The 288,358-nt window shown below is 45.7% G+C and overlaps 1 protein-coding gene across 11 annotated transcripts; it reads right to left on the bottom strand.

Annotated features, from left to right (window-relative positions):
• Nucleotides 1-71,887: 71,887 nt before the first annotated feature.
• Nucleotides 71,888-226,870, bottom strand: LOC138301106 (TAR DNA-binding protein 43-like). Of its 11 annotated transcripts, XM_069241222.1 has the most exons (9): nt 226,569-226,870; nt 210,623-210,725; nt 166,439-166,660; nt 151,282-151,493; nt 145,745-145,991; nt 145,451-145,611; nt 144,263-144,403; nt 73,752-73,919; nt 71,888-73,641 (listed from the first exon to the last, which is right to left on the bottom strand). In XM_069241222.1, exons 4-9 carry the CDS (start codon nt 151,441-151,443, stop codon nt 73,087-73,089), a joined length of 1,434 nt encoding a protein of 477 aa, XP_069097323.1. In that variant the 5' UTR covers nt 151,444-151,493; nt 166,439-166,660; nt 210,623-210,725; nt 226,569-226,870; the 3' UTR covers nt 71,888-73,086. The 11 variants fall into 11 exon arrangements, with proteins under 11 accessions (XP_069097323.1, XP_069097321.1, XP_069097320.1 ...); XM_069241220.1 differs by lacking the exon at nt 210,623-210,725; XM_069241219.1 differs by lacking the exon at nt 210,623-210,725 and having other exon boundaries at nt 166,439-166,589.
• Nucleotides 226,871-288,358: the final 61,488 nt, after the last annotated feature.

The raw sequence follows: 288,358 nt of genomic DNA, 5'->3' as shown, positions 1-288,358 counted from the left end.
TAATTCTCCTAAGGCCCTCCATGAATGCTTTAATGACTGGTATTTTATATAGGGAAGTTGAATAGGTAGTCTGCAGGTATGCAGATATTGCTGCAAGGTGTATTTTAATGGAAGAGAAAGCCAGGTTAGATTTTTGTAAGTGAAGCAAGTAACCCACTACATGTTCTGGAGTTGTGTGTAATGGTTGTATTTGATTAATATGGCAGTAGCAAACAAACCTCTTCCATTTACTTGCATAGCAGTGCCTGGTGGATGGCCTTCTGGCTTGTTTTATGACTTCCATACATTCTTGGGTAAGTTGTAAGTGCCCGAATTCTAGGATTTCAGGAGCCAGATTGCTAGATTCAGCGATGCTGGATCTGGGTGTCTGATCTTTTGGTTGTGCTGTGTCAACAGATCTGGCCTGTTGGGCAATTTGATGCAGGGTACTAATGATAGGTCTAGCAGCGTTGTGTACCAGGGTTGCCTTGCCCAAGTTGGTGCTATTAATATGAGTTTGAGTTTGTTTTGACTGAGTTTGTTTACCAGGTAAGGAAGGAGAGGGAGAGGAGGAAAAGCATAAGCAAATATCCCTGACCAGTTCATCCATAGGGCATTGCCTTGGGACTGTTTGTGTGGGTATCTGGATGCAAAGTTTTGGCATTTTGCGTTCTCCTTTGTCGCAAACAAGTCTATCTGAGGTGTTCCCCAGAGTTTGAAATAAGTGTTCAGAATTTTGGGGTGAATTTCCCATTCGTGGACCTGTTGGTGATCTCGAGAGAGATTGTCTGCGAGTTGATTTTGGATCCCTGGTATAAACTGTGCTATTAGGCGAATTTGGTTGTGAATTGCCCAATGCCAAATCTTTTGTGCTAGCAGGCTTAACTGCGTGGAGTGTGTCCCCCCTTGCTTGTTTAGATAATACATTGTTGTCATGTTGTCTGTTTTGACGAGAATGTATTTGTGAACTATTATTGGTTGGAAAGCTTTTAGTGCTTGAAAAACTGCTAGAAGTTCTAGGTGATTTATATGCAGTTTTGTTTGATGTACGTTCCATTGTCCTTGTATGCTGTGTTGATCGAGGTGTGCTCCCCACCCCGTCATGGAAGCATCTGTTGTTATTACGTATTGTGGCACTGGGTCTTGGAAAGGCCGCCCTTTGTTTAAATTTATGTTGTTCCACCACAGAAGCGAGAGGTAAGTTTGGCGGTCTATTAACACCAGATCTAGAAGGTGACCCTGTGCTTGTGACCATTGTGATGCTAGGAACTGTTGTAAGGGCCTCATGTGCAGTCTTGCGTTTGGGACAATGGCTATGCATGAAGACATCATGCCTAGGAGTTGTAGTACCATCTTTGCTTGTATCCTTTGTGTTGGATACATGCGTTGTATGATGGTGTTGAAATTTTGAATTCTTTGGGGACTTGGAGTGGCTACTCCTTTTGATGTGTTTATTATGGCTCCCAGGTATTGTTGTACCTTGCGCGGCAGAATTTTGGATTTTGTGAAATTGACGGTGAACCCTAGTTTGAAGAGGGTTTGTATGATATGATTTGTGTGATTTGAGCACTCTATTAACGAATGGGCCTTGATTAGCCAGTCGTCTAGATATGGGAACACATGTATTTGCTGCCTTCTTATGTGTGCAGCGACTACCGCTAGACATTTGGTAAAGACTCTTGGTGCGGTTGTTAATCCGAAAGGCAGTACCTTGAATTGGTAATGTATTCCTTTGAATACAAACCTTAGGTATTTCCTGTGCGATGGGTGTATTGGTATATGGAAATAAGCATCCTTGAGGTCTAAAGTTGCCATGTAGTCGTGTAGTTTTAGCAATGGCAATACTTCTTGTAGTGTGACCATGTGAAAGTGGTCTGATTTGATGAAAGTGTTCACTACTCTGAGGTCTAGGATTGGTCTGAGCGTTTTGTCCTTCTTTGGTATCAGAAAGTACAGTGAGTAAACTCCTGTGTTTATTTGTGTGTTTGGCACTAATTCGATTGCATTCTTTTGCAATAGTGCCTGCACTTCTATCTCCAGGAGATTGGAATGGTGTGTTGTCAAATTTTGTGCTTTTGGTGGTATGTTTGGAGGGAATTGTAGAAATTCTATGCAATAACCATGTTGGATAATTGCTAGAACCCAAGTGTCTGTAGTGATTTCCTCCCATGCTTTGTAATAATGACTTATTCTTCCCCCCACTGGTGTTGTGTGGAGGGGGTGAGTGACATGTGAGTCACTGTTTAGTAGTAGGGGTTTTGGGGCTCTGAAATCTTCCTCTATTCCTAGGGAATTGCCCTCCTCTATATTGTCCCCGAAAACCTCCTCTATACTGTCCCTGGTAACTGGACGGTGTTGCTTGTGAGGTGCTGGCTTGTGTGCTCTGACCCCGAAACCCCCCTCGAAAGGGTGTTTTACGGAATGTGCTGTAATTGCCTCTGCTATGCGGGGAGTAGAGTGCGCCCATGGCTTTGGCAGTGTCCGTATCTTTCTTGAGTTTCTCAATCGCTGTGTCCACTTCTGGACCGAACAGTTCTTTTTCGTTAAAAGGCATATTGAGAACTGCTTGTTGAATCTCTGGTTTAAATCCAGACGTTCTGAGCCATGCATGCCTTCTGATTGTCCGTGCAGCTGTATCTGCAGCGTCCATGGAGGAGCGGATCTGGTTGTTGGAAATGGTCTGTCCCTCCTCAACCACTTGTTTTGCCCTATTTTGTAAGTCCTTGGGCAGATGTTCAATGAGATGTTGCATCTCGTCCCAGTGGGCTCTGTCATAGCGCGCAAGTAGTGCCTGGGAGTTCGCGATGCGCCACTGGTTTGCAGCTTGTGCTGCGACTCTCTTACCAGCTGCATCGAACTTGCGGCTTTCTTTATCTGGGGGTGGTGCATCTCCAGATGTGTGGGAGTTGGCCCTTTTCCTAGCTGCTCCTACAACGACGGAGTCTGGTGGCAGCTGTGTAGTGATGAAAACCGGGTCTGTAGGAGGCGCCTTATACTTTTTTTCCACCCTTGGTGTGATAGCCCTACTTTTGACCGGCTCCTTAAAGATTTCTTTTGCGTGCCGGAGCATACCAGGGAGCATAGGCAGGCTTTGGTATGAACTGTGGGTGGAGGAGAGTGTGTTGAATAAAAAATCATCCTCGACCTGTTCTGAGTGGAGGCTTACGTTGTGAAATTGTGCTGCTCTAGCCACCACTTGAGAATACGCGGTGCTGTCCTCTGGTGGAGATGGCTTCGTAGGGTATGCCTCCGGACTGTTATCTGACACTGGGGCGTCGTATAGGTCCCATGCGTCTTGATCTTGATCACCCTGGCTTATGGTGGTGTGAGCTGGGGAGTGTGATGGAGTCTGTGCTGGTGAGACGTTAATCACGGGCGGAGGAGAGGGTGGTGGGGTAACTCTTTTCACCACTTTTGGTTGTGGTGTCTGTTCAGTTTGGAACTCCAACCTTCTCTTTCTTCTAATGGGGGGAAGGGTGCTTATTTTTCCTGTCCCCTGCTGTATGAAAATACGCTTTTGCGTATGGTCCACATCAGTTGATTGTAGCTCTTCCTCAAACCTATGCTTTTGCATTTGGGAGGTTAGCGAGTGCTCTTCTGTATAAGAGCCTGAAGCTGGGTCGCTTGCAGTTTGTTTCGGCATCGAAACCCTGTCTGCGTGTTTTTTCGGCTCCGAGGTGACTTTTTTCTTTTTCGGGGCCGAAACCTCTCGGCGTCGATCTTCTTCGGTGCCGCTGTCTCGGCGTCGAGCCGTGTCCACACCGGCATCTCGGTGTCGAGGCTTGTCTCCAGCACTTTCTCGGTCCCGAGAAGGCTGCGTGCCGGTGTCTCGACCGGAGTCGGACGATCTCGGCACTGTTTGGGCCTTTTTCGGTGCCGACGGTCGGTCACCGAATTTATGGGTGGAGCCATGGCCTGATGGCAGTGGCGTCCCCTGGGCCTTGTAAATCTTCCTCTGTGTGGTTTTCGACGTCTTACTCACGGTTTGTGTATCGTCGAATCCTTCGGAGTCCGATTCTTGGATCGAAAAGGATCCCTCCTCTTCTTGTTCCTCGAACTCCCGGTGGGCTGTCGGCGCGGACGCCATCTGAAGTCTTCTGGCTCGACGGTCTCGGAGTGTTTTTCGGGACCGGAACGCACGACAGGCCTCGCAGGTGTCTTCACTGTGCTCAGGTGACAGGCACAGGTTACAGACCAAGTGTTGGTCTGTATAGGGGTATTTATTGTGGCATTTGGGGCAGAAACGGAACAGGGTCCGTTCCATCAGCGTTTTTCAGCACGCGGTCGGGCCGACCAGGCCCCGACGGGGGATCGAAAAACTACCCCGAAGGGCACCGGAGCTCTTCGATCTTTGATGCGGTGTTGAATCTAACTACGCCGATCCCGAACGCAACAATACCGACGAAAATCTTCCGAAATTAGCTATCTTTCCGTTCCGAAACTCGGAGCGACAGGAACACGTCCGAACCCGATGGCGGAAAAAAAACAATCGAAGATGGAGTCGACGCCCATGCGCAATAGAGACAAAAGGAGGAGTCACTCTGTCCCGTGACTCGAAAGACTTCTTCGAAGAAAAACAACTTGTAACACTCCGGCCCAACACCAGATGGCGAGCTATTGCAAAACATGCGTATCTACAGCAACAGATGCCATCGAACACCTAGTTTGTGGAGGATTTCTATGACATATTTTGTGTGTTGTGAACACCGTCTTAGCGTGTTGGTTTTGATTAACCAATCGTCTAGGTACGGGAACACATGTATTTGCTGCCTTCTGATATGTGCAGCTACTACTGCTAGGCATTTTGTAAAAACTCTTGGTTTAGTTGTTATTCCGAATGGCAACACTGAATTGGTAATGTATCCCTTGGAATACAAACCTTAGGTACTTTCTGTGTGAAGGATGTATTGATATATGGAAATATGCATCCTTTAGGTCTAGTGTTGTCATGTAGTCTTGTTGTTTGAGCAGTGGGATTACGTCTTGTAATGTAACCATGTGAAAGTGATCTGATTTGATGTAGGTATTTAATGTTCTGAGATCTAGTATAGGTCTCAGACTCTTGTCTTTTTTGGGTATCAGAAAGTACAGGGAGTAAACTCCTGTGTTTATTTGTTGTTTTGGTACTAACTCTATTGCTTCTTTTTGTAGCAATGCCTGAACTTCTAGTCCTAGAAGATCTATATGTTGTTTTGACATATTGTGTGTTTTCGGTGGGATGTTTGGAGGGAACTTGAGAAATTCTATGCAATAACCATGCTGGATAATAGCTAAGACCCAAGTGTCTGTTGTTATTTCCTCCCAATGTTTGTAAAACTTGGTTAGTCTCCCCCCACAGGTGTTATGTGTTGGGGATTTGTGACCTTGAAGTCACTGCTTGTTTGGAGGAGTTTTGGGACTTTGGAACTTTCCTCTATTCCTTTGAAATTGTCCCACTCTATATTGTCCCCGAAAACCTCCCCGCTGATACTGGCTCTGGTAAGTGGGCTTTGTTTGTGAGGTTGTGGCTTCTGTGGTTTGCCCTCGAAACCCCCCTCGAAATTGGGTCTTTCGAAATGTGCCTCTGCTCTGTGGGGAGTAGAGTGCGCCCATGGCTTTGGCCGTGTCAGTGTCTTTAAGTTTTTCGATCGCAGTGTCCACCTCCGGCCCAAACAACTGCTGTCCGTTGAATGGCATATTCAGCACAGCTTGCTGTATCTCTGGTTTAAATCCTGATGTACGCAGCCATGCATGTCTCCTTATTGTTACAGCTGTGTTGACAGTTCTAGCAGCTGTGTCTGCAGCATCCATTGCTGACCGTATCTGATTATTGGAGATACCCTGTCCTTCTTCTACTACTTGCTGCGCTCTTTTTTGGAACTCCTTGGGTAAATGTTCAATAAGGTGTTGCATCTCATCCCAATGGGCCCTATCATATCTGGCTAGCAAAGCTTGCGAATTTGCAACACGCCACTGGTTTGCTGCCTGTGCCGCCACCCTTTTGCCTGCAGCATCGAATTTCCGACTTTCTTTATCTGGAGGTGGTGCATCTCCTGAAGTATGAGAGTTGGCTCTTATGCGCGCTGCTCCCACTACAACAGAGTCTGGTGTTAGCTGTTGTGTAATGTACACTGGGTCTGTTGGTGGCGGTTTATATTTTTTATCTACTCTTCGAGTAATGGCTCTCCCTTTAACAGGCTCCTCAAACACTTGTTTGGAGTGTTTTAGCATTCCGGGTAGCATAGGAAGACTCTGATATTGGCTGTGTGTGGACGACAGTGTATTAAAAAGAAAGTCGTCTTCAATGGGCTCTGAATGAAGGCTGACATTATGAAATGCAGCTGCTCTTGACACCACCTGTGCGTAGCCTGTACTATCCTCTGGTGGCAATGGTTTAGCTGGATAGCATTCTGGACTATTATCTGACACTGGTGCGTCATAAAGGTCCCATGCGTCAGGGTCATCTTGACTCATTCCTGTATGAGTTGTGGATTGCATCATTGGTGGAGTGGCTGCCGGTGATGGTTGCGGAGAGTGATGTGGGGATGGTGGCGGTGTTACTTGTTTAGCCACCTTTGCGTGTGGCTGTTTGTCTTTGTCTTGGAAGGCAAGCTTGCGTTTCATTTTGACTGGAGGAAGAGTGCTGATCTTCCCTGTATCTTTTTGAATAAAGAGCCGTCTTTGTGTGTGATCTGGCTCTATTGCCTGTAATTCCTGTCCAAATCTATGGGGGTGATTCTAAGTCTGGCGGGCGGCAGAGGCCGAGGCCGCCCGCCAGACTTCCCCCTCCAAAATACCGCTCCGCGGTCGAAAGACCGCTGAGGGTATTTTGGGTTTTGCACTGGACTGGCAGGCGACCGCCAAAAGGCCGCCCGCCAGCCCAGTGCAAAACACCCTTCCCACGAGGACGCCGGCTCAGAATTGAGCCGGCGGAGTGGGAAGGTGCGACGGGTGCAGTTGCACCCGTCGCGAATTTCAGTGTCTGCAAAGCAGACACTGAAATTCTTTTTGGGGCCCTCTTACGGGGGCCCCGCGACACCCCATACCGCCATCCTGTTCCTGGCGGGAGAACCGCCAGGAACAGGATGGCGGTATGGGGTGTCAGAATCAAGCTGCGCCGCCATGGAGGATTCATTTGGGCAGCGGAAAACCGGCGGGAGACCGCCGGTTTTCCACTTCTGACCGCGGCTGAACCGCTGCGGTCAGAATGCCCAGCGGGGCACCGCCAGCCTGTTGGCGGTGCCCCCGTCATTTTAGAATGACCCCCTATGTGTCTTCATTTGTGTGGACAGTCCTTGTTCCTCAGTGTAGGAACTTGTTTTCGGTTCCGAGGCCGGATATTTCGGGACCGAAACCTTTTCGGCTGCTTTTTTCGGCTCCGACGAAACCTTTTTTACTTTCGGCGTCGTGCTCTCTCGGTGCCGACCCGTTTCGGTGCCGCTGTCTCGGTGCCGAATCTTCTCTGAGCCACTATCTCGGGCCCGAGATTGCTGTGTGCCGGTATCTCGACCGGAGTCGGATGACTTCGACACCAGCTCGCCCTTTTTCGGTGCCGATGAACGGTCACCTACTTTTCGGGTAAAGCCATGGCCTGTTGGCGGTGGCGTCCCCTGGGCTTTAGCGCTTTTCTCGTGAGTTCTTGGTTTCGACGTCTTACTCACGGTTTTCGGCGTTTCCTCGGGATCGATCTCCTCAGAGTCCGACTCCTGGGTGGAGAAAGTTTCTTCCTCCTCCTCGAAACGCTCTTGTCCTGTCGGCGCCGACGCCATTTGCAGTCTTCTTGCTCTTCGGTCCGTGAGTGTCTTCCTGGACCGAAACGCTCGACAGGCCTCACAAGTATCCTCCTTGTGTTCTGGTGACAAACACAAGTTACAGACCAGATGTTGATCTGTATATGGATAGTTGTTATGGCATTTTGGACAGAAGCGGAATGGGGTCCGTTCCATCAGCCTTGAAGAGACACGTGGCCGGGCCGACCAGGCCCCGACGGGGATGGAAGAAAACCCCGAAGGGCCACCGGAGCTCTTCTTAATTCGGTGTTGATCTGTTGTAACTAACCCAATACCGAACGCAAACAATACCGACGATTTTTCCGAGATTCAAATTAACTTTCCGACCCGAAACACGGAGCGAAAAGGAACACGTCCGAACCCGATGGCGGAAAAAAAACAATCTAAGATGGAGTCGACGCCCATGCGCAATGGAGTCGAAATGGGAGGAGTCCCTCGGTCTCGTGACTCGAAAAAAGACTTCTTCGAAGAAAAACAACTTGTAACACTCCGAGCCCAACACCAGATGGCGGGATGTGCACAGCATGTGTATCTGCAGCTACACATGCCATCGAACATACATATTTACATAATAGAGAACTACAACGGCTACAGGTTTCTGGGGAGGGCGAAGGGTGGAGGTGAATCGGCAGCACTACATGCCACGAACAGATGTACACTGGGTAAGTGACATTTTCCGTTCAATGGCATGTGTAGCTGCAGATACACATGCTTTGCATAGACTGACAAGCAGTCCCTCTCCCAAGTAAGCGGTGGTTAGCCTGTAGGAGTTAAGGTAGTTTGAAATAGTGTTTTAAGTACTGCTTGACCAACATTTGCTTGTTGTTAAGATAACACATTAGCACAGTAGTGTTTAGTAAATGTGTGTGGTGTTGACCATGTGGCTGCTTTGCATATGTCTGCCATTGGTATATTTCCCAAGAACGCCATTGAAGCTGCTTTCTTTCTAGTTGAATGTACTTTCGGAGTTACAAATAGGTGCTTTTTAGCTTTCATAAAGCAAGTTTGAATACACTTTACTATCCATCTAGCCAATTCTTGTTTGGAAATGGGATTACCATTATGAGGTTGCTGGAAAGCCACAAAAAGTTGTTGAGATTCTCTAAAGTCTTTTGTTTTGTCTATATAATATGTGAGGGCTCTTTTAAGATCAAGAGTGTGGAGAGCTCTTTCAGCAACTGAATCTGGTTGTGGAAAGAAGACTGGCAACTCCACTGACTGATTAATGTGAAACAGTGAAACCACTTCCGGTAAAAAATTTGGATTTGTCTTAAGTACTATTTTGTGTTTGTGTACTTGGAAGAAGGGTTCTTCTAAAGTGAATGCTTGAATTTCATTTACTCTTCTTAAGGAAGTAATTGCTACTAGGAAAGCAACCTTCCATGAGAGAAACTAAAGAGCGCAAGAATGCATGGGTTCAAAACCATGTCTTGTGAGGACAATGTTAAGATTCCATGCAGGAGCTGGTGGAGCTGTAGTTGGAATAACTCTTTTAAGACCTTCCATAAAAGCTTTTATGACAGGAATTCTAAACAGAGAGGTATGTTGTCCGTTGTGGAGGTAGGCTGATATTGCTGTTAAATGATTTTTAATAGATGAATATGCAAGATTTGCTTTCTGTAAATAAAGCAAATAACATACAATACCCTGTACTGATGCTTTAAGTGAATCAATGTTTTTAGGTTGGCAGTAATATACAAAACGTTTCCATTTATTAGTGTAGCGCTGCCTGTTTGTAGGTTTGCGTGCTTGTTTTAGAATGTCCATATATTCTGGTGGAAGCTGTAGATATTCAAATTCTATGACCTCATGAGCCAAATCGCCAGGTTGAGCATACTGGGATTGGGATGCCTGATCTGATCCTTGTTTTGAGTCAATGGGCCTGATCTGTTTGGGAGCTTGTGATGTGGTACTACCGACAGTTCCAATAGAGTTGTGTACCAATGTCGACGTGCCCACATGGGAGCTATGAGTATCATAGTGAGGGAAGTGTGACGGAGCTTGTTGACCAGAAATGGAATTAATGGGGGGAAAAGTGTAAGCAAATATCCTGGACCAATTGATTCACACAGCATTGCCCTCGGATTGGGGATGTGGTTATCTGGACACGCAGTTTGGGCATTTTGCTTTTTCTCTTGTTGCGAACAGGTCTATGTTTGGTGTTCCCCCATGTGTGAAAGTAATATTGAATTACTTGTGGGTGAATCTCCCACTCATGTATTTGTTGCTGCATCCTGGTTAAGAGGTCTGCTAGCTGGTTGTGTGTCCCTGGGATGTATTCCGCTAGCAGATGAAGGTGATTGTGAATAGCCCCATTCCAAATTGTTTGTGCTACAAGTGACTATTGGGATGAGTGTATCCCCCCCACCCGTTTTTCGCAGTTAAAAGATGGTTGTCATGTTGTCTGTCATTATTAAGACTGTTTTGTGTATAATCTGTGGTTGGAATGCTTTAACCCCTTCGCTGCAAGGCCTGTTTCCCGTCAGGTGCCAGCCTTTATTTGGCTATTTGGGGCAGTTCTCACTTAGACCCTCATAACTTTTTGCCCACATTAGCTACACACACCAAATTTGCATCCTTTTTTTCCAACATCCTAGGGATTCTAGGGGTACCCAGAGTTTGTGGGTTCCCCTGAAGGAGACCAAGAAATTAGCCAAAATACAGTAAAAATTCTGTTTTTTAAAAAAAAAAGGGGTGAAAAAGGGCTTCAGTAGAAGGCTTGTGTTTTTTCCCTGAAAATGGCATCAACAAAGGGTTTGCGGTGCTAAAATCACCAGCTTCCCAGCTTTCAGGAACAGACAGACTTGAATCAAAAAACCCAATTTTTCAACACAATTTTGGCATTTTGCTGGGACATACCCCATTTTTATGATTTTCTGTGCTTTCAGCCTCCTTCCAGTTAGTGACAGAAATGGGTGTGAAATCAATGCTGGATCCCACAAAGCTAAACATTTCTGAACAGTAGACATAATTGAATTCAGCAATGGGTAATTTGTGTAGATCCTACAAGGGTTTTCTACAGAAAATAACAGCTGAAATAAAAAAATATTGAAATTGAGGTGAAAAAAACAGCAATTTTTCTCCACGTTTTACTCTGTAACTTTTTCCTGCGATGTCAGATTTTTTAAAGCAATATACCATTATGTCTGCTGACTCTTCTGGTTGCTGGGATATATAGGGCTTGTAAGTTCATCAAGAACCCTAGGTACCTCAGAGTCAATAAATGAGCTGCACCTTGCAGTGGGTTTTCATTCTATACCGGGTATACCGCAATTCATTTGCTGAAATATAAAGAGTGAAGAATAGGTATCAAGAAAACCTTTGTATTTCCAAAATGGGCACAAGATAAGGTGTTGAGAAGCAGTGGTTATTTGCCCATCTCTGAATTCCGGGGTGCACATACTAGCATGTGAATTACAGGGCATTTCTCAAATAGACGTCTTTTTTACACACTGTCTTACATTTGGAAGGAAAAATGTAGCTAAAGACAAGGGGCAATGACACTTGTTTTGCTATTCTATGTTCCCCCAAGTCTCCCAATAAAAATGGTACCTCACTTGTGCTTGTAGGCCTAGGGCCCGCAACAGGAAATGCCCCAAAACACAACGTGAACACATCACATTTTCCTAAAGAAAACAGCTGTTTTTTGCAAAGTGCCTAGCTGTGGATTTTGGCCTCTAGCTTAGCCAGCACCTAGGGAAACCTACCAGACCTGCGCATTTTTGAAAACTAGACACCTAGTTTAATCCAAGATGGGTGACTTGTGGGGCTCCCACCAGGTTCTGTTACCCAGAATCCTTTGCAAACCTCAAAATTTGGCTAAAAACACTTTTTCCTCAAATTTTGGTGACAGAACGTTCTGGAATCTGAGAGGAGCCACAAATTTCCACCCAGCATTCCCCCAAGTCTCCAAATAAAAATGATACCTCACTTGTTTGGGTAGGCCTAGTTCCCACAACAGGAAATTCCCCAAAACACAACAACGTGGACACATCAAAATTATCAACAAAAAAACCGAACTTTTTTGGGGGGGGGGGGGGGGTGGGCACCTGCGTTTTTTGGTCCTGGGCTCAGTAGCCATATAGTGAAACCTACCAAAGCCAAACATTTCTGAAAACTAGACACCCAAGGCGTCCAGGGAGGTGTGACTTGTGTTGATCCCCCAGTGTTTTCCTACCCAGAATCCATTGCAAATGTCAACGTTTGTCTGAAAAAACACTTTTTCTTCACATTTCAGTGACAAAGTTCTGGAACCTGAGAGGAGCCACAAATTTCCTTCCATCCAGCGTTCCCCCAAGTCTCCCGATAAAAATGATACCTCACTTGTGTGGGTGAGCCAGGTGCTGCAACAGAAAAAGGCCAAAAACCTGTAGAGATTGAGGGGATAGCACAGCGAGTTGATAAGCACATATTTTTCTTTTATACATCTTTAGGCTGACTCTGCTTTGGGGACCCACACAAGTGAGGTGTCATTTTACTTGGGAGACTGAGGGGAACGCTGGTGAGTAGGAATTGTGTGCCGGAGCGGTGATCCTACAAGCAAAAGTCAGGAAAATATGCTTTTTGAAGCAAATTTTGAGGTTTGCAGAGGAGTCAGGGTAAGAAAATGTTGAGGGATCCAGGCAAGCCACACCTCCCCTCCCTGGACTCATTGGGGTGTCTAGTTTTAAAAAATGTCTGTGTTTGGTAAATTTCCCTAGATGAAGGCCGCACCCGGGACCGAAAACATAGGTGCCCTCTTCCCCCCAAAAAACTGGTAGTTTCATTTTGATGTGTCCAGGTATGTCTGTGATGTGCCAAACACTAAAATTGTGAAAAGAAACGCACTTAGGTTATGTTAAAAAGACCCCTCACCCACCAACCAAGTTAGCACCATGCTTCATCATCGGGGTCCCACCTGAGACACCTAGCGTGTCACAAGTGTGCTGTGACGCCTGTTTACAGCGGAGCAGGTTTTGTCATTTTTACCACATATACTGGTTGGATTTGGCACGAGGGTGATTGATGGTTCAGTAGATCAAATTTTATTAACAAGAGATTTCACAAAAGTGAAATGCACTGTTAATATCTGAAAGGCCAAAAAACTGAACCAATGACTCACAGCTTGTGAGCTGTAAAGCAGAGTCAAGGCACCAACCGTTTTACAGTTCATTCACACTCCTTTCATACATGACATGCACAAGACCATTCACGCAGCCAGCCACGGCCCGAGCACATTACAACACTCGCATCGACAGACAGCGCCACTCAAGGGCCCATCACTTACATACGCCCACCTGCCTGATACAGCAATCACACTAGCTGATGGGAGTCAGCCACTCCACACACACCACCAGCCAAGCACCACTCCGCGCGCCAAGCGCCACCCCACGCACAGCACCAGCCAAGCGCCACCCCACGCACAGCACCAGCCAAGCGCCACTCCCCACACACAGTCAGCCAAGCGCCATCCCACACACACCGCCAGCCAAGCTCCACTCCACGCACACCGCCAGCTAAGCACCACCCCACACACACTGCCAGCCAAGCGCCACCTCAAGCACACCGCCAGACAAGCGCCATCCCACACACCCCGCCAGGCAAGTGCCGCTCCACACACACCGCCAGCCAAGCGCCACCCAACGCACACCACCAGCCAAGCGCCACTCCACACACACCGCCAGCCAAGCGCCACTCCACACACACCGCCAGCCAAATGCCAACCCATGCACGCCACCAGCCAAGCACCAGCCCAGTGCCACCCAACGCACACTGCCAGCCAAGCGCCACACCACGCACACTGCCATCACCTTCTTTTGTTTATAAACAACAAAGAAACCACTAACTAATTATAAAATAAGTACAAAACTACAAATACAAAACCTTTAACTGAAAACTTGACAGAAATGTGAAACTGAAAATATAGAACAGGCAGTTTATGCTCACTGTATTTTCCCAAATTTATTTTGGGTGTGGTAAGTCTTGAAACAGCCGGCCACACACCCCAGGCTTTGAAGGGCAATCGGAGCAGTACGTCCGGCTCTCCCTCCGGATACCTCTTCGGGCACATCCTCTACATTTCTTAGTGGGCAAGTCTTTTTTGGGAGTGGGGGAAATGTGATCTGGAAAGTGTCGATCTTTCAATCTAGCTACATCCTCCACCACTGCTACTCTAGGAACTCTTGCCTGTTCCACCACAATAAGGCTCTCTATCACTGACTCCTGAAATTTAACAAATTTCATCCTTGACTCAGGTGAAGAATCCTTGAACACAATAAAAGCATTAAAAGTTGCCAAATGAAATAAATGTAGGGCCAACTTTTTATACCACACGTAAGACTTACGAAGAGCAGTGTAAGGTTCCAACCTCTGATCTACTCTATCAACACCACCCATGTGTCTATTGTAGTCCAAAATGCACACAGGTTTGCGCACTTCGGCAACCTGACCCCAAACAGTCACAGGGGAAGTACTCTCATCATGGATGGTAGATAGAATGTACACATCCCTCCTGTAAGAAAATTTCAGAACCAGCAGCTCATTTTTCCGCAAGGCACTGCACTGTCCACTCAAGTTTTTTTTACAGACAAGCTCCCTTGGATAGCCTTTCCGGTTAGAACAGATTGTGCCACAAGCAACAGTGTCCACTCTAAACAACTCCTTGAACAACTGCACTCCAGTGTAGAAATTATCTACGCACAAATGGTGACCTTTGTTAAACAGTCGTCTACCAAGCTCCCACACGGGGGGCAATACTGGAATCCCTACCAGTGTAGACCCGGAAATTATACACGTATCCTGTACTACTTTCCGACAGCATATACCATTTAATTCCATACCGTGCCCTCTTACTAGGAATGTACTGCTTAAAAACTAAACGCCCCTTGAACAGGACCAAAGACTCGTCCACACTTATCTCTTTGCCTGGAATATAGACCTCTGAAAACCGATCTACAAAATGATCAAGGACAGGCCTAATCTTAAAAAGACGGTCACAATCAGAGTGACCTTGTTGCAAGGCTAAAGCATTGTCTACAAAATGCAGCATACAAAGAAGAAGCAAATGGCGATTATGAGTCATAGTTGCAGGAAATACAGCTGTTGCCATCAAGGGACTAGTATACCAATAAGAAGTCACTTCCTTATCAACCCCATCAAAAAAGTCAAACCTAAAAACTTTTTTATCTGTTCCAGATATGTGGGAACCCACTGAGTAGCTCTAGAATGAGGCTTAAGTCTGGCAGCGTTGTCCCTTAAATATTGCTCCGCATACAAATTAGTCTGCTCAACAATCTCTTCCAAAAATACATCGTCCATAAACAAGTGAAAGAAATTGACAGGCAAAAAGTTTTACATATTGATTCTACACCCTGTGAGACCAGTAAATGCAGGTAACTGTGGCTGCTCCATGTTTGGGGCAATCCAGGTGTCAGGTCTTTTAATGAGAAACCCTTCAGCCCCAGGTTGCTGCACTCTTGGCACATCACTGTTCTCCTCTAAAATAGGCCCTTCAGCGGCTTCCTCATCAGAATAATCCACTTAGACAGAAAACTCACTGCCAGAATCTCTCACTTCCTCCTCTGCCTCAGATGCAGAGTCAGTCTCATAATCATGGTCAGAAGACGACTCAAAAAGCATGCCAACAACCTGCTGAGCAGTCACTCTGTGGCTAGCCATGATCCTTTCTAACAACAAATGAATTGCCAACAACAACCAGCACTAAAATAAGTAATAAACAAAGTGTAGCTTTATCACAAAGAGCTATGCACTAAAATACTACACCACTCACTTGCCTGAAAAAGCTACTCACCAGCAACTACTCTGCACAGACACAGCAATCACCAATGATATCCCACTAAAAAGAAAAAAGAAAAAAGAAAATTAGACATATGGCAACACAAAATCATTGTGCTCAAAGCTAAAGACAATTTCACACACAATCCTGCATTTAGTACACCGCCTACAAACATGTCATTCATGCATATCAAAAATACTCCTTTGGAGTAAATTAATTTTACTTACCTAAGACATGCAACTATGCAAACCGCAGGACAACTACTGCCAAAACCGCAAGGATCCACAGCAAAGGAAGCAAAAGCTTTGAACTAGAACAAAAAGAAGAAATAAACTGTTATAATCACAAATACAAATACTTCGCCAGTTGACAAACACCCTGCCACCAAGAACTTAGAAATTGTCTCTGGTGCCTAAGTGGCGTCTGCCCCCATTGGGGGCAGATGGGCGTAAATAAAATAGGCCGAAGTGGGCAACAGCTCTGAACCCCCTTTAGGGGGCGACCCTTGCCAAAGGGGGCAAAAGGGGCTGCCCCCAGCACACAAAAAAGGGGAACAAAAATAAATCCCTGGCATATTGGTGGTTTCTGCCCTCCTTGGGGGCAGATGGGCCTAAAAGAAATAGGCCCATCTGCCCCAAGGTGGGCAGAAATGGCCATCACTAATTTCCCCCCTTTGGGGGGGCGACCCTTGCCCAAGGGGTGCCCCCAAGACCCAAAACAAACACACAACACATAATCCCCGGGGCCTATCGGGTTTCGACCCCCCCGGGGGCTAGATCGGCCAAAAACATGGCCGATCTAGCCTCAGGGGGAGCCAAAACATATTAAAAAAAATATTGCCTCCAGGGCAGTGACTCTTGCCTAAGGGGTTGCTGCCCGAAATCATCAAAAACAATATAATACCTGGTTTCTAGTGGGTTTCGACCCCCCCCCCCCCAGAGGGAGGGGGGGGGGGGGGGGCGAAACACGGATTGTATATTGCCCCTATGGGAGCGACCCTTGCCCAAGGAGTCGCTCCTCCAAAAAACAAAACTAAGATCCCTGGTGCTTAGTGGAGGATTCCTGCTCCACGTTCGCGGGCCCCACCCACAATCGCGGTGCAGGAATCCATTGAAAACAGGCACAGGGGGGAAGGAAAAACTCTTTTCTTTACCCCTGTGTCTGTTTTCCCCCCAAAACGAGAAGGACTCACCTGAAACGGGTCCTTTCTCTAGAAGCACTGGAAGCAAATGGCTAACAGCATGTCCTCAGCAGCTTCTGATGACGTCAGCGCGCTGTGAGCGTGCTGCTGTCATCAGATTGCCGAGAGGGGGTCGGGGTGGAAGGGGAAGTGATCCCCTTCCATCCCCGACTTGAGGGTGTGGGCCGGGGGCAGGACGAGCTGGTCTCATCCCAGGCACAAGGGAACCGTGTACCTGGACGAGACCAGCTCGTCCCAGGCACCCTTGGGGTTAATGGTTAAGAACACTGCCAGAAATTCCAAGTGGTTTATGTGCTAAGTTTGCTGGATTGAGTCCCATTCTCCCTGTATTGTAAGATTGTTGAGATGGGCTCCCCACCCTGTCACTGATGCATCTGTGGTGATTATGGCCTATGGAACAGGGTCCTGAAATAGCCGCCCTTTTGATAAGTTGGTGTGATTCAATCATTGCAGATATTTGTACGTTTGGTGGTTCAACACTAGATCCTGTAATTGGCCATGTGCCTGAGACCATTGTTGCAAGAGACACTGTTGCAGTGGTCTCATATTTAGATGTGCATTGGGCAATATTGATATGAATGACGCCATCATTCCCAAAAGCTTCATGGCAAACCTTACTGTGTAAGTTCGACTGACCTGCAATTGGGATAGGAGTGTGATAAACGCTTAGATTTGCTGTGGATTAGGGTAGGCCAATGCTGGGTGACTGTTCAGAATTGCTCCTAGATAAGGTTGAATTTGTGCTGGCTGAAGGTGAGATTTCTGGTAATTGATTGTGAACCCTAATTTGTGTAGTGCATCTATTGTGTAATGTGTGTGCTGTTTACAGTTTCAAATGGTGATGGCTTTTATTAACCAGCCGCACAGATAAGGGAAGACATGTATGTACTGTCTTCTGATGTATGCCGCAACTACTGCTAGACATTTTGTGAATACCCTTGGCACTGTTGTTACTCCAAACAGTAGTACTTTGAATTGATAGTGCTTGCCTGCTATCACAAATCTTAAATACTTGCGCTGTGATGGATGGATAGGAATGTGGAAGTAAGCATCTTTTAGGTCTTATGCTGCCATGTAATCTTGTTTTTGTAACAAGGGAATGACATCCTGTAGTGACACCATGTGGAAATGTTCTGACAGGATATATTGATTTAGAGGTCTGAGATCAAGAATTGGTCTGAGTGCATCCTTTTTTACTACGAGGAAGTACAGAGAATATACTCCTGTCCCTTTCTGACTGATGGGAACCATTTCTATTGCACCGTTAAGTAGAAGAGATTATACCGCTTGTTTTAACAGAGCAATGCGTTCGAGAGAAAGCCTGTGTGAACGGGGTGGAATGTTTTGTGGAGTGGAGATAAGTTCTAAGCAATAACCATTGCGGATAATTGACAGTACCCATTGATCTGTTTTAATTTGTTGCCAGTGAAGATGGAAATATTGCAATCTTCCTCCCACAGGAGATGAATGCTGTTTGGGGTGCAGAGAAAGTCACTGCTGAGGTGGAGGCCCCTCTTGTGGCAGGGGATTTACCTCTGGATCTGAAATTGTGTCCTCTATAAGAGCCCCTGAAAGATCCCCTTGCATAACATTGTTGTCCCTGTTCTTATTGGGACCTAGAGGCCTCTGAAGTTTGGGGCTTAAAGCCTCCTCTAAATTGAGGTTTGCAAAATGAGCCCCAAAAAGATGATTTATAAAGGGCTCCCATGGCTTTTGCTGCCTCAGTCTTTTTTTTACTTTATCAATGGTTGAGTCCACCTCTGGTCCAAAGTGTTGCTGCTTATTAAAAGGCATGCTAAGGACCGCTTGTTGTATTTCAGGCTTAAAGCCTGAGGACCTCAACCAAGCATGTCTCCTAATTATGACGGTAGTGTTTATTCTCCCTATCTGCGTCTAGTGCTGATCGGATCTGATGATTACTAATGGCATGTCCCTCTTCCACTACCTGTTTTGCTCTTTTCTGATGTTCCTTTGGGAGGTATTGCAGGAACTCCTGCATCTTGTCCCAATGTGCCCTGTCATACCTGGCTAAAAGAGCTTGGGGGTTAGCAATTTGCTACCAATTTGCAGCCTGTGTTGCTACCCTTTTGCCTGCTGCACCGAATTTGCGGCTTTCTTTGTCAGGGGAGGAGCATCCCCAGTTGACTGGCTATTTGCCTGTTTTCTGGCTGCACGGACTATGATGGAATCTGGCAGTAAATGCAGTGAAATAAAAATTGGATCAGTTGGTGCTGCTTTATTTTATTTTTTATCTATTCTAGGTGTTAACACCCAGGCCTTCACCGGTTCTTTAAAAATATCATCGGCATGTTTTAGCATACCAGGTAACATTGGCAAACATTGATTTGTTTGTGAGCTGATGAAAGTGTGTTAAATAGAAAATCCTCTTCTAATGGCTCAGAGTGCATCTGTACACTGTGATAGGCGGCTGCTCTGGAAATGGCCTGATTATTGGCTGTGGTATCCTCAGGTGGAGATGGTCTTGTGGGATACAATCAGGATCACTGGGTAGGATTGGGTCAGAATCATACATGTCCCATGGATCCATGCTATAAATACTATCACCCATATTGTCCCGATGTGAAGAAGCAGGAGATTGTGTGGGTGAAGTTGGTAGTGGTGGAGTACGAGTTGGGGACGAGGAAAGATAAGGCGAATGTAGTGTAGAAAGCTAAACAGTCTTTGGCTTTTCCTTATGTTTAAATATTTTTGCCACCATCTAAAAACTCTCCTGGAATGCTAATTTCCTCTTTGCAATTGGAGTAGAGGCAATAATCCTTCCAGTCTCTTTCTTGATTTGAATCCTCCTTTGTTTTAGGTCCATGACCTCAAGAATGGGCCTAATGTCTGTTTCATCTCCCTCCTGTTCTGAAGATGAAACCTGTTTTCTGCCTCCTAATGAATGCTCTGAAAGCTTGAGCTTGGTGGTAGCATGGTTCATACGGGCCAAAAATATGGTCTGATCAGTAGGGGAAAGTGTTTTTGTCTCCAAAGACGGACTTCGATGTTTCGACTACGAAGAGGAGCACAGATGTTTCGGCTCCAATGTGGTATGAATCCGACTCGGTTCCGAAGTGCAAGCCTCCATCTTTTGAACTCAATACCTAAACAGGCGTGACAGTCTGTTGTTGGGAGTGAGTCTTGGCCTTTTTCGGCACCAAACCAGAGGGTCAGTCAACAATTTGTTGTTTTCAGGTCGAACCATGATTAGCAAGCAGTGCTCCTAGATCTCGTAATGTCTTCTTCGATAGAAAGGACCAACACGCCTTGCAGGCCTGGCGATCTATGCACAGCATGTATCTGCAGCTATACATGCCATCGAACATATATACATATTTGACACCAGTTGCCTCGCAGCTCGCGTCTTCAAAACAATACAAATACTCCAACCAATACGTTTCAACTGCAGCTTTTAGGCAGCAATAAAAAAAAAGTTGAGCTAACTCTTGTGATTATGTTTCTGCTAGAGAAGGATCTGACTTTTGTCTAGTGGCAGTTTTGATGCCATAAAGTAGCACAGAAGGCTTATATGCCTAATGAAAAGATCTTATCTATATTTTATGTGAATAGCTGAGAGGATTAGTAAAGCCAGCCATTACCTGTGCTGTAATACAAATGAAATATATTACGAGGGGGACTAGGGAGAGATAAAGGGCACTTTTGCTGGGAAGTAGTGAGGGAATCCGAGGAGGAGGTCATGGGAGTGGGAGCACCAGTAATGATTGTCAGACTGAGCGCCAGAGGTGCTAAAGACTGATGATTGGTATGTGATAAGGTGAAGTAATAGTGTTTTTTTTTGGTGTCTTGAGAGAATGTTGTGATCGTTTCTTCCCTCAAAGGTAAGGTGGCCTTTACTGTTGCACCCATCACACACTCACACACCAGCAATTTTGTGACTGTCTACGTAGGCCAGTGTTTAGAGCAAGTTTAGCCAGTAGCAGAGATGGCATCTCGGATGACTGCTGCTCAAGCCCTCACTCGGATTATAGAGGACAGCTTTGACAAAGGATCAGATACTGAGACACCATCTGAGGGATAGGACAATGGCGCAGACTCTGGGAATGATTTTTCAGTCAGAAGAGTCCCATCCGTCAACTACTCTTCCAGTGATGAGGACAGACCTGTTGTCCCTTCGCAACCACAGTCTGTGCAGCGGGACAACAGCAGCTTAGCCCAACCCAGAGTTCAGGTGCATGCGGTGGCAAACACAGAGAAAGTGCTCTCTTGGGAGCTCCACAATTTAGTTCAGCCCCAAATTCCACTGCCCAAATCGTATTGTGGAGACATCAAAATTATCTATCACATAACAACCTGGTTTTGTAAGCCAGGCAGGCACCTGCGTTTTTGGTCCTGGGCTCAACGGCCATAGAGGGAAACCTACCAAACCCAGACATTTCTGGAAACTAGACACCCATCCACAGAGGTGTGGCTTGTGTGGCTGCCCCAAAGTTTTCTAACCCTGAATACCCTGCAAAGGTGAAATGCTGAATAAAAACTCTATTTTTTCTTGCCACCCATGCGGCCCCCTCCCCCCCACCTCCCTCTTATGGCAGCCTCTGCGCGGCAGAGACAGCGATCCTTGACCCTAGGGTAGGTCGCTTCCCCCGCCGCTGCAGCTCCACCTGCCCAGGCCCCTGCCACCTCCAGCAGACCGTAAGTGCTCCTTTGCACTCTCCCCTGTCCAGCTCCTCGTTTTTCTTCTGTCTTCTTTGTCCAGCTCCTCGTTTTTCTTCTGTCTTCTGTGCTCTCTCTCCTTGTCCAGCTCCTCGTTTTTCTTCTGTCTTCTTTGTCCAGCTCCTCGTTTTTCTTCTGTCTTCTTTGTCCAGCTCCTCGTTTTTCTTCTGTCTTCTTTGTCCAGCTCCTCGTTTTTCTTCTGTCTTCTGTGATTTTCCCCTTTTCTTCCCACTTTCTCTCCTTTTTTTTTCCGGCCTCCCGCCCCCCCCGCTCTCTGCTTTCCCGCCGCTGCCACCCGTGCGGCCCCGCCCCCCCCCCCTGCTCCAATTCGTCACCTCCCTCTTATGGCGGCTGCTATGCGGCCGCGCGCAGCGGGCGTGCCAAAGGCGCGCCAAAGGCAAGCCCGTCTGCGCCCGTCCGCGCTTGGACCGCTCCCAGCGCCAGAACCCCTGGCCTCCAGCGCTCCCAAAACCCCCAGCACTGCTACGACGCCGCCTCCCTCCACGCACTCAACCCGGGACGTACCACAACCTGCTATCAAGCCAGCCCGAAACGCACTCATGGACCCTTTGCCTGTCAAACCTGCAAGCATACCTTCCACTGCGACTGCACCCCGTCCACCAGCCCACGCGCCAACAACCACCTCAAGTGCATCCTCATCAACACACGCTCCGTCCACAAGCACGCCATTGAACTATGGGACCTCCTGGATTCTACCGCACCGAACGTCGCCTTCATCACTGAGACCTGGATGAACGCTTCATTGGCCCCCTACATCGCCATAGCCATCCCCGACGGCTACAAGATCGCCAGGAAAGACCGCACCAAACAAGTCGGAGGAGGACTCGCCATCATATACAAGAGCTCCATCAACGTCACTACCTCCACCAAAGACACCCCCCTCGCCGCCGAACACATGCACTTCCAGATCCACACCGACCCCAGGACCACCCTCAGAGGAACTCTCGTCTACAGGCCCCCTGGACCACGCGCCCTATTCAGCGAATCCATCACAGACTTCATCTGCCCGCACGCCCTAGCCTCGCCAGACTACATCCTCCTCTGAGACATGAACTTCCACCTGGAGAAGAACAACGACACCAACACCACCACCCTGCTCAACAACCTCACCAACCTCGGCCTCAAGCAATTGGTGAACACCCCCACCCACATCGCTGGACACACGCTCGACCCCATCTTCTCCGCTAGCAACCACGTATCCTTCAGCCACTCCTCCGAAATACACTGGACCGACCACAGATGTGTCCACTTCACCTTCAGACGCAAGACTCTCCACCTCCGCACACAACCGATCTCACGCAGACCTTGGAACAAAATCTCCACAGAACAGCTACTCTCCACTCTCAACCACAACCAACCTACCATCACCTCCGACACCAACAACGCAGCCCTCAGCCTCACACAGTGGATCACCAACTGCGCTGACAACCTCGCCCCCCTCAGACGCTTCCCAAGACAGACCAACACCAGGAAACCTCAATGGTTCACAGACGCCCTCAAAGAATCCAAGAAAACCTGCCGTACCCTCGAGAAAACCTGGCGCAAAGATCACACCGCAGAAAACATGCCAGCCCTCAAACTCGCCACCCGCGAACACCACTAGCTGATCCGCGCCACCAAAAGAGCATCCTTCAAAGAGAGACTGGACAAGAACACCCACAACAGCAAAGAACTCTTCAACATCATCAAAGAGTCCTCCAATCCCAACGCCAGCTCCAACTCCATCACGCCCTCACAAGAACTCTGCAACTCCCTCGCTACCTTCTTCCATCGAAAGATCGCCGACCTACACGATAGCTTCGGTCCACAGATCCCACCGACCACCACGGAACCCACAGCCCCAGCCGTCACCCTCAACGCCTGGACATCCATCAGCGCCGAAGAGACCACAACTACCATGAACACCATCCACTCCGGTGCCCCCTCGGACCCTTGCCCACATTACATCTTCAACAAAGCCGACACCAGCATCGCCCCCTAACTCCAGACCATCATCAACAGCTCGTTTTCATCTGCCACCTTCCCCGAGAGCTGGAAACACGCGGAAGTCAATGCTCTCCTGAAGAAACCCACGGCGGACCCCAGCGACCTGAAGAACTTCCGCCCCATCATGCTCCTCCCCTTCCCGGCCAAAGTCATTGAGAAGGCCGTCAACAAACAACTGACCAACTTCCTTGAAGACAACAACCTGCTCGACCCCTCCCAATCCGGTTTTCGGGCCAACCACAGCACGGAAACCGCCCTCATCGCAGTCACCGACGACATCCGAACCCTGCTGGACAACGGAGAAACAGCCGCCCTCATCCTCCTCGACCTCTCAGCTGCCTTCGACACCATCTGCCACCGCACCCTAATAACCCGCCTCCGCTCCACCGGTATCCAAGGACAGGCCCTGGACTGGATCGCCTCTTTTCTCTCTGACCGCTCCCAAAGAGTCTACCTCCCGCCTTTCCGCTCGGATCCCACCGAGATCATCTGCGGCGTCCCACAGGGCTCCTCGCTCAGCCCCACTCTCTTCAATGTCTACATGAGCCCCCTCGCCCACATCGCATGCAAACACAACATCAACATCATCTCCTACGCCGACGACACCCAGCTGATACGCTCCCTCACCAAAGACCCAGCCACCGCCAAAACCAACCTGCAGGATGGAATGAAAGACGTCGCAGAATGGATGAAACTCAGCCACCTGAAGCTGAACTCAGACAAGACGGAAGTCCTCATCCTCGGAAACTCCCCGTCCGCCTGGGACGATTCCTGGTGGCCCACGGCCCTGGGCACCGCACCGACCCCCTCAGACCACGCACGCAACCTCGGATTCATCCTGGACCCCCTTCTCACCATGACCAAGCAAGTCAACGCCGTCTCGTCTTCTTGCTTCCACACACTCCGCATGCTCCGAAAGATCTTCCGCCGGATCCCCGCCGACACCAGAAAAACTGTGACCCACCCCCTCGTCACAAGCCGCCTGGACTACGGAAACACCCTATACGCAGGAATCACCGCAAAACTTCAGAAACGTCTTCAGCGAATACAAAACGCCTCTGCACGCCTCATCCTCGACGTACCCGGCCACAGCCACATCTCTGCCCTCCTGAGACACCTGCACTGGCTACCCGTCAACAAAAGGATCACCTTCAGGCTCCTCACCCACGCACACAAAGCCCTCCACAACAAGGGCCCGAATACCTCAACCGTCGCCTCACCTTCTACACGTCCACCCGTCAACTTCGATCCACCAGCCTCGCTCTCGCCGCCGTCCCTCGCATCCGCCGAACCACTGCAGGTGGGAAATCCTTCTCCTACCTGGCAGCCAAGACGTGGAATTCCCTCCCCGCCCACCTCAGGACCACCCCCACCCAGGACCACCTCGCCTAACGGAGGCGGCTCAAGACCTGGCTCTTCGAGCAGCAGTGACCCACCCCCAGCTCCTTGAGACCCTCACGGGTGAGTAGCACGCTGTATAAATATGATTGATTGCATTTCTGTCCCAAACTACAGGAATATGCTGGGATCCACAAAATTCCTACCACCCAGTGTTTCCCCACCTGTCCTGATAAAAAGAAAACACTACCCCACTTGAGTGCCTGTACCTAATGCTTGCGACAGGAATGAATCACCGCAGGGTCAACAGTTGCCCTCATGTAATGACTAACATTGACTGTTGTGTGATCCATTCCTGACACAGGCACTAGGCCGACCCACACAAGTGAGGTAACATTTTTATTGGGAGACTTGGGGGAATGCTGGGTGGAAACATTCTGGGGCTCCCTTCAGATTCCAGAACTTTCCATCGCCAAAATGTGCAGCAGATGTGTTTTTTAGCCAAATCTTGTATTTTGTAAAGGATTCTGAGTGACAGAACCTGGCGAGAGCCCCATAAGTCAACCCATTCTTGATTCCCCTAGGTATCTACTATCCATAAATGTATAAGATTGGTAGGTTTCCTGTTGGAAATGGCCCTTTTTGCAGGGTTATCCCTAAACCTTTTGCCTTCTTCCTCCTATTTTTTTAGGTCTGTTTATGCTGGTTTATTGTCTCTGTGCACTTTACCACTGCTAATCAGTGCTAAAGTGTAAGTGCTCCCTATAGAAATTGTACTGTGGATTGGTTTATCCATGATTGGCATATTTGATTTACTAGTAAAGTGTACTAGAGGTCCCAGGGCCTGTAAATCAAATGCTACTAGTGGGCCTGCAGCACTGGTTATGCCACCCACATTAATAGCCCTGTAAACATGGCTCAGACCTGCCACTGCAGTGTCTGTGTGTACAGTTTTAAACTGCCAATTCGACTTGGCAAGTGTACCCACTTGCCAGGCCTCAACCTTCCCTTTTACTACATGTAAGGCACCCCTAGGTTAGGCCCTAGGTAGCCCCATGGGCAGGGTGCAGTGTATGTTTAAGGTAGGACATATACTAGTGTGTTTTATATGTCCTAACAGTGAAATACTGCCAAATTCGGTTTTCACTGTGCAAGGCCTATCTCTCTCATAGGTTAACATGGGGACTGCCTTTAAATATCCTTAAAGGGCAGATTCCCTTTGAGAGCAGATAAAAAGGTGGAGTTTATGGTCACTGAACTCACAATTTAAAAATACATCATTTGGTAAAGTCGGTTTTTAAATTGTCTGTTTGAAAATGCCACTTTTAGAAAGTAGGCATTTTCTTGCTTATACCATTCTGTGACACTGTGCCTGTTTGTGGACTGTCTGTCTGGGTCAGTTTGACAGTTGGGCTGTTCACCCCTCTCCTCTAGACAGTGACACAAAGGGGGCTGGGGTGTAGCCTGCATATCTTGATTAGCCATCTGTGCTGGACCGGAGGAGGGGTCACTCACACCTGAAAGGACTGTGCCTGCCCTCACGCAATGCAGTCTCCGACCTACTGGTGAGTGTCTGGGGCCTGTCCTGGACAAGAAAGGATCTTGCAAACACTTGAGACTTTGCTTTGAAGTCTGCCAACTTCAAGGGCAGAACTGGGTATAAGAAGACCCAAAACCCCAGACTTTTAGAATCTTTGTGGAATCAAGAGGAACCTCTGCCCAGGAGAAGAGCTGAAGGAGGAGTACTGTCCCTTTGCTGTGTTGCTTTGCTGGACCGGCCTGCAGTTGCTGCTTCTGCCTGGAAAGAGTGCAAAGTGGGAATTTTGCTGTGAGTCCTGCTTGAGAAAATTCTCCAAGGGCTTGGAGTAGAGCTTGCCTCCTGTTGGAAGTCTCAGGGACACCAAAGACTTCAGTTTCCTCGACCTGCAGCACTGGGAACTGTGTGTTTTGTGCTGTTCAAGAGGAGAACACACCACGCCACCGCCAACAGCGCCACTGGCCTGCACCGTGACCTGTCGACGCCACACGGAGTCGCATTGCCCTCTTCGCACCGCAACCCTGGTCTCATCGACACCATCATCGGACGTCTTCACCGAGCCGCAGCTCGCACCGCGACCTGTGGGCCCTGCACTCCGGCTTCCCTGCTCACACCGCAGCCTGGGCATCCCCAAAGACGCCACTCCTGCTGACACCGGCGCTGCTGCCTGCACCATGGCCTGTGGGCACCGCTCAGGAGGTACACGAAGCACCGTCCCATCCCGCACCGCAGCCCCGGTCCACCGACGCCAGCACCATTGACTCCTGTGTCGCCACCAGGCACCCTGCCTGCACCGTGGCCTATGGACACCGCTCGTGAGGGTCACGAAGCACCGTCCCATCCCGCATCGCTGGCTTGGGCCTACCGACAGCACCTCAGCAACAACGACGCTGCCTGCATCGTGACCTGTGGACACCTCAGCCCTGGTCTCACCGACGCCGCTGGACGCCGTCACCGAGCCGGTGCCTGCACTGTGACCTGTGGGCACCTCACATCACATCGTACCGCTTCACACCGCAGCCCGACGCCATCCACGCCGGCACACCTGACTTCATCAGCCTGGAGTTCGATCTGCAGTGCATGTGACCTCAAGGGCCCGACAACTCCTGCACCAACCATGGAACCGACACCATGACGTCAGTGACGCTGCTCTCCGGAGCTCACCGCAAGGATCAACGCCCTGCAAATCTAATGTACTGTTTGCAGGTCTTTCCGACACCGTAGCTGGCCTGCAACGCCGCGGCCGGCCTGAACTGTTGGTTTTGTTGATCACGACGCCGTGATAGCCCCCGGTGGCACTAATGACTTCAAGGAACTGTAGTTTTGAGTAAATCTTGCAGAATTCATATTTTTCTTACTGTATGTTGGATTTTTATCGTATATGGTCTTGTTTTATATAGATAAATATAGGCTATTTTTCGAAAATTGGTGCTGTGTCCTTTTGTAGCGTTTTCACTTATCACTGTGTTTTATGTGCAATTACTTTACACATCGCTTCTAAGATAAGCCTCACTGCTCATGCCAAGCTACCAAGGGGGTGAGCAGGGGTTATCTGAGCGGGTATCTCCCTTATCCTGACGAGAGTGAGGGTCCCTACTTGGACAGGGTGAAAACCGACTGCCAACTAGAGATCCCATTTCTAACATTTCCCTGGATGCTAGCTGAGCTAGAGACCAAAATCCACAGTTAGGTACTTTGCAAAAAAAACAGGTCAGTTTTGTTTGAGAAAATGTGATGTGGCCATGTTGTATTTTGGGGGCATTTCCTACTGCTGGCACTAGGCCTACCCACACAAGTGAGGTACCATTTTCACAAGAGACTTAAGGGAATGCAGGGTGGAAGGAAGTTTGTGGCTCCTTTCAGATTCCCGAACTTTGTAGCAGCGAAAAGTAAAGAAAGTGTGTTTTGTTAGCCCAATTTTAAGTTTCGCAAAGGATTCTGGGTGACAGAACCTGTTGAGAGCCCCACAAGTCACCCCATACTGGATTCCCCTCAGTGTCTACTTTCCATAAATGTATAGGTTTGGTAGGTCTCCCTAGGTGTCCATGTTGCGTTTTGGGGTGTTTACCGTCACGGTCACTAGGCCTATCCACACAAGTGAGGTACTTTTTCTTTTTTTTTTTCTTTTTTTCTTTTTAAAGCCAGGAGCGTCGGTTGAGGGTGGGTCACAATAGAAAAACAAGTGTTATTACTAATTGTTAATCTCTCCATTTTTGCCTTCCAAATGTAAGGTAATCGATAAGAAGTCATTTTGAGAAATGCCCTGTAATTCACATGCTAGTATGGGGACCACCAAATTCAGAGATGTGCAAATAACCGCTGTTTCTAAACTCCTTAGCTTGTGTCCATTTTGGAAATACAAAGGAGGTTTCCTTGATACCTTTTTTTCACTCTTTATACTTTACCAAATGAATTGCTGTATACCCAGTATACATTGAAAACACATTGCAAGTTGCAGAAAATTATTGGCTCTGGGTACCTAGAGTTCTTGATGTACCTACAAGACCTATATATACCTGCAAGCATAAGAGTCAATCTGAAGAAACTGTATATCGCTTTCAAAAATCTGCCATAGCCGGAAAAAGTTACAGAAGAAAACGTGGACAGAAATTGCCATTTTTTTCAACTCAATTGCAATATTTTATTTCAGCTGTTATTTTCTGTAGGAAAATCTTTAAGAATCTAAACAATTCACCCCTTGCTGAATTCCGAATTTTGCCTACTTTTCAGAAATGTTGAGCTGTATTGGATCCAGCAATGGTTTCACATCAATTTCTGTCACTAACTGTAAGGGTGAAAGCACCCAAAAAAAAAAAAAGTAAAAATGGGATACGCCCAAGTAAAAATGCCTAAACTGTTGAAAAATTTGGTTTTCTGATTCAAGCCTAGATGTGCCTGAAAGCTGGGAACCCCTTAGAAAATAAGATGCACGCATAAGCCACTTAGCACTTTTAATGTGATTGGCTGCCAGCCATTGGTAAACAAGTTTTGTTCGCTGTGATTGATATTGTAAATGACAATACTAGATTTATTTGTATGAAGACTGACAGTGCTGCAATGATGTGTTAATGTTTTTTTTTTGGGGGGGTGGAGGAGGATTGGTGTTTGCGATCACAACGCGCTTCTAAACCACTTGGCTTTTTAAGGAGATTGGTTAGCAGCCACAGGTGAATAGTTTTTGCATGCTGATATTCTATGACTGGTATAAATGGCAATTTGGTATTTATTTGAAATATTTACAGTGTTAAAGCCATTGCGTGATAACGTACATGTGGTAAAGGCAGGTATTGTAGTTGCACACGTGGTTCCATCATACAATCATTGTGATTAGGGGGATGGTGGGAGTGTGTGTGTATATATATATATATATATATATATATATATATATATATATATATATATATATATATAAAAATAAATACGGAGCGAAGAGGAATACGTCCGAACCCGATGGCGGAAAGAAAACAATCTAAGATGGAGTCGACGCCCATGCGCAATTGAGCCGAAAGGGAGGAGTCACTCGGTCTCGTGACTCGAAAAGAAAAACGACTTGTAACACTCCGAGCCCAACACTAGATGGCAGGATAATGCACAGAATGTGTATCTGCAGCTACACATGCCACCGAACATATATATATATATGGAAAATGTCACTTACCCAGTGTACATCTGTTCGTGGCATTAGTCGCTGCAGATTCACATGCTGTCCACATCCCGCCATCTGGTGTTGGGCTCGGAGTGTTACAAGTTGTTTTTCTTCGAAGAAGTCTTTTTTTCGAGTCACGAGACCGAGGGACTCCTCCCATTTCGACTCCATTGCGCATGGGCGTCGACTCCATCTTAGATTGTTTTCCCCGCAGAGGGTGAGGTAGGAGTTGTGTATGCTAGTAATAGTGCCCATGCAATGGAGTGAATATGTATGTACATAATGAAGTTTAAAGTAATATATTTACAAATTTACAAATGTTCAAGATCAACTTCTAAACGGCTACAGGCTCCCGGGGAGGCGGGTGGGCGCATGTGAATCTGCAGCGACTAATGCCACGAACAGATGTACACTGGGTAAGTGACATTTTCCGTTCAATGGCATGTGTAGCTGCAGATACACATGCTGTGCATAGACTAGTAAGCAGTTATCTCCCCAAAAGCGGTGGTTCAGCCTGTAGGAGTTGAAGTTGTTTGAAATAATGTTCGTAGTCCAGCTTGACCTACTGTGGCTTGTTGTGCCGTTAACACATCTACACAGTAGTGTTTGGTAAATGTATGAGGCGTAGACCATGTTGCTGCCTTACATATTTCGTTCATTGGAATATTTCCTAGAAAGGCCATGGTAGCACCTTTTTTTCTGGTTGAGTGTGCCTTTGGTGTAATAGGCAGCTCTCTCTTTGCTTAACTATCCATCTAGCAATGCCTTGTTTAGAAATTGGATTCCCTGTATGAGGTTTTTGGAAAGCAATAGTTGTTTTGTTTTTCGAATTAGTTTTGTTCTGTCAATGTAGTACATTAGTGCTCTTTTGATGTCTAATGTATGCAGTGCTCTTTCAGCTACAGAATCTGGCTGTGGGAAGAACACTGGTAATTCTACTGTTTGATTCAAGTGGAACGGTGAGATCACTTTTGGTAAAAATTTTGGATTTGTCCGTAGAACTACTTTATGCTTGTGTATTTGAATAAATGGTTCTTGTATGGTAAATGCTTGAATTTCACTCACTCTTCTTAGAGATGTGATGGCAATCAAAAATGCAACTTTCCATGTTAAGTATTGCATTTCACAAGAGTGCATGGGCTCAAAAGGTGGACCCATGAGTCGTGTTAAGACAATGTTGAGGTTCCATGAAGGAACTGGTGGTGTTCGTGGTGGTATAATTCTTTTTAGGCCTTCCATAAATGCTTTTATGACTGGTATCCTAAATAATGAAGTTGAGTGCGTAATTTGCAGGTAGGCTGAAATTGCGGTCAGATGTATCTTTATTAAAGAGAAAGCTAGCTTTGACTTTTGCAATTGTAGTAAGTATCCTACTATATCTTTGGCAGATGTGTGTAAGGGTTGAATTTGATTATTATGGCAGTAATAAACAAATCTTTTCCACTTATTTGCATAGCAGTGTCTAGTGGTAGGTTTCCTAGCTTGTCTTATGACCTCCATACATTCTTGTGTGAGGTCTAAGTGTCCGAATTCTAGGATTTCAGGAGCCAAATTGCTAGATTCAGCGATGCTGGATTTGAGTGTCTGATCTGTTGTTTGTGTTGTGTTAACAGATCTGGTCTGTTTGGTAGTTTGACATGAGGTACTACTGAGAGGTCTAGTAGTGTTGTGTACCAAGGTTGTCTTGCCCATGTCGGTGCTATTAGTATGAGTTTGAGTTTTTTTTGACTCAATTTGTTTACTAGATATGGAAGGAGTGGGAGAGGGGGAAAAGCGTAAGCAAATATCCCTGACCAGCTCATCCATAACGCATTGCCCTGAGACTGATCTTGTGGGTATCTGGATGCGAAGTTTTGGCATTTTGAGTTTTCCTTTGTTGCAAATAGATCTATTTGTGGTGTTCCCCACATTTGAAAGTAAGTGTTTAGTATTTGGGGGTGAATCTCCCATTCGTGGATCTGTTGGTGATCCCGAGAGAGATTGTTTGCTAACTGGTTCTGAATTCCTGGAATAAATTGTGCTATTAGGCGAATGTGGTTGTGAATCGCCCAATGCCATATTTTCTGTGTTAGGAGACACAACTGTGTCGAGTGTGTGCCTCCCTGTTTGTTTAGGTAATACATTGTTGTCATGTTGTCTGTTTTGACAAGAATGTGTTTGTGGCTTATTATGGGTTGAAATGCTTTGAGCGCTAGAAATACCGCTAACAGTTCTAAGTGATTTATGTGAAACTGTTTTTGCTGTATGTCCCATTGTCCTTGGATGCTGTGTTGATTGAGGTGTGCTCCCCACCCTATCATGGAAGCATCTGTTGTTATTACGTACTGTGGCACTGGGTCTTGGAAAGGCCGCCCTTGGTTTAAATTTATACTGTTCCACCATTGAAGCGAGATGTATGTTTGGCGGTCTATCAACACCAGATCTAGAAGCTGAGCCTGTGCTTGTGACCATTGTGATGCTAGGCACTGTTGTAAGGGCCGCATGTGCAACCTTGCGTTTGGGACAATGGCTATGCATGAAGACATCATGCCTAGTAGTTTCATCACCAGTTTGACTTGTATCTTTTGATTTGGATACATGGTCTGTATCACATTGTGAAATGTGTGAACCCTTTGTGGACTTGGAGTGGCAATCCCTTTTGCTGTGTTGATTGTTGCTCCTAAGTATTGCTGTGTTTGACACGGCAGAAGGTGTGACTTTGTGTAGTTGATTGAGAAACCTAGTTTGTGCAGGATTTCTATGACATATTTTGTGTGTTGTGAACACTGTCTTAGCGTGTTGGTTTTGATTAACCAATCGTCTAGGTACGGGAACACATGTATTTGCTGCCTTCTGATATGTGCAGCTACTACTGCTAAGCATTTTGTAAAAACTCTTGGTGCAGTTGTTATTCCGAATGGCAACACTTTGAATTGGTAATGTCACCCTTGGAATACAAACCTTAGGTACTTTCTGTGTGAAGGATGTATTGGTATATGGAAATATGCATCCTTTAGGTCTAGTGTTGTCATGTAGTCTTGTTGTTTGAGCAGTGGGATTACGTCTTGTAATGTAACCATGTGAAAGTGATCTGATTTGATGTAGGTATTTAATGTTCTGAGATCTAGTATAGGTCTCAGACTCTTGTCTTTTTTGGGTATCAGAAAGTACAGGGAGTAAACTCCTGTGTTTATTTGTTGTTTTGGTACTAACTCTATTGCTTCTTTTTGTAGCAATGCCTGAACTTCTAGTCCTAGAAGATCTATATGTTGTTTTGACATATTGTGTGTTTTCGGTGGGATGTTTGGAGGGAATTTGAGAAATTCTATGCAATAACCATGCTGGATAATTGCTAAGACCCAAGTGTCTGTTGTTATTTCCTCCCAATGTTTGTAAAACTTGGTTAGTCTCCCCCCACAGGTGTTATGTGTTGGGGATTTGTGACCTTGAAGTCACTGCTTGTTTGGAGTAGTTTTGGGACTTTGGAACGTTCCTCTATTCCTTTGAAATTGTCCCACTCTATATTGTCCCTGAAAACTTCCCCTCTGATACTGGCTCTGGTAAGTGGGCTTTGTTTGTGAGGTTGTGGCTTCTGTGGTTTGCCCTCGAAACCCCCCTCGAAATTGTGTCTTTCGAAATGTGCCTCTGCTCTGTGGGGAGTAGAGTGCGCCCATGGCTTTGGCCGTGTCAGTGTCTTTCTTAAGTTTTTCGATCGCAGTGTCCACCTCCGGCCCAAACAAATGGCATATTCAGCACAGCTTGCTGTATCTCTGGTTTAAATCCTGATGTACGCAGCCATGCATGTCTCCTTATTGTTACTGCTGTGTTGACAGTTCTAGCAGCTGTGTCTGCAGCATCCATTGCTAACCGTATCTGATTATTGAGATACCCTGTCCTTCTTCTACTACTTGCTGCGCTCTTTTTTGGAACTCCTTGGGTAAATGTTCAATAAGGTGTTGCATCTCATCCCAATTGGCCCTATCATATCTGGCTAGCAAAGCTTGCGAATTTGCAATACGCCACTGGTTTGCTGCCTGTGCCGCCGCCCTTTTGCCTGCAGCATCGAATTTTCGACTTTCTTTATCTGGAGGTGGTGCATCTCCTGAAGTATGAGAGTTGGCTCTTTTGCGCGCTGCTCCCACTACAACAGAGTCTGGTGTTAGCTGTTGTGTAATGTACACTGGGTCTGTTTGTGGCGGTTTATATTTTTTATCTACTCTTGGAGTAATGGCTCTCCCTTTAACAGGCTCCTCAAACACTTGTTTGGAGTGTTTTAGCATTCCGGGTAGCATAGGAAGACTCTGATATTGGCTGTGTGTGGACGACAGTGTATTAAAAAGAAAGTCGTCTTCAATGGGCTCTGAATGAAGGCTGACATTATGAAATGCAGCTGCTCTTGACACCACCTGTGCGTAGCCTGTACTATCCTCTGGTGACGATGGTTTAGCTGGATAGCATTCTGGACTATTATCTGACACTGGTGCGTCATAAAGGTTCCATGCGTCAGGGTCATCTTGACTCATTCCTGTATGAGTTGGGGATTGCATCATTGGTGGAGTGGCTACCGGTGATGGTTGCGGAGAGTGATGTGGGGATGGTGGCGGTGTTACTTGTTTAGCCACCTTTGCGTGTGGCTGTTTGTCCTTGTCTTGGAAGGCAAGCTTGCGTTTCATGTTGACTGGAGGAAGAGTGCTGATCTTCCCTGTATCTTTTTGAATAAAGAGCCGTCTTTGTGTGTGATCTGGCTTTATTGCCTGTAATTCCGGTCCAAATCTATGTGTCTTCATTTGTGTGGACAGTCCTTGCTCCTCAGTGTAGGGACTTGTTTTTGGTTCCGAGGCCGGATATTTCGGTACCGAAACCTTTTCGGCTGCTTTTTTCGGCTCCGACGAAACCTTTTTTACTTTCGCCGTCGTGCTCTCTCGGTGCCGACCCGTTTCAGTGCCGCTGTCTCGGTGCCGAATCTTCTCTGAGCCACTATCTCGGGCCCGATTGCTGTGTGCCGGTATCTCGACCGGAGTCGGATGACTTCGACACCAGCTCGCCCTTTTTCGGTGCCGATGAACGGTCACCTACTTTTCGGGTTAAGCCATGGCCTGTTGGCGGTGGCGTCCCCTGGGCTTTAGCACTTTTCTCGTGAGTTCTTGGTTTCGATGTCTTACTCACGGTTTTAGGCGTTTCCTCGGGATCGATCGATCTCAGAGTCCGACTCCTGGGTGGAGAATGTTTCTTCCTCCTCCTCGAAACGCTCTTGTCCTGTCGGCGCCGACGCCATTTGCAGTCTTCTTGCTCTTCGGTCCCTGAGTGTCTTCCTGGACCGAAACGCTCTACAGGCCTCACAAGTATCCTCCTTGTGTTCTGGTGACAAACACAAGTTACAGACCAGATGTTGATCTGTATATGGATACTTGTTATGGCATTTTGGACAGAAGCGGAATGGGGTCCGTTCCATCAGCCTTGAAGAGACACGTGGCCGGGCCGACCAGGCCCCGACGGGGATGGAAAAAAAAAACCAAAGGGCCACCTGAGCTCTTCTTAATTCGGTGTCGATCTGTTGTAACCCGATACCGAACGCAACCGATACCGACGATTTTTCCAAGATTCTAACTAACTTTCCGACCCGAAACACGGAGCGAAAAGGAACACGTCCGAACCCGATGGCGGAAAAAAAACAATCTAAGATGGAGTCGACGCCCATGCGCAATGGAGTCGAAATGGGAGGAGTCCCTCGGTCTTGTGACTCGAAAAAAAGACTTCTTCGAAGAAAAAACTTGTAACACTCCGAGCCCAACACCAGATGGCGGGATGTGCACAGCATGTGTATCTGCAGCTACACATGCCATCGAACATATATATATATATATATATATATATGGTGGTGCTGATGGCGCTGGAGCTGCACACGGAGCTGCTGGAGACCGGCCGTGAGCTGCCTCGTCTGCGGGACTATTTCTCCAACCCGGGGCATTTCGAGAGGCAGAGCGGCTGGACTCTGCCCGGAGCCGGCCCCGGGGGCTCTTTAGTGCCCGCCAGGGGGCCCCATGAAGCCGCACACAGCGCAGGAGCAGCCGGTGGAGGCAGCCTGAGGAGAGTGGCTGTGCAGCGCCGGTAGAAAAAGCAGCTGAGGCCCCTTCGGAGCAGCACGGGAGCCGCAGCCCTGCCCCCCAGAGCCGGCCGGGCGCCAGCAGCATGGCTTGCAAGTCAAGACATTTTGTGAACTGAAGGAGCTATTGGCTTGCTCTGTGGTTGACCCCGTTCAGATACTTTCACTGGAGAGCTGGAACAGACTCCTTCAGGGGGGGGAATTGAGAGGGACTGCATATCCCAAGCTGCTTTGAGGCCCCAGGAGGCGGCCATTTTCACCTGCACCTGCACCCACTTGACACCAACGAGCAGTATAAAGCGCGTGGTGGCTCCTCGCTGCACGGACACGCTAAAAGACTTGAGGGACTACATATCCCAAGCTGATTTGAGGCCCCAGGAGGCGGCCATTTTCACCTGCACCTGCACCCACTTGACACCAAAGAGCAGTATAAAGCGCGTGGTGGCTCCTCGCTGCACGGACACGCTAAAAGACTTGAGGGACTACATATCCCAAGCTGCTTTGAGGCCCCAGGAGGCGGCCATTTTCACCTGCACCCTCTTGACACCAATGAGCGCTATAAAGCGCGTAGGGGCACCTCGCTGCGTGGGACGCGTGCGGGTGAAGCCCGGGCCAAGGGCGGGCTCGTCCACGCCCATCGGAGCACAGAAGAGGCTGGGCTGGGCTGGGCCGGGCCACCCCCTAACATTGACTATTCAAGTAGGCATCATTGATTTGAGCTCTATGCGCTTTTACCAATACTGTGCCATCCCGTAGGTTGCACCACTATACTGATACTCTATAGAACGTTTTATCACCAATAACCGTCCCAGATGGGTAAAAGGAAAGCAATAGAGGCGGGGGCAGGGGTGTGCTGAAAGCTAAGCGGAAAAGACAAGCATGCAGCTAGTAACTGCGTTATGGACAGAACTGACTCTTTTGGGTGAATGCAAGGACATTTTAACTACTCCTCAGGGAAATAATACTACCGACACTGGGGTGGGGGGGGGGGCACTCCCCAACCAATAGGAGGGCTGGCCCAAAGAACATTTCTGAAATCTTCGTGAAACGCGGGCAACAAGACACAGCCACTACAGGACAGGGAGAGGGCAGGAATGTTATCACCCACACTGCTCCATCTCTAGTGAAGGAGCTACCACTGGACTAACGATTTCATTCAGTGTAGCAACCGCTTTAACCCGCTAATTAACACCCCAGAATCACATGACGATATAGACCCAGGTATCAGGGTGGATGGGCTAGCACCGCAAGCACATACTCAACTCACATTAACCCACAGCACATTCAATGCATACAAGATTTTAAAAAGGAAGTACTAGAACTTAAGCTCATGGTCAACTCCTTAATTGCAGTAGTAAAACAGTTAACTCTTGCAAATGACACGACCACCATGAACCTTACCCAGAGCCTAACCCTACCAGGCCCCATGACGAATCTGCCCATTCTTTCAGCACCCAGCCGTGATGGTCTCGTCCCAGTTGGTGCTAAGACTAAGAACTTACTCCAGCCTCCTTTGCACAACAGTTTAGGCGCAGGAAACACACTAGACGACCATCACAAAATCCCCAAACTCATGAGCAATACTGCCCCAAAATACTCTGCACAGCCTGCTAATAATTGGTCTCAATCAGGCGATGTAGTTCTAATGGTCAACGTCCCCAAATTAAACACATCGACACATAAGGAAGGGGCAGACTCTATTAAAAACAAGGCAATCCATTGGATTCGCCATGTAAGAGGCTGTCGCTCTGTAATACGCGAGGACATAATTAATGTAGCAAGATGGCCAGACCCGGGAACACATTTTGACATTTTAAAACTGACACTCAAAGACGGGACCATGGTGGACAATTTGGTGGCCCTAGATGCAAGAACAAGCCCACCTGCACACTCGCGCATCCAGTTCAAATACCCTAGGCCACCTACGCACTACGGGGATCGGCCAAGCTACTGCCCAGCAAAAAAGGTATCCACCCTTGGTGAGAACGATTGACTTAAAGCTTCATCCAAAACCTATGCTGAAATACCACGCAGCCAACTAATATCAATCACCCCCAGGTCTGCTGCAATCCCTAACACTGCCAGTGCAAGTATTCTCTCTCCCATTCACAATATATTCCCCAAGACCTTTGACAGTTCACTGTGCAAATATGACAATACTGCATCTTTCATCTTGCAGGAATACTACCCACCAAATCAAAAACCGATAGCTATGCCTGCAAGCACTTCCCCCACCAGGGTCAGGCCAGCTCCACTAGAGGAACATCACCACTCACACCAGGTCTCACTGACCAATATGGGTAATGATCCACTTCTTCCGACTCAACCACACCTGCCAAATCAACCTCTGGCAGCTAATTATGCAAATACCAGGCATCTAGACAGGATAGCTCAACCGCTCACTGGGGTACGACTTGTGTCATGGAACGTGGCAGGTTTAAAATCTATCCTCCCTCTTCCATCCTTCACCTCTTTTATTGATGAACATGACATATATCTTCAAGAGACATGGTCAACCGATCCATTTTTTCAAACAGGCTATTCAAACATCCATATCCCTGCCGTGCCTAGTACTAGAGGCAGGCCTTCAGGGGGCATGCCCGTTTGGATCAGAACATCACTTAACTGTCATATATTACAGCTACCCACTGACTCGCCCGACCGGTTAGGTCTTCGTTTATCATTTGGGCCTGACACTGTTGTGAACGTTTTCAATATCTACACCCGAGGGGTCAGGGGGGGTCAAGTCTCCAAAACCCTTTGTGACCTGGCAGCGCTTTTGCAAAACTGCCCCCGCCATCACAAAACCATTGTGGCAGGTGACTTTAATGTCACATTCGAACCTCTAGACTGGGATGATCTCAGGTCCACAGACGAGGAGGATCGAGCTTGGTCTATCCCCGCCCTTTCCATTCCACCCATCAAGAGATGGACGCAGGTTGCTGTCCAAGTTAAGGCAGTGACCATGGAATTTGGGCTCAGGGCGTTAAATGGCAGACCCAAATCAGACACCAAAGGCCATCACACATTCAACAAAACCAACCACACCAGCAGAATCGACTACAGTCTATTCGACATAAGATTATGGCCCCTAGTCATTGATATGACGATTGCTGAAAGAACTGAAAGTGATCATAATCCTCTCTGTTCACACGTTAGCTTTGGGCTACCTCTCGCCCATGATTAACTCCTCAGTAGCAGCACCAGAGGGTATCAGCCTGGCTAACGACAAACGACACCTAAAGTGGGACAAGATTGTGGCTCGGCCCGCACTCATCAACGCAGCCAATAACACCCTAAAGACTACATTAATGAACCTAGAGGTGGGTCCCGCAATCCCCTATAAGGAAATAAGTTTAATCCACACATCATGATTCAGGGATATTGCAGCCCACCTCTTAGTATCCCCAGCCCACGATGGCAAGAGACCCATAGGTAGGCACCGCTGGTTCAATAAAAAGTGTTGGTCCCTAAATAAGCGCTTAATCCAAGCTATTAAATCCAAGGATGCCACAGCCATCTGCCTAGCTAGAAAGTCCTACAAGTCAGCCATACGCAAAGCCAAGCGTGACCAAGATGACAAGTGGTGGACAGCACTTAGTGACGCTGTCTGCGAGAGGAAATGTAGTCTGTTCTGGTCCCAGGCCGCGCGAGGCCCAGAAAGCAGTGGATTGGACATTACAACCAACATTGGCCGAAGGACCGGGTAGATCGTTTTAGCAGGCTGTACTCCCATGACCATGATAGCCCCACTCCTGTCCGCATGGACCCCTGCCTAAATACTTCTTTAGCACCTGTAGGAAGGTGGCTCTGTATGTACTATTTCAAAGTAAGAAATAGCATGCACAGAGTCCAAGGATTCCCCCTTAGAGGTAAGATAGTGGCAAAAAGAGATAATTCTAATGCTCTATTTTGTGGTATTGTGGTCAAGCAGTAGGCTTATCAGAGGGTAGTGTTAAGCATTTGTTGTACACACACGGGCAGTAAATGGGGAACACACACTCAAAGACAATTCCAGGCCAATAGGTTTTTGTATAGAAAAATATATTTTCTTAGTTTATTTTAAGAACCACAGGTTCAAGATTTACAAGTAATACTTTAAATGAAAGGTATTTCACTTAGGAACATTAGGAACTTTGAATTAGCAAAATAGCATATACAGTTTTAACACAAATGGCAATAAGCTATTTTAAAACTAGACACTTACCTCCCCCAGGAACTGTTGAAAATAGCTGTAAGTGTTTGTTAGTTTTGCAGGTAAGTAAACCACTTACAGGGTTCAAAGTTGGGTCCAAGGTAGCCCACCGTTGGGGGTTCAGAGCAACCCCAAAGTTACCACACCAGCAGGTCAAGGTCGGTCAGGTGCAGAGGTCAAAGTGGTGCCCAAAACGCATAGGCTTCAATGGAGAAGGGGGTGCCCTAGTTCCAGTCTGCCAGCAGGTAAGTACCTGCGTCTTCGGAGGGCAGACCAGGGGGGTTATGTAGGGCACCGGGGGGGGGGGGGGGAACACAAGTCGGCACAAAAAGTACACCCTCAGCAGCACGGGGCGGCCGGGTGCAGAGTGCAAACAGGCATCTGGTTTGCAATAGAATTCAATGGGAGACCCAGGGGTCTCTTCAGCAAAGCAGGCAGGCAAGGGGGGGTCCTCGGGGTAGGCACCACCTGGGCAGGGGAGAGGGCCACCTGGGGGTCGCTTCTGCACTGGAGGTCAGATCCTTCAGGTCCTGGGGGCTGCGGGTGCAGTGTCTTTACCAGGCATCGGGTTCTTTGAAGCAGGCAGTCGCGGTCAGGGGGAGCGTCTGGATTCCCTCTGCAGGTGTCGCTGGGGGGGGGGCTCAGGGGGTTCAACTATGGCTACTCACAGGGTCGTAGTCGCCGGGGAATCCTCCCTGTAGTGTTGGTTCTACACAGGTCGAGCCGAAGGCGTCGGGTGCAAAGTGCAAAGTCTCACGCTTCCGGCGGGAAACGTGTGTTCTTTAAAAGTTGCTTCTTTGTTGCAAAGATGTTTCTTCTTTGGAGCAGAGCCACTGTCCTCGGGAATTCTTGGTCCTTTTAGATGCAGGGTAGTCCTCTGAGGCTTCAGAGGTCGCTGGACCCTGTAGAACGCGTCGCTGTTGCAGCTTTTCTTGAAGTGGGGAGACAGGCTGGTAGAGCTGGGGCCAAAGAAGTTGGTGTCTCAGTCTTCTCTGCAGGGCTTTCAGGTCAGCAGTCCTTCTTCGTCTTAGGTTGCAGAAATCTATCTTGCTAGGTTCTCGGAGCCCCTAAATACTCAATTTAGGGGTGTGTTTAGGTCTGGGGGGTTAGTAGCCAATGGCTACTAGCCCCGAGGGTGGCTACACCCTCTTTGTGCCTCCTCTCTGAGGGGAGGGGGGCACATCCCTAATCCTATTGGGGGAATCCTCCATTTGCAAGATGGAGGATTTCTAAAAGTCAGAGTCACCTCAGTTGAGGACACCTTAGGGGCTATCCTGACTGGCCAGTGACTCCGCCTTGTTTTTCTCATTATCTCCTTCGGCCTTGCTGCCAAAAGTGGGGCCGTATCCGGAGGGGACGGGCAACTCCACTAGCTGGAGTGCCCTGGGGTGCTGTAACAAAGGCTGTGAGCCTTTGATGCTCACCGCCAGGTGTTACAGTTCCTGCAGGGGGAGGTGAGAGGCACCTCCACCCAGTACAGGCTTTGTTACTAGCCACAGAGTGACAAAGGCACTCTCCCCATGTGGCCAGCAACATGTCTGGTGTGTGGCAGGCTGCTAAAACTAGTCAGCCCACACTGGAAGTTGGGTATGGTTTCAGGGGGCATCTCTAAGATGTCCTCTGGGGTGTATTTCACAATAAAATGTACACTGGCATCAGTGTGCATTTATTGTGCTGAGAAGTTTGATAACAAACCTCCCAGTTTTCAGTGTAGCCGTTACGGTGCTGTGGAGTTCGTGTATGACAGACTCCCAGACCATATACTCTTATGGCTACCCTGCACTTACAATGTCCAAGGTTTTGCTTAGACACTGTAGGGGCATAGTGCTCATGCACTTATGCCCTCACCTATGGTATAGTGCACCCTGCCCTAGGGCTGTAAGGCCTGCTAGAGGGGTGACTTATCTATGCCATGGGCAGTGTGAGGTTGGCATAGCACCCTGAGGGGAGTGCCATGTCGACTTAGTCATTTTCTCCCCACCAGCACACACAAGCTGGCAAGCAGTGTGTCTGTGCTGAGTGAGGGGTCTCCAGGGTCGCATAAGACATGATGCAGCCCTTAGAGACCTTCCCTGGCATCAGGGCCCTTGGTACGAGGGGTACCAGTTACAAGGGACTTACCTGGATGCCAGGGTGTGCCGATTGTGGAAACAAAGGTACAGGTTAGGGAAAGAACACTGGTGCTGGGGCCTGGTTAGCAGGCCTCAGCACACTTTCAAATCATAACTTGGCATCAGCAAAGGCAAAAAGTCAGGGGGTAACCATGCCTAGGAGGCATTTCCTTACATCACCCACCACAGAAGTACCCCAGTTGTTCTCTCAAAGTGACATAACTTACTCCCTGGGCACCATAAAACGCGGCAGGGCGCCTGGCTCGGATGGTATCCCAGCAGACCTGTTCTCAACCGACATAGCATCCTGGTCAAGATACCTCACCACCCTAGCAAACGCTATAGCATCTGGCGCGCCTATCCCAGAGTCCTGGAAAGGGGCTATAGTTATCCCAATCTTTAAAAAGGGCGACAGATCACTTCCCTGCAACTACAGACCAATTAGTCTAATTGACTGTGTGCAAAAAGTCTTCTGCCACTGCCTCTTGGGAAAGATCGAAGACTGGATGACCGAACATGATATCCTTAGTCCCCTCCAAGCCGGTTTCCGGAAGAAAATATCTACCACTGATCAAGCCCTCAGGTTCCTATTTCTCTACTGGAAAACAGTGCTTATTGGCAAAGGGAGCCTTTATGTAGCTTTTGTGGATCTAAAGTCTGCTTTTGACCTAGTACCTCGCAACAAACTATGGGACACTCTCTCCCGAATGGGAATCCCGGAGAATATCCTAGCAATATTGATACGGCTCCACGAGGACAACTACGCATGAGTTAGGTGGGACAACAAGGGTCAACTAACTAATAGAATCCATGTATCAAGGGGTGTGCGGCAAGGGTGTGTCCTCGCCCCGGCCCTCTTCTCTCTGTATATCAATGAATTCGTCCCTTCCCGGCTTAGAGTGGAGGCTGACACACCATCACTTGGCACACAAAAAATCCCTGTTTTGCTCTTTGCAGATGATACTCTTTTGATATCCAAGACCCTTAGTGGACTAAGTAAACTCCTAACGTGTTTTGAGAAATTTTGCTCAACGCAGGGACTTGAAATCAATGCCTCGAAAACAAAACTAATGACCCTTAATCCCCATAGATCTTTTAGAGGGAAGTTTACACTAGAGGGCACCACACTTGAGAAGGTGGGCATTTTTAGCTACCTGGGTATAACATTGACTGAAAACATGTCTTGGAAATCACACATAGGAAAGCAAGCATTAAAACTAAAGCAAACAACAGGGGTACTATCAAAAAAACTTTCACCTCTCACACACAAAACCAATTCGCCCAGCAATACAGATATACGAAGCCCAGGCTGTGACCTCAGCAGTTTATGGGGCCGAACTTTGGGGTTATGCTAAAATCCAAGACATAAACATCGCAGAGAACAACTTCCCGAGAAAGCTTGTGTCCCTTCCGCCAAGCACTCCACTGTTCCCCCTTTTTAAGGATCTTGGCATAAAACGCATCGGTCATAAAGCCCACCTATGCCCTCTGCTGTACTGGCGGCGTCTCTGGACTACTCCAGAGCTTGAAACCTTTACTGAAGCCCTGCAGGTCACTTTAAAAGTTGATCTTCACTGAATCCCCTGGCTACAATACATCAAGGGGTCATTCCACTCACTTGAGCTCAGTGAACTCTGGAATTCACCAACCACCTCAGTCTTTCCCTCGAAAAGCGAATTAAAGAAACTATATTGGCAAATGGCAGATCACGAAGATATAGGGGCTGCACTTCACACTACATTATCCTGTGACTTTGTTAACTTAAAAGAGACATCCAAGTATGAGGCTTTTTGGGACATAATCACGGTCCCAAGGGAAAGGAAACTGTACTTTCAGCTCCGCATTGGAACATTACCATTAAGACTTTTCACCAGCCGCTGGTCACACAATGAATCAACCGCCTGTCCAGCCTGCAAAGCCCCCGTCGAGGATCTCCCTCACATCCTTTTTGTCTGCCCCGCGTACACCGCCTCACGTAGGAAATGGCTGGCCCCGGCATGTAGACTGCTGGGCGTCTGCAGCTCTGAAATAGCCCTGCAAATCCTCAGATCAGACACTAGGCCAACGCTAGTGATCACCATTGCCAAGTTCCTCGGAGCTAGCTAGTTTGTCAGAGGGAAATTCTTATCTGTTCAAGGATTCCAACTAGACTGTCCCATCACACTGTGTGAGTGTATTTTATCTTTATTCCATTTTTATCATTTTATGTATTGTTATATTTAGTACCTTGTGTATTTATTGCTACTATGCGCTTTTATGGCTCTTGTAGCCAAATGAAAATGTCACTTACCCAGTGTACATCTGTTCGTGGCATCAGTCGCTGAGATTCACATGGTATGCATGAGCTCGCCATCTGGTGTTGGGTCGGAGTGTTACAAGTTGTTTTTCTTCGAAGAAGTGTTTTCGAGTCACGGGACCGAGTGACTCCACCTTCTGTGCTCATTGCGCATGGGCGTCGACTCCATCTTCGATTGTTTTCCCCGCAGAGGGTGAGGTAGGAGTTGTACTATAGTAATAGTGCCCGCGCAATGAAAAATGTAAGTATGTACCTATTAAAGGATTAAGTAATATATATACAAATGTACAAAATTGAAGGTAACTTCTGAACTGCTACAGGCTTCCGGGGAGGTGGGTGGGTCCATGTGAATCTCAGCGACTGATGCCACGAACAGATGTACACTGGGTAAGTGACATTTTCAGTTCGATGGCATCTGTCGCTGTAGATACACATGGTATGCATAGACTAGTAAGCAGTTAGTTCCCCATAAGCGGTGGTTTAGCCTGTAGGAGTAGAAGTTGTCTGAAATAGAGTTCTTAATACAGCTTGACCTACTGTAGCTTGTTGTGCGGATAGCACATCTATACAGTAGTGTTTGGTGAATGTGTGAGGCGTAGACCAAGTGGCTGCCTTACAAATTTCTTGCATTGGGATGTTTCCTAAAAAGGCCATTGAAGCACCTTTTTTCCTTGTTGAATGTGCCCTGGGAGTAATGGGCAGTTGTCTTTTTGCTTTAAGGTAGCAGATTTGGATGCATTTAACTATCCATCTGGCTATACCTTGTTTTGATATTGGGTTACCTGCATGAGGTTTTTGGAATGCAATAAATAGCTGTTTAGTTTTTCTGATGTTCTTCGTTCTGTCAATGTAGTACATTAATGCTCTTTTGACATCTAATGTATGTAGTGCTCTTTCAGCCACAGAATCTGGCTGTGGGAAGAATACTGGTAGTTCTACCGTTTGATTTAGATGGAATGGAGAAATAACTTTTGGTAAAAATTTTGGATTAGGTCGTAGGACGACCTTATTTTTATGTATTTGTATAAAAGGTTCTTGTGTTGTGAACGCTTGAATTTCACTTACTCTTCTTAGAGATGTAATGGCGATGAGAAAGGCAACTTTCCAGGTGAGGAACTGTATTCCGCAAGAGTGCATGGGTTCGAAAGGTGGGCCCATGAGTCTTGTTAGAACCACGTTTAGGTTCCATGAAGGAACAGGTGGTGTTCTTGGTGGTATAATTCTTTTAAGCCCTTCTATGAATGCTTTGATAACTGGTATCCTATACAAGGAAGTTGAATATGTAGTTTGCAGGTATGCAGATATTGCTGCAAGGTGTATTTTAATAGAAGAGAAGGCTAGCTTTGCTTTTTGTAAATGGAGCAAGTAATTTACTATATGTTTTGGAGTTGCCTCTAGTGGTTGTATCTGATTATGATGGCAGTACCAAACAAATCTTTTCCACTTACTTGCGTAGCAGTGTCTAGTGGATGGCCTTCTGGCCTGCTTTATGACTTCCATACACTCTTGGCTAAGTTGTAAGTGTCCGAATTCTAGGATTTCAGGAGCCAGATTGCTAGATTCAGCGATGCTGGGTCCGGGTGTCTGATCTGTTGGTTGTGTTGCGTTAACAGATCTGGTTTGTTGGGCAGTTTGATGTGTGGTACTACAGACAGATCTAGCAGTGTTGTGTACCAGGGTTGTCTTGCCCACGTTGGTGCTATTAAAATGAGTTTGAGTTTGTTTTGACTCAATTTGTTTACCAGGTAAGGAAGGAGAGGGAGAGGAGGAAAAGCGTAAGCAAATATTCCTGACCAGTTCATCCATAGGGCATTGCCTTGGGATTGCTTGTGTGGGTATCTGGACGCAAAGTTTTGGCATTTTGCGTTCTCTTTTGTTGCAAATAAGTCTATTTGTGGTGTTCCCCAGAGTGTGAAGTAGGTGTTCAGAATTTGTGGGTGGATTTCCCATTCGTGGACTTGCTGGTGATCTCGAGAGAGATTGTCTGCCAGCTGATTCTGGATCCCCGGAATAAACTGTGCTATTAGACCAATTTGATGGTGGATTGCCCACTTCCATATTTTTTGAGCTAACAAGCTTAACTGCGTTGAATGTGTTCCTCCTTGTTTGTTTAGATAATACATCGTTGTCATGTTGTCTGTTTTGACAAGGATGTATTTGTGGGTTATGATTGGTTGGAAAGCTTTTAGTGCTTGAAAAACTGCTAATAATTCTAGATGATTTATATGCAGTTTTGTTTGATGTATGTTCCATTGTCCTCTTATGTTGTGTTGATTGAGATGTGCTCCCCACCCTGTCATGGAAGCATCTGTTGTTATTACGTACTGTGGCACTGGGTCTTGGAAAGGCCGCCCTATGTTTAAATTTATACTGTTCCACCATAGAAGCGATAGGTAAGTTTGGCGGTCTAGCAACACCAGATCTAGAAGGTGACCCTGTGCTTGAGACCACTGTGAGGCTAGGCACTGTTGTAAGGGCCTCATGTGCAGTCTTGCGTTTGGGACAATGGCTATGCATGAGGACATCATGCCTAGGAGCTGTAGTATTGTTCTTGCTTGTATTGTTTGGTTTGGAGACATGTGTTGAATGACCCTGTTGAAATTGTGGATCCTTTGTGGAGTTGGCGTTGCTACTCCTTTTGTCGTGTCTATTATGGCTCCTAGATATTGCTGTACTTTGCTTGGCAGAATGTTTGATTTTGCAAAGTTGACGGTGAACCCTAGATTGTAGAGGGTTTGTATGACTTGATTTGTGTGGTTTGAGCATTGTGTGAGCGAACTGGTTTTGATTAGCCAGTCGTCTAGATACGGGAACACATGTATTTGCTGCCTTCTGATGTGTGCAGCGACTACTGCTAGGCACTTTGTGAATACTCTTGGAGCGGTTGTTAAACCAAAAGGCAATACTTTGAATTGGTAATGTATTCCTTTGAATACAAACCTTAGATATTTCCTGTGTGATTGATGGATTGGTATATGGAAATATGCGTCCTTGAGGTCTAGGGTTGTCATGTAGTCGTGTTTTCTGAGCAATGGTAACACTTCTTGTAGTGTGACCATGTGAAAGTGGTCTGATTTGATGAATGTGTTTACTACCCTGAGGTCTAGAATTGGTCTCAGTGTTTCGTCCTTTTTTGGTATCAAGAAGTACAGTGAATAAACTCCTGTGTTTATTTGTGTGCTTGGTACTAATTCTATTGCATTTTTTTGCAGTAGTGCTTGAACTTCTATCTCTAGAAGTTGTGAATGGTATTTTGATAAATTTTGTGATTTTGGTGGTATGTCTGGAGGGAATTGCATGAATTCTATGCAATAACCATGTTGGATAATTGCTAGGACCCATGTATCTGTAGTTATTTTGTCCCATGCTTCGTAATATTGATGTATCCTCCCCCCCACTGGTGTTGTGTGGGAGGGGTGAGTGACGTGTGAGTCACTGCTTGTTGGTAGTGGTTTTGGGGCTTTGAAATCTTCCTCTATTCCTAGGAAATTGCCCCCCTCTATACTGGCCCCGAAAACCTCCCCTGTACTGTCCCTGGTAGGTGGGCGGTGCGGACTGTGAGGTGCTAGCTTGTGTGGCTTGACCCCGAAACCCTCCTCTAAAAGGTGTTTTGCGGAAGGTGTTATAAGATCCTCTGCTCTGCGGGGAGTAGAGTGCGCCCATGGCCTTGGCAGTGTCAGTGTCCTTCTTGAGCTTTTCTATAGCTGTGTCGACCTCCGGACCGAACAGAAGTTTCTCGTTTACTGGCATGTTAAGCACTGCCTGCTGAATTTCTGGCTTGAATCCAGACGTTCTGAGCCATGCGTGCCTACGGATGGTAACCGACGTATTAATGGTTCTTGCGGCCGTGTCTGCTGCATCCATGGAGGAGCGTATTTGATTGTTGGAAATGTTTTGACCCTCCTCAACAACCTGTTTTGCTCTTTTTTGCAGATCTTTTGGGAGATGTTCAATGAGATGCTGCATCTCATCCCAGTGGGCTCTGTCGTATCGCGCTAGCAGCGCTTGTGAATTTGCGATGCGCCACTGGTTTGCTGCTTGGACAGCAACCCTCTTCCCGGCTGCATCGAACTTCCTACTTTCTTTATCTGGGGGAGGTGCATCCCCAGAAGTGTGTGAGTTTGCCCGTTTTCTGGCAGCCCCTACCACCACAGAGTCTGGTGGCAGCTGAGAGGTGATGAAGACAGGGTCCGTGGGAGGCGCCTTATACTTTTTGTCCACCCTAGGCGTCACTGCCCTACTTTTAACTGGCTCCTTGAAAATGTCCTTTGCATGGCGTAGCATGCCTGGGAGCATCGGCAGGCTTTGGTAGGAGCTGTGGGTTGAGGAGAGGGTGTTAAATAAAAAATCATCCTCTACTTGTTCCGAGTGTAGTTCCACATTATGGAATAGAGCTGCTCTAGCCACCACTTGTGAGTAGGCTGTGCTGTCTTCCGGTGGTGATGGCCTAGTTGGGTATGTGTCTGGGCTGTTATCAGACACTGGTGCGTCGTACAAGTCCCACGCATCCTGATCTTGGTCGTCGTGGCTCATGGCGGTGTGAGCTGGCGAATGTGACGGGGTGTAAGTTGGCGAAGCCGGAGTTACAGGTGGAGGCGAGGGAGGAGGTGTTACCTTTTGTGTTGTTTGTTGCTTAGGAGTAAACTGAAGCGTTCTCTTTCGTTTGACAGGTGGAAGGGTACTGATCTTCCCAGTCCCCTGCTGAATAAAGATACGCTTTTGCGTGTGATCCACGTCAGTGGATTGCAGTTCTTGTTCAAATCTATGTTTCTTCATTTGAGAAGACATAGAATGCTCTTCGGTATAGGAGCCAGAAACAGGGTCTGATGTCGCTTTTTTCGGCTCCGAAAGCCCTGTCGATTGTTTTTTCGGCTCCGAGGTAACCTTCCTCTTTTTCTGTGCCGAAAATTCTTGGCCTCTATGGTCTTCGGCGCCACTGTCTCGGCGTCGATCGGTGTCGACACCGAACTCTCGGTGTCGATGCTTCTGTTTAGCACTCTCTCGGTCCCGAGGAGGCTGCGTGCCGGTGTCTCGACCGAAGTCGGACGATCTCGACACTGAATGGGCCTTTTTCGGTGCCGATTGTTGGTCACCGAGAATATGGGTGGAGCCATGGCCGGTTGGCAGTGGCGTCCCCTGGGCCTTCTTTCCTTTTTTAAGGTTTGTTCTCGACGTCTTACTCACAGTTCTTGTAGAGTGTAGCTCGTCGGAGTCTGAATCCTGGATGGAAAAGGATTCCTCCTGTTCTTCTTCTGTCTCGAACTGTCGACGCTCTTTTGGCGTGGACGCCATCTGCAGTCTTCTCGCTCGACGGTCGCGCAGAGTTTTTCGGGACCGGAACGCCCGACAGGCCTCGCAGGATTCTTCACTGTGCTCGGGTGACAGGCACAGATTACAGACCGAGTGCAGGTCCGTATAAGGATATTTGTTGTGGCATTCGGGGCAGAATCGAAACGGGGTCCGATCCATCGGCGTTGTCCTCCACGCGGTCGGGCCGACTAGGCCCCGACGGGGTGCCGAAATCTACCCCGAAGGGCACCGAGGCGCTTCGATGTTGAACGCGTCGTCGTATGTGTCTATCTCTAACCGGATCGCAACGATACCGTCGAAAATCTTCCGTCTTCAGCTATCTTTCCGTTCCGAAACTCGGAGCGACAGGAACACGTCCGAACCCGATGGCGGAAAGAAAACAATCGAAGATGGAGTCGACGCCCATGCGCAATGAGCACAGAAGGTGGAGTCACTCGGTCCCGTGACTCGAAAACACTTCTTCGAAGAAAAACAACTTGTAACACTCCGACCCAACACCAGATGGCGAGCTCATGCATACCATGTGTATCTACAGCGACAGATGCCATCGAACATAAAGTTTCTTTGACTTATATGGAAAATGTCACTTACCCAGTGTACATCTGTTCGTGGCATTAGTCGCTGCAGATTCACATGCTGTGCACATCCCGCCATCTGGTGTTGGGCTCGGAGTGTTACAAGTTGTTTTTCTTCGAAGAAGTCTTTTTTCGAGTCACGAGACCGAGGGACTCCTCCCATTTCTACTCCATTGCGCATGGGCGTCGACTCCATCTTAGATTGTTTTCCACGCAGAGGGTGAGGTAGGAGTTGTGTATGCTAGTAATAGTGCCCATGCAATGGAGTGAATATGTATGTACATAATGAAGTTTAAAGTAATATATTTACAAATTTACAAATGTTCAAGATCAACTTCTAAACGGCTACAGGCTCCCGGGGAGGCGGGTGGGCGCATGTGAATCTGCAGCGACTAATGCCACGAACAGATGTACACTGGGTAAGTGACATTTTCCGTTCAATGGCATGTGTAGCTGCAGATACACATGCTGTGCATAGGCTAGTAAGCAGTTCTCTCCCCAAAAGCAGTGGTTCAGCGTGTAGGAGTTGAAGTTGTTTGAAACAATGTTCGTAGTACTGCTTGGCCTACTGTGGCTTGTTGTGCCGTTAGCACATCTACACAGTAGTGTTTGGTAAATGTATGAGGCGTAGACCATGTAGCTGCCTTACATATTTCGGTCATTGGAATATTTCCTAGAAAGGCCATGGTAGCACCTTTCTTTCTAGTTGAGTGTGCCTTTGGTGTAATAGGCAGTTCTCTGTTTGCTTTAAGATAACAGGTTTGAATGCACTTAACTATCCATCTAGCAATGCCTTGTTTAGAAATTGGATTTCCTGTATGAGGTTTTTGGAAAGCAACAAATAATTGTTTTGTTTTTCAAATTAGTTTTGTTCTGTCAATGTAGTACATTAACGCTCTTTTGATATCTAATGTATGTAGTTGTCTTTCAGCTACAGAGTCTGGCTGTGGGAAGAACACTGGTAATTCTACTGTTTGATATAAGTGGAACGGTGATATGACTTTTGGTAGAAATTTTGGATTTGTCCGTAGAACTACTTTATGCTTGTGTATTTGAATAAATGGTTCTTGTATGGTAAATGCTTGAATCTCACTTACTCTTCTTAAAGATGTGATGGCAATTAAAAATGCAACTTTCCATGTTAAGTATTGCATTTCACAAGAGTGCATGGGCTCAAAAGGTGGACCCATGAGTCGTGTTAAGACAATGTTGAGGTTCCATGAAGGAACTGGTGGTGTTCTTGGTGGTATAATTCTCTTTAGACCTTCCATAAATGCTTTTATGACTGGTATTCTAAATAGAGAAGTTGAGTGCGTAATTTGCAGGTAAGCTGAAATTGCTGTAAGATGTATCTTAATGGAAGAAAAAGCTAGCTTTGACTTTTGCAGATGTAGTAAGTATCCTACGATGTCTTTGGCAGATGCGTGTAAGGGTTGAATTTGATTATTATGGCAGTAATAAACAAATCTTTTCCACTTATTTGCATAGCAATGTCTAGTGGTAGGTTTCCTAGCTTGTTTTATGACCTCCATACATTCATGTGCAAGATCTAAGTGTCCGAACTCTAGGACTTCAGGAGCCAGATTGCTAGATTCAGCGATGCTGGATTTGGGCGTCTGATCGGTTGTTTGTGTTGCGTTAACAGATCTGGTATGTTGGTAGTTTGACATGAGGCACTACTGAGAGGTCTAGTAGTGTTGTGTACCAAGGTTGTCTTGCCCATGTTGGCGCTATTAGTATGAGTTTGAGTTTGTTTTGACTCAACTTGTTTACTAGATATGGAAGGAGTGGGAGAGGGGGAAAAGCGTAAGCAAATATCCCTGACCAACTCATCCATAACGCATTGCCCTGAGACTGATCTTGTGGGTACCTGGATGCGAAGTTTTGGCATTTTGCGTTTTCCTTTGTTGCAAATAGATCTATTTGTGGTGTTCCCCAACTCTGGAAGTAAGTATTTAGTATTTGGGGGGTGAATCTCCCATTCGTGGATCTGTTGGTGATCCCGAGAGAGATTGTCTGCTAACTGATTCTGAATTCCTGGAATAAATTGTGCTATTAGGCGAATGTGGTTGTGAATCGCCCAATGCCATATTTTCTGTGCCAGGAGACACAACTGTGTTGAGTGTGTCCCTCCCTGTTTGTTTAGGTAATACACGGTTGTCATGTTGTCTGTTTTGACAAGAATGTGTTTGTGGCTTATTATGGGTTGAAATGCTTTTAGCGCTAGAAATACTGCCAATAGTTCTAAGTGATTTATGTGAAACTGTTTTTGGTGAGTGTCCCATTGTCCTTGGATGCTGTATTGATTGAGGTGTGCTCCCCACCCTATCATGGAGGCATCTGTCGTTATTACATATTGTGGCACTGGGTCTTGGAAAGGCCGCCTTTGGTTTAAATTTATACTGTTCCACCATTGAAGCGAGGTGTATGTTTGGCGGTCTACCAACACCAGATCTAGAAGTTGACCCTGTGCCTGTGACCACTGTGATGCTAGGCACTGTTGTAAGGGCCGCATGTACAACCTTGCGTTTGGGACAATGGCTATGCATGAGGACATCATGCCTAGGAGTTTCATCACCATTTTGACTTGTATTTTTTGTTTTGGATACATTGCCTGTATTACATTGTGAAATGCCTGAACCCTTTGTGGACTTGGAGTGGCAATCCCTTTTGCTGTGTTGATTGTCGCCCCTAAGTATTGCTGTGTTTGACACAGCAGAAGGTGTGACTTTGTGTAGTTGATTGAGAAAACTAGTTTGTGGAGGGTTTCTAGGACATACTTTGTGTGTTGTGAACACCTTTCTAGCGTGTTGGTTTTGATTAACCAATCGTCTAGGTACGGGAACACATGTATTTGCTGCCTTCTGATATGTGCAGCTACGACTGCGAGGCACTTGGTAAAAACTCTTGGCGCAGTTGTTATTCCGAATGGCAACACCTTGATTGGTAATGTATCCCTTGGAATACAAACCTTAAGTACTTTCTGTGTGAAGGATGTATCGGTATATGGAAATATGCATCCTTTAGGTCTAGTGTTGTCATGTAGTCTTGTTGTTTGAGTAGTGGGATTACGTCTTGTAATGTCACCATGTGAAAGTGATCTGATTTGATGTAGGTATTTAATGTTCTGAGATCTAATATAGGTCTCAGACTCTTGTCTTTTTTGGGTATGAGAAAGTACAGAGAGTAAACTCCTGTTCCTTTCTGGTGTTTTGGTACTAATTCTATTGCTTCTTTTAGTAGCACTGCCTGAACTTCTAGTCCTAGAAGATCTATATGTTGTTTTGACATATTGTGTGTTTTCTGTGGGACCTTTGGAGGGAATTTGAGAAATTCTATGCAATAACCATTCTGGATAATTGCCAGTACCCAAGTGTCTGTTGTTATTTCCTCCCAATGTTTGTAAAATTGGCTTAGTCTCCCCCCCACAGGTGTTGTGTGATAGGGATGTGTGACTTGGGAGTCACTGCTTGTTTTGAGGGGTTTTGGGGCTTTGGAACTTCCCTCTATTTTTTGGGAATTGTGCCCCTCTATATTGCCCCCGAAAACCTCCCCACTGATATTGGCTTTGATAAGTGGGCCTTGCTTGTGAGGTTGTGGCCTCTGTAGGTTGACCTCGAAACACTCCCCTAAATGGTGTTTTGCGAAATGTGCCTCTGCTTTTTGGGGAGTAGAGTGCGCCCATGGCTTCTGCGGTATCAGTATCCTTTTTGAGTTTTTCAATAGCAGTGTCGACTTCCGGCCCAAACAACTGCTGTTCATTAAAGGGCATATTCAGCACGGCTTGTTGTATTTCCGGCTTGAATCCTGACGTACGCAACCATGCGTGTCTCCTTATCGTTATTGCAGTATTTACTGTCCTTGCAGCCGTATCTGCTGCGTCCATTGATGACCGTATCTGATTATTGGAGATACTTTGTCCTTCTTCTACCACTTGTTGTGCCCTTTCCTGGAACTCTTTGGGTAAGTGTTCTATGAAATGCTGCATTTCGTCCCAATGAGCTCTATCGTATCTTGCCAAAAGTGCTTGTGAATTGGCAATACGCCATTGGTTTGCTGCTTGTGCTGCAATTCTTTTACCCGCAGCATCGAATTTGCGACTCTCCTTGTCTGGAGGTGGTGCATCTCCCGAGGTATGAGAGTTTGCTCTCTTGCGAGCTGCCCCAACAACCACAGAATCTGGTGTTAATTGCTGCGTAATACAAACAGGGTCTGTTGGTGGTGGCTTGTACTTCTTCTCCACCCTTGGAGTTATGGCTCTGCCTTTTACAGGATCCTGAAATATTTGTTTGGAATGTTTTAGCATTTCCGGGAGCATAGGTAAGCTTTGGTATTGGCTAGGAGTGGAAGAGAGTGTATTAAACAAAAAGTCATCCTCAATTGGTTCTGAATGCAAGGTGACGTTATGAAACGCAGCTGCCCTTGAGACCACCTGCGTGTAGGATGTACTGTCTTCAGGTGGCGACGGCCTCGCAGGGTAACAGTCTGGGCTGTTATCTGATACAGGAGCATCATAAAGGTCCCACGCATCAGGATCATCTTGACTCATTGCAGTATGAGTCGGGGATTGCATCAGTGGTGGAGTGGCCACCGGTGATGTGTGCATTGATGATGGTGGTGGAGTTGTTTGTCTTGCCAACTTTGCCTGTGGCTGCTTTTCCTTTTCTTGAAAGGCAAGTCTTCTTTTCATTTTAATTGGGGGAAGAGTGCTTATTTTCCCTGTGTGTTTTTGTATGTGGAGCCTTCTTTGAGTGTAGTCTGGCTCAACAGATTCAAGTTCCTCTCCGAACTTATGTCCTTGCATCTGGGAGGACAATCCCTGTTCCTCTGTGTAGGAACCTGTTTTCGGTTCCGAGGCTGGGTGTTTCGGAATCGAAATCTTTTCGGTCGCCTTTTTTGGCTACAAGGAAACCTTCTTTATTTTCAGCATCGTGGTGTCTCGGTGCCGAACCGTTTCGGTGCCACTGTCTCGGTGCAGAGTCTGCTCGGAGCCGCTGTCTCGGGCCCGAGATTGTTGTGTGGTGGTATTTCGACTGGAGTCGGATGACTTCGCCACATGCATGCCCTTTTTCGGTGCCGATGATCGGTCACCTATTTTTCGGGTTGAGCCATGGCCTGTTGGCTGTGGCGTCCCCTGGGCTTTTGTTGTTTTCTCGTGAGTTATGTTTTGACGTCTTACTCACGGTTTTCTGCGTTTCTTCGGGATCGAGCTCGTCCGAGTCAGATTCGTGGGTGGAGAAGGTTTCTTCTTCCTCCTCGAAACACCCTTGTCCTGTCGGCGCCGACGCCATCTGCAGTCTCCTCGCTCTTCGGTCTCTTAATGTCTTCCTCGACCTAAACGCTCGACAGGCTTCACAGGTATCCTACTTGCGCTCTGGAGACAGACACAAGTTACAGACCAGATGCTGATCTGTATATGGATACTTGTTATGACATTTTGGGCAGAAGCGGAATGGGGTCCGTTCCATCAGCCTTGAAGAGACACGTGGCCGGGCAGACCAGGCCCCGACGGGGGGATCGAAAAAACCCCGGAGGGCCACCGGAGCTCTTCAAAAGTCGGTGTCGATCTGTTGTAACTAACCCGATACCGAACGCAAACAATACCGACGATTTTTCCGAGATTCTAACTAACTTTCCGACACGGAGCAAAAAGGAACACGCCCGAACCCGATGGCGGAAAAAAAACAATCTAAGATGGAGTCGACGCCCATGCGCAATGGAGCCGAAATGGGAGGAGTCCCTCGATCTCGTGACTCGAAAGACTTCTTCGAAGAAAAACAACTTGTAACACTCCGAGCCCAACACCAGATGGCGGGATGTGCACAGCATGTGTATCTGCAGCTACACATGCCATCGAACATATATATATATGGAAAATGTCACTTACCCAGTGTACATCTGTTCGTGTCATGTAGTGCTGCAGATTCACATGCTATGCATAGCTCTTACGATATCTAGTGCTGGGCTCAGAGTGTTACAAGTTGTTTTTCTTCAAAGAAGTATTTTTGGAGTCACGGGATCGAGTGACTCCTCCTCTCGGTTACAGTACACATGGGCATTGACTCCATTGTTAGATTGTTTTCCCACAAATGGTGAATGAAGGAGTGATAAAAGTATAAGAATATAAAGAGATGTCCATGTAAATGTACCTACATATGTACAAATGATAAACTTAAATACTACAGGCTTCCGAGGAGGAGGGAGGATGCATGTGAAACTTCAGCACTACATGCCATGAACAGATGTACAATGGGTGACATTTTCCGTTCTGTGGCATGAGTAGCTGCAGATACACATGCAATGCATAGACTACAAAGCAGTTAATAATCCCAAAAAAATAGCGGTGGCTAGCCTGTAGAAGTTGAAGTTGTTTGAAATAATGTTTGTAAGACAGCTTGGCCAACATTGGCCTGTTGCTTTGAAAATACATCTACACAATAATGTTTTGTAAATGTATGAGGAGTAGACCATGTGGCAGCTTTACATATATCAGCCATTGGTATGTTTCCTAAGAATGCCGTAGACACAACTTTCTTTCTTGTAGAATGTGCTCTAGGTGTGATCAAAAGTTGTCTTTTTGCCTTAATGTAACATGTTTGTATGTATCTAACAATCCATCTTGCTAACCCTTGTTTAGAGATAGGATTGCCTTAATGTGGTTGCTGAAAAGTTGTTTTGTTTTCCTAAAATCTTTAGTTTATCTATATAGTACATAAGAGCTCTTTTGAGATCCAGAGTATGAAGGGCTCTTTCTGCAACTGAGTCAGGCTGTGGAAGGAAGTCTGGCGATCCCACTGTTTGGTTGATGTGAAAAGGAGATACTACTTTTGGAAAAAAATTGGGATTTGTTTGAAGGATAACTTTATGTTTGTGTACTTGGAAAAAAGATTCCTCAAGAGTGAATGCTTGTATTTCACTAACTCTTCGTAACAAAGTAATAGTTACGAGGAAGGCAACTTTCCATGTCAAAAATTGAATTTGACAAGAGTGCATGGATTCAAAAGGTGGGCCCATGAGTCTGGTAAGTACGATATTTAGATTCCAAGTAGGAACAGGTGGTGTTCTAGATGGAATAATGCATTTTAATCCTTCCATCTAGGCTTTAATAACTCTGAACAGAAAAGCGTGTTGAATAGTCTAAGTATGCAGATATTGCAGTAAGATTAATTGTGATGGATGAGAAAGCCAAGTTTGATTTTTGCAAATGAAGTAGGTAGCATACAATATCTTGTATTGATGCTGTAAGTGGATCAGTGTTTTTAGATTGACAGTAGTAAACAAATCTTTTCCATTTGTTAGCATAACATTGTCTAGTAGTAGGTTTACGTACCTGCTTAAGGACTTCCATACATTCTAATGGAAATATTAGGCATCCAAACTCTATGACTTTTAGGAGCCAAATTGAGAGTACTGGGGTTTGGGTGCCTGACTTGACCTTTGTTTTGTGTTAACAAATCTAGTCTGTTTGGGAGTTTGCAGACAAATCTAGGAGTGTTGTGTGCCACTGTTGACGTGCCCATGTTGGGGCTATGAGTATCATGGTCAGAGATGTCTGGCGCAGTTTGTTGACCCGAAAGGGAAGAAGTGGGAGAGGTGGAAAAGCATAAGCAAATATCCCTGACTACTTGAGCATTGCCCTTGGATAGGGGATGTGGGTGTCTGGATGCGAAGTTTTGGCATTTTGCATTCACTTGTTGCTAATAAGTCTATTTCTGGTGTTCCCCACTTTCGAAATTACTTTTGAAGTACCTGAAAGTGAATCTCCCATTCGCATGTTTGTTGGTGGTTCCTGCTTAGGAGATCCGCCAGCTGATTGTGTATTCCTGGAATTTATTCTGTTAACAGATGAATGTGATTGTGAATTGCCCATTTCCATATTGTCTGGACTAGCAGGGACAGTTCAGAGGAATGCGTCCTGCCTTGTTTTCTGAGGTAATACATGGTCGTCATGTTGTCTGTTTTTATCAGAACAATTTTGTGTTAGAGAAGGGGTTGGAATGCTTTTAGGGCGAGAAACACAGCTAGTAATTCTAAATGGTTTGTGAAATTATTTCTGTTTGGAATCCCATTTCCCTTGAATGGTATGGTTGTCGAGATGAGTTCCTCCAACTTATCATTGATGCGTCTGTTATTGTGGTCTGAGGCACAGGGTCTTGTAATGACCACCCCCTTCATTAGATTGCGGAGATTACACCATTGAAGGGACGTGTTGGTGGTCCATCAACACTAGATCTTGTAATTGACCATGTGTCTGAGACCATTGTTGGGAGAGGTATTGTTGTAACGGCCTCATGTTGAGTCTTGTATGTTGAACTATCGATATGCAAGATCACTGCTAGAATCTTCATGATATATCTTAGTGTATTGTTGATTTAGCTGTATGTGTGGTATGAGATTTTGGAAAGCTTGTATCCTTTGTGTATTTGGATATGCTAGGGCTGTTTTTGTATTTAAAATAGCACCTAGGTAAGGTTGTACCTGTGCTGGTTGAAGGTGAGGTTTCTATGTAGGGTTTCTATTACGTACGGAGTGAGTTGTTGCCATTGTGTGAAATTGCTTGATTTTATTAGCCAATCGTCTAGATATGGAAAGACGTGAATGTGTTGTCTTAAGTAGGCTGCCACTACGGTGAGACATTTTGTGAACACTCTTGGAGCTGTTATGCCGAATGGAAGAACTTTGAACTAATAATGTTTTCCTGCTATGACTAACCTGAGGTATTTTCTGTGAGCTGGATGGATGGGTATATTGAAATATGCATCTTTGAGGTCTAAAGCAGTCATATAATCTTGTTTCTGTAGTAGTGTAATGACGTCCTGCAGAGTTACCATGTGAAAGTGTTGTGACAGGATGTATAGATTGAGAGACCTAAGGTCTAGGATAGGCCTTAGAGAGCCATCTTTTTTGGGAATGAAGAAGTATAGTGAGTATAATCCTGTTCCTTGTTGAGAATGTGGGACCAATTCTATTGTTTTAGTAGTAGCAATTGTACTGTCTGTTGTAACAGAACATTGTGTTCTGGGGACAATTTCTGGTAACGTGGTGGGATGTATGGAGGGGTGGAGATCAATTCTAGGCAATAGCCATTGCGGATAATTGACAACACCCAATGGTCTTTTGTGATATTTTGCCAATGAGAGTGGAATTGCTGTAGTCTTCCCCCCACAGAAGATGTGTGGGTTTGAGGGATGGAAAATAAGTCAGTGTTTGGATGGTGTAGTGGTTTGTTTTGAGGTTTGGAATTAGCCTCTGTTTCGGAAATATCGTCTATAAGACCCTCTAAACCCCCCTCTTTGATATTGTTGCTGCTGTTGTCCATGCTTTGCCTGGGAGATAGAGGGTTCAGAAGATTAAGGTTTGAATCCTCCCCTAAATTGTTGCCTGCAAAAGGAGACTGTATATGGTGTTGTGTGTAATGCTCCCATTGCCTTGGCAGTGTCTGAGTCTTTCCTCAGCTTTTCTATGGTTGTATCGACCACAGGCCCAAATAAGTGTTTGTCAAAAGGCATATTGAGTACTGCCTGTTGTATTTCCGGTTTAAAGCCAGAAGAACGTAGCCATGCATGCCTCCTTATAGTAATGGCAGATTTACACTTCTGGCAGCTGTATCGGCAGCATCTAAGGCAGACCTTATATGATTGTTGCTTATGGCCTGTCCCTCTTCTATGATCTGTTGTGCTCTCTTTGGAGAGGTGCTGTAGGCGTTCTTGCATCTCATCCCCGTGGGCTCTATCATATCTGGCCAGAAGCACATGTGAATTTGCAATTCGCCTTTGGTTGGCCGATTGTGTGGCCACTCTTGCCAGCAAAATCAAATTTCCTACTCTCCTCATCAGGTGGAGGAGCATCCACTGAGGATTGGCTATTAGCCCGTTTTCTAGCCGCACTCACTACCACTGTATCTGGAGGAACTTGGTGTGTGCTGTAGTCTGGGTCTGTAGGAGCAGGTTTGTACTTTTTGTCAATATGCAGAGTAATTACTCTAGCTTTGACTGGCTCACTAAAAATTTGGTCTGCATGTGTGACCATTCCAGGCAACATGGGAAGGCACTGATATCTAGAGTGAGTGGAGGACAGAGTGTTGAACAAGAAATCCTCCTCTAGGGGCTCAGTATGCATAAGCACCACATGATGAGCAGCTGCCCTGGAAACAACCTGCATGTATGCAGTAGTGTCCTCTGGTGGAGAAGGCTTAGAGGGGTGTAAGTCAGGATCATTATCTGGAATAGGATCTGTGTCCTAAATCCACTGTATCCCCATGAGAGTGCCGTGAGTGCATTGGTGAAGGCAACGGTGGTGGACTAGTGTGTGGAGGAGAAAAAGAAAGCTGTGGTGAATGAGGAGAAGTAGGGACAGGTACTTGTTTCTCCTTTTGCTTGTACATTTTTGCAGGTGGTTGAACAATGTCCAATTCTTCCTAAAAAGCCAGCTTTCTTTTAGTTTTCAAAGAAGGTGCCGTAACAATTCTGCCAATCTCTTTGTTTATGTGGATTCTGAAGTGACTCTCATCCATAACCTCCAGTATAGGCTGAATCTCAGTGTCCTCATCGGAAGGTCTGTAAGATTACTGCATTGACTACGAACTTTGTCTGAGGCGGCTGGAACGTCCTTGTTCCTCTGTATAAGAAGCTTTCTTGGGTTCAGAAGTTTGGATCTTTTTTGGTCCTGAAAATGGAGTCTGTTGTTTCGGCTCTGAAGCATGGTGTTGAAGCTTCATCTCCGAGGAGTGAGGACGCTAACTGGAGTCCGAGGCAGAACTCTTGACTGATTTATTCGACTCCGAAGTGGACGGAGGAGTGGCCTTTTCCGGCACCGAACCCAAAAGGTCAGTCAACTACAGTCTATTTTCGGGTCGAACCATGATCTTCTGGCACTGGTGAACCCAAGGCCTTCGTGGTTTTTTGTATGTGAGCGTAGGGGCAGATGTACTCGCGTGCTGGCCAGGAGTAATAGGCCTATTTTCTTCCGATTCTTGCTCGGAGTCGGTGTCTCGGATGGAGACTGCGGTCTGCGCCTGTTCTTCCATGACGTTGAGATGCTCTGTACCTTGACGCCATCTCTAACCTTCTGACTCTCTGATCACGCAAGGTCTTCTTGGAACAAAACGATCAACAGGCCTCACAATCCTCTTCTTGGTGGTCCGGAGAAAGAGGCAGATTACAAAACAGGTGTTGGTCTGTATAAGGAAACTTTGGGTGGCACAGAGGGAGGGCAGAATCGAAATGGAGTCCGATCCATCAGGCTTCCACACGGTAGGCCCCAACAGGCCTCATTTGGGCGCACGCGCCCAGAAGGGAGAAATCTATCTTCTGACTGTACTATCGGTTCGAGGCTAGATGGAACGCGATCAAAACAATACCAACGATTAAACGAGTTTTACAAGGTTTCCGATTAGAAATCTCAGAGCGAGAGGAAACACGTCCGAACCAGAAAGCGAAAAGAAAACAATCTAGCAATGGAGTCGATGCCCATGCGCACTATAACCAAGAGGCGTTACCACTCTATCCTGTGACTCCAAAAAGACTTCTTCAAAGAAAAACTTGTAACACTCCGAGCCCAACACTAGATGTCGGAAGAGCTATACATAGCATGTGTATCTGCAGCTACACATGCCACCGAGCATTATATATGGAAAATGTCACTTACCCAGTGTACATCTGTTTGTGGCATGTTACGCTGCAGATTTACATGCTGTGCACTGTTCCTGCCATCTAGTGTTGGGCTCGGAGTGTTACAAGTTGTTTTTCTTCAAGAAGTCTTTGAGTCACGGGACAGAGTGACTCCTCCCTTTCGGCTCCATTGCGCATGGGCATCGACTCCATCTTAGATTGTTTTCCCGCATAGGGTGAGGTAGGAGTGGTAGAATAAGAATAGTAAAGACGTCCATGCAATGGAATAGATATGTATGTACATAGTTTGTGCTAAAGGAATGTTTATTTACATATATACAATTTTTAATTGCAACTTAAACGGCTACAGGCTCCCGGGGAGGTGGGAGGGTGCATGTGAATCTGCAGCAGAACATGCCACGAACAGATTACACTGGGTAAGTGACATTTTCCGTTCGATGGCATGTGTAGCTGCAGATACACATGCTGTGCACAGACTACAAAGCAGTAATCCTGCCAGAAGCGGTGGTCAGCCTGTAGGAGTTGAAGTTGTTTGAAATAATGTTCATAGTACAGCCTGTCCTACTGTGGCTTGTTGTGTTGCTAACACATCTACACAGTAGTGTTTGGTAAACGTATGAGGTGTGGACCAAGTGGCTGCCTTACAAATCTCTGTCATTGCTATGTTACCTAGAAAGGCCATTGTTGCTCCTTTCTTTCTAGTGGAGTGTGTCTTTGGTGTAATGAGTAGCTCTCTTTTAGCTTTCAGGTAACAAGTTTGTATGCATTTGACTATCCATCTGGCTATGCCCTGTTTGGATATAGGATTACCAGTATGGGGTTTTTGGAAAGCGACGAACAATTGTTTAGTTTTACGAAATGGTTTTGTTCTGTCTATATAGTACATTAGTGCTCTTTTAATGTCTAATGTATGCAGTGCTCTTTCAGCTACTGAGTCTGGCTGTGGGAAGAAGACTGGGAGCTCAACAGTTTGGTTTAAATGAAAGGGTGAAATGACTTTTGGCAGAAATTTTGGTTTTGTGCGGAGAAGTATTTTATGTTTGTGTACTTGTATAAAGGGTTCTTCAATAGTGAACGCTTGTAAACACATAAAAAAACAATGTACAATCACACCAAACAGTCATACGAGTTAAAAAGAATAACCCAAACAACTAATATACAACACAAGGACAAGGAGATACCATCCCTATATATATCCTTTAATAATAACAGACCTACCCCCAATAAAATATACAATCCAATATTATATTCACAATGGGAATTCCATAATAATATGATGATATCCATACATTGTATGTTGATGATGTCTTTACAGTCTTAATTAACTGAATAATGTCTGTATAACGGGAGTGAGAATTCTTCAAATCTGGAAGAATTATTACAGTCTGGTCTTCCTTGTTGGCAACAGGATGGCAAAAGAACCATAGCATCCATTGTCTCAAGTTTGTTCAAATAAGTAGTGTCTGTATCCGGATCAAAACGGGCTGAAGTGGGTTTCGGTGACACGTGACCCAGAAATAGGTCACCCATCTTCCTCAGGGCACAGATTTTTCACGATTATAATTTTCCCAGGTAAATAATAAAAAAACCTTCACATTCGTACCTACAAATTGAAAAAATCTATTGTATTTGTTGGCTGAAACAGTGATTAAGAATAAAGACCAATAACAATAACAAAAATGTGAATAAAGAAAAGAACAAGACCAACATTGAGACAAAGAAGCAAGACACGTGCAACAAATACAGTAATGAATACCTATATTCTTAACTTGGACTGAGGTTTATACAGACCATATAGTCCACTCACAAGAACAAAGAAATAAGTGAGGTGTTTGTTTAGATTATTTTTTGTTTCCATACACCTTTGTGAATTAGATCATGAATGATCTTCTTAATCTCATATATTGGACAAGGTTAGTGTATGTGTATTTGTGGAACAAGTCACAGATTATGGTGAGGTTGGCTGACATACATCTAGTGCATAAATTGGCAAAAAAGCACTTACTACTCGCCTACCAATCTCTGGCAGCTCCACTTTGGCGGTGTGTCAAAGGGTCCCTTAACCTCTTCTGTGCCTTGGACGAGATGATCTCGTCCAAGGCTACAGTTCCCCTGTGCCTTGGACGAGATGATCTCGTCCATGGCACAGGGGAACTTGGGGGCGCGCTAGCGCGCCCCCCGTGCACCCCCCTTCCCCCCCCCCAAGTCGGGGATGGAAGGGGAAGACCTTCCCCTTCCACCCCCGACCCCCCCCCACCCCCCCCTGTGACGTCAGCGCGCGCGGATGTGTCACAGGGGCCTCCCTCGTCGCGCTGGAAGCTCTGCTTCCAGCGCGATTGAAAAAGAAATGCAAAAGCATTTCTTTTTCAATCACTTGGGAGGCCCGGAGGGGCTTCAAAGGGAAGGAAAAGTATTTCCTTCCCTTTGAAGTCCCTCCGAGGCTTTTGAAACCCCACTAGACACCAGGGATTTTTTTTTTTTTCTTAGAAATTGACAAAAGGGAGCGACCCCTTGGGCAAGGGTCGCTCCCAGGGGGGGCATTTTTTTGAAAAGGCCTTTTCTGCCCCCAGGGGGGGCAGAAACCTCTAGGCACCAGGGACCATTTTTTTTTTTTTTTGTTTCATTTTTTTTTATAGAGGTGGGGAGCGACCCCTTAGGCAAGGGTCGTTCCCCTTGGGGGAAAATTATATTTTGGCCATTTCTGCCCCCCTTGGGGGCAGATTGGCCTATTTTGATGAGGCCAATCTGCCCCCAAGGGGGGTAGAAACCACTAGACACCAGGGATTTTTTTTTTTTTTATTGTTATTGACAAAAGGGAGCGACCCCTTGGGCAAGGGTCGCTCCCAGGGGGGCATATTTTCGGGAAGGCCTTTTCTGCCCCCAGGGGGGGCAGAAACCTCTAGGCACCAGGGACCATTTTTTTTTTTTTTGTTTCATTTTTTTTTTTTTTGGTGGGGAGCGACCCCTTAGGCAAGGGTCGCTCCCCTTGGGGGAAAATTATATTTTGCCCATTTCTGCCCCCCTTGGGGGCAGTTTGGCCTATTTTGATGAGGCCAAACTGCCCCCAAGGGGGGTAGAAACCACTAGACACCAGGGAGTTTTTTCTTTGCGTGAATTTCACGCAAAGGGAGCGACCACTTAGGCAAGGGTCGCTCCCTGGGGGGGGGAGGGGAATTTATTTTAGGCCATTTCTGCCCCCCCTGGGGGCAGATCGGCCTATTATTAGGCCGATCTGCCCCCAGGGGGGGAAGAAACCTCTAGGCGCCAGGGCAAATTTTTTTTTTGTGTTTTTTTTTTTTTTTTTTTTTTTTTTTTTAGAGATGGGGAGCGACCCATCAGGCAAGGGTCGCTCCCCTGGGGGGGCAAATTGTATTTAGACCATTTCTGCCCCCCTGGGGGCAGATTGGCCGATTTTAGGTCAATCTGCCCCCAAGGGGGCAGAAACCACTAGGCACCGGGGATTTGTTTTTTGGCGCCAATGTCACGCAGGGGGAGCGACCCCGTAGGCAAGGGTCGCTCCGGGGGGGGGGGGGGGGGGGGGGGGGGGGGTTGGGGGGGCAAATTTATTTTAGGGCATTTCTGCCCCCCCCCCCCTGGGGCCGGCTGAGCTACAGGCCAAACACCACAGGTAGGCACCTTGCAAAAAACACCTCTGTTTTCTGTGAAAAAATATGTTGTGTCCACGTTGTGTTTTGGGCCATTTCCTTTTGTGGGCGCTAGGCCTACCCACAGAAGTGATGTACCATTTTTATCGAGAGACTTAGGGGAACGCTGGGTGGAAGGAAATTTGTGGCTCCTCTCAGATTCCAGAACTTTCTGTCACCGAAATGAGAGGAAAAAGTGTTTTTTGGGCCAAATTTTGATGTTTGCAAAGGATTCTGGGTAACATAACCTGGTCAGAGCCCCGCAAGTCACCCCATCTTGGATTCCCCTGGGTTTCTAGTTTTCAAAAATGCACTGGTTTGCTAGGTTTCCTCAGGTGTCGGCTGAGCTACAGGCCAAAATCCACAGGTAGGCACTGCTTTTTATAAAAAAATGTGATGTGTCCACGTTGTGTTTTGGGCCCTTTCCTTTCGTGGGCGCTAGTCCTACCCACACAAGTGAGGTATCATTTTTATCGGGAGACTTGGGGGAACGCTGGGTAGAAGGAAATTTGTGGCTCCTCTCAGATTCCAGAACTTTCTGCCACAGAAATGTGAGTAACATGTGTATTTTTAGCCAAATTTTGAGGTTTGCAAAGGATTCTGGGTAACAGAACCTGGTCCGAGCCCCGCAAGTCACCCCTCCTTGGATTCCCCTAGGTCTCTAGTTTTCAGAAATGCACAGGTTTGGTAGGTTTCCCTAGGTGCCGGCTGAGCTAGAGGCCAAAATCTACAGGTAGGCACTTCGCAAAAAAACACCTCTGTTTTTTTCCAAAATTTAGGATGTGTCCACGTTGCGCTTTGGGGTGTTTCCTGTCGCCGGCGCTAGGCCTACCCACGCAAGTGAGGTATCATTTTTATCGGGAGACTTGGGGGAACGCTGGGTGGAAGGAAATTTGTAGCTCCTCTCAGATTCCAGAACTTTCTGCCACAGAAATGTGAGGAACATGTGTTTTTTTAGCCAAATGTTGAGGTTTGCAAAGGATTCTGGGTAACAGAACCTGGTCCGAGCCCCGCAAGTCACCCCTCCTTGGATTCCCCTAGGTCTCTAGTTTTCAGAAATGCATAGGTTTGGTAGGTTTCCCTAGGTGACGGCTGAGCTAGAGGCCAAAATCTACAGGTAGTCACTTTGCTAAAAACAGCTCTGTTTTCTGTGATATGTCCACGTTGTGTTTTGGGGCATATCCTGTCGCGGGCGCTAGGCCTACCCACACAAGTGAGGTATCATTTTTATCGGGAGACGTGGGGGAACGCTGGGTGGAAGGAAATTTGTGGCTCCTCTCAGATTCCAGAACTTTCTGCCACAGAAATGTGAGGAACATGTGTTTTTTTTAGCCAAATTTTGAGGTTTGCAAAGGATTCTGGGTAACAGAACCTGGTCCGAGCCACACAAGTCACCCCTCCTTGGATTCCCCTAGGTCTCTAGTTTTCAGAAATGCACAGGTTTGGTAGGTTTCCCTAGGTGGCGGTTGAGCTAGAGGCCAAAATCTACAGGTAGTCACTTTGCTAAAAACAGCTCTGTTTTCTGTGATATGTCCAGGTTGTGTTTTGGGGCATATCCTGTCGCGGGCGCTAGGCCTACCCACACAAGTGAGGTATCATTTTTATCGGGAGACGTGGGGGAACGCTGGGTGGAAGGAAATTTGTGGCTCCTCTCAGATTCCAGAACTTTCTGCCACAGAAATGTGAGGAACATGTGTTTTTTTTAGCCAAATTTTGAGGTTTGCAAAGGATTCTGGGTAACAGAACCTGGTCCGAGCCACACAAGTCACCCCTCCTTGGATTCCCCTAGGTCTCTAGTTTACAGAAATGCATAGGTTTGGTAGGTTTCCCTAGGTGGCGGCTGAGCTAGAGGCCAAAATCTACAGGTAGTCACTTTGCTAAAAACAGCTCTGTTTTCTGTGATGTGTCCACGTTGTGTTTTGGGGCATATCCTGTCGCGGGCGCTAGGCCTACCCACACAAGTGAGGTATCATTTTTATCGGGAGACGTGGGGGAACGCTGGGTGGAAGGAAATTTGTGGCTCCTCTCAGATTCCAGAACTTTCTGCCACAGAAATGTGAGGAACATGTGTTTTTTTAGCCAAATTTTGAGGTTTGCAAAGGATTCTGGGTAACAGAACCTGGTCCGAGCCACACAAGTCACCCCTCCTTGGATTCCCCTAGGTCTCTAGTTTTCAGAAATGCACAGGTTTGGTAGGTTTCCCTAGGTGGCGGTTGAGCTAGAGGCCAAAATCTACAGGTAGTCACTTTGCTAAAAACAGCTCTGTTTTCTGTGATATGTCCAGGTTGTGTTTTGGGGCATATCCTGTCGCGGGCGCTAGGCCTACCCACACAAGTGAGGTATCATTTTTATCGGGAGACATGGGGGAATGCTGGGTGGAAGGAAATTTGTGGCTCCTCTCAGATTCCAGAACTTTCTGCCACAGAAATGTGAGGAACATGTGATTTTTTAGCCAAATTTTGAGGTTTGCAAAGGATTCTGGGTAACCGAACCTGGTCCGAGCCACACAAGTCACCCCTCCTTGGATTCCCCTAGGTCTCTAGTTTTCAGAAATGCACAGGTTTGGTAGGTTTCCCTAGGTGGCGGCTGAGCTAGAGGCCAAAATCTACAGGTAGTCACTTTGCTAAAAACAGCTCTGTTTTCTGTGATGTGTCCAGGTTGTGTTTTGGGGCATATCCTGTCGCGGGCGCTAGGCCTACCCACACAAGTGAGGTATCATTTTTATCGGGAGACGTGGGGGAATGCTGGGTGGAAGGAAATTTGTGGCTCCTCTCAGATTCCAGAACTTTCTGCCACAGAAATGTGAGGAACATGTGGTTTTTTTAGCCAAATTTTGAGGTTTGCAAAGGATTCTGGGTAACAGAACCTGGTCCGAGCCACACAAGTCACCCCTCCTTGGATTCCCCTAGGTCTCTAGTTTTCAGAAATGCACAGGTTTGGTAGGTTTCCCTAGGTGGCGGCTGAGCTAGAGGCCAAAATCTATAGGTAGTCACTTTGCTAAAAACAGCTCTGTTTTCTGTGATGTGTCCACATTGTGTTTTGGGGCATATCCTGTCGCGGGCGCTAGGCCTACCCAAACAAGTGAGGTATAATTTTTATCGGGAGACTTGGGGGGAACATAGAATAGCAAAACAAGTGTTATTGCCCCTTGTCTTTCTCTACATTTATTCCTTCCAAATATAGGGGTGTGTGTAAAAAAGACATCTATTTGAGAAATTCCATGTAATTCACGTGCTACTATGGTCACCCCGGAATTCAGAGATGTGCAAATAACCACTGCTCCTCAACACCTTATCTTGTGCCCTTTTTGGAAATGCAAAGGTTTTCTTGATAGCTATTTTTTACTCCTTATATTTCAGCAAATGAATTACTGTATACCCGGTATAGAATGAAAACGCACTGCAGGGTGCAGCTCATTTATTGGCTCTGGGTTCCTCGGGTTCTTGATGAACCTACAAACCCTATATATCCCCGCAACCAGAGGAGTCCAGCAGACGTAACGGTATATTGCTTTCGATAATCTGACATTGCAGGGAAAAGTTACAGAGTAAAAAGTAGAGAAAAATTGATGTTTTTTTCACCTCAATTTCAATATTTTTCTTTTTCAGCTGTTATTTTCTGTAGGAAACCCTTGTAGGATCTACACAAATGACCCCTTGCTGAATTCAGAATTTTGTCTACTTTTCAGAAATGTTTAGGTTTCTGGGATCCAGCATTGGTTTCATGACCATTCCTGTCACTGACTGGAAGGAGGCTGAAAGCACAAAAAATTGCACAAATGGGGTATGCCCCAGTAAAATGCCAAAATTGTGTTGAAAAATTGGGTTTTCGGATTCAAGTCTGCCTGTTCCTGAAAGCTGGGAAGCTGCTGAGTTTAGCACCGTAAACCCTTTGTTGATGCCATTTTCAGGGGAAAAACCACAAGCCTTCTTCTGCAGCCCCTTTTTCCAATTTTTTTGAAAAAAACGAAATTTTCACTGTATTTTGGCCAATTTCTTGGCCTCCTTCAGGGGAACCCACAAAGTCTGGGTACCTTTAGAATCCCTAGGATGTTGGAAAAAAAGGACGCAAATTTGGCTTGGTTAGCTTATGTGGACAAAAAGTTATGAGGGCCTAAGCGCGAACTGCCCCAAATAGGCAAAAAAAGGCCTGGCACAGGAGGGGGAAAAGGCCTGGCAGCGAAGGGGTTAATAGTTCATTCAAAAGAGTATTGCTTAAATAGCAAACACCAAAACAATACAGCATATTATTCATACTTGGTTCGTCCCTGTACAGTCCAAATTAGATTATACAAGTTAAGATTATAGGTATTCATTACTGTATTTGTTGCACGTGTCTTGCTTTTTTGCCTCCGTGTTCTATGTTGGTTTTGTTGTTCTTTTCTTTATTCACATTATTATTGTTATTGTTCTTTATTCTTAATCACTGTTTCAACCAACAAATACAATTGATTTTTTCAATTTGTAAGTACGAATGTGATGGCTGTTTATTATTTACCTGGGAAAATTATAATAATGTGAAAAATCTGTGCCCTCAGGAAGGTGGGTGACCTATTTTTGGGTCACGTGTCACCGAAACGAGCGTAGGCACGCTTTGATCCGGATACAGAGACTACTTATTTGGACACACTTGAGACAATGGATGCTAAGGTTTCTTTTGCCATCCTGCTGCCAAAGAGGAAGACCAGTCTGTAATAATTCTTTTAGATTAGAAGAATGCTCACTCCCGCTATACAGACATTATTTAGTGAAGTAAGACTGTAAAGACATCATCAACATACAGTGTATGGATATCATCATACTATTATACAATTCCCATTGCGATTACAACATTGGATGGTATGTTTTATTGGGGATAGGTATGTTATTAAGGGATTATATATAGGGATGAAATCTCCTTGTGTTGTATATTAGTTGTCTGGATTATTCTTTTTAACTCGCATGACTCTTTGGTGTGACAGTACATTGTTTTTTGATGTGTTTTTCCCGGGATACATATACATAAGTTTCATATTCTCTTTATAGATTAAATGTTGATACACATGAAGGAATTTTGAAATAAATATCTAAAATGTCTACATCATTGTTGAGGTTACGAACGATTGGGTTTGCTGGCTTCTCTTGTTCTGTATTAGCGGTAAATGTTTACTTTTTTATGTACCTATTTCTGTGTTCCCTCTTTCGTTGGTCTTTGTTTTGTTTTCATTCCTTCTTTTTCTTAATTTGTTAATTTGTGGGATTCCTTATTTTAGGAACCTATTTCTGAAGGAGGATTGCTTTTCAGTACTTTCTGGTTTGTATCCCTGATCCCACTTCAGTATTTTGCAGTTCGGCAGCCCTTGTTATTTTTGCACCAGAAAGAAGGCACCTACAGAAATTATTTAGAATAACCAGCGCAAGCTTCCCATGTTTGCCTGTAAACCTCCTTTGACTACGTAACTACCTCTGTACTCCACCACATAATATTCTTCTTCTTCCTCATCTTCCACCTTCATCTAAAATAGTGATATCTCCAACACGCCTGTTTAGCAAGAGATATCATGCTTTAAGGCACTCCAAACAAACATCCTTTATGATACTGCACGTTTCAAGATGTTTTCGATATTTTTTTTGGGGGGGGAGGATGAGAATTAGGGCAATTTTTATACATAAAAAAAAAAAAAAGTTTAAGAGGGATTTTAACTGCATTTAATAATAATGTTTAAAAAATACACCAGTCATTACAGCACTGATGCTCTTAAGATTTGTAGAACACCTTTAATTACTTCTGTCCTTTTGGTTTGCTCTAAAACTATTAATTGCGGTTTTTTTTTCCTAAGACTGTTTTAGTAGTCATTTTCTCAGGGCCTTTTGGTGATTCATACTGATGTTTTCAAAATTACAAAGCAAGAGATTTTCTTTGACACACATATAGGTCTTTCATTTGACGTTTGTGAGTTTTCACTTCATGTCAGTGAAAGCAAAACCATTACCACCAGCTTTAAATTGCTAAAATGGTTTTCGAAAATACACACTTGTCACATAATACCATATCTTATCAAATCATTCACAAATAAATTGACCCTCCATAGTATTTCATCCTCAGGGAAAAAAAATGAAGAGACCGTTTCTTTACAAAAAAAAATTTAAAAAAACTTTATTAAAGAAATACCACCATTTTAAACTTGTAAAAAACATTCAAACGCACAGCGCATAACAGCAGCAGACCTCATTCTAATAAGGGTCTTACAGGCATTATATCTCTTACAGGCATTTAGACTTCCATATAGTGACACACCAGCCCCTGTCGCACATCCCATTGCTTGCTCCAGAAACTCAAGCTACAATGCATTTTATCACGCTTACAGGTTATAAAAAGAAATTACACCAGGTACATCATTCACAACAGTAAATAAGAATGGGAAAATACAAATTAATTTTAAAAACACATAGGTTAACGCATGGAAGCCTGTGCAAGTCGTCCAACAGATCTGCGGTCTTCCGAGTGCAGGAAACATTCGTACGTTACTTGCTCCCATTGCTCTGCACACTTTCTCACCAAAGCCACTGGGTCCAGAGACAATCTTGCCATGTTTAAAAGAAAATCCATGAATGCAACACCAAGTCTGCATGCGCTATTCTCTTTTCTCCTTTCGCTCATACCCAAACCTCTCATTCCTTGGCATCACCATCAATTCCACAAAGTTCAAACAGCCGTTTGGTCCATCTCTCAGCCTTGCGTGTCTAGCGCTGGTATGAATCCATGAAATAGTGGATAAAAATGCAACACCCACCGTGTTAAGACGCAGTATGTGAAATGAGGGTAGAAGATTGGATAGCAAGGAGAAAAAACAATCCTGGGCAGAACATTTAAAGCTCTGTTTTCGTGGAATGTGGCCTTTCGAGGGTCTACGGTGGCAAGATGAGCGTAGAGACCAGTTGAAGCTCTGAGGGTGCTTTGAACGCGAAGAAAGATGGTGTATAGAAAACCGCTATCTCAATTGTGAAGACATGCTCTCCAAATAGCTAACTTTGTAGACAAATAGTGTCCAAGACAAAACTTAACTTAATGAAAGACCTGACTAAACAGATGTGCAAATCCATGTAAATATTCAGCTGAACAATTAATCTTTACAGAAGTCTTATCGAGTGATTGTTTACAGAAACAGCAAACACCATCTCACTTCCATTGAATAAATGAATACCTCAAATTAACAAAAAACATTGATTAAAACTGGAGAACTTTGTTACAAAAAAGAAAAATAATGTAAAAAAAAAATAATAATAATAATAATGTTTTGTCCTACATGTATTTTACAATATACTTACCATGAATGTAACTACATACCCCACCCAGAAGATCTAGACTCCATGTTTGAAGAGCCAAAGCCTCCACTATTAAAACTATTACCAGGGCCCTGATTAGAGGAACCCCAGCCTCCTGATCCCATACTGGATCCAAAGGTATTACTGCCTGATCCAAAACCCTGGCTTGGTTCTCGTGGCATATTGCCTTGTGTAGGATTATTTCTAGGTGGCCCACCAGGCTGATTCTGCTGTCCCGCCAACATTCCCATCATTCCCCAGCTGCTCTGCAGCGCAGCTGCCATCATTGCAGGATTGATGCTAAATGCTCCAAAATTCATACCTGCGCCGCCTCCACCACCACCACCTCCCATATTGCTTCCTGGTGGGCCACCAAATCCACCACCACCAGCAGAACCACCACGGTTGGGACCAAACCCACCCTGGTTCCCAAAGCCTCCCATATTGCCATCAAATCGACCGCCACCTCTGGCAAACTGCCTATTGGTATTCTGTTTAGGCTCTGCATTAGAGATATGTACACTGACACCTTTAATGATTAAATCTTCTCCACAAAGAGACTGGACAACCTAAAAAAAAAAAAAAAAAAAAAAAAAGACAAGCCATCAAAACCCATTCTAAGGATTTGCAGATTCATGAGCTATGCTTTTAACTGATTTTCTTCTGATTTGTACTGTACCTCATCATCAGCAAATGTAACAAAAGCAAACGCTCTGAAAGGTTTGGGAATGAACACTTCCACAACTTCGCCATATTGTGAAAAGAACTGTCGGAGGTCATCAGCAGATATGTCTTCTGTAACACGGCCTACAAAAACCTTGCGACTGCGTGTAGCTTCATCTGGACCCTATGGGTGAAAGTGAGAAAATGAAACCTATAAATAAAAGCAAAACTAATTCTGCAGAAGAAAGCAATTCCGTAATGCAACATATCCATTACATGAGCTGTTAACGTGCACATCTCAATTTTCTCCACTTCTAAAATACGTGTCTGGTGACAAGAACGGCTTCTTAAAGCTATAAAAAAAAAATAAAAAAAAATAAAAAGCTTTGCTCAGCCCAAGCAGCACACGTATTACCCTTCTGTACATCAAGACAAGTCGGTACAGAACCTGCAACTCTTCCTTTACACAGCTGCCAACCCCATCCAGCTGCATGAGCATTTTTCTTTTAAAAACGATCACGGGAATGTTCAAAATGTCCTGTTTGCGGGTCCCCAGGTGCTATACTTTATTTCTTCTTCGTTTGCCTTTGTTGTTAAATGTCCTTAAACATGATAGGACACTGTACTCCACAAGGAAAATTGCTCTGGGTTTGTTTGGCACTTCAAGACAACAACTTATCGCTAAATATGCATGTCAAGACCACCACATCTAACTCCAGGGCTGAATTCAACACCTCTCCTGTCCTTTAAGACTTGCACAATGCTCACACAGTATGAACAGAGTAAGTTGCTTATTAATTTGCCTTGCCCAGAGAAAGACCGTGGCAAACTACCTACCAGACACCTGTTTCGAAGCATGGGTACTCGCCAACATTTTCCGGTGAATAGAATGCGGGGGCTTAAGAGGGGGTGGGTTGTGTAAGGGGAAGCAAAGCATATACATCTAGTGAATGAATTGTACAATGTGAAACCAGAAATTAATCTCAGCTTCCCCATTTTATCAAACTGTGTGATCCTAGGCAATTGTTTAATTTCACGTTCCCTCCTTTTTCTTTATTATTTTAAGAGGACCTCACAATGCATGACTTTAGGATGTGTGCTGTACAAGCCCTTTTCCTATGTTTAATTTAATAAACTATAAAGTTGCTCATGTAGAATAGGAAACCAGGCCACCTAAAGAGTGCATACAACAATTGACTTGCCTCTTAACTCACTACTGGCATTGTCATAGGCGTGAAAGGAGGGGGCATGATGGGGAATGAAAATGTCACTTACCCAGTGTACATCTGTTCGTGGCATCAGTCGCTGTAGATTCGCATGTTTTGCAATAGCTCGCCATCTGGTGTTGGGCCGGAGTGTTACAAGTTGTTTTTCTTCGAAGAAGTCTTTCGAGTCACGGGACTGAGTGACTCCTCCTTTTGTCTGTGACTAAGTGTATACCTATTTAAGGTTGAGATGATACATATACAAATAGTTGAAGGTAACTTCCAAACTGCTACAGGCTCCCGGGGAGGCGGGTGGGCACATGCGAATCTACAGCGACTGATGCCACGAACAGATGTACACTGGGTAAGTGACATTTTCAGTTCGATGGTATCTGTCGCTGTAGATACGCATGTTTTGCATAGACTAGTAAGCAGTTATCTCCCCAAAAGGGGTGGCTCAGCCTGTAGGAGTGGAAGTAGTTTGAAATAATGTTCTTAATACGGCTTGACCTACTGTGGCTTGTTGTGCGGATAACACATCTACACAGTAGTGCTTGGTGAATGTGTGAGGCGTAGACCATGTGGCTGCCTTACATATTTCTTGCATTGGGATGTTTCCTAGAAAGGCCATGGTAGCACCCTTCTTTCTGGTGGAGTGTGCCCTTGGTGTAATGGGCAGCTGTCGTTTAGCTTTAAGGTAGCAGATTTGGATGCATTTAACTATCCATCTGGCTATACCTTGTTTTGATATTGGGTTTCCTGCATGAGGTTTTTGAAATGCAATAAATAGTTGTTTAGTCTTTCTGATGTTCTTTGTTCTGTCAATGTAATACATTAATGCTCTTTTGACATCTAATGTATGTAGTGCCCTTTCAGCTACGGTATCTGGCTGTGGAAAGAACACTGGAAGTTCCACTGTTTGATTTAGATGGAACGGTGAAATAACCTTTGGCAAAAATTTAGGATTGGTCCTTAGGACGACCTTATTCTTGTGTAGTTGTATAAAAGGTTCTTGTATTGTAAACGCCTGAATCTCGCTTACTCTTCTTAGGGAAGTAATGGCGATGAGAAATGCAACCTTCCAGGTTAGGAACTGTATTTCGCAGGAGTGCATGGGTTCAAAAGGTGGACCCATAAGTCTAGTTAGGACAACATTTAGGTTCCATGAAGGAACAGGTGGTGTTCTTGGTGGTATAATTCTCCTAAGGCCCTCCATGAATGCTTTAATGACTGGTATCTTATATAGGGAAGTTGAATAGGTAGTCTGCAGGTATGCAGATATTGCTGCAAGGTGTATTTTAATGGAAGAGAAAGCCAGGTTAGATTTTTGTAAGTGAAGCAAGTAGCCCACTACATGTTCTGGAGTTGTGTGTAAAGGTTGTATTTGATTAATATGGCAGTAGCAAACAAACCTCTTCCATTTACTTGCATAGCAGTGCCTGGTGGATGGCCTTCTGGCTTGCTTTATGACTTCCATACATTCTTGGGTAAGTTGTAAGTGCCCGAATTCTAGGATCTCAGGAGCCAGATTGCTAGATTCAGCGATGCTGGATCTGGGTGTCTGATCTTTTGGTTGTGTTGTGTCAACAGATCTGGCCTGTTGGGCAATTTGATGTAGGGTACTACTGATAGGTCTAGCAGCGTTGTGTACCAGGGTTGCCTTGCCCAAGTTGGTGCTATCAATATGAGTTTGAGTTTGTTTTGACTGAGTTTGTTTACCAGGTAAGGAAGGAGAGGGAGAGGAGGAAAAGCGTAAGCAAATATCCCTGACCAGTTCATCCATAGGGCATTGCCTAGGGACTGTTTGTGTGGGTATCTGGATGCGAAGTTTTGGCATTTTGCGTTCTCCTTCGTCGCAAACAAGTCTATTTGAGGTGTTCCCCAGAGTTTGAAATAGGTGTTCAGAATTTGGGGGTGAATTTCCCATTCGTGGACCTGTTGGTGATCTCGAGAGAGGTTGTCTGCGAGTTGATTTTGGATCCCTGGTATAAATTGTGCTATCAGGCGAATTTGGTTGTGAATTGCCCAACGCCAAATTTTTTGTGCTAGCAGGCTTAACCGCGTGGAGTGTGTCCCCCCTTGCTTGTTTAAATAATACATTGTTGTCATGTTGTCTGTCTTGACGAGAATGTATTTGTGAACTATTATTGGTTGGAAAGCTTTTAGTGCTTGAAAAACTGCTGGTAGTTCTAGGTGATTTATATGCAGTTTTGTTTGATGTACGTTCCATTGTCCTTGTATGCTGTGTTGATCGAGGTGTGCTCCCCACCCTGTCATGGAAGCATCTGTTGATATTACGTATGGTGGCACTGGGTCTTGGAAAGGCCGCCCCTTGTTTAAATTTATGTTGTTCCACCACAGAAGCAAGAGGTAAGTTTGGCGGTCTATTAACACCAGATCTAGAAGATGACCCTGTGCTTGAGACCACTGTGATGCTAGGCACTGTTGTAAGGGCCTCATGTGCAGTCTTGCGTTTGGGACAATGGCTATGCATGAAGACATCATGCCTAGGAGTTGTAATATCATCTTTGCTTGTATCTTTTGTGTTGGATACATGCGTTGTAGGATGGCGTTGAAATTTTGAATTCTTTGGGGACTTGGAGTGGCTACTCCTTTTGTTGTGTCTATTATGGCTCCTAGGTATTGTTGTACCTTGCACGGCAGGATGTTGGATTTCGTGAAGTTGACGGTGAACCCTAGTTTGAAGAGGGTTTGTATGATCTGATTTGTGTGATTTGAGTACTCTATTAACGAATGGGCCTTGATTAGCCAGTCGTCTAGATATGGGAACACATGTATTTGCTGCCTTCTGATGTGTGCAGCGACTACCGCTAGACATTTGGTAAAGACTCTTGGTGCGGTTGTTAATCCGAAAGGCAGTACCTTGAATTGGTAATGTATTCCTTTGAATACAAACCTTAGGTATTTCCTGTGCGATGGGTGTATTGGTATATGGAAATACACGTCCTTGAGGTCTAAAGTTGACATGTAGTCGTGTAGTTTTAGCAATGGTAATACTTCTTGTAGTGTGACCATGTGAAAGTGGTCTGATTTGATGAATGTGTTCACTATTCTGAGGTCTAGGATTGGTCTCAGCGTTTTGTCCTTCTTTGGTATCAGAAAGTACAGTGAGTAAACTCCTGTGTTTATTTGTGTGTTTGGCACTAATTCGATTGCATTCTTTTGCAATAGTGCCTGCACTTCTATCTCCAGGAGATTGGAATGATGTTTTGTCAAATTTTGTGCTTTTGGTGGTATGTTTGGACGGAATTGTAGAAATTCTATGCAATAACCATGTTGGATAATTGCTAGAACCCAGGTGTCTGTAGTGATTTCCTCCCATGCTTTGTAATAATGACTTATTCTTCCCCCCACTGGTGTTGTGTGGAGGGGGTGAGTGACATGTGAGTCACTGCTTAGTAGTAGGGGTTTTGGGGCTTTGAAATTTTCCTCTATTCCTAGGGAATTGCCCTCCTCTATATTGTCCCCGAAAACCTCCTCTGTACTGTCCCTGGTAACTGGACGGTGTTGCCTGTGAGGTGCTGGCTTGTGTGCTTTGACACCGAAACCCCCCTCTAAAGGGTGTTTTACGGAATGTGCTGTAATTCCCTCTGCTCTGCGGGAAGTAGAGTGCGCCCATGGCTTTAGCAGTGTCCGTGTCTTTTTTGAGTTTCTCAATCGCTGTGTCCACTTCTGGACCGAACAGTTCTTTTTCGTTAAAAGGCATATTGAGAACTGCTTGCTGAATCTCTGGTTTAAATCCAGACGTTCGGAGCCATGCATGCCTTCTGATAGTTACAGATGTATTAATTGTCCGTGCAGCTGTATCTGCAGCGTCCATGGAGGAGCGGATTTGGTTGTTGGAAATGGTCTGTCCCTCCTCAACCACTTGTTTTGCCCTATTTTGTAGGTCCTTGGGCAGATGGTCAATGAGATGTTGCATCTCATCCCAATGGGCTCTGTCATAGCGCGCAAGTAGTGCCTGGGAGTTAGCGATGCGCCACTGGTTTGCAGCTTGTGCTGCGACTCTTTTACCAGCTGCATCGAACTTGCGGCTTTCTTTATCTGGGGGTGGTGCATCTCCAGATGTGTGGGAGTTGGCCCTTTTCCTAGCTGCTCCTACAACGACAGAGTCTGGTGGCAGCTGTGTAGTGATGAAAGCCGGGTCTGTAGGAGGCGCCTTATACTTTTTTTCCACTCTTGGTGTGATTGCCCTACTTTTGACCGGCTCCTTAAAGATTTCTTTTGCGTGCCGGAGCATACCAGGGAGCATAGGCAGGCTTTGGTAGGAGCTGTGGGTGGAGGAGAGTGTGTTGAATAAAAAGTCATCCTCGACCTGTTCTGAGTGGAGGCTTACATTGTGAAATTGTGCTGCTCTAGCCACCACTTGAGAATACGCAGTGCTGTCCTCTGGTGGAGATGGCTTCGTAGGGTATGCCTCCGGACTGTTATCTGACACTGGGGCGTCGTATAAGTCCCATGCGTCTTGATCTTGGTCACCCTATCTCATGGTGGTGTGAGCTGGGGAATGTGATGGAGTTTGTGCTGGTGAGACGTTAATCACAGGTGGAGGAGAGGGTGGTGGGGTAACTTTTTTCACCACTTTTGTTTGTGGTGTTTGTTCAGTTTGGAACTCCAATCTTCTCTTTCTTCTAATAGGGGGAAGGGTGCTTATTTTTCCTGTCCCCTGCTGTATGAAAATACGCTTTTGCGTATGGTCTACATCCGTTGAGTGTAGTTCTTCCTCAAACCTATGCTTTTGCATTTGGGAGGTTAGCGAGTGCTCTTCTGTATAAGAGCCTGAAACTGGGTCGGTTGCAGTTTGTTTCGGCACCGAAACCCTGTCTGCATCTTTTTTCGGCTCCGAGGTGACTTTTTTCTTTTTCGGGGCCGAAACCTCTCGGCGTCGATCTTCTTCGGTGCCGCTGTCTCGGCGTCGAGCCGTGTCTACACCGGTATCTCGGTGTCTATGCTTGTCTCCAGCACTTTCTCGGTCCCGAGAAGGCTGCGTGCCGGTGTCTCGACCGGAGTCGGACGATCTCGGCACTGTTTGGGCCTTTTTCGGTGCCGACGGTCGGTCACCGAATTTATGGGTCGAGCCATGGCCTGATGGCAGTGGCGTCCCCTGGGCCTTGTAAATCTTCTTTTGAGTGGTTTTCGACGTCCTACTCACGGTTTGTGTATCGTCGAATCCTTCGGAGTCCGATTCTTGGATCGAAAAGGATCCCTCCTCTTCTTGTTCCTCGAACTCCCGGTGGGCTGTCGGCGCGGACGCCATCTGAAGTCTTCTGGCTCGACGGTCTCGGAGAGTTTTTCGGGACCGGAACGCACGACAGGCCTCGCAGGTGTCTTCGCTGTGCTCAGGTGACAGGCACAGGTTGCAGACCAAGTGTTGGTCTGTATAGGGGTATTTATTGTGGCATTTGGGACAGAAACGGAAAGGGGTCCGTTCCATCGGCGTTCTTCTGCACGCGGTCGGGCCGACCAGGCCCAGACGGGGGAATCGAAAAAATTACCCCGAAGGGCACCGGAGCTCTTCGATCTTAGACGCGGTGTTGAATCGAACTACGCCGACCCCGAACGCAACAATACCGACGAAAATCTTCTGAAATTAGCTATTTTTCCGTTCCGAAACTCGGAGCGACAGGAACACGTCCGAACCCGATGGCGGAAAAAAAACAATCGAAGATGGAGTCGACGCCCATGCGCAATGGAGACAAAAGGAGGAGTCACTCGGTCCCGTGACTCGAAAGACTTCTTCGAAGAAAAACAACTTGTAACACTCCGGCCCAACACCAGATGGCGAGCTATTGCAAAACATGCGTATCTACAGCGACAGATGCCATCGAACTCAATGTTTCTGAATTTAAGTTTGAAATCTATCACTTTAAAAAAAAATTTTTATTGCCAAATGCACTGTTGTAATCGGATGTAAAAAGATGAAACGGTTCTGGATGTTAATGAAAGTCACTTTTTCAATATTTAAGAGACCTTATTGTAGTTGTAGACTTTTGCTATAGGATGTCTTAAAGAATTAAGTTGTTCCTGCAGTACAGAACTTACTTTATGTTCAATTAACGTTTCAATAAAGAACTGTCTGTTAATTTAACATTTTTAATATTAGTGCCAAGTCGAATAAACAGCAGCCTGCTGCTGCCCTGGGGCCGCATGTAAAGGTCTTGAGGGCTGTACTTTGAGTAACACAGTTCTACCACATTTTTGTAGACTGTTCTCTTGGTAATGGTGCATTTGTCACAGATTTCTCAGTCAAGTCTCTGAAAAGGGCCTTTTGAATTTTAAAGACGACTTGGTAGAAGGGGTTGTAGGCTCAGATCTTGATTTCCTTGAGGAAACATCCTCTTTTTAGCTCGAGCCTGCAACAGCATGTGTGTTGCATGCGCTCTCAAGTCACAATGGTTTACAAATTGGGGCTTGGAGCCCATCCATTGCTTACCATTTATTGGCTTCAATGTCACTCTTCTTCGCTGCCTCCTAATTGACCAATGGAAGCCAAGCATGACTTCAGTTAATTTTTTAAGGAGCCTGGACCAGGTGCAGATTGAGTCAACTTTAATAGTGCTCGTCCACTGATAGTGATTCGACTGTGGTACTAGCCCCCCAGCCCTACCCCAGCATGGTGATTTACTTCTTATCCACCTCCACAACCCCCCAACCTCATCTGTACTGGAGTCAATAATTAGGACTTGCCAGCACGGTTACAACATAGGGTAATACACACCTTGCTAAGCTCTGGAGGGCTCGTCAAAATGGCATAGACACCACCAGTCACTCTGCCCCGTTGGCATTGATAAATGTATGATTAATAGTTTGAGGGAATAGCAAGAGAAAGGTCAGCTTTAGGTTTCAAGGCAGGGCACTTTCAACAGGAGCAATGAAGAAGCGTCTGCAAACATGATTATTAGCCCCAAACTCGTACCCTACGATCTAAACACGACGGAAGGAGATGGCTCCGAATTAAAATGCCACCCCCCCCCCCCCCCAATCCCGCTCCCACCCTTCCAAAAACACAGAAACAAAAAAAAAACCAAAAAAAAACATGCACATATTACTCCTCAGATACAGTTTCGCTCCCTTCCCCACAGTGCTTGCCCAACTTAATTTACCTTCCAGATATCTGGAGTTTGCATGCGAACATTGTCAACCCATTTCCCCACAACCCCCCTCCCTCTTAAATATTGCCTGTTATTATTCTGCATTTCATGAATGGCTAACCCTGACAAGGTTAACCTCTCACCTTTTAACTCCCACCCTCATCCACTCCACGGCTGCCATGTGACTGGCACTGATGAGGGAGCAGCCTGGGTGTTTCTAGAGAAGGCTGGGAGACAAATGTCAGAACAGTCTAGCTGGCAACCCTAAGCAGCGCTCAAAGTCTGTTCTTTTTCGATCAATATCTAATTCGTAAGTTTCGTTCTTTCTGAAAAACAATTACTAGGTTTTGAAATTCAGGATGAGAAGAAATTAAGCAAGCAGGAGAGGGACTACTAGGGACCAGTGAAGGAATGAAGACTTCATCTTAGTAGAATAATTTCAGCACTGTGCTTTGTAAATCAGGGTATACATCCAAGTGCGTCCTTAAGAGCACACAAAACGCTCCAGTTTTCTCTCTCGAGGGTAGATTAAATCACAACCAAGTAACTGTATTTAGTGGAACATTTGATTTTACCCATACATGAAGATGCTGAAGAACTATTATTGCTAACATCAAATTGCACCTATGCTCTTTGTGCAGCTTAAAATGGTTATTGTTGGGACCAGTCGTGGTAAAGGGGCAGGGACAAAAACATTTAATTAAATTCTGCTCCTCTTTCCTGGTCACTGCAGGTAGGCACAGGATCCCAGCCTGCTCTGCAGCCAATCCTAAAGCTGCATGAAAGCAGCGTTACGACTGGACAGTGCGCCAAGCCAAGGTACTCCCAGGCAAACTGCCTGCTCTCTATAGTCCGGCAACACAGTGCCAGGTTGGAGAGAGCACAGTGCACGTGTGTTTGGCCGGCCTGACACAGTCGACCAAGCACAGATGCGCACTGAGGGGAGTGAACAGTGTACTCTCCCACGTCCCAGTCAGCCCCCACGGCCCGCCCCTTTAACAACAAAACGATAATAAACAGTTTATTTGTGTGTCATTGTTAAAAGAATGCAGCGGCTGCTGCTCATGGAGGAAAACACTCCTCAGCCACAGCAGAGGAGCCCTACTGGTTGTGACCCGGGCTGGCTTTAGGGCTGGTGGCACACAATTACATTTTCTGTTGGCACCATTCAGTGGCTATTTCCATGGATCCCTCACTACCACCAACAGTGGCCCTCATCTTTCCATAGCCCCTCACTCACTTGTATTAAAATTTACTCATACCAGTGTAGGGAGTCAGAGGACTTAACATTACACACACATTATAGAAAGACAGTGAATCATGCATGTATAAATCCGTCTATAGGAAATGTTACATAAGACGACGAGGACTACATGGGAGTCACGTATAATCCTGTAAAGAAATGGTGTGTATCATATGGTGAGGTTGTGCAACCTCACGGTGTAATACACTTACCAAACCCTTTAGGCCTAGTAGGTTTTTTTCTTCCAAGCCCTCAGCTCAACCCTGGGTAGCTTTGGCACTAAGAAGCAACACCTACACAGAGAAAAGTGTAAAGCATTTAAACAGCATCAAAACAATTGAAGAAATCTTGACAAATCAGTCAAGCAATCTGGCAGCAATTTATAAACAAACTATTTTGATAAGATTTTACATACCACAACAATAAAGATTAACTGGAGAGTTCTGGAGATATGCAATTTACAAGAAACAACAGATCAAACCTTTTCACTCACATGTGAGCAAACACTGGCAAAAATCAACACATTTGACACTTGCCGAGGTTTTCTTGAAAACTTTTCTATGTCATCCGGTAGAATTACTTCAACAAACTATAGGGCAGGGACCTAATCAGCGGGACCAACAAGGTACTCAGAAACAGTTATCTCCACAGAAACAGCATCCCTCTAGCACTTAGTCACTTTACCCGTGTTGCATGATGCAAGAGATGAAGGATGCTGAAGATGGTCCAAGGATGCTGTGGATGTGATGCAGTGGACAGGAGTCTTGCTGCAACTAGTCCTCAGGCTCTGAACTGGCTGAGGCAGTCCTGGTCACAGGGTGGATGTCCCACGGACTCCTCGAAAGGCTGCCAGAAGTCCAGTCGCCACAGGACTACCAGTCGCCCAGTGTAGTGGTTACAGCAGAATACTTCCTTGGATGGAAACTTAGATTATGGGTGACAAAGAGGCTCTGTGACACCTCTCCCGGGTCAAGCAGACTCAAGTACAACTTTAAGTGATGGGTCCTGAATGATACACAGCAGCAAGAGTACCAGTGGGGTTCTTGGGTTGTTGTGGTCCTATACAGCGAACACAGAGTTAGCTGACTGACCGTTAGTCTCTCTGACTTTGGCCTCTGAGAAGACTTCTCCCCAAGCAGCACACAGCAGACAGTTGCTTTAGATGCAGTCCATGAAGTGCAGTCCTCCTTCAGCCCTTGTTTCATTCAGTAGAGATCTGTGTTCTGGGTGCCTTTTGTATCTTCAGAAATGCCTTCAGGGTACGATGTGTGGCCGGTAGCCAATGGGCTACCAGGTTCCCTCCCTGCTGATGACCACTTCCTGGGAAGTGTGGAATCTGGCTATCCCAGGGTGCACCATTCTACCCACTCCCAACATGGCAAGACCCCTCGCAAGACACTCCAAGCTCCTTAGTCCACCCCAAGGTGTGACTAGGGCTACACGTTCCTGGAAAAACAGGTTTGACAACTGCCTTCTTCACTCTTGTCCCCAGTGCCAGCCTGTCTGTTTAACCAATAGAGCACCCCTCTCCTAAGTGTTACCCATTTGCCCTTCAAGGTCAGCTTCTCCTTTGAGGTTTTACTTTTAGGCTAACACCTGTGTGACTTCCTAATGGAGGGAACACCTCTCCCCTATGCAGACCCCTATTGTGTCTTTCTTGAAGTCGTTAGCTCATCTCCCCAAAGAGGGCAGAAAGCGGTCTCCAGGACAGGACAAGCCGTGTGCTCATCGGGCACTGGAAACTTTGGGCAACTAAGAAATAAGTTACGTACCTGTAGTTCTCCAGTATTGGAAGCTTTCATAGATTCACATGCTTGAATACTTCCCCGTCAAGATTGGAGTCCCCGGTTGAATATACAACCTAGGCCTGAAAATGTACACATAAAATACATGACCTAGGACTCAATAGGATAACCCATCACAGTCAGAACCAAACTCAAATTTTAACCTATCAGATGCCTCACCCCTTAGCACCTCCTGTGAGGAGCTGCCTTCCCTCAGATTTTCAGAGTATGAGTGCTGTAATGATGCACTGAGAAAAGAGAGAATGTGAGCTCTCCTGGGGAGGCGGGTGGGTCGCATGTGAATCAATGAAAGCTTCCAATACTGGAAATACTGGAGAATGAAAATGTCACTTACCCAGTGTACATCTGTTCGTGGCATCAGTCGCTGAGATTCACATGGTATGCATGAGCTCGCCATCTGGTGTTGGGTCGGAGTGTTACAAGTTGTTTTTCTTCGAAGAAGTGTTTTCGAGTCACGGGACCGAGTGACTCCTCCTTCTGTGCTCATTGCGCATGGGCGTCGACTCCATCTTCGATTGTTTTCCCCGCAGAGGGTGAGGTAGGAGTTGTACTATAGTAATAGTGCCCGCGCAATGAAAAATGTAAGTATGTACCTATTAAAGGATTAAATAATATATATACAAATGTACAAAATTGAAGGTAACTTCTGAACTGCTACAGGCTTCCGGGGAGGTGGGTGGGTCCATGTGAATCTCAGCGACTGATGCCACGAACAGATGTACACTGGGTAAGTGACATTTTCAGTTCGATGGCATCTGTCGCTGTAGATACACATGGTATGCATAGACTAGTAAGCAGTTAGTTCCCCATAAGCGGTGGTTTAGCCTGTAGGAGTAGAAGTTGTCTGAAATAGAGTTCTTAATACAGCTTGACCTACTGTAGCTTGTTGTGCGGATAGCACATCTATACAGTAGTGTTTGGTGAATGTGTGAGGCGTAGACCAAGTGGCTGCCTTACATATTTTCTGCATTGGGATGTTTCCTAAAAAGGCCATTGAAGCACCTTTTTTCCTTGTTGAATGTGCCCTGGGAGTAATGGGCAGTTGTCTTTTTGCTTTAAGGTAGCAGATTTGGATGCATTTAACTATCCATCTGGCTATACCTTGTTTTGATATTGGGTTACCTGCATGAGGTTTTTGGAATGCAATAAATAGCTGTTTAGTTTTTCTGATGTTTTTTGTTCTGTCAATGTAGTACATTAATGCTCTTTTGACGTCTAATGTATGTAGTGCTCTTTCAGCCACAGAATCTGGCTGTGGGAAAAAAACTGGTAGTTCTACCGTTTGATTTAGATGGAATGGTGAAATAACTTTGGGTAAAAACTTTGGATTAGGTCGTAGGACGACCTTATTTTTATGTATTTGTATAAAAGGCTCTTGTGTTGTGAACGCTTGAATTTCACTTACTCTTCTTAAAGATGTAATGGCGATGAGAAAGGCAACTTTCCAGGCTAGGAATTGTATTCCGCAAGAGTGCATGGGTTCGAAAGGTGGGCCCATGAGTCTTGTTAGAACCACGTTTAGGTTCCATGAAGGAACAGGTGGTGTTCTTGGTGGTATAATTCTTTTAAGCCCTTCTATGAATGCTTTGATAACTGGTATCCTATACAAGGAAGTTGAATATGTAGTTTGCAGGTATGCAGATATTGCTGCAAGGTGTATTTTAATAGAAGAGAAGGCTAGCTTTGCTTTTTGTAAATGGAGCAAGTAATTTACTATATGTTTTGAAGTTGCATCTAGTGGTTGTATCTGATTATGATGGCAGTACCAAACAAATCTTTTCCACTTACTTGCGTAGCAGTGTCTAGTGGATGGCCTTCTGGCCTGCTTTATGACTTCCATACACTCTTGGCTAAGTTGTAAGTGTCCGAATTCTAGGATTTCAGGAGCCAGATTGCTAGATTCAGCGATGCTGGGTCCGGGTGTCTGATCTGTTGGTTGTGTTGCGTTAACAGATCTGGTTTGTGGGGCAGTTTGATGTGTGGTACTACAGACAGATCTAGCAGTGTTGTGTACCAGGGTTGTCTTGCCCACGTTGGTGCTATTAAAATGAGTTTGAGTTTGTTTTGACTCAATTTGTTTACTAGGTAAGGAAGGAGAGGGAGAGGAGGAAAAGCGTAAGCAAATATTCCTGACCAGTTCATCCATAGGGCATTGCCTTGGGATTGCTTGTGTGGGTATCTGGACGCGAAGTTTTGGCATTTTGCGTTCTCTTTTGTTGCAAATAAGTCTATTTGTGGTGTTCCCCAGAGTGTGAAGTAGGTGTTCAGAATCTGTGGGTGGATTTCCCATTCGAGGACTTGCTGGTGATCTCGAGAGAGATTGTCTGCCAGCTGATTCTGGATCCCCGGAATAAACTGTGCTATTAGACCAATTTGATGGTGGATTGCCCACTTCCATATTTTTTGAGCTAACAAGCTTAACTGCGTTGAATGTGTTCCTCCTTGTTTGTTTAGATAATACATCGTTGTCATGTTGTCTGTTTTGACAAGGATGTATTTGTGGGTTATGATTGGTTGGAAAGCTTTTAGTGCTTGAAAAACTGCTAATAATTCTAGATGATTTATATGCAGTTTTGTTTGATGTATGTTCCATTGTCCTCTTATGTTGTGTTGATTGAGATGTGCTCCCCACCCTGTCATGGAAGCATCTGTTGTTATTACGTACTGTGGCACTGGGTCTTGGAAAGGCCGCCCTATGTTTAAATTTATACTGTTCCACCATAGAAGCGAGAGATAAGTTTGGCGGTCTAGCAACACCAGATCTAGAAGGTGACCCTGTGCTTGAGACCACTGTGAGGCTAGGCACTGTTGTAAGGGCCTCATGTGCAGTCTTGCGTTTGGGACAATGGCTATGCATGAGGACATCATGCCTAGGAGCTGTAGTATTGTTCTTGCTTGTATTGTTTGGTTTGGAGACATGTGTTGAATGACCCTGTTGAAATTGTGGATCCTTTGTGGAGTTGGCGTTGCTACTCCTTTTGTCGTGTCTATTATGGCTCCTAGATATTGCTGTACTTTGCTTGGCAGAATGTTTGATTTTGCAAAGTTGACGGTGAACCCTAGTTTGTAGAGGGTTTGAATGACTTGATTTGTGTGGTTTGAGCATTGTGTGAGCGAACTGGTTTTGATTAGCCAGTCGTCTAGATACGGGAACACATGTATTTGCTGCCTTCTGATGTGTGCAGCGACTACTGCTAGGCATTTTGTGAATACTCTTGGAGCGGTTGTTAAACCAAAAGGCAATACTTTGAATTGGTAATGTATTCCTTTGAATACAAACCTTAGATATTTCCTGTGTGATTGATGTATTGGTATATGGAAATATGCGTCCTTGAGGTCTAGGGTTGTCATGTAGTCGTGTTTTTTGAGCAATGGTAACACTTCTTGTAGTGTGACCATGTGAAAGTGGTCTGATTTGATGAATGTGTTTACTACCCTGAGGTCTAGAATTGGTCTCAGTGTTTCGTCCTTTTTTGGTATCAAGAAGTACAGTGAATAAACTCCTGTGTTTATTTGTGTGCTTGGTACTAATTCTATTGCATTTTTTTGCAGTAGTGCTTGAACTTCTATCTCTAGAAGCTGTGAATGGTATTTTGATAAATTTTGTGATTTTGGTGGTATGTCTGGAGGGAATTGCATGAATTCTATGCAATAACCATGTTGGATAATTGCTAGGACCCATGTGTCTGTAGTTATTTTGTCCCATGCTTCGTAATATTGACGTATCCTCCCCCCCACTGTGTTGTGTGGGAGGGGTGAGTGACGTGTGAGTCACTGCTTGTTGGTAGTGGTTTTGGGGCTTTGAAATCTTCCTCTATTCCTAGGGAATTGCCCCCCTCTATACTGGCCCCGAAAACCTCCCCTGTACTGTCCCTGGTAGGTGGGCGGTGCGGACTGTGAGGTGCTAGCTTGTGTGGCCTGACCCCGAAACCCTCCTCTAAAAGGTGTTTTGCGGAAGGTGTTATAAGATCCTCTGCTCTGCGGGGAGTAGAGTGCGCCCATGGCCTTGGCAGTGTCAGTGTCAGTGTCAGTGTCCTTCTTGAGCTTTTCTATGGCTGTGTCGACCTCCGGACCGAACAGAAGTTTTTCGTTTACTGGCATGTTAAGCACTGCCTGCTGAATTTCTGGCTTGAATCCAGACGTTCTGAGCCATGCGTGCCTACGGATGGTAACCGACGTATTAATGGTCCTTGCGGCCGTGTCTGCTGCATCCATGGAGGAGCGTATTTGATTGTTGGAAATGTTTTGACCCTCCTCAACAACCTGTTTTGCTCTTTTTTGCAGATCTTTTGGGAGATGTTCAATGAGATGCTGCATCTCATCCCAGTGGGCTCTGTCGTATCGCGCTAGCAGCGCTTGTGAATTTGCGATGCGCCACTGGTTTGCTGCTTGGACAGCAACCCTCTTCCCGGCTGCATCGAACTTCCTGCTTTCTTTATCTGGGGGAGGTGCATCCCCAGAAGTGTGTGAATTTGCCCGTTTTCTGGCAGCCCCTACCACCACAGAATCTGGTGGCAGTTGAGAGGTGATGAATACAGGGTCCGTAGGAGGCGCCTTATACTTTTTGTCCACCCTAGGCGTCACTGCCCTACTTTTAACTGGCTCCTTGAAAATGTCCTTTGCATGGCGTAGCATGCCTGGGAGCATCGGCAGGCTTTGGTAGGAGCTGTGGGTTGAAGAGAGGGTGTTAAATAAAAAATCATCCTCTACTTGTTCCGAGTGTAGTTCCACATTATGGAATAGTGCTGCCCTAGCCACCACTTGTGAGTAGGCTGTGCTGTCTTCCGGTGGTGATGGCCTAGTTGGGTATGTGTCTGGGCTGTTATCAGACACTGGTGCGTCGTACAAGTCCCACGCATCCTGATCTTGGTCATCGTGGCTCATGGCGGTGTGAGCTGGCGAATGTGACGGGGTGTAAGTTGGCGAAGCCGGAGTTACAGGTGGAGGCGAGGGAGGAGGTGTTACCTTTTGTGCTGTTTGTTGCTGAGGAGTAAACTGAAGCGTTCTCTTTCGTTTGACAGGTGGAAGGGTACTGATCTTCCCAGTCCCCTGCTGAATAAAGATACGCTTTTGCGTGTGATCCACGTCAGTGGATTGCAGTTCTTGTTCAAATCTATGTTTCTTCATTTGTGAAGACATAGAATGCTCTTCAGTATAGGAGCCTGAAACAGGGTCTGATGTCGCTTTTTTCGGCTCCGAAAACCCTGTTGATTGTTTTTTCGGCTCCGAGGTAACCTTCCTCTTTTTCTGTGCCGAAAATTCTTGGCCTCTATGGTCTTCGGCGCCACTGTCTCGGCGTCGATCCGTGTCGACACCGAACTCTCGGTGTTGATGCTCGGTCCCGAGAAGGCTGCGTGCCGGTGTCTCGACCGAAGTCGGACGATCTCGACACTGAATGTGCCTTTTTCGGTGCCGATTGTTGGTCACCGAGAATTTGGGTGGAGCCATGGCCGGTTGGCAGTGGCGTCCCCTGGGCCTTCTTTACTTTTTTAAGTTCTGATCTCGACGTCTTACTCACAGTTTTTGTAGAGTCTAGCTCGTCGGAGTCTGAATCATGGATGGAAAAGGATTCCTCCTGTTCCTCTTCTGTCTCGAACTGTCGACGCTCCTTTGGCGTGGACGCCATCTGCAGTCTTCTCGCTCGACGGTCGCGCAGAGTTTTTCGGGACCGGAACGCCCGACAGGCCTCACAGGATTCTTCGCTGTGCTCGGGTGACAGGCACAGGTTACAGACCGAGTGTAGGTCCGTATAAGGATATTTGTTGTGGCATTCGGGGCAGAATCGAAACGGGGTCCGTTCCATCGGCGTTGTTCTCCACGCGGTCGGGCCGACTAGGCCCCGACGGGGTGCCGAAATCTACCCCGAAGGGCACCGAAGCGCTTCGATGTTCAACGCGTCGTCGTATGTGTCTATCTCGAACCGGATCGCAACGATACCGTCGAAAATCTTCTGGTTTCAGCTATCTTTCCGTTCCGAAACTCAGAGCGACAGGAACACGTCCGAACCCGATGGCGGAAAGAAAACAATCGAAGATGGAGTCGACGCCCATGCGCAATGAGCACAGAAGGAGGAGTCACTCGGTCCCGTGACTCGAAAACACTTCTTCGAAGAAAAACAACTTGTAACACTCCGACCCAACACCAGATGGCGAGCTCATGCATACCATGTGTATCTACAGCGACAGATGCCATCGAACCTACAGTTACAGGTGAGTGACTTATTTCTTACTCCAGTATTGGAACTTTCATAGACTCACAGACTTGAATAAGACTAGCAAGCAGTAACCAGCACATTTTCTGTATTCATAAAACACTGTTTAACTTACAATAAGATATCATCTGCATTAGAACAGGTAAATGCAAAGCAATAAGAGCTAACCCACTGAAACATAAATCTATATGCATAAAAAGGTACCTTAATACTGAACAGAAAATGTGATATTATAGCAGAAGCAGATGGTGGGAAAACAAACAGCTCACCTTATCAGAACAAATGCCTAAGGACTGCTTGACCCACTGCTGCAACTCAGAGCGTCTCAGCATCCAGACAGTAATGCTTCGAGAAGGTGTGTGTCGTTCTCCACGTTGCTGCTCGACAGATGTCCGCAGTGACACCCCAGAGAAGAGCGCACAGGATGTAGAGACTGCCCTGGTGGAATGCGCACGTACTCTGGCGTCCAGGGGTCGACCAGATCTTCAATGGCAAAAGGCTATTGCGCTTGAGATCCATCTAGAAATAGTCTGTTTGGCGACAGGATGGGCGCACTAAATGCAACAAAGAGTTGATTTGATTTCCAGATCGAAGACGTTCGCTGCAAATAAAACTGAAGGTATCGTTTGACATCAAGCGAATGAAGCGATCTTTCTGCTCCAGTCTGAGGCTGTGAAAAGAAAGTCTTCAGCACCACTGGCACATTAATATGGAAGTCTGATGGAACCTTGGTGATGAACAGGATTTGTTTGCAGGATGACTTTATCATCAGCAAATTTCATGAAGGGTTTCTAGATGGTAAATGCTTGAATCTCGCTGACACGAAGAGCAGATGTTAAGGCCAAGAGGAGCGCTACCTTCCAGGTGAGGTATTTGATGTCAGATTTATGAATGGGCTTAAATGGCTCCTTCATTAGCTGACCCAGGACTGTATTTAGCTGCAAAGCTGGAGGCGGCGCTCTGACTGGAGGAAAAGATCGGAATAGACCTTTCATGAATTGCTTGATAAGCCTATGAGACCAGAGGGATGGCCACTTAGAAAGCAGTCTATATATCTGGAGATAGCAGCCAGGTGAACATGAATAGATGCATGGGCGAGACCAGAGTACGCCAGATGAAGAAGATAAGGTAAAACCTGCTCTGGAGCAGATGTAAGCAGGTGAATGCCATTAGGAACACACCATAAGCAAAACCGTTTCCATTTTAATTTGTATGTTTTACTAGTGGTATCAACACGCGCTTTAGCTAGAACAGTTTTGCAGTCACTAGGTATATTCAAATGGCCAAACTCCTTGAACTCAGAAGCCATGCACATAATCTGAGAGACTTGAAATCCAGATGCCTCACTTGGCCCTGATTGGTGGTTAGTAGCTCCGAAATCGGTGTTAATCTGATGGGAGGACACCAGGTCAGCAACAGAAGTTCTGTGTACCACAGTTGACGTGGCCAGGCTCGAGCAACTAGGAGTATCTGACATGTCTCCGATTTGATCTTGCTGATGACCCGCGGAAGAAGAGGTTTCAGAGGAAAAGCGTAAGCATAAATACCTGACCATGCTATTGAAAGGGTATTTCCCCGCGACCCTGGTTGGTGATACCAGCTTGCATAAAACCAGCATTTCGCATTCTGCGACTTTGCAAACCGGTCCAGATTTGGATTCCCCACCTGACGCGTCCAGCGTTCTCTGATTCAGCTCCCACTCGTGGGAAGTTGTGCTGAGCCTGCTTAGCGAATCTGCTGTGGTGTTGCTCACTCCTGGAAGGTGTCCTGCTCTTATGTGCACTGAATGTTGAATGCACCAGGTCCAACTGGTCTGAGCTTCCCTGGACAGCAGATGAGACCGAGTCCCTCATTGTTTTCTTGATGTAGTGCATGGTGGTCATATTGTCTGTTCAGACAAGCACCGATGAGCCTCGGATTCTCGGTAGGAAAGCCTGCAGTGCCAGGTACACAGCTCTGAGCTCGAGAAGGTTGATGTGAAGAGTAGCATGAGAAGGGGGCCACCTGCCACTCTCTTGAAGACATGCACTGCATCCCTCAATCGAAGCGTCCGTTATCGTTGTAAATGGAGGGACCTGAGCTAAGAATCCTAAAACCTTGGAGATGTTTGCCGGTGTTGACCACCAATCGAGGGAATCAACGATCCTTGCTGATATCTGTATGATGTCCCGAAGGAATCTTGCATCTGTTTCCATTGTTTGTCGAGCTCTTCTTGTAAAGGGCGCATCCGAAGGAGACACTGGGCAACTAGATTAATACACAAGAACATCATCCCCAGTAATGATTTGAACTTTTGAACTGAAAGAGACTTTCTTTACTGAACTGCACCTGCTAGGGCAATGAGTTTGAGTTGGGAACACCTTTGTTTGAGTCGTGTCCAATATAGCACCCAGGAAAACTATTCTTCTGGTAGGCTGAAGATGGGACTTCTCGCGATTGGGAGTGAGACCTAATTGTTGGAACAGGCGTAAAGTGGTCTTGAGAGAGTGGTGTAGAGACTGGATGTCGGAAGCCTTCAGTAACCAGTCGTCCAGATATGGGAATATTTGGTGTCTGTAGCGCCTCAGATATGCTGCAACAGGGGCTAGGCTCTGTGAAAATCCAGGGAGCGGATTGGAGTTCGAAAGGTAGCACTTTGAATTGAAAGTGCCAGCCGGCTGCCATGAATCTTCCGAATTTCCTGCACTTGGGGTGGATGGTTATGTGGAAGCAGGCATCCTGCAGATCTAGGGAAGCCGTAAAATCTCCTCTGTTGAGAAGTTGCAAAACATCCTTCAATGTAACCATGCGGAAGGACTGCTTCTTTATACATTTGTTGAGCTCCCTCAGATCCAGGATGGGTCTCCACTGACTAGATTTCTTCCTGATTAGGAAGAAGCAAGAATAGAAGCCTCTTTTGTGAGAATAAGGTACAGCCTCTATCGTCCTTTGTACAACAAGACATCTATTTCCAGAAGGAGAAGATGTAAATGCTTTTGATGTGCCCGGGAAGGCGGAGTCTCGGGGGGCATGCAAGTGACCTCTAGGAGATGACCATAAAGTTATTACGCCCAGAACCCACTTGTCACTTGTGATCGGACGCCAACGTTGCAGGTAATGTCTCAAAGAAGGAGAGGTAGCCGGCAATTGGAGGCTGCCATTGCCTGCGGGAGGTGTCCTTAGATTGTCGCCCTGACTTTCCTCTGAGAGGAGGTCTGCTGTATGCTGCCACTGGAGGCTGCCTCTGATGGTATTGGGGTCTGGAAGATTAGAATTGTGAGAAATAAGCTGGGTACCTGAATGATTGGTAACCACCTCAAAAGGAAGAGTGCCCTCTACCCCTGGCTCCTCGAAAGGGTGTGCGCTTATACTCTAGTCAATCAATCAATCACAGACATTTATAGAGTGCGCTACTTACCCGTTAGGGTTCCAAGGTGCTGCGGGGGGAGGGGGGGGGGGGGAGACTGCTACTGCTCGAAGAGCCAGGTATTGAGGAGTCTGCTGAAGGCGAGTAGGGCTTGAGTATGTTGGAGGTAGGTAGGGAGGGAGTGTGTTCCAGGTCTTGGCGGCGAGGTAGGAGAAGGATCTGCCGCCGGAGGTGGTTCGTTGGATGCGGGGGACGGTGGCGAGGGTCGCGGATCGCAGTTGGTGGGTCGGTGTGTAGAAATTGAGTCTGTCGTTGAGGTAGGTGGGGCCGGCGTTGTGGAGTGCTTTGTGTGCGTGGGTGAGGAGCTTGAAGGTGACCCTTTTGTCGACGGGAAGCCAGTGGAGCTCTTTGAGGTGAGGGGTGATGTGGCTGTGGCGGGGTGCGTTGGTGATGAGTCGGGCTGAGGTGTTTTGGATGCGTTGGAGTCGCTGGAGGTGTTTTGCTGGGATTCCTGCATAGAGTGCGTTGCCGTAGTCCAATCTGCTGCTGACGAGGGCGTGGGTCACTGTCTTCCTGGTGTCGGTCTTGTAGATCCTGCAGAGGGTGTTTTAGCAGGAGGAGGTGACGGCGCTGACTTGTCTGTCCATGGAGAGTGCGGAGTCGAGGATGAATCCCAAGTTGCGGGCATGGTCGGTGGGCGTCTGAGCCGTTCCAAGGGTGGTGGGCCACCACGAGTCGTCCCAGGCGGAGGGGGATGTCCAGAGGATGAGGATTTCTGTCTTGTCGGTGTTGAGTTTCAGGCGGCTATTTCTCATCCAGTCGGCCACTGCTTTCATTCCTTCATGGAGGATGGCTTTGGCGGTGGCGGGGTCGTTGGTGAGGGAGAGGATGAGCTGGGTGTCGTCGGCATAGGTGATGATGTTGAGGTTGTGACGGCGGGCCACTTGTGCGAGGGGGGCCATGTAAATGTTGAACAGCGTTGGGCTTAGGGAGGAGCCCAGGGGGACGCCGCAGATGATGTTGGCTTCTGAGCGGAAGGGTGGGAGGCGGACGGTCTGTGTTCTGCCGGAGAGGAAGGATGAGGTCCAGGCTAGGGCTTTTTCCTGGATGCCGGCTTCTTGGAGGCGTGATAGTAGGGTGCAGTGGCAGACAGTGTCGAAGGCCGCTGAGAGGTCTAGCAGGATGAGGGCGGAGGTCTCGCTGTGGTCGAGTTGGCGTCTGATGTCATCTGTGGCGGCGATGAGGGCGGTCTCGGTGCTGTGGTTGAGTCTAAATCCGGTTTGTGAGGGGTCGAGGACGTTGTTGTCTTCGATGTGGCATGTCAGTTGAAGGTTGACGATCTTTTCTGTGACTTTTGCTGGGTAGGGGACGAGGGAGATGGGGCAGAAGATCTTGAGGTCCTTGGGGTCAGCTTTGGGTTTCTTGAGGAGGGCGTTGATGTCTGCGTGCTTCCAGCTTTCCGGGAAAGTGCCTGTTTCAAAGGCGGCGTTTATGATCTTGCGGAGTTGGGGCACGATGATAGAGTCGGCTTTGTTGAAGATGTGGTGGGGGCAGGGGGCAGTCGGTGATCCGGAGTGGATGGTGTTCATGATTTTGCGTGTTGCGTCGTCGTTGACGTTGGACCAGGCGGTGATGGGGTTGGCGATGCTTGGGTTCGAGGTGGTGACGGAGGTGGGCGCGGTGGGGGTGTTGAAGCTGCTGTGGATGTCGGCAATCTTGCTGTGGAAAAAAGCGGCAAGGGAGTCGCAAAGTTCCTGAGAGGGCGGGATGTCGTTGACATTGGCGCTGGGGGTGGACAGTTCCTTTACGATGCGGAAGAGCTCTTTGCTGTTGTGTGCGTTGTTGTCTAGGCGGTCTTTGAAGGAGGACCTCTTAATGGTCCTGATGAGGTGGTGGTGTTGGCGGGTGGAGTCTTTGAGGGTTACGTGGTTGTCCGGTGTGCGTTCCTGGAGCCATTTCTTTTCCAGTTTCCTGCAGGCGCGTTTGGAGGCCAGGAGTTCGTCAGTGAACCAGGAGGCTTTCTTGCTGGCGAGGTTGCTGGGGGGTTTCTTCAGTGGGGCAAGGATGTTGGCGCAGTCGATGATCAATTGTCTGAAGTTGCAGGCCGTGGTGTCTGGGTCGGTGGGCTTGTTCGGTGGGTTCTGGGAGAGGGTGCTGAGAAGTTGTTCTTCGGTGACTTTGCCCCAGTTGCGGCAGGGGAGTTGGCGGCTGTGGTGGTGTGCGGTGTTTTTGTTGTAGGTGAAGTGGATGCAGTGATGGTCGGTCCAGTAGGGTTCGGTGGTGTCTTTGTAGGTAACGTGTTCGCTGGTGGAGAAGATGGCGTCCAGTGTGTGTCAGACGGCGTGGGTTGGTGATGTGACGAGTTGTCTGAGTCCGAGGTTCGTGAGGTTGCTGATCAGCGTGGTGGAGTTGTGGTCGTTGTTCTCGAGGTGAAAATTGAGGTCCCCGAGGAGGGTGTAGTCCGTGGAGGCGAGTGCGTGGGTGCTTGCGAGGTCGGCGATGGTGTCGCAGAACTGGGCCTGTGGTGTCTGTAGACGAGCGTTCCTCTGAGGGTGGTGTTGGGGTCGGCGTGGATCCGGAAGTGTAGAAGCTCTGCGGTGTTGAAGTGGTCGTCAGTGTGGGTGGTGATCTTGAGGGAGGATTTGTGGACGATGGAGAGTCCTCCTCCGTAGCCGGTGATGCGGTCCCTGCGGGAGATCTTGTATCCGTCTGGGATGGCGATGGCTGGCGCGGATGAGTCGTTCCACCATGTCTCGGTCAGGAAGGCTACGTCCGGGGCGGTGCTGTCGAGCAGGTCCCAGAGTTCTACAGCATGTTTGTGTGCGGAGCGGGTGTTGAGGAGTATGCAGCGGAGGTGGTTTGGTCTGGTGGTCGTTTGCTTGGAGATTCGGTTGCAGGTGAAGTGGCAGTTGCGGCAGGCGAAAGGTCCGTGGGTGTGCTTCGGGGCGGCTTGGTAGCAGTGTTGGTTTCGGCCGTTGTTGAGTGCGTGGGGGGAGGCGGCGGCATAGCTGAGCCTGGGCGGTGTGCGGAGCGGAGGGCGAGGTCCAGGAGTTCTGGCGCTGGGCGCGGTCCGAGCGTGGACGGGCGCAGACAGGCTTGACTCTGTAGTGACCTTAAAGACCGGGCAGTATCAGTGTCTGCTTGGATTGCTTGAAGAGTCATCCACATGCTTGCCAAAAAAGTCTTCAATAATTTTGGTTTGGACATCCGGTCGAAAATCTGTGGCATTAAGCCACCCTTGGCTCCTTAAGACAGCTGATCCAGCCAGGAGCCGAAACCCCCATAGCGGCAATCTCAAAAGCACAGTCAATAACCTCTGCAGAAGTGCGCTGACCTTTAATGAGAATCTTTCTCGCTTCCGTCTTGCTGGAATCCGGAAGAACATCTACAGAGTGAGAAATGTCCGACTGTAGCTGCCTGTCATATCTTCCCAGGAGTGCCAGGGAGTTTGCAGCGCAGACCACAATGGCAGACATGGAAGAAAATCTCTTTCCAATGTTGTCAAGGTGTCTACCATCCTTGTCTGAGGGTGCAGACAGAGGCCCCGAAGGGTTTCTAGAACATCGCTCGGCAGCCTGAGAAACCACAGAGTCTGGTTTTGGATGTCCCACCAGGCAAGCAGGGGTGTCCCTCCAGCGCTTTATATTTTTTTACTAGTTTTGGCAATACTGCTGGCACCGTAGCAGGGTTACGCATAATTAGTCCACGATTCCATACGTGGTCTATACTAGGGATTGCTCTCACCACCTTCCTATGCGGTTCTTTAAAGTCGTATAAGAAGCAATCCTGCTGTGTGGATGGCATCTGGAGCTCAAATCGTGCAACCGCTTTTTCTAATAAATTGTGAAAAGATTCAATATCCTCCAGAGGGAATTCAACAGAAGTTGGTTCCGGTGAAGGGGGTGCCGGGAGTGCATTGTCATCCCATTCATCCTGCTACAAGAGAACTTCTTCAGCTGCTTCGTCTGACGAAGCCTGGGCTTGTGGACTCTGTGGAGCTTGTGGACTCTGTGGAGCTTGAGGAATCTGCAGAGTAGCAGGGAGAACTGGTAGAGGTACCAGAGTACACGGTGCCGTAACCACTGGTGTAAGATCCTTTGCAGACTGTGGACGGAAGTGCTCCCTATAATCCGCAAGCATGGCCTGTAGGTCAGAAACCAGAACAAACAGGTAAGCACACCATTCCTTGTTGTTGCTGTTGTGGGACTGGATCATAGTAATGCTGATCATAATAGGAGTCATCATCAGAGTACTCCTGATATTTTAGATGCAACTGGGATGGACTCCTGACTACTCTAAATACTCCATCTTGATCTGATTCATCATCATCGTCGCCATCTAAAAAGTGAGATGGCAAAAGTCTTTGACACCTTACTTTGTGATGTGACAGACTGTGTCAAATGAGTCTTTGAAAGCCTCTAGAGGAGTATGCTCCACAGAGTGGTACAGAGGTAATGCTGATTGTCTTTGCCGTTTTGCCAGCAACATTTTGACTGTTGACGAGAAAAAACCTGGTGTCGACGATATCATCCGTACTGGAAACATAGTCGACGGTGTGATCAATGATGATAGTACTGTCGACACGAGTATCGCCAATGGAGACGTCGTCGACAAGGGCATCGTTGACGGAGGCAGTCAACGGGAGCCTCGGCGCACGATCAATGGTCTACGGGAGGGTCATCGACGAGAATAGCGCTGACGAGATGAGACGTCTCGTCGATGAGGATGATAGCTTCATCGACGAGGATCCTGGAGCCACTGGCGTCAACATTGATAGAGTGACAATTACCGGCGTCACTCATGAAACAGTCGCTGACAAGAGTACCATCGACGATGGCGCCGTCAACAGTGATGAACTTGGTTTCTTGAACTTATGGAGAACTTTCAGAGGTGGAGTAGCCGGTTCAGAAACAGTCTTTTAGAGGATTTTTTTTTGGCATTCTGTGCCGGTTCTCTTCTTCTGTGGAGAGCTATGACTTTTAGAAGAGGTCCCAGCTGATTTCTGTGCCATTTTCTTAGGTGGCTCTTGAAACATCTAAGCCCTCCTGCTTTCTTTTAACAGGTGTTTTAGGAGCAGAAATATAGGAAGAGGCACTATCCTCATCAGAGGCTGAGTGGCCAGTCTTATCTTTCTGAAGCCACAAAAGCAGATGACCCTCTCTGTCTTTCAAAGTCTTTGTAGAGAATTATCTACATATTTTGCAGTCCTCTGTTTTATGGCTGGGATATAAGCAATAAATGCATTCCTCGTGTAAATCATCCACATATAATTTCTTCAAAAAAGAGGCACAGGATCTAAAAAGGCCTTTCCTGGGTGTCTCTGACATGGCAGCCAGTTTGAAGCACCAGAGAAGAAAAGAAATGTCCCAGAATTCAGGTAGTAGATCTTCTGAGAGACAATATTGAGCAGAGCTCAAAGGAGACTCCTCAGCACGACCTGCGGTGGAAAACCTGAGGAAAGGCAGCTCCTCACAGGAGGTTCTAAGGGGTGAGGCAATCTGATTGGTTCAAGTTTGAGTCTGGGTTTGGGTCTATTTGACAAAATGACTGTGAGGGGTTAGTCTATTGAGGCCTAGGCCATGTATTGTATGTGTACATTTTCAGGCCTAGATTATATATTTCACCGGAGACTCCCATCTCGACGACGGGGAAGTATTACGGCATGTGAATCTATTAAAGTTCCAATACTGGAGTAAAGTGGCAACTTCTAAAGTTGCACTTTGCCCACTGGTGACCTTAAAATTTGATTTAACCATTAAAACTGGATTACTGCACTGATTCTTTGAATAACAAGCTGTACCAACCTTAGTTATCTCATTCAGAAGTTAGAAGGGCTGAGGTGCCAGGCAGCCCGTAACTCTGTACTACCAACTGGGCTACTAGCCTTTCCAAGGTGTAAAATAAAAAATTTAAAAAATAAAAATAAAAAAACAACAATAATTTAGGGTTTTGCTGCCAGAACATGTACAAATACAGGATCCAATTTTTCCAAATACAGCACCCTGCATTAGGACTAGTTAGGCCTGCCACAGGGTGACATTATTATTATATATATATATATATATATATATATATATATATATATATATATATGGAAAATGTCACTTACCCAGTGTACATCTGTTCGTGGCATGAGACGCTGCAGATTCACATGCTTTGCACATCCCACCATCTAGTGTTGGGCTCGGAGTGCTACAAGTTGTTTTTCTTCGAAGAAGTCTTTTCGAGTCACGAGATCGAGGGACTCCTCCCCTTTCGGCTCCATTGCGCATAGGTGTCAACTCCATCTTAGATTGTTTTCCCCGCAGAGGGTGAGGTAGGAGTTGTGTATTAAAGTAATAGTGCCCATGCAATGGAGTAAATATGTATGTACATAATGTGGTTTAAAGTGATATATTTACAAATTTACAAATGTTCAAGATCAACTTCGAAACGGCTACAGGCTCCCGGGGAGGCGGGTGGGCGCATGTGAATCTGCAGCGTCTCATGCCACGAACAGATGTACACTGGGTAAGTGACATTTTCCGTTTGATGGCATGTGTAGCTGCAGATACACATGCTTTGCATAGACTAGTAAGCAGTTATCTCACCAAAAGCAGTGGCTCAGCCTGTAGGAGTTGAAGTTGTTTGAAATAAAGTCCATAGTACTGCTTGTCCTACTGTGGCTTGTTTTGTTGTTAACACATCCACGCAGTAATGTTTGGTGAATGTATGAGACGTAGACCATGTGGCTGCCTTACATATTTCAGTCATTGGAATGTTTCCTAGAAAGGCCATAGTAGCACCTTTCTTCCTAGTTGAGTGTGCCTTTGGTGTTATAGGCAGTTCTCTTTTTGCTTTGAGATAACAGGTTTGAATACATTTGACTATCCATCTGGCAATGCCTTGTTTGGATATTGGATTCCCTGTATGAGGTTTTTGAAAAGCAACGAACAGTTGTTTTGTTTTCCGTATTTGTTTTGTTCTATCAATGTAGTACATTAAAGCTCTTTTGATGTCTAATGTATGTAGTGCTCTTTCAGCTACAGAATCTGGTTCTGGAAAGAACACTGGCAGTTCTACTGTTTTATTTAAGTGAAACGGTGATATGACTTTTGGTAAGAACTTTGGGTTAGTTCGTAAAACTACTTTATGCTTGTGTATCTGAATAAAGGGTTCTTGTATGGTAAATGCTTGTATTTCACTTACTCTTCTTAGAGATGTGATGGCAATGAGAAACGCTACTTTCCATGTTAAATATTGTACCTCACACGAGAGCATGGGTTCAAAAGGTGGACCCATGAGTCGTGTTAAGACAATGTTAAGGTTCCACGAAGGAACTGGTGGCGTTCTTGGTGGAATAATTCTCTTTAGGCCCTCCATAAATGCTTTTATGACTGGGATCCTAAATAATGAAGTTGTGTGCGTAATTTGCAGATAAGCTGAAATTGCGGTAAGATGTATTTTAATGGATGAAAAAGCTAGCTTTGACTTTTGTAAATGCAGTAAGTAGCTTCTGATGTCTTTAGCAGATGCGTGTAATGGCTGAATTTGATTATTATGGCAATAATAAACAAATCTTTTCCACTTATTTGCATAGCAATGTCTTGTGGTTGGTTTCCTTGCTTGTTTTATGACTTCCATACATTCCTGTGTAAGGTCTAGATGTCCGAATTCTAAGACTTCAGGAGCCAAATTGCTAGATTCAGTGATGCTGGATTTGGATACCTGATTTGTTGTTTGTGTTGAGTTAACAGATCGGGTCTGTTTGGAAGCTTGATATGAGGCACTACTGAGAGGTCTAGTAGTGTTGTGTACCAAGGTTGTCTTGCCCAGGTTGGTGCTATTAGTATGAGTTTGAGTTTGTTTTGACTCAATTTGTTTACTAGATACAGAAGGAGTGGGAGAGGGGGAAAAGCGTATGCAAATATCCCTGACCAGCTCATCCATAATGCATTGCCCTGAGATTGATCTTGTGCGTACCTGGATGCGAAGTTTTGGCATTTTGCGTTTTCTTTTGTTGCAAATAGGTCTATTTGTGGTGTTCCCCATCTTTGGAAGTAAGAGTTTAGTATTTGGGGGTGAATCTCCCATTCATGGATCTGTTGGTGATCCCGAGAGAGATTGTCTGCTAACTGATTCTGAATCCCTGGAATAAACTGTGCTATTAGGCAAATGTGGTTGTGAATCGCCCAATGCCATACTCTCTGTGTCAGGAGACACAACTGTGTCGAGTGTGTTCCTCCCTGTTTGCTCAGATAATACATCGTTGTCATGTTGTCTGTTTTGATAAGAATGTGTTTGTGGCTTATTATGGGTTGAAATGCCTTCAACGCTAGAAATACTGCCAGTAGTTCTAAGTGATTTATGTGAAACTGTCTCTGCTGAGTGTCCCATTGTCCTTGGATGCTGTGTTGATTGAGGTGTGCTCCCCACCCTATCATGGAGGCGTCTGTCGTTATTACGTATTGAGGCACTGGGTCTTGGAAAGGCCGCCCTTGGTTTAAATTTATATTGTTCCACCATTGAAGCGAGGTGTATGTTTTCGGTCTATCAACACTAGATCTAGAAGTTGACCCTGTGCCTGTGACCATTGTGATGCTAGGCACTGTTGTAAGGGCCACATGTGCACCCTTGCGTTTGGGACAATGGCTATGCATGAGGAAATCATGCCTAGTAGTTTCATCACAATCTTGACTTGTATCTTTTGTTCTGGATACATGGCCTGTATTACATTGTGAAATGCCTGTACCCTTTGTGGACTTGGAGTGGCAATCCCTTTTGTTGTGTTGATTGTCACCCCTAATTATTGCTGTGTTTGACACGGCTGAAGGTGAGACTTTGTGTAGTTGATTGAGAAACCTAGTTTGTGGAGGGTTTCTATGACGTATTTTGTGTGTTGTGAACACCGTTCTTGCGTGTTGGTTTTGATTAACCAATCGTCTAGGTACAGGAATACATGTTTTTGCTGCCTTCTGATATGAGCAGCCACTACTGCCAGGCATTTTGTAAAAACTCTTGGCGCAGTTGTTATCCCGAATGGCAACACTTTGAATTGGTAATGTACCCCTTGGAATACAAACCTTAAGTACTTTCTGTGTGAAGGATGTATCGGTATATGGAAGTATGCATCCTTTAGGTCTAGTGTTGTCATGTAGTCTTGTTGTTTGAGCAATGGGATTACGTCCTGTAATGTCACCATGTGAAAGTGATCTGATTTGATGTAGGTATTTAATGTTCTGAGATCTAATGTAGGTCTTAGAGTTTTGTCCTTTTTGCGTATGAGAAAGTACAGCGAGTAAAACTCCTGCTCCTCTCTGATGAATTGGTACCAGTTCTATTGCCTCTTTTTGTAACAACGATTGGACCTCTAGTTCTAGAAGATCTATGTGTTGTTTTGACACATTGTGTTTTCAGTGGGACATTTGGAGGGAATTTGAGAAATTCTATGCAATAACCGTGCTGGATAATTGCTAGGACCCAAGTGTCTGTTGTTATTTCCTCCCAAAGTTTGTAGAACTTGGTTAGTCTCCCCCCCCCACAGGTGTTATGTGTTGGGGATTTGTGACTTCTAAATCACTGCTTGTTTTGAGGAGTTTTGGGACTTTGGAACTTCCCTCTCCTCTTTTGGAATTGGCCCCCTCTATATTGTCCCCGAAAACTTCCCCACTGATATTGGCTCTGATAAGTGGGCCTTGTTTGTGAGGTTGTGGGTTCTGTGCTTTGTCCTCGGAACCCCCCTCGAAACTGTGTTGTAAGGAAATGCCTCCTTGGCATGGTTGCCCCCTGACTTTTTGCCTTTGCTGATGCTATGTTTACAATTGAAAGTGTGCTGAGGCCTGCTAACCAGGCCCCAGCACCAGTGTTCTTTCCCTAACCTGTACTGTTGTATCCACAATTGGCAGACCCTGGCATCCAGATAAGTCCCTTGTAACTGGTACTTCTAGTACCAAGGGCTCTGATGCCAAGGAAGGTCTCTAAGGGCTGCAGCATGTCTTATGCCACCCTGGAGACCTCTCACTCAGCACAGACACACTGCTTGCCAGCTTGTGTGTGCTAGTGAGGACAAAACGAGTAAGTCGACATGGCACTCCCCTCAGGGTGCCATGCCAGCCTCTCACTGCCTATGCAGTATAGGTAAGACACCCCTCTAGCAGGCCTTACAGCCCTAAGGCAGGGTGCACTATACCATAGGTGAGGGTACCAGTGCATGAGCATGGTACCCCTACAGTGTCTAAACAAAACCTTAGACATTGTAAGTGCAGGGTAGCCATAAGAGTATATGGTCTGGGAGTCTGTCAAACACGAACTCCACAGCACCATAATGGCTACACTGAAAACTGGGAAGTTTGGTATCAAACTTCTCAGCACAATAAATGCACACTGATGCCAGTGTACATTTTATTGTAAAATACACCCCAGAGGGCACCTTAGAGGTGCCCCCTGAAACTTAACCGACTGTCTGTGTAGGCTGACTAGTTCCAGCAGCCTGCCACACCAGAGACATGTTGCTGGCCCCATGGGGAGAGTGCCTTTGTCACTCTGAGGCCAGTAACAAAGCCTGCACTGGGTGGAGATGCTAACACCTCCCCCAGGCAGGAGCTGTGACACCTGGCGGTGAGCCTCAAAGGCTCACCCCTTTGTCACAGCCCAGCAGGGCACTCCAGCTTAGTGGAGTTGCCCGCCCCCTCCGGCCACGGCCCCCACTTTTGGCGGCAAGGCTGGAGGGAACAAAGAAAGCAACAAGGAGGAGTCACTGGCCAGTCAGGACAGCCCCTAAGGTGTCCTGAGCTGAGGTGACTCTGACTTTTAGAAATCCTCCATCTTGCAGATGGAGGATTCCCCCAATAGGGTTAGGATTGTGAACCCCTCCCCTTGGGAGGAGGCACAAAGAGGGTGTACCCACCCTCAGGGCTAGTAGCCATTGGCTACTAACCCCCCAGACCTAAACACGCCCTTAAATTTAGTATTTAAGGGCTACCCTGAACCCTAGAAAATCAGATTCCTGCAACTACAAGAAGAAGGACTGCCTAGCTGAAAACCCCTGCAGAGGAAGACCAGAAGACGACAACTGCCTTGGCTCCAGAAACTCACCGGCCTGACTCCTGCCTTCCAAAGATCCTGCTCCAGCGACGCCTTCCAAAGGGACCAGCGACCTCGACATCCTCTGAGGACTGCCCCTGCTTCGAAAAGACAAGAAACTCCCGAGGACAGCGGACCTGCTCCAAGAAAGGCTGCAACTTTGTTTCCAGCAGCCTTGAAAGAACCCTGCAAGCTCCCCGCAAGAAGCGTGAGACTTGCAACACTGCACCCGGCGACCCCGACTCGGCTGGTGGCGATCCAACACCTCAGGAGGGACCCCAGGACTACTCTAAGACTGTGAGTACAAAAACCTGTCCCCCCTGAGCCTCCACAGCGCCGCCTGCAGAGGGAATCCCGAGGCTTCCCCTGACCGCGACTCTTTGAATCCTAAGTCCCGACACCTGGGAGAGACCCTGCACCCGCAGCCCCCAGGACCTGAAGGACCGGACTTTCACTGGAGGAGTGACCCCCAGGAGTCCCTCTCCCTTGATCAAGTGGAGGTTTCCCCGAGGAACCCCCCCCTTGCCTGCCTGCAGCGCTGAAGAGATCCCTAGATCTCCCATTGACTTCCATTACAAACCCGACGCTTCTTTCTACACTGCACCCGGCCGCCCCCGCGCTGCTGAGGGTGAAATTTCTGTGTGGGCTTGTGTCCCCCCCGGTGCCCTACAAAACCCCCCTGGTCTGCCCTCCGAAGACGCGGGTACTTACCTGCAAGCAGACCGGAACCGGGGCACCCCCTTCTCTCCATTCTAGCCTATGCGTTTTGGGCACCACTTTGAACTCTGCACCTGACCGGCCCTGAGCTGCTGGTGTGGTGACTTTGGGGTTGCTCTGAACCCCCAACGGTGGGCTACCTTGGACCAAGAACTAAGCCCTGTAAGTGTCTTACTTACCTGGTTAACCTAACAAATACTTACCTCCCCTAGGAACTGTGAAAATTGCACTAAGTGTCCACTTTTAAAACAGCTATTTGTGAATAACTTGAAAAGTATACATGCAATTTTGATGATTTGAAGTTCCTAAAGTACTTACCTGCAATACCTTTCGAATGAGATATTACATGTAGAATTTGAACCTGTGGTTCTTAAAATAAACTAAGAAAAGATATTTTTCTATATACAAACCTATTGGCTGGATTTGTCTCTGAGTGTGTGTACCTCATTTATTGTCTATGTGTATGTACAACAAATGCTTAACACTACTCCTTGGATAAGCCTACTGCTCGACCACACTACCACAAAATAGAGCATTAGTATTATCTCTTTTTGCCACTATCTTACCTCTAAGGGGAACCCTTGGACTCTGTGCATGCTATTCCTTACTTTGAAATAACACATACAGAGCCAACTTCCTACATTGGTGGATCAGCGGTGGGGTACAAGACTTTGCATTTGCTGGACTACTCAGCCAATACCTGATCACACGACAAATTCCAAAATTGTCATTAGAAATTCATTTTTTCAATTTGAAAGTTTTCTAAATTCTTAAAAGTCCTGCTAGGGCCTTGTGTGTTAAGTCCCTGTTTAGCATTGTCTTTTTAGAGTTTAAAAGTTTGTTAAAAGTTTGAATTAGATTCTAGAAACAGTTTTAGATTCTTAAAAAAGTATTCCAACTCTTAGCAGAATAATGTCTGATACAGAGATGCAGGTGGTGGAACTCGACACCACACCTTACCTCCATCTTAAGATGAGGGAGCTAAGGTCTCTCTGTAATATAAAGAAAATAACCATTGGCTCCAGACCTACCAAAATTCAGCTCCAGGAGCTGTTGGCAGAGTTTGAAAAAGCCAACCCCTCTGATGATGACATCACAGAGGAAGAAATTAGTGACTTGGAGGCCAATGTCCCTCCTCCAGTCCTAAATAGGGAGAACAGGACCCCTCAAGTCCTGTCTCCAACTGTGTTAGTCAGAAATAGTGAGTCCCTCACAGGAGGGTCCCACATTTCTGAAATCACTGAGGATGCTCTCAGTGAAGATGACCTCCTGTTAGCCAGGATGGCCAAAAGATTGGCTTTAGAGAGACAGCTCCTAGCCATAGAAAGGGAAAGACAAGAGATGGGCCTAGGACCCATCAATGGTGGCAGCAATATAAATAGGGTCAGAGATTCTCCTGACATGTTAAAAATCCCCAAAGGGATTGTGACAAAATTTGAAGATGGTGATGACATCACCAAGTGGTTCACAGCTTTTGAGAGGGCTTGTGTAACCAGAAAAGTGAACAGATCTCACTGGGGTGCTCTCCTTTGGGAAATGTTCACTGGAAAGTGTAGGGATAGACTCCTCACACTCTCTGGAAAAGATGCAGAATCTTATGACCTCATGAAGGGTACCCTGATTGAGGGCTTTGGATTCTCCACTGAGGAGTACAGGATTAGGTTCAGGGGGGCTCAAAAATCCTCGAGCCAGACCTGGGTTGACTTTGTTGACTACTCAGTGAAAACACTAGATGGTTGGATTCAAGGCAGTGGTGTAAGTAATTATGATGGGCTGTACAATTTATTTGTGAAAGAACACCTGTTAAGTAATTGTTTCAATGATAAACTGCATCAGCATCTGGTAGACCTAGGACCAATTTCTCCCCAAGAATTGGGAAAGAAGGCGGACCATTGGGTCAAGACAAGGGTGTCCAAGACTTCAACAGGGGGTGACCAAAAGAAAGGGGTCACAAAGACTCCCCAGGGGAAGGGTGATGAGACAACCAAAACTAAAAATAGTAAAGAGTCTTCTACAGGCCCCCAAAAACCTGCACAGGAGGGTGGGCCCAGAGCCTCTTCACAAAACAATGGGCACAAGGGTAAAAACTTTGATCCCAAAAAGGCCTGGTGTCATAGCTGTAAACAGCATGGACACCAAACTGGAGACAAGGCCTGTCCCAAGAAAGGTTCCACTCCAAACTCCCATCCAGGTAACACTGGTATGGCTAGTCTCCAAGTGGGATCAACAGTGTGCCCAGAGCAAATCAGGGTCCACACTGAAGCTACTCTAGTTTCTGAGGGTGGGGTGGATTTAGCCACACTAGCTGTCTGGCCGCCTAACATGCAAAAATACAGACAGCAACTCTTAATTAATGGGACTAGAATAGAGGGCCTGAGGGATACAGGTGCCAGTGTCACCATGGTGACAGAGAAACTGGTTTCCCCTGGCCAATACCTGACTGGAAAAACTTACACAGTCACCAACGCTGACAATCAGAGAAAAGTACCTCCCATGGCAATGGTTACTTTAGAATGGGGAGGGGTCAATGGCCTGAAACAGGTGGTGGTCTCCTCAAATATCCCAGTGGACTGTCTGCTTGGAAATGACCTGGAGTCCTCAGCATGGGCTGAGGTAGAACTAAAAACCCATGCAGCAATGCTGGGTATCCCTGAACTGGTGTGTGTGAAAACAAGAGCACAGTGCAAGGCACAGGGTGAACAAGTAGAGCTGGAGTCTGGAAGAATGGCCCAGCCTACCAAGAGGAAAGGAAAGTCAGTTGGGAAACCAACTGCAACACAGCAAAAGAAAGGGAACCTCTCTTCTCAGGAAGAAGTTCTGCCCTCTGAGGGAACTCAGCCTTTGGAGCTTGAACCTTATCAGGTTGAGCTCTTAGGCCCAGGGGGACCCTCAAGGGAGGAGCTGTGTAAGGGACAAGAAACCTGTCCCTCTCTTGAAGGCCTTAGGCAGCAAGCTGCTGAAGAGTCCAAAGGCAAGAAAAATGGAACGCATAGGGTCTATTGGGAAGATGGACTCCTGTACACTGAGGCCAGAGACCCCAAACCTGGTGCCACTAGGAGAGTGGTAGTGCCTCAGCTGTTCAGGAAGTTCATCCTAACATTGGCCCATGACATTCCCCTTGCTGGACATTTGGGACAAACCAAGACGTGGGAGAGGTTAGTCAACCACTTCTACTGGCCCAATATGTCCAACATGGTTAAGGAGTTTTGCCTCTCCTGCCCCACCTGTCAAGCCAGTGGTAAGACAGGTGGGCATCCAAAGGCCCCCCTCATTCCACTTCCAGTGGTGGGGGTTCCCTTTGAAAGAGTGGGTGTGGACATAGTTGGTCCACTGGAACCTCCCACAGCCTCAGGAATGAAAATGTCACTTACCCAGTGTACATCTGTTCGTGGCATTAGTCGCTGCAGATTCACATGTTTGGCACAGTCCGCTGCCTGGTGTTGGGCTCGGAGTATTACAAGTTGTTTTTCTTCGAAGAAGTCTTTTTGGTCACGGGACCGAAGGACTCCTCCCTCTTTGGCTCCATTGCGCATGGGCGTCGACTCCATCTTAGATTGTTTTCCCCGCAGAGGGTGAGGATGGAGTTGTTTGGTATAAATAGTGCCCATGCAATGGAGTGAATATGTATGTATGATAAGAGTTTCTAATAATTATTTACAAATGTTCAGATGTTTAAGGTTTATGATCTACTTCTAAACGGCTACAGGCTTCCCGGGGAGGTGGGAGGGTACATGTGAATCTGCAGCGACTAATGCCACGAACAGATGTACACTGGGTAAGTGACATTTTCAGTTCGATGGCATATGTTGCTGCAGATACACATGTTTGGCATAGACTATAAAGCAGTTACCTCCCCTAAAAGCGGTGGTTTAGCCTGTAGGAGTTGAAGTAGTTTGGAATAATGTTCTTAGTACAGCTTGGCCCACTGTAGCTTGTTGTGCATTTAGTACGTCTACACAGTAGTGTTTAGTAAACGTATGAGGCGTAGACCAGGTTGCAGCCTTACATATTTCGCTCATAGGAATGTTTCCTAGAAAGGCCATTGTAGCACTTTTTTTTCTGGTTGAGTGTGCCTTTGGTGTAATAGGCAATTCTCTTTTGGCTTTAAGATAGCATGTTTGAATGCATCTGACTATCCATCTAGCAATGCCTTGTTTAGAGATTGGATTTCCTATGTGTGGTTTTTGAAAAGCTATGAACAGTTGTTTTGTTTTCCTGATTAGCTTTGTTCTGTCAATGTAATACATTAGTGCTCTTTTGATGTCTAATGTATGTAGTGCCCTTTCAGCCACAGAATTTGGTTGTGGGAAGAACACTGGCAATTCTACTGTTTGATTTAAATGGAATGGTGAGATTACTTTTGGCAGAAATTTTGGATTTGTTCTTAGAACTATTTTATTGTTGTGTATTTGAATAAATGGTTCTTGTATGGTAAATGCCTGTATTTCACTTACTCTTCTGAGGGATGTGATTGCAATGAGAAATGCGACCTTCCAGGTTAGATATTGCATTTCACAGGAATGCATGGGTTCGAAAGGGGGACCCATGAGTCTTGTTAAGACGATGTTAAGATTCCATGAAGGAACTGGTGGTGTTCTTGGTGGTATAATTCTTTTTAGCCCTTCCATGAATGCTTTAATAACTGGTATTCTAAATAGAGACGATGAATGAGTAGTTTGTAGGTAAGCAGATATAGCTGCGAGGTGTATTTTTATAGATGAAAAAGCGAGATTTGCTTTTTGCAAATGTAGTAAGTATCCTACTATGTCTTTAGTAGAGGCATGTACTGGTTGTATTTGATTGGCATGGCAGTAGTAAACAAATCTTTTCCACTTAGATGCATAGCAGTGTCTAGTGGAAGGTTTTCTAGCTTGTTTTATGACCTCCATGCATTCTTGTGTGAGGTCCAAGTGTCCGAATTTTAGGATTTCAGGAGCCAAATTGCCAGATTCAATGATGCTGGGTTTGGATGTCTGATCTGTTGTTTGTGTTGTGTTGTGTTAACAGATCTGGCCTGTTGGGTAGTTTGACATGCGGTACTAGTGAAAGGTCTAGTAGAGTTGTATACCAAGGTTGTCTTGCCCATGTGGGTGCTATCAGTATGAGTTTGAGTTGGTTTTGACTTAACTTGTTTACTAGATATGGAAGGAGAGGGAGAGGGGGAAAAGCGTACGCAAATATCCCTGACCAATTCATCCATAGAGCATTGCCTTGTGATTCGCGGTGTGGGTACCTGGATGCGAAGTTTTGGCATTTTGAGTTTTCTCTTGTTGCGAACAAATCTATCTGGGGTGTTCCCCAAATTTGAAAGTACTTGTTCAGAACTTGGGGGTGAATTTCCCATTCGTGGACTTGTTGGTGGTCTCGCGAAAGGTTGTCTGCTAGTTGGTTTTGTATTCCTGGAATAAATTGTGCTATTAGGCGAATGTTGTTGTGAATCGCCCACTGCCAAATTTTTTGTGTTAGGAGGCACAATTGTGTTGAGTGTGTTCCTCCTTGTTTGTTTAGATAATACATTGTTGTCATGTTGTCTGTTTTGACAAGAATGTATTTGTGTGTTATTATGGGTTGGAAGGCTTTTAACGCTAGAAATACTGCCAACAGTTCTAGGTAATTGATATGAAATTTTGTTTCGTGTATATCCCATTGTCCTTGAATGCTGTGGTGATTGAGGTGTGCTCCCCACCCTGTCATGGAAGCATCTGTTATAACGTATTGAGGCACTGGGTCCTGAAATGTCCGCCCTTTGTTTAAATTTTTGCTGTTCCACCATAGAAGCGAGAGGTATGTTTGGCGGTCTACCAACACCAGATTTTGAAGTTGACCCTGTGCCTGTGACCATTGTGATGCTAGACACTGATGTAAGGGTCGCATGTGTAGTCTTGCGTTTGGGACAATGGCTATGCATGATGACATCATGCCTAGAAGTTTTAGCGCAAATTTTGCTTGTATGTTTTGTTTTGGAAACATAGCACTTATTAGCTTGTGGAATGCCTGCACTCTTTGTGGACTTGGAGTGGCAATTCCTTTTGATGTGTTGATGGTTGCTCCTAGATATTGTTGTGTTTGACACGGTTCTAGGTGTGATTTTGTGTAGTTGATGGAAAACCCCAGTTTGTGAAGGGTTTGTATGACAAAGGTGGTGTCGTTTGCGCATTTTTTTACTGTGTTGGTTTTGATTAGCCAGTCGTCTAGGTAAGGGAACACATGTATCTGTTGTCTCCTGATGTGTGCTGCTACTACTACTGCTAGACATTTTGTGAACACTCTTGGTGCAGTTGTTATTCCGAATGGCAACACCTTGAATTGGTAATGTATTCCTTTGAATACAAACCGTAGGTACTTTCTGTGAGAAGGGTGTATTGGTATATGAAAGTACGCATCCTTTAGGTCTAATGTGGTCATGTAATCTTGCTGTTTGAGCAGTGGAATGATGTCTTGTAGTGTGACCATGTGAAAATGGTCCGATATGATGTAGGTATTTAGTGTCCTGAGATCTAATATTGGTCTCAATGTTTCGTCTCTTTTTGGAATTAGAAAGTACAGGGAGTAAACTCCTGTGTTTTTTTGTTGTACTGGTACTAATTCTATTGCATCCTTTTGCAGTAGTGCTTGAACTTCTAGTCCTAAAAGTTCTAAATGATGTTGTGACATTTTGCGTGTTTTGGGGGGGGATGTTCGGTGGGAAGTTGTGGAATTTTATGCAATAGCCATGTTGGATTATTGCTAATACCCAATTGTCTGTTGTAATCTGTTGCCAAGATTGGTAGAATTGGCTTAGTCTTCCCCCCACTGGTGTTGAGTGAAGGGGTTGCGTGACTTGAAAGTCACTGTTTAGGTGGAGGTGTTTTTGGAGTCTGGAATCTTCCCCTACTCCTTGGGAATTGACCCCCCCGATATCCCCTGAAACCTCCCCTTTGGAAGGAACCCTGATATGGTGTGGTTCTTGATTGTTGGCTGGTGGTGTCTGTGGGTTGGCCACGAAACCCCCCTCTAAATGGAGTTTTTCTGAAAGAGCCTCTGCTCTGCGGGGAGTAGAGTGCGCCCATGGCTTTGGCCGTGTCTGTGTCCTTTTTCAGTTTTTCAATGGCTGTATCCACTTCCGAGCCAAACAGTTGTTTCTCGTTGAAGGGCATATTAAGGACAGCCTGCTGGATTTCAGGTTTGAAGCCTGAAGTGCGTAGCCAAGCGTGTCTCCTTATGGTGACAGCAGTGTTGACTGTTCTTGCTGCAGTATCGGCTGCGTCTAGTGAAGAGCGGATTTGATTGTTTGAGATCGTTTGTCCCTCTTCCACTATTTGCTTTGCCCTTTTTTGGTATTCCTGGGGAAGATGGTCTACGAGAAGTTGCATCTCGTCCCAGTGTGCGCGGTCATATCTGGCCAGCAGCGCTTGAGAATTTGCGATGCGCCACTGGTTGGCTGCCTGTGACGCCACTCTTTTCCCTGCCGCGTCAAATTTTCGGCTTTCTTTGTCCGGAGGTGGGGCGTCGCCAGATGTATGTGAATTTGCTCTTTTAGAGCTGCCCCTACTACCACAGAGTCGGGTGTTAACTGCGAAGTAATAAACACTGGGTCTGTGGGTGGTGGTTTGTATTTCTTATCCACCCTTGGGGTGATGGCTCTTGATTTTACGGGCTCCTCAAAAATTTGTTTTGCGTGCCGTAACATCCCTGGTAGCATTGGGAGACATTGATATTGGCTATGTGTAGCCGAGAGGGTGTTAAATAAGAAGTCATCCTCTATAGGATCGGAATGCAGTTGGACATTGTGGAAGTCTGCAGCCCTAGCCACCAGTTGCGAGTATGAGGTACTGTCCTCTGGCGGTGACGGCTTTGTGGGGTATGACTCGGGATCATTGTCCGGCACTGGGGTGTCATACAGGTCCCAAGCGTCTTGATCCTGATCGTCATGACTTATGGTAGTTTGCGCTGGTGAGTGCATTTGTGGCGGTGTTTGTGCCGGCGATGCCTGTGGAGGAGAGGGCGGAGGCGTGACTTTTTTAACCACTTTGGCTTGTGGTTGTGTGTCATCCTTTGGAAGTCCGATCCTTCTTTTCCTCATGATTGGGGGAAGGGTTGATATCTTCCCTGTATCTTGCTGGATGCACAGTCTCTTTTGTGTGTAGTCCGATTCTACACTTTGGAGCTCTTGTCCAAATTTGTGCATTTGGCCACTTAGTCCTTGTTCCTCTGAGTAGGATGAAGGTGTGGTATTTTTCGGCGCCGAGAGAGAATCTTTTTTCGGTTTCGGCACCGACAGAATTTTTGTTCCTTTCGGCATGGATTCTCGGTGCCGATGTTTTTCGGTGCCGGTATCTTGTTTTTGTCTCTCGGAGCCGCTTTCTCGGCTCCGAGGTTGCTCCATGGCGGTCCCTCGACCGGAGTCGGGTGTCTTCGCTATGGGCGTGCCCTTTTTCGGCCCCTTCGACGGGTCGCCTGATTTATGGGTCGAGCCATGGCCTGTTGGCAGTGGCGTCCCCTGGGCTTTCGGTTTGTCGATGGATTTACTTTTCGACGTCTTACTCACAGTTTGTTGCTGTTGTTCGACGTCGGAGTCTCCGGATTCTGATTCCGGAACCGAGAATGTTTCCTCTTCGTCGTCGAAACGTTGTTTTGTCGACGTGGACGCCATTTGGTGACGCCTGGCTCTTCGGTCCCGGAGTGTTTTTCTGTACCGGAAGGCTCGACAGGCTTCACAGGTATCCTCCTTGTGCTCGGGGGACAAGCACAAGTTACAGACCAAGTGCTGATCTGTATAAGGATACTTACTGTGACATTTTGGGCAGAAACGAAACGGGGTCCGTTCCATCGGCTTCGATGTCGCACGCGGTCGGGCCGACCAGGCCCCGATGGGGGATCGAAACTGCCCCAAAGTCTTCCGATGATCGGTGTCGATGTACCTAACTATCCCGATACCGAACGGAACAATACCGACGCTTTCTTCCGAGATTCTGACTAACTTTCCGAACCGAAACACGGAGCGAAAAGGAATACGTCCGAACCCGACAGCGGAAAAAAACAATCTAAGATGGAGTCGACGCCCATGCGCAATGGAGCCAAAGAGGGAGGAGTCCTTCGGTCCCGTGACCAAAAAGACTTCTTCGAAGAAAAACAACTTGTAATACTCCGAGCCCAACACCAGGCAGCGGACTGTGCCAAACATGTGTATCTGCAGCAACATATGCCATCGAACATATGTATATCCTGGTAGTAGTGGATCATGCTACCAGGTATCCTGAAGCTATTCCCCTTAGGTCGACTACTGCCCCTGTGTAGCCAAGGCCCTCATTGGTATCTTTACCAGAGTGGGTTTCCCTAAGGAGGTGGTGTCTGACAGAGGTACCAACTTCATGTCAGCATACCTAAAGCACATGTGGAATGAGTGTGGAGTGACTTATAAATTCACTACACCTTACCATCCACAAACTAATGGCTTGGTTGAGAGATTCAACAAGACATTAAAGGGCATGATCATGGGGCTCCCAGAAAAACTCAAAAGGAGATGGGATGTCCTCCTGCCATGTCTGCTTTTCGCTTACAGAGAGGTGCCACAGAAGGGAGTAGGATTCTCACCCTTTGAACTTCTGTTTGGTCATCCTGTAAGGGGACCACTTGCCCTTGTTAAAGAAGGCTGGGAGAGACCTCTCCATGAGCCTAAACAGGACATAGTGGACTATGTACTGGGCCTTCGCTCTAGAATGGCAGAGTACATGGAAAACGCAACCAAAAACCTTGAGGCCAGCCAACAGCTCCAGAAGTTTTGGTATGACCAAAAGGCTGCACTGGTTGAGTTCCAACCAGGGCAGAAAGTCTGGGTTCTGGAGCCTGTGGCTCCCAGGGCACTCCAGGACAAATGGAGTGGCCCTTACCCAGTGCTAGAAAGGAAGAGTCAGGTCACCTACCTGGTGGACCTGGGCACAAGCAGGAGCCCCAAGAGGGTGATCCATGTGAACCGCCTTAAGCTCTTCCATGACAGGGCTGATGTGAATCTGTTGATGGTAACAGATGAGGATCAGGAGGCAGAGAGTGAACCTCTCCCTGATCTTCTGTCATCAGACCCAAAAGATGGCACAGTAGATGGAGTGATCTACTCAGACACCCTCTCTGGCCAACAGCAAGCTGATTGTAGGAGAGTCCTACAACAGTTTCCGGAACTCTTCTCCTTAACCCCTGGTCAGACACACCTGTGTACCCATGATGTGGACACAGGAGACAGCATGCCTGTCAAGAACAAAATCTTTAGACAATCTGACCATGTTAAGGAAAGCATCAAGGTGGAAGTCCACAAGATGCTGGAATTGGGAGTAATTGAGCGCTCTGACAGCCCCTGGGCTAGCCCAGTGGTCTTAGTCCCCAAACCTCACACCAAAGATGGAAAGAAAGAGATGAGGTTTTGTGTGGACTACAGAGGGCTCAATTCTGTCACCAAGACAGATGCTCATCCAATTCCAAGAGCTGATGAGCTCATAGACAAATTAGGTGCTGCCAAATTCTTAAGTACCTTTGACTTGACAGCAGGATACTGGCAAATAAAAATGGCACCTGGAGCAAAAGAGAAAACAGCATTCTCCACACCTGATGGGCATTATCAGTTTACTGTTATGCCCTTTGGTTTAAAGAATGCCCCTGCCACCTTCCAAAGGTTGGTGAATCAAGTCCTTGCTGGCTTGGAGTCCTTTAGCACAGCTTATCTTGATGATATTGCTGTCTTTAGCTCCACCTGGCAGGATCACTTGGTCCACCTGAAGAAGGTTTTGAAGGCTCTGCAATCTGCAGGCCTCTCTATCAAGGCATCCAAATGCCAGATAGGGCAGGGAACTGTGGTTTACTTGGGCCACCTTGTAGGTGGAGGCCAAGTTCAGCCACTCCAACCCAAGATCCAGACTATTCTGGACTGGGTAGCTCCAAAAACCCAGACTCAAGTCAGGGCATTCCTTGGCTTGACTGGGTATTACAGGAGGTTTGTGAAGGGATATGGATCCATTGTGACAGCCCTCACTGAACTCACCTCCAAGAAAATGCCCAGGAAAGTGAACTGGACTGTGGAATGCCAACAGGCCTTTGACACCCTGAAACAAGCAATGTGCTCAGCACCAGTTCTAAAAGCTCCAGATTATTCTAAGCAGTTCATTGTGCAGACTGATGCCTCTGAACATGGGATAGGGGCAGTTTTGTCCCAAACAAATGATGATGGCCTTGACCAGCCTGTTGCTTTCATTAGCAGGAGGTTACTCCCCAGGGAGCAGCGTTGGAGTGCCATTGAGAGGGAGGCCTTTGCTGTGGTTTGGTCCCTGAAGAAGCTGAGACCATACCTCTTTGGGACTCACTTCCTAGTTCAAACTGACCACAGACCTCTCAAATGGCTGATGCAAATGAAAGGTGAAAATCCTAAACTGTTGAGGTGGTCCATCTCCCTACAGGGAATGGACTTTATAGTGGAACACAGACCTGGGACTGCCCATGCCAATGCAGATGGCCTTTCCAGGTTCTTCCACTTAGAAAATGAAGACTCTCTTGGGAAAGGTTAGTCTCATCCTCTTTCGTTTGGGGGGGGGGTTGTGTAAGGAAATGCCTCCTTGGCATGGTTGCCCCCTGACTTTTTGCCTTTGCTGATGCTATGTTTACAATTGAAAGTGTGCTGAGGCCTGCTAACCAGGCCCCAGCACCAGTGTTCTTTCCCTAACCTGTACTGTTGTATCCACAATTGGCAGACCCTGGCATCCAGATAAGTCCCTTGTAACTGGTACTTCTAGTACCAAGGGCTCTGATGCCAAGGAAGGTCTCTAAGGGCTGCAGCATGTCTTATGCCACCCTGGAGACCTCTCACTCAGCACAGACACACTGCTTGCCAGCTTGTGTGTGCTAGTGAGGACAAAACGAGTAAGTCGACATGGCACTCCCCTCAGGGTGCCATGCCAGCCTCTCACTGCCTATGCAGTATAGGTAAGACACCCCTCTAGCAGGCCTTACAGCCCTAAGGCAGGGTGCACTATACCATAGGTGAGGGTACCAGTGCATGAGCATGGTACCCCTACAGTGTCTAAACAAAACCTTAGACATTGTAAGTGCAGGGTAGCCATAAGAGTATATGGTCTGGGAGTCTGTCAAACACGAACTCCACAGCACCATAATGGCTACACTGAAAACTGGGAAGTTTGGTATCAAACTTCTCAGCACAATAAATGCACACTGATGCCAGTGTACATTTTATTGTAAAATACACCCCAGAGGGCACCTTAGAGGTGCCCCCTGAAACTTAACCGACTGTCTGTGTAGGCTGACTAGTTCCAGCAGCCTGCCACACCAGAGACATGTTGCTGGCCCCATGGGGAGAGTGCCTTTGTCACTCTGAGGCCAGTAACAAAGCCTGCACTGGGTGGAGATGCTAACACCTCCCCCAGGCAGGAGCTGTGACACCTGGCGGTGAGCCTCAAAGGCTCACCCCTTTGTCACAGCCCAGCAGGGCACTCCAGCTTAGTGGAGTTGCCCGCCCCCTCCGGCCACGGCCCCCACTTTTGGCGGCAAGGCTGGAGGGAAAAAAGAAAGCAACAAGGAGGAGTCACTGGCCAGTCAGGACAGCCCCTAAGGTGTCCTGAGCTGAGGTGACTCTGACTTTTAGAAATCCTCCATCTTGCAGATGGAGGATTCCCCCAATAGGGTTAGGATTGTGACCCCCTCCCCTTGGGAGGAGGCACAAAGAGGGTGTACCCACCCTCAGGGCTAGTAGCCATTGGCTACTAACCCCCCAGACCTAAACACGCCCTTAAATTTAGTATTTAAGGGCTACCCTGAACCCTAGAAAATTAGATTCCTGCAACTACAAGAAGAAGGACTGCCTAGCTGAAAACCCCTGCAGAGGAAGACCAGAAGACGACAACTGCCTTGGCTCCAGAAACTCACCGGCCTGACTCCTGCCTTCCAAAGATCCTGCTCCAGCGACGCCTTCCAAAGGGACCAGCGACCTCGACATCCTCTGAGGACTGCCCCTGCTTCGAAAAGACAAGAAACTCCCGAGGACAGCGGACCTGCTCCAAGAAAGGCTGCAACTTTGTTTCCAGCAGCCTTGAAAGAACCCTGCAAGCTCCCCGCAAGAAGCGTGAGACTTGCAACACTGCACCCGGCGACCCCGACTCGGCTGGTGGCGATCCAACACCTCAGGAGGGACCCCAGGACTACTCTAAGACTGTGAGTACAAAAACCTGTCCCCCCTGAGCCCCCACAGCGCCGCCTGCAGAGGGAATCCCGAGGCTTCCCCTGACCGCGACTCTTTGAATCCTAAGTCCCGACACCTGGGAGAGACCCTGCACCCGCAGCCCCCAGGACCTGAAGGACCGGACTTTCACTGGAGGAGTGACCCCCCAGGAGTCCCTCTCCCTTGATCAAGTGGAGGTTTCCCCGAGGAACCCCCCCCCCTTGCCTGCCTGCAGCGCTGAAGAGATCCCTAGATCTCCCATTGACTTCCATTACAAACCCGACGCTTGTTTCTACACTGCACCCGGCCGCCCCCGCGCTGCTGAGGGTGAAATTTCTGTGTGGGCTTGTGTCCCCCCCGGTGCCCTACAAAACCCCCCTGGTCTGCCCTCCGAAGACGCGGGTACTTACCTGCAAGCAGACCGGAACCGGGGCACCCCCTTCTCTCCATTCTAGCCTATGCGTTTTGGGCACCACTTTGAACTCTGCACCTGACCGGCCCTGAGCTGCTGGTGTGGTGACTTTGGGGTTGCTCTGAACCCCCAACGGTGGGCTACCTTGGACCAAGAACTAAGCCCTGTAAGTGTCTTACTTACCTGGTTAACCTGACAAATACTTACCTCCCCTAGGAACTGTGAAAATTGCACTGTGTCCACTTTTAAAACAGCTATTTGTGAATAACTTGAAAAGTATACATGCAATTTTGATGATTTGAAGTTCCTAAAGTACTTACCTGCAATACCTTTCGAATGAGATATTACATGTAGAATTTGAACCTGTGGTTCTTAAAATAAACTAAGAAAAGATATTTTTCTATATACAAACCTATTGGCTGGATTTGTCTCTGAGTGTGTGTACCTCATTTATTGTCTATGTGTATGTACAACAAATGCTTAACACTACTCCTTGGATAAGCCTACTGCTCGACCACACTACCACAAAATAGAGCATTAGTATTATCTCTTTTTGCCACTATCTTACCTCTAAGGGGAACCCTTGGACTCAGTGCATGCTATTCCTTACTTTGAAATAGCACATACAGAGCCAACTTCCTACATGTGTTTTACAAATTGTGCCTCTGCTCTGTAGGGAGTAGAGTGCGCCCATGGCTTTGGCCGGATCAGTGTCCTTTTTAAGTTTTGATAGCAGTGTCCACCTCCGGCCCAAACAACTGCTGTCCGTTAAGTGGCATATTCAGCACGGCGTGTTGTATTTCCGGCTTGAATCCTGATGTACGCAGCCATGCATGTCTCCGTATTGTTACTGCTGTGTTTACAGTTCTAGCAGCTGTATCTGCTGCGTCCATTGCCGAGCGTATCTGATTGTTCGAGATACTCTGTCCTTCCTCCACCACCTGTTGTGCACTTTTTTTGGAACTCTTTGGGCAAGTGTTCAATGAAATGCTGCATTTCGTCCCAATGAGCCCTATCAGATCTCGCCAGCAATGCCTGTGAGTTGGCAATGCGCAATTGGTAGGCCGCTTGTGCTGCAACCCTTTTCCCTGCAGCGTCGAACTTGCGACTCTCCTTGTCTGGAGGTGGTGCGTCTCCTGAGGTGTGTGAGTTCGCTCTCTTGTGAGCTGCCCCTACTACCACAGAGTCTGGTGTTAATTGCTGCGTGATGTATACAGGGTCTGTTGGCGGTGGCTTGTATTTCTTCTCCACCCTTGGAGTTATGGCCCTGCCTTTCACAGGCTCCTGAAACTCCTGTTTGGAGTGTTTTAGCATTCCTGGTAGCATAGGGAGACTTTGGTATTGGCTATGTGTGGAGGATAGTGTGTTAAATAAAAAGTCATCCTCAATAGGCTCTGCATGCAGGGTGACATTATGAAACGCCGCTGCTCTTGACACCACCTGTGTGTAGGCTGTACTGTCCTCAGGTGGCGACGGTCTCGCTGGATAACAGTCTGGGCTGGCGCATCATAAAGATCCCATGCATTGATTCATCCTGACTCCTTCCAGTATGAGTTGGGGACTGCATCAGTGGTGGAGTGGCTACCGGTGATGTGTGCGTTGAGCGTGGTGGAGATGGTGGCGGTGTTCCTTGTCTTGCCACCTTTGCCTGTGGCTGCTTGTCTCCTTCTTGAAAGGCAAGTCTTCTTTTCATCCTAATTGGGGGAAGAGTACTTATCTTCCCTGTGTCCTTTTGGATGCGGAGCCTTCTCTGAGTGTAGTCTGGCTCCATTGACTCTAGTTCTTGTCCGAACCTATGTCCTTGCATTTGTGAGGACAGTCCCTGTTCCTCTGTGTAGGAACTTGTTTTCGGTTCCGAGGCCGGATGTTTCGGAATGGAAACTTTTTCGGCAGTCTTTTTCGGCTCCGACAACACTTTTTTATTTTCGGCGTTCCGGTCTCTCGGTGCCGACTCATTTCGGTGCCGCCCTCTCAGTGCCGAACTTGCTCTGACCCGCTGTCTCGGGATCGAGTCTGCTCTGTGCCGGTATCTCGACCGGAGTCGGATGTCTTCGACACATGCGTGCCCTTTTTCGGTGCCGATGATCAGTCACCTATTTTTCGGGTTAAGCCATGGCCTGCTGGCGGTGGCGACCCCTGGGCTTTGGTTTTTCCATGAGTTTTATGTGTCGATGTCTTACTCACAGTTTCTGGCATCTGTTCGGGATCGACCTCGTCCGACTCCTCAATGGAGAAGGTTTCTTCCTCCTCCAAGTGTTTTTGTCCTGTCGGCGCCAACGCCATCTGTAGTCTTCTCACTCTTCGGTCTCTAAACGTCTTCCGCGACCAAAACGCTCGACATGCTTCACAAGTATCTTCTTTGTGTTCTGGAGACAAACACAAGTTACAGACCAGATGCTGATCTGTAGAAGGATACTTGTTGTGACATTTGGGGCAGAAGCGGAATGGGGTCCGTTCCATTAGCCTTGAAGAGACAGGTGGTCGGGCCGACCAGGCCCCGACGGGGGATCGAAAACCCCGAAGGGTCACCGGAGCTCTTCAAAATTCGGTGTCTATCTGTTGTAACTAACCCGATACCGAACGCAAACAATACCGTCGAATTTTCCGAGATTCTAACTATCTTTCCGAACTGAAACGCGGAGCGAAAAGGAACACGTCTGAACCCAATGGCGGAAAGAAAACAATCTAAGATGAAGTCGACGCCCATGCGCAATGGAGCCGAAAGGGGAAGAGTCCCTCGATCTCGTGACTCGAAAAGACTTCTTAGAAGAAAAACAACTTGTAACACTCCGAGCCCAACACTAGATGGCGGGATGTACAAAGCATGTGCATCTGCAGCTACACATGCCATCGAATATATATTATATGGAAAATGTCACTTACCCAGTGTACATCTGTTCGTGGCATTAGTCGCTCTTTTCGAGTCACGAGACCGAGGGACTCCTCCCATTTCGGCTCCATTGCGCATGGGCGTCGACTCCATCTTAGATTGTTTTCCCCCACAGAGGGTGAGGTAGGAGTTGTGTATGCTAGTAATAGTGCCCATGCAATGGAGTAATGTACATAATGTAGTTTAAAGTAATATATTTACAAATATACAGATGTTCAATATCAACTTCTAAACGGCTACAGGCTCCCGGGGAGGCGGGTGGGCGCATGTGAATCTGCAGCGACTAATGCCACGAACAGATGTACACTGGGTAAGTGACATTTTCCGTTCGATGGCATGTGTAGCTGCAGATACACATGCTGTGCATAGACTAGTAAGCAGTTATCTCCCCAAAAGCGGTGGTTCAGCCTGTAGGAGTTGAAGTTGTTTGAAACAATGTTCGTAGTACTGCTTGGCCTACTGTGGCTTGTTGTGCCGTTAGCACATCTACACAGTAGTGTTTGGTAAATGTATGAGGCGTAGACCATGTAGCTGCCTTACATATTTCGGTCATTGGAATATTTCCTAGAAAGGCCATGGTAGCACCTTTCTTTCTAGTTGAGTGTGCCTTTGGTGTAATAGGCAGATCTCTTTTGGCTTTAAGATAGCATGTTTGAATACATCTGACTATCCATCTAGCAATGCCTTGTTTAGAGATTGGATTTCCTATGTGTGGTTTTTGAAAAGCTATGAACAGTTGTTTTGTTTTCCTGATTAGCTTTGTTCTGTCAATGTAGTACATTAGTGCTCTTTTGATGTCTAATGTATGTAGTGCCCTTTCAGCCACGGAATCTGGTTGTGGGAAGAACACTGGCAATTCTACTGTTTGATTTAAATGGAATGGTGAGATTACTTTTGGCAGAAATTTTGGATTTGTTCTTAGAACTATTTTATTTTTGTGTATTTGAATAAATGGTTCTTGTATGGTAAATGCCTGTATTTCACTTACTCTTCTGAGGGATGTGATTGCAATGAGAAATGCGACTTTCCAGGTTAGATATTGCATTTCACAGGAATGCATGGGTTCGAAAGGTGGACCCATGAGTCTTGTTAAGACGATGTTAAGGTTCCATGAAGGAACTGGTGGTGTTCTTGGTGGTATAATTCTTTTTAGCCCTTCCATGAATGCTTTAATAACTGGTATTCTAAATAGAGACGATGAATGAGTAGTTTGTACGTAAGCAGATATTGCTGCGAGGTGTATTTTTATAGATGAAAAAGCGAGATTCGCTTTTTGCAAATGTAGTAAGTATCCCACTATGTCCTTTGTAGAGGCATGCAATGGTTGGATTTGATTGGTATGGCAGTAGCAAACAAATCTTTTCCACTTAGATGCATAGCAGTGTCTAGTGGAAGCTTTTCTAGCTTGTTTTATGACCTCCATACATTCTTGTGTGAGGTCTAAGTGTCCGAATTCTAGGATTTCAGGAGCCAAATTGCCAGATTCAATGATGCTGGGTTTGGATGCCTGATCTGTTGTTTGTGTTGTGTTAACAGATCTGGTCTGTTGGGTAGTTTGACATGCGGTACTAGTGAAAGGTCTAGTAGAGTTGTATACCAAGGTTGTCTTGCCCATGTGGGTGCTATCAGTATGAGTTTGAGTTGGTTTTGACTCAACTTGTTTACTAGATATGGAAGGAGAGGGGGAAAAGCGTATGCAAATATCCCTGACCAACTCATCCATAGAGCATTGCCTTGTGATTCGCGGTGTGGGTACCTGGATGCGAAGTTTTGGCATTTTGCGTTTTCTTTTGTTGCGAACAAATCTATCTGGGGTGTTCCCCAAATTTGAAAGTACTTGTTCAGAACTTGGGGGTGAATTTCCCATTCGTGGACTTGTTGGTGGTCTCGCGAAAGGTTGTCTGCTAGTTGGTTTTGGATCCCTGGAATAAATTGTGCTATTAGGCGAATGTTGTTGTGAATCGCCCACTGCCATATTTTTTGTGTTAGGAGACACATTTGTGTTGAGTGTGTTCCTCCTTGTTTGTTTAAATAATACATTGTTGTCATGTTGTCTGTTTTGACAAGAATGTATTTGTGTGTTATTATGGGTTGAAAGGCTTTTAACGCTAGAAATACTGCTAACAGTTCTAGGTAATTGATATGAAATTTTGTTTGGTGTACATCCCATTGTCCTTGAATGCTGTGGTGATTGAGGTGTGCTCCCCACCCTGTCATGGAAGCATCTGTTGTTATAACGTATTGAGGCACTGGGTCCTGAAATGTCCGCCCTTTGTTTAAATTGTTGCTGTTCCACCATAGAAGCGAGAGGTATGTTTGGCGGTCTACCAACACCAGATCTTGAAGTTGACCCTGTGCCTGTGACCATTGTGATGCTAGGCACTGTTGTAAGGGTCGCATGTGTAGTCTTGCGTTTGGGACAATGGCTATGCATGATGACATCATGCCTAGAAGTTTTAGCACAAATTTTGCTTGTATCTTTTGGTTTGGAAACATAGCACTTATTACCTTGTGGAATGCTTGCACTCTTTGTGGACTTGGAGTGGCAATTCCTTTTGATGTGTTGATGGTTGCCCCTAGATATTGTTGTGTCTGACACGGTTCGAGGTGTGATTTTGTATAGTTGATGGAGAAACCCAGTTTGTGAAGGGTTTGTATGACATATGTGGTGTCGTTTGTGCACTTTTTTACTGTGTTGGTCTTGATTAGCCAATCGTCTAGGTAAGGAAACACATGTATCTGTTGTCTCCTGATATGTGCTGCTACTACTGCTAGACATTTTGTGAATACTCTTGGTGCAGTTGTTATTCCGAATGGCAACACTTTGAATTGGTAATGTATTCCTTTGAATACGAACCTTAGGTACTTTCTGTGAGAACGGTGTATCGGTATATGAAAGTACGCATCTTTTAGGTCTAATGTGGTCATGTAATCTTGCTGTTTGAGCAGTGGAATGATGTCTTGTAGTGTGACCATGTGAAAGTGGTCCGATATGATGTAGGTATTTAGTGTCCTGAGATCTAATATTGGTCTTAATGTTTTGTCTTTTTTTGGAATTAGAAAGTACAGGGAGTAAACTCCTGTGTTTTTTTGTTGTACTGGTACTAACTCTATTGCATCCTTTTGCAGTAGTGCTTGAACTTCTAGTCCTAAAAGTTCTAAATGTTGTGGTGACATTTTGCGTGTTTTTGGAGGGATGTTTGGTGGGAATTTGTGGAATTCTATGCAATAGCCATGTTGGATTATTGCTAATACCCAATTGTCTGTTGTAATCTGCTGCCAAGATTGGTAGAATTGGCTTAGTCTTCCCCCCACTGGTGTTGAGTGAAGGGGTTGTGTGACTTGAAAGTCACTGTTTAGGTGGAGGTGTTTTTGGAGTCTGGAATCTTCCCCTACTCCTTGGGAATTGACCCCCTCTATATCCCCTGAAACCTCCCCTTTGGAATGAACCCTGATATGGTGTGGTTCTTGTTTGTTGGCTGGTGGTGTCTGTGGGTTGGCCACGAAACCCCCCTCTAAATGGAGTTTTTCTAAAAGAGCCTCTGCTCTGCGGGGAGTAGAGTGCGCCCATGGCTTTGGCCGTGTCTGTGTCCTTTTTAAGTTTTTCAATGGCTGTGTCCACTTCAGGGCCAAAAAGTTGTTTCTCGTTGAAGGGCATATTAAGGACAGCCTGCTGGATTTCAGGTTTGAAGCCTGAAGTGCGGAGCCAAGCGTGTCTCCTTATGGTGACAGCAGTGTTGACTGTTCTCGCTGCAGTATCGGCTGCGTCCATTGAAGAGCGGATTTGATTGTTTGAGATCGTTTGTCCCTCTTCAACTATTTGCTGCGCCCTTTTTTGGTATTCCTGGGGAAGATGGTCTATGAGAAGTTGCATCTCATCCCAGTGTGCGCGGTCATATCGGGCCAGCAGCGCTTGAGAATTTGCGATGTGCCACTGGTTGGCTGCCTGTGATGCTACTCTTTTTCCTGCCGCATCAAATTTTCTGCTTTCTTTGTCCGGAGGTGGGGCGTCGCCAGATGTATGGGAATTTGCTCTTTTGCAAGCTGCCCCTACTACTACGGAGTCAGGTGGTAACTGCGAAGTAATAAACACTGGGTCTGTGGGTGGTGGTTTGTATTTCTTATCCACCCTTGGGGTGATGGCTCTTGATTTTACGGGCTCTTCAAAAATTTGTTTTGCGTGCCGTAACATCCCTGGTAGCATTGGGAGACATTGATATTGGCTATGTGTAGCCGAGAGGGTGTTAAATAAAAAATCATCCTCTATAGGATCGGAATGCAGTTGGACATTGTGGAATTCTGCAGCCCTAGCCACCAGTTGCGAGTATGAGGTACTGTCCTTTGGCGGTGACGGCTTTGTGGGGTATGAATCGGGATCATTGTCCGGCACTGGGGTGTCATATAGGTCCCAAGCGTCTTGATCCTGATTATCTTGACTTATGGTAGTTTGCGCTGGTGAGTGCATTTGTGGCGGTGTTTGTGCCGGCGATGCCTGTTGTGGTGGAGAGGGCGGAGGCGTGACTTTTTTAACCACTTTGGCTTGTGGTTGTGCGTCATCCTTGAGAAGTCCGATCCTTCTTTTTCTCATTATTGGGGGAAGGGTTGATATCTTCCCTGTGTCGTGCTGGATGTACAGTCTCCTTTGTGTGTAGTCTGATTCTACACTTTGGAGCTCTTGTCCAAATCTGTGCATCTGGCCACTTATTCCTTGTTCCTCTGTGTAGGATGGAGGTGTGGAACTTTTCGGCGCCGAGAGACAATCTTTTTTCGGCTTCGGCACCGACAGAATTTTTGTGGCTTTCGGCAGTGTGTCTCGGTGCCGATGTTTTTCGGTGCCGGCATCTTGTTTTTGCCTCTCGGGAGCCGCTATCTCGGCTCCGAGGTTGCTCCATGGCGGTCCCTCGACCGGAGTCGGGTGTCTTCGCTATGGGCGTGCCCTTTTTCGGCGCCTTCGACGGGTCGCCGGTTTTATGGGTCGAGCCATGGCCTGTTGGCAGTGGCGTCCCCTGGGCTTTTGTATTCTCGATGGTTTTAATTTTCGACGTCTTACTCACTGTTTGTTGCTGTTGTTCGACGTCGGAGTCTCCGGATTCTGATTCCGGAACCGAGAATGTTTCCTCTTCGTCGTTGAAACGTTGTTTTGTCGGCGTGGACGCCATTTGTAGACGCCTGGCTCTTCGGTCCCGGAGTGTTTTTCTGGACCGGAAGGCTCGACAGGCCTCACAGGTATCCTCCTTGTGCTCGGGGGACAAGCACAAGTTACAGACCAAGTGCTGATCTGTATAAGGATACTTACTGTGACATTTTGGGCAGAAACGAAACGGGGTCCGTTCCATCGGCTTCGATGTCGCACGCGGTCGGGCCGACCAGGCCCCGAAGCTACCCCAAAGTCTTCCGATGATCGGTGTCGATGTACCTAACTATCCCGATACCGAACGGAACAATACCGACGCTTTCTTCCGAGATTCTGACTAACTTTCCGAACCGAAACACGGAGCGAAAAGGAATACGTCCGAACCCGACAGCGGAAAAAAAACAATCTAAGATGGAGTCGACGCCCATGCGCAATGGAGCCGAAGAGGGAGGAGTCATTCGGTCCTGTGACCAAAAAAAGACTTCTTCGAAGAAAAACAACTTGTAATACTCCGAGCCCAACACCAGGCAGCGGACTGTGCGAAACATGTGTATCTGCAGCAACATATGCCATCGAACATAGATATAACATTCACTGCCCCCTCAAAGTCCATTCCAACATTGGGTCTTCAGAGATTATCTGTGAATTCTGAAGTAAATGGAAGCATACATAAAGACATAGTATCTCTTAATAACAAGGTGGATCTTTTAATCAACAGCAATCTTGTAGTTCGTGTCTTTTTTTCTATGAACATAGACCAAGTTTTGTTCAGATTCTGCTGGTTCTTCAACTCTGTAGTGCACGGAGTCCTGCTGTCCAGGCCTCAGGGCATGCATGTGGTCTGATCCCTTAAAGGTGTGGACAACTAGGTTAATACCCGATTGGCTCATTTAACCCACTTATAAGTTCTTAGAACATGATACAAGAAGCACCCAGGGCCTAGGCATTTGACTCAATAGCCAATTGTGACCATTAAAAGCACATACCACATCATTTCATAAATATCTACAGAATCGGTAATCAAGTTACTTAATAAACTATTTAAAAAAAATAAAAAAAAGACAATTGGGTGCTACAAAAATGAATAAGTGACTGTGCATTGGCTAACTGACTGGCAAGCGGAAACTGAGCTCCAGCCCCAGCACCAGTGTTCTTTCCCTAACCTCTACCTTTGTTTCCACAATCGGCACACCCTGGCGTCCAGGTAAGTCCCTTGTAACTGGTACCCCTGGTACCAAGGGCCCTGATGCCAGGGAAGGTCTCGAAGGGCTGCAGCATGTCTTATGCCACCCTGGAGACCCCTCACTCAGCAGACACTGCTTGCCAGCTTGTGTGTGCTGGTGGGGAGAAAATGACTAAGCCGACATGGCACTCCACTTAGGGTGCCATGCCAACCTCACACTCCCTATGGCATAGATGAGTCACCCCTCTAGCAGGCCTTACAGCCCTAAGGCAGGGTGCACTATACCATGGGTGAGGGCATAGGTGCATGAGCCCAATGCCCCTACAGTGCCTAAGCAAAACCTTAGACATTGTAAGTGCAGGGTAGCCATAAGAGTATATGGTCTGTGAGTCTGTCATACAGAAACTCCACCTCACCATAATGGCTACACTGAAAACTGGGAAGTTTGGTATCAAACTTCTCAGCACAATAAATGCACACTGATGCCAGTGTACATTTTATTGTGAAATACACCCCAGAGGGCATCTTAGAGATGCCCCCTGAAACCATACCCGACTTCCAGTGTGGGCTGACTAGTTTTAGCAGCCTGCCACACACCAGACATGTTGCTGGGCACATGGGGAGAGTGCCTTTGTCACTCTGTGGCTAGTAACAAAGCCTGTACTGGGTGGAGGTGCTTCTACCCTCCCGCTGCAGGAACTGTAATACCTGGCGGTGAGCCTCAAAGGCTTACCCCCTTTGTTACAGCACCCCAGGGCACTCCAGCTAGTGGAGCTGCCCGGCCCCACTTTTGGCGGCAAGGCCGGAGGAGATAATGAGAAAAACAAGGAGGAGTCACTGGCCAGTCAGGACAGCCCCTAAGGTGTCCTGAGCTGAAGCGACTGACTTTTAGAAATCCCCCATCTTGCAGATGGAGGATTCCCCCAATAGGATTAGGGATGTGCCTCCCTCCCCTCAGGGTGGAGGCACAAAGAGGGTGTAGCCATCCTCAGGGCTAGTAGCCATTGGCTACTAACCCCCCAGACCTAAACACACCCCTAAATTGAGTATTTAGGGGGTCCCAGAACCTAGCAAGATAGATTCCTGCAACCTAAGACGAAGAAGGACTGTTGACCTGAAAGCCCTGCAGAGAAGACGGAGACACCAACTGCTTTGGCCCCAGCTCTACCGGCCTGTCTCCCCACTTCAAGAAAACTGCAACAGCGACGCGTTCCACAGGGTCCAGCGACCTCTGAAGCCTCAGAGGACTACCCTGCATCTAAAAGGACCAAGAACTCCAGAGGACAGCGGCTCTGCTCCAAAGAAGAAACATCTTTGCAACAAAGAAGCAACTTTTAAAGAACACACGTTTCCCGCCGGTAGCGTGAGACTTTGAACTCTGCACCCGACGCCCCCGGCTCGACCTGCGGAGAACCAACACTACAGGGAGGACTCCCCGCCGACTACGACCCTGTGAGTAGCCAGAGTTGACCCCCCCTGAGCCCCGCCCAGCGACACCTGCAGAGGGAATCCAGAGGCACCCCCTGACCGCGACTGCCTGCTTCAAAGAACCCGACGCCTGGTAAAGACACTGCACCCGCAGCCCCCAGGACCTGAAGGATCCGACCTCCAGTGCAGAAGCGACCCCCAGGTGGCCCTCTCCCTTGCCCAGGTGGTGGCTACCCCGAGGAGCCCCCCCCCCCTCCCTTGCCTGCTTCGCTGAAGAGACCCCTGGGTCTCCCATTGAACTCCATTGCAACCCCAACGCCTGTTTGCACTCTGCACCCGGCCGCCCCCAGGCCGCTGAGGGTGTACTTTTTGTGCTGACTGGTGTGTTCCCCGGTGCCCTACAAAACCCCCCTGGTCTGCCCTCCAAAGACGCGGGAACTTACCTGCTGGCAGACTGGAAACGGGGCACCCCCTTCTCCATTGAAGCCTATGCGCTTTGGGCACCACTTTGATCTCTGCACCTGACCGGCCCTGAGCTGCTGGTGTGGTAACTTTGGGGTTGCTCTGAACCCCCAACGGTGGGCTACCTTGGACCCAACTTTGAACCCTGTAGGTGGTTTACTTACCTGCAAAACTAACAAACACTTACCTCCCCCAGGAACTGTTGAAAATTGCACTGTCTAGTTTTAAAATAGCTTATTGCCATTTGTGTTAAAACTGTATATGCTATTTTGCTAATTCAAAGTTCCTAAATATCCTAAGTGAAATACCTTTCATTTGCAGTATTACTTGCAAATCTTGAACCTGTGGTTCTTAAAATAAACTAAGAAAATATATTTTTCTATACAAAAACCTATTGGCCTGGAATTGTCTGAGTGTGTGTTCCTCATTTATTGCCTGGGTGTGTACAACAAATGCTTAACACTACCCTCTGATAAGCCTACTGCTCGACCACACTACCACAAAATAGAGCATTAGACATCTCTTTTTGCCACTATCTTACCTCTAAGGGGAACCCTTGGACTCTGTGCATGCTATTTCTTACTTTGAAATAGTACATACAGAGCCAACTTCCTACATATGGCAAATAGAAACTGAGGTACTGTGGCCATTGGTAACTCAATAAGCCAGCAGTTAAGTTGGAACAAATAAATGCCCACTGGATTTATCTTATAGGGTGGTCTACAGACAGTCCAAGACTAATAATCTATGTTTCAACCCAAACAAGAGTTCACAGGGGTACCATCAGGATAATGTTAATTAGGAAGGTAGCATACCTGGAAGGAAGAGGCAACAATATAAAGGCTAGAATTCAGAATTAGCACAAGTTATAAGATGCTCATTATCAGAAAAAACAAGAAAGTTGCCTATCCGTACTAAAAATGTAAGCAGCAACAACTCTAAGTAAATCATAATGGGGGGGGGCCACCAGACAACTGTGCTGGAAGCAGGTCTAAAAAAAAAAAAAAAAAAAAAAAAATGCTTTGGTGTCTAAGCAAGAGTAACAACAATCTGGTGATTATACCTATATCAGCAGAATTACCTATTAGCAGTCAATTATATTATGAACGAAATGAACCCAGATGTATTGGTTTCAATATGGAAAAGCTCAATCAATTGAGCAAGGGGAATTCTATCAAATAAAAATGTAATGCAGTGAAGAAACGTTAAAAAAAAAATAATAAGTGCCTTGGACACAAGGCGAAGCAGGAGCGCATTAACTGCCATGCTGTAGAGCAGGTAGGAGCAAATATCAGAGAAAACCCATTACGTTATTATTGTGACATTCGCTTTTCATTTCTTGATCAGCTTGTGACAAAAATGTACTTGTTTAAACACCAGCATAAAACAAAGTGTTTCCGTCGTTACATTGGAAGAAATTCATCTACGCATTACAAGGTGAAGCTTCCTACCTGTAATTCTAGTTTTTCACAGGGGAAATCTCCATTGAAATTATAAGCACTGAATAGCCTCGCCCACCTACTGGTACCCCAGAGCAGCTATTTCAACATTACATTTCCGCAGTATTTTCACCTTATTTTGGAAATGACAGGAAGTACATGTGACAAAAACATAGAAATTTGCAGCCTCAAAAGAGGCTGTATTGCCAATTCCACAAAATGTATTAAGGAAGAGAAGACATATCTTTTAAAAGTCACTAAAAAGTTACTGATATTTTAAAACGTCCTTCATAAACTTTTTTTTTTGTTTGTTTTTTACATTTTAAGGTGAATGATAGGGAAGGAAAAGACAAAGGCAATGTAGCTGCATAGGCTGCAGCACTGAAACAATGTGAACAGAACACCGCACTTGTAAGGGCCTCTTGACCTCCCATCATGCCCAGTAATGAAAATGTCACTTACCCAGTGTACATCTGTTCGTGGCATCAGTCGCAGTAGATTCGCATGTTTTGCAATAGCTCGCCATCTGGTGTTGGGCCGGAGTGTTACAAGTTGTTTTTCTTCGAAGAAGTCTTTCGAGTCACGGGACCGAGTGACTCCTCCTTTTGTCTCCATTGCGCATGGGCGTCGACTCCATCTTCGATTGTTTTTCCCCGCAGAGGGTGAGGTAGGAGTTGAATTGTAGTAATAGTGCCCATGCAATGGAGTGACTAAGTATGCACCTATTTAAGGTTGAGATGATACATATATAAATAATTGAAGGTAACTTCCAAACTGCTACAGGCTCCCGGGGAGGCGGGTGGGCACATGCGAATCTACTGCGACTGATGCCACGAACAGATGTACACTGGGTAAGTGACATTTTCAGTTCGATGGCATCTGTCGCTGTAGATACGCATGTTTTGCATAGACTAGTAAGCAGTTATCTCCCCAAAAGCGGTGGATCAGCCTGTAGGAGTGGAAGTAGTCTGAAATAATGTTCTTAGTGCGGCTTGACCTACTGTGGCTTGTTGTGCGGATAACACGTCTACACAGTAGTGCTTGATGAATGTGTGAGGCGTAGACCATGTGGCTGCCTTACATATTTCTTGCATTGGGATGTTTCCTAGAAAGGCCATGGTAGCACCTTTCTTTCTGGTTGAGTGTGCCCTTGGTGTAATGGGCAGCTGTCGTTTATCTTTAAGGTAGCAGATTTGGATGCATTTAACTATCCATCTGGCTATACCTTGTTTTGATATTGGGTTTCCTGCATGAGGTTTTTGAAATGCAATAAATAGTTGTTTAGTCTTTCTGATGTTTTTTGTTCTGTCAATGTAATACATCAATGCTCTTTTGACATCTAATGTATGTAGTGCCCTTTCAGCTACGGTATCTGGCTGTGGAAAGAACACTGGAAGTTCCACTGTTTGATTTAGATGGAACGGTGAAATAACCTTTGGCAAAAATTTAGGATTGGTCCTTAGGACGACCTTATTCTTGTGTAGTTGTATAAAAGGTTCCTGTATTGTAAACGCTTGAATCTCGCTTACTCTTCTTAGGGAAGTAATGGCGATGAGAAATGCCACCTTCCAGGTTAGGAACTGTATGTCGCAGGAGTGCATGGGTTCAAAAGGTGGACCCATAAGTCTAGTTAGGACAACATTTAGGTTCCATGAAGGAACAGGAGGTGTTCTTGGTGGTATAATTCTCCTAAGGCCCTCCATGAATGCTTTAATGACTGGTATCTTATATAGGGAAGTTGAATAGGTAGTCTGCAGGTATGCAGATATTGCTGCAAGGTGTATTTTAATGGAAGAGAAAGCCAGGTTAGATTTTTGTAAGTGAAGCAAGTAACCCACTACATGTTCTGGAGTTGTGTGTAATGGTTGTATTTGATTAATATGGCAGTAGCAAACAAACCTCTTCCATTTACTTGCATAGCAGTGCCTGGTGGATGGCCTTCTGGCTTGTTTTATGACTTCCATACATTCTTGGGTAAGTTGTAAGTGCCCGAATTCTAGGATTTCAGGAGCCAGATTGCTAGATTCAGCGATGCTGGATCTGGGTGTCTGATCTTTTGGTTGTGCTGTGTCAACAGATCTGGCCTGTTGGGCAATTTGATGCAGGGTACTACTGATAGGTCTAGCAGCGTTGTGTACCAGGGTTGCCTTGCCCAAGTTGGTGCTATCAATATGAGTTTGAGTTTGTTTTGACTGAGTTTGTTTACCAGGTAAGGAAGGAGAGGGAGAGGAGGAAAAGCGTAAGCAAATATCCCTGACCAGTTCATCCATAGGGCATTGCCTTGGGACTGTTTGTGTGGGTATCTGGATGCGAAGTGTTGGCATTTTGCGTTCTCCCTTGTCGCAAACAAGTCTATCTGAGGTGTTCCCCAGAGTTTGAAATAAGTGTTCAGGATTTGGGGGTGAATTTCCCATTCGTGGACCTGTTGGTGATCTCGAGAGAGATTGTCTGCGAGTTGATTTTGGATCCCTGGTATAAATTGTGCTATTAGGCGAATTTGGTTGTGAATTGCCCAACGCCAAATCTTTTGTGCTAGCAGGCTTAACTGCGTGGAGTGCGTCCCCCCTTGCTTGTTTAGATAATACATTGTTGTCATGTTGTCTGTTTTGACGAGAATGTATTTGTGAACTATGATTGGTTGGAAAGCTTTTAGTGCTTGAAAAACTGCTAGAAGTTCTAGGTGATTTATATGCAGTTTTGTTTGATGTACGTTCCATTGTCCTTGTATGCTGTGTTGATCGAGGTGTGCTCCCCACCCTGTCATGGAAGCATCTGTTGTTATTACGTATTGTGGCACTGGGTCTTGGAAAGGCCGTCCCCTTTGTTTAAATTTATGTTGTTCCACCACAGAAGCGAGAGGTAAGTTTGGCGGTCTATTAACACCAGATCTAGAAGGTGACCCTGTGCTTGTGACCATTGTGATGCTAGGCACTGTTGTAAGGGCCTCATGTGCAGTCTTGCGTTTGGGACAATGGCTATGCATGAAGACATCATGCCTAGGAGTTGTAGTACCATCTTTGCGTGTATTCTTTGTGTTGGATACATGCGTTGTATGATGGTGTTGAAATTTCGAATTCTTTGTGGACTTGGAGTGGCTACTCCTTTTGATGTGTCTATTATGGCTCCTAGGTATTGTTGTACCTTGCGCGGCAGAATTTTGGATTTTGTGAAATTGACAGTGAACCCTAGTTTGAAGAGGGTTTGTATGATATGATTTGTGTGATTTGAGCACTGTATTAACGAATGGGCCTTGATTAGCCAGTCGTCTAGATATGGGAACACATGTATTTGCTGCCTTCTTATGTGTGCAGCGACTACCACTAGACACTTGGTAAAGACTCTTGGTGTGGTAGTTAATCCGAAAGGCAGTACCTTGAATTGGTAATGTATTCCCTTGAATACAAACCTTAGGTATTTCCTGTGTGCGATGGGTGTATTGGTATATGGAAATAAGCATCCTTGAGGTCTAAAGTTGCCATGTAGTCGTGTAGTTTTAGCAATGGCAATACTTCTTGTAGTGTGACCATGTGAAAGTGGTCTGATTTGATGAAAGTGTTCACTACTCTGAGGTCTAGGATTGGTCTCAGCGTTTTGTCCTTCTTTGGTATCAGAAAGTACAGTGAGTAAACTCCTGTGTTTATTTGTGTGTTTGGCACTAATTCGATTGCATTCTTTTGCAATAGTGCCTGCACTTCTATCTCCAGGAGATTGGAATGGTGTGTTGTCAAATTTTGTGCTTTTGGTGGTATGTTTGGAGGGAATTGTAGAAATTCTATGCAATAACCATGTTGGATAATTGCTAGAACCCAAGTGTCTGTAGTGATTTCCTCCCATGCTTTGTAATAATGACTTATTCTTCCCCCCACTGGTGTTGTGTGGAGGGGGTGAGTGACATGTGAGTCACTGTTTAGTAGTAGGGGTTTTGGGGCTCTGAAATCTTCCTCTATTTCTAGGGAATTGCCCTCCTCTATATTGTCCCCGAAAACCTCCTCTATACTGTCCCTGGTAACTGGACGGTGTTGCTTGTGAGGTGCTGGCTTGTGTGCTCTGACCCCGAAACCCCCCTCTAAAGGGTGTTTTACGGAATGTGCTGTAATTCCCTCTGCTCTGCGGGGAGTAGAGTGCGCCCATGGCTTTGGCAGTGTCCGTATCTTTTTTGAGTTTCTCAATCGCTGTGTCCACTTCTGGACCGAACAGTTCTTTTTCATTAAAAGGCATATTGAGAACTGCTTGTTGAATCTCTGGTTTAAATCCAGACGTTCGGAGCCATGCATGCCTTCTGATAGTTACAGATGTATTAATTGTCCGTGCAGCTGTATCTGCTGCGTCCATGGAGGAGCGGATCTGGTTGTTGGAAATGGTCTGTCCCTCCTCAACCACTTGTTTTGCCCTATTTTGTAAGTCCTTGGGCAGATGTTCAATGAGATGTTGCATCTCGTCCCAGTGGGCTCTGTCATAGCGCGCAAGTAGTGTCTGGGAGTTCGCGATGCGCCACTGGTTTGCAGCTTGTGCTGCGACTCTTTTACCAGCTGCATCGAACTTGCGGCTTTCTTTATCTGGGGGTGTGCATCTCCAGATGTGTGAGAGTTGGCCCTTTTCCTAGCTGCTCCTACAACGACAGAGTCTGGTGGCAGCTGTGTAGTGATGAAAACCGGGTCTGTAGGAGGCGCCTTATACTTTTTTTCCACCCTTGGTGTGATTGCCCTACTTTTGACCGGCTCCTTAAAGATTTCTTTCGCGTGCCGGAGCATACCAGGGAGCATAGGCAGGCTTTGGTCTGAGCTGTGGGTGGAGGAGAGTGTGTTGAATAAAAAATCATCCTCGACCTGTTCTGAGTGGAGGCTTACGTTGTGAAATTGTGCTGCTCTAGCCACCACTTGAGAATACGCGGTGCTGTCTTCTGGTGGAGATGGCTTCGTAGGGTATGCCTCCGGACTGTTATCTGACACTGGGGCGTCGTATAGGTCCCATGCGTCTTGATCTTGGTCACCCTGGCTTATGGTGGTGTGAGCTGGGGAGTGTGATGGAGTTCGTGCTGGTGAGACGTTAAGCACGGGCGGGGGAGAGGGTGGTGGGGTAACTCTTTTCACCACTTTTGGTTGTGGTGTCTGTTCAGTTTGGAACTCCAACCTTCTCTTTCTTCTAATGGGGGGAAGGGTGCTTATTTTTCCTGTCCCCTGCTGTAAGAAGATACGCTTTTGCGTATGGTCCACATCAGTTGATTGTAGCTCTTCCTCAAACCTATGCTTTTGCATTTGGGAGGTTAGCGAGTGCTCTTCTGTATAAGAGCCTGAAGCTGGGTCGCTTGCAGTTTGTTTCGGCACCAAAACCTTGTCTGCGTGTTTTTTCGGCTCCGAGGTGACTTTTTTCTTTTTCGGGGCCGAAACCTCTCGGCGTCGATCTTCTTCGGTGCCGCTGTCTCGGCGTCGAGCCGTGTCCACACCGGCATCTCGGTGTCTAGGCTTGTCTCCAGCACTTTCTCGGTCCCGAGAAGGCTGCGTGCCAGTGTCTCGACCGGAGTCAGACGATCTCGGCACTGTTTGGGCCTTTTTCGGTGCCGACGGTCGGTCACCGAATTTATGGGTGGAGCCATGGCCTGATGGCAGTGGCGTCCCCTGGGCCTTGTAAATTTTCCCCTGTGTGGTTTTCGACGTCTTACTCACGGTTTGTGTATCGTCGAATCCTTCGGAGTCCGATTCTTGGATCGAGAAGGTACCTTCCTCTTCCTGCTCCTCGAACTCTCGGTGGGCTGTCGGCGCGGACACCATCTGAAGTCTTCTGGCTCGACGGTCTCGGAGTGTCTTTCGGGACCAGAACGCACGACAGGCCTCACAGGTGTCTTCACTGTGCTCAGGTGACAGGCACAGGTTACAGACCAAGTGTTGGTCTGAATAGGGGTATTTATTGTGGCATTTGGGGCAGAAACGGAACGGGGTCCGTTCCATCGGCGTTCTTCAGCACGCGGTCGGGCCGACCAGGCCCCGACGGGGGATCGAAAAACTACCCCGAAGGGCACCGGAGCTCTTCGATCTTCGATGCGGTGTTGAATCTAAGTACGCCGATCCCGAACGCAACAATACCGACGAAAATCTTCCGAAATTAGCTAATTTTCCGTTCCGAAACTCGGAGCGACAGGAACAAGTCCGAACCCGATGGCGGAAAAAAAAACAATCGAAGATGGAGTCGACGCCCATGCGCAATGGAGACAAAAGGAGGAGTCACTCGGTCCCGTGACTCGAAAGACTTCTTCGAAGAAAAACAACTTGTAACACTCCGGCCCAACACCAGATGGCGAGCTATTGCAAAACATGCGTATCTACAGCGACAGATGCCATCGAACGTGACAGTTTTCCCACTTTTTGTTTCTGGCTCCTGCTCACCGGACCTGGGGCAAATACATATGGGCTTCTGACGCAGGGCAGCAACTCGCCCTGCTCTGCTGCCCTGGCATATGGAACATTCATGTCCGTTCCCGTTTTGGCCACCTGTCGCCAATGCTGGCACCCTTGCACTACAAGCAGGATTGTTTTTGTGCAGAAAGGGGCACCTTACCGCACCAAAAGCAATCCTGGGAAGATTTTTTTACCCTTTCTTTATATGCTGCAGAAACAACTCACAGAAAGAGGAACAAAGCGAGGAGAAATGAAGATATTTATCCTCTTTGTGTCTCCCCGGGAAGGCGTACGGTTTTGGCACATCCCCAGGTTCTTGGTGAGCCTTCCCCTGGGGAGGCTTAAGGTTTTGTCACAAAGTCTTGTAAACCTAGGGATGCATCAGCCACCGTAACGCCCATGGGCGCCATCCTTGTGCAGAGTAAGGTAAAGTGGCGATTTGCACTGCCTTCCCTTACTTCATGTCTAGGAGGCCATACAAAGTGACGCAAATTGGCTTTGTGTGGCCTCAGATATGATTTCAGTGTTTGTGTTGCCACTGCATCACAAAAAGTGATGCAATAGCAGCACAAGGGGCTCATAAATATGCTCCCGATTTTAATGGTTTTTCTCTTGGAAACCTTTTCAAAGTGTTTCACTCGATGTTCTTTAGGACAAAGAGTATTTCTTGATACAATCCCAGACCCAAAAAATAAAAATAAAAAAGCAATCTTTTTGCGAAATGCCCAGAATGTGGAAGAAAATGGAAAAAAATATAAAAAATACAAAAATAAAAACTTCTGTATCCTCAGCCTGCCAGAAACTCATGACCCTAAACCATGTCACCACGGAAGGACCCAAGAGAAAGCAAGAGAGATTCTTCAACTTTGAAGAGATCGGCACCAGAGGCTTCAAGAGGTACTTCGAAGTCGAAACATGTCCCTTCCCCGGAAGGCAGCAGAAAGTATTCCAAAGCCTATTCTCCTTTAAAAAACATAAGTCACTTACCTGTAACTATGGTTCTCCAGTATTTGAACCTTTCATAGATGCACATGCTTGAATTATTCCCAATCGTCGAGATATGTTTCTCTCCTATACCTTAAATCAGCAAAGTAATGTTAACAGTAGTGCATAACGGCTTTAGGCCTCTCACTTTAGTAGCACATTCTTGTCAATTTAGAAAAAGGGACCAAACATAGGTTTGGGCCAATCAAACTGCTCTGCACATAAGAACTCTCCTGTGAGAAGCTCTAGTCCTTCAGATCTTCCAAAGCACAAGTGCTGGACGATTTAAGATAGAGAATAACCACAATTCTCACGGGGGTAGCATGTGAATCTATGAAAGATTCCAATTCTGGAGAACTCGGTTATAGGTAAGTAACTTATTTTCATACTCCAGTATTGAAACGTTCGTAGATTCACATGCTTGAATCAGAGCAGCAAGCAGTAGTGAAGCACATTGTAGGTTTGTCTATTATATAAATATTAAAGTCCAATAATACGGTTGCTCAACAAAACTTTAGGTGACAGATACTCATTAATAACAATATACCAACATAAAATATTAAAAACAGAATACTATTAAGGGAGAAAATCAGTATGCACTGTACAGAACATATACTGGGATGGAGGGAAAGAGAGAATACAATAGCTCAAGACTGGAACAGATTGTTTAGCACCACTTGTCCTACTGCTCACACCACCTTGCGGCATTGTCTCCAGGCAGTAATGCTTTGTAAAAAGTGTGGGTGGTCTTCCAGGTGGTAGCTCTGCAAATGCCCTGGATGGGCAAACCAGCAAATAGCGCAGTGGACACTGTTACGGCTCTTGTTGAATGGGCATGCGTCAGTCTGTGCAGAGGCTTTTCCTGCAGCTCTGTGATAGCAATGGATTGCACTACATATCCACCTAGCAATCCCTTGCTTTGGGAGTGGTTGACCTTTCCTAGGGGCACTGAGAGCCACAAAGATGATTGGATCTTCCAAAGTCCTTGGTTTTATCCAGATAAAATGTGAGATATATCTTTTGATGTCTAAGGAATGAAGGACCTGTTCCACCGGTGTTGACGGATTTGGAAGTACAACTTTAGGAATACTGGCTAATTAATGTGATAAATCCGAAGGGGCTTTGGGTATGAACTTTGGATTTGTTCGTTGTACTGCCCTATCTTCCTTAAACTGCAAGAAAGGATTCTGTATAGTGAAGGCTTGCATTTCGCTAATCCTTCTTGCTGAGGTACGGGAAAGGACTGGCAATATCTTAATTTTTGGCAGGAAAGCTGGAAGGGCTAGTGGAACTGCTTTGAGCTAGAGATAATTTATGTGGTAGGCCTTATATAAGAACTATGGGTCCACAAAGAGATGTGATCACGGTTGCTGTGATTCTGATTGTATTGTCGAAAGACCCAGTGGACTGTGTCCACTGATGGTCCAGCTGTTCTTGAAGGGGTTGCATCTTGAGATAGCAGAATGGAATCAGGGGAATAAAGGAAGACACCAATATTGTTTTGCACCTCAGGTCTGAATTAAGTTACACGTAGCCAACCCTACCTTACTAGAACGGCTGCTCGTGCCAATTGTGGAAAAGCAGTGGTAATGAAGTCCACTGCATAGTCAATAACCTCAGCTGAGGTTCTTTCCCCCTCCTATATTACTTTCTTTGCCCCTACCTTGGCCTCCTCTGGCAGCTAGTCCAAGTAAGAAGCGATGTCCGTCCGTAACTGCCTGTCGTACCGGCCTATAACAGCCAATGAATTTGACGCCCTGATTGTAAGAGAAGCCAATGAGGAGAAACGCTTTTTAATGTTATTGAGTCTCCTTCCCTCTTTACTTGGGGGTGCAGAGATTGGCACAGAAGGGTTTTTGGACCTGCGCTGGACTGCCTGAATGTTTACTGAGTCCAGTTTGGGATGTCCCATCAGACAGGGGTGTCCTCTGGTGCCTTGTATTTTTTGTCTAGGCAGAGCAGGACCGCAGTAACTGTTGTAGGATTCCTCATCACCTTTAGGCCCTCATTCCATATTTAGTCGACTATGCATTTTACACTTTTCTGGTAGGGTTCCTTAAAGTCATAGAGAAAGCATTCTATCTGCTTCGTAAGCATAGGTAGTGCAAATCGTTTTGCAGCTCTTACAGGTTATGAAAGCAAATGTCACCTAGTGATGAATCCACAGAGTAGGAGAAGGAGATGATGGTTTGGGTATTAGATAATCATCCCACTCCGTAGTAGCACTGGCAACTCCCCATCTTTATCATCAGAGGTTGATGGATCTTGAAAACGGACTGTCTGATACGCATGTGTGGGCATCTCAGGTAGAGAACCCTGTTTGAGATTGTGTGAAAGGTGGTGGTACTTGTGACCTTGTTGGTACAGGTGCCTGCTGAGGAACAGTAATAGCAGGCAGAAACTGCTTCCAATAATCTTCCAGCATTGACTGCAAGTCCGATATGAGGGATCCAGGAATAGGAACCATCTCCTCCTGATACAAGTACTGCTAACAAAGTGTATAAAAGGCTTGGGGGATCATACGTGCCAGACCCATACTAACTGTCATCGTCCACTTTTTGGCAATTCACATGTAACCCAGACGGGTGTGAGCAACACTGAATGGCCCCTCATCATCTGAATCATCCTCTTCCAATAGAGGTGCTGGAATCACGGGTAACACCTTACTAGGAGAAGTGTGGGGCTGAGTCAAATACCTGGTTTTCCCTTGACGGTGCAATCTGCTGCGCCAGTGTGGGTCATCAACAGAATGGATGTAGCCATCAATGATGATATCGCCATCAATTTAATTGAGTGAGAAGAGGTAGTTAACTCCAGTGTTGACGGTCTGACTGAAGGCGCAGCTGAAGATGGTGTCATCATCATGTGCACAGTTGAAGCACTGTACACCGTAGATAGATTGTAGTAATGGTAGTCAACGTCACTGTAGATGCTTTCTGTGATTGTCAACGGGGCCCTCGTTGTCAACACAATGTTGTTAAGGTTATTTCAGAAGGCTTCTTGAAGTAATGCTGAAACCTTGGAGGTGGTGAAGGGGTTCAAGCCTTTTTGAGCCGTTCTGAAGAGGCAGAACGCTCCTTCCTCTCCTTATGCAAAGATGAAGATCTTTTGTGAGGACAGCCAGAAGGACTGCAACGATTATAAGACCCTTCAGTGGTCTTTTTTTAGGGCCTTTTTGGGCTGCTCACTAGAAGCTTTAGAATGAGGTGACATGTTCCTTCATTTTTTTCTTCTTTTTGGAGTCTGAGGACGTAGAAGATTCCTCACGGTCAGATCCAGAAACGGGATGTTGCCTTCAGTTTAACTTCTGGAGCCAAATGAGCACTTGCCCCTCGTGTTCTTGAGTTTTGTTAGAAAATGTTCTGCATAACTTGCAGTCCTTTGGTAAATGGTCTGGGTAAAGGCAATATATGCCGTTTATGTGGCTCTTCAAAATGAAGCCTTTTCTTGCCACAAGTCTTGCAGGCCCTGGAGAGAATATTTTTCTCCTTGCCCGACATGGACAAAGAAGCCAAAAATCAGTTATTCACTAGACCAATATATGGCTTAGAAGATTATGATTGCTCGAAGTAGGATTATGTGGAAAAATATTATCTGAAAAGGTTTGACAGAATGGAGACTCCGTAACACAACGTGCAGTAGAAAATCTGAGAGACTGGGGCTTCTCACAGGAGTGTTCTAGAAGACAAAAGCAGCCTGATTGGCTGAATCCTTCCCAGTCGTCAAGATGGGACTCCCCGAGTACTTATAATAGAAATGTAATGTTAATATAGTGCACGAGAGCCCTAGGCCTCTCTCTACAGTAGCAGATCCTTATTAATTTAAAAAGAGACCAAACATAGGTTTCGGCCAATCAGGCAGCTTCTCCAGTCACATACCAGACGAAGATGGATTCTACATCCCGATCTTGGTCTTCAAGGTCTTACCACACAACATTGTCTTCTTGTATGTATACACCTACACTAACCGAATCACCACCACAACAGATTTTTCCTGTTGACAATTTCAAAATCAATACTTTCAGGAATATCCTTATTAGAGGCACTAATAAATTAAATATTGACTTGCGCACTACCACAGTCTCTATGTCGGTCATGTTTAAGAAACTGCACTAATAGCCCATCTCTGCCAGTCTCACAGAATAAACTGATAACTGAGGAGAGCCTTTGTGTATCTAAATTCTGTTCTGCACCCCTTATGTGAAGCCCAACACTGGTTAAAAGGAGTGTGCACAGCATGTGATCTACAGCTACACAGCTTCAAACAACAAGTTACCCCTTCAATATAAGCAACACAAACACCACAATTTACCTTGGAGTTTGGGAACTTGCAGTCACACCAGCGTCCATCAATCATGTGGCGCTGCGCCATCACTTTCACCTGAGTTTCGTATTCTGAAAACCGCACAAACCCAAATCCTTTTGACTGCCTAGTTTTTGCATCTTTTTTCACCTAAAGGGAATTTAGAGTGTAAAAAGTTAAGGATAAAGTGCCTTTCGTCACAAAAAAAAAAGAAGAAAAAAAAAAGAAGAGATTTTGTGATTTAACATGAAGTAAAGCGATAAAAAAAAAAAAAGAGAACTGAACAAAACACGGTTACAACTCTGAAACGTCCCAGCAAAACACCTGTTTTTACTGGTTCCATGATTTCCTTATATATCTTAGTAAACAAGCATTTAAAAAATACCCAGTCCTATTATTCTGACACCAGGTTGTTAGTCACCAAATACAGGTACAAGAGTGGTTTGAGCACTTAAGATGTTGTATCAGCCCTCACAAAACATTATGGCACATGCAGCCTAATAAGTTAATTTTACACACATTTCAATAGTTTAAGGAGTGGGGGTATGCCTATGCTTTCTTTGAAATTTCAAAACAGCCAAAAATTGGCTTCAATAGATACACACAGAAGAATAAATACTCTTCCAGTATTACGTCTGACAAGCTTCAAGTCCATGGAACATGTGACAAATTCCAGAGTTAGCCAAGCAAATACTTGTTTGCTAAAACACATTATATCCATGTACAATTACCCAACTAAACTACATGTACCATACATAATCTAACAAGGGCTACTGCAACATGTTCATGGTGTCGCACATCTGAGAAACATTAAAAAGCTCCTTTTGAGCAGGAGTGAGCCAACCGATTGTCTGATCCAATAGGGCTGCATCCATGCTTTAATTCATACATTATATTCACAGCTAACTGGTTTGTAGCCAACTCTAAAGGAAGAAAAAAATCTGCTCTGATGATTGCCAAGCTTGAGGGCACTCCAATGCAGAAACAACCTGTCCTTGCGATTAGCAAAAACCATGCAACGTGTTTTAGAACATTTCCCTAGTTATTGAGAATGTACTTAATTGCTAAAATAACTGAAATGCAGTTATAGTGAAGTAACTGAACTGCATCTACCATAATGGATTGTGGGAATATGCTACAACACGTATAGTATGTGTTCCGGACCTATGAAAGTTAATATATGTTATCTGCACTGACCTGCACCATGACAACTTCACCAAAGGTGCTGAAGTAGTCCTTCAGGTCCTGTTCGGATGTTTTCCAAGGAATTCCCAGAACAATTAAGTCTGATGTTTTCACTGCACGTTTCACTTTAACAGCAGATGATGCATCATTTTCATCCATTTTCCTTTTGTTGTCTGTAATAAATGTTTCAGCTTGATCATTTGCTCCCACTAAAAACAGCGACTGACAACAGTATCCTATAAAACCATGTCCATTGAACTCTGCAAGATTGATGCTTTCAAACATCACGAACAAGAGGACACATACCTTTAGGATAAGTGACGAGATAGACCAGGTTTCCCCAACCATTCTCTGGGGCATGCAGTATTCCTTCCACCAACCGCACACCCCTCATGCACTGATTGACTGGATTTCTGTATCTGAGTCCACATGCTCCAGGGAACTGGGCGGCAACAGTAGAGAGCAGGATCGTGCCATCGTCCTCAGAAGGAATCTCCATGGGTTCATCATTCTCATCTTCTGTGATGCGGATATATTCCATCTCCATTATGGCCTAAATGAGGAGGGACGGAATTTAGACCATTACATTCAAGACAAAGTTCACAAACATAGTTTCATCATAGTGCACTATAAAAGCATAACCACCAGCCCCCAAGTTGAAGCACAGTTCACCATATGTCTTTTTAAAAAGAAAAAAGGAGACTACTAAGCCCCCCCCCAAATCTCCTCTAAGGGGCTTCAAGAAACAGGAATGGAATGAATAAGGAAAAAACAGGATAGCAAGAAAATACTATTACATACAACTTGAGTTCTCTCAACCTTCATTACAAGGCATTTCTAAGTGGCGAGTTACCCATAACACGCGATAGGATGTATGAGGGAATACTGAATGTCTTTTATAAAGAAAGGCTTTATAACGCTAACGTTATAACGAAAATGTTTTTACAACTAGATTACAATGAATATGCCTTTCCAACGAAAGCCTTTACCACGAAATGCAAGTACTTAACAAATAAGAATAAACCATATATATCTATGACAAACAATGTTATTGTATATATTACAGATCTGAATATAGAAGTCCTTGTCAGTTGGCAAAACCAGTGAACGATAAGCGTAATTACGATAAGGAAGGAAAACGGTTATGCATGGCGATATTTGCACAATGATGTGTATTTATGTAGGTTTACAAGTTATTTCACTTTAGTGGGATAGATTAATTGAGATGTTTGAGATGAGTCTTAAGATTGTATAACATCTATTTGACTACATGTCAGGAGGCCATTCATGCACACATGTGAAGTACGAGGACAACATATGGGTAGCAGATATGCATACATTAGCACCGTATTCACTACGTCTATTACAGGACAACAAATTGTGGTTTTGAAGAAAACAAAAATAATTCCGATTTAAAAATATTTTACATTTTTAGACACATTTAGTATTATGGAAAGATAATATATGTAAAATGTTTTTTGCTTGTTAATATGTATTGCAATTTGCACAGCAAATGGCGCTTTATTAACGTTTGAAATGCAGTCTCAAAAGGATCATGGGGAGAATGGATCCCACATATGATTATTCTTATGCACAAGCAAGGATATTTTGGCAGTATTTATACATTAGAGATGAGTTATTATATTGCACCGCACTTTATCAATAAGGTGGTTAAACTGAGCTGAATTACATGATACACTGACAATGAGATGCGCAGAAATTGGTTATTTATGTGCCACAAATGTTCCAATTTTTATACAATTTAGAAGATCTATCAGTTTCAGTAAATATAGTCCAAGTAGATATGACATACTGGGCATATTCATTTTGAGCAAAACGGAACACATGATGCATTGATACCTAAATGAGTGGATGATCCACAGGTGCATATGATTTAAAAAATACTCACAGGGATGTGTAGATACAGTTTAAGTTGATTCTATGTGGTCAGATAGTGCATGAGAATCTTCAAATGGGACTCATGATATGGATATGTAAAACTGTTGACATGTTTTTAATAATCATGAATGAATTTAAATATGTAATATTGAAGATTCTGAGAAACATTATGAAAAACATATTTATGCAACAATCTCCTGGGTGAGAATTAGGTCGTTCATGTTATACTCCCCATCTAAAGATGGCCGAAAAGATATTCTTAACATTGCAGTTGTAAAAACAAATAAAGGACTCAACATCTATATGTAGAGGTCATGTGAATAGGATCAGTGTCCAGTGGAAGGAGCCAGCCAAAAAGCATTGACACTTTGTTTTTTTCACTTATGGGGAGCAGCGCTGAAAAAATTAATTTTTGAAAGAATCACCTGGCAGATGGTCATTTTCTCCTAAGCAAAAATATGTGCAGTGAATGTGCGCAAGGGGTTGCAGCTTGTGAATGAAGTGAATATATATATATATATATACATATATATATATATATATATATATATATATATATATATATATATATATATATATATATATATATAAAATGTCACTTACCCAGTGGAGATGTTCGTGGCATGTTCCGTTGCAGATTCCTCGGAGTGTTACAAGTTGTTTTTCTTCAAAGAAGTGTTTTCGAGTCACGGGATCAAGTGACTCCTCCTCTTCGGCTCCATTGCACATGGGCATCGACTCCATGTTAGATTGTTTTCCCGCAGAGGGTAAGGTGGGAGTGAGTATAAAGAAAAGAGATGTCCATGAAAATGGAATATATATATACATACACATACATATACACACATATGTACAAGTGAATGTTGAACATAAACGGCTACAGGCTCCCGGGGAGGTGGGAGGGTGCATGTGAATCTGCAGCGGAACATGCCACGAACAGATGTACACTGGGCAAGTGACATTTTCCGTTCAATGGCATGTGTAGCTGCAGATACACATGCCATGCATAGACTACAAAGCAGTTGTACCTCCCATAAAAGCGGTGGTTAGCCTGTAGGAGTTGAAGTTGTTTGAAATAGTGTCCTTAGTACAGCTTGACCTACTGTGGCTTGCTGTGTTGTTAACACATCTACACAGTAATGCTTGGTAAACGTATGTGGTGTTGACCAAGTGGCTGTGTAAAGAAATGGCTCCCTGATGCAGTTTCCCCCCACTTTTTGCCTGATACTGACTTGACTGAGAAGTGTGCTGGGACCCTGCTAACCAGGCCCCAGCACCAGTGTTCTTTCACCTAAAATGTACCATTGTCTCCACAATTGGCACAACCCTGGCACCCAGGTAAGTCCCTTGTAACTGGTACCCCTGGTACCAAGGGCCCTGATGCCAGGGAAGGTCTCTAAGGGCTGCAGCATGACTTATGCCACCCTAGGGACCCCTCACTCAGCACAGACACACTGCTTGCCAGCTTGTGTGTGCTGGTGGGGAGAAAATGACTAAGTCGACATGGCACTCCCCTCAGGGTGCCATGCCAACCTCACACTGCCTGTGGCATAGGTAAGTCACCCCTCTAGCAGGCCTTACAGCCCTAAGGCAGGGTGCACTATACCACAGGTGAGGGCATATGTGCATGAGCACTATGCGCCTACAGTGTCTAAGCAAAACCTTAGACATTGTAAGTGCAGGATAGCCATAAGATTATATGGTCTGGGAGTCTGTCAAAAACGAACTCCACAGCTCCATAATGGCTACACTGAATACTGGGAAGTTTAGTATCAAACTTCTCAGAATAATAAACCCACACTGATGCCAGTGTTGGATTTATTAAAAAATGCACACAGAGGGCATCTTAGAGATGCCCCCTGTAATTTACCCAATTGTTCAGTGCAGGACTGACTGGTCTCTCCAAGCCTGCTGCTGAGAGACGAGTTTCTGACCCCATGCGGTGAGAGCCTTTGTGCTCTCTGAGGACAGAAACAAAGCCTGCTCTGGGTGGAGGTGCTTCACACCTCCCCCCTGCAGGAACTGTAACACCTAGCAGTGAGCTTCAAAGGCTCAAGCTTCGTGTTACAATGCCCCAGGGAACTCCAGCTAGTGGAGATGCCCGCCCCCTGGACACAGACCCACTTTTGGCAGAAAGTCCAGGAGAGATAATGAGAAAAACAAGGAGGAGTCACTGGCCAGTCAGGACAGCCCCTAAGGTGTCCTGAGCTGAGGTGACTGACTTTTAGAAATCCTCCATCTTGTAGAAGGAGGATTCCCCCAATAGGAATAGGGATGTGCCCTCCTCCCCTCAGGGAGGAGGCACAAGGAGGGTGTAGCCACCCTCAAGGACAGTAGCCATTGGCTACTGCCCTCCCAGACCTAAACACCACCCTAAATTCAGTATTTAGGGGCTCCCCAGAACCAAGGAACTCCGATTCCTGCAACTTACAGAAGAAGAGGACTGCTGAGCTGAAAAACCCCTGCAGAAGAAGAAAGACACCAACTGCTTTGGCCCCAGTCCTACCGGCCTGTCTCCTGCCTTCTAAAGAAACCTGCTCCAGCGACGCTTTCCAGAGGACCAGCAACCTCTGAATCCTCAGAGGACTGCCCTGCTTCAAGAGGAACCAGAAACTCCAGAGGACAGCGGCCTTGTTCCAAAAAGACTGCAACTTTGTTTCAGAGGAGCAGATTTAAAGACCCCTGCAATCCCCGCCAGAAGCGTGAGACTTGCAACACTGCACCCGGCGACCCCGACTCGACTGGTGGAGAACCAACACCTCAGGGAGGACGCTCCGGCGACTCCAAGACCGTGAGTAACCAAAGTTGTCCCCCCTGATCCCCCACAGCGACGCCTGCAGAGGGAATCCCGAGGCTCCCCTTGACCGCGACTGCCTGACTCTAAAATCCCGACGGCTGGGAAAGACCCTGCACCCGTAGCCCCCAGCACCTGAAGGATTGAAACTCCAGTGCAGGAGTGACCCCCAGGAGGCCCTCTCCCTTGCCCAGGTGGTGGCTACCCCGAGGAGCCCCCCCTTGCCTGCATCGCTGAAGAGACCCCTTGGTCTCCCATTGATTTACATTGGAAACCTGACGTGTTTGCACACTGCACCCGGCCGCCCCCGTGCTGCTGAGGGTGTACTTTCTGTGCTAACTTGTGTCCCCCCCCGGTGCCCTACAAAACCCCCCTGGTCTGTCCTCCGAAAACACGGGTACTTACCTGCTGGCAGACTGGAACCGGGGCACCCCCTTCTCCATTGACGCCTATGCGTTTTGGGCACCACTTTGACCTCTGCACCTGACCGGCCCTGAGCTGCTGGTGTGGTAACTTTAGGGTTGCTCTGAACCCCCCAACGGTGGGCTACTTTGGACCCAAACTTGAACCCCGTAGTTGGTTTACTTACCTGCAAGAACTAACTCTTACTCCCCCCAGGAACTGTGAAAATTGTACTGTCTGGTTTTAAAGTAGCTATATGTGATTTATGTGAAAAGTGTATATGCTATTTTGATTATTCAAAGTTCCTAAAGTACCTACCTGCAATACCTTTCATTTAAAGTATTATATGTAAAATCTGAACCTGTGGTTCTTAAAATAAACTAAGAAAATATATTTTTCTATATGAAAACCTATTTGGCGTGGAATTGTCTTTGAGTGTGTGTTCCTCATTTATTGCCTGTGTGTGTACAACAAATGCTTAACACTACTCCTTTGATAAGCCTACTGCTCGACCACACTACCACAAAATAGAGCATTAGTATTATCTCTTTTTGCCACTATCTTACCTCTAAGGGGAACCCTTGGTCTCTGTGCATACTATTCCTTACTTTTAAATAGTGCATACAGAGCCAACTTCCTACACTTGGTTACCGAAAGTCTTTTTACGATTCAAGCCATGGCCTTCCGGCAGTGGGGTTCCCAAGGCCTTATGTTTGGGCTTGGCTGGGACAAGGGCAGGCGTACTCACGTGCTGTCTTGCCGTGACCGGTCTGTCCTCCTCTGACTCATGCTCAGAGTCGGATCCTTGAACAGAGACAGCTGTGTGCATGATCTCCTCCTCCTCGACGTTGAGACGTTCGGTGCTTTTGGCTGCCATCTCGAGTCTCCGTGCTCTTCGTTCTCTGAGCATTTTCTTCTAACGGAAGGAACTGCAGGCCTCGCAATTTTCTTCCTGATGGTCTGGGGAAAAAGATTACAGATGAGATGTTGGACTGTGTAGGGAATTTTGCGTGGCACAGAGGACAAAAGCAGAATGGGGTCCGGTCCGTAAGGCTTCCACGCGGTCGGCCCAACCAGGCCAGAGTTGGGTGGGCGCCCCAAAAGGCAAGTAAAGAGGTTTGACCCGACAGTACCGAAGTGTCGATGGAAGATGGTACGCGATCGAAACAATACCGATGAGAATTACAGAGTTTTATGACTTTTCTGACTCAAACTATCAGAGCGAAAAGAAACAAGTCCGAAATCGATGGCAGGAAGAAAACAATCTAACAGAGTCAATGCCCATGCGCAATGGAGCCGAAGAAGAGGAGTCACTCGATCCTCTGACTCGAAAACACTTCTTCGAAGAAAAACAACTTGTAACACTCCAAGCCCAACACTAGATGGCAGACTATGCATAGCATGTGTATCTGCAGCTACACATGCCATAGAACATATATCTGTATCGGGATAAATATATTATTTGAGGATATGATGTTATATGTTATGAAGTCATCTGGTCACTACATTTCCAATTTTAAGGATTATATTTATACATGTGTCACTTTAACTCAATGAGTTGTTGTATTAATACACATACATTAGGTAAAACTGATGTTTTTATGTACATGCATATATTTAAACCCATGGATTCTTGATTAATGAGAATTTGACTGCTTTATAACATTATTATAGGTTATTTATATATTTACTATGATTCATTTGATAATTCTCTGTATAATATATTGGATATATTTAGAACAGTGTGACTATTGTGTAGCATCAGTGAATATTAGATGTAATGAGCATTAATGTGGCATTCTATACATTATAAGATGCCCTCTCCAGTAGCTTGCATTGTGTAGCAGTAAGAATAGACAAAGGACTAATGGGATACTTGAGGGAGTTTAGAACATTTTGGGGGGGGGGGGGGGGGGGGGGGGGGGATTTAAAGTGTCCACAGAAGGCATCAGCCGAAAGCATTGACACTAGTTTGTTTGGGAGCAGCACCGTATTTGCACTTTATTTGCAATAAAAATATTAACATTTTAAAATAGATCTATCAGCATTTTTGTGCGATGGCATCTGTGGAACTATATTGTGGTGCAGCCGTATGACGTGTGGAATCACATCATTTTGAAGATATGTACAGGTCCTGCCATCTAGTGTTAGGCTCGGAGTGTTACAAGTTGTTTTTCTTTGAAGAAGTGTTTGAGTCACGGGATCAAGTGATTCCTCCTCTTCAGCTCCATTGCGCATGGGCATCGACTCCATGTTAGATTGTTTTCCTGCAGAGGGTAAGGTAGGAGGGATAGAGTGTAAAGAAAGATGTCCATGCAAATGGAATAGAGATATATATACACATATGTACAAACTGAAGTGTAACAAACGGCTACAGGCTCCCGGGGAGGAGGGAGGGCGCATGTGAATCTGCAGCGGAACATGCCATGAACAGATACACATGCTATGCATAGACTACAAAGCAGTTTTCCTCCCATAAGTGGTGGTCAACCTGTAGGAGTTGAAGTGGTTTGAAATAGTGTTCTTAGCACAGCCTGTCCTACTGTGGCGTGTTGTGTTGCTAACACATTTACACAGTAATGCCTGGTAAATGTGTGGGGTGTTGACCAAGTGGCTGCTTTACAGATTTCTGTCATTGGTATATTTCCAACAAATGCCATTGTTGCCCCTTTCTTCCTGGCGGAGTGTGCTTTTGGTGTTACTAATAGCGGTCTTTTAGCTTTAGGTAACAGGTTTGGATGCACTTTACTATCCTTCTGGCTAGTCCTTGTTTTGAGATAGGATTACTAGTATGGTGTTTTTGGAATGCGACAAATAACTGTTTAGTTTTTCTAAATGATTTTGTTCTGTCAATGTAATACATTAAAGCTCTTTTAATGTCTAATGTATGGAGCACTCTTTCTGCTACTGAGTCTGGCTGTGGGAAGAAGACTAGAAGTTCCACTGTTTGATTTATATGAAAGGGTGAGATGACTTTAGGTAGGAATTTTGGGTTTGTGCAAAGTGCAACTTTATGTTTGTGTACTTGTATAAAAGGTTCTTCAATACTGAATGCTTGTATTTCACGAACTCTTCGTAATGAAGTGATTGCAACGAGGAATGCTACTTTCCACAATAGATATTGAATCTGACATGAGTGCATGGGTTCAAACGGTGGACCCATGAGCCGTGTGAGTACAATATTGAGATTCCATGAAGGCACTGGTGGTGTTCTTGGAGGTATTATACGTTTTAGCCCTTCCATGAAGGATTTGATGACAGGAACTCTAAATAGAGACTTGTTTTGAATATTTTGTAAATAGGCTGAAATAGCTGTGAGATGCATTTTAATGGTTGAAAAAGCTAAATTTGCTTTTTGTAGATGAATTAAGTAACCTACAATGTCTTGTATGGATGCAGAAAGAGGTGTTGTGTTTGGATTGGCAGTAAAAGACAAACCTTTTCCATTTGTTTGCATAGCACTGCCTGGTAGTGGGTTTTCTTGCTTGTTTAATTACTTCCATACTTTCTGGTGGAAGATGTAGATATCCAAACTCTTAAGACTTCAGGAGCCAGATTGCTAGATTGAGTATTGCTGGATTTGGGAGCCTGATCAGTTGTTTGTTTTGTATCAACAGATCCGGCCTGTTTGGTAGCTTGATGTGTGGTACTAGTGATAGGTCTAACAATGTGGTGTACCATGGTTGACGTGCCCACGCTGGCGCTATAAGTAGGAGTGTGAGTGTGAGTTTGTTTTGACGCAGTTTGTTGACCAGAAATGGAATGAGCGGGAGAGGGGGAAAGGCGTAAGCAAATATCCCTGACCAGTTGATCCATAGAGCATTGCCCTTGGATAGAGGGTGGGGGAACCTGGATGCGAAGCTTTGGCATTTTGCGTTCTGGCTGGTGGCAAATAGATCTATGTCTGGTGTTCCCCATTGGCGAAAGTACTTGTGCAGTACCTGGGGGTGAATTTCCCACTTGTGTGTTTACTGATGATCCCGGCTGAGAACATCTGCTAATTGATTGTGAATCCCTGGAATGTACTGTGCTACAGGGTGAATGTTGTTGTGAATTGCCCAATGCCACATTTTTTGTGCTAGAAGACAAAGTTGTGATGAGTGGGTTCATCCCTGCTTGTTTAGGTAGATGAGAATGTGTCTGTGAACGAGAAGAGGTTGAAAGGCTTTGAGTGCTAGGAATACAGCTAGCAACTCTAAGTGGTTTATGTGAAGTTGTTTGTGTTTGTTGTCCCATTATCCCTGAATGCTGTGATTGTTAAGGTGTGCTCCCCATCCTATCATTGATGCATCTGTTGTAACTGTGGCTGGAGACACAGGGTCTTGAAATGGCCGCCTTTTGTTTAAATTTGTGGAATTCCACCACTGAAGCAAGATGTGTGTTTGGCGGTCTATCAACACTAGATCTTGAAGTTGGCTAGTGCCTGTGACCATTGTTTTGTAAGGCACTGTTGTAGGGGCCACATGTTTACTCTTGATTTGGGGACAATGGCGATGCATGATGCCATCATGCCCAACAGCTTCCTGACAAATTTGACTGTGTACTTTTGGTTTGGCTAGATTTTTGGTAACATATTGTGGAATGATTGTACCCTTTGTGGACTTGGGCTTGCAAAGAGCTATTTGGGTATTTAATGTGGCTCCTAACTACTGTTGAATCTGCGCTGGTTGTAAGTGACATTTTTGGTAGTTAATTGAGAACCCTAGTGTGTGTGTAGGGTCTGTGTTACATAACGTGTATGGTGTTGACACTGTTTGGCTGTTGGATTTTATTAGCCAGTCGTCGAGATATGGAAAGACATGGATATGTTGCCTTCTTATGTAGGCTGCTACTACGGCAAAGCATTTTGTAAATACTCTGGGAGCTGTTCTTATCCTCCCGAAAGCTAACACCTTGAAGTGGTAATATTTTCCTTGTATTACGAACCTAAGATAGTTTCTGTGTGCTGGGTATGTGAAAATACGCATCTTTGAGATCCAGTGTTGCCATAAAATCTTGTTGTTGTAACAGCGGGACTACATCTTGTAGTGTTACCATGTGAAAGTGTTCTGATAGGATGTAAAGATTGAGAGTTCTGAAATCTAGTATTGTCTCAATGTTCCGTCTTTTTTGGGAATGAGGAAATACAGGGAGTAAATCCCTGTTCCTTTTTGATGATGTGGTAAAAGCTCTATGGCTTGTTTGAGAAATAATGACAGTACCTCTGCTTGCAACATTGAACTGTGTTGGGAGGAGAGCTTGTGTGGTTTTGGAGGTATATCTGGAGGAATGTGTGCGAATTCTATGCAGTAACCATGTTGGATAATGGATAAGACCTAGTTGTCTGTTGTGATGGGTAACCAGTGTGTGTGGAACTTTTGCAGTCTTCCTCCCACAGGGAAAGTGTGGTGAGGGAAGATGTGGAGCAAGTCACTGCTTGGTGTGTGTGGTTTGCTTTGAGGGCTGATATTTTCCCCTAGTTCTGGGAAATTCTCCCTTGTAGGTTCCTCTAAACCCCCCTCTTTAGTACTGTGGCTGGTAAAATGGTTTGGATTGTGAGGTAGATGCCTCAGATGTTTGGGCTCTAAAACCTCCCCTATATTGAGGCTTTCAAAATGAGCCTCTGTATTGTGTTGATTAAAGCATTCCCAAAACTTTAGCAGTGGCGGCGTCCTTTTTCATTGGCTCTATTAACCAGTGTACCAGATAGTTGTTTTTCATTAAATGGCACGTTAAGAACAGCTTGCTAATTTCAGATTTAAAGCCTGCCGACCGAAGCCATGCTTGTCGTCCAATGGTGACTACTGTATTCATAGTTCTTGCAACTGTCTGCGGAGTCTAACGCTGACCTGATTTGATTATTCGTAATGGCCTGCCCTTCCTCGACTGCTGGGCTCTTTTCTGTTGATCCTTGGGGAGATGCTGGATGATGTCTTTCATCTCATCCCAGTGGGGCCTATCGTATCTGGCCATTAGTGCTCGGGAAATGGCTATTCGACATTGATTAGCTGCTTGTGATGCTACTCTTACCAGCAGCATCACATTTTTTGCTTTCTTTATCTGGTGGTGGTGCATCACCAGACAACTGGGAGTTAGCCATTTTCCTTGCTGCGCTGACCACTACGGAATCTGGGAGTAGGTGTTGGGTAATAAAATCTGGGTCAGAAGTAGGCGGCTTATATTTCTTTTCTACCCTAGGAGTGATTGCTCTTGCCTTAACTGGTTCCTGAAAGAAGTGCATGTTTTAGCATGCCAGGAAGCATGGGTAGACTCTAGTACGTGGTGTGAGTTTAGTACAACGTATTAAATAGAAAATCATCCTCAAGAGGCTCTGTGTGCAAGGCTACGTTATGGTATGACGCTGCCCTAGCTAGAACCTGAGTGTATGAGGTGATATCCTCTGGGGGTGATGGCTTTGACGGATAGCACTCTGGACTATTGTCAGAAATGGGATCATCATAAAGGTCCCATGGTTCGACATCATCTTGGTGTGACTTTGCAGAGTGTACTGGAGACTGTGCAGTGGGGGTAATAGGTGGAGAGACAGTTAGTTGAGGAGAGTGAGGAGGAGACTGGTGAGGTGAGAACTGAGGAGATGAAGATTTTTGTTTGGGTTTTGGCACTTTAGCCGGTGGCTGGTCAGTATCCAAATGTCCTTGAAAGGCCAGCTTCCTCTTTGTTTTTAGAGGAGTTGCAGTGAGGATCTTGCCAGTGTCTTTATGAATTTGAATTCTGGCATGTTTTTCATCAAATCCCTCCATTTGCGTAAGTTTCTCCGCAAATCTATGGCTTTCTTTCAGTTGTTTGAAAAGTCCATGCTCCTCTGTATATATGGGTCTTTTCGGCTCCTAAGCTTGTTTCCTGGGGATCGAAAGGCCTGGAGTAGACGCTGGCCTCAGCTCAGAGAGAGATTTTCGAGGCTTCGACTCAATGGGTCGGTGCTTGACTATTTCGGAGCCTGTGCTTCGGCTCGAGTCCGAAGGCTTCAGTGGCATGGCCTTTCTCTGTGCCAAAGTTGTTGCTTGGTCACCGGCAGTCTTTTTACGGGTGGAGCCATGGCCTTCCGGCAGTGGCGTCCCCGAGGCCTTGTGTTTGGGCTTGGACGGGGCAGGCGTACTCACGTGCTGGCTCGCCGTGATTGGTCTGTCGTTGTTGGACTCTTGCTCCGAGTCGGACCCCTCCGAACGGAGACTGCGGTGTGCATCATCTCCTCCTCTTGAGTCGAGGCGTTCAGTGCTTCTCAACGCCATTTCCAACCTTTGCGCTCTTCGGTCTTGTAGAGTCTTCTTCGAGCGGAAGGATCTGCAGGCCTCGCAAGTATCCTCTCGGTGATCTGGAGATAGACACAGGTTACAGACTAGATGTTGGTCCTTATACGGGAACTTGGGGTGGCACCAAGGGCAGAATCGAAAGGGGGTCCAGTCCATGAGGCTTCGACGAGGCTTTGGTCGGGCCAACCAGGCCAGAGTTGGGCGGGAGTGCCCCAAAGGGCAAGTAGAGAGCTGTATCCGCCAGCAGCGAGGTGTCAATGATAGATGGTACGCGATCAAAAACAATACTGACGAATTTAGAGAGTTTGTAGTACTTTTCCGACTCAAAACTACCATTCGTCCGAACCCGATGGCAGGAAGAAAACAATCTAACAGAGTCGATGCCCATGCGCAATGGAGCCGAAGAGGAGTCACTCGATCCCGTGACTCGAAAACACTTCTTCAAAGAAAAAAAACTTGTAACACTCAGAGCCCAACACTAGATGGCAGGACCTGTGCATAGCATGTGTATCTGCAGCTACACATGCCATTGAACACTAATATATATATATATATATATATACACACACACACACATATACATACATACATACATGGAAAATGTCACTTACCCAGTGTACATCTGTGCGTGGCATTAGTCGCTGCAGATTCACATGCTGTGCACATCCCGCCATCTGGTGTTGGGCTCGGAGTGTTACAAGTTGTTTTTCTTCGAAGAAGTCTTTTCGAGTCACGAGATCGAGGCACTCCTCCCATTTCGGCTCCATTGCACATGGGCGTCGACTCCATCTTAAATTGTTTTCCCCCGCAGAGGGTGAGGTAGGAGTTGTATATGCTAGTAATAGTGCCCATGCAATGGAGTGAATACGTATGTACATAATGTAGTTTAAAGTAATATATATATATTTACAAATATACAGATGTTCAAGATCAACTTCTAAACGGCTACAGGCTCCCGGAGAGGCGGGTGGGCGCATGTGAATCTGCAGCGACTAATGCCACGAACAGATGTACACTGGGTAAGTGACATTTTCCGTTCGGTGGCATGTGTAGCTGCAGATACACATGCTGTGCATAGACTAATAAGCAGTTATCTCCCCAAAAGCGGTGGTTCAGCCTGTAGGAGTTGAAGTTGTCTGAAACAGTGTTCGTAGTACTGCTTGGCCTACTGTGGCTTGCTGTGTTGTTAGCACGTCTACACAGTAGTGTTTGGAAAATGTATGAGGCGTAGACCATGTAGCTGCCTTACATATTTCTGTCATTGAAATATTTCCTAGAAAGGCCATGGTAGCACCTTTCTTTCTAGTTGAGTGTGCCTTTGGTGTAATAGGCAGTTCTCTTTTAGCTTTAAGATAACAGGTTTGAATGCACTTAACTATCCATCTAGCAATGCCTTGCTTAGAAATTGGATTTCCTGTATGAGGTTTTTGGAAAGCAATAAATAATTGTTTTGTGAATTAGTTTTGTTCTGTCAATGTAGTACATTAACGCTCTTTTGATGTCCAATGTATGTAGTGCTCTTTCAGCTACAGAGTCTGGCTGTGGGAAGAACACTGGTAATTCTACTGTTTGATTTAAGTGGAACGGTGATATGACTTTTGGTAAAAAATTTGGATTTGTTCGTAGAACTACTTTATGCTTGTGTATCTGAATAAATGGTTCTTGTATGGTAAATGCTTGAATCTCACTTACTCTTCTTAAAGATGTGATGGCAATTAAAAATGCAACTTTCCATGTTAAGTATTGCATTTCACAAGAGTGCATGGGCTCAAAAGGTGGACCCATGAGTCGTGTTAAGACAATGTTGAGGTTCCACGAAGGAACTGGTGGTGTTCATGGTGGTATAATTCTCTTTAGACCTTCCATAAATGCTTTTATGATTGGTATTCTAAATAGAGAAGTTGAGTGCGTAATTTGCAGGTAAGCTGAAATTGCTGTAAGATGTATTTTAATGGAAGAAAAAGCTAGCTTTGATTTTTGCAAATGTAGTAAGTATCCTACGATGTCTTTGGCAGATGCTTGTAAGGGTTGAATTTGATTATTGTGGCAGTAATAGACAAATCATTTCCACTTATTTGCATAGCAATGTCTAGTGGTAGGTTTCCTAGCTTGTTTTATGACCTCCATACATTCCTGTGTAAGGTCTAAGTGTCCGAACTCTAGGACTTCAGGAGCCAGATTGCTAGATTCAGCGATGCTGGATTTGGGTGTCTGATCTGTTGTTTGTGTTGCGTTAACAGATCTGGTATGTTTGGTAGTTTGACATGAGGCACTACTGAGAGGTCTAGTAGTGTTGTGTACCAAGGTTGTCTTGCCCATGTTGGTGCTATTAGTAGGAGTTTGAGTTTGTTTTGACTCAGCTTGTTTACTAGATATGGAAGGAGTGGGAGAGGGGGAAAAGCGTAAGCAAATATCCCTGACCAACTCATCCATAGCGCATTGCCCTGAGACTGATCTTGTGGGTACCTGGATGCGAAGTTTTGGCATTTTGCGTTTTCCTTTGTTGCAAATAGATCTATTGTGTTTGTAGCTTATTATGGGTTGAAATGCTTTCAGCGCTAGAAATACTGCCAATAGTTCTAAGTGATTTATGTGAAACTGTTTTTGGTGAGTGTCCCATTGTCCTTGGATGCTGTATTGATTGAGGTGTGCTCCCCACCCTATCATGGAGGCATCTGTTGTTATTACGTATTGTGGCACTGGGTCTTGGAAAGGCCGCCCTTGGTTTAAATTTATACTGTTCCACCATTGAGGCGAGGTGTATGTTTGGCGGTCTACCAACACCAGATCTAGAATTTTACCCTGTGCCTGTGACCACTGTGATGCTAGGCACTGTTGTAAGGGCCGCATGTGCAACCTTGCGTTTGGGACAATGGCTATGCATGAGGACATCATGCCTAGGAGTTTCATCACCTTTTTGACTTGTATTTTTTGATTTGGATACATGGCCTGTATTACACCCTTTGTGGACTTGGAGTGGCAATCCCTTTTGCTGTGTTGATTGTCGCCCCTAAGTATTGCTGTGTTTGACACGGCAGGAGGTGTGACTTTGTGTAGTTGATTGAGAAACCTAGTTTGTGTAGGGTTTCTATGACATTCTTTGTGTGTTGTGAACACCTTTCTAGAGTGTTGGTTTTGATTAACCGATCGTCTAGGTACGGGAACACATGTATTTGCTGCCTTCTGATATGTGCAGCTACGACTGCTAGGCACTTTGTAAAAACTCTTGGCGCAGTTGTTATTCCGAATGGCAACACCTTGAATTGGTAATGTGTTCCTTGGAACACAAACCTTAAGTACTTTCTGTGTGAAGGATGTATCGGTATATGGAAATATGCATCTTTTAGGTCTAGTGTTGTCATGTAGTCTTGTTGTTTGAGTAGTGGGATTACGTCTTGTAATGTCACCATGTGAAAGTGATCTATTTGATGTAGGTATTTAATGTTCGGAGATCTAATATAGGTCTCAGAGTCTCGTCTTTTCTGGGTATGAGAAAGTACAGAGAGTAAACTCCTGTTCCTTTCTGGTGTTCTGGTACTAATTCTATTGCTTCTTTTAGTAGTAATGCCTGAACTTCTAGTCCTAGAAGATCTATGTTATTTTGACATATTGTGTGTTTTCGGTGGCACGTTTGGAGGGAATTTGAGAAATTCTATGCAATAATCATGCTGGATAATTGCCAGTACCCAAGTGTCTGTTGTTATCTCCTCCCAATGTTTGTAAAATTGTCTTAGTCTCCCCCCCACAGGTGTTGTGTTGGGGATGTGTGACTTGGAAGTCACTGTTTGTTTTGAGGGGTTTTGGGGCTTTGGAACTTCCCTCTATTTTTTGGGAATTGTGCCCCTCTATATTGCCCCCGAAAACTTCCCCGCTGGTATTGGCTTTGATAAGTGGGCCTTGCTTGCGAGGTTGTGGCCTCTGTAGGTTGACCTCGAAACCCTCCCCTAAATGGTGTTTTGCTAAATGTGCCTCTGCTTTGTGGGGAGTAGAGTGCACCCATGGCTTTTGCGGTATCAGTATCTTTTTTGAGTTTTTCAATAGCAGTGTCTACTTCCGGCCCAAACAACTGCTGTTCATTAAAGGGCATATTCAGCACGGCTTGTTGTATTGCCGGCTTGAATCCTGACGTACGCAACCAAGCGTGTCTCCTTATTGTTATTGCAGTATTTACTGTCCTTGCAGCTGTATCTGCTGCGTCCATTGATGACCGTATCTGATTATTGGAGATACTTGGTCCTTCTTCTACCACTTGTTGTGCCTTTTTCTGGAACTCTTTGGGTAAGTGTTCTATGAAATGCTGCATTTCGTCCCAATGTGCTCTATCGTATCTTGCCAAAAGTGCTTGTGAATTGGCAATACGCCATTGGTTTGCTGCTTGTGCTGCAACTCTTTTACCCGCAGCATCGAATTTGCGACTCTCACTGAGAGTTTGCTCTTTTGCGAGCTGCCCAAACAACCACAGAATCTGGTGTTAATTGCTGCGTAATATTAACAGGGTCTGTTGGTGGTGGCTTATACTTTTTTTCCACCCTTGGAGTTATGGCTCTGCCTTTAACAGGCTCCTGAAATATTTGTTTTAAATGTTTTAGCATTCCTGGGAGCATAGGTAAGCTTTGGTATTTGCTATGAGTGGAGGAGAGTGTATTAAATAAAAAGTCATTCTCAATTGGTTCTGAATGCAAGGTGACGTTATGAAACGCAGCTGCCCTTGAGACCACCTGCGTGTAGGATGTACTGTCTTCAGGTGGCGATGGCCTTGTAGGTTAACAGTCTGGGCTGTTATCTGATACAGGAGCATCATAAAGGTCCCATGCATCAGGATCATCTTGACTCATTGCAGTATGAGTCGAAGATTGCATCAGTGGTGGAGTGGCTACCGGTGATGTATGCATTGATGGTGGTGGAGATGGTGGTGGAGTGGCTTGTCTTGCCACCTTTGCCTGTGGCTGCTTGTCCTTTTCTTGAAAGGCAAGTCTTCTTTTCATCTTAATTGGGGGAAGAGTGCTTATCTTCCCTGTGTCTTTTTGAATGTGGAGCCTTGTTTGAGTGTAGTCCGGCTCAACAGATTGAAGTTCCTCTCCGAACTTATGTCCTTGCATCTGGGAGGACAATCCTCGTTCCTCTGTGTAGGAACCTGTTTTCGGTTCCGATGCTGGATGTTTCGGAATCGAAATCTTTTTGGTCGCCTTTTTGGGCTCCGAGGCAACCTTCTTTATTTTCGGCATCGTGGTTTCTCGGTGCCAAACCATTTCGGTGCCACTGTCTCGGTGCCGAGATTGCTGTGTGGCGGTATCTCGACCGGAGTCGGATGACTTCGCCACATGCATGCCCTTTTTCGGTGCCGATGATCGGTCACCTATCTTTCGGGTTAAGCCATGGCCTGTTGGCGGTGGCGTCCCCTGGGCTTTTGTTGTCTTCTCGTGAGTTTTATGTTTCGATGTCTTACTCACGGTTTTCGGCGTTTCTTCGGGATCGAGCTCCTATGAGTCCGATTCATGGATGGAGAAGCTTTCTTCTTCCTCCTCGAAACGCCCTTGTCCTGTCGGCGCCGACGCCATCTGCAGTCTTCTTGCTCTTCGGTCTCTTAATGTCTTCCTCGACCGAAACTCTTGACAGGCTTCACAGGTATCCTCCTTGTGCTATGGCATTTTGGGCAGAAGCGGAATGGGGTCCGTTCCATCAGCCTTGAAGAGACACGTGGCCGGGCCGGCCAGGCCCAGACGGAGGGATCGAAAAAACCCCGAAGGGCCACCGGAGCTCTTCAAAAATCGGTGTCGATCTGTTATAACTAACCCGATACCGAACGCAAACAATACCGACGATTTTTCCGAGATTCTAACTAACTTTCCGACCCGAAACACGGAGCGAAAAGGAACACGTCTGAACCCGATGGCGGAAAAAAATCAATCTAAGATGGAGTCGACACCCATGCGAAGAAAAACAACTTGTAACACTCCGAGCCCAACACCAGATGGCGGGATGTGCACAGCATGTGTATCTGCAGCTACACATGCCACCGAACATATATACACACACACTAATTAATATATATAAATAATGGGCTTTACTTCGACTTGTAAAATACTTACATTTTATGTTACACACATATATACACACACACACACTTCAAGAATACACATGTTTTAACCAATAACCCCTGAACCCCCCCACCCCCCAAAAAATAAAAAAAAACTTTCACCCCAACATTTGTGTATATATATGGAAAATGTCACTGACCCAGTGTACATCTGTTCGTGGCATGAGATGCTGCAGATTCACATGCTGTGCATTATCCTGCCATCTAGTGTTGGGCTCTGAGTGTTACAAGTTGTTTTTCTTCGAAGAAGTCTTTTTCGAGTCACGGGACCTATTGACTCCTCCCTTTAGGCTCCATCTTAGATTGTTTTCCATCTTCGATTGTTTTCTTTCCGCCATCGGGTTCGGACGTGTTCCTCTTCGCTCCGTATTTCGAATCGGGAAAGTTAGTAAAAGTATCAAATTCTACGTTATTGTTATCGCTCGGTACCGGGTTAGTGTTAGTGAATCGGCACCGACATCAAGACCGCTTCGGCAGCCCTTCGGGGCTTCCACTCTTCACCGAGGCCTGGTCGGCCCGACCACACCCATCGTCCCAGACTAATGGACCAGACCCCCTTCCGTTTCTGTCCTAAGTGTCACGCAAAGTATCCTTATACAGATCAGCACCAGGTCTGTAATCTGTGTTTATCACCCGACCACAGAGAGGATACTTGCGAGGCTTGCCGAGCCTTCCGATCGAAAAAAGACCTTCAGAGATTGACGCGCAAGAATACTACAAATGGCGTCGAGACCGAAAGAACAGCTAGACGTCGGAGAGGAGGAAAGCATCTCCATCCAAGAGACGGACTCTGATTACAAAGGTGAACGACCATCGACAGTGCAACGAACCGTAAGTAAACCTGCCCTGTCCAAAACTCAGGGTCACACCAAAACATATAAGGCCATGGGGACGCCACCTCCAGCAGGCCATGGCTCAACCCACCAAAAGGAAGTTGAGCAAACTTCGCCACAGAAAAAGGCCAAAGAATTGCCGAAGACTTCAGACTCAGGGCGAGAATCTGGCACCAAATGAATTCGACACCAGGAGTTCGAATCGACCAAACCACGTAAAGTCTCCTCGGAACCGAAAAAGAGTGTAACAGAAACCTCGGTACCGAAAAAAGCGGCCTCTGAGCCGAAAAGAAGCTCTTATACAGGAGAGCAAGGACTTTCCAGCCAGCTCAAAGAAAGGCATTGATTCAAGCAGGAGTTAGGTATGGAAGAACCTGACCATACACAAAGGAGGTTACATATCCAAAAAGAGACTGGAAAAATACAAACTTTACCTCCACTCAAATCAAAAAGGAAACTTGCATTTCAGGAGACAGAAATGCAACCTAAGGCAAAAGTGGTTAGAGACAAATCTCCACCATCAATGTTCTCACCACAACCATCCCCACCGCACTCACCACAACGTTCACCAGGGGGAACACCTACAATGCAGTCACCCACATATACTGGGATGACACAGGATGATGCTGATGCATGGGACTTATATGGTGCACCGGTATCGGATAACAGTCAGGATTGTTATCCAACAAAGCAGTCACCACCAGAAGACAGTACTGCATATATGCACAGCATGTGTATCTGCAGCTACACATGCCACCGAACATTAATATACACAATTTTATATATGCACACACATTTAAAAACAGTTCACACACCTGCAATTTACTTACATGTCCCACAATTTTCGTTATAAAAGAGGTATCAGTTGTGAAGGTACAATCGTTGGAAAAAAGTGCTCTAAAAAAATTGCTCTAAAAGCCTATTGTGGTGAAGGCATTTTCGTTTGAAAGTCTTTGTTCTAAAGGCTTCTCGTTGTTTAGCCTTGGTGATAAAGGCTGCCTCCCCAGGAGATGTTTTTTTTTCCTAAAAACTATACTTCATAAGCATGCTCTACAAGCTGGGCAATCAAGAAGGCCTGATTAGCTTTTGCATGTATTCATCACCTTAAAAGGTTAGTTCACAAAGGGTTCAGAGTATAATTTACATTATTTATTACTCACCAAGATTTTATTGTGTAATATTCTTCCTGATAGCGTGATAATATCTGGATCTACCTTTGCTCACCTTGAGCACTCAGCTTGAATTAGGACTCTATACTGACAGGCCAGACCGTTCAGTTTCTAATGTACTGTTAGGTTTTGCATACCAAAAAGACACCAGTGTTTGCCTTGAATGGCCAAATAGGTTGGACTTTCAAAAGCATAATTCTCAGCAAAGAACTGGTGCTGTTTTAGAGTTAAGTACCCACATCTCTGCTCCATAACAGACAGTCCTCACAATGATATTTAATTGATTTTAGTACACAGGATATCATAAAAGTAATGAGTACAATTATTTACATTTTAGACTTTCAGTAAATTAAAACAAGAAAATCTTTTTGATTTAACACAAACGTAATGCAAATCTTGAGATTTTTGTAATGCATTGTTTATTAAAAAGTATACAATATTTAAACAAAATAAATCAAAATATTAGTAGAAAAAATATGCTTTAAAATGCATTTACATCTATTTAAAAATATATATACAAAAGTAGTTTTCTTTATGGTACAAAAGCAATGTCAACCTGCGGGTACTGTGTTACTTGCTAGTGAGCCGCTAACAGTTCTAAAGCGGTTTGATTAGAGGTCTGCATGTCCCAGAGAGCCTTCCCCATGTGAGTGTGAACCCTGCTCATGGGTAGATGATGACGTGGGGCGAAGGTGTCCATGAAGAGCCTGAGGTGAATAAAGTGAAAATCAAAACCACCAACGTTCAAATGTAATTTTTCTTGCCCAGAAACTGCCAACTGTAAATCAACAAAAGGAAAAATGCAGTGTATATATGTGGAGTAAAAAAATGCATTAAAAATATACACAAACAGAACACCTAATCAATATGAGCATACACAATTTTGAAAAGTACAGTACAGAGATTCCTTGACAAGGCATTAGTGAAATGGGATTCAAACTACTCAAACACTAAAACTATGCACAGGGTAGGACAATAAATAAGGTCTAAAGCAGTCACACTGAATTAAAACCTAGGAGGGTTTAAACACATGCATTATGAATGAAACCAAAGTAGTTATGTGCTTCTAATTACCATAATGACCAAGGATTCCCCCCCCCCCCTTTAAAAGCAGACAGAAAGCGATGACAGACAACCTGATTCATTATGAATTTAATTCTATGTCAGGACCGGAGGCTCCGATTAAGCTATCTCTCTCTTTACTGACCCAAACAGCAGCCAATCAAATTACAGTAAATGGAGAAAAAAAAAAATACACATCCCAGGATGCTTATCACGCGGTCACATGGTCCAATCTCCAACACCGACCTTTGTCCATAAATATCTTGAACCACGATGTCACTTCCTCTTTCTTTGCTGCTCCGCAGCAGATAAGTACCCATTTTTCTTACTATATATGACGATACTATGTTCATGGTCTTGCATTTATATTAATATTAATCGTGACACGATTTCGCTCGCTTATTGTATTTTTCAAAGCGCTTCTCGCATAGTGATTTTCCGCTTTTTGCCAATTTCTTTGCCCTTGTTTTTTTTCGTAGAGCAGGAGCGGACTACGTGCTTTGCACGTAGTACTATTTTTACACTTCACGCCCATCGGAAACAAGACGATTTTCTCAGTTTTTCCTTCTTCTGAGAGATCGGCTCGTATTTTTGCCACGCGCTGGCTTGGAGACCGGCTTTCTCGGTCCCTCATTGCTCCCTGATGCCCAGTTATAACAAAATAACGTGGGCTGTACAATAAAAGAGGCTCTTGCCTAGAGTGCTTTACAGGTAGCTCCCTCCACACTCTATTGGGCTCTGTTATTTGCCTGTGAGGGGTTTTTGCACTCCCCCTACTGTTTTAGGCAGTTCAACTCAGTATATACTACTTTATATCTGTTTCTTTCTTTATCATGGCTCAGTCGAGTGACCAAGAGGCAGAATATTACCCTGAAGAGATAGGTAACTGTAAAGAAATGGCTCCCTGTTGCAGTTACCCCCCACTTTTTGCCTGATACTGATGCTGACTTGACTGAGAAGTGTGCTGGGACCCTGCTAACCAGGCCCCAGCACCAGTGTTCTTTCACCTAAAATGTACCATTGTTTCCACAATTGGCATAACCCTGGCACCTAGGTAAGTCCCTTGTAACTGGTACCCCTGGTACCAAGGGCCCTGATGCCAGGGAAGGTCTCTAAGGGCTGCAGCATGTCTTATGCCACCCTAGGGACGCCTCACTCAGCACAGACACACTGCTTGCCAGCTTGTGTGTGCTGATGGGGAGAAAATGACTAAGTCGACATGGCACTCCCCTCAGGGTGCCATGCCAACCTCCCACTGCCTGTGGCATAGGTAAGTCACCCCTCTAGTAGGCCTTACAGCCCTAAGGCAGGGTGCACTATACCACAGGTGAGGGCATATGTGCATGAGCACTATGCCCCTACAGTGTCTAAGCAAAACCTTAGACATTGTAAGTGCAGGGTAGCCATAAGAGTATATGGGCTGGGAGTCTGTCAAAAACGAACTCCACAGCTCCATAATGGCTACACTGAATACTGGGAAGTTTAGTATCAAACTTCAGAATAATAAACCCACACTGATGCCAGTGTTGGATTTATTAAAAAATGCACACAGAGGGCATCTTAGAGATACCCCCTGTATTTTACCCAATTGTTCAGTGCAGGACTGACTGGTCTGTGCCAGCCTGCTGCTGAGAGACGAGTGTCTGACCTCATGCGGTGAGAGCCTTTGTGCTCTCTGAGGACAGAAACAAAGCCTGCTCTGGGTGGAGGTGCTTCACACCTCCCCCCTGCAGGAACTGTAACACCTAGCAGTGAGCTTCAAAGGCTCAAGCTTCGTGTTACAATGCCCCAGGGCACTCCAGCTAGTGGAGATGCCCGCCTCCTGGACCCAGCCCCCACTTTTGGCGGCAAGTCCAGGAGAGATAATGAGAAAAACAAGGAGGAGTCACTGGCCAGTCAGGACAGCCCCTAAGGTGTCCTGAGCTGAGGTGACTCTAACTTTTAGAAATCCTCCATCTTGCAGATGGAGGATTCCCCCAATAGGATTAGGGATGTGACCCCCTCCCCTTGTGAGGAGGCACAAAGAGGGTGTACCCACCCTCAGGGCTAGTAGCCATTGGCTACTAACCCCCCAGACCTAAACACGCCCTTAAATTTAGTATTTAAGGGCTCTCCCTGAACCTAGAAACTAGATTCCTGCAACCACAAGAAGAAGGACTGCCTAGCTGAAAACCCCTGCAGAGGAAGACCAGAAGACAACAACTGCCTTGGCTCCAGAAACTCACCGGCCTGTCTCCTGCCTTCCAAAGAACTCTGCTCCAGCGACGCCTTCCAAAGGGACCAGCGACCTCTGCATCCTCTGAGGACTGCCCTGCTTCGACGACGACAAGAAACTCCCGAGGACAGCGGACCTGCTCCAAAAAGACTGCAACTTTATCCAAAGGAGAGCAGCTTTAAAGAACCCTGCAATCTCCCCGCAAGAAGCGTGAGACTTGCAACACTGCACCCGGCGACTCCGACTCGGCTGGTGGAGAACCAACACCTCAGGGAGGACCCCCGGACTACTCTACGACTGTGAGTACCAAAACCTGTCCCCCCTGAGCCCCCACAGCGCCGCCTGCAGAGGGAATCCCGAGGCTTCCCCTGACCGCGACTCTCTGAAACCTAAGTCCCGACGCCTGGAAAAGACCCTGCACCCGCAGCCCCCAGGACCTGAAGGCCCGGACTTTCACTGCAGAAGTGACCCCCAGGAGTCCCTCTCCCTTGCCCAAGTGGAGGTTTCCCCGAGGAAGCCCCCCCTTGCCTGCCTGCAGCGCTGAAGAGATCCCTTGATCTCTCATTGACTTCCATTGCGAACCCGACGCTTGTTCTAACACTGCACCCGGCCGCCCCCGCGCCGCTGAGGGTGAAATTTCTGTGTGGGCTTGTGTCCCCCCCAGTGCCCTACGAAACCCCCCTGGTCTGCCCTCCGAAGACGCGGGTACTTACCTGCTGGCAGACTGGAACCGGGGCACCCCCTTCTCTCCATTGGAGCCTATGCGTTTTGGGCACCACTTTGAACTCTGCACCTGACCGGCCCTGAGCTGCTGGTGTGGTAACTTTGGGGTTGCTCTGAACCCCCAACGGTGGGCTACCTTGGACCAAGAACTGAACCCTGTAAGTGTCGTACTTACCTGGTAAAACTAACAAAACTTACCTCCCCCAGGAACTGTGAAAATTGCACTGTGTCCACTTTTGAAATAGCCATTTGTGAATAACTTGAAAAGTATACATGCAATTGAAATGATTCAAAGTTCCTAATGTACTTACCTGCAATACCTTTCAAACAAGATATTACATGTTAAATTTGAACCTGTGGTTCTTAAAATAAACTAAGAAAAGATATTTTTCTATAACAAAACCTATTGACTGGATTTGTCTCTGAGTGTGTGTACCTCATTTATTGTCTATGTGTATGTACAACAAATGCTTAACACTACTCCTTGGATAAGCCTACTGCTCGACCACACTACCACAAAATAGAGCATTAGTATTATCTCTTTTTACCACTATTTTACCTCTAAGGGGAACCCTTGGACTCTGTGCATGCTATTCCTTACTTTGAAATAGCACATACAGAGCCAACTTCCTACAGTAACCAACTGGAGATTAACCTGGTGGAAGCCCTTGATACTATGGTTCAACAATCTGAGAATGATGCCCTGGTGAGAGCCTTAGGACCTTTTTCAGGTCAACTTTGATTACGCACGTTCCTAGGGGTGGCTTCAAGGACAACACTCGCAACCCAAAGGGAAAAAAGTAAAATCGAAAGCGAAAAATTTAGAAGACTATCGCAGGTACTAGTGAGATGCACGCTGACGCTTTTGATAAACTGCGCTAGAAACGTGGAGGGGAAACACAACTATAGTTCTAAAAAGGATTCTTCTTTTTCCCCCGCCCTCTTCAGATAAAGATTCTTCATCCAATGACTCAGATGATTCGGATGCTCCGGGTCCCAGCAAAAAAGCTAAGAGGGTGGTCCCACCTTTTCAAGTTTTGGATTTTGACCCTACAGAGATTGTGCACCCCTGGACTGCCAATTGGATACCTTCTCCTGAGGTGGCTCAATATGTCCAGTCAAATATTAGAAAAAGCTTTGACAAAGAGGTAAGGCCTCGTCTTCGGGCGGAATGCCCCAGACCAGATCTAGAGGGTAAGGTCTCCGATACCCCCGAGATTGATCCCACTATGATCATGTTCATGAGAAAGTTTGCAAAAGATCCTAAAAAGGGTTTGGATAGGTCATGGCGTAATTGCCAAGACAAGCTTTTAGACTTGACTGGTCCTTTGACAAAAATTCTTGAGATGGCCTTTATTGCTAAAGAGACAGAAACCCCTGTGGACACGGATGTACTGATTGGCTGGGCTCAGAGAGCCATTTGCCATCCTGGCAACACTAACTATGCTATATCATCAGAACGCAGAAAGTCCATTTTGATGCGCATTGACCCTAAACTGTCTGATTTGGCTTTTTCTGAAGCAGGCCCCTTCTGCCAATGGTCTTTTTGGGTCTTCTTTTATTAATGAGTTGGCCAAGTTTTGCTCCACTTTTTCTTCCTTGGACAAGGCTCAAATGTCACTTAAGGTGTTTAGACTGGGCCTTTTTGTCAGGGCCGGTCGGTTTGGAGGACGCATGCCCGATCGAGGAACGTTCAATGGTCCTCAGAACTACTACCCCAGAGGGAGAGGAGGTTGGTATGGAGAGCAAGATTCCACCTTCTACCCTACGCGCTCCAGAGGAGGCGTCCTCGCTTTCGCAGCGGTCCCAGCAAGGAGCAATACAAGACACAAGTTACTCAGCTGAGCATTATTCCGTTCTCTCAGGTGATTCTTGGGGGCAGAGTGGGATTGTTTTTAGAAAATTGGAAAAAAGATTACTGGAGATCCTTGGATTCTCCAGACTGTTTTGGGCTTTTGCCTAGAGTTTATCGGTACACCCGAACAACTAAACCCTCCTCTCCAGAGGTGTTTTTCCCTTGCAAATCAAGATTTTAATAGAAAAAGAAGTTCAGGCATTACTGGACAAGGGTGCAGTACAGTTTTCCTCCCCTCATCCTTCCGGTTTCCTAAGCCCCATATTTGTAGTAGACAAAAAAGGGGGAGGTCATCGTCTAGTCTTTAATCTAAAGGATTTCAACTATTGGATACTGTGCAGACACTTCAAGATGGAGGGAATTCACATGTTAAGAGATATTCTATTAGAAGGAGACTGGATGATCCGACTGGACCTGAAAGACGCATATCTGTCGATTCCAATTTTCCCTCCTCACCGGAGATTTCTTCAGTTCCTGTGGAAAGGTCACTGCCTAGAGTTTCTTGCTCTTCCGTTTGGCCTCTCGTCAGCCCTTTGGTGCTTCACAAAGCTACTGAGACCTGTGATGGAATGGCTAAGATCCAAGTGAGTCCGTATGATCATATACCTAGACGATATTTTATTGATGGCTCAGATTCCCCAATCCCTTCTAATTCATTTGAACTGGACCATCAATGTTCTGCAAGATTTAGGTTTCCTTATCAATGAGCAGAAGTCATTATTGAAACCGACTCAGGTGATAGAATTCCTGGGATTCCAGATAGACTAAGTCCTACGTCAACTAATGCTTCCCTCTCAAAAAATCTGCAACATCAAGAGGGAATTGAGATCTGTCCTGGCCAGCCCGACTGTATCTTTGAGGAACAATGCCAGAGTAGTGGGACTACTAGCCTTGTATATTCAGGCAATCTTCCCAGCCTCTTTATATTACCGTGCTCTGCACAGACTCAAAATCAGACATCTTCAACAGGGTCTGTGTTACTCGGAGCAGATTCCATTAACTGTCAAAGTGAAATCAGAGATTCAGTGGTGGCTCCATCACATGGAAGCCTTGAACGGCAGAGCTATATTCGGTTCTCACCCAGAAGGGGTGATCGAGTCCGATGCCAGTCATTGGGGGTGGGGCGCTCGGTTGCAACTCTCTAGTGACAGAGGGTCGATGGTCAGAATGGGAGCAAACTCTGCACATCAATTGTCTGGAACTTCTAGCGGGCTCTTTTGCCATAGAGTGTCTTTCCCTGCAGAAGACAGATTGCTGCATTTGATTACGGATGGACAATATCTCAGCAGTGAGCTATGTCAAAAATCTGGAGGGGGGGAGGAGGGGCAAAATCCAGAATTTTGGCAGAAATTGCCAAGGATTTTTGGCATTATTTTCTGACTCAACCTCTGATTGTCATAGCAGAATATCTCCCGGGAGACCAGAACACAATAGCAGATTGGAATTCCAGGTATCTGACAAATTCCAGCGACTGGAAACTAGATCCAATTATTTTCTCTCAGATTGTGAAGTGGATCTATTTGCTTCTCGGCTCAACTTCCAGATTCCAAAATTCTACAGTTGGCGCCCAGACCCTATAGCACTGAGGACAGATGCGTTTCTCCAAGATTGGTCTCAGTTTCGGGGGTATGCATTTCCTCCTTTTCTGTTGATTGCCAGGGTATTGTCTCAGGTGCGGAGACAGAAGGCAGAGATTGTTCTAGGGACTCCTTTCTGGAGGGCTCGCTCTGCAGTTAGCTTGTGCCCCTCCTCTTCTCATTCCTCCCAGTCAGAATCTTCTATGGAATACGGAGGGCCTTCAACATCCAATGATCTCAGAGAAGTTGCCTCTGTTGGCCTGGTTGATTTCAGGTCAAGATGGAGTACCCCAGGCATTTCGCAACAAGCTGCAGACTACATTAAACAGGCTTGGGCCGTAGACCACTCTTGCTTCTAAATTTAGATTGTAAAATACTAGGCAAAATATTGGCTAACAGGATAGCCCCCCCACATGCATACCATGATACATGAGGATCAAAATGGATTCATTCCAAAACGCAACACCTTTCTAAATATCTGCAGACTGTTGGGCGTCATGGGAGATACTCCCTCGAATGCACATGACAAAATGGTACTCTCACTAGATATTGAGAAGGCATTTGACACACTAGAGTGGGACTTCGTGATCACCACTTTGCAACGAATGGGAATCGGCCCTAATTATATACGCTGGATACAGACATTATACACCAAGCCACAAGCTAGAGTGAAAACGGGTGGAGTTATATCCGATAGTTTCCCGATCACTAGGGGCACAAGGCAGGGATGCCCCCTCTCCCTTCTATCGTTTGCCATAGCAATGGAGCCATTAGCGACACAAATACGCACCATGGAAGATAGTTGGGGAATAATCAGAAATGGGCTACATCACTGTATGCAGACGACACCTTAATATATATACGGAAAGGAAGTGAGGCAATACCCTCTGTAATAGCTCTACTGTCCGAATAAGGAGGGATATCGGGCCTAGTAGTAACCTGGGAAAAATCGTGTGTGTACCCACTAACAAGATGGCCCCTGTCAAGACAAGAAAATGCCCAAGTAGGACGCCTGAAATGGTGTTTTGAAACATTCAAATATCAAGGGGTATACATATACCATAAAGCTGTGGACCTCAGAGATGGTAATCTGGGGAAAGCGCTGGCATCAATAAAGGGGTCGCTGCACTTCTGGAATAAACTACCATTATCACCACTGGGTAGGGTGGCGGTGGCAAATATTCTGATACTGCCCAGGCTATTATATCACTTTCCGGCACTGCCACTCATAGTCCCCAAAAGTTTTTTCCGTAACCTGAACGCAGTCTTGCTTTGCTGCAGCTTATATGGGGAGGGGGTAGGCCGCGCGTTGCACTCTCCACACTACAGCGCCCAGTCGGCGCTGGCAGACTGGGCCCTCCTAATTTTGAACTCTACTATGCTGCTGCACAGTTACAGTGGATACTACATTGGCTCCACAGACCCGCGACAGCTGAGTCCGCATGGCTGTCGACCCGACTACAGGGGGCGCCCCTACTCACATGGCTAACAAATAAAAGGACGCAAGGTGCTTCCCTACTCGCCGCTTATCCCTCTGGAACAGCTCCCCGGCTGGGCTGTGGCTGGGTCGCACCCACTCGTGGTGGGGACGGAAGCGGGCATACAAGTAGTTGGTGACTGTTTTGAAGATGGTAAACTAATGACATTCAAATCTATATAAGCCCTCACAACAGTCAACCCGGGCCAATTCCTAGCTTATTACACTATAAGACATTCAATCAAAAAAGACATGGGCGGCCGGAGAACAAGAACCAGAGATTTCCCCCACACTACATCATATGCTGCAATATGATGCCCAAGTAAAAGTAGTGTCGAACCTATATAAACTCCTGAGTAAGCCCCCGGAAACTGACCTGGAGTGGGCTAGGGACAGGTGGAACACCGTTCTACCGGACCCAATTCCCCAAGAAGACTGGTCGAAAGTCTTATACCAATACAAAAAGTACACTGTTCCTAACTCTAGGGTGAACAATTAAAGTTTAGAAGCTAGAGCCCTCACACACCCAAAGGGTGTCATGCTTCATCATCGGGAAGCTCCTCGTCAGACCGGCAGGTGCAATGTCTGACGGGCTCCCCTTTCGGGGGCTCTTTGCCGGAGATCTTTTTATGTATGGTGGCTGCCGTTGAATCAAGAAGGTCAGGCACTCAATATGGCAGGAGAGTAGAGAAAATATTAAGATTGATTAGGGACCCCTCAACTAGTCTGTTTACTGGCAATATAAAGGGGTCACGATCAAGATTAAAAACATAGTTAAGTGGACAATGAGAATAATGCTCAACCACTTAAAAAAGCCTGGAGTACTGGGAAATTGTCACCTGACCCCTAGGGTCTGGTCAACATGTTTCGCGTAAATGTGGTCATGAAAGATCCTCTAACGCTTCATCAGGACCTATATCAAATTAGACTTCTCCTGGCTATATATAGATGAACTCACTAACCTATTATGTATGTGAGAAAAATTAGGTACCAGTCACATACATTTTGAGTAAACTGTCCCGTCAAAAGTCTCAAACAAAAAACGGGTCACCCCGCCCTCTTCGTGTGGGGGGCCCCTTGGGAAGTAGCACGGTCCAGCCTATTGTTTTAAATAGGCGTCCTCGATTCGGGAAACCTACCCTCTGCGTGCTCTCCCCGGAGAAAGTCTTATACCACACCCGTGGGGTGTCGAGGGACCCTAGATTCCGTTTTACGCAGTTTAACTACACACACACACACACACACACCAAACATACTTATCCCCGGCCAGGATCAAGCGAATGTTCCCCGGTTCGGTCCCAGCTTGCCCTAGATGTAACGCTCCATCAGCGCACTTCTACCACATGATTTGGGAGTGCCCTCATGTACAAAAGGAATGGAATGGAGTGGTAAAGGAAATTGCAGAACTGACGGGACTAGCACTGGATCTCAAGTCCTGCTTACTAGGACGGAGGATAAGAGCAAAAAAAACATAGACACTTACATAAGTTTGCAGACCTTGCCTATGTGATGTACAAAAGATTGATAGCCATGCATTGGAAAGCACCCAACGCGCCTGATCTGAAAACTTGGTACACCCTCACACTGCGTTGGCCCCACACAGAACACCAGGTACTAAGGAAACTAGCGTGGGACAGCCAACAACACACAGGATGTGAAGCCTGGGAAACGTTAGTAGCCAGAATAGAGGCTAAAAACTACGAGAAACCGCCTTGAATAAGGGAACGTAATAATTACAACACAACCAGAGATAGTACATGTCCACTTATAAGGTAATCACGCAACCACCCGTGACTCGACACACCAACACGATAATTATGCCTAACCCCCGCATCCGCTGGCACCCACGTTAGCCAGTGGATGCGGGGCAAACACACAATACACAATATACTCCTAACACTCGTCACCAATAATCCTACAGGATGGTACTCCTAGACAGCATAAGCAGGAGAGACCAGCAGGGACAGAGTAGGCAAGTAAATATAGGAGGGGCTACTCAACACCAAAATATAAGACTTATCAGTCAGATACAGCAGACAAATATACTGGACGTCATAACCGGACCTACTAGTGTACACTTTGTTCAATTGTTTGAATGTAAATGTTTTATTTGATCTAAAAAATCCTGCTGATGTAATATTAAAATCATGATACATGGATCTGTTATGAAAATTCAATAAAAAAAAATAATAATAAACAAAAAAGAAAAAGGCTTCTGCCGGTAGCACCCATACAAGATATTCCTCAGCCTGGCGTAGATGGAATAGTTGTTGTGATGGAAGAGGTGTTAATCCAGTGGAAGCACATATTGAGTTGATTGTTAATTTCTTAGCGGAATTAGCAAATTCAGGTTTGGCGTATCAGACTATCAATAATTTCAGATTCAGATTAGCCATTTCGGCCGGTCATATTCATATTGAGGGTAAACCTGTTGAAGAACATCCTTTAATCTCTAAATTGTTGAGGAGTATCCGTTTATCTAAGCCCCCTCAAGCAAAGTATCCAGTGTTATGGGATGTTAATATTATTTTTAATAACAAAATTGATTCTTGGCCTGTCAATAGATATTTGTCTCGCAAACAGATTTCAGGTAAGCTGGTCATGTTATTATGTCTGATTTCTTGTAAGAGGGTGATGTTAAAGCTCTAGACTTAGTGTATTCCCCAGAAGGGGTTACTTTTACAGTTACCAGAAGGACAAAAACTAATTACAGGTCAGTATTGTATCCAGATAATTCAAAGTTATGTGTAGTTCAATGTTTAAAGGAGTATGAAGTGGTTACAGAGGAATTTAGACAGGATAATAATGGTCAAATATTGATTTCTTTGCAAAAACCTTTCAAACCTGTTAAGTCAGCCACTTTATCTAGATGGAGGAGATGGTTAATGAATGAAGCGGGTATAGATACCAAACGATTTGGGGATCATTCTGCTAGAGGGGCTATGGCATTATGAAGGCAGCAGAGTGGTCTTCTGAGTTTACTTTTCATAAGTTTTACCACAAACCTGTGGTGGATGAGGCTACTGTGGTAATGGAACAGCTTTAAACTAGCATAATCGGAGCCTCCGGTCCGGACATAGAATAAAAAAAGAATTCTAGCTTACTCGTCAAGAATTTTCAATTCTATTAAGGACACGGAGGCAAGGATTATCCCGCCCATGGGAAGGTTTTGTTTGATTGGTTTAAAAGTGTCTGCTAAATTGGTTGTATTTTGTTAATATTTGTTACCCACCCATTTTGATTATACTAAATGATTATCAGTTGTTTCTGGAATTTGTTCAGTCTTTAGGGTATTATCTACCTTTTTATGTTATTTTTCATAGGGTCTGATCAGAAGACTTCCTGAATTTCTTCTCTTCATGATAGAGTTTTCTCTACAAGTTTGAGCTCCTGTTGAGCTCTTGTGACATTCTGTTGGACTTGTTTTCCTGGCTTCTGATCTCAAGACTATGTATTGAACATTATCTGACTTTATCAAAGAAAGAGGAAGTGACATTGTGGTTCAAGATATTTATGGACAAAGGTCGGTGTTGGAGATTGGAACCATGTGACCACGTGATAAGCATCCTGGGATGTGTAGTTTTTTTCCATTTACTGTAATTTGACTGGCTGCTGGTTGGGTCAGTAAAAAGAGAGAGAGCTTAATCCTCACCTCCGTGTCCTTAATAGAATAGAAAATTCTTGACGCGTAAGCTAGAATTTTTTAAATTCTTATCTTAGTTTGCTTTTTGCCGATGGCCATATCGATTGAGAGTGGAAAAGAATTAAGAAAATGGCAAAATGCATTACATAATACAGCACCACAAAGAATTTTAATGAAATAAAGTGCGTGTCTGCAGACACGGTGGCCTCAGCTCTCCAATACTCATAAGATCCCATGCGCCACATAGGGCCCTACAGACAATTTTCTTTGCCCTCTTATAAAATGCGTCTCTGGTTCAGGTATTCTTCTTACTCTTCGAGCAGCAAGGATAATATTTTGCTACCCAACCTAACAAGGCTTATCTTAAAATGTATGTGAGTACTCATCAACCTATGAAAATAAAGGCAGAGGATCATGTTAAAAAACATACCTTCTTGATTATAGAGAAAAAGGGTCTTTGTGCTAGTTTCCCCTGTGAACAATGCTAACACCGATGGAGCTGGTCCTAACAGCACACCCCCGTTTTACATTCGACGTGTACAACCAAACTAAAATGCGGCCTCCGCTGACATAGAAAGATCCTAGCTCTGACATCCACACTTGAAATTACAACACTTGTATAAACTTTAAAACAGTGGTGCGTGGAGGGGATATTTTGTGTGTGTGTGTGTGTGTGTGTGTGTGTGTGTGTGTGTGTGTGTGTGTATGCAAATTAGTTGATTAATACTTCTGTCTCATTCAGAAGGTTATTTTCCTTTAATATGCTCTTTTCTTTGGTTGTAATAGTGGAATTGCAGCACATTTAAATCACACACTGAATTTCACTAGACGTAAGAACGAACAGGTACTTTTAGTTTGCTACAATGTATTTTCTTTACTGGATTACCAGAATTATACTAGATAGAAGGTTCATAACTACAATAAAAAGGACAACGTTATGCCCTATCTTCTCTTTTTCGTGGAGCTATGTTGTTGTGCAAGCAGAATAAAGACATGGAAGTTATTTCGAAAGAAGAACTGAGCACATATTCCAGTACTTCACAGGCTGTGACAGCTGTTAACTTTGGAAAGTCCTAACCATTCTGACATATTATAGTGCCGTGCCCAATGTTACTTGCTCAATATTCTCTAAATTGCATTATTATTATTTTTAATCAGGTTTTTTTTAATCTTCATTGGGAGAACCCAACTCAGTCTGAAGATTCTCTCTCCCCCTCACCCAACTCACTTGTGACTGAGGTACGGTCTAAAAGTACTTTAGGAAAGTAGGGATATCCGTTTTGTTTTTTAAACACTTCACCAGCGGAAGTATCAGAATCATTTAAAAAGAGAAGTTCACACCTTCTAACTGTTACCAAAGTAACTGGTCCACTGAGCTTTAAAATGTAACAGTTTGTTGCCAGCATTCCTTGGTCGAAGAACTACCAAACCCAGTATAAAGTAGTATTTAAATCCCTTAATGATTTTATTTAGAAATTCACCCCTAACATTTAAGAACAGAGAAACTGGTCCAGTACCTCACAAACCGGATTTATTTACAGTAGATTGGCGTTCTTTGGCAAAGCCAAATGGAAAAACCTTAGTCATGCGCTCCTGTCTGATGAAGGACTGCTTGGCTGTTATGAGGATATATAAGTTCTGAGGAGAGCAAAGTATTTTCCTTTGGTCATAGAAACTCAAGCAGAGTGAATCAGCAGGTCTTTAATAACAAGAGGTTTGTAGAGGAAAGACATTAGGAAAGTACCATTCAAAATTATCGTCACCCCCACACACACATCTGACGGAGCAGAGAACGGCCTTTTAAAGGAGGGTATTCTAACCTATCAGCTTGGGAGGTGGGTGGAGGTTGGATCACAAAGCCATAGCAGACTGAACAGCCCCAAGCCTTGAAGATGGAGTACAGGACTTCTTGATTAAGTTCCTCATAGGGGAGGAATCAACAACCACGGGCAGTGACAAGATGTTTTGAAAACTCCCTTCACACCGCACAATGGAATTTCATCACAAAATCCTCTGAGTGGGAGGACAGGGTTTGAAACAGTTGACTAGGCGTTTTTTTCTGAAGTTGTCGGCTTCCCCTCCTCCAATGTGGGAGACACCGGGATGTGTCCTAAGTGGCCAGAATACTGGACTCTGCCAACTCTCTTAAAAACAAGCATTGGCAAAGCCAATAACTATTGTCTATGCAAGATCTACTGGCTTTGTAATTTTTTTTTTTTTATGTTACACTGCCAGAGCTGCTGTGCAACATGGCTTAAAGGAAAAAAAAAATCCACACTATGATGCAATCAAACCTAGCCGCATCATGGAACAAGATTTTTAATTTAAGCTATGTTGCACACAAGCTTGTCCTGCTGTGCAAGGTTGGGGGAGGGGGGGGGGGGGGGGGGGGGGGGGGGGGGGGGGGGGGGGGGGGGGGGGGGGGGGGGGGGGGGGGCTAAGGGTGTCAAATGACAACGTCAATAAATCTTGCATAGGTGAAACCTATTTGCCTACAGTGCTTGTATTCTGTTGATTTCCCTGATATTACCCAAAACATTGCCTTTAGCAAGCACAAATGCCCGCATAACCTGCAAAAGACCTGCCTAACATGTCTGCAAAAATTTATACTGTCCCATTTGCAAATGCAGGCAACTTTTTTTTATTTTTTTTTTAAAGCTAGCTCATTTACTAATGGGTGCCACTTTTGTTACTTGGGCCTAGTTTGTCCCGGTCGGATCCTGTAGATACACATTTACTGGCTTATTAGTACAAAGTGAAACTAGAGAAACTGGGTAAATTATAGCTTCCCCACTTGAATTGGGTGATTTTAGGCAACTATTCATTATTACACATGAAAGTACTTTAAATATGTGAGTTCAGAATACCAGTTGCACTAAAACCTACTGCGTTTAATATTAAAATTTTGCTCTATAACATGGATACTCAAAGTACGGCCCGCGGGCCTCATGCGGCCCCTCTGACCTTTACATGCGGCCCCTTGGGCAACAGGAGCACTGGCAGTTGTTTGCATGATTCTGCACTAACAAAAATATTAAATACACACACAATAATTTATTTCAAAATTAGTTGGTGTTAAAGAAAGGAAGTAACTAGGGACTCCTGCACTTAACTTTAGAAACGTCTTCATTTTTAAAGACGTCGTGCAGCACAAGTGCAAAACTAAGACAGTCTCATTAAAATAAAAATAAAAGTATTTAGTTAGTATGCATAACCTTTTTGCCTTACTACAATTTATTTTATCAGTGCACTGAGATGTATTCCTTTAAAGTGATAGTTTTCAAACATACATTTGGAAACATACATTTTTAAACATTATTTCCCTTATCCTGAGAACACAACCAATAGTAAATTGAAGAGGCCAGTCACTTGGTATGTGCACTTTATGGGTGGCCTGTGTTCCTATCATACATTAACAACATTATAGTTTATTAAATCAAACATAGAAGCAGGTTATGTGCAGCGCACACCATGAATCATGTATTTCGAGGTCATCTTAAATGTGATAATGCAGAAAAAGGAGTGAAGTGAGACTAAACAATTGCCTAGGATCACACAGTTTGTAAAAGTGGGTAAGCCAGGACTCATTCCTGGTTTTCTATTGGTTATTTCAGCCACTAGATGTATATCATTTGCTTCTCCTACACCTACCTTGCCCCCAATTCCCCCAGCCACCCCACTTGACCGCCACAGCCCTGGCATCAATGCGGCCCCCAGGCGCGCCACAGACCAAACTTTTTGGCCCCTTGGAAAATGTTTGCGAGTACCCATGCTCTATAATAATATGGGCCACGTAAAGGGTATACATGCCAACTGTTCTGGTCCCTTAGCTTACCAACTGCTCACGTTTAAAAACCATCACTTAATAAAATACTTCTCAGTGTAGTGCTATATTGTGACATATTAATGGTAAAGCTTCCACATGTTTAAGAAACAAACATTTTTTTTTATGTTATGTGATGTTTGTTAGTGCAAAGCAAGCAAGCATTTTCAATGTTAAGTCCAAGCACAGCCTCCAAGATTCAAGCCAGACCCTTGGCTTAGCTCTTGCACACACTCATTGTTAATTTGTCTGCTTGCCCACCTCTTGAATTCAGAGTCAAGAGTGGCGAGTCCTTAAAAGAAGATTAGTTTGGATATCCAGTAAGAACTCAAATGCTGGGCAGATGCTTATATTCAGTCCCAGAGATGTGGCCTGTGCCCCTTATTGCAGTGTCCATAATATTCTGTTCACGGAGGAGTCTGAATACTGGGAGAGCCAAATTTTGATGAGCCACTCCACCCATTAGAGGTGGAGTCTGCCTAAATAACCTTAATCTAACATTCCAGTGCTGCAAAATCTTAGGAGCAGTACCTTGCCCAGTGCTACACCCTTTAATCTAACAGGCTGCATATGGCACAGGTGGTGGTGCAGTATTCTCTCAAGGAGCCTATATGCAAGCCAAATAGGAAGGCATGCATGGCGCTTGACAAGCCCGGGAACAAATGGCTGGCGCAAACGGGTGCATGAGTGGCAGCCCACAAGTATTCATAATGTTCATCAAGCTCCCATAAGATTTCTTAAATCGCGACTTGTACACAATGATCTTTCAGTACTGATTTCAGTTCAATCTGGTTTCAATCTGTAAGGCAAGTATGCAAATGACAGTGTCCACTTAGAGGACGCCATTGGCAGCCTGCCCACACGCAGCAGTTTCAAGTGCAACGAGAGCACCGCTTGGCAAATAGCTGCCACTTCCCAACAAGACAAGCACAGCTACCAATCAAGGAACAAAGCTTAAGCACCACTGAAGCCCACAAGTACGAGGTACGTGTCAACAAAAACATACTGGTGGCGAGTTTGTTCCAGTAGTGATAAAGAAGGCAAAGCCTTTGCGCCAATCACACTGGAATGTACTTTGAGAATCAGCCCAGAGAAGACAGTTGAGCCCTGGGAGAGCCACTGGAACTTCGTAGCCTCTAAAATCCGATCCTCAATCCTACTAATTGCTCCAATCTGGTCTCTCAATCAGCACAAGAAGGCATAAATGTCAAAACCAAAAAGAGCAGCTATTGCAAAGGTAAAGGCTTCACATAACTTTAGCAAAAGCTTCAAAACATGAAAAGGGCTGACACTCAGTAATTCGCAAACTAGATTCATATGCTGGGTTGGTACTTCTGTAAGACCAGACGGTCCCAGGAGATCCAGTGACATGTCAATCAAGTTTCATGTGTGTAATAGCTGACATCTTGTAGTGCAGTCCGTTTCAGGTGACTCGTGATAACTCTACTGGCCACCACAATGCACCAGGACACAGACATTTCCTGCACCCCATATCCCTCCCTCCCCCCCCCCCCCCCCCAACCACCACCAATTGTATTTTCCCCCCCTACAGGTAAATGAAAGCGTGGAGATGTTAATCGTAACTAGGTCTTTGAACTGGCATGCAATCACTAATAAAGGTTCCATCTGTGTTACCATTAGCTCGCATCCAGGGTGGTTTATAGGGCGCATAGAGGCTACAAATTGATATGGTTTGCATGCCAGGAGGAATGGAAGACGCTCGGGACAATGCTTTAAGTACAGTGTGTCTGAATTGTACTTCACGCTGGGCATGAATGTCCTCAAAGTAATGCTTAATGAAAGAATGGATAGATGACCAACTAGCAGCTCTACAGATAACTGCTAAAGGGATTTGTCCAAAGCTTTTTGTACATTTAGTTTTGGGGTAAAATTTGAATGCATTTTACAATTCACCTAGCAAAGCGAGGTTTTGAAATTGGGTTGCTAAAAAGTGGCTGTGCAAAAGCAACAAATGTGCTTTGTTTTTCTGATGGACTCTTATGATTGACAGTATGTAATGGACCTTTTCTTAAATCAAAGGTACAAAATGCTCTTTCCACTATTGAACATGGTTGTAGTAATAATGCAGGCAAGTCAATAGATTGACATGAAAACTATCGTCAGGGTAAGTCCAAAGGATATGACTCTCAAGAGGACGTCCTAGTCACCAAGAAGGCTATATTCTAGGATAGCAATTGCAGCTAACACACAAGAAGGGTCTTGAAAGGAGTTTAAATGACAGAATTAGGAGTCAAGGGGATTGGCAGTTATCCAGGAGGAATTATTGCTTCAAGACCTTCCATTTTATTTTTTTGCCACTACCACCAAGTGGAAACATATTAAAGAATAGTCCTTTTTCTTTTTAGGGATTAACAAGAAGCAAACCATGTTTTCAACTGGGACTGTTGAAGACTGCATACTGAAAGTGCAATGGTAATGTGAAAATCTCTTCCTTGTAGCTGCATAGCATGCTCGTGTGGTAGGTTTCCTGGTCTCTTAAAATCTGCATGCATTTATTTGGTAAGTTAACAAGCATCTGAACAGTGTATGCAGTAAACTTTATGCAGGGCAATATTTCAGGTATGTGTTTTATTTAACATTTTCTATGAAGGGTTTAGTAGAGGTCATTTTTATTTCTGAGCTATTAGGTTAGCAGTGGAGTTGGGGTATATATTAAATGAGTACAAGACAGTATTTCTCTTTAAAGGATTAGTCTACCGGAGAGTTGCTAGTGCACGTGAGGCATTCAATTAGTTGTTAAGATAGTGTTGTTATAACAACAACAGTATAATTGGAGATGTTGTACTGTATTGAAATAATTGTGATTCCAAGTGCTATATATAATATTTGCTGATACATTTATAATAAAGATGCATACATTCAGACAAGGACAAATTATAATTATGGGTGTGAATTAAACTATTTAAACAACTTTGTGAACTATCCACAAAAATATTTTGTCATATTTATTGTTTCTCTGTTCAATTTCTAGATTGGTGGACGCGTATAGACTGGGACAGACTGAATTCATGTTACAGTTATAAATACAAGGAAGGTAGGAACTTATATATATGATTTGTTACGGCTACATGCTTTATTATATATTGTTTTGATACATGGTCTATTTTATTTGGTTTTATTCGATTTGCAGAATAATGGAAGTTGATAGGTTGGGCCGTGAAGGTGTGTATTTAAAGCATTTAAAAATTAGGATGCAATTAACAACATGCATGATACGATTTACGCATGATGTATGATTTAAATTAAAATATAGTGTTCTTTGTAATCATACAGAATTAATTATGCTTGGGTATTTATAAGGTGGGATTTTTTTTCTTACTATTTGCTTTAATTCATAAATTTTCCTTGTTAGACTCCCTTTGAATATTTTCAAAGGTGGAGCAAAATTCAGTATGACCCGCCAAAATGTCGACCTTTCTATCCCGCCTAATGTTGTTGTCAACACAAGGAGTAAAGATCATACATTGTCTCCTTGCCGTACGAGTTGTGGGTTAACAGCAAGGGCCTGGTTTTTGTAACAAAAGGACTCTAATTGGAGTGCTGATTTTACTTGGGTCTCCTGATCACTTATGCAAACGGCACATTCCTTTTAAACTGGGTCCAAGGTCTGAAAGTGGTCACCTACCGCAGAAGTGGTCTTCACCCTTACTCCAGCAGTAAACATGGGCAATGCTGAACCCGCTGGCTCTGGACACCAGTACCAGCTAAAAATAATCAAATGGACATCAGCCTCTCAGGGTTTTCTGGCCTAGGAAACAGACAGGCACTTAAAAGCCTCCCTAAGAACAGAAGGGACAGCCAAAGTCAAATGGGAGGCGTTTATTCACTCATACACCCTGTAATTTGCCAGAAATGTCGAACCTGTTAGTAGCACAATCCCACTTGCCATAAAGTTGCACACCACGCAAAGTCTAAAACAGCTAAAGAGGAATGTCAACCAAGCACTCCAGCTGGTCAGTCAGTTTCCTGAACAAGAGCACTCTCACCAACCTGAGGCAAGCAAAACGAAGTTGAAACAGGATGAATGGGGAAATCAGGAGGCAACACAGAAATTCTGGGCAAACTAGTCTGCGACATTAAACACGAAGCAGCTAGTAAAATTCTGGAACATGGTAAATGCCCTAGAGAATCCAAATGGGATTCAAACATCTCTGAGGGTAACTTGGTGTCGTTCTTGAAAGATTATTTTTACCAAAACAAATGTGAAGATGACCACGCTCCCCCCAGTCTTAGATTAGCTCACCCATACTGACTACTCAAACCCTCACAAAGCCAGTAGTTCGGCTAGTGAAAACGACATCACCTGGGCAGGAATCCAGCAACTAAGGGAGAAAGACTGCCCCTGGTCCAAACGAGATTCCTCGGGCAATCAATAAAGTGGACCCACGTAAGTGGGCAGAAGTCATTCCCCTCCTCCCCCTCCCCTTTTTCAATCACATGCTGGCTCACAAATCACTCACAGAATCCTGGAGGGGATCCATCATCTCGCCAATACACAAAGGTGGGGAATAAATCAGACCCTAGACATTATCAACTGATTGCACTCAACTAAGCAAAATATTTTGCTGGGGTCCTCCTCCAATATCTTACCGACTGGGCTGGTCAAGAATCAATAATTCCCCCAAAGCAAACTGGGTTTACTGGCAATTCAGGCGTGGAAACCAACATCATGACTTTAGCTCTCACACTTGATTCCTCAATGGTTGCAAATCTTCCACTATACCTCTGCCTTCTTGACTTCAAAGCAGCATTTGACTGCATCAATCGATGTAGGCTCTGGGGGAAACTCATTAGCTGGCAAATTACACCACAACTTCTGAAAGCCATTGGGAACATGCACACTAGTACGTGGGTCAGGATCAAACTGTGCAATGGATCACACCTCTCTAGGAGGATTCCAACGACCAGAGGCCTAAAACAGGGCTGCGTTTTGGCCCCCCATTTCATTCAACCTCTTCATGGCCAATTTCTCAACAGCACTTTCTCCCATCAACTCCCATGCTCCACGACTGGGGACGTTGCAACTGTCGAACCTCCTATATGCTGATGACGTCGTACTACTCGGCAGAAATAGGAAAGATCCCTGAAAAAGCGGGGGGGGGGAGGTGGGGGAGTAGGGCGGTTAGTATCGCAACCTGGGGATTAAGTGGGAGCAGGCTTGAAGAAACAGTTACGTATAAATACTTGGGTCTCCTGTTTGATTGTCATGGCTCCTTTCTCAAACATGAAGAAATAAGACAGAAAGGGGCTGCTCTTTCCTTGGGGCTTCGTACATTGTCAACCAAACTGAATAAAAATATACTCAGCCCACTGTCAGAAGTAGCCAGGTATAAGGAGGTCCCCACGTTAGCCTATGGAAGTGTTGCACTTCGAGGCTGAGACCAAGGTCTTGGACGACACCATATACAGGCAAATGTTCAAGCTTCCAAGTTACACCTCGCCGGCACAGATAAGGCTTGAGTTTGGCCTACCCAAACAGTCTCTTGTAAGGGGCGAAGCATATATCAACTTTAGTTTGGCTAACTCTCAAAATCGTCCCACTTGGAATGGTGAGCGCTACACTTTATGGACTTTGGGACTCTGACATGTAGAAAAATCCACGAGACCTAGACACATCTGAAAACTAAACATCTGGGTGATTCCAGGGTGGTGTGCTTCACAGGAACCCCACACCATTTTCTTACCCACAATGCCCTGCAAACCTCCAACTTTGCTGGAAATCACACATTTTTCCCACATTTTTGTGATGGAACATTCCGGAATTTGCAGGAATCCGCAAAATTCCTACCACCCAGCATTGTCTCATCTATACTGATAAAAATTCTGCTGCACTTGTCAGCCTAAAAATATATATTTTTTTTTTTAAACTGCCCTTTTGGACCCGCTTTGGTTCTCCCTCAATTGCGACATGTTTTTGGCTCTTCCCTGTCACAAGCACTTGGCCCACCTACACAAGTGAAGTACCATTTTTAGCAGGAGACTTGGGGGAACGCTGGGTGGAAGGAAATTTGTGGCTCCTCTCAGATTCCAGAACTTTCTGTCACCGAAACGTGAGGAAAAAGTGTTTTTTGGGCCAAATTTTGAGGTTTTGGAAAGGATTCTGGGTAACAGAACCTGGTGAGAGCCCCACAAGTCACCCCATCTTGGATTCCCCTAGGTGGCTAGTTTTAAAAAAATGCACAGGTTTGGCAGGTTTCCCTAGGTACCGGCTGAGCTAGAGGCCAAAATCTACAGCTAGGCACTTTGCAAGAAACACATCAGATTTCAGTGTAAAAATATGTTGTGTCCATGTTGCATTTCCCGTCGTGAGCATTAGGCCTACCCACGCAAGTGAGGTACCATTTTTATCGGAAGACTTGGGGTAACACAGAATAGCAAAACAAGTGTTATTGCCCCTTGTCTTTCTCTACATTTTTTCCTACCAAATGTAAGACAGTGTTAAAAAAAGACGTCTATTTGAGAAATGCCCTGTAATTCACATGCTAGAATGGGCACCCAGGAAATCAGAGATGTGCAAATAACCACTACTTCTCAACACCTTATCTTGTGCCTATTTTGGAAATACAAAGGTTTTCTTCATCCCTATTTCTCATGTTTTACATTTCACCAAATTAACTGCTGTGTGCCCGGTATACAATGAAAACCCGTTGCAAGGTGCAATTCCTTTATTGGCTCTGGGTACCTAGAGTTCTTGATGAACCTACAAGCCCTATATATCCCCGCAACCAGAAGAGTCCAGCAGACGTAACAGTATATAGCTTTTGAAACTCTGACATTTCAGGAACAAGTTAGAGTAAAACGTGGAGAAAAATTGCTGTTTTTTTCACCTCAATTTCAATATTTTATTTCAGCTGTTATTTTCTGTAGGAAACTGTAGGAAGTTGGCTCTGTATGTGCTATTTCAAAGTAAGGAATAGCATGCACAGAGTCCAAGGGTTCCCCTTAGAGGTAAGATAGTGGCAAAAAGAGATAATACTAATGCTCTATTTTGTGGTAGTGTGGTCGAGCAGTAGGCTTATCCAAGGAGTAGTGTTAAGCATTTGTTGTACATACACACAGACAATAAATGAGGTACACACACTCAGAGACAAATCCAGCCAATAGGTTTTCGTATAGAAAAATATCTTTTCTTAGTTTATTTTAAGAACCACAGGTTCAAATACTACATGTACTACCTCATTCGAAAGGTATTGCAGGTAAGTACTTTAGGAACTTCAAATCATCAAAATTGCATGTATACTTTTCAAGTTATTGACAAATAGCTATTTCAAAAGTGGACACTTAGTGCAATTTTCACAGTTCCTGGGGGAGGTAAGTTTTTGTTAGGTTAACCAGGTAAGTAAGACACTTACAGGGCTTAGTTCTTGGTCCAAGGTAGCCCACCGTTGGGGGTTCAGAGCAACCCCAAAGTCACCACACCAGCAGCTCAGGGCCGGTCAGGTGCAGAGTTCAAAGTGGTGCCCAAAACACATAGGCTAGAATGGAGAGAAGGGGGTGCCCCGGTTCCGGTCTGCTTGCAGGTAAGTACCCGCGTCTTCGGAGGGCAGACCAGGGGGGTTTTGTAGGGCACCGGGGGGGACACAAGCCCACACAGAAATTTCACCCTCAGCGGCGCGGGGCGGCCGGGTGCAGTGTAGAAACAGGCGTCGGGTTCGCAATGTTAGTCTATGAGAGATCTCGGGATCTCTTCAGCGCTGCAGGCAGGCAAGGGGTGGATTCCTCGGGGAAACCTCCACTTGGGCAAGGGAGAGGGACTCCTGGGGGTCACTTCTCCAGTGAAAGTCCGGTCCTTCAGGTCCTGGGGGCTGCGGGTGCAGGGTCTCTCCCAGGCGTCGGGACTTAGGATTCAAAGAGTCGCGGTCAGGGGAAGCCTCGGGATTCCCTCTGCAGGCGGCGCTGTGGGGGCTCAGGGGGGACAGGTTTTGGTACTCACAGTATCAGAGTAGTCCTGGGGTCCCTCCTGAGGTGTTGGATCTCCACCAGCCGAGTCGGGGTCGCCGGGTGCAGTGGTGCAAGTCTCACGCTTCTTGCGGGGAGCTTGCAGGGTTCTTTCAAGGCTGCTGGAAACAAAGTTGCAGCCTTTCTTGGAGCAGGTCCGCTGTCCTCGGGAGTTTCTTGTCTTTTCGAAGCAGGGGCAGTCCTCAGAGGATGTCGAGGTCGCTGGTCCCTTTGGAAGGCGTCGCTGGAGCAGGATCTTTGGAAGGCAGGAGACAGGCCGGTGAGTTTCTGGAGCCAAGGCAGTTGTCGTCTTCTGGTCTTCCGCTGCAGGGGTTTTCAGCTGGGCAGTCCTTCTTCTTGTAGTTGCAGGAATCTAATTTTCTAGGGTTCAGGGTAGCCCTTAAATACTAAATTTAAGGGCGTGTTTAGGTCTGGGGGGTTAGTAGCCAATGGCTACTAGCCCTGAGGGTGGGTACACCCTCTTTGTGCCCCCTCCCAAGGGGAGGGGGTCACAATCCTAACCCTATTGGGGGAATCCTCCATCTGCAAGATGGAGGATTTCTAAAAGTTAGAGTCACTTCAGCTCAGGACACCTTAGGGGCTGTCCTGACTGGCCAGTGACTCCTCCTTGTTTCTCTCATTATTTTCTCCGGCCTTGCCGCCAAAAGTGGGGCCTGGCCGGAGGGGGCGGGCAACTCCACTAGCTGGAGTGTCCTGCTGGGTTGGCACAAAGGAGGTGAGCCTTTGAGGCTCACCACCAGGTGTGACAATTCCTGCCTGGGAGAGGTGTTAGCATCTCCACCCAGTGCAGGCTTTGTTACTGGCCTCAGAGTGACAAAGGCACTCTCCCCATGGGGCCAGCAACATGTCTCGGTTTGTGGCAGGCTGCTAAAACTAGTCAGCCTACACAGATAGTCGGTTAAGTTTCAGGGGGCACCTCTAAGGTGCCCTCTGTGGTGTATTTTACAATAAAATGTACACTGGCATCAGTGTGCATTTATTGTGCTGAGAAGTTTGATACCAAACTTCCCAGTTTTCAGTGTAGCCATTATGGTGCTGTGGAGTTCGTGTTTGACAAACTCCCAGACCATATACTCTTATGGCTACCCTACACTTACAATGTCTAAGGTTTTGTTTAGACACTGTAGGGGTACCATGCTCATGCACTGGTACCCTCACCTATGGTATAGTGCACCCTGCCTTAGGGCTGTAAGGCCTGCTAGAGGGGTGTCTTACCTATACTGCATAGGCAGTGAGAGGCTGGCATGGCACCCTGAGGGGAGTGCCATGTCGACTTACTCGTTTTGTTCTCACTAGCACACACAAGCTGGCAAGCAGTGTGTCTGTGCTGAGTGAGAGGTCTCCAGGGTGGCATAAGACATGCTGCAGCCCTTAGAGACCTTCCTTGGCATCAGGGCCCTTGGTACTAGAAGTACCAGTTACAAGGGACTTATCTGGATGCCAGGGTCTGCCAATTGTGGATACAAAAGTACAGGTTAGGGAAAGAACACTGGTGCTGGGGCCTGGTTAGCAGGCCTCAGCACACTTTCAATTGTAAACATAGCATCAGCAAAGGCAAAAAGTCAGGGGGCAACCATGCCAAGGAGGCATTTCCTTACACAACCCCCCCCCCCAAACGAAAGAGGATGAGACTAACCTTTCCCAAGAGAGTCTTCATTTTCTAAGTGGAAGAACCTGGAAAGGCCATCTGCATTGGCATGGGCAGTCCCAGGTCTGTGTTCCACTATAAAGTCCATTCCCTGTAGGGAGATGGACCACCTCAACAGTTTAGGATTTTCACCTTTCATTTGCATCAGCCATTTGAGAGGTGTAGGAAGTTGGCTCTGTATGTGCTATTTCAAAGTAAGGAATAGCATGCACAGAGTCCAAGGGTTCCCCTTAGAGGTAAAATAGTGGTAAAAATAGATAATACTAATGCTCTATTTTGTGGTAGTGTGGTCGAGCAGTAGGCTTATCCAAGGAGTAGTGTTAAGCATTTGTTGTACATACACATAGACAATAAATGAGGTACACACACTCAGAGACAAATCCAGCCAATAGGTTTTTGTATAGAAAAATATATTTTCTTAGTTTATTTTAAGAACCACAGGTTCAAATTCTACATGTAATATCTCATTCGAAAGGTATTGCAGGTAAGTACTTTAGGAACTTCAAATCATAAAAATTGCATGTATACTTTACAAGTTATTGACAAATAGCTGTTTTAAAAGTGGACACTTAGTGCAATTTTCACAGTTCCTAGGGGAGGTAAGTTTTGGTTAGTTTTACCAGGTAAGTAGGACACTTACAGGGTTCAGTTCTTGGTCCAAGGTAGCCCACCGTTGGGGGTTCAGAGCAACCCCAAAGTCACCACACCAGCAGCTCAGGGCCGGTCAGGTGCAGAGTTCAAAGTGGTGCCCAAAACACATAGGCTAGAATGGAGAGAAGGGGGTGCCCCGGTTCCGGTCTGCTTGCAGGTAAGTACCCGCGTCTTCGGAGGGCAGACCAGAGGGGTTTTGTAGGGCACCGGGGGGGACACAAGCCCACACAGAAATTTCACCCTCAGCGGCGCGGGGGCGGCCGGGTGCAGTGTAGAAACAGGCGTCGGGTTCGCAATGTTAGTCTATGAGAGATCTCGGGATCTCTTCAGCGCTGCAGGCAGGCAAGGGGGGGGTTCCTCGGGGAAACCTCCACTTGGGCAAGGGAGAGGGACTCCTGGGGGTCACTTCTCCAGTGAAAGTCCGGTCCTTCAGGTCCTGGGGGCTGCGGGTGCAGGGTCTCTCCCAGGCGTCGGGACTTTAGGTTCAAAGAGGGGCGGTCAGGGGAAGCCTCGGGATTCCCTCTGCAGGCGGCGCTGTGGGGGCTCAGGGGGGACAGGTTTTGGTACTCACAGTATCAGAGTAGTCCTGGGGTCCCTCCTGAGGTGTCGGATCTCCACCAGCCGAGTCGGGGTCGCCGGGTGCAGTGTTGCAAGTCTCACGCTTCTTGCGGGGAGCTTGCAGGGTTCTTTCAAGGCTGCTGGAAACAAAGTTGCAGCCTTTCTTGGAGCAGGTCCGCTGTCCTCGGGAGTTTCTTGTCTTTTCGAAGCAGGGGCAGTCCTCAGAGGATGTCGAGGTCGCTGGTCCCTTTGGAAGGCGTCGCTGGAGCAGGATCTTTGGAAGGCAGGAGACAGGCCGGTGAGTTTCTGGAGCCAAGGCAGTTGTCGTCTTCTGGTCTTCCGCTGCAGGGGTTTTCAGCTAGGCAGTCCTTCTTCTTGTAGTTGCAGGAATCTAATTTTCTAGGGTTCAGGGTAGCCCTTAAATACTAAATTTAAGGGCGTGTTTAGGTCTGGGGGGTTAGTAGCCAATGGCTACTAGCCCTGAGGGTGGGTACACCCTCTTTGTGCCCCCTCCCAAGGGGAGGGGGTCACAATCCTAACCCTATTGGGGGAATCCTCCATCTGCAAGATGGAGGATTTCTAAAAGTTAGAGTCACTTCAGCTCAGGACACCTTAGGGGCTGTCCTGACTGGCCAGTGACTCCTCCTTGTTGCTTTCTTTGTTCCCTCCAGCCTTGCCGCCAAAAGTGGGGGCCGTGGCCGGAGGGGGCGGGCAACTCCACTAAGCTGGAGTGCCCTGCTGGGCTGTGACAAAGGGGTGAGCCTTTGAGGCTCACCGCCAGGTGTCACAGCTCCTGCCTGGGGGAGGTGTTAGCATCTCCACCCAGTGCAGGCTTTGTTACTGGCCTCAGAGTGACAAAGGCACTCTCCCCATGGGGCCAGCAACATGTCTCTAGTGTGGCAGGCTGCTGGAACCAGTCAGCCTACACAGATAGTTGGTTAAGTTTCAGGGGGCACCTCTAAGGTGCCCTCTGTGGTGTATTTTACAATAAAATGTACACTGGCATCAGTGTGCATTTATTGTGCTGAGAAGTTTGATACCAAACTTCCCAGTTTTCAGTGTAGCCATTATGGTGCTGTGGAGTTCGTGTAAAACAGACTCCCAGACCATATACTCTTATGGCTACCCTGCACTTACAATGTCTAAGGTTTTGTGTAGACACTGTAGGGGCACAGTGCTCATGCACTGGTACCCTCACCTATGGTATAGTGCACCCTGCCTTAGGGCTGTAAGGCCTGCTAGAGGGGTGTCTTACCTATACTGCATAGGCAGTGAGAGGCTGGCATGGCACCCTGAGGGGAGTGCCATGTCGACTTACTCATTTTGTTCTCACTAGCACACACAGGCTTGTAAGCAGTGTGTCTGTGCTGAGTGAGGGGTCTCTAGGGTGGCATAAGACATGCTGCAGCCCTTAGAGACCTTTCTTGGCATCAGGGCCCTTGGTACTAGAAGTACCAGTTACAAGGGACTTATCTGAATGCCAGGGTGTGCCAATTGTGGATACAATGGTACATTTTAGGTGAAGGAACACTGGTGCTGGGGCCTGGTTAGCAGGGTCCCAGCACACTTCTCAGTCAAGTCAGCATCAGTATCAGGCAAAAAGTGGGGGGTAACTGCAACAGGGAGCCATTTCTTTACACAAGCCCCCCCCAGCCTACAGGACAGGAGACTCAGCCCAAGCTGGGAGAGTCTTCCTAGTCTGTCAGGCGAGGAAGAGTAGGAGAAATAGGCTGGTTAGTTGCAGGGCCTACTCTGCCTTACATCCTTCTGTTCAGGTCATTCCCTTTGGGGAACTGACCCACTTCCACAGTGATAGGACCTAGTCTGAATTGCCTCTTGTCTGCCTCTTCAATGTCTCCACCCATTCTTTCTATTTTGGTCTTAGAGGTGTCCACCTCTGCTAACCTTATCTTGGCCAGGGTCACCCCTAGCTTACCCAGAGAGGTTACCCAGAGCTGGAGTAACCCCACCATGACCAATAGGGTCAGGGGGCCTAACTTGCCATTTGGCATGGGGTCAGACCACCATGCTAAGGATAGTGCAGCCATAAAGGCTAACACCCAGCAGAGGCCACTGACAGCTGTCAGTGCCCAGAACCACACCTTTAGCTCTTCACCTAAAAGGGAAGGGGCTAAGTTACAGGCTTCTTTGGGTTCAGGTTGCCTGTCTGCTGTATTGGAGTGGGGGGTTACCACATCTTGTAGTAAACACCCTTCTTCCACTCTTTCTTCTGTTAGCTGAGGAGCCACCCACTCAGGTTTAACAGTTGCCTGACTAGCCAGGACTTCTTGTGGGTCAGGTTGGACTTTATCAGGGCCATTTTTGGAGTTCTCCCCTACTGGAGCAGAATCTCCTTGGCTTGCTGTAACCTTGGCTAAAGGTTGTCCACCCTTCCTACCCTGTTTTCTTTTCTTCTTCTTCTGGGGCCTGCTTGCATTTACTGCAGAGGCAGGACTTCCAGAATCCTTGGGAGAGGACTGGCACTGGACCAGTTCCTCTCTTGGGCTCTGACTAACCTCTGGGTAGTCATTTCCAAGGAGACAATCAAGGGGGAGGTCTGTACTGACTACTACCCTTCTCCAGCTAAGAGTGCCACCCACTTCTATGGGCACTAAAGCCACAGGCCTCTTAGTGACCCTGTCTAGGCTAACTCTTACCCTGGCAGTCTCACCTGGGATGTACTGGTTTGAGAGCACCAGCCTGTCATGCACAATAGTGTGACTGGCACAAGTGTCTCTCAGGGCAGTGGTTGGGATTCCATTCACCAGTAGGTGGTGGAAGTGTCTACTTCCCTCTGGAATCTCCAACTCACCTGTTGGGCCCTGTTTCCAGTTGAAGGCTAGGAAGACCTCCTCATCTGAGGAGTCATCTCCCATGGCTACACTGGTTACCCCTGGAATTTTGTTCTGGGGTTTGTTTTTGGGACAAGAAGTGTCCTTGGTGTGGTGCCCAGACTGTTTACAGTTGTGGCACCATGCCTTAGTGGCATCCCAGTTCTTACCCTGGTACCCACCTTTGTTTTGGGTCGTGTCTTGGGGCCCACCCACCTGTTCTGGTTTTTGGGGGCCTACAGAGGACTCTTTTTCTTTGTTTCTAGTGTCACCCACTTTCTCCTGGGGAGTTTTTGTAACCCCTTTCTTTTGGTCACCCCCAGTGGAAGTTTTGGTTACCCTAGTCTTGACCCAGTGGTCTGCCTTCTTTCCCAATTCTTGGGGAGAAATTGGACCTAGGTCTACCAGATACTGATGCAACTTTTCATTGAAGCAGTTACTTAAAATGTGTTCTTTCATAAACAAATTATAAAGCCCAACATAGTCACACACTTCATTTCCAGTTAACCAACCATCCAGTGTTTTTACTGAGTAGTCTACAAAATCAACCCAGGTCTGGCTCGAGGATTTTTGAGCCCCCCTGAATCTAATTCTATACTCCTCAGTGGAGAATCCAAAGCCCTCAATCAGGGTACCCTTCATGCGGTCATAAGATTCTGCATCTTTTCCAGAGAGTGTGAGGAGTCTATCCCTACACTTTCCAGTGAACATTTCCCAAAGGAGAGCACCCCAGTGAGATCTGTTTACTTTTCTGGTTACACAAGCCCTCTCAAAAGCTGTGAACCATTTGGTGATGTCATCACCATCTTCATATTTTGTTACAATCCCTTTGGGGATTTTTAGGATGTCAGGAGAATCTCTGACCCTATTTAAGTTGCTGCCACCATCGATGGGACCTAGGCCCATCTCTTTTCTTTCCCTTTCTATGGCTAGGAGCTGCTTTTCCAAAGCCAATCTTTTGACCATCCTGGCTAACAGGGTGTCATCTTCACTGGAGTTATCCTCAGTGATTTCAGAGGTGTTGGTCTCTCCTGTGAGGGAACCAGCATCTCTGACTATTATTTTTGGAGTCAGGGTTTGAGGGACCCTGTTCTCCCTAGATAGGATTGGTAGGGGGGAACTTTCCTCCAAGTCACTATCCTCTTCCTCTGAGTTGCCACCCTCAGAGGGGTTGGCCTTTTCAAACTCTGCCAAAAGCTCCTGGAGCTGTATTTTGGTAGGTTTGGGGCCCATTGTTATTTTCTTTATTTTACAGAGTGACCTTAGCTCCCTCATCTTAAGATGGAGGTAAGGTGTGGTGTCGAGTTCCACCACAGTCACATCTGTGCTAGACATTTTGCTTCTAAAAGTTGGAATACTTTTTAAGAATCTACAACTGGTTCTAGAATCTAATTCAAACTTTTACAAACTTTTAAACTCTAAAAGAAATGCTAAACAGGATCTAACACAAGGCCCTAGCAGGTCTTTTAAGAATTTAGAAAACTTTTCAAATTGCAAAAAATCAATTTCTAATGACAATTTTGGAATTTGTCGTGTGATCAGGTATTGGCTGAGTAGTCCAGCAAATGCAAAGTCTTGTACCCCACCGCTGATCCACCAATGTAGGAAGTTGGCTCTGTATGTGCTATTTCAAAGTAAGGAATAGCATGCACACCCCTAGGAACGTGCGTAATCAAAGTTGACCTGAAAAAGGTCCTAAGGCTCTCACCAGGGCATCATTCTCAGATTGTTGAACCATAGTATCAAGGGCTTCCACCAGGTTAATCTCCAGTTGGTTACTGTAGGAAGTTGGCTCTGTATGTGCTATTTCAAAGTAAGGAATAGCATGCACAGAGTCCAAGGGTTCCCCTTAGAGGTAAAATAGTGGTAAAAATAGATAATACTAATGCTCTATTTTGTGGTAGTGTGGTCGAGCAGTAGGCTTATCCAAGGAGTAGTGTTAAGCATTTGTTGTGCATACACATAGACAATAAATGAGGTACACACACTCAGAGACAAATCCAGCCAATAGGTTTTTGTATAGAAAAAAATCTTTTCTTAGTTTATTTTAAGAACCACAGGTTCAAATTCTACATGTAATATCTCATTCGAAAGGTATTGCAGGTAAGTACTTTAGGAACTTCAAATCATAAAAATTGCATGTATACTTTACAAGTTATTGACAAATAGCTGTTTTAAAAGTGGACACTTAGTGCAATTTTCACAGTTCCTAGGGGAGGTAAGTTTTGGTTAGTTTTACCAGGTAAGTAGGACACTTACAGGGTTCAGTTCTTGGTCCAAGGTAGCCCACCGTTGGGGGTTCAGAGCAACCCCAAAGTCACCACACCAGCAGCTCAGGGCCGGTCAGGTGCAGAGTTCAAAGTGGTGCCCAAAACACATAGGCTAGAATGGAGAGAAGGGGGTGCCCCGGTTCCGGTCTGCTTGCAGGTAAGTACCCGCGTCTTCGGAGGGCAGACCAGAGGGGTTTTGTAGGGCACCGGGGGGGACACAAGCCCACACAGAAATTTCACCCTCAGCGGCGCGGGGGCGGCCGGGTGTAGTGTAGAAACAGGCGTCGGGTTCGCAATGTTAGTCTATGAGAGATCTCGGGATCTCTTCAGCGCTGCAGGCAGGCAAGGGGGGGGTTCCTCGGGGAAACCTCCACTTGGGCAAGGGAGAGGGACTCCTGGGGGTCACTTCTCCAGTGAAAGTCCGGTCCTTCAGGTCCTGGGGGCTGCGGGTGCAGGGTCTCTCCCAGGCGTCGGGACTTTAGGTTCAAAGAGTCGCGGTCAGGGGAAGCCTCGGGATTCCCTCTGCAGGCGGCGCTGTGGGGGCTCAGGGGGGACAGGTTTTGGTACTCACAGTATCAGAGTAGTCCTGGGGTCCCTCCTGAGGTGTCGGATCTCCACCAGCCGAGTCGGGGTCGCCGGGTGCAGTGTTGCAAGTCTCACGCTTCTTGCGGGGAGCTTGCAGGGTTCTTTCAAGGCTGCTGGAAACAAAGTTGCAGCCTTTCTTGGAGCAGGTCCGCTGTCCTCGGGAGTTTCTTGTCTTTTCGAAGCAGGGGCAGTCCTCAGAGGATGTCGAGGTCGCTGGTCCCTTTGGAAGGCGTCGCTGGAGCAGGATCTTTGGAAGGCAGGAGACAGGCCGGTGAGTTTCTGGAGCCAAGGCAGTTGTCGTCTTCTGGTCTTCCGCTGCAGGGGTTTTCAGCTAGGCAGTCCTTCTTCTTGTAGTTGCAGGAATCTAATTTTCTAGGGTTCAGGGTAGCCCTTAAATACTAAATTTAAGGGCGTGTTTAGGTCTGGGGGGTTAGTAGCCAATGGCTACTAGCCCTGAGGGTGGGTACACCCTCTTTGTGCCTCCTCCCAAGGGGAGGGGGTCACAATCCTAACCCTATTGGGGGAATCCTCCATCTGCAAGATGGAGGATTTCTAAAAGTTAGAGTCACTTCAGCTCAGGACACCTTAGGGGCTGTCCTGACTGGCCAGTGACTCCTCCTTGTTGCTTTCTTTGTTCCCTCCAGCCTTGCCGCCAAAAGTGGGGGCCGTGGCCGGAGGGGGCGGGCAACTCCACTAAGCTGGAGTGCCCTGCTGGGCTGTGACAAAGGGGTGAGCCTTTGAGGCTCACCGCCAGGTGTCACAGCTCCTGCCTGGGGGAGGTGTTAGCATCTCCACCCAGTGCAGGCTTTGTTACTGGCCTCAGAGTGACAAAGGCACTCTCCCCATGGGGCCAGCAACATGTCTCTAGTGTGGCAGGCTGCTGGAACCAGTCAGCCTACACAGATAGTTGGTTAAGTTTCAGGGGGCACCTCTAAGGTGCCCTCTGTGGTGTATTTTACAATAAAATGTACACTGGCATCAGTGTGCATTTATTGTGCTGAGAAGTTTGATACCAAACTTCCCAGTTTTCAGTGTAGCCATTATGGTGCTGTGGAGTTCGTGTAAAACAGACTCCCAGACCATATACTCTTATGGCTACCCTGCACTTACAATGTCTAAGGTTTTGTGTAGACACTGTAGGGGCACAGTGCTCATGCACTGGTACCCTCACCTATGGTATAGTGCACCCTGCCTTAGGGCTGTAAGGCCTGCTAGAGGGGTGTCTTACCTATACTGCATAGGCAGTGAGAGGCTGGCATGGCACCCTGAGGGGAGTGCCATGTCGACTTACTCATTTTGTTCTCACTAGCACACACAGGCTTGTAAGCAGTGTGTCTGTGCTGAGTGAGGGGTCTCTAGGGTGGCATAAGACATGCTGCAGCCCTTAGAGACCTTTCTTGGCATCAGGGCCCTTGGTACTAGAAGTACCAGTTACAAGGGACTTATCTGAATGCCAGGGTGTGCCAATTGTGGATACAATGGTACATTTTAGGTGAAGGGACACTGGTGCTGGGGCCTGGTTAGCAGGGTCCCAGCACACTTCTCAGTCAAGTCAGCATCAGTATCAGGCAAAAAGTGGGGGGTAACTGCAACAGGGAGCCATTTCTTTACAAGAGGTCTGTGGTCAGTTTGAACTAGGAAGTGAGTCCCAAAGAGGTATGGTCTCAGCTTCTTCAGGGACCAAACCACAGCAAAGGCCTCTCTCTCAATGGCACTCCAACGCTGCTCCCTGGGGAGTAACCTCCTGCTAATGAAAGCAACAGGCTGGTCAAGGCCATCATCATTTGTTTGGGACAAAACTGCCCCTATCCCATGTTCAGAGGCATCAGTCTGCACAATGAACTGCTTAGAATAATCTGGAGCTTTGAGAACTGGTGCTGAGCACATTGCCTGTTTCAGGGTGTCAAAGGCCTGTTGGCATTCCACAGTCCAGTTTACTTTCTTGGGCATTTTCTTGGAGGTGAGTTCAGTGAGGGCTGTCACAATGGATCCATATCCCTTCACAAACCTCCTGTAATACCCAGTCAAGCCAAGGAATGCCCTGACTTGAGTCTGGGTTTTTGGAGCTACCCAGTCCAGAATAGTCTGGATCTTGGGTTGGAGTGGCTGAACTTGGCCTCCACCTACAAGGTGTCCCAAGTAAACCACAGTTCCCTGCCCTATCTGGCATTTGGATGCCTTGATAGAGAGGCCTGCAGATTGCAGAGCCTTCAAAACCTTCCTCAGGTGGACCAGGTGATCCTGCCAGGTGGAGCTAAAGACAGCAATATCATCAAGATAAGCTGTGCTAAAGGACTCCAAGCCAGCAAGGACTTGATTCACCAACCTTTGGAAGGTGGCAGGGGCATTCTTTAAACCAAAGGGCATAACAGTAAACTGATAATGCCCATCAGGTGTGGAGAATGCTGTCTTTTCTTTTGCTCCAGGTGCCATTTTTATTTGCCAGTACCCTGCTGTCAAGTCAAAGGTACTTAGAAATTTGGCAGCACCTAATTTATCAATGAGCTCATCAGCTCTTGGAATTGGATGGGCATCTGTCTTGGTGACAGAATTGAGCCCTCTGTAGTCCACACAAAACCTCATCTCTTTCTTTCCATCTTTGGTGTGAGGTTTGGGGACTAAGACCACTGGGCTAGCCCAGGGGCTGTCAGAGCGCTCAATTACTCCCAATTCCAGCATCTTGTGGACTTCCACCTTGATGCTTTCTTTAACATGGTCAGATTGTCTAAAGATTTTGTTCTTGACAGGCATGCTGTCTCCTGTGTCCACATCATGGGTACACAGGTGTGTCTGACCAGGGGTTAAGGAGAAGAGTTCAGGAAACTGTTGTAGGACTCTCCTACAATCAGCTTGCTGGGGGCCAGAGAGGGTGTCTGAGTAGATCACTCCATCTACTGTACCATCTTTTGGGTCTGATGACAGAAGATCAGGGAGAGGTTCACTCTCTGCCTCCTGATCCTCATCTGTTACCATCAACAGATTGACATCAGCCCTGTCGTGGAAGAGCTTAAGGCGGTTTACATGGATCACCCTCTTGGGGCTCCTGCTTGTGCCCAGGTCCACCAAGTAGGTGACCTGACTCTTCCTCTCTAGTACTGGGTAAGGGCCACTCCATTTGTCCTGGAGTGCCCTGGGAGCCACAGGCTCCAGAACCCAGACTTTCTGCCCTGGTTGGAACTCAACCAGTGCAGCCTTTTGGTCATACCAAAACTTCTGGAGCTGTTGGCTGGCCTCAAGGTTTTTGGTTGCCTTTTCCATGTACTCTGCCATTCTAGAGCGAAGGCCAAGTACATAGTCCTCTATGTCTTGTTTTGGTTCATGGAGAGGTCTCTCCCAGCCTTCTTTAACAAGAGCAAGTGGTCCCCTTACAGGATGACCAAACAGAAGTTCAAAGGGTGAGAATCCTACTCCCTTCTGTGGCACCTCTCTGTAAGCGAAAAGCAGACATGGCAAGAGGACATCCCATCTCCTTTTGAGCTTTTCTGGGAGCCCCATGATCATGCCTTTTAATGTCTTGTTGAATCTCTCAACCAAGCCATTAGTTTGTGGATGGTATGGTGTAGTGAATTTATAAGTCACTCCACACTCATTCCACATGTGCTTTAGGTATGCTGACATGAAGTTGGTACCTCTGTCAGACACCACCTCCTTAGGGAAACCCACTCTGGTAAAGATACCAATGAGGGCCTTGGCTACTGCAGGGGCAGTAGTCGACCTAAGGGGAATAGCTTCAGGATACCTGGTAGCATGATCCACTACTACCAGGATATACATATTTCCTGAGGCTGTGGGAGGTTCTAGTGGACCAACTATGTCCACACCCACTCTTTCAAAGGGAACCCCCACCACTGGAAGTGGAATGAGGGGGGCCTTTGGATGTCCACCTGTCTTACCACTGGCTTGACAGGTGGGGCAGGAGAGGCAAAACTCCTTAACCATGTTGGACATATTGGGCCAGTAGAAGTGGTTGACTAACCTCTCCCACGTCTTGGTTTGTCCCAAATGTCCAGCAAGGGGAATGTCATGGGCCAATGTTAGGATGAACTTCCTGAACAGCTGAGGCACTACCACTCTCCTAGTGGCACCAGGTTTGGGGTCTCTGGCCTCAGTGTACAGGAGCCCATCTTCCCAATAGACCCTATGCGTTCCATTTTTCTTGCCTTTGGACTCTTCAGCAGCTTGCTGCCTAAGGCCTTCAAGAGAGGGATAGGTTTCTTGTCCCTTACACAGCTCCTCCCTTGAGGGTCCCCCTGGGCCTAAGAGCTCAACCTGATAAGGTTCAAGCTCCAAAGGCTCAGTTCCCTCAGAGGGCAGAACTTCTTCCTGAGAAGAGAGGTTCCCTTTCTTTTGCTGTGTTGTAGTTGGTTTCCCAACTGACTTTCCTGTTCTCTTGGTAGGCTGGGCCATTCTTCCAGACTCCAGCTCTACTTGTTCACCCTGTGCCTTGCACTGTGCTCTTGTTTTCACACATACCAGTTCAGGGATACCCAGCATTGCTGCATGGGTTTTTAGCTCTACCTCAGCCCATGCTGAGGACTCCAGGTCATTTCCAAGCAGACAGTCCACTGGGATATTTGAGGAGACCACCACCTGTTTCAGGCCATTGACCCCTCCCCATTCTAAAGTAACCATTGCCATGGGATGTACTTTTCTCTGATTGTCAGCGTTGGTGACTGTGTAAGTTTTTCCAGTCAGGTATTGGCCAGGGGAAACCAGTTTCTCTGTCACCATGGTGACACTGGCACCTGTATCCCTCAGGCCCTCTATTCTAGTCCCATTAATTAAGAGTTGCTGTCTGTATTTTTGCATGTTAGGCGGCCAGACAGCTAGTGTGGCTAAATCCACCCCACCCTCAGAAACTAGAGTAGCTTCAGTGTGGACCCTGATTTGCTCTGGGCACACTGTTGATCCCACTTGGAGACTAGCCATACCAGTGTTACCTGGATGGGAGTTTGGAGTGGAACCTTTCTTGGGACAGGCCTTGTCTCCAGTTTGGTGTCCATGCTGTTTACAGCTATGACACCAGGCCTTTTTGGGATCAAAGTTTTTACCCTTGTACCCATTGTTTTGTGAAGAGGCTCTGGGCCCACCCTCCTGTGCAGGTTTTTGGGGGCCTGTAGAAGACTCTACTATTTTTAGTTTTGGTTGTCTCATCACTCTTCCCCTGGGGAGTCTTTGTGACCCCTTTCTTTTGGTCACCCCCTGTTGAAGTCTTGGACACCCTTGTCTTGACCCAATGGTCCGCCTTCTTTCCCAATTCTTGGGGAGAAATTGGTCCTAGGTCTACCAGATGCTGATGCAGTTTATCATTGAAACAATTACTCAATAGGTGTTCTTTCACAAATAAATTGTACAGCCCATCATAATTATTTACACCACTGCCTTGAATCCAACCATCTAGTGTTTTCACTGAGTAGTCAACAAAGTCAACCCAGGTCTGGCTCGAGGATTTTTGAGCCCCCCTGAACCTAATCCTGTACTCCTCAGTGGAGAATCCAAAGCCCTCAATCAGGGTACCCTTCATGAGGTCATAAGATTCTGCATCTTTTCCAGAGAGTGTGAGGAGTCTATCCCTACACTTTCCAGTGAACATTTCCCAAAGGAGAGCACCCCAGTGAGATCTGTTCACTTTTCTGGTTACACAAGCCCTCTCAAAAGCTGTGAACCACTTGGTGATGTCATCACCATCTTCAAATTTTGTCACAATCCCTTTGGGGATTTTTAACATGTCAGGAGAATCTCTGACCCTATTTATATTGCTGCCACCATTGATGGGTCCTAGGCCCATCTCTTGTCTTTCCCTTTCTATGGCTAGGAGCTGTCTCTCTAAAGCCAATCTTTTGGCCATCCTGGCTAACAGGAGGTCATCTTCACTGAGAGCATCCTCAGTGATTTCAGAAATGTGGGACCCTCCTGTGAGGGACTCACTATTTCTGACTAACACAGTTGGAGACAGGACTTGAGGGGTCCTGTTCTCCCTATTTAGGACTGGAGGAGGGACATTGGCCTCCAAGTCACTAATTTCTTCCTCTGTGATGTCATCATCAGAGGGGTTGGCTTTTTCAAACTCTGCCAACAGCTCCTGGAGCTGAATTTTGGTAGGTCTGGAGCCAATGGTTATTTTCTTTATATTACAGAGAGACCTTAGCTCCCTCATCTTAAGATGGAGGTAAGGTGTGGTGTCGAGTTCCACCACCTGCATCTCTGTATCAGACATTATTCTGCTAAGAGTTGGAATACTTTTTTAAGAATCTAAAACTGTTTCTAGAATCTAATTCAAACTTTTAAATTCTAAAAAGACAATGCTAAACAGGGACTTAACACACAAGGCCCTAGCAGGACTTTTAAGAATTTAGAAAAATTTCAAATTGCAAAAATGAATTTCTAATGACAATTTTGGAATTTGTCGTGTGATCAGGTATTGGCTGAGTAGTCCAGCAAATGCAAAGTCTTGTATCCCACCGCTGATCCACCAATGTAGGAAGTTGGCTCTGTATGTGCTATTTCAAAGTAAGGAATAGCATGCACAGAGTCCAAGGGTTCCCCTTAGAGGTAAGATAGTGGCAAAAAGAGATAATACTAATGCTCTATTTTGTGGTAGTGTGGTCGAGCAGTAGGCTTATCCAAGGAGTAGTGTTAAGCATTTGTTGTACATACACACAGACAATAAATGAGGTACACACACTCAGAGACAAATCCAGCCAATAGGTTTTTGTATAGAAAAATATCTTTTCTTAGTTTATTTTAAGAACCACAGGTTCAAATTCTACATGTACTACCTCATTCGAAAGGTATTGCAGGTAAGTACTTTAGGAACTTCAAATCATCAAAATTGCATGTATACTTTTCAAGTTATTGACAAATAGCTATTTCAAAAGTGGACACTTAGTGCAATTTTCACAGTTCCTGGGGGAGGTAAGTTTTTGTTAGGTTAACCAGGTAAGTAAGACACTTACAGGGCTTAGTTCTTGGTCCAAGGTAGCCCACCGTTGGGGGTTCAGAGCAACCCCAAAGTCACCACACCAGCAGCTCAGGGCCGGTCAGGTGCAGAGTTCAAAGTGGTGCCCAAAACACATAGGCTAGAATGGAGAGAAGGGGGTGCCCCGGTTCCGGTCTGCTTGCAGGTAAGTACCCGCGTCTTCGGAGGGCAGACCAGGGGGGTTTTGTAGGGCACCGGGGGGGACACAAGCCCACACAGAAATTTCACCCTCAGCGGCGCGGGGGCGGCCGGGTGCAGTGTAGAAACAGGCGTCGGGTTCGCAATGTTAGTCTATGAGAGATCTCGGGATCTCTTCAGCGCTGCAGGCAGGCAAGGGGGGGATTCCTCGGGGAAACCTCCACTTGGGCAAGGGAGAGGGACTCCTGGGGGTCACTTCTCCAGTGAAAGTCCGGTCCTTCAGGTCCTGGGGGCTGCGGGTGCAGGGTCTCTCCCAGGCGTCGGGACTTAGGATTCAAAGAGTCGCGGTCAGGGGAAGCCTCGGGATTCCCTCTGCAGGCGGCGCTGTGGGGGCTCAGGGGGGACAGGTTTTGGTACTCACAGTATCAGAGTAGTCCTGGGGTCCCTCCTGAGGTGTTGGATCTCCACCAGCCGAGTCGGGGTCGCCGGGTGCAGTGGTGCAAGTCTCACGCTTCTTGCGGGGAGCTTGCAGGGTTCTTTCAAGGCTGCTGGAAACAAAGTTGCAGCCTTTCTTGGAGCAGGTCCGCTGTCCTCGGGAGTTTCTTGTCTTTTCGAAGCAGGGGCAGTCCTCAGAGGATGTCGAGGTCGCTGGTCCCTTTGGAAGGCATCGCTGGAGCAGGATCTTTGGAAGGCAGGAGACAGGCCGGTGAGTTTCTGGAGCCAAGGCAGTTGTCGTCTTCTGGTCTTCCGCTGCAGGGGTTTTCAGCTGGGCAGTCCTTCTTCTTGTAGTTGCAGGAATCTAATTTTCTAGGGTTCAGGGTAGCCCTTAAATACTAAATTTAAGGGCGTGTTTAGGTCTGGGGGGTTAGTAGCCAATGGCTACTAGCCCTGAGGGTGGGTACACCCTCTTTGTGCCCCCTCCCAAGGGGAGGGGGTCACAATCCTAACCCTATTGGGGGAATCCTCCATCTGCAAGATGGAGGATTTCTAAAAGTTAGAGTCACTTCAGCTCAGGACACCTTAGGGGCTGTCCTGACTGGCCAGTGACTCCTCCTTGTTTCTCTCATTATTTTCTCCGGCCTTGCCGCCAAAAGTGGGGCCTGGCCGGAGGGGGCGGGCAACTCCACTAGCTGGAGTGTCCTGCTGGGTTGGCACAAAGGAGGTGAGCCTTTGAGGCTCACCGCCGGGTGTGACAATTCCTGCCTGGGAGAGGTGTTAGCATCTCCACCCAGTGCAGGCTTTGTTACTGGCCTCAGAGTGACAAAGGCACTCTCCCCATGGGGCCAGCAACATGTCTCGGTTTGTGGCAGGCTGCTAAAACTAGTCAGCCTACACAGATAGTCCGTTAAGTTTCAGGGGGCACCTCTAAGGTGCCCTCTGTGGTGTATTTTACAATAAAATGTACACTGGCATCAGTGTGCATTTATTGTGCTGAGAAGTTTGATACCAAACTTCCCAGTTTTCAGTGTAGCCATTATGGTGCTGTGGAGTTCGTGTTTGACAAACTCCCAGACCATATACTCTTATGGCTACCCTGCACTTACAATGTCTAAGGTTTTGTTTAGACACTGTAGGGGTACCATGCTCATGCACTGGTACCCTCACCTATGGTATAGTGCACCCTGCCTTAGGGCTGTAAGGCCTGCTAGAGGGGTGTCTTACCTATACTGCATAGGCAGTGAGAGGCTGGCATGGCACCCTGAGGGGAGTGCCATGTCGACTTACTCGTTTTGTTCTCACTAGCACACACAAGCTGGCAAGCAGTGTGTCTGTGCTGAGTGAGAGGTCTCCAGGGTGGCATAAGACATGCTGCAGCCCTTAGAGACCTTCCTTGGCATCAGGGCCCTTGGTACTAGAAGTACCAGTTACAAGGGACTTATCTGGATGCCAGGGTCTGCCAATTGTGGATACAAAAGTACAGGTTAGGGAAAGAACACTGGTGCTGGGGCCTGGTTAGCAGGCCTCAGCACACTTTCAATTGTAAACATAGCATCAGCAAAGGCAAAAAGTCAGGGGGCAACCATGCCAAGGAGGCATTTCCTTACAGAAACCCTTGTAGGATCTACACAAATGACCCCTTGCTGAATTCAGAATTTTGTCTACTTTTCAGAAATGTTTAGGTTTCTGGGATCCAGCATTGGTTTCACACCCATTTCTGTCACTAACTGGAAGGAGGCTGAAAGCACACAAAAAAAACAAACAAAAAAAATAGTAAAAATGGGGTATGTCCCAGTAAAATGCCAAAATTGTGTTGGAAAATGGGGTTTTGATAAACTGTTTACATGTATCATGCAGTCCCCAAAAGTTATCTTTTTCTTCTGTTTTATTTCTTGCCTTTGTCAGCGAGGTCTAAAAGTTACAACCTTGAGAGCACTTAAAAACACTGAATAGTGGAAGGGGTTTTAATTTTGGTGTCCCTATTAAGTTAGTGTGGGGTCCCAGAGATTATGTAAACATAAGGAACACATCGTGCTGGACGTTTTGGTTGTGCTCCTAGGACCACCACTGGCTGAGTTAAAGGCAAAAATGTTTTGTAAAAGTAATTCCCTCCAAAGTATTATGGGGCTATTTTCTAGAGTGCTGTGAATCTTGTAGTATTCGCTCTCCTGTTGTGCTGGAAGAGCCGCTTTCTCTTTGATGATTTCTGTTTAAACTAAAGCACTTAATAAATTTCAAGTGTTCTACAAGAGGGGAGGGCCACAAGAAATGACTCCAATTAGGTAACTGCGAACAATGTGACCAGTGCTTCAATAGCAGAGATTGAGTTTGCACGGTGAGTGCCATGCAAGGGGAAGAGAAAAAAAATAATAATAATAGTTCACCCACGCTGAAGTATATTGGCAACCGTGCAATAATTCATGTAACAGGTGCAGTCTGCAAGGCGCGACAAAAAGCCTCAAATGCAGGACAAACGTAAAACATTTACAAATGAAAGTGATGTTTTTAAAGGGAAGGCCACGATCAAGTGAAAGTGATGGGCGTGAGGTGGGCGTGGTTGATAGCCCACAACACAACAGGTCAAAGTGATTGCGCATTCGACCTAAAAAAGGGTAAAGAACAGGGAAAGACATTAAAAAATGCTGAGGGAGGCAGAAAAAACGGGAATGGCTAAAGGAGAGCACGAAATGCGGAGGGAGTATCAAGAGGGATAACCAAGGAGGAAAGATGTTAAACTTGGTGAGAGCAGAAACTGAAAATAAAGCTGTCATTTTTGTATAATCTAAAGCAGGTTGGACTTCCCAGTCTAAACCTTGCAAAGTAATTCTTAGCTCACGTTGTAGAAAGTCTAAATAAGTGACAAGAGTTTGAAAATTTTAGCTCAGGGTAGTAAGACATCAGGCTACATACCGATGAACTTTGTGTACTGGACCAAATTCTTTTTGTTGCATGTTTGCATAGAGGGAAAAGAAAAACAAAAAGTGAAAAAAGGTTTTCTAAAAAAAAAAAAAAAAAAACACACACACACACACACGACACCCCAACCCCCCCCCCCCCAAAAAAGCGAGATATGGTCATCTTGGAAAGCAGATACAATAAAGGAGGTAACCTAGTCAATGGACTCAGAAGCTCTGAGGAAATGAGTTTATCGTAGAGTAACACATAGAAAAACAGACATATTTTAAAGCTACAAAATATGTACGTTTATGTGGGCTTGTGTTTTCTGTCCTTGTATAAGCTAGTAAGTAAGCATACTATCACAACCTGAAGTTTACTCCTCTTATAAGCAGGGAAAAAGGTTGATTATTTGGATCCTACACAGAAGAAAAAAAAAATGGAAGTAGGCTTGTTTACAAAACCAACTGAAAGAAATATGTTCCCCCATATTAATTGTTTTCACCATCAGGGCCAAAACGAAGTGAATTCTCTTTGGTCCATGTACCCACTGAGGCATAACTTAAGATCTTCATTATTTTGTGCTCAGTGCGGAGGTCTTTTTATTGAAATTTCAGACAAGAGGATACCCAAAAAGGCTGGTTAGGGAAGCCTTTTAGAGAGTAAAATATTGCAACAGAGATGAAAAGAACACACAGAGCACAAAAACACAGTGTGTGTTTCTCACCATTATGTTGAACAACAGAATGGCAGATTATTAAGTTACCCAGGCATATTTTGAATATGGATGGTGATAAACCAGAGTTATCCAAACCGGTTTGCCTTCCATAGTAATACTAAACTTAGAGATAAACTAGTGTTGTCTAGTTTCCCCACGCAACAGATGTTTGTGTAGAAGCAAACCTGTCATTGGTAAGCAAACTTGTTGTTGGTAAACACAGATGTGGACAAGGTCATGTGTGCGATTGGCAATAGTATTGAAGAAGTCTATGTCGACCTTAGGGAGATTGGGAATTGAAGCCATGCAATGTCACACCTTATTATTTACCCCAGATCACAGGGGCAAATAATGGGGTACATGACATTGCATGGCTTACACACCTGCCTCTTCCTCCTGTCATCTGACTCCTCGAATATATTCTTGATCTTTAGTTGTTTCCACCAAGGACAAAATGTAATGACAATATGTACAAATACTGACCCTCCCCTCACTCACTCACTCACCATATCTCAATCTCAAAAAAGGCCTCCTGTCCTCCTGAAAAAGACACTACTAGAATGACAGGTCTTGAAATCTTGTGAAATTGGGAGGCCAACTTGGCGTTGTACTATAAATGCCATGCCCACGCTGCCCAGCCTTGCTTGGCGTTTTTTTTGAGAGAACAGACTTACCTACAAGTTTAGTTCCAACTTCAGCAGTCCTTTGGCCTTAGCCCAGTCTTTTCAGGCTTTCTCCTGATCTCCTCCCTCTGACAAGCAACACCTTGTCAGCAATCTACAAAAGTAAAGACAAAAAAAACACACACACACACACACACACACGAGAAGAGAATCTTTAATAGAGGTCAGTACCCTCAACCCTTCCCAGAACGTGAAAAACAAGACCTTTTTAATAGTGGTGTTGATTGAAAGTAAATGACTCACAGTGAGAAACTGAACTTGATAATTCAGCAACAGATCTCTATGAAGTAATAGGACTGGACTTTAACATAAGATCACTTTCAGGGATATTGACGACTTGGAGACAAGACAGGGGAGTTTATGATTAAAAAAAGCAGCAGAGTTCACACAGTTAATGCTCGTCAAATCTTTTGTTTATGCAGATTCCGGTTAAGAGATTTTCCCCAGTCAAACCCAGACCCTGCTATTTGAATAAGGGAGAAGCTACCCCAAGAAATCAGAAAAAGTGCAAATCGTTAAGAAAGCTTTAACATCTTGTTTTATCCTAATTCTCCTCATCTGGGAGTTAACCACCAGGACATGTAGTGGTCATCAGTTGAGGGCTAACCTCAAGGGGATTATAGGGACTCTTCATTCCGGCACAAACCAGCAGATTCAAGTAAGTGGAATATTGACAGATGATGTAAACTTTATAAACCCTGAGACATGTACTTGATCTAAGGACACAATTGGTAGGCTTTGGTGATCATCTTGAAAAGTGGAAAGACCTAACGTTAGGAGACGGCCTACCAACATAAGATGCTTCCTGTAACTCGTGTGTGGTGGAACTGCTGTGTGGATCCCCTCTCCTGCTGAGCTGCGTGGATCCTGCATCACGGGTGGTGGTCCGGAGTAGTCCTCTTGGTCCTCTCCATCAGCTGTCCAACTATGGATGTAAGCCTTTGCCTTCCCACGCAGGACAGTACCCCCTTGCACCATTGGGTGTCTTTTCCTCCTTTTGGGTGGTTTGGGGAATTTACTCCAGCATTTCTGGTTGCTCTGGGAGGGGGGTGGGGGGTTACTGTGTTACTTACCTCTGTGGTTTTCTAGTACTCCCCTCTACACATTTAACTTACCTAAGTGGCGGTACCTTGGTTCGCATTCCAATTGTGGGGCGAACGCAAAGCAGTCGGTCCCTGCTGTAATCTCTCTATGGGCTTGTACCATGCCCACCGCACACCCATGAGTTTGGTTGGTTTGTGGGCTTGCCTTTTAAAATTTGCTTGGTTTCATTAGCAAAAGGCATGCATAGATCATGCCGTTTCCTGTCTTTAGCCCACCTCGAGCGCACTTGCCAACTACTGAAAACATACGAGGCCCCGTGTTTTCCGTATGGTTTCTGAACAACTTTTTTTCTATACATTTCCTATGCAACATCATGTGATCTTGCTGGCCGGTAATCAAGCGCTTTGCACCATATGGACCCAGTTACATGGATAACTGCATTTTTGGCAATAAAACGTTTAACTACGAGCTAACTTCTGTTTTACTTTTTATTTTCCATTTATGTGGCAAGACATGTCCAATTCGGAATATACTACACAAGTAGCTCTTACTCAAGCAAATGGGCGACCCATTTCATTACAAATGCTTGTTTTGGTATATGGTTTGTGCTCCCCTTGGGGTCACTATTGGTTATTACTATTTGCACTGTTTTCTAAAGTTTTTAATGCTTATTTCTGATTGCTAGTGTATATACATATTTAGTGTATTACCTACCTTTTAAGAGTGGGTCACCTGTCTGGTATTTTGTCGTGATTTGTTCCAAAAATAAAGTACCTTTATTTTTGTACAACTGGGTGTTTTCTTTCATGTGTAAGTGCTGTGTGACAACAGTGGTACTGCAAGAGCTTTCCATGTCTCCTAGATAAATCTTGGTTGCTAAACCACAGCTACCTCTAGAGGGCCTGGCTTCTAGACACTGCCTTCACTAATAGGGGATACCTGGACCTGATATAAGGTGCAAGTACCTCAAGTACCCACCACACAAATTACAATTTGAATTGAATAATATATATATATATTTTTTTTTTTTTTAATGGTATAGGGCCAGTGGTTTCTACATTTTGTTGCTAACAATCTTTGATAAGGGTGGCTCTTTTGGAGTACAGTTGGTGGATAACTGAACTGTCTCTATATTTTTTGTTATAAGTTTAATTAGAATTGCTCAGATATTTTAGATGCCCTGATGAAGGTGATCGGTCACTGGCCTGTGTGCACCAAAAAGTGCGTTGGTAACAGAGCTGGAAGAGTCCACTGAAAGGCGATTCAAAGCAGGATTATTATGCATTTTTGGTACAGGGATGTACATTATAACACCCTGTGACTCAGTATTGTTTTTATTTAAGTAGAATGGGCGAGTATGACTGAGGATGGATGCTAGTGAGATTATTATTAATTTTGAAGGGTTTTAGCTGTTTTTGTTTTGTAAAAGGTGACAATTTGAATATTTTGTATGAATTATTATACTGATACAAAGAAATGTAATAAATTAAATATGAATTTATAGAATGTTTTTAGTCGTTATACATGTTCTGGCTTTCATGCTTTATAAACTATTGTGTCCCTATTTAGGTTCAAAATATTCAGGTTAAAGAAATTAAGGTCTTTTCAGTTTTTGTAATTTTCTTTTCCCAGAGACCAATATTAATCTACTCTTATTAAGGTTTCCCTTTTCTTTTACATCACTTTGGACATGAGCAAAGCACTGGCAGATGGTTTATTCCTAACGGGGCTCAAACTTGTATTTTCTGAAGTGCTTTAGGGCAAAGTTGTCCAGTTAGCACACTAAGGCCATTAAGGAACAGCCAAGGCAAAGGTACGTCTGTGAGACAAGGTGTTGTTCACAGGAATGGATGCCTTGGTTAAAGACACTCAACTGCCACCTGTGTCTAGCTACTGGGAGAGGAGACAGAGCGGCAACGTCATTACTAAGGAGACTTGCATCACACCATTGCACTTATTCAGTGCGACAGTTCTGAGCAGCCAACAACTTATGAACAAAGTGGGCAGGATCCGAGGGACATGACGTGCACATACTTTTTAAATTTGACAAACAGTTACCTGACCCCTACTATGTTAAAAGGCAACTGGCCCAGAATGGTTGATTCCAACATTTGAGAAGTCTCAGCTGAAGTAGAAGAGGGAGGGGTCTCCTCCACTGTGAAGTAGAGAATGGGACAGACAGCTACACAAAAAACAAGCATTCTTGCCAGAGTATCTGTTGCCCACAAGAAATGCAAGTGTGCTTGTGAGAAATGGCCTCTTTTTGACACCCCCAACTGCTTATGTGGTAAATTTCCTTACAGGGGATGGACTATCAAGTGGAACACAGAGAATGCCCATGCCAATGCTGATGGCCTTTCCAGGTTCTTCCACTTAGATGATGAAGGCTCACTAGTGAAAGGGTAGACTCATCCTCTCATTTGGGGGGGGGGGGGGGGGGAAATAGTGTGATATGGTTAGCCCTCACTTTCTGCCTGATGTATTATGTTGCCTAGAAATTGTAGTGCCCAGGGCCCATTCTAACCAGGTTCCCTGAGCCAGAGCTCTCATCCTAAAACTGATGTCATGCACTGGCACAATTGGGTACACCCTTAGCTACCACTATAAGTCCCTAGTAAGATGGTACTTGGGTACCCAGGGTGTGAGGTACTATGGGCAGCAGCACTGATTGTGCCACCCTCTAGAGCAGTGGTCTCCAAACTTTTTCATGCTGCGCCCCCCAGTTGAAAAATAAAAAATCCTTGCCCCCCCCCCTCAGAATTTTTCTGAATTATTTTATAAAGATTGCAATGTTTAAATACCATTAGACCTATTTAAACATTGCAGTTAAATACTGTTACCTTTATAAACAATGCAAAGACATGTGTCTGCTTAAAACAAAGCCCGGTTATCTGTAAAATGTTTATTTTGGCCAGAGCACCTGGTGCCCCCCCCCCCCCGGGATCACTTGAGGCCCCCCAGTTTGAAGATCTCTGCTCTAGAGCCATGCATCCAGATGCACCCAGAACTGCCATTGCAGGCAGAGTGTCCTGCTGTAAACCTAAAACACAACCTCGACATTGCACGCCTCCTGTGTGCCTAGCCCACCGTACGCTGCATTTATTATGGGTAAGACACCACTCTGGCAGGCCTTACATCCTTTAGGCAGGGTGCACCATATTATATTTGAGGGCACAGCTGCATGAGAAATATGCCCCCACTGTGTCCTTGCCAAACCTGTGACATAGCGAGGGAACAGAGAAGCCATTTTAATACGTGTGCCCGGCACTGGTCAACACCAGTTTCTTAGCTACATGATGGCTACTCTGAACCCTGGGTTGTTTAGTATCAAACAGCTCAATGATAAATCCAAACTGATACCAGTATTGGATTTATTCTTAAATGTACCCAGGGGTCACCTTAGAGGTGCCACCTGCAAAAGCTTGGCATGATTTCTGACCATTCTATCCATGCCTGCCACCTTCAGACACCTCACCTTGGGGGAGAGCCCCGCCTCTCTGGTTTGTAGAACAATGCCCTTCCAGGGTGGAGATGCTAGCACCCCATCCCTGAGGAATGTGTACTGCCCTGCCCGTGAGCTTCAAAAGGCTTACTGTCTTTGAAACTTGACCCCCAGGCCTGCTGCTAGCAGCAGATGGTCAGCCCCTTTGCAAACCCCCATTTTTGGCGGGAAACCACACAGAGAGTAAGGGGAATGGCCCCACCCGGCATCCACCACCCCTAAGGTTTTGCCTGCGAGGTGGACCCTCAAATTAATTTTCCTCCATCTTAGATGGAAGGAAACTAACCAAACAGGGATAGAGAAGTGACCCTTCTTAAAGAAAGTGGTCACTATAGTGGGTGGAGCCACCTAGAGGTAATTGTTCCAGTGGACACAAAGGATCCCCCTAAAATGCCCACTAAATTCAGTTTTTAGTAGGCACCCCTAGATCAGCTATTCGATCAGAATCGAAGGACACAAAGAAGACCAGCACCAAGAAGATCCAAGGCACAGTGTGGACCTGCTACACAAGAAAAGGCGCCACAACCTGCCTGCTGCACAGAGGACTCGACAATCGCGGCTGAAGAGCTGCTGGACACTGGACTGACCTCAAGAACCCCCAGGTACCTCCATGCTTTGCCAATAGCCCATTAACTGCCTCCAGAATGGAGGTACCACTCTGCAACAAAGAAGACCAGCAACCCAGTGAGGGTCACTTCACTGACCGGAAGCTAACTCCTGAACCGGAAGTAGCAACTGGAGCTGGTGACACCAATGACCATGAGGACAAACCCTGCAAGTGTGCCACGTTTGGTGGCACTGCGTCCTCCAGTGGTCGAAATGTACCAATACCCTGGGTACTGGTCAGTTGATGTCGGACACCAGGAAAACCAGCCCGGCCGTGGTTGAAAAAGGACCAGGAGGAAGCCCAAGTCGAGGGACTTCAGAACACCACGGACCTCCTGCCAGAGTGCCCTTGTTGCCCTGCAAGTGACCCTTGAAGTGACTTACCTCCAGATCCAAAGGGCATCTTTGTGACCGCTCACCAATTCGCCCTGCACCCAGCCACCCTATAATGAAGAACCCGGTGTGCTTCAAGTGTCCCTCGCCCCCTTACAACCTTGACACTCCAAGGGGGCCCCAAGGAACCACCTCTAAACGTACCTGCACAAACCTTTCCCAAGTACTCCCCCCTGCAATGGCTCTGCACTAGCTCCAGAGACTTTTCACAGCTGCTCCAGCTGAAACAGTGAGGTGTCCTAACTTCTCCAGCTGGCACAGTGTGCCCACCAATGAACTTGACCAGCCTGCAAAAGAAAGAACTTGGTAAAGCAACTGTGTGGTTTTATACGTATTTTTAAATTGTGACTCTCTATTGAGTCCTATGGTGAGTAATTAGACACAAAAAGGCTATTTTTTTTTATTAAAAACTTCAAAAACCCATATTTCCCAAAGCACGTAACCAATTTTGACAATCCTGGTCCCAAAAATTATATAAAAATCTGAAGTATTTTTATAAATTGGTCTTGAGTTATTCCTTCGAATGTGTGAGTTGCATGACTGATACTGAGTAGGACAAATGGTTTGCTCTTTTTTCAAGATTGGCCCGAATGCTCAACCAAGATACCTTAAAAATTAGGTGATCTAGTTTTTACCACTGTAAACCAACGTGTGGTTGCCTGGACCCCCTGCACATTGTGCCTAGCACTGCACACTACATAGAGGGCCAGTCTCCTACAGTGCTCATCTGATTAGTCTGAGGATGTACAGGCTGCTTGGAGACCAGTGTTGGTTTTAACTGACTGAGTCACTTGAAGAGTATTCTTCTTGAGATGTATTTTAAGGTGACCCTGATGAGCTGTGTGCTATTAAAGGACAGTTAAAAAATGTGTTGGCACTATGTGAAGTCTACATATTACTCATATCTAAACTTTAAAAGCACTTTTTTAAATCTTAAATCTAAATGTCTGTGCACTTCGTAGCAGCATATCATACTGTATGTAATGCAGTACATATTCATAGCGCTATCTGCCCTAGGATGGGCACCCACCAACATTAAAAACCCACAAGTCACTACTGCCCCTTTGCATGAAGCAGAATTCAATTATGTGGCTACCTGGATACACACACATATCTTCAGTGATTACATTAACCAACAGAGGTTTCAAAGCATAAAACAAGCATTTGCAACGCCAATAGGACCAATCTTTGGTACCTACTGGCTTTGCCAATAAGTTTTAGTCTTGCTGTACACCAATCCGGATGCTTTGCATTGCTCTGAAAAAATAAAGTCAATGTTGAAAAGTTGAAAGCAAAAGTTATGTTGTAGGCATGCTTGTGGGTGAGTGTTTCTGCTAGTGTGAATGTGAGTGAGTGAATATGAACATGAGAGGGCGTGAGATGCGACTTCCGCTACCCCTGGCATTTTAGTGAATTGATGAACAGTACCGGAATCACAGCTTGATTAGTGGAGGGGCACTAATTAAAATGATTAAATATATGCTTGGACCATGTGTAGGAAGCTGGATCTGTATATACTATATCAAAGTGAGATATACTGTGCACAGAGTCCACGGGTTCTGTAGGAAGGTAGCCTCTTTCTAGCCTTGTTACTCCCACTTTTGGCCTGTTTACTGTCTCACTGGGATCCTGCTAGCCAGGGCTCCTAGTGAAAACCCTATGTTGTCAGTGTGTTGGATATGTGTCACTGGGATCCTGCTAGCCAGGACCTCAGTGCTCATACGTTTGTGGCCTATATGTGTTCCCTGTGTGGTGCCTAACTGTATCACTGAGGCTCTGCTAACCAGAACCTCAGTGTTTATGCTCCCTTTGCTTTTAAAATTGTCACTGCAGGCTAGTGACTAATTTTACCAATTCTGATTGGCACACTGGAACACCCTTATAATTCCTTTGTATATGGTACCTAGGTACCCAGGGTATTGGGCTTCCAGGAGATCCCTATGGGCTGCAGCATTTCTTTTGCCACCCATAGGGAGCTCAGACAATTCTTACACAGGACTGCCACTGCAGCCTGAGTGAAATAACATCCATGTTATTTCACAGCCATTTTACACTGCACTTAAGTAACTTATAAGTCACCTATATGTCTAACCCTCACTTGGTGAAGGTTAGGTGCAAAGTTACTTAGTGTGTGTGGGCACCCTGTCACTAGCAAGGTGCCCCCACATTGTTCAGGGGAAATTTCCTGGACTCTGTGAGTGTGGGGACACCATTACACGTGTGCACTACACATAGGTCAATACCTATATGTAGCGTCACCATGGTAACTCTGAACATGGGCATGTAACATGCCTAAGATCATGGAATTGTCCCCCCCAAGCCAAATGTGGTATTGGGGTGCCAATCCCATGCTTCCCCTGGTCTCCAACCAGAGCCTGCGTACTACTTTCCGGGGTCTCCACTGCAGCTACTGCTGCTGCCAACCCCTCAGACAGGTTTCTGCCCCCCTGGGGCCTGGGCACCCTGGTCCCAGGAAGGCAGAACAAAGATTTTGATACCAAACTTCCCAGTATTTAGTGAACCCATTATGGTGCTGTGGAGTTCGTAATGACAAGCTCCCAGACGATATACTTAATATGACTACACTGCACTTACAATGTCTAAGAATGGACTTAGACACTGTACAGCATGGATACTCAAAGTAAAGCCAGCGGGCCTCATGCGGCCCCTCTGACCTTAACATGCGGCCCCCTGGGCAAGAGGAGCACTGGACAGCTGTTTGTTCGACTCAGCACTTACAATAAAAATATTAAATAGACACACACTCGTTTATTTAAACTTAATTGGTGTTAAGGAAAGGAAGTGACCGGGGACTCCTCCACTTAACTTTAGAAACGCCTTCATTTGTAAAGACATCTTGCAGCATAAGTGTAAAACTATGCCAGTCACTTCAAAATTAAAAAAAAAAATTTAGTTAACATACAGAACCTTTTCACCCTAGTACAATTTGTTTTATCAGTACATTGAGATGTATTCATGTAAAAGTGATAGTTTTCAAACATTTATTCTTCCCCTTACCATGAGAACACCAGCAATAGTAAATTTAAAGAGGGATGTCACTTATGTGCACTTTATGGGTGGCCTGGGTTCCTATCATACATGAACAACGTTATAGTTTATTAAACCAAACAGAAGCAGGTTTTGTGCAGCACACACCATGAAATCCTATATTTTGAGGTCATATATGCGATAATGCAGAAAACGAGGTAAAGTGAAGTTAAACAATTGCCTAGAATCACACAATCCAGGTTTTCTGGTTTCCCATTGTTCATTTCAGCCACAAGATATATGTGCGTGTGTGTGTGTCTATATCTATCTTTTGCTTCTCCTACACTTTCCTTGCCACCAATGCCCCCAGGCACGCCAGCCAACCGTCACTACTGGCATCAATGTAGCCCCCGGGCACACCACAGACCAAACTTTTTGGCCCCTGGGAAAATGTTTGCAAGTACCCATGCTGTAGAGGTATATTGCTCATGCAGCTCTGCCCTCACCTGTGGTATAGTGCACCCTGCCCTAGGGCTGTGTGGCCTGCTAGAGGGGTGATTTACCTACGTCACAAGCAGTGGCACCGAAAGGGGTGCCATGGCTACTTTGCCTTTTTCTCCCCACCAGTGCACACAAGCTGCAAGGCAGTGTGCATGGGCTGAGTGAGGGGTCCTCCCAAGTGGCATAATACATGCTGCAGCCCCTAGAGACCTTCCCTGGCAAAAGGGCCATGGGTACCTTTGGCAAGGGACTTAACTGTGTGCCAGGGCTGTGCCAATTGTGGAAACAAAAGGTACAGTTTTAGGGAAAGAACACTGGCGCTGGGGCTTAGTTAGCAGAGTCCCAGCACACTTTCAATCAAAATTGGCTTAAACATTGGGCAAAAAGTGTGTGTGCGCACGGGGGGCGGACCATGCCAACAGTGGTACTTGCCTACACCATGCTCCACAGACTAAACAGAAGCAACACCAAGGTGTGAGCTGGCCAAATAGGAGACCGTAAACAAGAGAGACAAAAACAGTTACTTGAAGACGAAAGACCAACAGAAAAGCTGCAGAATGTTTTTTTAGTCACGCCTTTCATCTCACCCCCATGCCCACTGACCGAGCCCCAGATGTACTCAGTATCACAGTTACAATACTTTTTTTATGCACTTCAACTACTGCAATCAATTAAGATGGACACTGGACCCATATTCCAGGGGCATAACTCATTCATAGCTGAAGAGCATGGCAATATGCCATTGCAAAACACTGCAAAGGCCGTAGGCAAAAGGGAGTGTGTGTGTGTGTGGTGGAGGGGGAGACATTCATAAGTATTAAGAAAGAAAAAACAAGCATTGGCAATGCCAATGCCAATAGGTCTCGCATTTGTGAGAGTTCGAGCTATTGGTGTTGTAAATGAAAACGTCTTTTACCCATGTGTTTTGTTTTGAATTGGAGAGGATGTATACTGTGTGGAGAGGACTTAAGTAGTTGGATTGCAATTGTTTATTGTGGAATTGAGAGGTGTGGGGTGGATTTGTGCAGTGGAATTATGTGGCATGATGGATAGATAGGGAGAGAGCTGCGCAGAATAAATAGACAGGAAGACGTAGAGGGATAGATAGTTTGTGCAAAGTGCTGAATGAACTCCAGACAGAAGAGCAGAAAGTGTGTGAGAAAGACAGACTGTAAAGAAATGGCTCCCTGTTGCAGTTACCCCCCACTTTGTGCCTGATGCTGACTTGACTGAGAAGTGTGCTGGGACCCTGCTAACCAGGCCCCAGCACCAGTGTTCTTTCACCTAAAATGTACCATTGATTCCACAATTGGCACACCCTGGCATCCAGATAAGTCCCTTGTAACTGGTACCTCTGGTACCAAGGGCCCTGATGCCAGGGAAGGTCTCTAAGGGCTGCAGCATGTATTATGCCACCCTAGAGACCCCTCCCTCAGCACAGACACACTGCTTACCAGCTTGTGTGTGCTAGTGAGAACAAAATGAGTAAGTCGACATGGCACTCCCCTCAGGGTGCCATGCCAGCCTCTCACTGCCTATGCAGTATAGGTAAGACACCCCTCTAGCAGGCCTTACAGCCCTAAGGCAGGGTGCCCTATACCATAGGTGAGGGTACCAGTGCATGAGCACTGTGCCCCTACAGTGTCTAAGCAAAACCTTAGACATTGTAAGTGCAGGGTAGCCATAAGAGTATATGGTCTGGGAGTCTGTTTTACACGAACTCCACAGCACCATAATGGCTACACTGAAAACTGAGAAGTTTGGTATCAAACTTCTCAGCACAATAAATGCACACTGATGCCAGTGTACATTTTATTGTAAAATACACCACAGAGGGCACCTTAGAGGTGCCCCCTGAAACTTACCCGACTATCTGTGTAGGCTGACTGGTTCCAGCAGCCTGCCACACTAGAGACATGTTGCTGGCCCCATGGGGAGAGTGCCTTTGTCACTCTGAGGCCAGTAACAAAGCCTGAACTGGGTGGAGATGCTAACACCTCCCCCAGGCAGGAGCTGTAACACCTGGCGGTGAGCCTCAAAGGCTCACCCCTTTGTCACAGCCCAGCAGGGCACTCCAGCTTAGTGGAGTTGCCCGCCCCCTCCGGCCACCGCCCCCACTTTTGGCGGCAAGGCTGGAGGGAACAAAGAAAGCAACAAGGAGGAGTCACTGGCCAGTCAGGACAGCCCCTAAGGTGTCCTGAGCTGAGGTGACTAACTTTTAGAAATCCTCCATCTTGCAGATGGAGGATTCCCCCAATAGGATTAGGGATGTGACCCCCTCCCCTTGGGAGGAGGCACAAAGAGGGTGTACTCACCCTCAGGGCTAGTAGCCATTGGCTACTAACCCCCCAGACCTAAACACGCCCTTAAATTTAGTATTTAAGGGCTCTCCCTGAACCTAAGTTTTTAGATTCCTGCAACAACAAGAAGAAGGACTGCCTAGCTGAAAACCCCTGCAGAGGAAGACCAGAAGACAACAACTGCCTTGGCTCCAGAAACTCACCGGCCTGTCTCCTGCCTTCCAAAGAACTATGCTCCAGCGACGCCTTCCAAAGGGACCAGCGACCTCTGAATCCTCTGAGGACTGCCCTGCTTCGACGACGACAAGAAACTCCCGAGGACAGCGGACCTGCTCCAAAAAGACTGCAACTTTATCCAAAGGAGCAGCTTTAAAGAACCCTGCAATCTCCCCGCAAGAAGCGTGAGACTTGCAACACTGCACCCGGCGACCCCGACTCGGCTGGTGGAGAACCAACACCTCAGGGAGGACCCCCGGACTACTCTACGACTGTGAGTACCAAAACCTGTCCCCCCTGAGCCCCCACAGCGCCGCCTGCAGAGGGAATCCCGAGGCTTCCCCTGACCGCGACTCTCTGAAACCTAAGTCCCGACGCCTGGAAAAGACCCTGCACCCGCAGCCCCCAGGACCGGACTTTCACTGCAGAAGTGACCCCCAGGAGTCCCTCTCCCTTGCCCAAGTGGAGGTTTCCCCGAGGGAGCCCCCCCTTGCCCGCCTGCAGCGCTGAAGAGATCCCTTGATCTCTCATTGACTTCCATTGCAAACCCGACGCTTGTTCTAACACTGCACCTGGCCGCCCCCGCGCCGCTGAGGGTGAAATTTATGTGTGGGCTTGTGTCCCCCCCGGTGCCCTACAAAACCCCCCCGGTCTGCCCTCCAAAGACGCGGGTACTTACCTGCTGGCAGACTGGAACCGGGTCACCCCCTTTTCTCCATTGGAGCCTATGCGTTTTGGGCACCACTTTGAACTCTGCACCTGACCGGCCCTGAGCTGCTGGTGTGGTAACTTTGGGGTTGCTCTGAACCCCCAACGGTGGGCTACCTTGGACCAAGAACTGAACCCTGTAAGTGTCTTACTTACCTGGTAAAACTAACAAAAACTTACCTCCCCCAGGAACTGTGAAAATTGCACTAAGTGTCCACTTTTAAAATAGCTATTTGTGAATAACTTGAAAAGTATACATGCAATTGAAATGATTCAAAGTTCCTAATGTACTTACCTGCAATACCTTTCAAACAAGATATTACATGTTAAATTTGAACCTGTGGTTCTTAAAATAAACTAAGAAAAGATATTTTTCTATACAAAACCTATTGGCTGGATTTGTCTCTGAGTGTGTGTACCTCATTTATTGTCTATGTGTATGTACAACAAATGCTTAACACTACTCCTTGGATAAGCCTACTGCTCGACCACGCTACCACAAAATAGAGCATTAGTATTATCTCTTTTTACCACTATTTTACCTCTAAGGGGAACCCTTGGACTCTGTGCATGCTATTCCTTACTTTGAAATAGCACATACAGAGCCAACTTCCTACACAGACTCAGTTAATATGAGAGGAGAGCAATATAATAGAAAGAATGATAACCAAAGGACGGACAAAGGGGGACAAAGAAAAAGGAACAGGAGAGAGAGAAAGAGCAAGAAAATGTGTGTGCATGTGCTTGAGAGATAAAGGAAGCTAGAGGGAGAATGAGTGAAACAGAGAGGGGACAAACTTGGTGGCATCATTTAAAATGGCAGCGGCGTACAGTCATGTAACTATGAGTTAGGGCTGGCCTCTATGTAGTGACTGTGTGCTGTAGCAGGAAAACCAGACTGATCGGGCAGCCTTTATCGGCCATCAATATATACATTGGTCCTCATGTTAGGAAGTCAGGATTGCCCCATGACCCAAGAATTTAGAAAAAAAAACATCTTGTGACACACAGGCTTGAACGAAATTACTTTGCTGTGCTTACGGTTTTTATGTGTCTTCCGTTATGGGAACTGGCTTAGTATGAACAAGCTCATTAGTAAACAAACAAAGTTATGCCAAGCGCAGGAGACAGAACATCCTAAAGACATCTTCGTGTGCATTGGACAAAAGTGCAAAGGGGGCCATTTCATTTAAATGCAGGCTTAGTTTAATTGCAGCTTGCACATCTCCGATCTTTCACCATGCTGAAATCCAGGAACTTATTTTTCTGAAGTAGATTGTTCAAGTGTATTTTTATCACGAAAAAAATCATTAGAGAAGATTAATTTTGGAGTATTTGCTTCGCTCCTATTGAATTCTTATGATTCCTCTGCTTTTATGTGGTGCATTCTTTTTTACCATCAAGTAGCGCATATTTTAATTATTGTCAGTTACCATAAAGAGAGCTGTTAAAAAACACAATATATCAAAAATACACTGTCCACACCGCATCACTTACTACACGGTGTACGAAAGCATGCTTCGGAGAATAGGTGTGGCTTTGTATTTACATTGAAAAGTTTTGTCGGTTCAAAAATATGTTTTCTGTTGTGTAGCATAGTGTTATAAGTAGTGCTTAGACTGGGCTTTTAGTAGGTTGCATAAATCGGTTGCCGAAAGTAAGACATCTCCAGATACCTCTTCCAATAGAGGAATAAGCCAACATCAACATTTGTTTTTCTTGTCTTCTTTTTACCTACGTTGCTCTGCAAGATTACCTACAAACTGACAAACCACAAGCCGTTCCTCAGTGAAATAATACTTAACTGTGTCCAGGGTTTCTTTGTTTTGCCCCACGTAAGCAAGATCAATACTTTTTGAAAAACGCTCGGAACATGTTCCAGCCCACATAATTACATTAGTTTATTAATGAATGTGAGCAGCTACTGAGGGAACCGGGTTTGAGTCTATGCATTGGTTCTCCCCGTGCCTACCAAAAACCCCAATTTAAATACATGTCAAGCCTTAACAAATAAATCAATGGGTAAACTGAAACAAAATGCAGAATTCCCTACAAGTAATTAGAAGTACTAAACGAACTCCCGTTGGTGAATGGGCAGAAACCAAATGAAACAAGCAACAGCGTAGAAAAGAGACGGCCTCGCCATGACGTAAATTACATCATCACGCATGATGTGCAGCGGCCATTTTGAATTGGGGGGAATATACTTTAAATACTGTAACAGTAGCGATTTTCTTTACGCATCGGCAGTGCTAAGAAAATAGATTGTCTTTGCACCAGGGAGACAGGGGGCAGTTAGGCTCTCTCATAAAACATTTGACCTCGGTCTTTAAATGCAGGGCACATGTAACCAGAGAAGAACATGATTTAGAGCCCTGTGAACAAAAACAGACCTCAGCCACTGCAAACATCCAGCGCTCTGGTCAAATGCTATTAGCCTCAGAAAAAAAAAGTAGTCCCCAAGCACATGCTACATTGGTACAAGTGGAAGGGTACAAGTACTGGGACCATGCTCCAGGGGAGTGTACAACTGATGAAAAGGTGGGACAGAGAGCAAGGATTGCCCACTAGCAAGCAAGGATTTTTTAAGGACACTGAAACAAACCAATGAAAAAGCAGACAGTCCACAAAGAAGTATATACAAGAGGTCTCGAATGCTCGACCTAAAAAAAACAGGGAATACGAGTAGCTCAAGGAAACAGCCACAAACGGGCAATCTACAACTGCCTACGAACACTTTACAAAGCCACTGTCAATCGTATATTTGGCCGGACTGTCACAGATTCTCTTCCCTGTAAATCCCTCACTGGAAATCACCCACGATATCCATTTGGGTGAATCAGCAATGTACTTGTATTATTATCAATTATTTCACATACACATAGAATAAGCGCTGGCTCACTAAGGGGAGCAGTATTCCCCACCCCCCAAATACTATGGAAACGCAATCGACACACTGGCGCAGCTAACATCAATGTCACTGTTACAACAGTCACTATCAACACCACCACGGCACTCACACATGCTTGTTTGCACGTTTTACCACACGCCCGCCTGCGGACCCACTGGTTGAGCCGCTTGCTTCTAAGAGGCTCGCACCTATCCACAGCAACTAAAATATCCGTACTCGCGTCCCCGAACGCCGCGGTCCAGTCAAATCAACCCATGCCTCGAACGCAACTTTGGGAATTTGGCCGTGGATAAGGGCAAACATTATACTGCCACTGCACTGATGTTATGAGGAAAATAGTGCAAGTGGGTACCGGCAGTCTGATAAACAGCTTCAACATTCATCTCACAAAACTCACTATACCGATTCGCTTTATCCAACTAAGGTCGATTCATAGATCGGCTCGTTAGGGTTTTTTCTCTCAAGGGAATTTGCATCGCTTTTGGCCTTCGAGACAACGAACTCTTCCACCGCCCTCCGTATCTCTCCAAAGCAAGGCGCTGCCCGCCGCCTACAATGCCAACAAGTAAAGGCGCGCTGACGTCAGACGTCTACAACAATGAAGAACAATTGAACAGAACATAACCATGCTTCGGTACACGTCAACTATATATGTCAGAGGCGAACAAGATCTCACTATGAGGAGACCTATGGGGAGCTGTCTACAACTGCTCCCCGTACGGCGCCCCTACTGGAAGATATCTACAACTCTTCAAGAAAGATACTCACCAGCTCTTCGACCGCGAGACCTAGCGGAAGAAACTCAGGGAAGTTCGTTCTTGTGCCGTAGAAATTCACTCTACGCAGTCCCTATTTTAGTCCTCCCTACACCGGAACAAAATGGCCGCCCGGCAGTGACATGCGGCAAAACTACGACATCCGTAACCACGCCCACTCGATGTTTCTACTGGCAGTGACGTCTATAACTTTAACATCCGGTTCCGACGTTTGTATTGCTTCCCTCGTCATCTTTCTACAGTCTTTGTAGGAATGGCTGTTTAAGGGCAATCGCAAAGCTCTCCTTCCCCTGTAGTAATTTCTCTTTGGGCTTCCAACCACGCCCGTGTCATGTCAGTCACTTTCATTGGTTTATGGGCTTGCCTTTTAAAATCCGCTTGCTTTCATTTGTGAAAGGCATGCATAAGTCATGCCTTTTCCTGTGTTTAGCCCACCCACACAGCATCAGTAAACTATGAGGTTCAGATTTTTAGCATGGTTTCTAGACTACTTTATTTATTTTCCACGCATCGCACTGAGGTTTACATAGTGCGATCGCACTCGTTTTTTCCGTTTTTTATTTCAGCCATATCGCGCTGCATTTTACATAGTGCGGTTGCGCTGCGTTTTTTTTTTTCCTTTTAATTTGTGTGGCAAGAAAAGTCCGGTTAGGAGTTTACAACGTTAATAGCTCTGACTCGAGCAAATGCAAGACCCGTTGCATTGGCCCCTGTGCAAACCTTTCATCGTGCAGGGCAAAAAAAAATTCTAGCTGAATAGGGTGACCAGACGTCCCGGATTTCCCCCGACAGTCCCGGTTTTTAGAGAACTGTCCCTACGCGTCTCTTAATTTTAAATAAATGTCCCGGTTTTTGGGACAAAAGTCAGATCTTTAAATAAATGTCTTGGTTTCTGGGACAAAGGTCAGATCACCTAGGGCAGCATAAGTTAAAGACGCCTACAAAGTATGAAATAATTAAAATAATTTATCTGTTACTGTCAGGCAACACAGTCCTCTGTCTGCTCCCAGCAGAGAGAGGAGTGAGGAGCCTAGAGAGGTGGGTGCGGGCGGGTTGGGGGTGCAGGGTGGGAAGTCAAGTAAGTGTGTGTGTGTGCGCGCACTCACAAAGCTATGCAAAAAAAAGGGACAGGCCAGATATAAAAGTGAGAATAAAGTCTTTAGTCCTTCTTTTATGTCTAACCTGTCCCGGTTTTTGCTCCTCAAGTTCTGGTCACCCTATAGCTAAAGCAACAAAGAATTTTCTATTCTATTAAGGACACAGAAGGGAGGATTGTGCTTCGCTTTTCTTTACTGAAAAATTACCTTTTTTAGTTTAATCAGCTTTATTATGGAATAAAAAAAAAAACATAAACACAGGAAATAGTAAAAGTACAAAGCTAATAAGCAATGTAGAGAGAAAAGTTGTTTACAATTTTATAATTAAAGGGAGAAGGAAGGATATAAAAGGGGGAAGGGGAATGTAATTCAACATTTGAAAATCAGGTAGGTATATATAATAATATATAAGCATAATGAGAAAAACTAGACCCATGTTACTGAGAAAAGAACAGATAAATTAACAGATTACCGTGGTTTAAAATTCTCAGACCTAATGGATTGATCACATTGTTTAACAATATTGAGAAAGTTCATTAGTGTGGGCCAATACAAATCCCTATTCACCAGAGGTCTAGAAACAGAAGAAAAAATAGATAATCTAAATGATAATGGCAAATATTATTTCACCAAGCTGCAGAGGATATGCTAGAGGAAGACTTCCAGTTAATTGTAACTTGTTGAAAAGCTAAGGCCAACATAAGATCAAATAATCCTTTGTCATGGGCATGTAATTCAATTTGATCTGTAAGACTACCTACAAAAATTGAGATAATTGACACAGGGCATTTTATTCTAAAAATAACTGAGAGTTGGGCCCAGACTTTTGCCAAAAAATAGCAGGAGGGTGACATAAAAAAAGGATATGAAGCAAATCACCTTTCGAGTAATGACATGACCAACAGGCAGGACTAAACATGATACCAAATTTGGCTAGGGATGTTGCTGTATGATATAGCCTACGATAAAGAAAAAACATAGATTGAGTGGTAGAGGCTGATGTTGAAATTTTAAAGATTCTGACCATATTTTGTTCCAGAAAAGAATGGTCCAATCACAACCCAAATCAGCTTCCCAGAAAGTTATACTTTGGCTTTAGGACGAAAAGGATCAATTGATCAAAAATATTTGTATACAAAAGATACTTTAGGGTTAGGAGATAGCAAATGTAAAAGTGAATCTGGGGGAGAAGAGGAAAGAGATATGGACTCTAATGGGAGCGAACAGAAAATGTCTAAAACTGTCTTCATAAGGATTGAAAATTTGTGTAAAAATGATCGAGGATAGTCAAAAATCACATGGAATTAGAGAAAGGAATAAGGATTGAGGCCATCAAAAAGATCTTGAACCCAGATAATTCTCCAAGATTTCCAATATAAGGGTCTATTATTAATAGTTATGAGTTTATTATACCAAAGTGGAGATTGCAAAAAAGTGACTATAGATGAGATTTTTCTTTGATAACAAGGACTCAATAAACAGGTATGTTTAAAAAGAGGTGGGGGAATTATGTTATTTTTTAAAGAAAACATTAACATTTCTTTACTAGAGAAAGGTACAAGTAATGCTAGCTCAATGTCAAGCCGTAATGGAATAAAAAGAGAGGGAGCTGAAGAAACACATTCGGTACCTTGTTTCAAACAAAAAGCTTTATGATAAATCCTAAAATATAGAAAGTTCACCCCTTCATTGTCCTTAGCTTTTTTAAGAAGAAAAAGAGAAATTCAAGATTTTTTCTTATTCCAGAGGAATTTGGAGAGAAGTGAGTCAATTGTTTTAAAGTAAATATCTGGTATATGAACTGGAGTCATAGATAAAATGTATAAAACAATGGGAATAATCATCATTTTAATGGAATCCATATGACCCCAACACGATAAATAAAAAGGATTCCAGGAGGACAATAGTTTGTCAATTCTATTGATACAATCCTTCATAGTTATTTTAACAGATTCTACAATGGAGTTAGGAAACCAAATGCCCAAATATTTAATTTTAGAATTATTCCAATGAAACCCAGTGGAGTCAAACAAATGCTTAGTACAACATTTTGTAAGGGGCATAATTTTGGTCTTGTCTGAAATAGTTTTATAATCAGAGACAGATAAAAAGCTTGAAAGGTCTTTAAGTAAAGCAGGTATTGAAATATCAGTATTAGAAAGGAAAAGAAGAATATCATCTGCATAAGCAGATAGTTTTAAATGTTTATCACCATACTGAAAACCTGATAGAGAGGCGTTTTCACAGATACGAGAGAGGAACGGTTCAAGGGCTAAAACAAATAAAAGAGGTGATAAAGGACACCCTTGACGGACCACTTGTTGCAAGGAAAAATAGTAAGATACACAACCGTTAATAAATACTGCAGCCTGAGGATCTGTGTAAAGCAAGGAAATAGGAGATATAATTTTGGGTCCAGAGCCATACCATTTCAAAGCATTGAGTAAAAAAGACCAACTTACTCTGTCAAAGGCTTTTTTTAGCATCTATAGAAATAGCTGCAAGAGAGTATGAAAGAGAAGGTGCTTTATTTAATACATTAAAAAATATACAAGAATTATCTGAAGTTAATCTACCTTTAACAAAACCACATTGTTTTTCACCAATTAATTTGGGCAAAAAGGATTCAATACGAAAGGCTAGTAATTTGGCCAAAAAATTATCATCTACATTAACAAGAGATATAAAGGGATAGTTTTTACATTGTGTAGGATCTCATCCATCTTTAGGTATTAGGCAGATAGTAGCTTCCTAAAGAAGTACCACCAGCCTTGCCAGTAAGGAAAAAAAATGAAAGAGTTGTAAGAGTTTAGGCATCGAAAGGTTGGAAAAAAGTAGATACAATTCTACAGTAAACCCATCTGGGCCAGGTGTCTTCCTTTTTTTCATCAAGTTAAGGGCTTTGAGTAATTCTGTAATTGATAAATCAGCTTCAAGAAGATCAAAATTCATTAAAGGCTGGGAAGGAGGAGAAACAGAGTTAAGATAGGAATCAATAGATGTAGAATGAATGGGATGTTCTGAATTATATAAAATTTTGTAGAATTTCGTGAATTCAGTTAAAATGTCACACTCTTTAAATAAAAGTCTCCTGTCTGATAATTGAATAGATTCAATAAAAGAGCGCTCCTTACGTATTTTCAAATAATTGGCTAAAAGTTTCCTGATCTATTACGACCACCATAATAACGAGCACTACTACGTAAAAATACGGAGGAAGCTTGATCAGTTGATTTTTTTATTAAAAGCTAATTTGGCCTGAACTAGTTCACAAAACGAAGAATCTGAAGATGAGGAATACAATTTATGTTCTAAACGTTTAATATTAGATAACAAAAGTTTCTGCTAGTGAGCAAAATAATTATTTTTCTTTGATACAAAATCTATGATAAAACCATGAGCTGAGGCTTTAAAGGAGTCCCAAATCAATTGGGGAGATGTGTCAGAAGTGGTACCAAATAAAAATAACTCATTAGTGAAAGAGACAAAAGAAGAGGAAAAGTTTGGATGCAACAAAAGAGCATTATTGAATCTCCATCTCCATCTCCATCTGATCGAACCAGAACTAAATCGGCAACAACAGGGGCATGGTCAGATATGAGTATAGGTTCAATAGAGACAGAGATAAGGTTCCGTGTGAGTTGCTAAGAAAAATATAATCTAGGCGAGAGAGAGAACCATGTTGGGGGGAATAAAACAAATACTCTTAAACAGTGGGATTACATAATCTCCACACATCCTATAAAGAATTCTGGGAAATGGTGGAGTGGAATTGTGTTGTAATATACCTGGCATGCTGTAGGCCAGAAGCTGAACAACATTATTCTGTCATAGAAAGAGAGGCACTTGCTTGTATGTGGGCAATCAAGCACTTCAAATTCTACTTATGGGGTTTGCCTTTTGTGGTGAGGACTGATCACAGGCCTCTTGTCCAAACTTTTTCCTCCAGGAAGAATAAAGAGTTGTCCCCAAGAATGCGTAGGTGGGCGGAAGGACTATTAGAGTTCAACTTTGTTGTGGAATATGTGCCAGGACCGAAGAATGTGGTAGCATATTTTTTGTCCCGTTCTTCGGTTGTTAGTAGTGAGGATTCTAATGATGAGGTTATCATCAATTGGGTGAGAGAGGCAGCTATCAATGAAGAGGAGTGGATTTCGGCTATAGAGAAAGATTCAGACAGACATAAACTTCGAGAGTTCATTGTAAAAGGTTGGCCGGTGCACAAAGACATCCCTGACTCTTTGAAAGGTTATTGGAATGTGAGAGATGAGCTCTCTCTAAATGGTAATGAGCTATTTAGGGGTAATAAATCTATACCTCCTGAAGGTGTGAGGAGTAAGATTCTCAATTTGGCTCATGAAGGACACCTGGGTAGAAGTTTAACGAAATCCAGACTTAGAACAATATACTGGTGGCCAGGGTTAAATCGTGATGCTGAGGCCGTTGTAAAAGACTGCATGAGTTGTGCACACAATGACAAAAGTAAGGTTGTAGTGAAAGCGCCACTTTCTCCCATTGAGATTCTGAACAAGCCCTGGGCCAAACTAGGTCTTGACTTTATGGGTCCCTTTCACCTCTTAACTGCGAATGAGCGATATGTCACACCCACGGTAGACTATGCGTCTAAATGGGTGGTGACCAAATGTGTCAATTCCGTTGATACTCGGACTGTGATTGAGTTTTTGAAAGAAGATTTTTCTATGGAGGGTATACCTAGTCATTTGATTACAGACAATGGTGTACAGTTGACCTCGCATGAGATGAAGCTCTTTTTAGACTCCCTAGCTATTGTGCATTTGAGAACAGCACTGTATCTGCCCCAGGCCAATGGTCTCGCTGAACGTATGAATAGAATGGTCAAGGCTTGTGTGCAAGAAGCTATTGAAACCAGGGCTCCTTTGACTGATCTCCTGAGGGATTTGTGGTGGGCACATCGCAACACTCCTAACAGCATCACTAACATAGCTCCTTTTGAATATATGAGAGGAAGATTAGGTTGCACTAAGCTGTTTCCAGCATGGTTCAGGGACAGTTTGACGCAGGTTGATCTAGGGAAATTTGACAAGGCACCAGTTCTCAGAGGGAGGTATCAACATAATTACAAGTTGCGCTTTGATACCAAGCATTGTGTCTCTAGTGTGAAATGGAAGGTTGGTGACTTGGTGTTGGTGAGAAATCCTTGTTTCAATACCAAGGGCAAATCATCCTTCAAGGGCCCTTTTCGAATCAAAGTGGTAAAGAAGAACATTGTGATTCTTGACAATGGAGATGCGTGGAGTATGTCCAGAATTGCGAGATGGAGGGGTGTAGCAGAAGACTCTCCTACTTTGGAAGATCAAGGAAAGAATCAGCATACATCCAAGGAGCTACCACGCTATAAAATTCCATCCAGATTACTCTCCAAGCCCCTCTGGATGAGAGATTATGTATCTTGACTTGCATGTTTCTTTTTCTGGTTTAATTCATATGCATTCTTGTTACAATGTTCATTTATTCCTACCATGTTATGTTCTTCTATTCTGTTTTAATACTGGTGTGTTCTTGTTACAATTTTTGTTATTGTTTTTTTATTTTGGGATTTTAATGTAAGGGAAGGGGATGTGTTGTAATATACCTGGCATGCTGTAGACCTGGAACCTCAGTGATGTTAGTGTTCCAGGATTCTCATTCTGGAGCCTGGTGACACTGTGGTTCCAGGCAGCCATTTGTGGTGCGGCGGTTGTTGGTGTCGGTTGAGACGGTGTTCATTCCCGTCTCTTGCTTTGGGTTGGTTACGAGAAATAAACCTCTTCCTTCAACCATTCATGACTACGTCCTCGTAACAAATTGCTTATGAGACTTATTTGGAGGAAAACAAATTTGAGACCTTCGGTCCATTAAAGGGTCCATAATCTGATTACAATCACCACCTAAAATTAAAAACTTATCTTTATGTTGAAGACATTGCTCAGACATATTAGGCCAGAACAAAAGATCTGGTTGAGTTGGGCTATATACATTGAGAACAGTTAATGGAATATCATTTATAAGTAATTTTACACACAATCATCTACCTTCAGAATAATTTTCTTGAGACACAACAATACAATTCAACTTTTTGTGACATAGAACAACTACTCCATTTTTCTTAGTAGAGGTGGGAATAACAAAAACTGATCCCACCGATTTCCCTTGAGTTTTAATACCTCCTTTTCTGTAAAATGAGCCTCTTGCAAAGCACTAAATCTGGATTATAAGAGGCAAGGTGAGATAAGATTCTCTTTCTTTTCACAGGATTAACAAATCCTTTCAGATTCAAGGATATTACTCTGAATGTAACCGACAGGGAATAAAGATAAAACTACACAACCTTCAAAAATGCAAAAAATGTAAATAAAGACAAAAATACTTCCACTAATAGGAAAAAGAGCTAAAGAAAAAGAGAAGAATACAGGAAATATGAAAAAGAAAAAAAGAAAAGAGAAGAAGGGAAGAAAAGGAAATTGAATACAATGAGAGATGACAGTACATGTCAATGATGATTGAATAACGTACCTTATAGGAAAGAAGAAGGAAATGGGGAGTGGTAACACACAGAAGACAGCACGACCAACACGAAGAACGGGCCACACCGGAACTTGACATGGGAGCTTACGGGACACTAATGTTTTGTAAAGAGAATAAAGAAATATGGTTGAATCAGCAATAAACATTCATACGTATTAATCTAAAACATACGAATAAAGAATAAAGACAATTACAATCAACAATCAAGTCATCTTGAAGTTGAGAGGCCTGCAATGTCCATCAAGTCTTTTGAATGAGAATGGATACATTTTCTGAGATCTGCAGGATCTTCAAAGGAGGATGTGTTATTCTAGAAAGTAACTTTGAAAGTGTAAGGATGAAACAAACCATTTCTTGCACCCAAAGACCGCAATGCAGGACAAAGATCAAGAAATTCCTTTCTACGTTTAGCAGTGGCAGAAGACACATCTTGGGTCAAAAATAATTTTGCTCCAGACCATATAAGTTGCTTTTTCATTTTTAGCAACAATTAAAACTTGTAAAAGATCAATGAACTTAAAAAATAAAATGATCACACCCTGAGGTTTTGTTGGGGCTGAGGAAGAAGTGAGTCGGGAGCCCAACCGATGGACTCGCTGAATATTCAAAGTAGAAGTTGAAGGGAGATCCAACAGTTTTGATAAAAAAGAAGTGAAGAAAGAAATTGGATCTCCACCTTCAATGTTCTCTGGAAGACCATATAAAAGTAAATTATTGGGTCTATTTCTGTTCTCAAGATCTTCAGCATGTTTCTTCAATGCTGAGACATCTTTCTCTAGAGATGCAATTCGAGAAGAGGATTCCTGCAAAGAGCTGACATTTTGTTACACCAAACTCATCCTAGACTCCATAGAGGACCATTTATCATCCAAATTTTGAATTTGAGCATTAGTTTCCTTAATAAAGGGCCTTAAGGCCCTGATTTCCTCCAGTATATTGTCAAGAGAAACCTGAGATGTAGACTTTGGAGGGAAAGGAGGATCATGTTTATGTCTTTTATGTGCCAAAGACAATAATGACGACTTCGAGGGTAGAAGCGTAGAAGTCGTTGGACAAGGAAAATTCGCTTGACCCATGTCAGTAGGCTAAATTGAAGCCTCCATCACAGGAATCATATAAGGGTGATCTAATCCCAAGACAAAATTCGAGAGAGCATTAGTATGTTGCAACAATTTCTTGCTTTTTCCCATAAATGTCAAATATTGAAGAAAAATCCAAAGCAAGTGACTTAAAAGACAAACCAATAAGAACCCGTCTCAGATGTAAGAGAAAAGGCCAAAGTTCACCCAAAATAATCATTCATCCAAAAATGCTCATTGTAAATCCAGGAAAAATCGGAGAAATAAGTATCCATCCTTTAAATATCCATTATAAACGTAAAAAAACGTAAAAAAATGATGAAGGACCATGAATGTCAGAGTGATAAATAATGAAAAAGGCATTGATAAAGTGACAGAAAAATAAAAACAACGTAGTGAGAAAAACAAAATGGCGGCCAGAGTCACTCAGGCAACAAAACTGGGATTTTTAAGATCAGAAATACCTTGAACGCACTTTAAAAACAACAAAAGTAATTGCAGGCATCATTCCATCTAATGTTCATGTCTTGGGGGACACATTGAATCGGCAAAATTGAGGGAAGGCCTCCCGAAGTTCTGAGGTGGTATGGAGCTCCACCGTCAGGCGGCCGTCTTATGTGGCATCCTAGCCACGCCCCTACCGAAAAATTACAGCAGCCAATTAAAACGTTTCAACATTATAGAAATGGAAAACATACTACATATCTCTCACATAAAAGCTGTATGACATCACACTCTTTCTCCAATGGTCTAAAAAGAATTTCTAGCTTACGCGCCAAGACAATTCTATTAAGGACACAGAGGGGAGGATTACGCTTCTCCTTCTTTGCTCTTAATTATTGTACAAACACAGCAGCCAAAAAAATGACATTACCCATAAACTATTAATTCACAGTATCAGTACCAATCACAGTACATCTTGTCATATATACTTGACAACATCCATAACTGTTCCTCTTTCTTTGCACTGAGGATAATACGTTTTAGAGCATAAATGGAAAAAAGTCTTAACAAGAAATCCATGGACTGGATTCAATGTGGAGGCGACAGAGTTCAAGGAAATGCCAGGCTAACAGACCCGAAGAGAACACAAGGTCTATCTTTTGTTCATCACACGTTTTTCTGATCGGAAACTGGGAAAAAAAGAGAAAAATAGCATAGTAACATTCAGTTGGATATAGCTTTAGATTGCACAACTGTACACAAATAGTCATATGCGAAATAAGCACCTCAATGAAAATATCCAAACTCGAGAAAGTATGAAACACAATTCAAAATTACTTTATTGAACATCTGATCATTCATATGTATAATTGGCCATTTTCTAGGTGGGAAGTTATTATAGTGAATGGGTGGGATAATCCTTGCCTCTGTGTCCTTAATAGAATTGAAAATTCTTGGTGCGTAAGCTAGAATTTTCTTTATTCTATGTCAGGATCGGACGCTTTGGATTATGCTTGTTCTTAGCTGCTGTAGGACGATAGAGGCTGCATCTAAAATTGGTTTATAATAAAATGTTTTAAATGTAGAGTCGGATGACCAATTTGCTGCTCTCATTATGTCTTGTAATTGGAATCCTAGAGAAAAAGTCTTTGATGCCATGGCACCTCGAATGGAGTGAGCCCCAAAAAATGAAATATCAATCCCCCTCTCAGACAGAATCCATCCCACCCAGCGAGCTAATGTAGCTGAAGATACTGGGTGGAAAGGCTTTTGAAGCAAAATCAGGAGTTGACCTCCAGGAGACTGACGATACCCTCTAGTGCAATCCTTGTATTTTCTTAAACATTGTACAACGCACAGTTTAGAATCTTCAGGAAAACTAGGGTATGTTACTGGCCTAGAAAACGTTTTTATTCTTCTGGAGATAGAAAAAGTAACCCCATCTGGGGAGTAGACTCGGCCAGAAATATCCAGAGAGCTTACCTCTGACAGCCTTCTACATGATATTAAGCACAGTAATATGGTCAGTTTGGCTGAAAGTTGTTTCCTAGACAGATCCGCGTTGCAAGGCCAGCATTGTAAGAAATTCAGGATAATATTAACATCCCCGTAAATGTGCATACTTTGGTTGCGTTGGGTTAGTCAAACGGATACCTCTCATCACCCTACTTACAAGTGGGTGTTCTCCCATTGGTTTCCCATCAGTTAATACGTGACCAGTTGAAATGGCTCATCTGTAATTATTGACTGAGAAGTAACTTAAGCCTTCAGATGCCATTTCTGCCAAGAAATTGACTACAGAGGCAATGGGGACCCCTAAGGGATTCAGACTCCGTTTGTTGCACCAACCCACCCATCTACGCCTGGCCAAAGCATAGCGTTTATGAGTGGAATTTGACCAGGAAGCGGGTATGAAAGAGATAGATTGCTCCAAAAGGTCCGGCAGATACCAACATTGACATAAATGCACAAAGCCATGAGCTGCAGTTTGTTCTGATCGTTAGGGGGATGAGACAGACCTGCTGGGTCAAACAAGAGCTCCGGGATTGAGGGAATCTGAACTGGAGGGTCCCTGGACATTTCCAGAAGAACTGGAAACCAAGGTTGAGCTCTCCAAAGAGGAGTGATCAGGATCAGTTCTGCCTTCTGTTGTAGGGTTTGAGTTGTTACTCTGGGTATCATTATGAAGGGGGGAAAAGCGTACAGGAGCAGCCCGTCTGCTGTTGAATGAAGGCATCTGTGGCCAGGGCCATGGGATCCGGTCTCTAAGAGTAGGACCGGTGCAGCTGATGGGAGAGACGAGATGCAAATAGGGCTATGTGACATTGGCCCCATCTCATTTGAAGGGCTTAGAACACTGATTGATGGAGTTTATGTTCGCTGTGGTCTCTGAGAAATCTGGAATTCCAGTATGCAATTACATTGAGTTGGCCCCGGAGGAATTCCGCTGTCACTGTAAACTGATTCTGAAGGCAGTAGTGCCAAAATGTCTTCGCTATCTCCTCTAGAATTCGAGATCTTGTCCAGCCTAGCTTGCTGACATAACGGACCGCTGAAATGCTGTCCAAGCAAAGTAGTATGCAACAGTTGGAATGTGGGGCCAGAGTTTTATGGCGAAGGAGCCAGCTAACAGCTCAAAGCAGTTTATGTGAAGGTGAGACTCTTCGCGTGACCAGCGGCCTCCTATGGAAATGGAGTTGCACCTGGCTCCCCAACCACACTTGCTGGCGTCTGATTCTAGTATGATATCCGGTCGAGAGCCGAAGATGGCTTTGCCATTCCATGCTAACATGTGGTCTAGCCACAAAAGGAGTTCGCTGCAAGTCTCTGGGGTGAGATCGATAAGCTCTGCGTATGAGAGGCAATTCTGGAGGTGATGGATCTTCAGGCATTGTAACTCTCTGTAATGCAGAGGCGCTGGAAAGATGGCTTGTATGGAAGATGCTAGTAAGCCAACTATCCTGGCAAGTACTCTGAGGGAGATCTTGTCTTTTCGGAGAGTGGACCTGATCTTCTGGATTGAGTGTCATTTCTGGGCTGGAAGGGAGAGACAAGAAGTAAAAGAGTCAATCTGGAACCCCAGAAATTCCATCTGCTGAGCTGGTGCCAGATCGGATTTCTTTGCATTGATCAGAAAACCCATATCCTGGAGCAACGGAATGGTCCATTCTAAATGTTTTGAGAGTGACCGGACGTCTTGAGCCATAACCAGTATGCCATCTAAGTAGACGATCATTCGAACTCCCTTGGAATGGAGATTTTCTACCAACAGGCGCATAATCGTGGTGAAGCCCCAAGGGGCGAATAAGAGACCGAATGGGAGGACTTTGAAGTGGAACCATGGACAATCCAATCTGAATTGTAGGACCTTCCTGTGGGGAGGAAAAATTGGAATCGTGAGATTGGCATCTTTCAGGTCCAATCATATCATCCAGTCACCTTCTCTGAGAAGATGGATCCCTTCAATCTTGAAGTGGCAATAAAGAATCCAACTGTTAAACTCTTTCAAGTAGATTACTAGACGTGATCTCCCTCCTTTCTTGTATACTGCAAATATATTGCTGCAAAACCTTAAAGGGTCTGGCTGGCACAGGGCAATTGCATCTTTGATTAACAGTTGGTGTATCTCTTGTTGAATAAAGGCTTGATCTAGTTGGGAAGAATGGATTGGCTGTGGCCGGGGTCGTCTGCTGAGGGTTCCAAAAAAACTCTAGATGGAAACGTGTCATTGTCTCCAGTACCCACTGATCTTATGCCAGTAATGACCAGCTGTGCAGAAAAAATCTGGTTCTGCCCCCCAGTTTCACTAGTGAGGGGGAAATCAAGCTTACCTTGAGGATTGGAGCCTGAATTGTAGTTTCTCTGGATCCACCTCACTTGAAGCGGACACGACCTGCCCATGCTCTGGCAGGGTAGAAGGTATCTCTGGGTTGAGACGAGTATCCTCTGCCCAAAGAGGTATAGCCTGGATGAGGGCTCGTGTGGTGCAGAGGCTGGACAGACACCCTCTATTTCTGCCGGCCCTGGCAAAAATGCAGTTTTGAAACACCTTATTCAAAGATGTCTGGGCCTTGTAGAGGGCCATAAACATATGGACAAACTTGCCCAAGTCTTTAGCAAATTTGTTTCTGAACAGGAGTCCATCAGCTAGTAGGCCCAGCTCAGCATTAGCTAGATCCACCAGTTTGGGATCTATGTGCAGCAAGATTGATCTCCTTTCCATGGAGATTGCGCAATTTGCGTTGCCCCGGATGCATAATGCACGCTGAGCCCATCCAGTTAGAGTGTAAGGGTCTATCCTAGAACCAGATTATTTTGCAGTAACTGCCAGGTCTAAAATTTTGCATGAGGGGCCTGCAAGGGCTAGGACTTTATCCTGGAAGGACTTCCATGATCTGTCTATGCCCTTCTTTGGGTCCTTAATGGAGCATTTGATGAAAGTCGCCAGATTTGGGTCCAGTTCAGGAGTCAGGGCTACCTTGTCCGGGATATCAAGACAAGGACATTCAGACCTAAGGCGGTTCCTGACGTCCTTATCTAAGGCTTTCCGTAGTCTTGCGTGGGCGTAGTCTACCACTGCGGGTAGAGGAGTCCAGTCTGCAGACCTGGGGTGGATAATCGCGTCTAGGTCGAAGTTGAGGGAAGACACTGGATCTATACTTTCAGTGGAAGGGGAGGGGGCCTGTTTGTTGTCAGAGGAGTGACGTCATTGTTTTTGTGGATGTGTGTCGATGTCTGAGTCAGACTTGGGGTGTGTGATTAATAAGAGACATCATCTGGAAGGGGGGAGAGAGAGTTTGGGCGCTGGAAGAGGGTTGCGCTGAGTATTGGTGGTCCTAGGACGCTTGCGATTGCGACAGTCGGGCCATGGGGGCTGCATGGAGCCATTCGGGGCCCAGGAGAGAGCTCTCCTATTTGGTGTCAGTGAGGGGCATGGGGCTGGGCTAGCCATAGGGAGGGACTGTCAGGGCATATCTCTTCAGCTGTCTAGCGATTGGCTGTAGTGCAGCCGTGAGGGCTCTATCAATCGATTGTGCCACTGAGGCATCCATGGCATGTACAATGTCCTCAGCAAGGAGTAAGACCTCCTGATCCTGGAGGTATGCAGCATCATTTTGGTTCTGCCTTTTGCTCATTGTCGTAGATGTAAGTAATAGGGACTGGATAGGAGGGTTTGCCCACTGATTAATATAGGGGGGTTCCCCAGAAGGTAAGGGCCGTATAGGAGGCAGAATCTCTTGACAAGAAGTTTGTGCTTCTAATAGTCTTTTTGAAATTATCACCCCCTCAGGAAAAAATCCTGTTGTGGCCTGAGTACAGCCCTGGCACACGTGCGTGAAGGGAACGCTTTGCTCAACCACCAAAAATTCATGTGGAGCTGACTCCAGCCTGCTGAGTCAGACGGCGTGGGCTCGCTTTCCAGGCTCAAGAGAAAATGAAGTATGGTACTTATCTTTCACGAAGCAGCAAAGAAAGAAGAACAGTTATGGATGTTATCGAGTATATATGACAAGATGTACTGTGATTGGTACTGATACTGTGATGTCATAGTTTATGGGTAATGTAGTTTTTGAAAAAGTTAATTTTATTGGCTGCTGTGTTTGTACAATAATAAACAGCAATGAAGGGGAAGCATAATCTGAAGCCTCAGGTCCTGACATAGAATCAATGCAGCCTATATAACCTGCTGCTGCCATCTTTCTTCGTCTGTCTTTGTGGTCGTCCCCCAGAAGAGCTCGAACTTCCAACCAAGCAGTCTGATTGAAAATCTTGCAGGAAAAACAACTCTAAAGTGGAAATATGTGAAAAACAGAATTTGGAAATTCAGACCTCATCCCTATTTACCATCCAAACCTAGGAAAAATAAACTGGCACGTAATAACGTTCCACACCGCCTATCAATCAATCAACAAAGGTGGGCTGTATCGACATGTGAACACAATAAATTCATCAATCTGTTTAAATAAACATTGAACTTACATAATGTACCTTTTCACAATTACCATATTATACAGCTGGGTGGAATAATCCTCGCCTCTATATCCTTAATAGAACTGAAAATTATTTGTTGCGTTAGCTAGAATGTTTTTTATTTTATGCCAGGAACGGAGGCTTTGGATTATGCTTGTTCAAACTGTCCCACAACTACAGATGGCACATCCACAATGAGTGTATGATAAACCATTTAAAAAGTAGAATCAGAGGACCAGTTGGCAGCTGACATGATATCCTCCAAGCGAGAGCTTAATGTAAAAAATTTGGACACCATAGCTCCCCTTAAAAAAAGGGCTTCAAAATGTGAAGTGTCAATGCCTTCTTCAAACAACTATTTAACTCACCTTGCTAAGGTGGCTGAAGTGACCGGTCTGAAAGATTTCTGTATTGAAATCAGTAACTGACCCCTCTGGAGTTTGATGAAACTCTTGAGTGCGGTCCTCATATGCTTTTAAACATTTTACCATACAAAGTTTATGATTATCTTGGAATACAGGGTAAGTGACACAACGAGTATGAGTTTTAGTTCTGTCGGAAATATGAAAAAGTACCTTTAGGAAGTTGGCTCTGTATATACTATCTCAAAGTGAGATATAGTGTGCACAGAGTGCAAGGGTTTCCCTTAGAGGTTGATAGTGGCAAAATTAGATAATACTAATGCTCTATTTTGTGGTAGTGTGGTCCAGCAGTAGGCTTATCAGAGGGTAGTTTTAACCATTTGTTGTACACATACACACAGGCAATAAATGAGGAACACACACTCAAAGACTTAACTCCAGGCCAATAGTTTTTATATAGAAAAATATATTTTCTTAATTTATTTTAGAACCACAAGATTCAAGATCTGAGGTAAGTACATAAAATGCAAGGTACTTCACACATATGTCTAGGTTAAAATGTCAATACGCTATTTTAAAAGTGGACACAGTGCAAAAATCAACAGTTCCTGGGGGATGTAAGTTTGGTTAAGTTTCTCAGGTAAGTAAAGCACTTACACAGTCAGTCTTCTGGGCATAGGGAGCCCACCGTTGGGGGTTCAAGGCAACCCCAAAGCCACTGCACCAGCAACACAGGGCCGGTCAGGTGAAGAGGTCAAAGGAGGGCCCAAAACACATAGGCACCTATGAAGAACAGGGGTGCTCCAGTTCCAGTCTGCTAGCAGGTGAGTACCTGCGTCCTCGGGGAGCAGACCAGGGGCATTTTGTAGAGCACTGGGGGGGGGACACACACAAGCACACAAAACACAGTCTCAGCGGCGGCACAGGGGCAGCCGGGTGCAGTGTGCAAAGTAGGCATCGGATTTGCTATTGAAAGCAATGGAGGGACCCGGGGGTCACTCTGGCGATGCAGGCAGGGCACAGGGGGGCTTCTCGGGCCAGCCACAACTGGGCTAGGATGAGGGGCGCCTGCTGGTCACTCCTGCACTGGTAGTTGGTTCCTCTCGGTCCTGGGGGTTGTGGGTGAAGTACTTAGTCCAGGCGTCGGGTTCCTTGTTACCAGGCAGTCGCGGTCAGGGGGTCCTCTGGATCCTCTCTGCAGGAGTCGCTGTAGGGGTGCAGGGATGCCCACACAGGGTGCCCACGTTGCTGTAGTCACCTGGGAGTCCTCTCTGTGGTGTTGGTTCCCCTGAACTCGAGCTGGGGGCATCGGGTGCAGAGTGTGAAGCCTTACACTTCCTGTGGGAAGAGAGAGTTCTTTGAAAGTTGCAAAGTTGTTGCAGTTTTTTAACAGTGCCGATGTTCTCTGGAGTTTCTAAGTCCTTCAGGTTCAGGGCAGTCGTCTGAGTCCTCAGAGGTTGCTGGTCCCTGTCGGATGGGTAGCTGTGAAGGTTCTTTGAGTCTGGAAACAGGCCGGTAGGGCTGGGGCCAGGTAAGTTGTCGTCTCTGCGGGGCTTTCAGCTCAGCAGTCCTTCTTGTTGTTGTAGGTTGCAGGAATCTGATTTCCTGGGTTCAGGGTCACCCCTAAATACTGAATTTAGGGGTGTGTTTAGGTCTGGGGGCAGTAGCCATTGGCTACTGCCCTTGATGGTGGCTCCACCTTCCTTGTGCCGCCTCCCTGAGGGGAGGGGGGCACAGCCCTATTCCTATTGGGGGAATCCTCCAAAACCAAGATGGAGGATTTCTAAAGGCAGGGGTCACCTCAGCTCAGCGCACCTTAGGGGCTGTCCTGACTGGTAGGTGACTCCTCCTTGTTTTCTCATTATCTCCTCTGCACTTGCCGCCAAAAGTGGGGGCTGTGTCCAGGGGGGGGGGGCATCTCCACTTGCTGGAGTGCCCTGGGGCATTGTAACATGAAGCCTGAGCCTTTGGGGCTCACTGCTAGGTGTTACAGTTCTTGCAGGGGGTAGGTATTAAGCACCTCCACCCAGTGCAGGCTTTGATTCTGGCCTCAGAGAGCACAAAGGCTCTCACCCCATGGGGTCAGAAACTCGTCTCAGTGGCAGGCTGGCACAGACCAGTCAGTCCTGCACTGAATGATTGGGTAAAATACAGGGGGCATCTTCTAAGATGCTGTCTGTGTGCATTTTTTAATAAATCCATCACTGGCATCAGTGTGGATTTATTATTCTGAGAAGTCTGATACCAAACTTCCCAGTATTCAGTGTAGCCATTATGGAGCTGTGGAGTTCGTTTTGACAAACTCCCAGACCAAATACTTAATATGGCCATACTGTACTTACAATGCCTAAGAATAGACTTAGACACTGTAGGGGCATATTGCTCATGCAGCTATGCCCTCACCTGTGGTATAGTGCACGCTGCATTAGGGCTGTAAGGCCTGCTAGAGGGATGACTTACCTATGCCACAGGCAGTATTTTGTGTGTATGGCATCCCGGGGGGGGTGCCATGTCGACTTTGCCTTTTTCTCCCCACCAACACACACAATCTGCAATGGCAGTGTGCATGTGTTAGGTGAGGGGTCCCTTAGGGTGGCACAACACATGCCGCAGCCCTTAGGGACCTTCCTTGGTCACAGGGCCCTTGGTATCACTGGTACCTTTTACAAGGGATTTACCCATGTGCCAGGGTTGTGCCAATTGTGGAAACAATGGTACATTTTTAGTGAATGAACACTGGTACTGGGGTCTGGTTAGCAGGGTCCTAGCACACTTCTTAGTCAAGTCAGCATCAATATCAGGCAAAAAGTGTGGGGGTAACTGCAACAGGGAGCCATTTTCCTACATTACCCCCTCCGAGAAAATATTCTAGTTATTAAATCTAACACCCGTACATCAGAGAAATGAGGCATAGGAGAACAGTACGTTTTGCATACTCTTGTTTTTCCAAAAGAACATTATTATCTGTCCAGAAGCAAATGAAACGAAGAACCACATTGACTTCCATGATTCAGAATATTTTAGTTTACGAGGTTGAATTAATCAAATGCCTCTCAACAATTTACCGACTACATGGTGTTCACCCACCGGCTTACTATGTACAGGATGATGTTTGCAGAGATAGCTGATCTGAAGTTGTTAATAGATATGTACGCTAGACCCTGATCTGCTAAAGAAGAGAGGAAATTAACTATGAGAGGAAGGTGTGTGACCAAGGAATGCACACGCCTCTCATCGCAACAACAAACCCATCACCACCAGGCTGAGGCATAACGTTTTTTGCATGCCCGGGGCCCAGGATTGTTTAAGGTAGAAAGAAGATCTGTCTGAAAGGTCCGGCATCTGCCAACATCTCCCGAAACCCTCCAGGTCATCAGGACTACTTGTTTCAACAAAATTAGAGGATGAGGTTGGCCTAAGGAATCTGTGACAAGGGCCTGGAAGGTTGGAATCTGAATAGGACTCTGACAAGAAATTTCTAGTAACAAAGGAAACAGAAGTTGAGTTGTTCTCCAGGGAGTCACCATAATCAATTCGGCTGATCGACTCATCACCTGAGAGATGACTTATGGAATTATGAGAAAGGGAGGAACGTCATAATAGAGATTCCCATATTAATTCTGGAGGAATGCATCTGAGTTCCTCGCTAGGGGATCTGGTCTCCAACTTAAGAACGTCAGAAATTGTGTATTCAGACGAGATGCAAACAGGTCAGTCGTACAAGCACCCCACAGTTTGTTGAGTTGATGAAAGACTGAGGGATGTAACCTCCAGTCGCTGGAGTCTTTTAGAAACCGGGAATTCCAGTCTGCAATTACATACATTCTGCCCAGAAGATATTCCGCAATGACTGAGTTCTTGTTTTGAAGACAGCAATGCCAAAAGTATGTGTCAATCTCTGGTAGCGGGCATGGTTTGGTGCCCCCCGGTTTGTCGGTATATCTTACTGTGGAACTATTGTCCATCCGCAGAAAAATACAACTTTGGGTTTTGAGAGGGGACAAAGTCCAAATGAGAAAGAATCCTGCCAGAAGCTCTAAACAATTTATGTGCAGCTGACATTCCGCGGGAGACCACCGGCTTCCAGTAGAGATCTTCCCACATCTTGCTCCCCAGCCCCACCGGCTCACATCTGATCACTACATTGGAGGGCAACCAAAAATGGCCTTGCCATTCCCAGCTTCTATGTGGTCCAACCACCAAGAAATCTCTGTCCGGGCTTCCCCATATAGGATTATTTGCTCCACATAGGACAAGCCCTCCCAGAGATGGAGAATTTTAAGATGTTGAAGGGCATATCTGGGTTTGCGGGCTCGACAGTACACCACTCTCAAGATCCTCCCAATTGCTTTTGGTTTGCCAGAGTATTGATTGTGAAACTGACAAACCAATTGGGAGCATGTACGTGTCCTGCCGATTCCCATGAACGATCTTGCGGCCCATAACCTTTCCAGTCCAATAAATAATAACGTTTATTAGGTATTTGCTTAGAGTCTAGTATGACCATGGCCACATATCCACTAGGATTGGCAGAGGTATTTTTGGGCAATGCATAGAGTCTGCTACCGGTTTTAATAAGGAGACGTGGAACACTGGATGAATTGGTAAAGAAGTGGGAAGTTCTAGCTTCACTGCCACCTCGGTAATCCTTTTGATGATGGTCAAAGGACCCACAAACCTTGGATGAAACTTTTGTGTACCTTTCAAATTAAGTGTTTAGTTACTAAGCCAACCTTTTGTCCTTCTTCATACTTTGGTCCCTGACGTCTTTTTTTGCCTGCATATATTTTGTATGTTTGCTTTGCTAATTTTAGATCGTCTTGCGCATTTTTTTGAATGTTGCTCACTTATTGTAAAAAGTCTTGTACCATTGGAGTGGTTAACTGAGGTACTGCACTCAATTGCAACATTTGGGGGTAATATCCATAAGTGCAGTAAAAAGGTGAATATTCAGTGGATACATGGATTACATTGTTATACGCAAACTTGGCTGCCCACAAGCACTCAGCCCAATCCACTTCTGAGCTTAGGAGATAACAATGTAAATATTGTTCCACATACTGGTTAACTCTTTCGGTTTGTCCATCTGATTATGGATGATGACTTGATGACAGGAGGACACCCATATCCAATTCCTGTTAAAGACATTTCCAAAATTTGGACAGGAATTGCGTTCCTTGGTCGCACACAGCTACCTAAGGAATACCAAGTAAACAGACTATTGATTATAGGAATACATGGGCTAATTGTATAGCTGTAAGTAAAGGGTTTTAAAGGAATAAAGTGTACCATCTTGCTCAAATGATCTACCACAGCTAGAACGGTATTGAACCCAGCTTGAGATTTTGGTAATTCTACTACAAAGTCTAAAGATATTGTGTGCCACAGTGCAGGTTGTGTAGGTAAGGGTTGCAAAAGACCAGTGGGGCTTGATGAGAACTCTCTCTTGGACACAGGTCACAAAATTTGGCACAAAGGTCTTTTGTGTCTTTTGAAATTGATGCCCAACAAAAGTGAAGTTGAAGGATTTCTAGAGTTTTTTTCTCCCCTGGCTGACCAGAAAGTTTACTAACATGACAACTCTCACAAGCTTTGTCTTGTAGGGTTTTTGTTGGTGGGTATAACTTTTGTGCTGCATACTTTAATCCCCTGTGGCTAGTTATGTCAGTACTGTGGTGTTGCAGAGTTTCCATGACTACCGCACTTTCTTGCAAGAAGTCAGAATCGTAATCTTGTTTAGGGCTGTAAAATCAATACATGCCCTACGTTACTCTCCCTTCTTAGAAATGAAAAATAATGCCAATGAAGTAGGGGAACTAGAGGGTCTTATAAATCCTATGGCCAGTATCTCATCTAAGTATTGGTGCAAACGTGAATTTTCCTTTCTGTTAGAGCGTAAATTCTACTACAAGGAATTTGTGAACCTGGCTGTAAATCTATCCGACAGTCACAGGGACGATGCAGTGGCAATGTAATGGAACTTCCCTTTATCAAAGACATCTGGAAAATCTTGGTATACTAAAGGTAACTCATATTCTCCTTTTTATGCATTACCTACACTTAAAGCAATAACTTTATCTGGTACGGCCTCCAACCAACAGTGGTCTTTACAGAATTGAGACTGTAAGGTAACACTTTGTGTAACCCAGTATATAGTAGGATTATGTTTTTGTAGCCATAGAATTCCTAATATTACTTTGAATTGAGGGGCACATATCAAATCGAATTGTATGATTTCACGATGATTGGAGTATAAGCACATTTTTAATTCACAAGTAATTCTGGTAACGGGGCCTGAGGACAAAAGGCTACCGTCAATAGTTTTAACTACCTCAGGGCTGGTTTTGAGCATAAGCAGTATCCCAAGTTGTTTTGCAAAGGCAATATCCATGAAATTCACGGTGGCCCCTGAATCCACCAGGAGGTTGAGTAGAACTGGGTGGTCTGAAGATAGCTATTTTTAGGCAACAGAGGCGACAGAGTTCAAGGAAATGCCAGGCTAACAGACCCGAAGAGAACACAAGGTCTATCTCTTGTTCATCACACGTTTTTCTGATCGGAAACTGGGAAAAAAAGAGAAAAATAGCATAGTAACATTCAGTTGGATATAGCTTTAGATTGCACAACTGTACACAAATAGTCATATGTGAAATAAGCACCTCAATGAAAATATCCAAACTCGAGAAAGTATGAAACACAATTCAAAATTACTTTATTGAACATCTGATCGTTCATATGTATAATTGACCATTTTCTAGGTGGGAAGTTGTTATAGTGAATGGGTGGGATAATCCTTGCCTCTGTGTCCTTAATAGAATTAAAAATTCTTGGTGCGTAAGCTAGAATTTTCTTTATTCTATGTGAGGATCGGAGGCTTTGGATTATGCTTGTTCTTAGCTGCTGTAGGACGATAGAGGCTGCATCTAAAATTGGTTTATAATAAAATGTTTTAAATGTAGAGTCGGATGACCAATTTGCTGCTCTCATTATGTCTTGTAATTGGAATCCTAAAGAAAAAGTATTTGATGCCATGGCACCTTGTATGGAGTGAGCCCCAAAAAATGAAATATCAATCCCCCTCTCAGACAGAATCCATCCCACCCAGCGAGCTAATGTAGCTGAAGATACTGGGTGGAAAGGCTTTTGAAGCAAAATCAGGAGTTGACCTCCAGGAGACTGATGATACCCTCTAGTGCAATCCTTGTATTTTCTTAAACATTGTACAACGCACAGTTTAGAATCTTCAGGAAAACTAGGGTATGTTACTGGCCTGGAAAACGTTTTTATTCTTCTGGAGATAGAAAAAGTAACCCCATCTGGGGAGTAGACTCGGCCAGAAATATCCAGAGAGCTTACCTCTGACAGCCTTCTACATGATATTAAGCACAGTAATATGGTCAGTTTGGCTGAAAGTTGTTTCCTAGACAGATCCGAGTTGCAAGGCCAGCATTGTAAGAAATTCAGGATAATATTAACATCCCCGTAAATGTGCATACTTTGGTTGCGTTGGGTTAGTCAAACGGATACCTCTCATCACTCTACTTACAAGTGGGTGTTCTCCCATTGGTTTCCCATCAGTCAATACGTGACCAGTTGAAATGGCTGATCTGTAATTATTGACTGAGAAGTAACTTAAGCCTTCAGATGCCATCTCTGCCAAGAAATTGACTACAGAGGCAATGGGGACCCCTAAGGGATTCAGACTCCGTTTGTTGCACCAACCCACCCATCTACGCCTGGCCAAAGCATAGCATTTATGAGTGGAATTTGACCAGGAAGCGGGTATGTAAGAGATAGATTGCTCCAAAAGGTCCGGCAGATACCAACGTTGACGTAAATGCACAAAGCCATGAGCTGCAGTTTGTTCTGATCGTTAGGGGGATGAGACAGACCTGCTGGGTCAAACAAGAGCTCCGGGATTGAGGGAATCTGAACTGGAGGGTCCCTGGACATTTCCAGAAGAACTGGAAACCAAGGTTGAGCTCTCCAAAGAGGAGTGATCAGGATCAGTTCTGCCTTCTGTTGTAGGGTTTGAGTTGTTACTCTGGGTATCATTATGAAGGGGGGAAAAGCATACAGGAGCGGCCCTGTCCGCTGTTGAATGAAGGCATCTGTGGCCAGGGCCATGGGATCCGGTCTCTAAGAGTAGGACCGGTGCAGCTGATGGGAGAGACGAGATGCAAATAGGGCTATGTGACATTGGCCCCATCTCATTTGAAGGGCTTAGAACACTGATTGATGGAGTTTATGTTCGCTGTGGTCTCTGAGATATCTGGAATTCCAGTATGCTATTATATTGAGTTGGCCCCGGAGGAATTCCGCTGTCACTGTAAACTGATTCTGAAGGCAGTAGTGCCAAAATGTCTTCGCTATCTCCTCTAGAATTCAAGATCTTGTCCAGCCTAGCTTGCTGACATAACGGACCGCTGAAATGCTGTCCAAGCGAAGTAGTATGCAACAGTTGGAATGTGGGACCAGAGTTTTTATGGCGAAGGAGCCTGCTAACAGCTCAAAGCAGTTTATGTGAAGGTGAGACTCTTCGCATGACCAGCGGCCTCCTGTGGAAATGGAGTTGCATCTGGCTCCCCAACCACACTTGCTGGCGTCTGATTCTAGTATGATATCCGGTCGAGAGCCGAAGATGGCTTTGCCATTCCATGCTAACATGTGGTCTAGCCACAACAGGAGTTTGCTGCAAGTCTCTGGGGTGAGATCGATAAGCTCTGCGTATGAGAGGCCCTTCTGGAGGTGATGGATCTTCAGGCATTGTAACTCTCTGTAATGCAGAGGCGCTGGAAAGATGGCTTGTATGGAAGATGCTAGTAAGCCAACTATCCTGGCAAGTACTCTGAGGGAGATCTTGTCTTTTCGGAGAGTGGACCTGATCTTCTGGATTGAGTGTCATTTCTGGGCTGGAAGGGAGAGACAAGAAGTAGAAGAGTCAATCTGGAACCCCAGAAATTCCATCTGCTGAGCTGGTGCCAGATCGGATTTCTTTGCATTGATCAGAAAACCCAGATCCTGGAGCAACGGAATGGTCCATTCTAAATGTTTTGAGAGTGACCGGACGTCTTGAGCCATAACCAGTATGCCATCTAAGTAGACGATCATTCGAACTCCCTTGGAATGGAGATTTTCTACCAACAGGCACATAATCGTGGTGAAGCCCCAAGGGGCGAATAAGAGACCGAATGGGAGGACTTTGAAGTGGAACCATGGACAATCCAATCTGAATTGTAGGAACTTCCTGTGGGGAGGAAAAATTGGAATCGTGAGATTGGCATCTTTCAGGTCAAATCATATCATCCAGTCACCTTCTCTGAGAAGATGGATCCCTTCAATCTTGAAGTGGTAATAAAGAATCCAACTGTTAAACTCTTTCAAGTAGATTACTAGACGTGATCTCCCTCCTTTCTTGTTTACTGCAAATATATTGCTGCAAAACCTTAAAGGGTCTGGCTGGCACAGGGCAATTGCATCTTTGATTAACAGTTGGTGTATCTCTTGTGGAATAAAGGCTTGATCTAGTTGGGAAGAATGGATTGGCTGTGGCCGGGGTCATCTGCTGAGGGTTCCAAAAAAACTCTAGATGGAAACCTGTCATTGTCTCCAGTACCCACTGATCTTATGCCAGTAATGACCAGCTGTGCAGAAAAAATCTGGTTCTGCCCCCCAGCTTCACTAGTGAGGGGGAAATCAAGCTTACCTTGAGGATTGGAGCCCGAATTGTAGTTTCTCCGGATCCACCTCACTTGAAGCGGACACGACCTGCCCATGCTCTGGCAGGGTAGAAGGTATCTCTGGGTTGAGATGAGTATCCTCTGTCCAAAGAGGTATAGCCTGGATGAGGGCTCGTGTGGTGCAGAGGCTGGACAGACACCCTCTATTTCTGCCGGCCCTGGCAAAAATGCAGTTTTGAAACACCTTATTCAAAGATGTCTGGGCCTTGTAGAGGGCCATAAACATATGGACAAACTTGCCCAAGTCTTTAGCAAATTTGTTTCTGAACAGGAGTCCATCAGCTAGTAGGCACAGCTCAGCATTAGCTAGATCCACCAGTTTGGGATCTATGTGCAGCAAGATTGATCTCCTTTCCATGGAGATTGCACAATTTGCGTTGCCCCGGATGCATAATGCACGCTGAGCCCATCCAGTTAGAGTGTAAGGGTCTATCCTAGAACCAGATTATTTTGCAGTAACTGCCAGGTCTAAAATTTTGCATGAGGGGCCTGCAAGGGCTAGGACTTTATCCTGGTAGGACTTCCATGATCTGTTTATGCCCTTCTTTGGGTCCTTAGTGGAGCATTTGATGAAAGTCGCCAGATTTGGGTCCAGTTCAGGAGTCAGGGCTACCTTGTCCGGGATATCAAGACAAGGACATTCGGACCTAAGACGGTTCCTGACATCCTTATCTAAGGCTTTCCGTAGTCTTGCGTGGGCGTAGTCTACCACTGTGGGTAGAGGAGTCCAGTCTGAAGACCTGGGGTGGATAATCGCGTCTAAGTCGAAGTTGAGGGAAGACACTGGATCTATACTTTCAGTGGAAGGGGAGGGGGCCTGTTGGTTGTCAGACGAGTGACGTCATTGTTTTTGTGGATGTGTGTCGATGTCTGAGTCAGACTTGGGGTGTGTGATTCATAAGAGACATCATCTGGAAGGGGGAGAGAGAGTTTGGGCGCTGGAAGAGGGTTGCGCTGAGTATTGGTGGTCCTAGGACGCTTGCGATTGCGACAGTCGGGCCATGGGGGCTGCATGGAGCCATTCGGGGCCCAGGAGAGAGCTCTCCTATTTGGTGTCAGTGAGGGGCATGGGGTTGGGCTAGCCATAGGGAGGGACTGTCAGGGCATATCTCTTCAGCTGTCTAGCGATTGGCCGTAGTGCAGCCGCGAGGGCTCTATCAACCGATTGTGCCACTGAGGCATCCATGGCATGTACAATGTCCTCAGCAAGGAGTAAGACCTCCTGATCCTGGAGGTATGCAGCATCATTTTGGTTCTGCCTTTCGCTCATTGTCGTAGATGTAAGTAATAGGGACTGGATAGGAGGGTTTGCCCACTGATTAATATAGGGGGATTCCCCAGAAGGTAAGGGCCGTATAGGAGGCAGAATCTCTTGACAAGAAGTTTGTGCTTCTAATAGTCTTTTTGAAATTATCACCCCCTCAGGAAAAAATCCTGTTGTGGCCTGAGTACAGCCCTGGCACACGTGCGTGAAGGGAACGCTCTGCTCAACCACCAAAAATTCATGTGGAGCTGACTCCAGCCTGCTGAATCCGACGGCGTGGGCTCGCTTTCCAGGCTCAAGAGAAAATAAAGTATGGTACTTATCTTTCACGAAGCAGCAAAGAAAGAAGAACACTTATGGATGTTATCGAGTATATATGACAAGATGTACTATGATTGGTACTGATACTGTGATGTCATAGTTTATGGGTAATGTAGTTTTTGAAAAAGTTAATTTTATTGGCTGCTGTGTTTGTACAATAATAAACAGCAATGAAGGAGAAGCATAATCTGAAGCCTCCGGTCCTGACATAGAATCAATGCAGCCTATATAACCTGCTGCTGCCATCTTTCTTCGTCTGTCTTTGTGGTCGTCCCCCAGAAGAGCTCGAACTTCCAACCAAGCAGTCTGATTGAAAACCTTGCAGGAAAAACAACTCTAAAGTGGAAATATGTGAAAAACAGAATTTGGAAATTTAGACTTCATCCCTATTTACCATCCAAACCTAGGAAAAATAAACTGGCACGTAATAACGTTCCACACCGCCTATCAATCAATCAACAAAAGTGGGCTGTATCGACATGTGAACACAATAAATTCATCAAACTGTTTAAATAAACATTAAACTTACATAATGTACCTTTTCAAAGTTACCATATTATACAGCTGGGTGGAATAATCCTCGCCTCTATATCCTTAACAGAACTGAAAATTATTTGTTGCCTTAGCTAGAATGTTTTTTATTTTATGTCAGGAACGGAGGCTTCAGATTATGCTTGTTCAAACTGTCCCACAACTACAGATGGCACATCCACAATGAGTGTATGATAAACCATTTAAAAAGTAGAATCAGAGGACCAGTTGGCAGCTGACATGATATCCTCCAAGCAAGAGCCTAATGTAAAAAAGTTGGACACCATAGCTCCCCTTAAAGAAAGGGCTCCAAAATGTGAAGTGTCAATGCCTTCTTCAAACAACTATTTAACTCACCTTGCTAAGGTGGCTGAAGTGACCGGTCTGAAAGATTTCTGTATTGAAATCAGTAACTGACCCCTCTGGAGTTTGATGAAACTCTTGAGTGCGGTCCTCATATGCTTTTAAACATTTTACCATACAAAGTTTATGATTATTTTGGAATACAGGGTAAGTGACACAACGAGTATGAGTTTTAGTTCTGTCGCAAATATGAAAAAGTACCTTTAGGAAGTTGGCTCTGTATATAATATCTCAAAGTGAGATATAGTGTGCACAGAGTCCAAGGGTTCCCCTTAGAGGTTGATAGTAGCAAAATTAGATAATACTAATGCTCTATTTTGTGGTAGTGTGAACCAGCAGTAGGCTTATCAGAGGGTAGGTTTAACCATTTGTTGTACACATACACACAGGCAATAAATGAGGAACACACACTCAAAGACTTAACGCCAGGCCAATAGTTTTTATATAGAAAAATATATTTTCTTAATTTATTTTAGAACCACAAGATTCAAGATCTGAGGTAAGTACAGAAAATGCAAGGTACTTCACACATGTAAGCATAGAACTTTGATTTAAAACAGTAGTACACACAGTCTAGGTTAAAATGTCAATACGCTATTTTAAAAGTGGACACTGCAAAAATCAACAGTTCCTGGGGAATGTAAGTTTGGTTAAGTTTCTCAGGTAAGTAAAGCACTTACACAGTCAGTCTTCTGGGCATAGGGAGCCCACCGTTGGGGGTTCAAGGCAACCCCAAAGCCACTGCACCAGCAACACAGGGCCGGTCAGGTGAAGAGGTCAAAGGAGGGCCCAAAACACATAGGCACCTATGAAGAACAGGGGTGCTCCAGTTCCAGTCTGCTAGCAGGTGAGTACCTGCGTCCTCGGGGAGCAGACCAGGGGCGTTTTGTAGAGCACTGGGGGGGGAACACACACAAGCACATAAAACACATCCTCTGCGGCACAGGGGCAGCCGGGTGCAGTGTGCAAAGTAGGCATCGGATTTGCTATTGAAAGCAATGGAAGGACCCGGGGGTCACTCTGGCGATGCAGGCAGGGCACAGGGGGGCTTCTCGGGCCAGCCACAACTGGGCTAGGATGAGCGGCGCCTGCTGGTCACTCCTGCACTGGTAGTTGGTTCCTCTCGGTCCTGGGGGCTGTGGGTGAAGTACTTAGTCCAGGCGTCGGGTTCCTTGTTACCAGGCAGTCGCAGTCAGGGGGGTCCTCTGGATCCTCTCTGCAGGAGTCGCTGTAGGGGTGCAACGATGCTCACACAGGGTGCCCACGTTGCTGTAGTCACCTGGGAGTCCTCTCTGTGGTGTTGGTTCCCCTGAACTCGAGCTGGGGGCATCGGGTGCAGAGTGTGAAGCCTCACACTTCCTGTGGGAAGAGAGAGTTCTTTGAAAGTTGCAAAGTTGTTGCAGTTTTTGAACAGTGCCGATGTTCTCTGGAGTTTCTAAGTCCTTCAGGTTCAGGGCAGTCGTCTGAGTCCTCAGAGGTCGCTGGTCCCTGTCGGATGGGTAGCTGTGAAGGTTCTTTGAGTTTGGAAACAGGCCGGTAGGGCTGGGGACAGGTAAGTTGTCGTCTCTGCGGGGATTTCAGGTCAGCAGTCCTTCTTCTTGTTGTAGGTTGCAGGAATCTGATTTCCTGGGTTCAGGGTCACCCCTAAATACTGAATTTAGGGGTGTGTTTAGGTCTGGGGGCAGTAGCCATTGGCTACTGCCCTTGATGGTGGCTACACCTTCCTTGTGCCGCCTCCCTGAGGGGAGGGGGGCACAGCCCTATTCCTATTGGGGGAATCCTCCAAAACCAAGATGGAGGATTTCTAAAGGCAGGGGTCACCTCAGCTCAGGGCACCTTAGGGGCTGTCCTGACTGGTAGGTGACTCCTCCTTGTTTTCTCATTATCTCCTCTGCACTTGCCGCCAAAAGTGGGGGCTGTGTCCAGGGGGTGGGCATCTCCACTAGCTGGAGTGCCCTGGGGCATTGTAACATGAAGCCTGAGCCTTTGGGGCTCACTGCTAGGTGTTACAGTTCTTGCAGGGGGTAGGTGTTAAGCACCTCCACCCAGTGCAGGCTTTGATTCTGGCCTCAGAGAGCACAAAGGCTCTCACCCCATGGGGTCAGAAACTCGTCTCAGTGGCAGGCTGGCACAGACCAGTCAGTCCTGCACTGAATGATTGGGTAAAATACAGGGGGCATCTTCTAAGATGCTGTCTGTGTGCATTTTTTAATAAATCCATCACTGGCATCAGTGTGGGTTTATTATTCTGAGAAATCTGATACCAAACTTCCCAGCATTCAGTGTAGCCATTATGGAGCTGTGGAGTTCGTTTTGACAAACTCCCAGACCAAATACTTAATATGGCCATACTGTACTTACAATGCCTAAGAATAGACTTAGACACTGTAGGGGCATATTGCTCATGCAGCTATGCCCTCACCTGTGGTATAGTGCACGCTGCCTTAGGGCTGTAAGGCCTGCTAGAGGGATGACTTACCTATGCCACAGGCAGTATTTTGTGTGTATGGCATCCTGAGGGGGGCGCCATGTTGACTTTGCCTTTTTCTCCCCACCAACACACACAATCTGCAATGGCAGTGTGCATGTGTTAGGTGAGGGGTCCCTTAGGGTGGCACAACACATGCCGCAGCCCTTAGGGACCTTCCTTGGTCACAGGGCCCTTGGTATCACTGGTACCTTTTACAAGGGATTTACCCATGTGCCAGGGTTGTGCCAATTGTGGAAACAATGGTACATTTTTAGTGAATGAACACTGGTACTGGGGTCTGGTTAGCAGGGTCCTAGCACACTTCTTAGTCAAGTCAGCATCAATATCAGGCAAAAAGTGTGGGGGTAACTGCAACAGGGAGCCATTTTCCTACATTACCCCCTCCGAGAAAATATTCTAGCTATGAAATCTAACACCCGTACATCAGAGAAATGAGGCAAAGGAGAACAGTATGTTTTGCATACTCTTGTTTTTCCAAAAGAACATTATTATCTGTCCAGAAGCAAATGAAACGAAGAACCACATTGACTTCCATGATTCAGAATATTTTAGTTTACGAGGTTGAATTAATCAAATGCCTCTCAACAATTTACAGACTACATGGTGTTCACCCACCGGCTTACTATGTACAGGATGATGTTTGCAGAGATAGCTGATCTGAAGTTGTTTATAGATATGTACGCTAGACCCTGATCTGCTAAAGAAGAGAGGAAATTAACTATGAGAGGAAGGTGCGTGACCATGGAATGCACACGCCTCTCATCGCAACAACAAACCCATCACCACCAGGCTGAGGCATAACGTTTTTTGCATGCCCGGGGCCCAGGATTGTTTAAGGTAGAAAGAAGATCTGTCTGAAAGGTCCGGCATCTGCCAACATCTCCCAAAACCCTCCAGGTCATCAGGACTACTTGTTTCAACAAAATTAGAGGATGAGGTTGGCCTAAGGAATCTGTGACAAGGGCCTGGAAGGTTGGAATCTGAATAGGACTCTGACAAGAAATCTCTAGTAACAAAGGAAACAGAAGTTGAGTTGTCCTCCAGGGAGTCACCATAATCAATTCGGCTGATTGACTCATCACCTGAGTGATGACTCATCAGGGGTGTGGAATTTATTAAAATATCTACTTGTCCAGGGGACAGGTTGCTTCTCAAATCTACTTGTCCTGTAAAAAGATCTACTTGTCCCTTTGGTGCCATGTAGTGTGGCGACAAATTATGGCAGCAATCTCATTATGTAAGAGCTCTGATAAGAGCCTCTCTGATTATGCCAGGGCTACTACCTTAGTAGGGCTTGAATACTTGCAGTTTCAATCCCTACTGTAGCAATTTCCTTATTTTGCCACCTTTCTGCAGATCTGCATACTGGGGCTGGAGGTAGCAGTAAGCAATAGTTCCAGGGCTGGAATGCCTTTTAGTCTGCAAACCTACTAACCTGCATGTTTTAAAGATTTTCACCAGCTTCTCTCTAATATTTTCCCATAATAAGAAAGGTTGGACATTTACTCCTGACAATGGCAGAATTAGAACTTCTTCCAGGGTTGGGAAGAAAGTGGCTGGAGGGAAAATGAACTTGCAAATGCTCAATAGATTTTCACATGAGCAAATGTACACATCGTATTTACCCATGCTAAAATACAGTTCACAAATATTTTATAGGGGTACGACATATACCATGGGTGCCCTTTTGTGACTTTCTTTAAGAATTTGGGGCCACATGTCGGTAGGTTCAGATTTGCGACCCGCAAATTGCGAGTCAGAGTGACTCGCAATTTGCGAGTCGCAAATCCGAATGTAGGATGGTGTCCCTGACACCATCTGTGATTCGCAATTGCTTCGCAAATACCCACCACATGAATAATCATGAGGTGGGTCACAATTTATGACCCCCTTGCGAATGGCGGCCCTCACAGGGATGGTGGCCTGCTGGAGACAGCAGACCACCATGTCTGTGACTGCTTCAATAAAGCAGTTTTTTTTTTTTGTAATGCAGTCCGTTTTCCTTAAAGGAAAACGAGATGCATTACAAAAATGAAAAATGAAACGTTTTCGTTTCATTTTTTAAGAGCAGGCAGTGGTCCGCTCTGAATTTTTTTTTACAGTGACATTCACAATGGGGAAGGGGTCTTATGGGGACCCCTTCCCTTTAGCGAAAGTGTTAGCACCCATTTGAAATGGGTGCAAACTGCGATTGGTTTGCTCCCGCGGTCACAAAACAATCCTACATTGCACTGCGAGTTGCAATTAGGAAGGGAACACCCCTTCCTAATTGCGAGTCACAAACCCGTTTTACGATTCGATAACCAGGTTACCGAATCGCAAAATTGGGTTTGTGCATCGCAATGTGCTTTTTGCACGTCGCAAACAGCGAAAGTCGCTGTTTGCGACATGCAAAAAGCTACCTACATGTGGGTCTTGGTCCCTAATTAGGTCTGGTGTTAACAAAGACATTTTGGTTTTATTAAACTTCTATTTCTCTCTCTTTCGGCTGGCTTTACTGTGAGTGATCGCATTCTGCTCTTCCACAAGGAGCATATTGGCACACAAAGTAGTTTTGTTCAGTGTCAGGAACTACAGTGGCAATCAATGACGTAACGAAACTAGAGGGTGCCCCTTTGCAAAGAACATGGAGGAGCCCCCTCTCCAGACTCACTCAGGCCAGGTGCTGTGCTGAAGGGGCCCCCTGGAGGGCGACTGTGGGGCCTTTGTTATGCCACTGGTGGCAACGTGTGCTTTTAGAGTTCAAAAACTTTTTTTTTTTTTTTTTTGCCAGTGTTTGTTACAGTGTTGAGGGCCTGGTAGCTCCCACAACAATAAAGTGTTAGAAAAGCCATGTCAAAACAAGACACACATTGATGAAACTAAAAGACTTATAAAAATATGTCAGATCAGTTGGATTTGTCAGTGTTTGTTTATTTTCATGCTTCCCATAATCATGTTGAAAATTGTTACACTGATTTTCCATTAGAAATATTTTTGGGAAATACTAGTATGCATCAACACATTTTACTAAATGACACTTCATTTGCATCTAATCAGAGAGCATTCTGGGAGCATTATACTTAGCCTCATAGCCTAAACTTTTCAAACATGTGTATACACTTTTTTTATTTTTTTTGTACTGGAACCAACGTCAGTAGTGAAGTGTGACCTTAAAACATCTATTTACAGCACTCACTCTAATAATGAAGGCTTTCAAATAATGAACCATAAATACAAGTTCGAACAGCATTATCTTTTGGAAACACATTACCTCAACTGCAGAGAGTTCCACTCTCTGTAAACAGGCAGCCAAAGGGTTTGTGCTGCAGAGGGTTGGGCCTACTTGTCCCAAGGACAAAGTAAACATAAAAACTTGTTGCCCTTGACCCCAAACAAGATGCGTGGGGAGATAGGAATTCCACATACCTGCCTAATGAGAGATACATCCCTGACTAATGAGAGATTCCCATATTAATTTTGGAGGAATGCATCTGAGTTCCTCGCTAGGGGGGATCTGGTCAGACGAGATGCACACCCCACAGTTTGTTGAGTTGATGAAAGACTGAGGGATGTAACCTCCAGTCGCTGGAGTCTTTTAGAAACCGTGCATTCCAGTCTGCAATCACATACATTCTGCCCAGAAAGATATTCCGCAATGACTGAGTTCTTGTTTTGAAGACAGCAATGCCAAAAGTATGTGTCAATCTCTGGTAGCGGGCATGGTTTGGTGCCCCCAGTTTGTCGGTATATCTTACTGTGGAACTATTGTCCATCCGCAGAAAAATACGACTTTGGGTTTTGAGAGGGGACAAAGTCCAAATGAGAAAGAATCCTGCCAGAAGCTCTAAACAATTTATGTGCAGCTGACATTCCGCGGGAGACCACCGGCTTCCATGAGAGATCTTCCCACATCTTGCTCCCCAGCCCCACCGGCTCGCACCTGATCACTACATTGGAGGGCAACCAAAAATGGCCTTGCCATTCCCAGCTTCTATGTGGTCCAACCACCAAGAAATCTCTGTCCGGGCTTCCCCGTATAGGATTATTTGCTCCACATAGGACAAGCCCTCCCAGAGATGGAGAATTTGAGATGTTGAAGGGCATATCTGGGTTTGCGGGCTCGACAGTACACCACTCTCAAGATCCTCCCAATTGCTTTTGGTTTGCCAGAGTATTGATTGTGAAACTGACAAACCAATTGGGAGCATGTACGTGTCCTGCCGATTCCCATGAACGATCTTGCGGCCCATAACCTTTCCAGTCCAATAAATAATAACGTTTATTAGGTATTTGCTTAGAGTCTAGTATGACCCTGGCCACATATCCACTAGGATTGGCAGAGGTATTTTTGGGCAATGCATAGAGTCTGCTACCGGTTTTAATAAGGAGACGTAGAACACTGGATGAATTGGTAAAGAAGTGGGAAGTTCTAGTTTCACTGCCACCTCAGTAATCCTTTTGATGATGGTCAAAGGACCCACAAACCTTGGATGAAACTTTTGTGCACCTTTCAAATTAAGTGTTTAGTTACTAAGCAAACCTTTTGTCCTTCTTCATACTTTGGTCCCTGACGTCTTTTTTTGCCTGCATATATTTTGTATGTTTGCTTTGCTAATTTTAGATCGTCTTGCGCATTTTTTGAATGTTGCTCAATTATTGTAAAAAGTCTTGTACCATTGGAGTGGTTAACTGAGGTACTGCACTCAATTGCAACATTTGGGGGTAATATCCATAAGTGCAGTAAAAAGGTGAATATTCAGTGGATACATGGATTACATTGTTATACACAAACTTGGCTGCCCACAAGCACTCAGCCCAATCCACTTCTGAGCTTAGGAGATAACAATGTAAATATTGTTCCACATACTGGTTAACTCTTTCGGTTTGTCCATCTGATTATCGATGATGACTTGATGACAGGTGGACACCCATATCCAATTCCTGTTAAAGACATTTCCAAAATTTGGACACGAATTGCGTTCCTTGGTCGCACACAGCTACCTAAGGAATACCAAGTAAACAGACTATTGATTATAGGAATACATGGGCTAATTGTATAGTTGTAAGTAAAGGGTTTTAAAGGAATAAAGTGTACCATCTTGCTCAAATGATCTACCACAGCTAGAACGGTATTGAACCCAGCTTGAGTTTGGTAATTCTACTACAAAGTCTAAAGATATTGTGTGCCACAGTGCAGGTTGTGTAGGTAAGGGTTGCAAAAGACCAGTGGGGCTTGATGAGAACTCTCTCTTGGACACAGGTCACAAAATTTGGCACAAAGGTCTTTTGTGTCTTTTGATATTGATGCCCAACAAAAGTGAAGTTGAAGGATTTCTAGAGTTTTTTTCTCCCCTGGCTGACCAGAAAGTTTACTAACATGACAACTCTCACAAGCTTTGTCTTGTAGGGTTTTTGTTGGTGGGTATAACTTTTGTGCTGCATACTTTAATCCCCTGTGGCTAGTTATGTCAGTACTGTGGTGTTGCAGAGTTTCCATGGCTACCGTACTTTCTTGCAAGAAGTCAGAATTGTAATCTTGTTTAGGGCTGTAAAATCAATACATGCCCTACGTTACTCTCCCTTCTTAGAAATGAAAAATAATGCCAAGGAAGTAGGGGAACTAGAGGGTCTTATAAATCCTATGGCCAGTATCTCATCTAAGTATTGGTGCAAACGTGAATTTTCCTTTCTGTTAGAACGTAAATTCTACTACAAGGAATTTGTGAACCTGGCTGTAAATCTATCCGACAGTCACAGGGACGATGCAGTGGCAATGTAATGGAACTTCCCTTTATCAAAGACATCTGGAAAATCTTGGTATACTAAAGGTAACTCATATTCTCCTTTTTATGCATTACCTACACTTAAAGCAATAACTTTATCTGGTACGGCCTCCAACCAACAGTGGTCTTTACAGAATTGAGACTGTAAGGTAACACTTTGTGTAACCCAGTATATAGTAGGATTATGTTTTTGTAGCCATAGAATTCCTAATATTACTTTGAATTGAGGGGCACATATCAAATCGAATTGTATGATTTCACGATGATTGGAGTATAAGCACATTTTTAATTCACAAGTAATTCTGGTAACGGGGCCTGAGGACAAAAGGCTACCGTCAATAGTTTTAACTACCTCAGGGCTGGTTTTGAGCATAAGCGGTATCCCAAGTTGTTTTGCAAAGGCAATATCCATGAAATTCACGGTGGCCCCTGAATCCACCAAGAGGTTGAGTAGAACTGGGTGGTCTGAAGATAGCTATTCCATATATATATATATATATATATATATATATATATTTATATATGATAGAATTCTTTCTGGGAGCTAATTTGAGCCAAAAAATGGGAGAGTTCTTGTCTTTTCACACCTGAACAAGTAGTCTCTACAGTAGTCGGGTGTTCTAGTTTCCTTCCAACTTTTCACTTTCAGAACTTTTGGCCCCTATGGACTGTTTCTCAGGCTTAACAGTACAATCCTTCAAAAAGTTACCCTTTTCTCCGCAATACAGATGCAACTTTTGGTTGTGTTTTCGCTGTCCTTCTTCTTTAGTAAGTGGAACCCTAATGGTACTGATTTGCATCGGTTTACCTTCATTATTGCCTTTGTTGGTATCTTGTTTCTTATCTCTAATCACCAACAACGTTTGGTCGTGCGACTCTTGCCACTCTGTCTCTCCGACAACCGGTGATTCAATTTGACCACTAAGTCAATTAGCTCTTCACAAGAGTCGGGTGGATTAACTATTTGAGTTAAAAGATCCTTAAGTTCATCTTTTAACCCTCTATAAAACAAGGACCCCCTCTTCTCTGTCGGCCAATAAGCCTCAGCCACCAGCCTATTAAAGACAGTTATGTATGTCAGCAAAATCCCTATTACTTTGTTTTAGATTGAGCACTTCCAAGTCTACTGCTTGGATAAATGTATGCTTATCAAACTATTTTTTCATTTCTGTTTTAAAAGCCTGTCAGTCATACAATAGCGGATCATCCCGTTCCACTAATGGAATGGACCATGAGGCAGCAGTGCCGGCCAAATACGAGAGAACAAATGCCAATGCATTGGAAAAAAGAGGTTGGTTGACATAAAAAATGAAGGTGACATTGATATAAAAATATAGTGAACTTAGCAGGCTCCCCTGTATAGCACTCTGCGGGGGGGGGGGCTAATGGCACCAGAAATGGTGTAGTGACCTGAATTACAGAGGCATTATTCAGTGATTGTTCTCGAGCAGCCCCCACTTGAAACGGTTGAGGCCTTGCTCCAAAGAATGCAGGCTTACTTGAAAGAGGCGGTTCAGCTGCAAGTCTGGGCTGAAGAGCATCTAACCACTGTGACAATACCTGTGTTTTGTGTTGCAAACTCCCTAGCATGTGTGCCAAATCAGCTAGGGAAACCTCTTGAGCCTCCATTGTGTCTGGGTGGCAACTTAAACGTGGGCTTGTTGTACTGTTAAGCACTAACCTGTTCATCCAACGGAGACACAATGTTGTCTAAGCTGCTTGTTCCCAATTCCACCTAAATGTTGCGAGCCTACCACTTAAATAAACATGATCTGTACTGCAATGTACCATGGGAAAGGGGGTGGATGAGAGAAGCAGAGAGACACTGGAGTCACAGGTTTGGATCCGGACGCCTAGTGATGGTTCTTGAAGAGACGGTCTTGCCTATGATAAATTACACATCAGTAGAATAACTAATATCTCATAACCCATGTATACTCTACTGTTAAACTATGATGTGCAAGCTAGATGTACCTGTTGGGATCCCCTTTCCCATTTTTGATGTCTCTCTCTCTTTCTAGGAATTTTCAGAAACAATGTGGATTACCTGTAATTATATAGGAGCCTTGAACCTCCTGCACTGCCTCTAACTACTCCCACTGTGATCCCAGATTATTCCCTGTCACCTCAATTAAATCTTCCTAGATGTTCCTTGACATTTAGTGGATATCTTGTGTTTCACCTTGTTGAGATTTCCCAAGATGCTGACTCACTCCACTCATAGACATTTATAGTGGCAACAATAATAAGAACAAACTCTTAAAGGAAAACAGGCTGCGTTTAAAAAGAAAGAAACTGAAACGTTTCAGTTTCATTTTTGAAGAGTAGGCAGTGGTCCGTGGAACCACTGCCTGCTCTTCAAAAACTTTTTTGCATGCATTCACAAAGGGGAAGGGGTCCCTTAGGGACCCCTTCTCCTTTGCGAATGGGTTAGCAACAATTTGAAATTGGTGCTAACTGCCATTGTTTTGCGACCACATTCACAGTCACAAAACAATCATATATACCATTTAGATTTAGTATTAGGAAGGGGCGCCCTGAACACACCCCTTCCTAATACCAAATCGCAAAACCCAAATTGCGATTTGGTAACAAGTTACCGAATCACAGTTTGGACCTTGTACATCCCAAAAAGCATTTTTCTGTGAATGGGCCGGTTTGCGACTAGAAAAATGCTTTGTACATGTGGCCCTCGGTAACAGGCCACCTTCCCTGTGATTTTTGCGATTCCCAATAGGTCGCAAATTGCGACCTACTTCATTAATATTAATGAGTCAGGTCTATTTGCGACCCACCGGGAATCGCAAAAGAAACTCAAAGAAGTTTCTTACATTTGGCATTGTGATTCCCTAATTGCGATTCGCATGGAATCGCAATTAGGTAATCGTAATTCCAAATATTTGCACATGTGGGGCTAATTACCATTTAGCAGAGCAATAGAGTTACTAGATACTTCAATATATATTCCTGACCCCACGTAGTTAATCAATCAATGCATCAGTTACCACTACTAAGGCCTCAACGGGCACTACTGGTTACAATATGTAGTTCACACACTTTGGTAGCCAACATAACTGTTCTTCATTCTAGACACTGTTTCTTATACTATTCATTGAGAATCTCATGAGACCCATGAGACATGTGATTAATGTGTTGTCATGCTATGGGGAACAACATGAATGCAATGTAATGTTCTGTTAATGTAGACAAACTTAACAATAAAAAAAATCATTCAAATATTTGTACATCTGGCCCTATATCCTGAAGCCCTGAACTGCTTGCATGACCCAGGGATTGTTTAAAATTTGGCGCTTCTGGGGAAGGAACTGACAAACCCTTTCCCCCCAAGGCCACTTGTGTAGTGCTTTCCTCTTATTTAGTTTCTAAGCACTAACATAACACACCAGAAATGCACTTCTGAGGTCAAAGAAGACTTTTATTGTTGTTAATTCTTCCCCAACCACAATATTTATGAATGACGAATTAGTAGCTTTCAAGTCCGCGTTAATCAAACAAAATATATCAGTTTGCAATATACACAGCAGGTTATATTTATAAGATATTGAATGCAAAGCAAAACAAATACTTCACCGTGTGGGAACTATTTACAGCTTCATCTTTCTAAGGTCTGCAAGCTGATGACCCCTGTCAGCCGCGAGAAAGAGATTCATCTACCCACACGGGATTGCTGGCAGCTGGCGCCAAGCTCCAGCACGAGGTCCGGCAGATTCGAATCTGAATCTCTGCAGCCTGTTACATTCGTTACAAAGGTGTGCCCCCTCCTCTCAGACGTGGGAAACTGAGCAAGCCCTTTGGAGACTGGCCAGGTCTCCAAGACTACTCCTGTTCCCAAGCTCAAGCGAAGAGAAAAACACCCATGTACTCTCTCTTATCATGTCTAGTCTACTGTGAGAAAAACATCTTGGTTCTCTGGTGCAAAAACACAGCTTGGAAAAATACAGCTTGGATTCTCAACTGCAATGTCTAACTCCACGTTAAAGGCAATGGGCAGCTAACCTAAATATCAAATGCAATGTCATGTTAAAGGCAATAGGCAGCTAACCTAAATATCAAATGCAATGTCTAGTGTCATGTCAAAGCCAATAGGCAGCTGAGCTGAATATAAAATGCAATGTATAATATCATGTCAAAGCCCATAGGCAGCTGAGCTGAATATAAAATGCAATGTATAATATCATGTCAAAGCCAATAGGCAGCTGAGCTGAATACAAAATGCAATGTATAAGATCATGTCAAAGCCAATAGGCAGTTAAGCTGAATACAAAATGTAATATATGATATCATGTCAAAGCCAATAGGCAGCGGAGCTGAATACAAAATGTAATATATGATATCATGTCAAAGCCAATAGGCAGAATATCTAATAGCATGTCAAAGTCAATAGGCAGCTAAATTGAATACATCATGTCAAAGCCAATAGGAATGCAATGTCAAAGCCAATAGGCGGCTAGACTGGATACAGCATGTCAAAGCCAATAGGCAGAATACAGAAGGTAATGACTAATGCAATGTCAAAGCCCATAGGCGGCTCAACTGAACAAAACATACCATGTGCTACTGGTGAACATTGAGCAACTAATATGCGCAGTGGTGAAACACAAAGTCATTGGTCAAAACAAACTCCATCAAATGGCAGTACATTCCGCCCTTTGACCAATGAATTTTTGTTTCACATATCTCCTGTTTCAAACACAAACAAAAAAAACATCAGCACAAAAAAAAACATTATCAGCAAGTCACATTTGAATGATCAAAGCAATCCCTGTAAAGCAATAGAAGTGAATTAACACATTGATTTCATAACCTTTCACATCAGATACATCTACATAGAAAAGACTGGGCCATTTTTATACTCTGAATGAGTCTCTAATTCAACAGTGTTAGCAATTTGATGTGGCATGAGTTCTGCTCATGTAAAGGTGCACGGTCAACCTGAAAGGTTTGCTGGAAGATAAGCAAAAGTCAGAGTTCCATACGAGAGGGAAAAAAAAAAAAATCACAGCTTAGTTCCAGTGGAAGAATGCAATCAAACAAGTTGAACTTGAACTGAAGGCGCAGTTTGCGCAAAATGGATCCATGGTGCTGCCACTTTACTCAGCCAGGTTCAGGTTGGGGATTCGGTCCCTTCCCCGACCCCACACGCACACACCGGAAGGGGGACCACACAGCACACTCAGGGACAGTGGCGAAACGTGGTAGGATCTGCAAAAGAAACAAGTATGACTTTTCTTGCAAATAACATTTTTCATTTAAACTGCACCCTTCCTCTTTCTTTCCCCGGTTTTATAATCAGCAGGACGTTTTTGGGGCCCTTTGTTATATTCACTGCAGGTTCTGGAGGATCACTTGGGGCTTCAGCCCACACATCAGCACTGAGGTTTTTATCTGCTGCGCCACAGCTTCCCTTTTCTTGCACTGTCAGAAGGGCTGGGGCAGACTCATTCTTTACCAAACCTCCATTCACTGCACTTTTGTCAATTTGGGCCATTCTGTCTCCAATTTGTATGAATGAATCAGATTCTTTTCTATCAGCATAATTTCGATTTTTCCTTGGTAATCTGCAGCAATCACTTTCCCTAAAACCTGATCACTCTGCCATTTCTGATCTGGTAACTTTCCTCTCCCCAACTGCTCTGTGACTACTTGCATGACAGATTGCTTTTGTGCGTGCTGCACAGTTTTTATCAAATCTAGGGGAATGTGCATCTCTCTCATCTCTGCCCACCTGTAAGTGGCTTTTTCTCTCAGCTGTTCACATTTCTGGGGCACCCACTTAGCCATCCCCACTAAGGCAGAATTCTGGGTGAACACTTCTCTCTCTGAATTTTTCTCATTAACATCTGCAAGGTAATTGAACCAGTTAGGTACAAGCCATATGTAAAAACAAACAGCTAAAACATTAGCAATAAACCAAAAATCAGCATAAAAATGACACATCTCACGTAGCTCTTGCTTTAAAATCTGACACACATTATACAACTCCATTCCTTCTCCTGTGCCAGAAAACCACATTTCAGTCAATGAATCATTAGTAAAACAAACATGCTTTTTATCTTCAGTGGACACGAGTTCAAATGGTGCACTCAACTTCATTGGTAACTCTTTTACCTGTGGTACTCTAGCCCTGTCTTGCAAGTACCAGATCCATTGTGTGATTCTAGCTAGGGGCACTATTTTCTTCCCTTGTTCTTGAATTAAATGTACATAAGTATTTCCTTCTTGCACTGAGCAAAAACCTAAAGTCTGCATTATTTCATTTGCCAAATCACAAGCGCGCAGCTGCATATAATTTTTCACAGTGACCATATACAAAAGTGTTAGGATTTCTCTCAAATGAGGGCTATTCTTTTTCCAAATATCAAACAAGCTAATGAAAGTCGGCTCTTGCTCTAAAATCTTTCGTTTTACTTGTGCATTTTGCAACGGTAACTCGTAAATCACATTCTGGTCTCTCTCGTCCGTGTTATCAGTTAAGGAATGCATTTTGGCTGCCAAAAACCCTGGCTCACACGAAAACTCAAAGCAGCTCGGAGCTGTCTTAACCCCCTCATTACTGGAATGGGACAAGAAAGATTCTTCAAAAACAGCCTTTTTATAACTTTCAGTCGGGCTAATTTGCTCACGTAAATTCCTATTTTCATGTTCCAACTTCCTACATTTCTCCTGCATTTCTCTGTAAGCAGATAAAGGTGTCCAGACCTTTCTGTCATCATTACTTCCAAAAGACACGTTTTCTACATATGTACAACAGGAATTATTTCTCAAAACACCATCAGGCATTTTAGCTACACATGCATTTTCTTCTGTAATTCCCCAAACAGGAAACAATTCACAGTTTTTCGTAGCACCATCAGGCAGTTTACCAATACATGCATTCTCAGACATGGTCTGCCGTGCTACTGTGATTCTCCAAAAAAAAACAATTTCTGTAATTCTCCAAACAACAAAAACAATTACACTTTTAAAGTGTGCACTTAGAAATCTACCAACTCGTCAACACCCTCTTAATCACCTCTTAATGACCGACCCCACGACTCCTGGTACCAATTGTAGTGCTTTCCTCTTATTTAGTTTCTAAGCACTAACATAACACACCAGAAATGCACTTCCGAGGTCAAAGAAGACTTTTATTGTTGTTAATTCTTCCCCAACCACAATATTTATGAATGACGAATTAGTAGCTTTCAAGTCCGCGTTAATCAAACAAAATATATCAGTTTGCAATATACACAGCAGGTTATATTTATAAGATATTGAATGCAAAGCAAAACAAATACTTCACCGTGTGGGAACTATTTACAGCTTCATCTTTCTAAGGTCTGCAAGCTGATGACCCCTGTCAGCCGCGAGAAAGAGATTCATCTACCCACACGGGATTGCTGGCAGCTGGCGCCAAGCTCCAGCACGAGGTCCGGCAGATTCGAATCTGAATCTCTGCAGCCTGTTACATTCGTTACAAAGGTGTGCCCCCTCCTCTCAGACCTGGGAAACTGAGCAAGCCCTTTGGAGACTGGCCAGGTCTCCAAGACTACTCCTGTTCCCAAGCTCAAGCGAAGAGAAAAACACCCATGTACTCTCTCTTATCATGTCTAGTCTACTGTGAGAAAAACATCTTGGTTCTCTGGTGCAAAAACACAGCTTGGAAAAATACAGCTTGGATTCTCAACTGCAATGTCTAACTCCACGTTAAAGGCAATGGGCAGCTAACCTAAATATCAAATGCAATGTCATGTTAAAGGCAATAGGCAGCTAACCTAAATATCAAATGCAATGTCTAGTGTCATGTCAAAGCCAATAGGCAGCTGAGCTGAATATAAAATGCAATGTATAATATCATGTCAAAGCCCATAGGCAGCTGAGCTGAATATAAAATGCAATGTATAATATCATGTCAAAGCCAATAGGCAGCTGAGCTGAATACAAAATGCAATGTATAAGATCATGTCAAAGCCAATAGGCAGTTAAGCTGAATACAAAATGTAATATATGATATCATGTCAAAGCCAATAGGCAGCGGAGCTGAATACAAAATGTAATATATGATATCATGTCAAAGCCAATAGGCAGAATATCTAATAGCATGTCAAAGTCAATAGGCAGCTAAATTGAATACATCATGTCAAAGCCAATAGGAATGCAGTGTCAAAGCCAATAGGCGGCTAGACTGGATACAGCATGTCAAAGCCAATAGGCAGAATACAGAAGGTAATGACTAATGCAATGTCAAAGCCCATAGGCGGCTCAACTGAACAAAACATACCATGTGCTACTGGTGAACATTGAGCAACTAATATGCGCAGTGGTGAAACACAAAGTCATTGGTCAAAACAAACTCCATCAAATGGCAGTACAACTTGTAAGGTGGAAATCAAATTTACCTGTGGAATCGTTGATCCAGAGTAGCCACCTCGAAAGTTGGGTCTATGTTAGCCTCCACTATGTTGTTTATTCCTGGTGGAGTTGAAGGTTCCTTGACTTGGGGCACTGTTATAACTTACATACCCTCTGGATAGGTTTCCCCTAGGAGAGGCCTGGTTGTATCCTCAGCCTGGCGTTCAGCCCCTGTAGCGTCTAGCCCTCCCAAACGGAGAGCCATGGAAAACCTTCTTTAAGGATGATTGAGCTTTGTCTAGCTTTAAAAAAGGTGCCACGTGTTTGCTCAGGTCAGTGACAAAAGGCTGGCAAACAACTGGCCATTGGCCAAGAGGCCAGCATCTGCTGGTGCCAACTCTGTGAATTTAGGATCTATTTGCTTAAGAATAGAACATTTTCTCTCTGAAGGGGGAGCACAGTTTGTATTTCCAATATTCAAATTAGACCATTGGGTATAGCCCAACAAAACATCAGGGTCTACCGGAACTTGAGTTTCCTTGGCAAGGGTTGCCATATTTAGAATTTTTGTGAAGGAACCTGCTAAGTCCAAAACCTTATCCTGGTATCCCCTCCAAGCTCTATCTATGCTCTTTTTTGGATATTTGGTGTACTTGCACATAAACACTACAGTTAGAACAGGCATACTTGGCATGGTCTCCCCTGTCTTTTTTACCTCTGCCTCCATGATTTTATATCCTGAAGCCCTGAACTGCTTGCATGACCCAGGGATTGTTTAATATTTGGCGCTTCTGGGGAAGGAACTGACAAACCCTTTCCCCCCAAGGCCACTTGTAAGGTGGAAATCAAATTTACCTGTGGAATCGTTGATCCAGAGTAGCCACCTCGAAAGTTGGGTCTATGTTAGCCTCCACTATGTTGTTTATTCCTGGTGGAGTTGAAGGTTGGACTGTGTGCTGGACTCTGTTTTTGCTGGGTTTGTTACTCTAGGCATGTTACCACTGCCAACCAGTGCTAAAGTGTAAGTGCTCCCTGTGTAAATTGTATGTGTAATTGGCTTTTCCATGATTGGCATATTTGATTTCCTAGTAAATCCCCAGTAAAGTACACTAGAGGTGCCCAGCGCCAGTAAATCAAATGCTACTAGTAGGCCTGCAGCAGTGATTGTGTCACCCACTTGAGTAGCCCTGCAAACATGGTTCAGACCTGCCACTGCAGTGTCTCCGTGCGCAGTTTTTAAACTGCCCAATTCGACCTTGCAAGTGTACCCACTTGCCAAGCCCACACCTTCCAATTTTTATACATGTAAGGCACCCCTAAGGTAGGCCCTAGGTAACCCCTGGGCAGGGTGCAGTGTATGTAAAAGGTAGGAAATGTACTGGTGGGTTTGTACATGTCTTAACAGTGAAATACTGCCAAATTTGGGTGTCATTGTTGCAAGGCCTATCTCTCACATGGGTTAACATGGAAGCTGCCTTTAAATACATTTTACGTGCAGTTTCCCTTTGGGAGCAGATAGAGATTGGAGTTTGGGGTCTCGGAACCCACAATTTAAAAATACATCTTTGGAAAAGTTGGTTTTTAGATTGTCAGTTTGAAAATGACACTTTTAGAAAGTGGCCATTTTCTTGCTTAAACCATTCTGTGGCTCTGCCTGCTTGTTTATTCCCTGTCTGGGTCAGACTGACATTTGGGCTGTTTGTGACTCTCCAAGAGGCAGTGACACAAAGGGAGCTGGGGTGTAGCCTGCATATCCTGATGGGCCATCTGGGCTAGAGTGGAGGGAGGAGTGGTCACTTACACCTGAAAGGGCTGTGCCTGCCCTCACACAATGTAGTCTCCAACCCCCTGGTATGAGTCTGGAGCCAGGCCTGGGCGAGGCAGGATCTTGTGAACAACAGAGACTTTCCTTTCAAGTTTGTCTACTGCAAAGGCAGAAAGGGGTATAAGAGGTGGACCCAAACCCCCAGATTTTTAGATTACTTCAAGATTCAAGAGGAATGTCTGCTAAGGAGAAGAGTTGAAGAGCTGGAGGAGGATTACTGCCTCTTTGCCTGTGACTGTGCTTTGCTGGGTTGGCCTGCAATGGCGGCTTCTGCCTGAAAGAGGACAAAGACTGGACTTTGTGGTATATTCCTGCTTGAGAGGTGTCTCCATGGGCTTGGACTGAGCTTGCCTCCTGTTTGAAGTCTAAGGGACAGCAAAGACTTCACCAACCAGTCTCTGAGTTCACTCGCTGTGGACTCTAGCTTGCCAGGTGGTCCATTCCAGTTCCAGAGCCCCTGGAAGTGAAATCTGGTGAACATCCTTGTGAAACGTCTTCGGACGACTCCATGCGACTTCACAAAGGACAACGCCGCACGAAACTCACAACGCCACCTGCACCTGAAGCCATGGTCTCGCTGAAGCGCAACTACCCCACCGACAACACAGGCTCCATGTCGCTGCATCTGCTGATGTCCAAAGAACGCGTGAAATCAAAGTGTTGTAGTACCGACGTTCGACACCCGACTCCGTCACAGCGCTTGCGACCATGTGGCATGATTGCGACCATGTGAGTTCACCCCACGGCGTCTTGACTTCGCCGAACATCGATCCTGCCGGAGGTGTAACGAACCGACACCTCGCAACCGACTCCACCTCACCTCCACCTCTCCACAGCAAGGACTCAATGCCTCTCACCGAAGCCTCCGCTCCTTCGTCCTGCAGCACCGGAACCGACGCTGCAATGGATGCAGTGACGCCTCCCTACCCGACTCCGTGCACCAGCCTGTTTCCTTCACTTTTGCTTAAGGTTCTGTACCTGGGGTCCCTGTGACTCCGTGCCTGAACCAGTGGCATCGTATTGTGGGAAATGACTCCATCAGAATGCCGTGATAACACCAAATTGCAGCATTTGTGCTTCTAGGCACTATTTTTGTGTTTAATCTTGCAAAATTCATAACGTTACTTGTGTATGTCGGAATTTTATTATTTTGGTCTTGTTTGAGTTAGATAAACGTTGGCTATTTTTCTAAACCGGTGTGGTGTCAATTATGTAGTATTTCTACTGTATTTCTGTGTGTGTTGGTATAAATACTTTACACATTGCCTTTGGGATAAGCCTGACTGCTCGTGCCAAGCCACCAAGAGGGTGAGCAGGGGTTATCCAAGTGTAGATCGCCTTTACCCTGGCTAAAGTGAGGATCCCTGTTTGGACAGAGTGCAAACTGACTGCCAACCAGAGATCCCGTTTCTAACACTGGTGATCAGCATTTGGGATCAAACTTGTATTTGTACTAGACATACAGGCCCTCATTATGAACACAGCGGTAAACACATTCGACCGCTGTGGCGACGGCGATCAGAAGACCGCCATTGGCGGTGAACAGAAACCCACCATATAATGATGAAAAAATCTGAATCTGACAAAAATCGCCCTGCCACCAGTCACTGCCAGGACCTTGTCGACAGAAATGGTGGACCTCCCACCCCACCACCGCCGAACACACCAACACCCTGCCCATCAAATAATGAAGCACAAATCACAGCAGCGGTCAGTGGAAGCCGAACGATCATTGGCGGTGCAGACCGCCACGGGCGGCAAGTGGACCCAACAGTAAGAAGTGCACACATTAGATAAGTTAGAAACCCACACACCTGACACACATCCACAACACTATAAAACACTCACAGACACACCCCACAATCCTTTGCAACAAAAGTAGGCCAATGAAGACAGAGAACACCAGAAGCAGACACCAAACACCACAATCCACAATACTTACACCAAACCACACAAGAGCACCCTCACCTAGGTCCACACAAGACACCATTCACAACACTCACCATGGCACCCCCCAAACACCCACGCTTCACAGAAAGGGAGCTAAGGACCATGGTGGGTGAGATCCTGAAGGTCGAGCCACAACTATTCGGGCACAGGTCCAGTGCACACCCATCGCCAGGAAGATGGCGCTATGGCAGACAAGAGTCAACAGGGTCAATGCAGTGGGACACCATCCACGCACTAGGGACGACACCTGCAAGAGATGGAATGATCTGTGGGGGAAGGTAAGGGCCATGGCAACTAGGCACCACATTGCAGTCCAGAAGACTGGGGGAGGACCTCCACCAACACCACCCGACTACACTGACTGGGAGGAAAAGATACTGGCCATCCTGCACCATGAGGTCCTCACTGGACGCACTGGAGGAATGGACTCGGGTAAGTCATCTACAATTACCCCATATCCATGACATTTGTAATGCATGCACCACCCCACCCCTCCAACACCCACCAGGACCACTACTCCACCCATCCCACAAGCACTTAATCCAGTCCCCCTGCATGCCCACTAACCCACTAACATGCCCACATCCCTCCCCTGTGCACAGCCACCCACCCCTGCATGGAAACACAACGGCCTACAGCACCCACAATGCACCTCCACATCCCAAGCTAAAAGCAATGCTAACCTCACCAAAGCATCCTGCATGGCCCCAAAGTGTGTAACCTGCACAAACCCACCCAGGCATGTGCACCCCATCCGACCATGCTAATGTAACAGACATGTCCATTCCTCCCAACAGGCACCACCACCCATGCCACCCTGACGGACAGGACAAGTAGTGGCAGTGCCCCATAGGGAGACAGAGGCACCTTCAAGGACACTGGGGATGGAACCCCGGACACTGATGATCAGCCTGGCCCCTCACACAGTCCTGGACTGTCACCATCCAGCAGCCCCACCCAGGATATCACTGACACCCCTACCACCCAGACAATAACATCAGCCCAGGGCAACCGTCCACACACCTGTGTATCCAGGCCCCAGACTGGTGGAACACAAGTACAGAGGGCACAGTCACCCCCTACCAACAGGCAGGAAGACGATGGCCCCAGTACAAGTGGTACCGCCAGACCTGTGCAGGGGACACAGGCACAGGGGGCTAGGCGCAGTGGGAGGATATCAGTGGTCCAGGAGAGAGGCCACAGGATGGATGCTGCAGCCCATGACGTGATTTCGGAGGTGTAGGGAGCATATCACCATATCCAGGACAGATTGGCCCAGATAGTATCCACCCTGGAGCAGAGTCAGAGGATGCAGCAAGCACACCACCAAGAGGCCATGGAGCAGTGGAAACTGCACAATGCCACAGTGGCCAGCATAGCAGGTGCACTGCTGCAGCTTGTCCAAACACAGCCTGAGGCCCACACAGAACAGGAAGCCCCTACTACAGCACAGGATACAGACCGGACAACAAGAGAATCAGCAGCAACTTCACATGACCCGCCCTCTGATGACACACAGGGGACATCCATCTCAACCCCTGCAGGCCAACAACAGGTGCCCAAACGGAGCCTCAGGCCAAGATCTGGCACAGGCACACCTGCCAAGAATAAGGCCTCCTCTAAGAAGTGATTCTGCCAAAAACTGTCCTCCAAGTGTCCCACTTAATCCACCACCAAACAGTGCTACAAATACTACAAACTCATGTAAGCTTGGATAGACCTATCCCTGCTGCCAACAATGCTGTAACCATGTTGCCATATTGGACAACCACCATTAGCCCACTCCCATCACTGTAATCTGCACGATTTAATCCCTGCACCAAACAAAACACCTTTTTACGTGTTACAATGCCCCCTGTCATTAAGTTTGAACAAAGTGAAGTATGAATGCAACTGGTTGATAACTCCTTTATTGGTATCTGAGTAGCATGAAAAGCACCACACGCCTTGCATGTTGTTGTGCCAACATATGTGTTGAAATATAGACAAAATTGTAATCTGTCCTGTGCAGACCTGGTCACAGTGGCAATTAGTATTGACCCAACCCCCCCCTAGATGACAAGGCAGACTGACAGTATGATACACAGACACCAATCTCATACAATTGTCCCACATAGTTACTGTAAGTAGAGTTGTATCAATTGGGCCCCTGAATTTACATCTTCCCCCTCCTCATCATCACCATCACTCTCATCCTCTCTCTGTGGAAGCTGGTCTGGATATACAGCACCCTCCTCCTCCAAGAGGGGGATAGAATTCTTCACAGCCACGTTGTGCAGCATGCAGCAGGCCACCACTATTCTGCACACCTTTTCAGGCCAATAGGCCAGGGACCCACCAGAGATGTGTAGACAACGAAATCTAGCCTTCAGGAGACCTATTGTTTTCTCTCTCCCCCTCTTAGTATGTCCATGGGCCTCATTGTAATTCCTCTCTGCATCTGTTCCAGGATTCCTCACTGGTGTCAGGAGCCAAAGCAAGTTGGGATAGCCAGAATCACCTAGAAAAAGGAGCAAAACAAAACCTTGATTGACAAGCCTCAGAGGCAGACAGCCTGGCAATAAGTGACAGAAACACCTACCTATGATCCACCCTCTGTCCTCTTGTAGTTGTTCCATCTTGTGTGGCACACTACTGTTCCTCAGCACAATTGAATCATGGACTGAACCAGGGAACATGGCATTCACATGTCTAATGTACTGGTCTGCAGTACACACCAATTGAATGTTCTTATAATGAAAGTTCTTCCTGTTTCCGTACACCTGTTCACTGACTCTTGGGGGGATGATAGCTATGTGGGTGCCATTGATGGCACCTATCACATGGGGTATGTTGGCAAAGGCATAGAAGTCCGACTTGATGGCAGGCAGGTCAGCACTTTGGGGAAACCTCACATAGGACTGCAGGAGTCTTACACATGCATTCAGGAATCTTGACAGTATTATGCTAAACATTGACTGGGAAAATCCTGCAACCATGCCCACTGTCACTTGAAATGAGTCCGTGGCCAGGAAATGGAGTGCAGAGAGCACCTGCACTTCAGTAGGGATGGCATGCTGATTACGATTTGCCGGTGTCAGTGCAGGATACAGTAATGCACAAAGTTCAAGAATAGTTGCACGAGTGAGTCTGTAATTGATAATGATGTGACGCTCCACCATGGTCCGCAAATCAACAAGTGGTCTGTACACTGATGGGGCCCTTCCTCGCCACACGGGTCTGTACCTAGGAGGAGTTGAAAACACGTGTGAGGAACACATACATCTGCACACATTGTTATTCATACAGCACTGCTGGCATGATTGTCGTCTACACTAATGCATAGTGTGTGTGACATTACAGCAACATGACCACAATGCTAGATCAGGGCTGGTCAGGTGAGATAATGTTAATTGTCACATGCTTATGGGTGTTTGGGGAACAATAGGGCCTGCATTGTGCAGATGAGAGTTTTACGAATGCATAGTTTTGGCCAAAATGTCTGCCCGTGTAATCCAGAACTGTCATCGTAGAAGTGACCTCAATACCGCTAGCGGTTGAAGTAACAGCGTAAGGCGGTGTTTACCGCCATGCACAAATTCATTGGTTAACATGGATTTCAATGAGGAATCTTAGCATATCATGATTGCCGTCGGTGGTGGCGGTGCACACCGCCGCAGTGCGTACGCGAACTTGTCACCCAAACTTCACTTGACTCCCTTATCTTGTGCAAGCAGTTACTCCACTGAGTGTACTGCTGTGTCCTGCCTCTGGTCATGGAAGTTGTCATCCATCAAACAAAGGGGAATACCCTATAACCCCAACCTGCTTAGGGTACTATCCTAACCGCAATCACAAAAAACTAGCAGGCAGGGACAAATTTACTTGTTATTTGAAACAACCAAATATTCACTATTGGTTTCAGGGGTGAATTACTACCCCAAAACAATTACTACATTTATTTATAATCAACTGCAATATACAAATCGTCATGCCAACACATATTGCTTATTAAATTACTGGAGCACAAACAATAAATTATATATACATCAAATTTACATCTCACATATTAATTACAGCACTCATAAAAACACATAACATAGATACCCAAAAGAGGGGTAATGCCCATCATCATGACTTTCTATTATGGTCACAATATCGCACTTTACACTGTGATCCAATCCATTGTAGGTCACCAAGGGTCTAGCACCCAGCTGTAAAATACCTAACTATTTTTTACAAGGTATTATGTAGTGCACCATCAGTTTTGTATATCAATTTTTTGTTTCAAAAACCTTGGTCCCACTTATCCGATGTCGACGCGTTTCGGCCTCACAATTCTTGGCCTCTTCAGGACTGTCAGGGGGCACTGGCACCTCTACAACAATTAACACACAAATTAGAACCATGCCATCTACATAGATTTATTCTCTATGCAGCTTCAAATGTGCAGAGTATCAATCCCAAAACTATGTTTATTTATACACCATTGTACCTCTATTAGGAATGTGAAATTACTCCTTTAAGGAACATATTCCTAAATAGGTCTTTCTCCTCCTAATCACTTAATCTCGATACCTCCATAAGTGAACACAACACCAAAGCAACACAGTGTGTCTCAATATATTAATTAGCCATGCCACTCAAACATGCAGCACACTCAGTGAATCCCATTGTGTGCAATGCCTTTCTTACCTTTGTCTGAAATCCATACTTTAACTAAGGAATTAGTTTCCAGTTAATTCTACTCTTAAACAAAGAAAAGGGAAGAAAAGAAAAGAAAAGAAGAGAAAGAAGTGAAACTGAGCCTCTATTTGTTGTTATTATAAAGCCACAAGTGTCCTTTTCGAGGGTACACTCGAGCCAAGTGTTCTCCTCTTAACTATTTGCCACAGAGGCTCTGTCTTAAACTCGATTTTACTATCCGTTCGATATAACCCTGCAGGGGTACATTAAACATAACTAAATTTTAGATCTAGTTACCGACGATCCTCAAATCGGTTTACTCTAATTATTTTTGTTAATGTTCCACTGTCGAACATAGGTTTCCAACATAGTTTATCTCACTTACTTGGGCTTTTTACTCGACGGTCCGTGTAACCCGTGGCATATTCGTTGCCATCGAGACGGCTCCAGGCTGCTCTTCTGATTTAACGCAGCCTCAGGGAACGCCGTCTTACACGCGGCGGCATTTTAGATTGTTACCGGGCGTACACTAGCCCACATTTGTTTCTAGTTAATGACGAACGGTGAGCGCCATATTAGAAGGACTATGCCTTGTATCTCCTCTTATATTTAATTTAATCTTCTTCCACAATAAACAGACCTATTCTTTAGTCCGTTATTTCCCTGAAACGCAATCAAGAAACCTGCATTGTTGGAATCGCCCAAAGCTTACATACTCTGTTTCTAGCGCATTTTTCATAATTTTAAGCCAAAAGATTTATACATTGACATTAAACTCTAAATGTTTGTATAATCATGTAAATTGAAACTGAGATAATAATCAAAAGAGTGTAATGAAAGGAGGTTTGGAATGCGACCTTTTCGATTATGTTGAAGATTTATGGGCGTGAAAACAAGCTATGAGAGATTGTACTTATGTTTTTTACTTACAGGCCTCGAATAGCAGCTAGCATGTAGTAGTGAATTCAGTAGTTTTAGGCAACATTTTCTAAGGTATAACAGCTGGGTATTAACCTTTGAAAAATTCTCTTAAGATGGCCACTAGAACGGGTCAATGTATAAATCTTTTGGCTTAAAATTATGAAAAATGCGCTAGAAACAGAGTATGTAAGCTTTGGGCGATTCCAACAATGCAGGTTTCTTGATTGCGTTTCAGGGAAATAACGGACTAAAGAATAGGTCTGTTTATTGTGGAAGAAGATTAAATTAAATATAAGAGGAGATACAAGGCATAGTCCTTCTAATATGGCGCTCACCGTTCGTCATTAACTAGAAACAAATGTGGGCTAGTGTACGCCCGGTAACAATCTAAAATGCCATCACATGTAAGACGGCGTTCCCTGAGGCTGCGTTAAATCAGAAGAGCAGCCTGGAGCCGTCTCGATGGCAACGAATATGCCACGGGTTACACGGACCGTCGAGTAAAAAGCCCAAGTAAGTGAGATAAACTATGTTGGAAACCTATGTTCGACAGTGGAACATTAAGAAAAATAATTAGAGTAAACCGATTTGAGGATCGTCGGTAACTAGATCTAAAATTTAGTTATGTTTAATGTACCCCTGCAGGGTTAACATCGAACGGATAGTAAAATTGAGTTTAAGACAGAGCCTCTGTGGTAAATAGGTAAGAGGAGAACACTTAGCTCGAGTGTACCCTCGAAAAGGACACTTGTGGCTTTATAATAACAATAAATAGAGGCTCAGTTTCACTTCTTTCTCTTCTTTTCTTTTCTTTTCTTCCCTTTTCTTTGTTTAAGAGTAGAATTAACTGGAAACTAATTCCTTAGTTAAAGTATGGATTTCAGACAAAGGTAAGAAAGGCATTGCACACAATGGGATTCACTGAGTGTGCTGCATGTTTGAGTGGCATGGCTAATTAATATATTGAGACACACGGTGTTGCTTTGGTGTTGTGTTCACTTATGGAGGTATCGAGATTAAGTGATTAGGAGGAGAAAGACCTATTTAGGAATGTGTTCCTTAAAGGAGTAATTTCACATTCCTAATAGAGGTACAATGGTGTATATGTAAAAATAGTTTTGGGATTGATACTCTGCACATTTGAAGCTGCATAGAGAATAAATCTATGTAGATGGCATGGTTTTAATTCGTGTGTTAATTGTTGTAGAGGTGCCAGTGCCCCCTGACAGTCCTGAAGAGGCCAAGAATTGTGAGGCCGAAACGCGTCGACATCGGATAAGTGGGACCAAGGGTTTTGAAACAAAAAATGTATATACAAAACTGATGGTGCACTACATAATACCTTGTAAAAAATAGTTAGGTATTTTACAGCTGGGTGCTAGACCCTTGGTGACCTACAATGGATTTGATCACAGTGTAAAGTGCAATATTGTGACCATAATAGAAAGTCATGATGATGGGCATTACCCCTCTTTTGGGTATCTATGTTATGTGTTTTTATGAGTGCTGTAATTAATATGTGAGATGTAAATTTGATGTATATATAATTTATTGTTTGTGCTCCAGTAATTTAATAAGCAATATGTGTTGGCATGGCGATTTGTATATTGCAGTTGATTATAAATAAATGTAGTAATATTTTTGGGGTAGTAATTCACTCCTGAAACCAATAGTGAATATTTGGTTGTTTGAAATAACAAGTAAATTTGTCCCTGCCTGCTAGTTTTTTGTGATTCTGGTCATGGAAGTGGCATGGTTTGCAGGGGAAAGGGCCCCGGCCTTCACCCAAGAAGAATTGGAGAGGCTTGTGGACGGGGTCCTGCCCCTGTACGCCAAGCTCTACAGATGTCCAGAAGTAGAGGTGAGTAGGAGGATTGGGGGCCATGGATGTGTGTAGGGATTGGTGTTGGTTGCATACATGTGTGCACCTCTGACACTGGATGGTCCAGGGTTCCTGACATGCTGCGTGTGTGTGTGTGCTGTTAGTCGGTTTGAACTGTCTGTCCCATAGTGGACGTATAGCCAGCTGTAAATGATTGGCCAGTGTCTGACCTCTGTGTTACATTTCTGCATGTCCCTTATAGGTAAAATCCCACCAGAAGAGGGGACTTTGGCATGCCATCGCCAAGGAGGTGTGGACCCTGGGGGTCTACAACCGGCAGAGCGCCCACTGCAGGAAGAGGTGGGAGGACCTGCGGTGCTGGGCGTGAAAGATCTGCGAGGCCCAGCTGCGGAAGTCCTTCCAACGGGGAAGGGGTGCCTGTCGGGCACTGATCCCCCTTTTGCACGCATCCTGGCGGTGGCGTACCCGGACCTGGATGGGCGCTTGAAGGCTGCACAGCAGTCACAAGGGGGTGAGTAGACATACCATATTTTTGACCCTTGATGGATGTGTGTGTTTGCATTTGGATTTATGCTGCCTAGTTGCAGGGACAATGACTGATGTCCATCTACATTATGGCCCCCGTGGGGAGTAGGGTTGTTTTGGTCAGGTCTACTACACGTCAGGTCCTTCAGTTATTTGGGGAATGGCTGTAAAGCAGGGTTCTGGCCACTAGTCAGGGGCATTGCCATGGGTTTAGCAGTAGGTGCTGCCTGTTGGAGGGTTTTCTGGATGGGTGTATGTGTGAACCACTATTGTACCTCCATTCAGCTATTTACAAAATCTCTCCTGTTTTGTCCCCCATCCCTGCTCTCTTGTGTTGTCTGTGTACATCAGCATCATCTGGCGAGGAAGCTGAGGCACCAGTGAGTGGGAATTCAGCAGCCCGCGAATCCTCAGAGGCAGAGTCGTCCGATGCGAAGGGGACCAGTGGGCTGGAGGGCGAGGGGAGTACCACGGGGAGGGAACTACCACTGGATGTAGTGACTCCGATACCTCCTCCGATGGGAGCTCCCTGGCGGTGGCGGACTCTAGTGGGCCCACACCTATTGTGTCATCTTCCGCCACCCCCCATACCATCACCGCCCTCCCATTCATTTGCTCCCCACCGAGTTGCCCGTGCCTGCTTACCCAGAAAGGTGGGCGTCTCCTTCGCCCCGGGCACCTCCTCCCCTACCCCAGTCAGCCCTGCTGCCCTCACGGAGGAGGCTATTGACCTCCTGAGAACCATCTCTGTAGGGCAGACAACTATCGGCAATGCCATCCAGGGGCTAGCATCAGAGATGCAGCAGACCAATGCCTATCTGGATGGCATTCACGGTGGCGTGTCTGGCCTACAGAGATCTTTTCAGGCTCTGGCCTCCTCTTGGACGACAGCCAGTGTCCCTGGTCATTCCGTCCCCCCTCCAACCTCCCCTCCAACCCTTCCAGCACCCCACTCCCTTCACCCGTCCAAAGCACACATTCTTACATGCAGTCACACACCTCAATTCAAGGAACACACTTCAAAACACAAGCACCACACCCCCCACCACAAGCATACACACAACCAACATACACATGCCCACAACAACATCCACTTCCCCCAGTTTGTCCACCTCTTCTGCCTCCCTGTCTGTCCCCAGTACATGCACACCCCTGGCACTGCACCTTCATTCACTGTTGCTGACCCTATTCCTGCAGTCACCACAATAGCACACATCCATTCATGCACCCCAGACACCACACCTGCACTCACCACAACTAATTTAGTTGACACATGCAGCACTCTCACCAGACTTGCAGACACCCAGACAACATACATTCACACTGGTAGCCTGTCTTGTCCCACTGTGTCCACTCTCCCTCCTCCCAGGACACTCAGAAGTACCGAAAACACCCACCCATCACACATCCACCTCACCTCAGCATAATGTCCAGTCACCTGCACCCACATCACGCACAACTACCCAACTTACGAGCCTACCACCTACCTCCACTCCCAGGCCTTCCTCCAGGTCCACCCCAATTGCACCTAAGAAACTTTTTCTCTCCTGTTTTGACCTTTTCCAACCCACTGGCCCACCCCGTCTCGTCCCTAAACGTGCTCACCTCCTTGCCCTGTCCACTCCTTCCACGTCACAGCCCGCCCCTGTCCGCCCTTAACATTCCTGTGCCCCCTCCCCAGAGAGGAAGAAGCCCCGTGCTGAACCTGTTCCATCTGCCACCAACCGGTCCAAGCACACTCCTCACCTTCCAAGGCCAAACCCAACCCCCTCTACCTTCCGAACGCGAATCTAAGCCCCAACCCTGTTGTAAATCCCCACCCCCACCCCCCCTGCCCCTGTTCCCTGAGGTGCCTAGATGCCCATTGTTGCCCCTATGAGGTGGAGTACCATAGCATGTGTGGGAGTCAGGTTGGGGCCATTGTGGCCCATCTGACTTGTTTTATGAAGGACTGGCCATTGGCCTTATATGCAATTCGGTTGCTCGGTGAGCATAATAAAGGTTAATGTGTGGCCTGTGTTTATGGAGGCACACACTGGAGCCGTGGTCTCTCGTTTCATTGTTTGAGAGTGTTGGGCACATGTATGTACTTTGGGCAGGTTTGATTTGCCTTGTGTCGGGTAAGTACCTCTTGCTGTGGGGTGTATGGCTTGTGCTGCTGTGAAGGGCTGTGGGAGTGTTGCAGGGTGGGCTTAGTGGGTGGGTATGTAACTGTGCCCTTCCTTCCCTTTTTTTGTAGGTTGCAGTACTTACCGTCATCGTCTTCGTCGGCAGTCTCGGTCGTGGACATTTATGGCAAGGAGCAGGACTGGCATGATCTGCAACTCTCTCTCCATGTCTGCTTCGGTGTGTTGTGTAAGCCTCTAGTGAGTGTTTCCTTATATTTGGTTCATTTCCGCCTGGCTTTGCGTGGCTGTGGTTCCCGCCCCGGAACTGACGGCGGTCTAGTGCTTCATTATTCGATAGGCGGGTAGGGCCTTTCTGACGGCCTGTGGACGGGCTCTGTCGTCGTTGTCGGCACTCCTCAGCTGGCGGTGAGTGGTTTTCAGGGTGCCTGTGTTTCTGTTGGTTCATTATTTGGCGGAACGAACCACACGTCTGTTGGGCGGTGTTTACCTCCGTGTTCATAATGAGGGCCACAGTGATTAAGTGTGCACTACTATTATCAGTGCAGACAATTATGTGGCCACATACTACTTGTTTTTGCTTTTTCTCTTTTTGGGTTTTTTCCTGCTTCCATTTTTTTATATTGATCTTTTCTTGGGAACTCTCTGAACTGTTTTTGGAACTTTGCATTTTTGAATGAACCTCACCAACATGTCTCAATCTGGGGATGCCCAAGCTGTGAGTACAAAGGCTGTGTTTGAGTTGGAGAAACTGGAGGAGCACACCGTGGCTTAACTGAAGCAGTTTTGTAAGGATCTTGCCTGCCCAATCAAAAGCTTCTCCAGGAAGGAAGAGCTGCAAAAGGCATTGAGGGCCTTGGTGGCAGCCAAGGAGGCTTTGACACACAGACTAGGAGGATGAGGGTGAGGAGGTGCAGAGTGTTCATAATGTAGTGTTGGGTAACCCTGTTCCTGTCTGGGGGAGCGTCTCCAGTGCAGGTAGCAGTGTGTCATCCAAAGGTCTGACCCCTGATGAGTTGGAGGACCGACAAGCAGACAGGGTGCACCAGTTTGAGCTAAAGAAGCTTAAGATGAAGAGGGAGGAGGGAAGGCTGGCCACAGAAGAGAAAACAATGCTCTTGGCTCATGAGCTCAATTTGAGAGCTGGATCAGAGGAGCCAGTCTAGCAGAGATGGTGGCAGCAGTCCCTCTGTGCAGCCTGAGAGCAGGGTACACATTCCCAAAGACTTAGTAAAGGAGTACAAGAGGGAGGATGACATCTATCTGTGGTTTAAGGGGTATGAGTCTGCTCTCCCCATGAACATGGCCCCTGAAGCTCATTGGGGGGCGGGTGTGCGGAAGCACTTCAAGGTCAAGGGGAGGGACACTCTGATATCCTTAGGGAATCCCCAGGGACTCACTGTTTAATGAGGACACCCTACTCACAAGATATGGTCTGACCCCTGAGCAGTACAAGGACAAGTTGTCGCCAGGGCTCATTGAGGACCATGAGTCCAGGGTTAATAAGGTCACTCACTGGCTACGTTACCAACGGGATTGTTTATCGGTCATACGTACGGACATCTCCAAAGTCAAACAATGGAGCCCCTCGGGGCTGAACTATGACATAATTTCAATTGAGTTTTCTGATAAGACCTTGGTTGACCGTCTTATTGCGTTTGATGCACGTACTCGCCATTATAGGGGGCAAAAAAAGGGAGGTATTACCTTAGAGTCAGAAATAGATGATGTAAACCAGGTTCCAGTCAATGGTCATCTGGCCCACAATATCACAAGGGATCAACTAGGGTGTGTTGAGCTTATTCAGACTAAGGTGGTCATTACAATCCTGGCGGTCGGTGTTAAAGCGGCGGTAAGACCGCCAACAGGCCGGCGGTAAAAAAATTGCAATTACGACCGTGGCGGAAACCGCCAACAAAGACAGCCACTTTAACACTCAGACCGCCACGACGGTACAAACAAACAGCGCGGCGGTCACCGCCAACAGACTGGCGGGAGACAATGTACCGCCCACACTATTATGACAGGCCAATTCGCCACCTTTTCCAGGGCGGATTCACCGCAGATAAAAACACGGCGGAAACAGGAATTTCGAAGGGAAAATATCCCCTCTACACACCCCACGAGGAACGAGGACACCATGGACCCAGAACTCCAAATTCTACCTGCGATAGTCTTCCTGCTCCTCTACCAGGAGCACGAACGCCGGCGGCGAAGACCACGGTGAGTACTGCACCTACGACACAGGGGTGGGGGGAGGCAAAAAACAGGGACACGCCACACGCAACACCCCCACCCTCACCCACTACAACACACACAAATGCATATCAATACATCACATTTACACCCCCCAAACCACCCAGAAGAATGCAAAGACAATAGAAAATGAGTGTAACCATTGTAATATATTAAAAACAAGTAGGCAGAAATATATATATACACCATGTACAAAATATATACCAAGCACAGTAGTCCAGGTAGTGCACTAAGAAAGTCCGTGGAACACTGGGACCACACGGTATGGGCGAGGCCCACAAAAGATCCCCGAAGATGACGGAGAGAACACTGCAGGGGCATCAGATACCAATAAAACAGGCACCTCAGGGGGAGGGAAAAGGGGGGCACCTCAGCCGCTTGAGTGCACGACACCAAATACACGAGGGGGCCACATGCCCACTGTTACATCCTGGGGAGTGCAAAGCCACAGTCTCTCAAGTCTATACAGTGGGTGGGTTGCCCACTGTTCCATCCTGGGGAGTACAAAGCCACAGTCTCTCAAGTCTATACAGTGGGTGGCTTGCCCACTGTTCCATCCTGGGGAGTGCAAAGCCACAGTCTCTCAAGTCTCTACAGTGGGTGGCTTGCCCACTGTTCCATCCTGGGGAGTGCAAAGCCACAGTCTCTCAAGTCTCTACAGTGGGTGGGTTGCCCACTGTTCCATCCTGGGGAGTGCAAAGCCACAGTCTCTCAAGTCTATACAGTGGGTGGGTTGCCCACTGTTCCATCCTGGGGAGTGCAAAGCCACAGTCTCTCAAGTCTTTACAGTGGGTGGTTTGCCCACTGTTCAATACTGGGGAGTGCAAAGCCACAGTCTCACAAGTGGATGACAGTCTCCACTGGTTCTGGAGGGGGCATGGTGCCCAGAGTGTTTCATCCTGTTAAGGACAGAGTTAGTGGATGACAGTCTCCACTCGTTCTGTAGGGGGCATGGTGCCCAGAGTGCTTCATCCTGTTAAGGACAGAGGTAGTGGATGTATCTCTCCACTGGTTCTGGAGGGGGCGTGGTGCCCAGAGTGCTTCATCCTGTTAAGGACAGAGATAGTGGATGGCAGTCTCCACTGGTTCTGGAGGGGGCATGGTGCCCAGAGTGCTTCATCCTGTTAAGGACAGAGGTAGTGGATGTATCTCTCCACTGGTTCTGGAGGGGGCATGGTGCCCAGAGTGCGTCATTCACCCCGTGACGGACTCAGTTGCGCCAGTGCCCCTGCCGTTTATGGGCTAGCGGTGCTTGAGATGGCGGTGCCCTGTTCAGCGGTGTTTGAGATGGCGGTGCCCTGTTCAGCAGTGTTTGAGATGGTGGTGCCCTGTTCAGCGGTGCTTGA

This window comes from Pleurodeles waltl, chromosome 6 (genome assembly GCF_031143425.1).
Source record: "Pleurodeles waltl isolate 20211129_DDA chromosome 6, aPleWal1.hap1.20221129, whole genome shotgun sequence".
Taxonomy (NCBI): Eukaryota; Metazoa; Chordata; class Amphibia; order Caudata; family Salamandridae; genus Pleurodeles; species Pleurodeles waltl.
Note: the sequence above shows the minus strand (reverse complement) of the source record. Positions and strands in the feature narration are given on the sequence as shown.

Bases quoted from the DNA above. Each gene is read 5' to 3' on its own strand.
- LOC138301106 (XM_069241222.1), bottom strand. From the start codon at position 151,443: ATGCTCAGAGAACGAAGAGCACGGAGACTCGAGATGGCAGCCAAAAGC. The intron at 73,920-144,262 runs GTAAATTGTGGT...TTTCACCCATAG, and splicing joins GCAAGTTCCCAAACTCCAAG to GGTCCAGATGAAGCTACACG. The intron at 73,642-73,751 runs GTACAGTACAAA...TTTTTTTTTTAG, and splicing joins TTACATTTGCTGATGATGAG to GTTGTCCAGTCTCTTTGTGG.